This window comes from Ammospiza nelsoni, chromosome 6 (assembly GCF_027579445.1).
Source record: "Ammospiza nelsoni isolate bAmmNel1 chromosome 6, bAmmNel1.pri, whole genome shotgun sequence".
Taxonomy (NCBI): Eukaryota; Metazoa; Chordata; class Aves; order Passeriformes; family Passerellidae; genus Ammospiza; species Ammospiza nelsoni.
Genome location: NC_080638.1, coordinates 37,147,610 through 37,435,363, shown reverse-complemented (window position 1 = coordinate 37,435,363; position 287,754 = coordinate 37,147,610). Strand labels below are relative to the sequence as shown.

Here is a 287,754-nt window from a genome sequence, read left to right as displayed (position 1 = left end):
ATTGGTGATCTCTTTCTGGTAGACACTTCCTGTCAGCCCAGGGAACAAAAAAAAAAAAAAAAAGAAGATTATGAGGAACATGAATAAAACTCCTTCAAAAGCTGACATAGGCATTGACTGTGGGTTAAAGTTCTTCACACAGCTCATCAGTGGGGAAGAAAATGACGTAAGCATTGCACTTCTTTCGACCTTTGGATACATTTTTCATTTTGGCTAGGAATTCTATGTGAAAAGTATTTTATCATCTCAACAGTTTTTAAAATAACTATAAAAACAGTTCGCCCTCAGACAACACATAAGGCTTTATTTGGGAAAGAGAATTAGTACGATAAAGCTGACAGTCACTCTTTATTCAGGAGAGATTCAGCAAGCTGTTACTACTTCTGTTTTGAACAAGAAACATTAAAAAATTGTTATTTCACTGAAATACAAAGTTACAAGGTAGACATTGAACAGTAAGGAGTTTCTATGGTGCTAAGAAGCGAATGTGAGCATATCTGTGTGCAAATCACCTGGGAAAAGACAAACAAAGTCAGAGAAACAGTCAAAATGCCATAGAGACAAAAAGGTAAAATGACCCTGAGGAATGACTGAAAATGCCTCTGAGGGAGGAATCCTGGGAAAGTGCTGAGAAGTGTGAGAAGACAAATTGTCTCCAGCTATTTGATTCATGCTGTGTTCTTAGAAAGAAGGTTTTGTGAATTCTTTGTAAATGACCATGGTCTATCAAATAATTTCTCTGTCCTCTAAAGGAAATAGCTCAAAGCATTTCACTGGGTATGTGTTAATACCAAAGGGATGCAATTGCTATTCGATTCTGTACTGCTCTTCCAGATAAGCTACACATGAAACTGTTCCGTGAAAACAGCTTGAGGGTACAGCCTCAGCTACTCCCACTTATACAGATATTTACAAAGGAATTTACATGATAAGACTCTGAACATTTCAATGTTCACTAAATGATATTTGTGCATGAAGATTTAATAAAGGGTGTGTAAATTTCCAGGCCAATCCCTCAAATAGCTGTGGATTGAGGAGCCATTGTGACAATAATTCATATGACACAAAGAAAAATGGTAGAAAATTATATTATTTCCTATAATTTATGATTAATTTTTAGGAAAATGCCCTCTGATTATGTATTTTTAAGAGGTTTAAGTTGCCTTAGTATTTCCGCTAACTTTTATCACTTCTCCAGACAAGAGTAAAAAATAAATTGATTTGTAGAAAACAAATTAAAAAAAACCTCAGTCACAGCAATATTTTGATTTATATGGGAATGGAATCCCCAGACAGCCATCATGCTATATGCAGATATGTATCTTATTATTCTGCATACATTACTGAGATTTATTGAGGTGACATATTTTCATATTTATTTTAAAAAACGATGCTATGTTATTAAAAATAATTAGATTTACTGTGCTATTAAATATGGAACATAGACCATTATATAATGTCTTATGGCTAGAGTATTTTAGGTTCTCAGATGTGGTTAGTGAGTAATACAGCACATGTAATATATGAAATAGCAAAGTTGAGCTGTATGTTTCTAACAGAATCCTGTCGACCAACTTCTCATCCCATTCTCTGTGTTGACTGTTGAAGAAAGAATATTATCTTCAACATTTTGTAAAATCCAGGCTTTTTATTAAACACTATTACATGTGTATGTATTAACTTGTTTTTGAATACTGAAAATTCTTCAAATGAGGACTCTTAAGACACAGAGAAAAATGGAAGAACCTTAGTCCAGGACTTGAAACTGCTGTCATAAGAGCACTGAGAATTCCAAATGCTGTTATGTTCATTAGAGGGGGGATTGAGAGATGTTTATAGTTTAGATAAAATAAGATAATATAATTAGTAGACTAATGAATCTAATGTAGATGTGATGCACATATTATCAATGTCAAATACGTAAAGTCTTACAAAAAATCAAGCAATTTTAGTAGTCCATTTTGCTAATGCAGGGCTAAAACATTTCCAAGTTTAATCAAGAAGCAGCCAAAACAATTAATTTTTTTTTCAAATGTTGTGTCCTTCACATTTTTTCTATTCTAGCATATGTGATAACTGGAACTGAAACTTGTGGATTTCTTGGTATTTCAGAGTACAAAGGGGAACATGACTGTGTGATGATTAAGAAAATTTGTCATTTAATCAGGCAAAACTTTATATAAAAAAGAGAAACATCAAATTTTTGTAATTATACTGGGTAGTCTATTCTTAAGAGTCTTAGTATAAATCAGGGTATTAAAAATACTTATATAATTTTAAGGTGCTGTTATATTGACAATTATTATTTAAGCAGGCATTAGAACAAAAATAATTCAGAAAATTCACAAGGAATAGGAAATATGTCCACATAAAATCCGTGATTAAGAAATCCACAAAGCCACTGACTTCAGTTTCTCATTAATTTCTTACTCTGTTTGCCTCAAATAGTGCTTCTTTTATTTTATGTTGGCCACTCCTTTTATACACAGTGTCTTTATTGTCAAATTAAATTAAGTTTAGGATTTTAAAAATCTCATTGACATGTAAAATTATTACAAAGATGTACTTCCAAATACCACTTAGGGACCCTGATGGCAAACACAATGATCCAAATAAATATTATGGCATTACAGCATTGCCATTCCAAACTGCATCAAGGCACACAGTTTCTCATGTTTCTTAGCATGTATTAGTATTATTAATCTCAAAGACCTGTGGTTTTAGTGTCTTTTTATCTACTTCTAGGCTTTAAATTAGAATTTTCAAGTAGCAATTTTTTTGTACCTTCTCATTTGAATGCATTGCATTCACAGACATTTGAAAAAGGACACAAGCCCTTTTCAACAACTTACATCAAAACCAGTATATGGCCGAGTAACTTTCAAATAAACCCTAGAATGATACATTTGTCAATGGCACCTCTTGAGATACCAGTTTAGTCTTCCTCATGCCACTAATTTACACAGCTATTATGACTTGAGACATGCAAATTAGCAGCCAAGAAAGAATGGAGATTAACTGCTGAGATTGCAAGCAATATCCTCTTAAAATTAATTAGTATTTTGGCTTAACTTTATTTTTAGGTTTAAAAAAGTCAAGATCAAAATGTTTACTGTCTTTTTGCAAGTGGAAGTCAATACTTGACATAAACAGCCAAATTTTCATAAAAGTTTGATTTCCTCTGAAAATCAGATCTCATTGTAAGGCACCTTCATTGGGTCCTGATTTAATGGCAAATGAATCATTTGAGCCATGAACTTTTTTCTCTTCCTTTTCCCCTTTTTGTTAGGATTGCTTTTTCCCTTATTGGGAACTTGGGTCTATTGTCCTATTGTTTCCACCAGTATCTATTGTATTGCTTCTTGCATTTCTATGCACTTCCTACAATGAAGCATAGTGGCATTTCAGAATTTTTCTAAAATAAAAATTAAGTAGAAAGGTACCATCTTTCAATTTTTACATTGTCAGTTAAATAAGGCTTCAAAATTAAAAACCTGAAAAATCCAATATTATGTCTTAATTTATAAAGATATTACACACACACACACACACACACATATATGTATGTGTATATATATATATATATATACCATTTATGATCGTCAGTATACAAATATGGAACAAGTTTCTTAAATAAAAATACCAAGAACATTTTTATATTTTTATGTGAACATGTGAGTCTTCAATGAGGATCATCAGTTATCTGTTATAATGACATAATAAGGGAATTCTATTGTTATTTTCACAGTGCAATACAAAGTGCACTGTGAAAACCTATCCTGTCTTCTGGAGAGCTTCCCATGGAAAAACAGACTCAAAAGTGCAATATCCACACTACCTGAACTTGGAGAAAAGTATTTAATGCATTTCTGCCAGTCTACAATAGCGGTATTACTCTCTAGAAAGCTTGCAGGGCTGACTTGTGGGACTGAAAATGTGTTTTATTACTGGGTCTAGTCACCAGTACAGTCTTACATACATAATCACCTTCATCTTAATATCTTTATTTCCAAAGAGATTTTTTATAGTCAAACTCATTTCTGACTTCCATGTTATTTCCTGAACCTAATTTTTCTTTGAATCAGTCAAGTGCTTTATACAATCTAATTCAGACTTTGCCAAACTGCACATCGAGGGCTACAATCTATGTTTACTTTTAAGAGATATTACATAGGCTTTTAAGCAAGTTTCCAGGTGGAAAAAATGAAAGTATAAGATATAATATACAGTTTTATCGTGAAGATTTTTTAACTTGATGAAAAAAGAAAAAGCATAGATCTTGAACAGGAACAATTATGTTAGATGCTTGCTCTTACAGTATTACTATCATGTTGTGTGATGAAATCTTACCACTGAATCTTTAGTGGTTACTGCAGTTCAGTTTAGTAAACAGTAACACAACTGTCTAATCTACTGTAAGTTTTAGATCCTTATGTAATTTTCATTTCTCTGAGGACAACACTGTATAAACATAGGTGAAATAACATCAGTAAAGTCTTCTGTGAAGTACTTAGTTCTTAGGGAATTAACAGAAAATTAGCTACTAATAGTGAAAGCAGAAGTGAGTGAAGAATCATAAGGTATTCAGAGCAAAACTAGGGTTACATTCTGATAACTATTCTATTTCTAGATGTATGTATTATGAAATATTTTTATTTGAATCACTTTGAGGTAATAGAATTTACCTTGTTTCTTCCTTCTGACTGGCCTAGAATGGGTGACATTAACCCATCTTTTACTGATCAAATGACACTGCTTAAAAATCCCATCATTGATTGTGTGCCGTCACTGAGGAGAATAGAAAAAAATCACGTGGATGAGTCATAAAATAAAAGGCATATGTAAAAATACTTCAATCAACCATCAACCATCATACTTTAATAGCATATTATTCTGTGTGTTATCTGGAAATGACTGAAGAAAAAATCCCATGAAGTAAGCTGCCCACCATTTAACAAAAACATTTTCACCTTCTGATTGTGGAGGTTAGTCAAAACTGCAAGAATAAATTGGCATGTGGGATTTATGCATGTGATAAAATACTATTTTATAACATTAGGAATGATAAATCATACAGATTTTCCAAGCTCAATTCTTCACAGTATTAAGCAGAATTACTGGACTTTCCCAAAACTTGATGCCAACTTTCATGGAAAAACTTTCAAATTAGTTGATATTTATTCTTTTTTTTTCCTTTTGTGCTGCTTTTACAGACCATGAAATTACTTGTTGAGGGTTTTCTTTAAAGACATGATTAAGTCATCTTTTCTGATCTTTTACCAGCATTATCAATGAATTCTTGAACAATCCTGTAACAACAAATTTACTGGATCTGCATGATGAATAGTAATAACATACTACAGAAAATGTCAAACTTTTTACAGACTTCCACTAAGTGGACAAAAACATTACAATTACAGTGGCTTTCATAAACTCGGCTATTTCAGCAAATAAGATTAAAAAATAGAGTCTAGTTGCTTCCTAAAGTCGTTCCCACTGCAAGTCCACCAGAAAGACACAGATCTCTTCTTTTTGGAGACTAGTGATGTCCCAAGTGAATGGCATGAAGCCGTTTCAGAGGGGGTTTTAGGTTGCATACCAGCATAAGGTGCTTCCCCAGAGGGTGGTTGGGCACTGGATCAGGCTCCCCAGGGAAGGGTCACAGCACCAGCCTGACAGAGTTGTAGAAGTGTTTGAACAGTGCTCTCAGGCACAGGGTGTGACCCTTGGGGTGTCCTGTGCAGAGCCAGGAGTTGGACTCGATGATCCTTTTGGGTGCCTTCCAACTCAGAATATTTTATGATTCAGTGATTCTATGAAAGACGCTGCACTGAAACACACAGGCAAAAATAAATTGAATCAGATGATTTACTAAAATACATTTAGAAGAGTCCTTGTCACAGTTCTCATTCCTGGGAATTTCAGGTTCTGAGACCTGTTGTGTTTTGTAATATGGCACCTCAATTTAAAAAGAAAAAAAAAAGTCCTTTCTGAAAACTGATTAGTAGAAAACACTGACACCCTAAGTTGAGAAATTCTTTCAACAATAAAAACTGAAGATTGCTCAAATAAGTGAGCTTATTTTTGAGTGTATTTTCAAAGCATGCATTTTTGTTGAAAAAATTCTTACTATGCAGATAGAGAAGCAGGTTAAAATCAAAATATGGTAAATTTCAAAGCGGCTGTTCTGGAGTAGAAGGAGACAGATCTTTCTCTGCCAAGAAAAATGTGCAGTAGTCTATGCATCAGCTTTCACAGACCTTCCATCTCCATAAGAAAAGTTCTGCAGACACCAGTTCAAACTCTGACCTAAATTTTGAGGGAGCTGTACTGAAATCCACCGTGGAGCAATCCATAGATTTCTAACTTTTTTGAAAAACAATATATGTGTACTGTATGCAAATAGACTCCAGTTTCTGGCTCTGTAATCTGAGCTATTGAAAAATTAGTCATATTGCTCAAGCAAAATAGAATCCATGCTCACAGTTTGAGAGGATGTCAGTAACAGCTTGTCTTTAATTTCAATGCTGTTTGGACAAAGCGTTGAGCACTTTTCTGAAGAAAGCACAAAAAATTTTTTGTTTCAACTTATAAAATTTTATTTAAAAATCAAGCTGTCACTCAGTGACCCTAATCTTGAATTTAGCAATATAAGTGTCTTATAGGGAAGTTCCAGCTAAAAAGAAATCAATGTTCCCATGTAATAGAGCTATTTCTAACTCCTGTTCCTACGATAAAATGCCATATTTGTGATAGCCAGTCATCTCTATTACATCTGCTATCAAGAGCTAGAATTAACATCTTGCTGGGAATATCAAGGCAAGTCTTCATTGACACAAAGGTAAGCAGATCATACATGCTGGATAATATTTATCAACACTCAAACATGAATTTGGTTTACTCTGTTTGATTTCCTATTGGGCGTATTTTCTGTGAATTTGTAGGTATTCTAGATACACTGTGTAAAACCTTCTTGGCACAGCTTATATCTGAAAGGAACCTCATCATAAAGCCACATTACAACCAACTAAACGGGATTTAGAAATCAGCAAGAACTTTTATCTTCCCCTTATTGGCCTACAAGATTATGAAATTGTAAACTTGGTCATAAGGTAGGAAAAAATGTTTCTGAAAATTAAGTGTGCTGTAATGCTGACATGACATATTAATCACAAATCAAGAAGATTAATTTATTACTGAGTATTATGCATTATACAGGTATTGTCACCTAAAATTTGTGCGCAGAACTAGAGTTAGAAAATTTGAATGAGAAATTTGAGGATATTTTGAGATTATTTTGTCAGGTATTTAATTCCATAGAAATCATGCAGACTCAGAATCTTAGAATAACCTAGGCTGAGAGGTATCTCTGGAGGTCTTGTATTCCAGTCTTCTATGCAAAGCAGGGACAACTTTGAAGTCAGAGATAAATTCTAAAGTAAATTTCCAGTTGAATTTTTAAATATATGTAAGCATGGACATGTCACAACTTCTCTGCCAACTTTGCATCCCATAATTCTGATGTGGCAGCTATCAGCCATTTGCATGAAAAGTAGCATTGAGTGATCTTATAAATGTTCACCTCCTCAGCTCAGTGAGTAGAAAGAAAAAATAAAGACCGCTCTGACAATGGAGAGCTCTCTGTGGACATAAAATTATTTTTCTTATAACTTACTCTTTTGGAATCTCCCCTGATACAGAAAATATACCTTTAACAGTTACTGAAAACTCAAAACAGAAATGAAGATTAAAAATGTTCTATAGCTGCTGCTGATTTTAAGCTGTGTTATATCATAAATAGCTGTCCTTTGGTAAGCTTCTGTAAGGGGAGTCGGCAATTAGATTATAGACTCTTTGAGATGCACAGAATTTAACAGTCCAAATTATGTTTTTCTTTTTTTTTTTTTTAATTCTATATTCTCTAGGCTGCAGATGCCTTCCTTTATGAAAACCATGTCAACATCAAATAGGCCCTTTATCCCTTCACTGTTCCCACTGTAAAATGAACTATAGGAGCTTATCCCCCGGGGCAAAACTGGTTTAGCATATGTGCTACCATAACAATCACTTCTTCTCATCACTTGTTAAAAAATTGAAAATTATTCAATAAAAACACTTTGAAAAAGTCCACAGAAATGAAAAAGTTATTATTTCTTGTTTTCTTCAAATTTCATGCAAATGTAACTGCAGAAAACTCCTCAGCTTCTTACTGAAAATTAACTGTGAATTCATGCCTAAATAGATGCCGCGATTTTCGTCTTTGGCCTCATAAGACTGTCCCAAACTGCTCTTTTTAGAGCACACCTGTGTTGCAGTAAAGATATACATTGTATATATAATTCAAAATGGGATCTGTAATAAAATACATTTAAACATCTGCCTTTGCACTTTGCTTGCACTGTTCTACTGCATCTCTTTACAAGCACTTTACAGAAAACATTCAAAATCACATTGTACTAGTTCTGTCAATCATGTAAATTATCTTTGGTTTCAATTTGAAAAATGTTGGTGCTGGACTCTGAGTCATTTTCTGTATCATCAGTAGAGATAAAATTAAAGGGAATGAAACAGAATCATGAACAAAATTTAGCAAGAGCTATAAATAGGACCTACCCTTAGATATACTGCAATATTAGAATGCAAAATATCTTATTATAACACAGGTAAATGAGTCACACAAAACTGTTAGCTTATAACTATGGTTGAAACTTAGAATCACATGGATGTATATCAAAGACTGAATGTATGGTTACTAAGAAAGTCCAAAGGAGTAAGAGACTCCATTATATTTCAGATAATAATTTTTAAAATGAAAAATTGCAGAAAAGCAATTCCAAACTAATCTATTAGAGGAAAAGAAGGAAAACAAAGGTTGTTAGTAACAAAAATTTCCAACAGAAAGCTTAAGCAAAATTTCCCTCTATACATAGCTTTCAGAAATATGCAAACAAAATTAGTCCAAAGTAGGTTTGACGCATGAAGAAAATAATAAACCTCCAACATATATGTATAGATTTGCTCTAGATTGATCACAGTCTCTACATATGAAGAAAAAATAGGATAATCATGAAACATCAGCTGGAAATCCAACAGTGTTCTAAATTTTATTTCCAACATATGCTTGTAAAGTGCCAGTAAATATTAGAGGAAAAGACAAACCATGATACTTAGGTCTTTATCCTGTATAAAAGCTAATTTGGTTTAATAAAAATTCATTGCTTCAAGAACAGGATTTAAAAATAAATATATTCACATGCTACCCAATAAGCTTAAAAAATGCTACCCCAGATTTTTTGGTTGTGATATCCTGTCTATATTTTGTAATCCTGTCTATATTTTGCCCTGCAAATGGCAGACTAAAAGCCCAAACTTTTTTGCATTAATTTAAACATTCTGTAGCATTTGAAAATTGACAGACTGCAACTCACCTTGCATTTTTGTGATTGTGAATCAAGGCAACACACTGTTGTATTGGCTAAGGTGATATAAGAAGGGATAGAATCACAGAAATTCTTCAGATTCTATGAGCCATTGTTAGACAGTCGCTGGGTACAGTGCCTGTGTGGCACTGTATTAAAGACTGAGGCTGGCTATATTTCACCTAAGCCAAGCATTAAAGGTAATCTGGCTACCAAAATGATTCCATCTATTACCTTTGAGAAAGGCACAACTGAAAAAAGGGTGTACTAGGAGAAAAGTCATCTTCAGAGAGAAAAGGCTAAGTAATATGAGGAGCAAAAGTAGTGCAGGAACTTAAAGTGAAATCCAATTCAAGAACAGAATTTCAGTGCTCAAATATCTGGGGAAAGGTATTGCTACATTAAAAGGAGTAGGATGTTAAACGGTTTGGGCTGAGAGGGCAAGTACCAAATGCTTGGCTTTCTGGATAACTGCCAAGAAAATGCTTTTCTTAGAAGAATTACCAGGCTTGTCCTAGTACAGTGAATTTATTAAAGGCTCAAGTATATTGTCATAACTGAGATTTTAAAAGGATGCATAGGCAGTAATTCCAAAATGGTAAGATTACCAAAGAAATGGTAATGTAGCTGTTCATCCTCCTAAAGAGTATTGGGATTAAACAATGCAATTGGGCCTCAATAATGGTGTCAGTTCAGGAGTGAATCCACTGCATTAGATCAAGGAATGCAACTGGGGCTTCAGAAATGTCCTTGCTTTTAATTTCAGACCGTAGTATAAATTCTGAGATATTTTTATTGTCACTCATCTATACTTCTACTAAAAAAATTCTGATGAAGTCAAGCCTTTAATTTAACTTTCATGACTCCATGATTAACATGCTTGTAATGATCTTATTCTTGTGCTAATAAAAGTAGAGTAGCACATAATACTGGGAAGAATGAAGGTCATGGTAGAAGAACCTGGCGTTCCTCCACAAAGGAGGAACAAGAGATGATGTAAGTACCAACATCATACTTTGAAACTAGATTCAAATGATTTCTATGGTGAAACTTATACTAATTTCCAAAAGTTCTTATCACAAACCTACTACTCAGCTGGCATGTGTCCTTGTTGACAAACCTGGGACTGACTAAAAGGGATAACACAACTATCCTTGCAGAACTGGTATTGAGAAGTACTGGCAGAATTGAGGAAGTCTGCCTGCAATTGTCTCAAGACAGTACTTCTCTTCATTTTAATATCACAATATCTAGCATGCTTATATAACTTAAAGAAAAACCCATACAACTTTGTAGTAGCACAACCCAAATGAGTAAAACTGAAAATATGCCAACTTGCCAACTATTAATAACTGACAGACTTGGATAGTAACTGCTGTTAATAGTTTCTCAGATTGTTTTGGGAAGAAGACAGCATGTCACCAAGCTTCTAGGTAAGGCTAGCTTACAAGACAAGCTAAACAGAAGGCTTGTTCTGTAGAAGCAATACACAACACTGTCATTACAAAAGCTTCATATTTGGCAGAACAATCATACTCCCCTTTGATCCTGGGATCTGTAAGACCCTGCAATTTTCAGACAGCAATGGCACAAGATCAAGGTCAATAGTATTTTTTTAAGATAACATTTTTTAACAAAAGGATAGAAGCACAGAAACAGCCAGGCAGCAGTTGCACATGTGGCATTCATGTTTTGTAATAATTTCAGTTTGAATCCTGCCAATATCATTTCATCTCAAGCCACTTGCTGGGACGCTGAGCACATCCATCCTCTCCTGTAGGCGTTATTTCTACCCAACAAAGAGACTGTGCTTGGCTCCAGAGACTGTTAGTCTTCAGTTTCATGGGCACAAAAACAATTCAAAATGTACTATGAATAGTGAATAGGAAAAAAACAAACCCTTAGCTGTCAGTAGCAGGCATAGCATCATGGAGGGCCTCTCCATTAGTAGATAACTGTCTTGTAAAAAAAATCTTTGGCAGAAACAGGACTTGGAGCACGTTCAAGGAAGGAAATTTTCTAGAAAGACTTCATGATTTTCCAGAGATTATTCTGAGATTTTTTCACTAATCTCCAATCATTTTTGGTATGCTCACTTACATCTTACAAAATTTCTAAGAAATTTTGTAAGAATTTCATTTCTTACAAAATTTCATAGACTTTCTACCAGCAGCTTTGGTGGTACAATTGATACCATCATAAACATTTATAAACCACAAGATAGTATTTCTGAATAGGAAATTACACCGAATAAACCCAGCTTCTGTTCTTAAAAAAACAAACTGTGTCTGCATAAAGAAATACAGATTTTAAAAAAGTCTACAATAAAAATGCAGTTACTTAAATAAGAGTGGAAAAATATTTTGAATATATCTTAACTACACTTTTTTCTTCACATTTGTATAGCACAGAGTTCATGCCTAATACCGCTGTGGCTGATATTGCTGTAACACAATTGCAGAGCTTGAGAACATTGTGTGTCATGGAAGATGTGCACGGGCCTTCGTGTACACAGATCACTCAAATGCTCAATCTTACACTGTGTGCATCAGATATCCCATTTTTTCAGAGATCATGTGTAATTGAAGAATTGTTTTTAGCCTTCTAAAGAGCAGTCTGCATGTTCCCCGCACCTAGGGACCAGCATGTGACATGATACGCTTCTGGAAGCTCCCCCAGGAAGAGGAGGAGCCTCTGCAGCACCCTGAGCGCGCCAACAAGTCTGGATGGCCCTGAGGAGACTCCTCTGCCTCCACCACCCAAAGCCCCTCCTGTGTCCCAGGGGCTCCGTTCAAACCCCAAGTGCTCTCGCTCCCCATGGCTGGGCGGTTCCTGACCGCGTTCATCCTGGCCAGCCCTCGTCCTGGCCCGCGGATTGCCATCCCAGCTTGGCCTTGCACCTGCCCTGCCAGCGGCCTGGCCTGGCCTCTGGCTGCCACTCTGCCCCCGCAGGTCTGGGCCCTGCCACCTGTGAGCCTGCGTGGCCACGTGTCACACAGGTGGTGTGGTGGGACCTCCAATACGCCTCTGAAACCATAGAAAACAAACAACAAACTCTTTAAAAAGTGCAGTTTCAGCAGTTTGGGGATTCTTTGATTTTTAAGAACCACCACATAACACCTGTTCCTTCTAATAAGTATAATGAACTGGAGCAGCAGGTTGCACTTCCCAGAGACAAAATATTCCTTTGTCTAATATGAAGATTAACATAAATTCTGAAGAAAAATTTCTCTCTCTCCAAAAAACTGCATTGAGGGGGCAATGTTTTTCAACTTTAACTGAAGCTTGTCTTCATCTTTATTACATGTATTTCACTGTATTCCTGGGGAGAACACACAGAAGAAAACCACCTGAAATGAAGACACATGATCCTCCTTGTTTAGTCTGTACTCACAAAGCCTGTGATAGGCTCTGTCTCCAGAATATATGATGTGTGCCAGATTAGGGGCAGGCTGTGCATTGAGGCAACAAAAAAAAAAAATCACTTCAAGACTGATCATTGCACCTTTTCTTGTACTCAACATTTGGTAAATTGAGAGGACAACCACAATATCCTATGATAATAGCCTATCCTATCCTATGAGCTACTACAGCAACAGATGTCCTAAGTACTGCACTCTCAGTACAATCTGGATACAAAGGACTGAGATAGCTTTCAACACTGTAGAAAAGAAAAGGTTATACATTTGTTTAAATTTATTCTCAGATCTACAAATAATATATTGTCAGCATACACTTCATCAATATGCATATCCTTCTACAGAAGAAATCTTTCCAGGGACTTTTAACAATATGTATCTTGCTTGGACTTTTGACAATATGTGTCTTGCTCGGTCAAAAACCTGATATTACTTTTCTGCTCAGTGATACAATGCAGTATGCTCAGTACAATAATGGGCCATTATCTCTTGTTTTCTAAAAGATGCCTTGAACTGCAGATAGAAACTTACATCTCATTAGAGCCTTTGCTATGTTAATGTAAAAATCCCAAACACTGCTGCCTCTGCTGGAAGGTGGATTTTTCATTTTAGGTTTTTACACTTTGTAAAGCACTACTAAAAGCAAACCTTTTTTTTGTTTAAAGGAGATCTACTGACATGGTTGACAGATTATACCTAAACTTCTACCAATGAAGGTGTCATATCTTATATACAAGTACCATGCACTTGTGTCCCAGTAACACTGAATTTCCTTCTAGATTTTAAGTTTCTTCCCATGTTGCCCTCTGATTACCCAAATTATTGAGTAGCTAACAGTGAACTGAACTGTTCCAGCAATAGTGGTGCATTTTACTTCTAGTCTGAGATAAAACACGAGGATCTTTAAATGAAGGGGTTAATGAGGAACATATGTCAAATCCAAAATCACTCAGCCAAAAATTCTGTGACATTGGTTGGGGTATTTATTCTATTGTTTAGTCAATTCCTTTGGCATGCAAACGAGGAAATCGAAATGACGTCTCCATAGCGTATTATAGGGCAAATCATGAAGATGTGGCTTTTTACAGCATATAGGAAGTGAGCTTTTTCTCCTGCAGTTATCACAACTGAGAACCTTTCTTACTCCTTTTTTGTTAGAAATTAGAAGGTGTAGTTATCTGATGGTGATTACATTAAAAACTCCTAAATCCTCCTTTTAAATTGGCATAAGCCATTGCTCTGGGCTAAGCTGGCATACTGATGCATAAATTATAAGGAAGAAGATTTATATATAGCCAATCCTGTCTGTAAGTACAGAATTTGATTCCTCTGTTAAGAATATCTGAGTCACTCAAGTAGATGTATTTGATGGGCATGTGATCTAATTGTGTTACTGCTAAACCTCAAACAGTTGCTATTAGAAGCAAATTAGCAAGAGACCTTTGGATAATTCTACCACTCAAATCAAAGCCTCAGTCAATTAGCCATCTTAATAAATAACAGTTCCCTAAAATGAGACCGGAAAAAGAGACTAAATAAATATGCAAAAACCCTAGAAGGTGAAAAATTTAACAATTTTCCAAAGGTCAGGAAGGAAGCCAGGATCTAAATTAGATTAAAGGTTTGATTTTTCTACTCTCGTCTTTATTCAGGCATATTAAAACCAAAATAAAATTCTTTTCATTGTGATCACAGGCCATACCTTTGCAAAGAATTCAGTTCAGCTGCATGTTATGAGAGTCAGGAGGGTAGCTTAGAGCAAGCAGTTTAGTCAAAAGTAATCACCAGTTAACTGGAGGCTTTTGGCTTTTTGTGGCCCTTTAGCTGTCCTGACTGTCATGAAATGAGAATTGGTGCTCTAAACAGGAACAGTTTCCTTCTCCACAGCATTTGTGCTTCTCTATGCAGAGAATACACATTTTCACATCCATGCATATATAGTAGATCTTTCTGTCCCTTGCCTTGATTTTGCCTGTGTTGTCCCAGCAATTTGCATCATGTAATTTTCTGTAGGTCTTGAAGTCAGGCCAGCCAAAAGGTTGTTAATGGAGAAAACTAACTATATATTCCATTGCTCTAGAGCATTTCTAAGCAAGATTCGCATCTAAGCATGATTCTAAGCAAGTCTTTTGGGAGATATGATGCTGCATATAAATATTCTTATACTATTTTAAAGGCAAAATGTATAGAATAATTTGAAGAATAACTTGAAGTAACATACCAGCCTGTAAAAAAAAAAAATTAGAGATGAGGAAAAATATGCCTTGGAATTGTGAAAGTGGTAGAATTGATGATACTGTTTGGTACAGGTTCTCATGATTTGGAATTGAATCCATATGAAGCTTCCTCATATGCAGAGAAGAAACAACACTTAGCCCAGTGTTGCTGCTGAATAATGCATTTCATACTTGCATTTTAAAAATCTACATTTAAAATACTGACTTGGCTGACAAAAAATGCCCGGCATAGAGTGACTCCATTTCAGCAAAAAGAGCTTTGTGAGTACAGACTAAATAAGGGGGATCATGTCATAAATCACTATACATATGGTTACTGGCAGTGACAATTTATAGGAATTAACTCACCTGATAGCCTAATTGTGCTTCTGTTAAAGACAACAGTAGACTCCTTCTGTCTAACATAGAAACAAAACTGAACTCGTAATATGCTCAGGAATTGATAGCTCTATACTTTACAAATTATAATGCTGCATCCCCTTTCTTCTTAGCTGAACACACTTTAACACCGTGATTAAATAAATTGAAATAAATAAAAATATTTCAGCAAAACAGTCACAAAATTAGTGGTCTTTTCATCTGAATATATATTTGTGTACCCTCATTTATTACACATAAATGCTCAGTCTTTACTCATAACAGTTTTTCTGCATATGTAGAATATTATTCATAATGCATGTTTCATTCATATTACAACATAAACAAGATATATATAAAAGAATTAAATTAATTTAAAATTCCAAATTCATATACTTTTATTACAGTTGGCTTAAGTCTATAAAGAGCTACCTATTAAAAAGTCTTGAGTCAATCCTATAAAAAGAAGTTAAATTTATGATGTTTAGTATTACACATTATACAGTTCCTTTATTTTTTGCTCACTTGATCATGCTGTGAAAAATTCATGAATATTTAGCTATTAAATGAAATGCAAAATTTTCATTACCATTTTATTGAAAACTTGACATCTTAAAATACCATACATACCATTAGTATTCTAGTGCATTGTCACCTTATTGAAAAATGCTGCTAAAAAACAATACCACCATTCAGAGAAAAAAAAATTGTCCGCCCAAGGCTATTAACTATAGTTCTACACATACATTAGTGACAAATAAGTGAAGCAGCCAATGCTCACAAAAGATGTCACTAAAATGCTAGGAAACAACTGTAACCATAGAAACCATCTCACACTGCAATCTGAACATCTTTTGTCAGTGTTTGACTAGAAATGAGATGCTTAAAATCATTAGGCTATCAAAAAATCTGAAGTCTCTTCATTGAAATTTACATATTTAAATATTTTGAAACCTGCAAAAACTTCAACATGATACTTTCATAAAATATTGTTTCAGCTCTTAGTCCTCAACTATCACTTTTGATATAATAACAAGGATTATAGAGAAAATTACTCCCTCCCCCAAAGTCCCCCCCACCAGACCCTATTGTAACTGCATATACCATAGAAGAAGACAACCTAGGCATTTAAGAAACCCCAAAACAACTCACCATGAAAAACTGAGATGAGAAGTAAGGACAATTTACTCAGCTCTCTTTAATCAAAATATTCATAGGCATGGCATTCACCATCTCTGCCTAGTGCTTTGATATTTTTTAAAATATCTTCATAGATACCACCCCCCCTGCTAACAGGATTAGAGATATTGTATAACCTTCATGACATTATGCACAAAATATTCTACAGTCAACAAAATATTTGGATGAGAAATTTTTTTATCTGACTTTCAAAAGTTTGAGAACTTTAGAGGATTAAGTATCTCTCCATTAGGCTAATGGCTTATTATTAACTAGAAAAAAATGGCCTGTACTTCTGGCCTATAGAACAATAGTACAGCCCAGCCTTTTTGTACAGTGACTGATCCTGTTATGTTGGGCTGGGGGAGATACAGGAAGGCAGCCTTAGTTCATTTTGCAGTCAAAATCAGTGTTGCAGTAAATCTGTTATAGTCTGAAAATCCACTGTGAAGAAACAAAACAGCAGCATAAATGGTGATTAGCCCTTTAATACAACAAATTTCAGTGGTACAAAGGACTGCTAATAATGGACATGCTATTGTTTGCAAAGATATTTATTGCAGATATTTAAGAGAAAAAAAATCCAATTGTGTGTGTGTTCATGAATTTACCATTTATGAACTATGAAATTTTGGAGATTACAGAGTGAAAATATTTAATGGAATATCAAAGGACTGAAATAACTTGTACAGTTTCCTTACATTATGTTTTCAATAGGTCCTTAACTTTCAATAGGTCCCAGGTGCGTATGGCAGTGCTACTTAAGCAAGTCTCTGTTATGTAACATGTTGTTCAATTTCTGGTTTTTGTGGCTTTAAGCAAAGTTCAGTGGCCTTATTAAAAAGCTTTGAGCTGGTCCTTTAAAGCACTGTTTGCCAATGTATTGTGATTTAACTCTTGTAAAGGAATGTGGAGAATTTCAAATTCTGCCTCTTCTCACCACCCCCACCCTCTGGTGGCAGAAAAGGTCGGATTTCAAGGTCATCAATCTCATGCTTTTGAAAGTACTGCAAGACACATTAGAATTGGCAAGAATGTTTTTCTTCTGATTGGCAAACAATGGTGGTACAATTTAGAAACTAGGAATCTACTATTTTTATCAGCAAACTAGATTGCAAATTAAAAAAGGCAAAAGAGGTAGAAATGAAGAAATAAATTCATACAATTCTTTAGAGTGTTTTTATTATGTGCGTTTTACCAATAAGCTTCAGAGAATTAAACAGACAAGAACCGATATATCTTAAAATGTCATCAAACTCGTTCTGTAATTTGTGATTGACTTAACATATACTTCAGGAAGTTGTGTATATATAGATATTATGTCGCAGAACTTAAAAGAAATAACAGTAATAGAAAATGCAAGATCATATTTTCTAGAGAGAATATCATATAAATAAGCACAAAGGTAAAAAAAATTCTTCATAGGTTTTCTGGAAAAGAATGGCTCATGGTACTCTAATGAGGATGAAGTAATCCTTTTGGGATGAACTACTGTATGTAACTACCCAATCAATTTCATCTAAAGTTATAGTGAGTTTTAATTTCTGAACCCAAACTTGTCCTACATCATGTCCACATGTATATTTAAAGTCTATGTTAATACTAGTCTATTTCTTGTAGTTCATTGTCTTCTTATCACACAAAGATGTTCTAAGATAATGCCTTGCAGAAGACAAAGAAAGAGGAAAAATTATGAACAAGTATCACAACTGTTCTTATAGTTCTAGTAGTGTTTACTGGTTCTGTTATTCTGGTGGTGAAATAGCAAGTATCTTGATATTACCAAATCAGATTCAAAACTGCTTCTTTGAATGCCTGATTCATTTGTCAGACATGTTTCTCTACTTCATGTTTTATGGAAAGATTATATAAATAGGAACCATTTGACTTATCCTCACTAGTAAGTGTTGGTTTAGTTTTATCAATATATAAGGATAAAGCACACACCATAAGAAAATAACATCTATCACTTTATAAATACAGACATAATATAAATATATATTATTAACAAAGCCATCAACTTCTGCAATGCTGACAAAAAAATTGATAACTTACCACCTTCAAAACTCTTAACACATCCAAAACTGGAAGTTAGCTTGTTCTACATCCAGTGCTTATGACACCTGTATTAATTCTTCTGTTTTTAACTATCTCAAAAGTTTTTCTGTCCTGAAAAAATTTGACACAAAATTATGGAAAAGAAGCTCTGTTCCAATGGCACAAGAGGGTCTTTGTCTGATTCACAGACATATGCTGTTACTTACAGTCATATCCAATAGGAATCAAAAAATAAAATTATATTTAAACAATCTCTAAATTTATCAGAATCTTCCTGCAGCTAACTGAAAGGTATTTATTGATTATACTGATTTGTTTTACTAAGGAGAACAATTTTAAAAACTGGAGCTGTGAGGGGTAAAATAAATAAATTGTGCTTCTTGCTTTTTTGACCTACCTTGAATCATACTTTGTCACCTATACTAATATTTTTCATCAAACTGAATTCCATAGTCAGTCAATCACCCAGGAAGGAGATATTAGTTGTGGGCTTTTTTTCTTAAATACCTGTGTATCAGTGCTCCAGTATTTTTCCATGGGTATTTAGTGTAATGTTGTTAATAATCTTCAGTGTTGCTAGGACCCTACAAATCCCTTTTTCAACTGCAAAGTGGAACAGTATACCATCCTCTCATGGTTCTGGATTATTACAGGATTTTGTTCTAGCAATGCAGTAGATACACCTTTGCTGATGAGATAAATGCAGTGGTTTCCTATTTGTTTTTAGGTACAATTTAATAATTTATTTTCTAAGTTACTCAATAATTATTACTCAGTAATAAGGTACTCAATGTTTGACTTTGGTTAGATGACTGTTCTTTCTTCTTGCAGAAATGGAAATCTGCTGAGTTAATGTGAAGTGGCTTGATGTTGTGGGTTGACCTTGGCTGTATGCCAGATGGCTCACCAAGCCTCTCTGCCATTCACTTTCTCATCAGGACAGGTGGAATAACGGTGGAAGACAACTCATAGGTTGAGATAAGCAGTTTACTCAAGCAAAAGTGAAAGGCTGCATTTTCACAAACAACGAGGAAAAATAAAATTCTCTACTTTCCATTGACAAGTGCTGTTTGGCCATTTCCAGGAAACGGGACTTCAGGCTGTGTAGTGGTTGCTCTGGAATATTAAAATTGCAAATAACAAATACACCTTCCTTCCTCCTTTTCTTACCAATTATAGCTGAGCTGGTGTCATGTGGTTTGGAATATCCCTTTGGTTAACTTGGTCAGCTGGCCTGGCTTTGTCCTCTCCAAGGATCTTGCCCATCCCCAGGCTACTGGCAAGGGGCAGAACTTTAGAGAGGCAGCATTGGTGCTGTGCCAGGGATCCTCACCAGTAGCTAAAACACTGTTTTATTATCAACGGCTTTCTTGCTACCCATGCAAAGTACAGCACTGTAAAGGGGCTGCTGTAGGGAAAATGAACTGGACTCTAGGGCATGTCCAGGCTCACTTACTTTCAGAAAAAATCATCTCTTATTGCTGTTGTCAGAGACAGAACTATTCCAGGTGGCCAAACTTATTAGCCCAGCCCCAGCAGGGCATGGCTTGGTTATGTCTTGATGAATTGGAGGCCTCCTGTCTTGGCTCATAAAGCTAATTTCAAAGTCTATTTATTTATTTATTTATTTATTCATTCATTCATTCACTAAAGTTTGGCTAAAACAGATTGAACATTAGGAAGAATATAATGGGCTTATTGGATTCAGTTATACATTTGTAATGCATTATTTACTTCATTTATACACTTGAATGTTCAGTAATCTAAATGATAATTCAGTTCTTTCAGCAACTGATCAGTGACATTGCCTCATACAGTAAATTCTGTATACCCACAACTGTGAAATAATATGTGGATTTCTATTCTATAAATATTTCGTATTTCAAGATTCTTCAGCAAAATGTAACATTTTTTTTCAATAAAATAGATGCTAGCATACCTAATATTTCAATCCAAAGAGGTATCATTCATAGGTTGGTGTGAAATACCCTTCGTTTGCTTCAGGATTGTCATGGAGAGAGACCACCGAAAAATTAAAAACTCCTGTTTGCTGAACCAGTGCGGGGGAAGATCATGTGCCTGATTGCTAGCTCACTGTTTTCACAGGAGTTGTTTGCTATAACGCCACACTGAGCTCAAAGGGGCACCCTGCCCTTTTTGCACAGTAGCTCTGGAATCCTCCCCACCTCCCGGCCTGGCTGGTTTGAGCTTTGGGAAGAAGACCCCTCTCGCCCATCCTTAACCACCGTGACAGACAAGTAGAGATGTAAGAAGCCTCATCAAGGGACCGAGACATGAAATCCCTGTGTGAGAAGGCCCCCTCTCACCTTCTTCCAGAGACTGGGACTGGAACCCCCAATTCGGGGGAGGTGTGCAGTGGCAAGGGAAGGAAAGCTGCCCAATGCAAATGCAGGTGCAGGCAGTAGACCATGAAAACAATGCCTCTCGCTTGTTGCCTAGACCAAATTTTGTATACCCCTAACTAAACATTTTTCCCCCTGAAGACCTTTGTTTTGGTTGCAAAATTTATTCCCCTTTCCCCAATGAAAATGAGTACAACAGGGGTCCAGATGAACTGTGCCTTCGAGATCTCCCTGGACATGATCTGGTGGACTCCATCGGCTGGACCCCGAAGGATAACGCAGCACCACATTTGGTAGCTATAACCCACTCCTCTTCTTCCTCCCTCTTTTCCTTTATTTTCTCCTTTTTTCCCTGGTTCCCTCCCCAACGCATTTCTGCTGTGGTTATTACAATAAAATTGCACTTGTTGATTGTTACTGCAAATCCCCTGTGTCGTGTCGGTTTTTTGCACCCTGAAATCACTGCTACGAACCATCACGACACTCGTTCGTAGGGGCAGATCGTGACAGTTGGTTACTTAATTTTATTTCTTTATTCATAGCTTTGATTTGAAAAGATAAATTAGATCATAAATTCAGACTATCTTAATGCCTTTATGTTTATATGTGCAATAAATAGGTATTTCACATATTTCTGTTTTAAGATGAAATTAAACACTTTACATAAAGATTAATGCTATCTTGATCAATTATGTATAACTAACAGTTCATATCTGTGCATAATCATAATTGTTTGATGTTTTGGACTTAAAACTTTATATGCTCTTGTATAATTAAAATACAACTTTTTCATATACCTGACAACTACACTAACCTGAAACCGTGTTTTCCAACCTTTGATTGTGTCTTGACATTCACAATCATGAGCCACATTTGTAGACATAGTTGTTAGTAAACTGGAAGAACACATCTACCCCTCATTGTCTGTAGTAGGAAATTTATAGGAATGCTGTCTGATGTACAATCAAGATTGTTGCAATTTCTCTGCAGTAAACCTTTTTAATTGCTGTTACTCTTCTGCTGTTCTACCACACTCACACTTCATTTTTTTTTTGTTTCACTAGGATAAAATGTCATTATCCAGACACCAAGCATTCCAGACATGTACTGTTATTCCCAAAGTAAGGAGAGAAGACTTTAGGTAAAATCTCAATCCAATCAAGATTAGTATAAAAGTGCCCCACTTTCCTTTATTAGACATATTTATTAGTATCAATCAGTTGAATCTGTATTTCTTGAATCTGTTAAACAGAATTTTGGTATTAGAGTCTTTAACTGTATTTCCACTTCATACTTTGGTTTCATAAATGCTTATGCCAAAAAAAAAATGTTAGAGGATGTAACAACAATGTCTCTGCCAAGACAGATCTGGTCTTTTGAAAATGAAACCCAAACCTGAGCTTTAATAGCACACAATGAAGGAATGCAGCTAAAGATACATATCAAATCATGCACATAGACAGACATTAGTCTGTGTAGAAATAACTTATATTGCAAGTAGAAAGGCTCCACACAGTTCACGAAAGAAGCCGTTTCCCATTTTTACTAAGCAGTTCTTGAAACATTCACATCAAGAAGTTGCAGAAAAGTGACTGATTGCAGTAGGTGATGAAGTAGGGAGCTTGGCTACATTGCAAGCCTTCTAATATTTAATATTTTTTATTGTTGATACCCAACTGTTAAGGAAACACCAAAATCATACTCTAATCCTTTTTTTACAAAATCAATCTAGCTTTTAGGGTGAAGGAAAAGATAAGATTGACATTTTTGTCAAGTTTTGATATGTCACCATTAGTGCACTATCTTCAGTCACAATTTAAAAAAAATTCTCTGCCTAATTACTTAATATAACCACAGGCATACCCTGGCTATTGTAATAGTGGCAATTTCTGATTTGAAACCCAAAGTGGATGTAAATATCCATTATTTATACCTTCACAGTCTATCAAGTAAGTTTACACCCAGCATTTGTGCTCCTTGACTACATGTACTGGTGCTAATGCTAAATAGGTTAAAATATTTATATAATACTCCATTATTAACAGTCTTTTTTCAAGACAATTACATCAGCAAATTTTGTTACTCATGCTTGTATAGAGACTGAACTTTGACAGTGGTTCACCAGACAGCCTACCAGGTTATCTTGGTGGCTAACTAGAAAATATTGAAATGGGATTCCAGGGCTCAGCAATATAACCTATTCCTTACATATAGAAAATGTTCATAATTTCATTGTTAATGACATAAGATTGCATTCCGACATAGATATTACATTCAGTACCCCACTGGGTAGACAAAAATATTTCATAGAATTTATAAATAATAATCTTATTTCAGTTTCAGCAGAAACTTGTTTATTGTCAAGCTCACAATAATGGATTCAAAGCTTGACTACAAATATAAGGAAAAATACTGAAACACAAGAGTAATTATCTGAGATTTTCACTGAAAGGTATTTTCACTGAATATTTTGATTACATAAAATGAGCTAAACAAATTTGATCTCAAAGGAATTTGATGTTTCAGTGGCAGATTGCAATCTCTTGCAAACATCATAAAGAACAACCAACAAAGCTCCACGTTAGATATGAATATGCTTTCACTTCTGTAGTAAATCAAGAGCAGGCCTGTGTGTAATCTCTGATGTAAGTGTGTTGGTTTCAGCTAGAGGAGAGTTAATTTTCTTCACAGTGCCTAGTGTGAGGCTAGGTTTTGGATTTGTGTTGATAATATAAAGATGCTTTTATTATTATTGAATTTACAGAGTCCAGGCCTTTCCTTCTCTTTGTACAACCGCACTGGAGGGGGAACCTGGGGGCACGTGGGAGGCCAGGAGGAGACACAGCCAGGAGAGGCGACCCCAGCTGAGCAAAGGGATATTTCAGACCATGTGGCATCACACTCGTGTACGAGGTGAGGGGTTCAAGGAGGAAAGGGGGGATGTTTTGAGTGAGGTGTTTGTCTTCCCTGTCACTGTTGCATGTGATGGGGCCCAGCTGTCCCAGAGGTGGCTGAACACCTGCCTGCCCGTGGGCAGCACTGAGTTGTCTTTGTTTTGCTTTGCTTGTGTCTATGGCTTTTGCTTCCCCTGTTAAACTGTCTTTATCTCAGCCCATGAGTTTTCTAGGTTTAACCCTTCTGATTTTCTCCCCAGTTCCACTTGGTGAGGGAGTGACCAAGCAGCTGCCCAGGGCTTGGTTCCTGGCTGGAGTTAAACCACCAGTTCAGGACTTGAGTCTGGCCCTCTCCTGTGATCATCCACATTGTTTAGCTGTTGTGGTTTTGGTCTGGAGCAGCTGCCATTCTGTTTGCCAGGAGTAAGCATGGTGTGCAATCTGGGCAGGGAACATTTGGTGAAGATTTTAGCCAGTGGCCTAGACAGAAAACTGCTGTCCTTGATGTGACACATTCTGGGTAGGTAAAAAAGGCCCTGTGTCACAAATGAAATGAAATGAAACCAAACCAAGCCAAACTAAACCAAACCAATGTGGTGTATTAATCTATTTGCAAAGGTTTAGGTGTTAAAGTGATTGGGGACCTCAAGATGTGAGTGATCTTTTGTGTTTCTGGGTGTTCAGCAGAATATTTGGAATTTAGATTATTTAAGTCTGATGAAATAATGAGTGGAGATGAAGAAATGAGTGGGAGATGAAGCAATGTTCTTAAATGTTGGAGCTGCTGTTTAAGTATATTTGGGGAATCTCATCCTAAATGTTTTTACTGTAAGCATAATCTGAAGGACCCCATGGCTGAATGCTAGGAAATTCTTGGAATGGTATTTTCAGAAACAGTGAGGCATAATGACAAATAGACCTCTGCAAATGTAGCTTCAGCATCTGATAGAGACCTTCAAATTACACCACAAGTATACTTGAATTCATTATTTTTTTATAAGTGCTCTGGATCCAGCCCTCCTGCTACCAGTTTAAAAAGCAGTTTCTCAAAGTGAAATCGAATTCCATCATTAGGGGACAGATTGTTCTAACAAGCTGGATTAGAGCAGCATCAGCATGAATTTCAAAAACTTGCATGGAGCTATAAATATAATGTGCAATATTTTTGCAATATCTAATGTGTTTTGGTCTAATGTTGAACATGCCCCATTGTTAAAACCAGCTGTGTTCTTTCACTTTTCATTCCTATAAAGCTATGATAAAGGCTGTCAAAGCAAACCCTGCAGCACCAGCCTTTCTTGATAAAAGTTCTGTGTACACAGTGCACAGTAATCTCAAGATGGAACTTTGTTTCAAACCAGAACAAAATCTTCAGCTAATTATAAGTGAACTATATTAAGCACAAAAGGCAATTTCAATTTATACTGAACAAAGTTGCATTTTACTCTTTCAAAATGCATTTGTCGAGGTTTCTGGAATTAATTGAAAATTCATTTTGCTTAATTTTCTAAGGTTATTTCTTTTATTGCTGTAAAGTAGACTGTGTAATACTGTAACATTTAAATCTCCCCCAAAGAAGATTAGTGTGGTTTTTTCTTTGTGTTAATTTGTATTTAAAGCTTTAGAATAAGAAATGAATCATTCTTTTCATTCCTTACATCACATTAGTGCAGCAATCACTAAACTAACGGTCTTATTATGAACACATTCAAAGCACTTGGAGGAAAATTGCCAACAGAAGTTCTACACAAAAATAGGTCTGCTGTTTAAACAGAAGAGGATTAAAAATAAAATTGTAGTTTATAGGTGACTTGTTTAAGCAAAAAAAAAATATTTGTGCACTTCTGTTTGTTTTGACTTTCCTGTATATGGTATAAAGAAAACCTGTAGATTTTTTTTTAAATTTCTCTTAGCTATTTTTTTGAGGATTTAATGGAAATACCATATAATTGGCTCTTCTCATTCTCCTGAAAGATTTATGACCAGTGGGTAATTCTCACATCCCTTTGTAATACAGGATTTGGCTGAACCCAGGCAAGGACACAAGGGCTAAAATGTCCTACATATATTACCTTGCCTCTACATTGTCAAAGAACTTTTGAGTGCCTATTTTTTTTTGTCTCAGATATGTCAACAGTAAAATCCATGAGCCAGAATTCAATTCACATTTTTGGTAGGATTGATTAACAAGAAGGACATTGTTAACTCCTTACAGAAACTGTAGGGTGGCATGTGCCTTTCTCTGAATGCAGAATTAATTTGCCAGTCATCTAGCATTTCATGAAGTGGCATCAATCCAGGATGTGAGCAGAGTTTTCTATGAGCCTCTTGAGACTAGGACTGAGTTCTTTATATTCCCTGGTTTGCTTACTGTGGGTAGGAGCTGCTCTAATCCAACAACAAGCTCTGAAGCCCAGGTACAGGAGGCAAAGTTGATGAGCAATTCAAAGTTCCAGAAATTTCCTCTTGCCTTTCAGATCAGAGGAAAATTTAGGAAGAAACATTTCTAAACCAAGTTAGGAAAAAAGCAAAAAGACCGGAGGAGCAAAGGAAATTTATTTTAAATACATCACATCATCATTGCAGTTTCATCTGCCTACTCTGGGGTCTGCAATGCTTCTAAAAAAATAGGCTTACTTTCAGTGAGGAACTGCTGAACAGAATTCAGAGGCTGGCAGAAGTGACTCAGAGACAGCTCAAGTGATTTTAGTTCCCTAATGCTAAAGATAAAACTATCTCTGAGGCTATAATATAGGATAAGAGGCATAGAGAGTAGTAATTTGTCTTTCCACTATTAAAGAGTACAAGAGATGTTTAGTTTTGATGATTACTTCATGTTCACGGGCTAATGAACAGCCATATTGACATCATCTGAGTGTACAGGCAGAGATCAATAGGCTGGTTTGGTACTTTTGGCAAATGTGAACCAGAATGTGGAGTCCTAGGCAAATCTGAAATACCCAAACCTATCTCTGGTTTGGCATTTCCAGTACATTGTTAAAAGCGGCGCTTTCAATTGTGCGAGAAAAGAGAGAAGTAAGAACCCAGGGCATGCAGGGATCAGCTGCCCCCCTGCAAATGGTTATCAGTCTTCCTGTTGCTTAGTGGTTATTAAGCTTTTTAAAAAAATTCATATGGTGTGTATAGCTAGAAGACAGACAAAAATATGTAATTGTTACCAAGGTATATTAAGGAGAAAACTCTAGATCTGAGCATGGAATTCAGAGCCATAATGCAAATGAAATGTATGAACCTGTGGTTAACCTCATCATGGTGTGCTGCAGACTGGCTAATAGGTGGCTGGCTCTGTGCCTGGTGGGTTGTGTAGGAACCAATGCTCTACCAGACAGGACTTTCATTACATTACAAAGCCATAAGGTGTTAGGAGCCCCTAACACACCCTTCCTGTTATAGAAGTTGGGACCACAGGAAGGTTCTTGCTGTGTTCAGAAGTGACCAACACAAGATGCATGAGTCTTCTCCATTGGTTTGATGGTTAAAAATGGCCAGAAAAATATAGGCTGATTTTTGTCTCCCTAGTAATTTACTATTTGGTAAATGTTGCAAGTGTTGCACACCAGTGGTATGTTATTCTATTTGGTCATGGTCATAAATGTTGCAAGTGTTGCACACCAGTGGTATGTTATTCTATTTGGTCTGGTTTGTCTTATGAGGTGTCATATTTAGTCCTCTTTCTCTAGCTTCAATGCGTAAAGTTATAGGCTTATGGGTCAATGCTTTTCTGATCAGGTTGTTATTTTCCATTTTTATTTCAATATTTCAATGGCATAGCACAGTGCTGAAAGAGGCTGAGTCTGGCAAGCTGATAGTCACAGGTAATTCGTGACCTGACAGACTCCTGTTTGTAGGCAAGACTGAGACTAGCAAGTATGATATTTTTCAGCTGTATTTCTGGTTATCAGAAGTATATCAGGAAAAGGAGGATTTTTAACCTTCTTCCAGAATAAGGAAAAAAGTAAAATCAGACACTAGCTTGGGTGAATCCTATGTTTGGTAGAATAAGATATAATCTTAGAGCCCTGACCTTGGAAGCAGAATTAGATAGAAAAATATTAATTGGGATTTTAAATACTCTTCTGTAACCTTGTACCTGGCAAAGGTACCTTCTAGGGCATTTTGTAACTTATGGTTTTGGCGTCTTTACTATAATCAGAATGATGAAGGTGATGAGGATGAGTCTAAAAAATAGTAGTACTTCCTGTATTAATTTAAAGGGTTTTTATTTTGGCATTTAGGTTTAAGCAAGCAGAAAAAACATAAAGTGCTCTCAGATGCACCAGAAAGGGCATTTTTCATTTCTATAAGCATTTCCAAGCATAGTAGTGTGTCCAGAGGTTCCCAAGGCAATAGCAAGCATGGACATTGCTGAGAAGGAAGGTTTACTAAAAGCCAGATTCAATTTTCTATGTGACAACAACTAGAGAACCTTGCTGGTCCTTCAGTCAGCTAGAGCTTTTGTGATTCTCACCTTGCACATTCTTTTCTTGTATGGCATGACAGCACAGCAGGGACTCTGTCCCACTTAGAGGATGGCGGATTCAGTAAATTCTCACACAGGCTGTGAAGAAGCACTTGGGGAGGTAAGAGCTAATGAAGGAGAACCAGCATTTTTGTCAAAGATGTTGAAGGTCTATAAGTCTGATCTTTAGGTGTTCCAGACTGTGTACAGGCAGATGTCTAGACTCTTTGGGATGGCATGTTACACATGGACATGTTACACACTTCTAGGGGATGGCTGCATTCATCTTGTTGAGCAGATTAATTCACCTAAGCTTTGGTTAGGTTGAACAGGGATTTTGGATATGTACCAGGACAATAAAGGAAAAAAATTGGTTGAAACTGTCAAACTGTGGGTGGAAATATACTGGTAAAATTTTAAAGACCCTTGCTATTTAATTCAACTCGGATGGCATTTATTATAAATGCCTAAAAAGGAGTTGAAAGAAAAATATTTTTGTTGAATTCTTCACATTCTCTGATGCTGAAAGAAGGGTTTATACTTTGGTCCTATTGAGACAATGTTATAGTCTTTTCCTTGTCAGTACAATAACGTATTTAAAACAAAAAGTAGCCATGCTGATGTCAATTTAAGTATTCACAACCTCGATTCCACACAGGTATAAAGGCAGTTTGTGTTACAGTTTGCAACAGAAAGAGTTGGTCTTTAAAACCCAGCTTTTTAAACCTTGTGATTCTACAAGTAATAGAGTATATTAAAAAATCCAATTGATATTATATTCATCACCTGGTCCCTCCTCTCTCACTCGCCCTCCCCCTCCATGCTCCTCATTTCCCCCCAGGATTAATTTAAAAAACAAAATATGCATGCTAAAAATTTCAGGCATTCTTAATGCAAACAAATTTTTAGGCCCTAAAGTATTTGCTTTTCATTTTTTGGCGAATTCCTCTTTAATACACGGGTAGTAGACATGGTGTTGTGCAATTGTATTTTGAAGACATTCCATGGTGTTTGTCCTCATTTAAAAGATGGTGAAGGCAATGTAGCACCACATTTTAATCGTATTTATGGTTGATTTCTTAGGGAGTAGGACACCCTAATATGTTTAATGCAAAATTTTTATGTGTTCCCTCAATCCTTATGTGCAACATCTAAAATGGACAAGATAATCTTCTGCACCTGTCTGGTAACATTTATCTGTATAGTCATCATCTATTTGTTAACTGTGTGCTGCTTTGTGATTGACTTATTTTATGTATTTTAAGTAATTTGTTTTGTTTGCTTTATTTTTAAAATAAATTCAGTTAAGCGGGATGTGCCTGTCTAATTATTTTCAAAGGAAAAATATGAGATAGTTTAACAAAGGACATAATGTAATACTTGTGAAATCTGTGGATGCCATTTCTCTTTCCTTAGGTTCTGAGAAGAAATGTTGTCTCCTTTCAATTTCACAGAAAAGCCAAAGAGTTGGAATACCATAGAAAAACACTAGTAAAAATGAGAGAGGACACACACACACACACACACACACACACACACACACACACACACACTTATACACATGAAATTACTCTTGTAATTAATGAAATTGTTATTGCTACAAATTCAGCACTGTTCCAAAGTGCACATTAAGATCAACAATTCTGTCTCTCAATATAGTATTGGTGAATTTTTCTGTCTCCTAATCAAAAAGAATATTGAATTTCATGTGGCCATTGATGCTGTTGAAAATGAACTGGAAAAGCTTCAGAGTGGATGCCCTTCTTTGGATGCTGCATTTTTAAAATATTGGGATACATTTGATTGCAGGTTGAGAACCACAACTTATTGGTATATGCTTAATTTTAAGCATGTGGATAATTTCACTCATTATAATGGGATAGTTCAAATATTTATTAAAATTATTTTGCTGAAATGGCAAAATTAATAAATTTAATTATACATATGAGATAAAAGCACCTTTATCATTTTTTTCTTTTTCTACTTTAGCTTTACCTCTAGTCTCAAGGTGTTCAAAACCAAAATATTGTTCATGATTTCTTAAGGTTCTAAAGTCTACTGAAAATGAGATATTATATTCCAAGTTCTTTACCTATTTTTTAAAATTCTAATAATATGAATTTTTTCCTCCTAAGGAAATTCTTTCTATGAGGTTGAAAATATATTCCTTTCTCCCAGGAAATAAGCATCATCTTTATCTCTGAAGGCACTAGTATTGCCATCTTTTTTCACTTATATATTCCTTCACTTGAGAGAAAATACACATTTCAGTTTCCTCTCCAGCTGTTTCACTTCTTTTCATGTCTTCTTTGAATGTATAAGGAAAATATCATAACTGTATCTTCCCATTACATGTAATCTAATTTGAGCCTGCTGACACATTTTATTAAGACTTCTAGATGATTGCTTAGATCTTAAAAGACATTTATATTTTTATTTAATCTGTAGAAGTCATAAATGCTAATCATCAATTCGTATACCCAATCTTTAGCCCAGCTAGTAAAAAAATGTGTTCTTTAGATAAATCTTGCTTCAAATATTCCATTACATCTTTCAAAAATGTTATTACAATGTGGTATGCAAATCAATAAAGCCAATGAATTTTATCTAAAATATATTTAAAACACTTGGGTCAATTGTACCACTTTTAAATATGGAAGGTACAAATTCACTAAGGGAGTCATGGTAAGATAAATAGGTACTAGTAAAATTATGGTTCATGATTCAGTAAGATATGGCTTAAAACTGGAGATGCAATTGTCCATCCAGGTGAGATAGCTCATGTTAAGTCACTTCATGGAACAAATGTGCACATACCAATCTTTGGCAAGAGAAGAAGCACACAAAACCAATCAGTTCCATGAAGGGCAAATAAAAAAGAGAAAAAATCTGCCAGTCATACTGCTTTCACAACAGACTTCTCCTTTTAGCCTTGCATTGTTCCCATTTAGATGAAGATCTACTGTATTTCCAGGTCTATAATGAATAGCTTGTACATCTATGCATAAAGGACTTACTACTTCCACAGTGAGTCAAATATACCATGAATAGATCAAATCTACAGCACGTGCTCAGTAAGTTCCACTGTGGCTGGGCTGAATTTTTCCCAGGATGCTCAAATACACAGTGCATTTACACAGCAAGTTCACATATGTGCATCCCTGTATCTCCAGAGTTAGAGTTTGGAGGACAAACTTACAGCTTGTGCAGTGCGGTCCCAGAGCCCTGAGTATGAACACGGCATTATCAGCCAGTGGCAGCACAGGTATGCCCTGTCTCCTCAGAGTATTCTCTGGGGTGTCACAGACATCTTTTCATTAAAATATTTTCTTAGGATTTTTTCCTGCTGAAGCTGAGAAGTTTCAGCAACAAAATGTAAACAATGGTTATCGGCTGCTGGGGAATGCAACAGGTGGATCTGTGATTGGTCTTGGGTGGGTGTTTGGATTTACTGACCACTCACGGCAAAGCTGGGTCTCGCTCTCTGCCAGGAGACAGACCTTTGTTATTAATTCCTATTCTATTCTTAGCTTAGCTAGCCTTCTGAGAACTTTTCCTTCTATTTCTTTGTAGTATAGTTATAATGTAGTATATATATATCATAAAATAATAAATCAAGCCTTCTGAACATTAAGGCCAACATTCTCGCCTCTCTCTTCACCTGCAACACTTGTGACCACCGTCACACTGGGGCACCAGGGAATTCCTGCACAGGACAATGGAGGTTCCCTCTGGCCTTTCCTCACTTCAATCTGACAACTTTAATACTTGGCACATCAAGAATCCTGCCTTCGGTTTTAAGCCTCCATGAGTGATGCCACGACACAAACAGAAGCAGCACCACCAATTCCTTTTAACTTGAGGTCCTATATGCCCTGATGCAGCTCCTGCCAAGAATTAAATTCTGAGTAGGAAAACCTGGAGAGATGTTGTGGCACCATACAGCAGGAAAACTGAATATGTGGCATTCGGCATTCCCCCCAGTTTCATCCTAGAATGCTCAGACAGTTTCTACTAAGGAGGTGGGTCAGGTGCTCTTTCTCCAAATACTGTGTATGGCACCTTGCTAGTGGGAAACAGGAAAATTAAGAAGTTTATGCCTCTCAAAAGTTGTAACTTCTGGAAAATGAAGATAAAAATTATTTTTCTTGGCTAATCTTTCTCATGAGTTGACACTTTGATGATATTTAGTCTAGAGAAATATATTAATTAAAACAGCCTGAATGCACAAGGCCACGATGCTGCTAGCTGAGTGACAAAATCCATGGAAAGGTGGCTAAGGCTAATCAGCCAAATGAAAAATAAAAAAATGTAGGTTACTAATGAGAAGAGTTCCCTGTCAAAATGATATGCTCTTCAGTGGAGTGCTTTCCTGAGGGAAATGATGGAAATGCCATCAAAAGAGAATTTTTAAACTGAAGTTGACAAAAAAAAATGTGCTTCAGGAGAAATCCTGTATATATCATCTGCCAAAGAAATGTGCTGAGTATATTTCTATTTCTTAGATTTCTCTGATTCCACAGAAGTTTATGCCATGTAATAGACAAAACCACTGCTTTAAAGATATAAGCTGACTATGCAAACCCAAAGAAAATTATTTTCATCATTCTTGGATAATCTTTCTGAATCATCCCTAATAGCAAGAAAGAAGCAGGAAATCTGTTCAAGATAGGGACAGGCATTTTCTAGTGGTTTTTGACTTAATAATATAGATTTAATATTCATACTGACTCTTAAATTAATTTGATTTTCTATTCTTTTCCAAATAAGAGTCCTGGCTTTCTTAGTTTAACTTACTTTTTCTAAATCTCAAAAAAATCTTTAATTCCACAAGATACCTTATAACATGATTCCCATACTTTGAAAGCTATTAAAATCAATAATGTGACGAGAAGTTCCCTTTCTCAGACAAATTCAGAGCCAAATAAAAGGCAGATCAAAGACACCACAGCACATGTCCCAGCACAAGGGTGAATTTTCTGCCTCAGACTGTGTTGAAAGACCTCACACACAAGAGCTGAGCCCAAACTATTCAGGAGCGATTATATTGCTTCTCTCCATCTTGTTGATGTTTTCCATATATTTTCTTTTTCATTTGTTGTTTAAAAATCATCTGTGCTCTAATGGAAATAAAATCTCAATGTCATTATATTGTCAACTTCATGGGAAATTTCTGAGACTCTGCTTAATTCTCCACAGTTCGTTGCTATTCTGTGAAGTGGAATGACACTTCAAGATCTTTGGTGGTGAAGGTAGTTTGAGTTTGAAGAAAATTCCCATGGTTTCCCATGGTGGATGCTGAAAAGATAAATGTAACCCTAGACTATTTTTCAGGTCTGTTATAAATCTCTGCTCAATCAGTTCTGCTGCAGTGTGAGGAGAATGTCTGTCACAGAAAAACATCTGCTGCAGAGCAGTTCATAAAAAGGAAAAGCTTTTCATTTTGCAATGCAATATTACAGAAACAAAACAGCAATTTCTTTATATTTAACAGGCACTGTTTTACAAGTATGCTGAATAACAAACAAATCTCCAGAGAGCCAAGTACAGCATTCAGGAATACATATGGGAAGAGGCCAAGATACATATTTTTAGAAAATTGCAATGTAGGTAACCAGCTACAATAGTTTTTACAGACAGGATGATGCCTGACACTAACAGGCTTAATTTTGTTAAGCAAAGGAAAGGCTTATTTGTTCACGTTCCTATCAGCCTGTTCTGTGAGTTTTAGAAGCTATAGATTTTACATCTTCTTCTGGGAGGTAGCAATGTGTGAGACCCAAATCCAGAATCATACTTTATGAACAAAGCATCAAAGGCGAGTAACCTAATTTGGGCTGCTGGTTAAAAATAAAAAAATTACTTAAACTTGCATTGATGTAGATTGCAATTTTGTTGTTGTTGTTGTTAGAGTTAGACCTGAACATTGCTCATGTAAAGTAAAAGCGACGTATGGAAATAACTTTTAAAACCAGCTATTTCTTTATCGATGAGCGGCAGCTCGGGAGGCGCAGCCCCACTAGATGTCACTGCAGGCCGCGGTGACAGAGCGGCCCCGGGCTGCAGCCGCTGCGGACTCGGGGACAGCAGGGAAACAGCGAGCTCAGCCAGCCCCGCATCCCCGCCCCGCATCCCCGCCCCGCATCCCCGCTCCGCATCCCCGCTCCGCATCCCTGCCCCACATCCCCGCCCCGCATCCCCGCCCCGCATCCCTGCCCCGCATCTCTGCCCCGCATCCCCGCACCACATCCCCGCTCCGCATCCCCGCTCTGCATCCCCGTCCCGCATCCCCGCTCCGCATCCCCGCCCCGCATCCCCGCCCCGCATCCCCGCTCCGTATCCCCGCATCCCCGCCCCGCATCTCCACCCCGCATCCCCGCATCCCCGCCCCGCATCTCCACCCCGCATCCCCGCATCCCCGCCCCGCATCTCCACCCCGCATCCCCGCATCCCCGCATCCCCGCTCCGCATCCCTGTCCCGCATCCCCGCTCCGCATCCCCTCCCCGCATCCCCGCATCCCCGCATCCCCACATCCCCGCATCCCCGCTCCGCATCCCTGCCCTGCGCTGGCACCAACCGCACCGCCTGCAGCTGGTCCTGGCTCAGAGCACCAGGCCAAGCACAATCATATCCACTATAGTATAGGCAACTAGATACCTTTTATTCAGGAAATAATTGTTTGCAAATGCTAAGCAGTAGGAAAGTTTGCACCATTTTTTATCTGGGATATTGGGAGGTGTGTGGGCAATCAGTGGTAGAAGACATATGAGTTTTTTTCTCTATGAAAAAAAATCTCATTTTTTAGGATTAGTTTACAAGTTAATAAACAACTGAATAAATGGAGGACGATATATATTGAAAAATAATTATTTTGGTGTAAATGCTTCCAAACTGGACAATTAGATGGCACAGTTTTATCTCAGTGGTTTGCAAATATAATCAAAACAGTTTTGTGGGTATGTTGTTCATGAATATATACATTGATTATTTAACCTTCTCTGATGTTGTCTCAAAAGTTACTTAAATTATTATTTGACTAGCCTTTTGTACTTTTATTACAAATACAACATTTATTGGATGGTGTTTTCATAAAAGCAATCAAATTTAGAACTTTTTGTGTTGAGAGTTATTTCTGTTTTATTCTTTCACCAAGCTATGGTACATTTGTGGAATGTATCTAAGTGCAGCAAAAGGCTGCACTAGGGGTAAGCAAACACAACACTCCATATGTGTACAGAGAGGAACTAAAGAGAAGACAGCAATGATTCGTGGCATAGAGAGAAAAGTTGAAGATTTTTTTTTCTTTCTGAACACATTGGGAACACTTAAACTTACGTGTTCATCTGTGCTAAAGCATGTCTGGACTAAGTGTAAGCAGCATATGTAACCAGTAACTGTAAGGGACATGTGTACCCATGAGGGCAGAGCGGGGTATGAAGATGTACCTGCAGCATGACAGCAAAATGAGTGTACATAAAGGAAGGATACACTGGAGTAAGGGAAAGACAAAGCTGGTTACAATTGTAGGGATTGTAGGGATACCTGAAAAAAGTAACTCAGACAAGTGTATCTTGGAAGATTAATAGAATCCCAGAAGCATTTAGGTTTGGAAAGACTCTTAAGGTCATTGAGTCCAACCATTAATGTGTTCTAACCATTACAGTGTACTAAGGTACACTAAGCCAACCCCTGAGCACCACATCTACTCATCTTTTAAATACTTCCATGTATAGTGACTCCACCCTTTCCTTGGACAGCCTATTCCAATCCTTCACAACCCTTTAGGTGAAGATATACTTCCTGATAGACAATTAGAACTTCCTCTGGTGCAACTTTAGACCATTTCCTCTTGTCCTATGGCTTGTTAGTTGGGATACCAAGACTCACTCCAGTACCTCCTCCTTTCAGGTAGCTGTAGAGAACAGTAAGGTCCCCCTGAGCCTTCTTTTCTCTAGGCTAGACAACCCCAATTTCTTCAAGTGCTGCTCATAAGACTGTGTCCCTCACCTTTTCATAGCTGGAATATCATGTATGTTTTGAGTTCTTTGAATAAAAGCAGTATAGAAGATCTAGTACAGTGGACAGATTTCTGTGTCAGAACTTTACGGAAATTGCAGCAAATGGTTTGCCATGCAAAATAATACAAAAAATTGGTTTAAATTACTACTGTGTCAGCATGGTCATGTGTTTGGGGTTACATCTTAGTAATATTAAGTCTACAATTCTTTAATCTGACTTTTTCTAGGTATTTATTTTAATGGAAATGCAAAAGGTATAATCAAATGTAAATATTATCAAGTTGGGCTTATTTTGGAGACGAGTAGCAGGTATTTGGTGATATGCCATACCACATGTCATTTATTGGTAATTGCCATCACTTTGTCCCCTCATCCATTATTTAATTTTTTTACTGAAGTCTGTTTAGAGACAATGTCAGCCTAAATTAAAATGATCATCTATAAGAATCCAGGACTATGTGTCCTCTGTAAATCTAAGCAAATGCTAATTAGGGTGTTGCAAAGAAATATTAATTACCAAATATTCTACACATAACAACTGTACATGATACCCATTACAATTAATAGGCACTGCACATGCATACTGAAGAGAAATAAAATAACAAGTATTTAAATAATTTAGCTTGGCTCCTTACAGGAATCCTCTAAGTGTAGAGAAGAATTTTAAATAGGGAGAACACAGAATCATAGAATCCTCAACTTTGGAAGAGACCTTTAAGATAATCAAGTCCAAAATTTGACCCAGCACTACCACTGTAAGCCTTAAACCATGAAATCATCACCCAGCACCAGATCCAGATTTCTCCTAAATACCTCTATAAGTGGTGACTTCCTACCTCCCTAGGCAACCTATTCCATGTGTGATCAGCCTAACAAAATTTTTTTTCAATATGTTATCTGAATCTTCTCTGTCCTCTTAAGGTCATTTCCTCTGGTCTTCTCGTTGCAGGCATGTCAGGAGAGACCAGCCCCACGTCACTACAGCCTCCTTTCCATTGTAAAAAGTGAAGAGGTTCCCCCTGAGCCTCCTCAAGACTGAAAAAGCCATTACTCATAAGACATAATCTCTAGTCACTTCATGAGTCTTTTGCCTTGTAATTTCAGTTGGTTTTAGTAAGGTTTTCTGTCAGTTGGGACAGTGCATCTTGGATAAATGTGCAGCTATGCTAAAGTTAATGTGTTGAAAAAAATTTGCAAAGTGAGCCCTGGAGGAGACATGAAAATGTTTCCAGTGCCTCTAAAACATGCATGTTGTTTACATTTAGCAGCAGCAAGATACACTACAAGATGCAAAGATTTCAGTGGCATGGGACCTCCCACAATGGGAGCTGTTCTCCAGCTCAAGGATTGCTAACAAGCATTCGAAAGGCAAGACGACACTGTGGCTATATGGAAAAGCCAAACTGCTACTTGGCATCCAAGCTTTCATTTTTAACAAGTCTAGAAAAAACAGTTGTGAAGGAAACTGAGAAAGCATGCCTCAGTACAAATCACAGAACAATGCCTTTCTGAGTTAGCACAGAGGTGAAGCAATAGCTGTGATATGTGAAGAGCCCATATTTATTTAGTAAAGAAAACAAGCCCTGGAATTATGGTAAATGACACTGACTCTCAGAGATGAGCTGTTATTGTTCAGAATCCTGCAGCTGTTCCAGCTAACAGTTTCCAATTAGAATGAAATTACTCATAATCAAAACATGGGCCAAAGTAAACTGAAATCCCTAACTTTCAATATAACATGAAAAGAAAGTAAAGGAAACATAAATAAATTTTAAAACCCTATCGTAAAAAAAACATAGAAAGAAATTCACTTCAGCTCACAAAACAAGGCAATCTATCTTTCTTGCAAAGAGGACTGAGTTCAGTTATGGCATTCTCCCATAGACTAAGGATAACCAGTTCTGCCTCTACATGCTTGGCCATACATGGCCAATGTGAGAGGCATTTGGCTATTAGGATTAATTTGCTATTTTAAGCTGTTCCTCTATACCTCAGACTCAAAGGCATAGACAGATGGAGTTAACCTGTGGGCTACATGCAGTGAACTGTTCCCCTCCCCTGTTACAAGAAGGAGAACGAACTCCACAATCAGATATAACCAGAGTGTACTTATGGCAATTCACGTAACTCCTTTCCTTTCCTTTTTATTACTATTACTATTACTATTACTATTACTATTACTATTACTATTACTATTACTATTACTTTATGAATAAAAAATTCCAGGTTAATGAAAATTTGCATGCTGCAGATGGAAGCAGAGTCTTCTTGAATCTATGGTTGCAGAAGGCTACTGGAATAATATGTTTGCTTGAGACTGCTGAAGAGATTGCTCTTTTTAATCAACGTTGCTGGAATGCTGACATTCCAAATAAAACCACAAAAAATATGTACCAGAACATGTGAAGAATGCTTTGCTTGTTCTCTGGTTTTTACACTTGTCAGTAGCAGGACTCAATATCCTGAGTTGCTTTGCATTATTTCATCACAGAAGCAGAAAGCAAAAGTTGAAGTGGATCAGCAGAGTCAGAGTTGAGAGGTCTTGATAAGTGCATAGGTTCTCAGGGAGAACTTTAGGAGGCTGGACAGAGAATTTGTACTGAGGTGGTGTTTTGCTTAAATCCCTAGTTATTTCATACTTCCTAACAGCTGAGAAGATAGGCTTACTTTTTTTCAGTTTATGTGTCATTTCACTTTAAAATTACACCTTGCAATATTAGAAGAAGTAATATTTAATACAATATCTGCTTTCTAGCATTGTTAGAGAAGCTAGAATTAGAGATAGCTCTGGAGTCTATTGAATTACACCCAGCTTGACAAGGAGAGCGTTTCCAAGGTTATGTCCAGTTAAAAAAAAGTGTGAGCCATGTTCCCTGGGAGACTTGTCCAATATGTAATTACCATAACTGAGGCCTTAAATCAAGAGAAAGTGACTACATTACTATTCTGTATGGGTATGCCAGATTTTTTCCCTACTTTAGGCAGGTTCTAATTAACAATGTTAGAATTTGTAAGTAATACTAACTGCTGTGGGTTAAATTGTATTTCTTCCCTCAGATATCAAAATAACCTAATAACAAGGGAGAATTTTAAATGTAATTCAAGATTTTAGGAGCGTATTTATGCCTTCCTAGTAGAAAAGATGGAAGTCATGTTTAAAAACTGGTAAAATGCTACAGAGCTCACCAAGGGAAGAAGCATTTAATCAAAGAGAAGAACAGCTTTCTGTAACACTTCCTATGTTCTCTGAGAGATTCCCTCAAGCAACCACTCAATCCAGAGACTTGACAGGTGATATTATTTGTGGAAATGACTACACAATGGCTGTGTGCTTTACTTTTTGCCATGCAAGTACAACAACTTTGTCTAACAAGAGACTAAACATGGGAAGTCCAAAACTACTGAGTAGAGAGGAGAAATAGCCGAAAGTGAAAAAGACATTTTTGCAAAGGACATAGGCTGCCTCCTTTACTGTTTTGTTTTGCCTTCTGTCTGCCTGAGAAAAAGGGGGAGGTGGGAGTCTGTGAAATTTTTTGAGCTTGTGTCAATAGGTATGAACAGTAAAATTCTTGAAAAATAGAACCTATACATGCTTTATTGATATAAGCAGTAACACATCATCTGTTCTCCTGGCTTTACTATAGCAAGATGTTGTTTGCATTGGGGTTGCCATTCTAGAAAACCCTCTAACTAAAAGACTTTCTAAGAAAGCAACTGTAATGATAAGGAACCAAGCAAAACATTATCAAATTTTTCAGTGAGTAAATGAAGTAGATTTGTTTTTCCTGAGAAAAACAAAAAAGAATCTCATCTAGTAAGACATTTTACTTATTTTCTCCATCATAATTTCTCCCATGGTTTGGTTGATGTATGCAATGTCAAGTTTCAACTGAGCTTAAAGAGTCTTTACGCATGAAATTATACAAAGTTATATAAAAAACCTGCTTTAATTCTTATTTTCTCTGGAAGCAGCATAAGCTCAAAATAAGTTTCTTTCCTCAGTGACAGGATAATGAGTTCATGCTACAGTAATATCCACCTTTTCTCAAGTTTTGATGACCTGAGTTGTGTTGACATCCAGGAGAGAGGCGTTTTAAAATGTGAAAAGATATTTTTAACCTACATTTAAAATAATTATAGTATCCTGCTGAAGAAAATGTCCAGCATTCAACTGAAAAGTGTGGCCAGCTGGGTCACAGAGGCACAAAGGGTTACAGTGAATGGGGTGGCATCAGACTGGGGACCCATCACTAAAGGGGTTCTGCAGGGCTCTGTCCTCAGCCCTGTGCTCTTCAACATTCTCATAAGTGACTTGGACACAGGACTGGAAAGGATAAGTGAGCAAGTCTGCCACTAATACAAAACTGGGAGGAACTGTTGACTCCCTGGGAGTCAGGGAGGCCCTGCAGAGAGACCCTGACAAGGGCAAGAGAGCTGGGCAATCACCAACCTCAGCAAGGGAAAGTGCAAGTTCAGCAAGGGAAAGTGCTGGATTCTGCACCTGGGACAGGGTAATCCTGGATGTATGAACAGAATGGGGAAAGAGATGCTGGAGAGCAGTGCCATGGAAAGGGACCAGGGGCTCCTCCTGGTTGACAGAAAGCTGAATCTGAGCCAGCAGTGCCCTGGCAGCCAGGAGGGCCAGCCCTGTCCTGGGGGGCATCAGGTACAGCATCACCAGCTGGGCAAGGGAGGGGATTGTCCTGCTCTGCTCTGCACTGGGGCAGCCTCACCTCGAGTGCTTGGGGCAGTTTTGGGTGCTGCAACACAAGAAAGATATAAAGATATTGGAGAGTGTCCAAAGGAGGGCAACAAAGATTGTGAAGGGCCTTGAGGGGAAGCTGTATGAGGAGTAGCTGAGGTCACTTGGTCTGTTCAGCCTGAAGAAGAGGAGACTGAAGGGAGACTGTGGTCTTTAACTTCCTCATGAGGGGAAGAGGAGGGACAGACACTGAACCCTGTGTGGTGAGCACAGGGAATGGTCTCAAGCTGTGTCAGGGGAGGTTTAGGTTGGATATTAGGAAAGGTTCTTCACCCAGGTATTTGGGCACCGAAACAGGATCCCCAAGGAAGTTGGGGAGAGTTCAAGAAGCATTTGGACAATACTCTCAAGCACATGGTGAGACTCTTAGGCTGGGAGTTGGCCTTTATGATCCTTGTGGGTCCCTTTCAACTCATCATATTCAGTGATTCTGTAATTAAAAACTTTTATTGCTCTATTTGTTTTACCATGTAATTATTTAAGTTATTCTGAATCCATTTTCTTATAAATCCTTGGTTAGTGTAAGAATGTTTAGAGAAACTTAATTAAAATGCCAGGACATGTACTGGGGGAGTAGTGATTGCTTCCTGTCTAATACCAGTTGCCTTTTGCTAACTTTTAGAGAAATCAGAAAATATCTATGTCAAGCATTGGCAGTCAGCAGATAATGAATGTCTATCATATTCTGATACTTTTCCTTCCTTGGCAAACCAACATTTATGCTCACATAATACTCATATAATGCTTAAATAACACAGTCTTATGCTGTCTCCTGAATGGGCCTGTGTCATTTAAATGAAAGACATGAAGTAGTTCAAAACATGACGTCAGAAATAAGTCTTAAAAACAGAGGCATTGACGTTCTCTCTCTCCAAATATGCACAATATAATGAAGCATAATTTCATGAACTGTATATGGTAGTGACATGGAATCAGACTTCCAGCAAAGACTAAAAAAGGAAGTAAAGATGGCAATTCAGATCAACCTATGAAAAAGGAATGAATAAATCAAGAATCTACCTGTCAGGAGGACTTTTTTCAGAAGGTAAGTGGGCACTGAGGATGAGACGATGGGAGGCCAGAGGCAGAGGTACAAGAGGCACTTGAATCAGAGCTATTCCAGACCTTGTAAGTGCATGTTGAGCAACTGCTTTACTATAAGCTTTACTTATACTGCTAATGGATGGTCCATTACCAGTTAGACTTACAGCCAGTTGCAGATAAACTGCTCTTAACTTCTGAAGAGATTCAGTGTAATCAGTTTCCCAGTCAGCCTTCTCTAGGTGGCCTATTTATTCCTTACTTGGTGACACAAATTTTCTTGAGCATATCAGAATATTTCACATGGACTGTGGTCTTGGCAGGTAACTAAATAGAAAGAGTTTACTGAAATTTTCTCACAGTCTATGCAATGCAATCTTTCTCTGAACAAACTGAAGTGATGGTGGCATGTGAGTGATATATCCTTGTCCATATAAGGCTTAAACTAAGACATGAGAAATGGTGGTAATGTAGTGTAGTTGCTGCATAAATTGGTGCAATCTTTCACAAGAACAGCTGGAGCATCCAAAGAATCCCTACTCCAGCCAGTGAGACGATGGGACAGTTCAGTTCAGTGGGTACTCACTAAGTTCACTAGGTACTTTCAGCATCATAGTCGACTTTTTAAAAAGGGTACAAAACTCTCTGAGCACATGAAGGACAAGAAGACAATAGAAAAAAAGACATTTCCTCAAACAAAAAAGTTCCTTTGTAATTTTTTGCCTGCAATAATGCTTGACAAGTGCTGTGAGAGAATAGATTTGGCTAGTTGAAGAAATCAAACCATTTGATGCAGTATTTCACAAAAATGATAAAGTTTCTATTATGGTGGGACCCAACCTGGAGTTCTGCTTGGAAAATGCTACACATTTCTTGTCTAAATACATTCTCAATATTTTTTATTCTTCCATTTACTCGTCAAAGGAAAATGTTTAAGTAGAAGAAGGGACGGGAAGGAAAGGGAAGAAATGGGAAGGGAAGCACATTCATGAGATTGAATAGAAGATTTGTCTTCTTGGTAAGGACTCACCTGTCCTGTTCCCCTGCTGAGAGTCCTGACAGGGACAATTCACGATTTTTGCAGAGGCAATATATTCTTTCAAAAAATTTTAATGGAATGAAATTGTTCTTGCTTACGTATCTTTTACATTACTCTGTGCACAATATCTATATTTTTTGATGGGTATTTAAAAAGTTGATTGTACTTTGTATGAATGTCCTAAAGTTTTTTAATATTCATGTTGTTCTGCCTAAGTTATTTGGCTCCTACCATTTAGATGTTGGTGCATTTTAATGTTTCTGCTCCTGTTCAGCTTGCAAACATTTTGAGGAAAGCAGTCCTGATGAGAGAAGCTGTACACTAGTAAATGTCAAGTATTTATAAAAAAGCAGCTCTTCAACTTTAATTATATTTCAAAATTAGATGCTAGTGTGTAAGATCTCTGAAAAAAGCAAAAGTTTTTTCACTGGTATACTTTGAGATGCTGGTTTTGTGCCACAGAAGTAGTTTTGAGCTAGCTCTCATACTCTCATATTTCTAAACTGACCTACCTGTATTTCATGTGAACGGAAATAAATACCTGATCTTCTCAACTAACCAATATTTCCCCAATTCCCCAGCAATACTGCTACCAATAGGAAGTGGCTTTGTTATTCTACAAAGTTTCTTTTTTTATTTTTTAGAAGATCAAGAATAGATATTTTGTGTATATGCTTATAATATTAAATATGTTCTAGTGTGCTATCCACACAGTGCACAAATTTTCTGTGGGAATGCAATGTAGATGCAAGTGCCATTTCTTAACCCGCTCAGACCTCACAATGCATCAGAACATTAAGTTAAGGAGAAGATTGCCTTTTGTACTAACCACACTTATTGATTCCACATGAAAAATAAAAATTGTATTGTAAGTCTAGATTTTAAAGATGATGATTAAACTTTTAAAAAATAAAATGTCTGTGCAGCACTTCCTGTTACTCTCAAAATGACTTATAGTCCTATTCTCTCCTGGAAGAATTGTTTCACAGATGAATGTCATCAAAAGGCTATGCTGTATACCATATTAAACTAAATGCCTCCCTTTCTAGCTTTTTTCCCATCAATTTCAAAATGAAATGACAGGTAGAGTTTTGATGTGGAAAATAGTCCCAATTTATGTCATTCCTTATCCCATTAGTTTTTTCAAGTACAAATATCTTACCAAGATGAAAAATTAATGAGTCCTACCTAGAGTATTTAGGCAGAAGTAAGATATCAGTAGTGACTATTACGCCCCTGTAAAATCTCAGCTCCCAAAGTAGGTACACAACACACAAGCCATATTTCTCAATACAAAAGTAAAAGCTGTTCATAGTCATGGTCATTAGTAACTGCAATTACTAATGGTGGCTGCTGTACACAAAAGAGTTCTAGAGTTCTTCTCTAAAATCTCTCCTAAGCATGAAGGAAATATTTTTAGTTCTAGAATTCTAGAGACTATTTCTTTACTACAAAATGTTTAGAATTATCACAGGTTTCTTCAAATAAATTATTTGAAAATAACTTATACCTGGTGCAACTTTCATTTAGTAATCTGAGAGATTTATTACTACATAAATAGAAAAGTTGCTCTTTAACAAAATCATTTACTTATACATGTAAAATGCCATATTCACAGTAGATTGTTATATTAATTGGAAAGCTATCTGGTAATCTAGTCCACTTCAATGGTTTCTTTACAAATCCACTAAATGCAAAGGAAATTTTCCAAGGTTTTCCAAGGAGGTTTTGTACAAGACCATCCTAACCATTTTTCTAAAATAATTTCCTTTTACCCTTGGGGAGGTCCTGGAAGAAACTCAATTTAGGTACTAAAACTAGAAGAGAGAATGCCACTGAATGATGTACACAGAGAGAAGAAACAATGGGCTGTTTTTTTGTAGAACACTTATTTCATATTAGGTTTCATATTAGATAAGTTCTTCAGAAAACCTAAAATAATGTCTTAGCTCCATACCTTTAGTGTCCCTGAAGATCTCTGAAATAACTAGTGGATTCAAAGACACCAGTAGTATTGCATACCTGAAATGCAGTAGAGGGGAAAAAAAGACCATGTAAATTTGATCCAAATTACTGAATTTAGCTTCATTGTGAGAAAATCAAGATGACAAGGTACTGTCAATTCATTAAAAAAGGTCATTGTTTTGACAGGCTTAATTCAACCTACAGTAATCTGATCAGCCTTCAGAGTGTAGAAAATCTGAAGCTGACTTGGCTTTATCTGTTTTGGCACTTAAACTGTTTTTTAATTAATGATGTGAACTTTGGACATATAAGGCAGTTTTCATCATATGCTAGCAAGCAATCTCATGATGTCTCCTTGTCAATACTAGTTCCATATTTTGCTTCCACAACTTTTCCAGGTATTTTAAAATGACACCCTAGGTTATTAATCCTCTGAATGAATGTTTTTGTCCCACTAGAACTTGTAACAAATGAAAAAAAAAGAATGATCAGGAGTTTTTGTCATTGTTGACAAATTTGTAATGCTTAAAAATATAGAGGCTTCTAGCAGTAGGATAAATTTATTAATTTTCAAAATCAGTACCATTCGAAGGAAATGAAAAGTCACACAATATGAATTGCCTCAAAATCCTCTTGTATTAAGTTTATAATGAGCCTACATTGTGGTTCACATTTTTTCCCATTTACATATTGCATCTTAACTGCAAAATCCCTACCTGTCCTTTAACTCTGCACAGATTAAAACAGTGAGAATGTAATTGCCTTATAACAGGGTTCTTATTGCTGTAACACACTGATGTGTTCAGACGATTGCATCTGTGTAGACAGTCTATCCTGTCTTTCATAACTGTTGTGTAAGCAGAAACATGAAGAACCTCAGAGAGTTCATCTTCAGAACTGAAAATGTAAAAACATCCTTTTTTAATAGAAAAATTAAGGTTTTTCTTTAGTGTCTGATAGAGAATAACGAGCAGCATAGGAAATGAAGGTCTATTGAAGCAAGGTTTGTCCAGGTTATGGCCAATAAATCTCTTTTACAGTGTTCAATCTTATGACAGCTGCACTCCATGCAAGAGCCATTCAGTGTTTTCAGTTGTGCCCTGACAGTGACAAGGGTTTGGTACTAGATCTGGAACTCAGAATATTTCTAAAAAATTTGTTTGGAATATCCACCTCCTCGAAGTATTTAAGCCAAATGTAAAAGTTATTCCTCTGACATCACTTTTCTGTGTCTGAAAAACATGAGTAGCTGCAATCCTCCTGAATGCCATTGCATGGACAGTCACCAAGTTGTTGATCCTTGTCCTAAAATGAGTGAACCTCAGCAATGCTCAAGATCTTGAATTTGTGGCTGTCCCATCAGGTATGGCCACAGTTGTAAAACTGTATCTCATGCAGGACACTGTAAACTCCAAAACTCTCCAGAAGCTTAATGTGCATGCCAGGACTGCAGATGATATTATTTTATGGTTGATGAAGAAGCTAGCATAACAAAGATAAAAAAAATCAATAATACAAAGCTTTAGAAAGACAGGCAAAAAAATATTTTAGTTGTTGTGCAAGTAGAGAGGAGTAGACCTCAAGCCCAGTAGACCAGGTCACCCAAGCCACATAGAGATTCTAGAACTCTGCTCTTTTATTCTTCCTATTCTGTCTAGTTAAAGTTTTCATTTGTCGGTAAATGCTTTCCTCTGTAAAGTTTTTCTTCTGGTACTTTCTATAAACAGAGCAAGCCTGTGGTTTCTAACACCAGTGGGGCAATATTACTGTTTCTAAAAAAATAGTTCAATCAAACATTCCTGACACCTTTACTAATTAAGTCCTTATCCTGCTTTTCGATCATGAAGTCCCAGAAAATTTATTGTTCTACTATATTATGTAAATGCCATTTATTAGGCTGGCTGATTGTATTTATGATGTTATCTTTTAAAATGGGTTCAAACCCATGGGTTTTAGGTCTTTCAGAAATGCCAAGACAAACAACAAAGTGCTGCCTGTATTCCCTTGACCTGAATCACATTAGCATCACTGATTATTTTACTGAAGAGACTAGAAAGATGAGGCAAGGCAGTCCTCTGAACAAAAATAATACAGCCTACCCCCTTGAATTCCAACATCCTCTGTTCAGATTTATTGTTTGGTTACACAATGGACTTAGTTTAGAAAAAATCAGTTTGTTATTTTCAAATAATAAAAAGTTTCTTAAGATATACATTCTGTTCAATTTTTCAGATGACTAGGATAAAAACCCAGGTTCCACCACAACAAGTTTTTTCCAGCCAGATAGAACCACTGCTTTCAAGAACTGGCTGAAGTGGTTCCATCTGCATTGAGAGCTGCACCTGAAGCCAGTGTTGGAGGTTTTATCCTGCCAACATTTATATGCTGATTACTTCTTTAAAACTTGAGAGTCATTTCCCCAGCAGCACCTGGAATAATTGCAGAGTGACTGGCAAATGAGTCATGAAGGCACTGTTAAGTGTGCCAGTCACTGTTCAGCTACTAATTCTCCAGAATCAACATGAAACATCAGCACATGACCTTTTGCTTCACTGCAACCCTGATTTTGTATCCTTCTTACTTGATTTGTTTGTTGATGCTTGTAACAATGACAACAAAAGAAAGACCTATCCAAACATGATTATTTTTCCTGAAAAGGAACTATGTTCATTAAAATGAAGAATGAGAGAAAATGCTGCTAAATCCAAAAAGGTTTTATCAAAATAAGTGACTACTTATTGGCTGAAAATACCTTTTACATTGACTTGCACCAATTATGCTTTAGTTCTTCGGCTGAACAGTCACTTAGTTAAAGGTGTAACTTTTAAACAGGGAATGATAACTTATTGTATAAAATGTGGATTTTAAACTCTCAAAGAACAGCATTTACACAACACACTCACCAGATGATTTTCTGATTAAATTTTTAAAAATATGTCAGTGTTAGTATTGCATTGTATCTGGCTTTTTTCATCTGAGAATGCTAAATTTCAAAGCTATCTTTACATCCCTTCATGCAAAAATCTCTCTTTTGAAAGAAAAATCGGGCTGCTTAGTCAGTTTAAGAGGCTAGCAGAGTTTACTTTTATATTGGATTTGTGTGGCAAGGTTTTGGAAGCAGGGGGCTCCAGGGTGGCTTCTCTGAGAAGCTCCCAGAAACTTCCCTTGTGTTTGATAGAGCCTGTGCCGAGGGCCAGCAGCGGCCAAGGGTGAGCCCATCAGCAGCAGCTGCTGTGCCTCTGGGAGAACCAAACCAAGGGGGAACCTGACCCACAGCAGCAGCCAAAGAGCAGCAGCCCTGCAACACCCAGGTCAGAGGAGAAGGAGGGGAGTAGGGGCTGCAGACCCCGGTGCAGAGCCCTCCCTGCGGCCCGTGGAAGGCCATGGTGGAGCAGGTGGGTGCCTGAAGGAGGCTGTGACCTGCGGGAAGCCTGTGCTGGGGCTGGCTCCCTGCAGGACCTGAGGCCCCATGCAGAGAGGAGCCCACTCTGGAGCAGGTTTGCTGGTGGCATGTGTGACTCCATGGGGAAACCAAGGCTGGAGCAGCCTGTTCCTGAAGGACTGCTGCCCTGGGATGAAGCCAGGGGAAGAGTGTAAGGAGTCCTCCTGAGGAGGAAGTAGCAGCAGAGAACATTTGAAGAACTGCCCCAAACTCTCATTCCTCATTCCCCTATTCCAGAGGGTGGGAAGAGGGTAGAGAAAACCAGAGGTGAAGTTGAGCCCAAGAAGAAGGTTGTCTCAACCCACAAGTCTTTAATAATATTTTCTGCTCCCTCTCCAGATGAGGAACAGAGTGACAGAGTGGATTTAGTGGGCACCTGGCAGCCAGCCAGGGTCAACTCACCATGTTAGGTGTAATAATGTCTAACAAGTTCAGGACAATCACTTGATACAAAGAAGTCCTAACCAGGGGTGCACTGGAATAATTCAAAAACATGTTTATCATCAGAGAAATGTGTGTCAGTAAAAAAAGCTTCAAATTTAAAAAGATAATTTTAATATGCACAAATATATAATATGCAATATTAAAATTACATATTTATATATATATAATTTCTACAGGAGAATTAAGTATGAGATTTTCAATAAGGATTCCCATATCCTGATAGACGCCCTAAATTCTAGTCTTCTCATTTCTTTGCGTTATACCTTTTCTGCTCAGATCACATTTTTCATACTGTTTCTGAAAGGGTTTTGCTTCTCTCTAATGCAGGATGATATATTTTTACAAGCATCTGAAAGACACTGATTTTCTGTCAGGTCCTCACTTAAAACAATATTACAGAAACTGCCAAGAAAATCCCGTGTGATGACCAGAAAAAGAAGTGATGACAATTATTCATCCCCAGTCTAGTTTTATTTTAATGAAAATAAGGGCAAAGAGTTTGGGGATCAGGATAATATAACCAATATTGGATTAGGATACAATCGAATGCTATCCAAGAGAATGGTTCCCACCTATTCTCTTATTTGTAATGGGACTTGATGGCTTCAGAGTATGTATAGCATACAATTCTATTGCAAGTGCAGGGTAATTAAATTAGGAAAATGCAAACTTTGTAGGATGCTGGGGGTTTTTTTCACCTTGTTAATCCTCATTTAAAATGGTGCTTCAGAGTAGTGCAGTTACCACAATGATAATTAAGTGATCTTTCTTTGGTTTACTTGACTGACAAAACATACAGAAGATAAATATTCTACAACATATTCTGAATTCTGGGAACCTCAGTAGTCTGCCAGCTATTTCCACCACTATATTTCAAAATACCTTCTTGCTCCTTCTTTTTTGAAATGCAAATACTTCAGGCTGCACCTGAAGTATTCCTGCTGCCTAGCATCCCTGACTGATAAGCAGCCACTGCTAGGCAGATCCTACTTTCCAGAAAGGGAAAAGTGTCACTCATTGTGTTACTACAAAGGCACCTCACCACTATCCTGGAGCTAGTTTTGAAAATCTGTAAATGTAATTATCCAGTGAGTACTCATGGTAGTCTCCACTTTAATGTGGTAATGCTCCTGGCTTCCTAAGCCTGGGACCAGCAGGATTAAGCCCAAAACTAAGAAGAAAGAGACATTTGTGTATGCCAGTTTAGTTGAATAAATGCTTTTATTGTTTGAAGTTATACAGAGGAGTTCTCACATATTAAAGAACAGATACTTTCACAGCTTTATATGTCCTTACAGAAACAGCTTGGAAATTGCAGCTACTATTTTTTATTCTACTACTACCACATTATTTAAATCAATTTTGCAAGGTACATTAAATATGCTGTAGTTTAGGAGCTGCTGCTGCCTTTTTAGCTTTTTGAGAGACAAGTAAGATCTTTCAGATCAATATTTGTTTCCCCTTTGAATGCTTTCTCTCTCAGCAACGCCAAAAAGTGTCCCGTGAGAAAAATGGTTCCAATTATGCGCTGTGTCAAAACTTTCCTGAGCCAGCCAGGCAGTAAAAGGAAGAAAGTCTGAACTTCATTGGTAAAAATGGGGAGAGAAAATGGGTGGCCTTTTGACCAACATGAACAGACTCAGTATAAATTCTAAAGCAAGTCAGAAAACAGAGGAAGATGTACTCAGAACAACAGGGGACAAATGTTTACAGCTTAGTGCATATGTAAGACCAGAGGTAAGAAAAGGGAAGCTCATACCCCCTTACCTATCCCTCTGAGTCTAAAGCACACCTTCCCATCTGAAAACTCATCTGCAGGCCACTTGAATGGGACATACAGGCTATGTTTGGCATATAGGTTGTTTTGTTAAAAATCTACCTGAGCAATAAGTTCTTATTTTCTCTTTTACCTGATACACTATATACACCTCTAAAAACTCTCATATGACTAATTTATCACTCTGCTACCAAGACGGTAACCCTTCTCCTTCATAATTAAATATTTTCAATCTATATAAATAAGGTTCACTGTTAGAAAAAAACTGAGGATGAATAGCAAGGTGTGCATTTCTTTTCTTAGTGCATCAAGTACAATATTTATATATTCATGTAGTTGCCTGGTTTAAGAGGCTGTCATAAATGGGCTGAAGATACTTATGAGAGGCAGTCATTCAAGGAAGTTATAGAAGCTCCTCCATCTTCCAAGAACAACCTCCCAATTAACTGCTTCAACATGAAATTGTGAAATTCTTAACGTGATAATACCAAGAAGCACAACATTTGGTGAAGATATTTTGATATGAACAGAGCTGGTAGCAGTAATACAGCAATAATTGCTAGCTCATTTACGGCCTATTTAGCTCGTGCAGTGAACCAGATGAGAACAGCTAATGAGCACAGCTTCTTGCTGTAATTAGTAGAACAGTAGTGGCTCGCAGATGATTTACAGTTTGCAAAAGTCAGTGTATTTACTGAAAAGCTTGTGTTCTCTGTGAAGCTGTGCCATATGAGGAACTGAGGATGCCATGTTTTACTTTCTAATAAGCCTTAAGATTTGGTTTATAATAACCTCAGAATTCATGTCAGTCTAACAGAAGTACAACACTGAAGATTTTATGTGTGCTGTTTCTTAGTCTGCAGTTGAGTCTATCAGGAATTATTTAGCCAGTTGATGTATTTTCTTTCCTTTCTCTTGTTGTAGAAATAAATTTTTAAAAAACGGCATAATTCTTGCCCTACTGGCAGATTAAAGACCATTTTGTGTTGTGGTAAATCAGTGATATGTGCTGTGCAAAGCTAGAATACAAATAGGTTAAAGAAGGGACAATAAAATATGGGAGAAAAATGTTTGCAAAAGATCAGTACTGTTATTTATGGAACCCAAATTAAAAAATAGATAATTTTAAGAAAGGATAAGTTCTCTTCCTTTACTTGACCATTGAATGGACTGCTTATAGACAAGAATGTAATTAGAAATGTCAGACAACTACACCCAAATGATATGTACTAAATCTTTGCAGAAATATTAGATATTTTTATGAAATGTCCAGTTCAGTGTTTTAGATTCACAGAACTCAACCAGAACCAAGACCAATCTTGGGTTTCTAGAGTTTTGTCTTTGTATTATTTTTTACACTGTGAGTGCTTGAGTGCTACTTTTAGTATTTAAATACTGTTTAAAAACTGATACTTTGAAACTACTAAGGTTTAGTAAAACAGTAAAGCAGAGGCTTTCCTTTAGCCAAGATCTGTACACTTAAAATTGTACCTCTAATAGCAACCAAAAAGTAATGCACGTGGGAAATAGCAATACCTCATGATGGTATGTAATTTAAAAAACACATGAATAAATTTTTAAATTAAAGAATGATATGACTTCTAAGTAAAATGTACTTTTGTTTCAAAACGCAATCAAGGCAATGACATTATTTAGCAAATTCAATTCAAAAAGGAAACAGAAGTAACCCTGTTTTAAATTAAACACAAGCAGATGATCTTTTTAAACATCTCATATTCAGCGTCATAAGCATTTCATGATAGTTTGTTTTACTGATGATAGTTTGTCATTCATTTAAGTGTTAGATTATTGTATCTTATATGCAACATGAAAACCTCAGGTCCTTCCTGAGGGTTTCCATGTCTTCATCAATGTGTCCTGTCCACTATATTGCACTGTAAGGACTGTTTATCACATTCCTCATGCTTTATCTTGCAGGCACTGCTTCATTATTTAATGATTTAGAGTAAAAGAATTCAAATGGAGACATTTAACATATTAGCGGCATACTTGGTTCACTGCCTTAATCCTTTATACTTAATAGCTCAACAAAATCTTAAGAGTGGTCAAAGATCACTCAGTCCATATGACACTGGTAATACCCCTAAGTTAATCCAGCTGCCTACAGTACTGCCCTTGTAAGTCAGTGAAATGGTTTTGAACCCTTCTGTGAAAGGGGGAGCAGAATGTGTTCTTCCAGACTTCTGCCTGAATGGGGAAAATGGGGAGGTCAGGCAAGAGGATCTCTTTCAACCTCAACTATTCTCTGATTCTCGCCTTATATGTTGTTGGGGTTTAGTATTATTATTTTTTTATTTTTTAGCGTGTTACAAAATGAGAAAAAGTATTTACTTGCAGAACTCTGACACACAATGTATAAATTTTTCGCTTGCTAGCTAGAGAATTAAAAGTCAACTATGTAAGAAAATACACAAAATAAACTAAGTGAAATTAAGTAGTGTATATTTTCATGTTCTCTTTACACTTCCTACTCACTCTTTTTTACTATTTCTTTAATGTTTTCATTGTATTGCATGCTAGATGGGAATTCTGAAACATGATAAAAAGTCCATAAAACTGTTTAACAGCAACCCTTCAGAAAAATGGCAAGTACAAAGTCATAATATCTGCAAGGTTCACATATGTTAGAGAGGCATTATCAGTCCCCATTTGTATGCTAATACAAATCTGATTTATATAATATGGCACCTGCCCATTTCTAGTTGGAAAGAGTTTTCAGCAAATTTAGCAATATTTGATGCAGGGATGTTGAACTCTTTGGCCAGTGAATCAGCCACAGAATCCCAGAGATTCGTTTTGCTTTTAAATACTGTTTGGTTTCATTTTCTTTCCTTTATCCTCTAATCACCATGGCTTCTTTCTTACTTCTGTGATCATTTAATAAGAGGAACAGAATATTTACCTTCCTTTGCACAATTATTTCCCATTCCTATTTGGAATCTTGGGTTGCTTTGCAACTCTAAAGAAAAAAAGCTGTTATGGTCAAAATGTAGAAGTCTCCCTTTTAGCTGCTGCAAACAACCCTCTCAGTCCCAAACACTACTGCAAATTTTAGCTACAGAGTGTGACTAGTCTGTCATGTTTGACTTAGTGCACCCAGAAGCATTGATTATGTGCTTAAAGGCAAACAAGGGAGAACAGTAATTTTGCAGGAAATCTGCATAAAGGCATCTTCCTGTTTACCAGAAAACCTCCTAGATCTTCTCTGGGTTTGTTTTGTCAGCTTTTCTTTTTCTGTCACATCTTTAAACTTTTCTTCAGGAGAGCCATAAAATGGTCCACAAGAAAGTGAATAAAAATGTTTTCCTTGTATATACAAACTTTAAGAACTTTTCTCTGTGGGTTTGTATGAACAGAGGTTTTTTTATAGATCTAGCCACTGCCTGGATTCAAGTGGAATTATATGTGCTTGGTGCAAGTCACTTGGCTTTTGTCACTCTGACCTTCACCACAAAACCACATGTAAATATAGCAAAACTGTGAAGATCTAGATTTTCTTAGAAAATTATGTTTAAAAGATCAACAAAATTACTTTCTCTGTTGTTTTTTTTTTTTCCAAACCTTATGCAGGGTTACTGTTCAGAAAATTCAGAAAAAAGTTAGTCTGGCATTTATTGGAAAAGTAAACACTATCACATGCACATACTATAGTATTTTATGGCTTTTTCCTTCAAATATATAATTATGAAATGGTAAAAGGCTTTAAGTTGATGCTGATAAACTCTGCCTTGAATTACTTCTACTCTCATGTACATAGGAGAATGTTACATTTAGTTTACCCAGAGGAAAATTTAAATTACATTGTATAATATCTTACTGAGGGACTATTTAAGCTATGAGTTAGTACTAACCTACAGGAGTAGGATGCAAAATAAAGTGTAATTCATTAAAAATGAAGTGTTTTCCCTTGGAACTTCCAAATTTGTAAACACAAAAATAAGCTCTCTCTTTTTGCATTTGTCTCTTTATTTTTCTCTTTATGTATTGGTTTTGCAGAGTTCTTTGTTCCAGCAACACTGTCACAGACACCTCCACAAACTTTCTATTATCAGTACGATCTGTAAAGGACAAACCACACCACAGTGGCATCATGCTCAGGAAATTCCCTAGGACACAGTAAGAAGAGAGTTTTGAGGACGCAGCCCGCTGTTTTTCCATAAACACCCCTTTAGCCAGTCCTCTCTTCCCATTCAGATGAGTGAACTGATAGCAGCACACAACAGGGACCTTTGGTCTGAAGACTCCAAGCCTGCTCCTGGAGGAGCAGCCAGCCAGCTCATACTCTTCCTCTTGTTGGTATTGACTGCTCAGATCTTTTGGTGAGTGATGGAGAGCGCTCAGACTGGCCTGGACTCAGCAGCAGGCTCTGCTGGAGCCCCAGCTGCTGTGCAGATCCAGGAAAAAGCAGGGAAAGAGGACTAGAAATTTTGGTCTGGGTCAGTATGACTGGTCTGTCAACATTTTAATCCTTGTCATTCAGTTAACTGCATTTAAAAAAAAAAAAACCCTTTTGCTTCAAAAAGTACATGACAGATAAAAAATAATTGTCTAATATATCAGGATGTGTATCACAAATGAGACTTTACATGGCGTTTTCTTTCATACTAGGACATAATTTTGAAATGTGGAATATTAAAGAATAATAGTCTTTCAAATAATTGTAGGATTGTTTTCCAATTCACCACTGAAATGTAATTACATTGTCAAAAACTTACTCTCATAAAAATAAAAATTAATATATAGTCAAATTATAATTTTTTCTGAAAATTAAGTGATGTGTAGCACTGCTCATATTGTCAAATGGTTATATATGAAAAAATGTAGGGATATTACTGAGTGCAATTCTTGTATCTCTTTAAATACATAGGTCACCAGTATGTCTGTTATTTAGATTATTTTAAACTAAATTATATATTAAAGGCTTATGTAATCCCTAGTTAGAGCTGTACAATTACACTTAAAAAAAATCTTGATATAATTGCTGAATATGAAAGCCAAATTACTATACCCTTTTTGCATATAGTTCCAATACTATATGTTTTCTTTAAATTAAGGATTCATTTAAAAGAAATTTCTGCAAAGAAACAGGACCTTAGAGGCAAGAAAATATTTTCTTCACACTTGGGAACCTGAATACCATTTGAATATGACTGAACTTATGAACATGTTTTTCAGATGTTATTTAAGTAATGGTTTTTATAGTGCTGGGAAGGGACAATTAAAAAGATTCAACATACAGAAGTATCACTAATGACTCTTATTTTTAAGACTTTCATTCATCTAATAAAAGTAGGCAAGAAGAACAGTTGCTTCTTACAAAATGTTCTTTTTAAGAGGGCAAGAGTCTCTCACAGAGGAGTTTCCATGAACTCCTTGGTTTTTCTACCATAATCATTGAAATAGATACTGTAGAGTTAAGTATGTATACTTAAAGACTTAATTTTATCCATTTTTTGGGAACTAAAAAAAATCTGTAGGATTCAAAATATAATTTAAAACAAAAAAAAAAAAAAGGAAGTTAGGAATCAACATGATGCACTGCTAGTGAAGAATCATAGTTCTCTACTTTTGAGACAGAAATTCAGACAACTCTGCCACTAGAGCACTGTAACTGCTTTCTCAATACTTAGTATATATTATAATGTTTATAATGCATCAGTGGGAAAATTATTTTTATAACATTGGAAAAAAGGCTTAAATATATTATGTGAATGTTAAATTTCATGTCTGCATACTATTCTTCTTGGTCATGATCAAGGAAGTTTGTACTATCAATGCTATGTCCTTTTTGGACTTTCTTAGATCACTATTTTATTTGGACAATACCACTCTTAGGATGTTGCAATTGAGTCATTTGCAGAGAGATGAATGAGTAATGGCTTGAAAAAAACCCATTTTTCTAAGTTGTGTGACAAGATGCACTTGTTCAAATGGAAATATTTTCCTCCTAGAAATGTGCTCTCTAACACCGGGATTTCAAATCTAAATAGAGATACCCAAACCCTAAAATTGGTACCTTTGGTATTTCTTACTTGAGTTGGAAACAAAAGTGAAGAAAGAAGCTGGCAGAACTTTAAGAAAAAGCTTTCATGCCTGGAGTTGCAGAATAATGTACATAATGATTTCTCCAGTGTTGCACAGTGTGCATCTTTGAGAATACATGAGTCCACCCAACTCCAAGTCACACACGCACAGCAAAACAAGTAATGAATAATGAGATGGTGAAACTCAACTGTCACTGAGCTTGTAATTCTCTGTGTCTCACTTTTGCTTCAGTGACTCTTTTCTTTTAGCCTGAGACACAAGCAGAACAAACAATTAGTGCAATAATTGACGATCTGTGCCTTCAAAGCTTGTGGTGGCCATGCTCATGTTTTATAAGTCTCCTAATGCAAACAGCTCTTGTGATTAGCATGCTGCCTTTTGTTCAATGACAGTGTTGGGAGGTACACCTGTATCAGACAAAAGATTTTTATCTGCACTTTGTGGTCAGTGAATAAATGATATTTTATTTCTGTTTTTAGACTCCAATAACACTTACATCTGCAATTGGTGACATCATTACATATGTAGTTCATGTTCTAGAACCTTACCTTGCCTTTTAATTGGGCTGAGTTTTACTTGAGATGTTGTAAAATAATGCTGCGAGTATTTAAAAAAAAAATCAAAGTTTATATGCCTGGTTTTGCTTTCCTGGAGTTTTTCAAACATTGATTTTTTTTTGAGTCAGATTTTATCCACAGTAGTCAGGTAAACTTTCATTTATTATTAAAAAAAAATTCCTAGCTTCTTTAAAAATCATCAAAAAAATCAAAGACCTGTAATCTTATTCTTCATCATTAAATTCTAGGTTAGGATAAAATGAAATTATATGAAGGAAGACTAATTAAACTGATAAATAGCATGCCATCTTTCATACTATATTCAATTCTTTGATTTAGAGGTTAGGATCAGATAGGAATAAGTCTAGAAAAAGTTTTATCATGGTCTGAAACCATTCCACAATAAATAGAAATGTAATGAATGGTGTGCACATTCATCATTGATTTTAAGCCTCTCTAGCACAGACACATTTCTCTAAGGCTGCTTGTCAATACTTCTATACTAACTTGCTTTCCTGTTTTAGCTAATAGGTAAAATAAACCTTAATTTTGGTCCACATTGTCAAATAAGGAAATGGAACTGCCCTAAGAATCTTTTATTAAAATATTCTGGAATCGAAAAAATGAAATAAAGATACTTACAGGAACCTGTTTCACATGGATCAACTTTGATCTTTTTCTGTGTGATTAATCTAAAAGAAAAAGAAACCAACAAAAACCACTGTCATTTTGCAATAATGGGGGAATCCCCCCACTGAAGGAAATCCTTAAAAAATTATTGATTGATTTATTTTCAGATATCTATTTTTTTTCATACTTATACATGTAGAAAGACCCAAGAAGTTTAAAGGGCCAACAACTGAGATTCTGTAGTATCCCATTTTTGATTCTGCAAGATTTCATTCTTATACAAAGTGTCACAGATTTGAATATTCTATGTTAATGGTGCTAACACAGGCAATTCATATATTTAGAGCTCTCAACACTTGTGTCAAAACACAACACACAGTGTTAACAAAGCACTCTGCAGTTCCTGGGTAGACAACACTAAGTGCAGTTATCCACTGTGGGAACAGTGACTTCAGATCTGTGACTTTTGGATATCAAGGGATCCTTACTGGAGGTTAATTGTCTTCCCTCTGTCATCTACCATTCAGAACTTCATCATCCTTTATCTACTTGCACACCATAAATTCCAATTCTTAACACATTTGTTATCCTCGTTCATCATCGCTTAAAAGACTGCTCTAAAGATATGCTGCTATATATTCAAAGAAGCTAAAATCTTCTTAAAATCATCAGATTAGTGATTCATTCAATGACAGCTCATCTGAGATAAAATGTATAGCCACATTAAGGCCAACTCTGACAAGAAAACCTCCCACAGAAGCATAGGTGTGTCTTGAGTGGGAAATACAGCATAAAAATGTTACTTACAACATTTTGGTGGTCTTTCTATTGGTAGGTAAAATCTTATGCAGCATCATATTAAATTAAATGGAAAAGCTGAAGGGAAATTCAGGAAACAGAAAACTAGATATCTGAACTAAACCTGAACTTATCTTTCAAATGTTGTTATTAGCCATTTTTTAGCATTTATACGTGACACAAGAACATTATTCGGGATAAGGTTTACACAGCAATGTCTGTCATGACACCCAAGACCTTGCTGAGTACTTACAGTTGTGTCAGAGCTCAGTTAAATCCATGAGCCTCTATTGCTTTTATTCTTTCCAATGTTGTTTGTAGTGAATTTATCTATTCAGAATATTTTGTGTCCTTTTTTTAACATAGCTAAATATTTTTCTACATAAATTGATGTAGAAAAATTCTCATTGTTCAGTTTAACCAGAAAAGCAGATAGTTTATGCTCTGATGCATTTCCATTTCAACTCCAGTTGCTCTCATTTTTTATCTGATTTACATCCCTATTAAAAAGAAATCTTTGTGATCCAGAACTGCAAATTAATTTTCAACAAATTGAGTCTGGTCAAAAAATCTCAAAAGCTGTTTGGCCATAGATGGTCAGTCAGATAATTCGCATACTCAAAGAAAAACAATATTTAGTTTATTAAAAAATATTTTAAAATCTGTGCATGATTCAAAGGCAAATCCAGCATATTGCTACACACAATTATGTATGACAATACTGGGCTCATATTGGCTGTGATAGGAAGGATAGTTGGTAAACAATAGCTTAACAAATGTGTCAGCTTAATGCAATGTCAGAGGTCCTGTTGTTTTCCATGACTCCCAACAGCAAACATGAAACAGTCTATACAGTTTCAGAGAATTCTCAGTGATTATTCATAACAACATGTACTCATTATCAAGCTTGCAATGTGTTTTGTTTGGTCTCAAATCCTTTGTTTTGATGGATTCACTTTAGTCTCATCATTTTGAAATCTCAGCTCAAATTTTCTCATGTTGCAGCTATTGTTCCCATTGTGAATGACTGGAAGAGGAGAAAAAGTAGGTGACAAAAAAGAGGAAAACTGAACAGATCTCAGGATGTGACACTTTGAATTCAGACACCTTTTTTAAACACAAAGTTTTCAATAAAAACAATGTTCTTTCAAGGCCAAGGTGAGACTTATATCTTTCTGCTAACAAACTGAAAGTATCCTTGAAATCCATTGGACCTAAAGCTTCTTACATTAATTGAATTTGAACCTCTCTATTGGCATTTGACAAAAGTGAATATTCAATAGAGTAGGAGTAATTTTATTGTGCTTGGTGCATGGCTACAGAAGAGCAGTCAGAAAAAAATCCCATCAGCAAACTCTAACTGCATCATCAAAATTTTTGCTACAAAAATTAAATGTTCTAAGATTCTCATTTTTCTTATATCTAAGAATGCAATGTATCCAAATTATATTTTTTACTCTTTTGTGGTGAAGTTTACTTAAAAAAATCTTTTAGATAAAGCAGGCACAAAACAAAACTTGTAGAGATTGGTTGCAGAGTTGACATCATTTACTAGCTTGTTATTCTTATACACAGACATATCGTATGTGACTTCAATCAGAACATTCAAATTACATGGCAAGATTTTTTTGTACCACTGCACTTGTTTCTGAAAACCTACTGTAATTACTTTTTTGTAATGCATATGGAACACTAAAAGACAGCATAAGAGGCAGGTGATGAGTTTTCACGTTTTGCCTAGTGGTCAAAATTAAAGACCTCTCTATGACACTGCCTGCTTGCACATCCTTAAATGACTTCCTGAGCAAGCCAGCACATAGTATTTAGTGTTTCCATTAAATTTTATCCTGCACTGCATCCAAAGCAGTGTGGCCAGCAGGGTGAGGGATGGGATTTTCCCCCTCCACAAGACTGTGGACCCACAGCAGTGGGTCCAGAGAGGGCCACAAAAACAATCAGAGGGCTGGAGCACTTCTGCTGTCTGGAAAGGCTCAGAAAGGTGGGGTTGTCCAGATTGGAGAAGAGATGGGTCTGGGGACACCTTATAAGCAGACTTCGAATGTTTAAATTGGGCTTCCAAGAAGGATGTGGGCAGTCCTTTTAGCAGGGCCTGTAGTGGTAGGGCAATGGGTAATGCATCCAAAATTAGAAGATTATAGATTTGGAAGATATTATTTTTACTGTGAGAGTGTTGAAGCAATGGCACAAGTTGCCGAGAGATGTGGCAGATGCCCCATCCCAGGGAGAACCCAAGGTGAGATTTGACAAGGCTCTGAGCAACCTGATCTAAGGTAATATGTCCCTGTCCATTACAGGTGAGTAGGACTAGATGATCTTTAGAGGTTCCTTTCAACCTAAATTATTGTGTGATTCTACGATCCTAAAAACTGGGGCTGTTTTAATGGCACTGACCTAAGGGAGTTTCATGCCTTGCCTGGAAAGAAATGCCTCAGAAAACCCCAAAAAGTTCTAGTTCTTGGCTCACCAGGCAGATTAAACTTTCATAGAATAACCACAAATAAAGTAAAGGGACAGTAAGTGGAAACTAGAATAAAGAAAGGAGTTAAACCAGATAAAAACTGGTTTAGTAAAGTAACTTCATTAGCTTTTATCTGTCAGGGAAAAAAGTTATTAGTGATAACCTTAATTGCAATTCTTATCCTACAAACTAACAGGTGTCCCTACAAATGCCAGACTGCTTTTTTCTTCAGTTACAATTAAGGTTTGTCCTGTAAGTTATTTGCCAATCTTGCAATTTCTGTGGTCTCCAGGACAGCCTCTTTCCTGAAGACAAGAATCACTGAACCACACAGATCTAGCCTTACCTGGAAAAAAATCATGTTCCTTCCCATTTGATAAACTGTGAGACTCAGCTGCTACACACATCCAAACCTAACAGAGCTATAAGTCCGTAAAGAAATACTCTAAAATATTGTGGAGTTTTTAATTAGAATAAGTTCTGAGAAAACAAAAGGCAGTTGTGTTCTTAGGGGAAGAAATATGCTTTTTCATTTATTATTGCTAATTAACAATAACTGAAAAAAAGGATCAATTATCTCTATTTAAAAATCTCTTCTGGTGATAAAATCCAGTTCTTGAACTATGTAATCCAAAACTTGACAAGCCCAAGGAAATCCCTGGTTTTAATGTGTTCTGAATTAGTAAATATATGGTCATGTAAGAGCTGTTGAGTGCAGAATGGAAATGAACATTATAATTTATATTCCTCACTTTTTTATGAAAGACAGCCCCATTTCTTCCAGCAGACCCACTGTGGTGGTTAGCAATTATAAATAAAGGGGTACCTTTAATTTTTACATTTCAGATTGATTTAGTGGTAAGAGATAATCTCAACTATGTGACAGCAGTTTCCTTGTCACAGCATATGTCACAGTCATGATGGCCATGATGTACAGAGTACCACCACACAATCTGAGAAATCTTTAGGCATTCATGCATAGAGAGTAACACCACAGCTCAGCAGAAGGCTTCAGGCACCCGCCCATACAGAGTAACATCATCTCACTTCAGAAGGCTGCAAGCATCTGCCCTTCCTGTTCTTCAGCCCAGCCTTTTATACCCCTGGTGTTGATGCACTGCACTGTGTGCCCCTGTTCCCTTTGGTGGTTGGTCAGTGCCCCTGGGCACTCCATGGCTCATTGCTGTCAGTGCTGCTCACAGCTGTGCCCATTGGGGATGAGGCTCAGCCTCAATTACCACAAACTGTGTGCCTACATTTGCATTTCCTGATTCCAAACCAAGAAATCAAAACTACAAAAAGAACATAGAGCCATAAGATAAATCACAAGGAAAGGAATAATATCTTTTCCTGAAGGACAGTTCATGTGCTGAATGCCTAATTCCACGAGTGAATACCTCATTAAACCTTGCAGAGCAAGAATGATTTATTGGCTGGACTGGTACCTGTTCCTCATTGTCAGGTCTGCCCTCATTCTGCAACAGCAACAGAGTTTGTGCAGCCAGCAGTTGCAGCATGGACACGAGGAAGGTAAGCCAGTCACACAGGGGAGGATTTGTGTCATGCTGTGTTTTGGTTTTGAATTTCTTACAGGTCCCACCTAGCAAGTATGAGTTCTCTCTGTGTCAAAACTAGATCTAACAATCAGTAAAACATGGTTTTAAAAAGCTGAGCATCCCAGTGGGCTGAAGAGTTTAATGTGTAAATAAATGTGTGACAGAATATCCAGACCAGAGTCTGTTTGGGGTCCTGTCACAAGTTCAATAGTTGAAGCTGCAAAAGTAAACAATGAGCACACAAGGTTGTCACTTTTGTCCCAAGTAACAATTCCTTAAATAGACACTAAGTAAATCCTCACAGAATGTTAAGCATATATCTGCAGTTTCCTGACTTGAATGTCTTTTTCAAGCAGTCAATTTAGATATAGATATTTATATGATTATATTTATTTAGTAAGTTCAAGGGCATCTTAATTGGCTGAAGAGGAAGGAAGGAAGAAGGAGAGACAAGTGAGGAAGTGTTTCAGGATGTCTGATTTGATTTTTTTCGTTTTTCCAATAATAGTTATTGTGACAGCATCATGTTAGAGACTTATCACTTAGCTGCTGAAATGCACAGGCATGGGAACCAACACATAAAGTACATCTCACTACAAGTTATTAAAAGAACAGAGGCTTTCAATTATAGTCAATTAAATCAGTTTAGTGAGAAGGTGTTAGAAAAATGCATGTAATTTTTCTGATTGTGTACCCTTGTTCCTACAGTACTTTGAAAGCAGACATCTTTGTTGGCAAGTTATCCACTAGAATTTGGAATCAAAAAGTGTTCAAAGTGATATTTGAAGTAAAGACTCAGATTTCTTGGTCACACCTTTATTATCATTTGTCTTCCCCCATTTTGTTTTCCTGCCTTATGTGTATTGCAAAAAGCTGTGATGCTAGTCAGTAAAATTAAAAACCTTCCCCCTATTCTGTGAAAAATCTGTCCAATAAAAAAATTGCAATGAAAATTGATCACTTTATCACTGTGTTATCAAAGCACTGTGTATTCTTAGTCATACTTGCAGCTGATACACCTGAAAATGGATGGATATCCATTATTTGTGTTCTCATCTGGGTAAATGGGTGTCTAGGAGTCATTACAAAGAAAACAGAAAATGTCTCATAAAAAAAGGAAAATCACAGAACTCCACAAAATAGGATGGAATGGACTACTTCAGTTGGAAGGGCTGTACAGCATCATCTAGCCCACATGCCTGACCAGATCAGGACTCACCAACAGTTAAAGCACATCATAAAAGGCTTGGATATCTCTTAAACACTGACAGACTTGGGGCATCAACCACCTGTCTTGGAAACCTCTTTCAGTGCCCGACCACCCTTTCAATAAAGTAATGGTTTCTATTATTCAGACCTCCCTTGGCTCAGCTTCGAATCATTTCACATTTCCTGTCACTGGATCCTAGGCAGAAGAGATCAGTGCCTCCCTCTCCACTTCCCCTCCCGAGGAAGTTGAAGAGACCTAAAAGGAGGCACTTTCCCCTCACTTCCTGAGCTTTCTTCAGTGCCTTTTCTCTAATACTTTTGCTTAGGTGGGTGGAATTCCAAAAGTGAATGGCAGGTCTCTCCTGCATGGATAAAAAAATCTGATAAATGTATCTTCTGTGTCTTTCACCACATGAGCAATTAATAGTGTTAGCATCTGACTAATCAAAATCAGAGTTCACAGAAGACCACATTAGTTTATATGGGGGAAGCCTCAGACTTGCAGTGTTATTGATTAGGCAGACTAGGACAAGAATGCTAAATGTTCTCTAAGGGCATAGCTGAGTTTCCTGTGAACTACAGATGATGAATTTGTTTGTTCTCAGTTCCTAGTGAAACAATTCATGATATCAGCAACAAGCCTAGTGATTAAGGAAAATATCAGACTAATTTTTTATTGTTACCTTTGTGCAGTGCCTTTATGTGACATGCAAGATCCCTGTGAGAAAAGGGTGATTTTAAAAGTTACAGTTTTATTTATTTTTTCTTTTCCTGCTATTATATTTTCTCAATTAATTAATGTTTGTTTCTTTCCTAATTCATTCCTTCCCTCTGTATTTTATTCAATGAAAAAATCTTCATATCTCCCAACAGTTTTGCCTCATTTCCTTCTGTAGTATGTACACTAAAATAATCACTCCTAAGACAGTGAATATGGTTGCTAACAGAACATCATCGGGCTTTAGAGCTAAATATCACAATGAGGTTAATGACAGATGGGAAATGCTCATACATTGCAGTCATGGTTTCAGTCTGTCTGCAAACACAGTTTGCATTACTTTATGTTTTGCTTTGAAAGAACCTCAACAGCTTGGGTTTCTTTTTAAGGTTAAGGTTAAAACCTATGAAATCTGAATATACCATTGCATCAGTACTGAAGCAAAGCAAAGCACGTATGTCCTGTTGTATGGGTGTCTGATTTTCCTCAGCTGAAAGCTCAAGCCAAAAGAAGAGATGTAGATTGTTTTTTGGTTTTGTTAATGATTTCTGAGTTTTTTTTTTCACAGTCAGTAATAGTCCAAAATTCTTGGTTTACCACATTCTTGTCAGATATATAACCCTCTTATTTTTCTGAAAAACTGTCATTTTCCATCAGAGGCAGACCTGCACTCCATTAAAATACTTAACCTGCAGTGTCTAGGGGGAGATGTCAGGTGTCCTGCCTGGCAGCAGGAGGGCAGGTCCTCAGGGACGGCTTTGGCACTCTTGCATTCAAAGCCATCCATATAATTTAGCCCAGCTTGCCTTAATGAAGATTTTATGCCATGCAGAAGAATGATCATGCTGCCTTCCAGGCCACCTCCACACAGGTAATAATTTCTTCCTGCTCTCTGCAGATATCTCTCCAACTCTGTCTCTACTGTCCCAGACCTTCCTAGCCTGGGTGAGAAAGATTTCTCTTGCACTTTCCTGGTTCTGTCAACTGGTTTTATTGTAGGCAGCCTACTAAGGCCAAATCCTCATTTTACTATAATAGCTAGTCTTAAAACATTCAGACCTCAAGCATTTCCACTCTCAGTGGAGAGGAGTTAAAAAAACCCAAACTAGTACACCAATTCTTGGAAGTGTTTGATGGCATGATATGCCTGCTAACACATGATGTACTGCACTGCTGTTCAGAAAGCGATGTGTGTGACACACAACAGATGCCCCGTAGCCAACCCTGAGTAAACTTTGCAAATGGCTGAGTGACTGCCTAAGCCCAGTTATATCTATTGCTTTGCAGCCCTAGAGATGAATTAGCAAAAGAGGTCCAAGATGATAGCAGCTACTGGCAAGTATATGTAGGCTTAAGTCAGAAGGCAGAGCCTTGAGATCAGTGCTCCTATTCCTGTACAACTCTAATGGACTGTAGGAAAATAGAGTTCTAGTGAGTTCTGGCGAGATGAAGAGGAAAAGAAGAAGCCAACCTGCCTCCTTTAGTAAGCTGTTAAAAGTTCTTCCTTGCTGGGGCTGATGGAGATTTGTTCTTATAACATTACACAGGGAATGGGCATATGGGTTTAATACTCTTAGAAATAAGATCTCTCCAAACCCATACAAAGAGGTCCTTTAAGGGTAGCTAGCATGTCTTACATTCTTGGTGCGCATGGAGGGGTTAAGAAATAAGCATACTCCATGGCCACAGGGATCACATGGGTAGGATTTCCCCTCAAGAGAAATATTTCGTTCATCCCAGGAGGGAGCTTGAATACACATTAACATCTCTGCAGCATGAACAATAGTAGATTAGGACCCTGGCAATAGCCAGGGAGTGGGCCAATGCAACAGTGTAAACATATCTTTTGAGTCTGCAATGTTCAGTAACAGTCCACAGTTCTTCTCTTCCATCTTGTCCAAATGAGCTTCTTTTGGCTTTAGGCCATTTCTCCATGATAATGTCAATGGCTTTAGCAATGCTAAACAGGCTGTGCCTGTTATCTTCACATCTTTTTTTTCTTTTTGCATTTTTTCATTGTTACAGTTGCTCAGCCAAACCATCAACAATTTATTTCCCACAAACTAAATTGAGCCAATAACATTATAATCCAGTATAAACAGAGAAGCAGTTGATTCCAATTAGGCAAAAGTTTCAGTGTTTCCAGGCTTACAGCCAGTTTGTGGTTTAGGAAATTTAACTAAGTTAAAGCTTAATCAGTTTGCTACTAAAAAAAAAATATAGCCAACAATATCCTTGGATATTGGAGTGTCAATGAGGAATGGATAAAAAGACCTTGGTAATGATTTTTCTATTTTTTACAACAGCCATCCCGAGCCACTGACAGTAGGGAATTGCAAAAATAACTTTACCATTCTACATGTGAACCAAGTTGCATAACAGCAAGCAGCAGGAACAAACTTACAAAGAATTCTGTCTTGCTGTTACTTTGCAGTTACCTCAGTGTGGAAAAGAAAGCAGCCAGGTAGACAATTCTCACAAAAATATGCCCCAAGGCTGGTGCTGCAGTTAAGGGAATGAATACATTTAGAAAGCTATGCCGATAATTCAAATCCTGAAAGAAATGGTAAGAGCTGGAAACTCTGAGAAAAAAATATAATAGTCTAAGTGTTTTAGAATCAACATACAAACATGTAAATGAAGGTTTAATGTTAATGAAGTTAGGAAAGACTGAATAACTCCTGATGATACTCTTGAAGACTCACACTGTATATGCTAATGTTTACTTCATTACAGAGTACCAACAATGTTTTTGGATTGTAATATAGGCAATGCTGTTAGCATAACAGCTGGATAACAATTAAAAAGTGTGGGGTTTATTCTCATGCAAAATTCATCACTGTAATATTGCTAATGGAGAAAAATCCAAATGAGAGTCCTCTTCCTTTATAGCTTTTTTTTTGGCAGCACTATTCTGACAATTATATAAAGGTGTACTCAATATGCTGTGCAAAATTTAGAAGGACTACTCTAACAACCAGTACAATATAGAGAGTTTGAGAGTGGTTTAGTCCACTCAACCCATCTTTCCTTATTTTTTCCTAGCTGTCCATTTGGAACAGATTTTCTAGAGAAATTGTGGAGTCTCCCTCACAGGAATTATTCCAAAACTGCCTGGAGGCAATCCTGTGTTGTGTGCTCTAGGATGACCTTGCTTGTGGACCCGTTCTGATTCTGTGGTTTGTCTAGCACTTAATATTTCTGTCTTTCTGTTCCTGGTAATCTCCAAAAGATACAGAGAGGTTGGACCCAAAGGGGAACGCAACACTTAAAGTTACATTTAGGGACATTTCCAAAATGCAGACACAGAATGAGACCTTAAAGCCCAAAGACAAGATTTGTGACAGCAATAAGGTTGTCCTACTTAGTGGATGGTCTGGGCTTTCATTTATCACAGAGACCTGTGAGATCAGAATTTGCATCTAAGCAGCTCACTTTCACTTCTGTTATTCTGTGCACATGCAGAATATAAACTGAGATATTTTTGGGTCAAACTGTCATTGTTTTACCAGTGCTGCAATCTCATTATATTGAAGTAGCTATAGAAGGGTTATCGCACAGCAGTGACCCACATGGCTTTTAAGTAAATTTCCTCCAAGTCTCCAGATTCAATGTGAAAGTACAGGGAAGAAAAAACTTATAGACAATGCTGGTATGAATTCTTATTGTTTTAATCCCATTCGGAGACCCTGTTAAGAAAGGCATCCACATTCAGCAAGAACATCTACAGCAGTCACTTTTTAACTACTGTAATGTGATATCTAATTTATCTAGCTGAAATGCCTGAGGTAAAGGTTAATTTAGGGCTTCCTGATTCTTCCATAAAAGGTATTATGAAAGTAATATAGCATAAATGAAAGCCTGTATATGTACTTTAATTTAAAGTTTGTGTCTGTGTAATTGCTCCAACAGTGCACCAACAAATCTGTAAATGCAGTTTGAGTAAATGTTATAAACCTAAACACAGCAGCTATTAAATCTCTTAACATCTGTAAAGCTTCTTTCAAACACTGGGAAACCTGCTCCCTCTCATGATTAACTCCTTGTTGGGTAATGTAATATAGCATGGATACACCAACTGGTGGGACTTTTTTGATTTCAGGAGTTATTTTCCCACTTTAGTTGGAAACTTGTTTTTTCCTTTTGCGAGGCAGTAACCTAGCAGGATTAGAAGTAGTGTACACATTTGATTTTCTGAGAGAAGTTAAAACAATGCTTCTAATATATGCTTTGCCTTATTTATAAATAATCGCAATTGTTCTAAATGTTCCAAAAAAAGGTCTAGGGAACTAGAGAATATATGGAAATTATAAACAGGATGATACCAGTTTATTAATATTATTTTTACTAAGGCTTTAGATAAAATTACTGTTTATTTCCAAACAAAAATCTGTGTACCTTGAGAAACAGAAAATCAGAATCCTTTTTGGCACAGTAAGTCAACACCAGAGTCAATAGCTTTGTTCTTCATTTATAGAGATCTACCTCTCAACAGTGAATTATGAGACAATATAATAAATCTACATCAAACTGTCTTTACTTTCATACAAACTGAGTCTTACTCTGTCAGTCTTGTCAACACTGCTGAATATTAATGGGAATAAAGTTAATTGCTGGGTGTATAAAGGTCTGATGCAGTCAAAGTGAAAGAAAGCACCTAACAGAAATCTGTTAATTTTGACAAGCTGTAATTTATTTCTACTTCATGATATGTGCTGACACGTTTCAAACCTTACTCTAGTCTTTACCATACATTGCAATTATTATAATTCACAGCGACATTTGACACAGAGGTTGGGACCTAGTTTACCGTATATAAAAGAGTTTACATTTCAGGGAATTCACTTGCTAACTCCAGCATGTATTTCTCATTGTAAATCCAATTGTTTCCACTCACAGTGAACATGCACAGTAAATTTTGTGACTTGCATGGCTTAAGAAAAGAAATAGCACATTGCTTTAGCTGAAATATAAAGTGTTTATGACAAAATATTTACAGATATTTAAAAACTAAGATTGCATTTCAGTGTGACTGTACAATTAAGTAAGTTTTATAATATTAGACACTGGTGACATATAAGCCTGGTGGATTTTTGGAGTATTTTTATAACTAATCAACATTGGTATTAATAAGTGTTGTTAGCGGTACCATCAACAGCATAATGGAAGTTAACTCAGTTTAGTCCCTCAACTTTTGCTCCTCTGTTACTTAGTATAGTTTATAGGAAAGTTGTTGATGAGTATTCAGTTCTCGGACAGAAGAAAAATTCCCAAGAGACTGAGTTTATGGTGAATGTCTCTAGATCAATAACCCTAGTTTTGAAGTCTGGGTTTATTATGAGCCTCATCATTTCTAATGCTCAATAACTGTAACTCGCAAATACAAATATCTCTGTTTAAAATGATATCGATCTAGAAAGGATCAGAAAGATTGTAATGGTCATCTAAAACATCAGCTTTTCAAAAAATTTAAAATACTTCAGAAGATCCTATAATTTTAATAGTAGCACCTGTGAGTTATGATCATTGGGTATACTTTTAATTAACTACACATCTTTATTTGTCTTGACTGTACCTTTGCCTTCTCAGGCCAACAGCTTGTCACCAAGCAACTATCAATGTTCTTCCTGCCATATAAGTACCTTTTAAGAGAAACATGATCTGCATTTTCACAAAAGTTCCAAATTCCAGTTTAATTCACTGATATCAGAATCGGCATTTTCTTCCTGCTTCTCAAGAAATTGCACTAACAGTGTAGAGACATTTAGAGAACCATAAACAGACAAAACAACAACACTAATAATAGTAATGATAATAATAATAATTTCACAGGGAATAACAGAAAGACCTATGTAAGATATCCACTTATCTTCTCTTAACAGAGCACATTTTCAGCTGCTTCTAAGCCATCAACTGGCTTTACTGAGAAAATGGTAGAGCCATCCACAGCATCACACCAAGGAAATCATACATGGAGGACTAGATTAAGCTGAGATATTGCATTTTTTTTTTTTTAGGAAGGCTTTGGTCTTTCTGTGGATTCTTATCATGGCAGAGCACAGAATAGTAAGCTGAAACCATTACTGTGTGTCTATTTACATCGATATATGATGGATGTCAAGGAATGATGTTAGAGGAGAGAGAAGTACGAATGTTTTCTATCAACCACAAGGACTGAATCTAGAAAAGTTTAGGGTCACCAGAGGAAGGGAAGTGCAGAATAGTTTACAATATTTTAGATATAATTTACTGATATGCTTTTTTGAGTAAAAACTCTAAAGGGAAGATTTGTGAAGCTACTATTTTTTGAGTCTTACATATGCTTGTTAGCCAGAACCCCTTCTGTCTTCCATTCCTTTTGCAGCCATTTGTTTTTTGTCAATAGAAGTAAACAGAAACCATAAATGTCTCTGCAAACATTTAATTATATACAGGAAGAGGGTGTTGATTTGTTTTCATGATAAAAGACACTAGTTTTTTACAGAAATATAATGGAATAAAACTGTGGCAAAATCATGTTGCCTTAGTGGACATCTCTACTGTGCATTTCTCTGTGAATTTTATTTGAAATAGTGAAACTGTCTTACAATGAAGGCATTTGAATGCTTTTTTCCCCACATCTTTTTCTAAGAGGTGCTAGAACTATTAAGATTTAAAGGTTGCATATCAAAGTTGTTAATGGTTTACATCATTATTTTTAGACATATAGACAACAATAAGAAGAAAGAAATACTGTAAAAAAGACGTCTGAATCTGAAAATTCAGACTAATATATGTGTTTTTGAAAAAAATTGGGTATTCCAGAGAGGATTCTCCATTTCATTATTTGCAGTACTGCACTAGAACTTCAAGTTTCCAAACAGATGAAAAGCAGTGACTTGGGTCACTATATGAGAACAGTAATATCTAAAAGCATTTTTTTGGTCTTTACAGAATAATAAACATTAAAACGTGGAAACTATTAACCCTGCAATTTAGAACTGAACCAAATTTTTAGTGCAAGTTACGTTATAACCTCTCCATTATGTCATTCTGAGTATCCCTTGTGCCAAGTACCCATTTAACCATGTGATTAGGCCAAGGTTTCTGCAGCCTTTACCAAAGATACTTCTGAAACAGTTCCCCTATGGCAAATGAACAAATGCAGTACATTCCAGGATTAATACATTTCACATGTCCTTCCCTTCTGAATCATTTCACTTGAACACACATATACTTACTGAAATCCAGATTGCTTAGAAAGTAAGTCCCTGAAGTATTGTTCATCTCAGCTACAAGGATCTGGATGAAACATTTAGAGCTGATCCTGGTTTAATTACCATGATCTAAAATAATTTCAACAGACACTTATAATAAATCCCTGCATATAACAAAGCTAGTTATAGCAGTTACTTGTCTGGAATTCACGATCTGATCCCACTGCCTACTGAGCGCATGTCAGAATAAAAAATAGTGATGAATTATATGTTCACTAGAGCAATAGTGTGTCAAAGTTTGGAGTGATGTGGCACATGACACTTCTTTTCCTCACTGGCTGGCCCTTCCAGGTGTGGTTGTGAAACATACTTACTGTTATAAGGTAAAAGTTCCACCTTTTTTGATCCGGAAAAGCATTTTTACTGAAAATTCAATTTTATTATTACCAAAAACTTCTTTTAGTCATAATTTCTTAGCACTTAGGGAATTAAGCAAAGAATTCAGCATTTGTCCATGGGACACGGGATCAAATCTACTATACATAAACACCTTGTAAATCTGCCAGAAGGCATACATCTGAACAGCAAAACCTTTTTTTTTTCTTTGCTAGACATGCTAGGAAATGTTATGCTTTTAATAAGGACCTGGCTTGTTTTCAGGCTCATCTTTTTGTTAAGGGACAAGTGAAAGCAAAAGCCTTGGAAGTAGTTAGAAAAACAGTGTAATCACCAAGATACCATTATCCTGTCTCTTGTAGCTTTTATATATGTGCTTCTCAAAGCTATGGACAGCAAATTACTCAAGTGATACCTGAGCTGCATAAAGAAGATTGATTCTGGGCTGTTAATGATCTTTTCACTCTGTTAAGGTGTTTCTTTGTAAAAAGCTCACATGTAGCTCAGATGCTGGGTGTCTGTATTATTCCCAGGTACCCAACAAAATACAGAGATAGAAAGTGTCCTTCATTTCAGATACAGTACTGCTGAAAGAAATCTTATTTCTGTATGAATTTTTTTTTTTTTTAAGAAGGAGTTGGAAAACCAACTTCAGCCTTCAGCCAAGGGTGAGGGAAGAAGTCACACAGTGCAGGTAGCAGATTTCTCAGCTGTGGGCTTAAGGCTCCTCCAGGCATTTCAATTTATAAAATAGTGTCATCATACATCCCAGTAAATACAGAGTTCATTCCAGTAGAACACCTTGATGAATAAATCAATTTTAAATTTTAAACTTCTTCTGTTAAAAAAGATACTAATCTCTTCTTTCTCTCCTGGGAAGGTTTATCACAGAAAACCTCTGCTAAAAGAAAAAAAAAAAAAAAAGAGGTGGATTATCACTAACTAACATGGTTGTAGGAAACTGTCACATTGACCCAAATTCTTTCTCAAGAAAACAAGATAAACATTGAAGATATTCGTACTGTTTCAATAGCACATTAAGTAATAAAAATATTTATTTAGGAAATATTATTAGACATCTCCTTGAAAAAAAAAGAAATTTTAAAAGAGTTCATCTATGGCAACCTCAAGAAATAATTTTTTTTTTTTCTTTTTAATTAATAGGCTAAATAACTTAGCAAAACCCATTGAGAATAACAGTCTTATAGGTAGACAGCATAAAACCAAAATTGTGCTTTATTCTACTGATTTTTTTTCCTGGAATCCAACCCCAAAGGACAACCTAGAATACTGAAAGGAAAGGGAAAAAAACTATTCACTCCATGAAAAGACACATAGCTTAACTTAGTTCAGTTTATTTTAGTTCAGAAGAAATAAATATTTGCATGCATGAAGGTAATGGAAGCATTTTATTTTGCTTTTCCTCTGATTTCAATAAATCTAACTGCATGCTTGCATGCTTCCTTGCATGCTTGGAAACATCTCACACAGTAGATCTCCATGACGAAAAAGTAACTTCAGACATTTATAGAACAAAGTGATTACAGAACCTTTACACAGTATTTGTGGGGAATCACTTGAACAGATCATGGTGATCCCTTTTTCTAGTGGGTGGCAGAAGATGCAAATCTGTGGGGAAGCCAATAGCACAGAAATCTGCCTGACATAAAGTAAAAGAGCAGTTCTGGTTGGGAAGTCTAGAACAAGCAAATGCCTGCTCCACATTGATCTTAAACTTGGGATGATATCTGCCTTAAAAAAGAAAACATTTTAATATTTCCTCTTTTGCTGTGGACTACCCACATCACTGCTTGGAATAATTTGCAAAACATCCTTCAGGCAGCATTTAACCTATCTAAATGCAGAAAGATGAATTTGGAATGCTATCAAAGCACATAAAGAATAAAAGAACCATTTTGTTTCAGCAGCAGCACAAGAGACCTGTTTTTCATTATGCATGTGAAGTGTTTAATTTAAACTGGTAATGGTTGACCAGGTCTGGCCTGGAGCTATGGAGAACTAGGGGAAACATCCACAAACAAAATCTACCACCCTTCATTTTTTACTTCTCCAAAGTCAAAGAGAGAGAGAGAGAGAGAGAAACATTTCTAGAAAATATAAAGATTGCTTATGTGATCTGTGTTTCTCCCTGATTGTGCAGAGACAAAATTTAAAAAGTGGATTGCTCATACAAAGAAGCCTAGCAACCTTAGGGTTACCTGTACCAAAATTGTAAGGAGTACCTTCCAATGGAGCCTGGAGTCAGAGGTTATGAGGGGAGCACACACAAAGCATTCATGCAAAAGGTATCTTGGATGTCTGTGGTTTGCAGATGTTCAGGTGCATGTGGTGAGCTTTGCACAGAGCAATCCCAGCCTCAGCATGAGGCCCAACTGCCTCTCTCAGATGAAGGGAGATTGCCACTATTCAAAAGAGGGTTTGCATATTTTATCAATAAATGACACTATTAAAGTGCATTTATAATTCACAATAGATGAGTTTATTTTAATAAACAAATAAATATTACTTCAATAAGAAAATAACTAATATAGAATCCATGCCCTGTGTATGCTTCCAAAATTAAACTAGCATATATACAGTTCAAACAGAAGGCAAAAGTTCAAGATCTTCTTTGCCTAAAGCATTTATATTTTCCAGTGAGATTAACGATTGTCCAACTCTGTTAGTGGCATAGAAATTTCAAATATTTCCTATCCCAGTGTGAGAAAGAAGAAATTTAATTTTCAAGAGACAAAATAATTTTACTGCTTATTCATAGTTTCTCTGGTAAAGTAATAAATTATACTGTTATAGGTAACTAATCTAAAAGACAGCAAACATAGAAGAATAAACATATATGATTTCTACCTTAGCACTAGAGTCTAGAAAAGCATTACAATTTTAGCCATAAATTATTCAGAATGTAATACTCTCAGAGTACCTTAATAATGGGCAATAAAAGCGAGTATTATTACCCCAAATTAAATGGTATTCAGTATTATAGTCTTATCAAATACCCTTCCCAGGGCTGAAAATTATATTCCATAACAATCTTTTAGGAATTCAGCAGAACTTCCTCAATGACAACTGGTGACCTTTGTTTCCCTTTGAGGCCTGTCATGGTTTGTTTAACTACAGATTTAAAAAAGGTAAATAGACAATTATTTCTCTTCCTTTTTGCAGTTTGATCTGATGGAAACTCAGCTTACGAAGCAATTGATATTAGACTTTCTTGTTAATATGCAGGCAAAATACTGCTTCTCATATCAAAATGGACCTTGGGAAGTCCTATTTCTTGGAAGCTGCAACTAATTCTTTTTTCTTTCTGTTCCAAGTACTTTGGAATTAGTAAACCAAATGAAATGGTGTTTTAGTCAGACTGTCCCAAATCCAGAGGCAACAAAGGACTAATTCACATCTTTACATTTTAATGACTTTTTCTGATTTTAAGCTACCCGAGTGACCGTACTGGAAAGAAATTACTGTGATATATGGGACCAGAACTAAAAGGCAAGAAGAGATGAAAATGGACCTAATGTAATTTACCAGTGTCTTAAAGATGAGATCTCCGTCAGAATAACATCACTTTAACAACAACAGGACCACTAGTTTATGTAAGCGTAATTTTAAAATACTGTAACTATTCTTTTTTAAAGTATAAAAAAAAAGACCTGAAAATTATATTTCTGCCTTCAGTGGTACACATTGTACATATCGTGAAATGGATGTTCATGTGGAATGGGTCAGGAAAGCTGGCAAAGGTTTTTCTTACACTTAATTCTTAATACTTGCTTAGATTAATTTAAAATTAATTAATTAACAATCTGAAATTTTAGGAGTTGAAAATCCATGTTAAATTTGAAGACTTCTATTTCTAAATAAAACAATGAATTAAATAATGCATGTTGAAGTTACAATTTTTTTTTTACTGAAAAAAGTCAAGTAAGAGAGTGGTAGAATGATACATGTATTGGCTGAACAGTTAGCATGATAAAACTTAAATGCATTGTCCTTGTACTTCCAGTAGATGGCAGGTATAGTACTTCAAACTTTTAAAAAGTCATAAAACTCAAACTTTTTAAAACAATAATATACTATTATCTGGGAAATTTTACTTATAATACGACCCTTTTCATATGCATGTATTTTTACATTTAATATCATTATGGAAGATATGCCAAGATGAAAATAAATGTTTAATACAAACACATTAAGTACTGAAAACAAATTATAAATTAATACAAAATAGAAAGAATGCACTGGACAACATGCATAGAGAACTGGAATGTTCAGAATAATATTCACAATAAAATAAAAGCCACAAATGGCAATCTTAAACAGGAACTTCAAAGCCTTTGTTTTTATTTTTATTTTTCATAAATTTGCCCCTTTCTAAAGCAATGGTTGTATCTTTTTCCATAATGGAACTTTCAATTTTCTGTTACGCGTCACTGCAACACTAAGAACCATATTATGACAGTCAAGCATTTATAAATTCAGAGATTCAAGCAGTAAGGTTCTTGGTTAAACCAAGATAAACATACACAAGAAATGATGACTCTTTTTTTACTTCAAGATCGAGTTATAAAACTGTGCTTGAAGCAGAGGAGTTCCTCCTCTCTCAGAACACAGAACAGCAAATATTAAGTTACAGATTAGGGACAAAACCTTTAATTTTCTTTCCATTGTTCAGTATATGACTCCATGCCTTGTTCATTGCACATTGCTACAACTTCAAACTACTCTGAAGTCTATCCTGCAAGTGTTTATCTGTGCGCTATTCAACTTAAGAAAGTCCTAAATGCCACTTTTTCTTGACTAAGTTTTAGTTGGTTGGCTTTCTGATATCATCTCTGCTTTAGAAAGGCGGAAACAGACATACTTTGAAATTAAGGTCAAAAGTATTTGGAAATCTTCCTTGGATTGTCGGATGGTTTTTTGTAGTGGTGGCACATGTTACACATTATAATAGCACAAATATGTCAAAAAGATATTTTATTAATTTTTTTCAGTCATGCTTGCAACTTGAATGCAAGCCAAGATAATTGTACACCTAGTGAGAATTTATGAGATTGATGGTTTAAAGGAAAAGACTAATATAATACACAAGCTGCCATAAAAATCACCTAAACAGAAATTTTCAGGCAGATCTCCCCATTATCATAATGAAACCATGTCTTGTGTTCTTTCTATTCCATGCCTCATTCTACCTTCTGCACAAAAGAGAACAGCACCTACTTTTTAGTAATTTTCTGTAGTTGTCCACTGTTTGGTCACACAGCACTGAAAGAAGGAGCAGAGTAATAACAGCAGCATGTTTACTGCCCTTGGTTTCTCATCTCAGACTCACCATGTGAATATTAATTATGCTATTTCCTGTTTTGGACCTCATGTCCTCCAGCCACCTCTCATGAAATTTCAGACAGTTTATCTTTGTACTTAGTAAATTCTTCTGTCCTCTAACCAATATTGGCATTCATTGTTTTTCCTCTTCGTTTGCTTTCTATTCAACCTTCTCCCTGGCTTCTTATGCCCAGCTGTCTGCTAGACTATTTCACTTCTTCCCCCACATTCTGTGCCAGGCCAAATCATCTTCTGTAGTTCTTATCCCTCCTCCTACCTTCCCTGAAAACAATGTACTGCTATCTTGTTTCAATATTCCTATGTAATCAATTTTGACCTTGATTTTGACTTTCATTTTGTTTCAGCAATTCATTGCCTGTCTTTAATGTTCCACAGTTTGGACACCTGTGTCCTTTCTCCTGCCTATACTGTTTCTTCTGGATTCAGGAGCTCTGAGTCCCTTCACTTCAGTTTTAAGATGCCAGACTTGCATGAGATGCCGTCCTTACTTTTGTTGAAAACCACAAAACACCATATAATGAAATAAACCAGTAACAGAGGATCATGAACACATCAACTCTTAGCCCAGAGCCTAATATTGACTTTCTAAATGAAGAAGCTCATGCAAGGAAACCTGGCTTTTGTCGTGTACTCTAAAGTTTGCCTGCTCAGTTCCAGGGTGAAGATGGCAAAAGCCCCATCTTGTCAGTAATAAGAGGTGTGAGAGACATAAGCAATGAGGGCATCAACAATTATGAAACATCTAGTGAGCATGCACAAAGTGACATTCCCTAAAATCCTGTTACTTTAACAATTTTCCTATTTAAAAGAAATTGGAAGAATTTTTTTAGTAATAAAATGCTGTCAAATCTCCTGTTTATAAATATGTTAGTAGCAAAGTTTTTCAAGGAAAAGATCAGGAAAGTTTTTTTCCTTGGCTTCATTCCTGGAAACCATGCAATTAGTTTTGGTTGAATTACAAAATAAATTCTCATGCAGGTGCCAAACATGAAAGACTTCAGTGAAACAAATGAATTAAATAGAGTTGTATGACACAAATAACAGAGAAGTAACCTTAGTAAAAAGTAGAAAACCTTGATGATAACCAGGTCTGCATTTAATATGTGTTCACAGAAAGCACAGGGTAGCCACAGCTTACAAAAACCCCCATTGCTCATACCCTTCCCAGTGTTCCATCTGCACTCTGCCTGCTTCCTGCCTTGGCCATTGCACTGAGGTCATAACTTGGATCACAAGAGTTGCTTTGATTTGAGTAGGAGAGTGATTTCTAGTGAAGACAATTATGACTTTATTGCAATCTTATTTATTTATCAAGAGTACACAAATTTTCTCCTTTGTAGTTAGGAGTTACAATGTTTGTCTGGGCTGCCATGCCCCAGTTAACAATCAGAAAAAAAGCTGCTTCCAAGCTTGAAATTCTGCAGCATTTCCTTCATTTTTTGACAGATATTTTGCTGTCCCCTCACGCACATAGATATAACATGCAATATAATCACTTAATTATTCCACATTCAGATACAATTTTTAAAAAACACTGAGAGGTTTCCTCTAATTATAAATACCATAAAAATATAGGTATCAATTATACATCCACCGCAACTGCTTAAGTCCTCAGACAGTAGCCACATCTACAAGAATGTGAAACCAATACTAGCTTTTTAAAAGTGGAACTTCTTTAAATAAAAAATTGTGAGTTTGCACATATCATAAAAAATTCTAGCTAATCAGTTTTTATTTAAATGGGTTACTGCATATACATGTTACATACAGGCTATGCAAAATAACAAAAGGACACTGTTCAAATGTGAAAAGGACAATTTTCTTTTTGGATAATAAAGATGCCCAATGATGATGAAAGGACAGGATTTTTCATTAGAACTAAGTAGCAATATTAACCTCAGCCATCTTCCAAGTTTTTTGGTCACTTGACTTCACTTGGGAAAAATAATCTGTCCCTGAAAATATAGAAAGAAAAGGTGAGAAATAAAAGAACAAAAGACTTCAGGAAGTAGGCCAAAATAAACAATGTTCACTACCTAATAATATTGCAAGACTTTGTCAGCCTGATTCAGTCCAGAGCCTTGAATCTATTCCCTGTGAACATATTACTGTTAAAAAAAGAGAGAATGGAGCTTTAACATGGCACTCTGTAGTCAGTTTATTTCACAAGTGTTGAAGGCTAGTTGAGAAAGTGGAAAATTTTTGAAGATCTTGTCACATGCTCTAAATATGTCAAACAGATCTAGAACTAAAGCTTTGAATGCGTATTTAGGGATAGCACCATACAACAGTAACTTTTTTTTTACGCTGCTCTTGCAGCATGGTAGCAGTGAATGTATCCTGAATGCTTTGCCTTTGTTTGATTATCAACTGCAAAATATTTCTGAGGAATTAATTTCCATTTTCCTTCTTTTTCGTATTACCATACAGCAGCACAAAAACACAGAAAATTGCAAAATTCTCCTTTAATGCAAATCTTCAATATGTCACAAGCATATAAAGCAGTAAGCCCCACAGAAGATGCACAGTAACACATGACAAAGACGAATGCAAAAGAGAACAATATCTGAAGCCAAATTAATTTATGTAATATCCTGTACATCAATGTGAATATACTGCCATGTAAATTTTCAGTAAATATTATGAAATTTTAAAAGTCCTAAAAATTAAAAAAAAAACCCTCCACCCAACAATGAAAAAACCCAGAAATTATCTTGTTTGTGCAGTTTCAATAAACTGCAATGGGATACTGTTCAGTGTCACTAGCAATATAAGGATAAAAAAACCCCAAACAACCACGACCCCCACAAAAACAGATGTGAAACCCAAACCCTAAGTAACCCACAAATCCTGGTGGTCAGGACTTTGAGTCCTTTCACTGGAAAACCACACCAACAGTTTTACTACCTTCTTTCTCCTGAAATATTAAGCTCAGTCTTTTGTCACCTGTTCTGTCAGCACGGCATAATAAAGATATTTTTTCCCCTCCAAATAAAGGTCTTTAACTGAAATGTTCCAGGCTGCTACACATGTGTGGTGGAAATGGGCCTGGCCTAATCATTTTTCCTCCCTGCCCTGTGACAAATGCAGCAGAGAGTATCACTACCTCTAGAAGCTCTGCCCAGACAGAGCTGTCAGGCAGCCCAGGGCTTCTTGTTTACATGTAGATGTCAAAACCAAGTTTCCTGTTCTCTAGAGGTTTAGGCCAAAAATCTAATCACAAACACATGCATGGAAGTGGTAGCCATCAGTCTTAGGAAATTAGGTCATTGAATTATAAGGAAAAAAGGTTCTGAAGTAGACATTTACTGGGATTTTCAAAATCATTATTTAAAAAATAGAAGCTAGCTCTCTCTGAAACTAGAGTGTGACCAGACTAACAAGCCCATTTTGAAAACACTAAAATTCTTTTAAAAAACCATGAATGAATGCTGGCAGAATTTCCCCAAACAATGATAGTGGAATACAGGACTGGAGAACATGTTTTTTCAATGTGCCTGTATAGACAATGGAGAGAGACAAGAAGTCCCAGAGGCTGAGTTAGTTCATAAAACAGAGAATGCCTCTTTCACCACTGACTATATAAGACACCTAAAATAATTCACTTACAGGAGCCTTTGCTAAGTGCATTGAAAAACATGGTATTCATCTGAACTAATGGACAAATGAATCTCTAATTTGATGAGTTCAAAAAATTAAAGGGGAAGGATATAAAGTTGTTCAGTAGTAGTGTGGGCCAGATACAGGATTTTGGATAACTTTTCAATAGCACTGAAACAGGGAAGGAGCACTGAAGCAAGAAATCAAATATAAACTAACTTAATGTGCATGGCCTTAGATATCTGGAGTCTTATTTATTCAATTGTTTCTGAAGTCACTGTTAAACTTTTCCAGAACAAAGATACTATTAAGAGGGAGTAAAGAGAAATAATAATTTTCTTGATATTACAAAGATGGAAATTTTATATATGAACAACAAATGAGGACAAATATTTTCAGTCCTGAAAGGTTTCAATGATTTTTTTTGATGTGAAAATAAGATAGCTGAATGAAGAAAAGAGGCATTTGAAGGGTGTGATGAACTGACTCTAGCTAGACACCAGATGCCCACCAAAGCTTCTCTGTCACTTCCCTCCTCAGCTGAGAAGACAGAATATAAAGGAAGGCTTGTGTGTCATGATAAGGACAGTGAGAGACAGCTACTATCACAGGCAAAACAGGCTTGACTTGGGGAAATTAGTGCCGACTTTGGCCACATCCCCTGTTTCAGAGTGGAGTCCTCCATGACCAACAGGTGGATTTCTACTCCCTGTGGCCCCCACGGGCTGCAGAGGCCCAGCCTGACTCACCATGGTCCTCACCATGGGCTGCAGGGGAGTCACTGCTTCGGCACTTGGGGCGCCTTCTCCTCTCCTTCATTCATCTGGGTGCTGCAGAGCTGTTCCTCTCAAATATTCTCACTCCTCTCTTCTGACTTCTGTTGGTCTGTGCAGGTTTTTCCCTCCCTTCTTAACTACATTTTCAGAGAGGTGTTTCCACCATCACAGCAGGGCTCGGCCTTGGCCAGTGGTGGCTCTGGCCTGGAGCCACATGGCGTCCCTTCCTCCAAGAGCTTCCCAAAGGAGCAATGCCTGCAGACCCCTCACCACCAGAACCTTGCCACACTAACCCAATACGCAGGCACGAGGTTACCATCACCACAGATGATCCTGGCCATGCATTTATTCTTTGAGATTATAAAGCCTATTTGCCTTAATCGTCACATCACCATGGATTTTGCTGTGAAACACACATTGGTTTAACTGTCTCTCCAGCAGTGAGTAACACTCCTCTAACTTAGGGAAGTGATTGTGTTAAAATGAAAGAAAAAATAATTGTCTTAATTTTGAATTAATTGCTTGGAAACTAAAGTCAATGAAACTACATCTCTTCTTACATTAAAGTGTAGTTAATTGTCTGTAGGTCATAGTACTCTTGCATAAACCTGGAATCTGCAGGTTTTGCACATAAACTAACCTATTAATTTTGTCTTCACCTCGCTGTTTTCAAATTTTCAAATTTTCCAGGATAACTATATCCAGCTGCCATTACATTAAGGCAATTCTTGCTGTAAGCCATGCAAACAATTTTTCCTGTGTCTATTATAGAGTCTCAAGTGTCACAGGCTGGAATGTGACATAGTTGAATATTTCTATTACAATGATTTTTCAGTCCACATGTTTCAATGCTGGTTTTTTTTAATTATGCTTCAGAACTGGGCCAGATCACAATTGTCTGTTTTTTTCAGGGTGTAGTAAAAAAGAATTAAATATATCTCTACTCATTTAGTTAAGAACTGCATATAAAAATGATATGAGTGAGTGTTGCAAAACAGATAATTGACATGCCTCCATTATAATTTATTCTTATTTCTAACCACCATTTCCCCCAAGGCAGAACAATACCAGTATTATGGATGTTTTTCATGCAAAGCAACCCATGTACTAACCTTTGATCATGAAATATGGTGGTTCTTAATCTTATTCTGTATCTCTACAGTTTCATTCACTGCAAGTGAAGTGCTGAATTTATAGAACAAACTGCCAGACAAATGCTACCCTGAGTAGGCTGTTCTTTGCAATATGTATATTTGAATTAGAAAGGTCAACTGCATCCAGAAAGAATGCTTAGAACTTTTGAAATCTTTAGTATCAAAAGCGTACAATGTACATAAGCACCAGTATCTCATATAAGAAGAGTCATATTGGTATAAAAGCTACAGTTTTCAAGTTTAGAATATTTACAGGATCTCAAAGAAGTATGAAATATTTTTTTTCCTTTGCAGAAAGATTTTTGTCTGTAGAAATGTCTTTAAGCAGACCACAGTTAAGTCCAATCTATTCTTTAGCCAAGATCATATAATGGTTCTTTTCAAACTACTTTTTAAACATCTGTTTATCATGAACAGACATGAAAATTTGCTATCCATACTTCTTGCTTAAGAGTGATACCTAAGATAAACCCTAACTGGATAAATTTATTGTAGGTTTTATAACAAGCACATATGACTGTAGTTGTTGAAGATTATTGACTGTTTGCAAATATTTTTGTCATTAAAATACATAGCACTGTGGAAAAAGAACAGAATAGGTAGGCATATCACTGAAAATTTATTTAAAGTTTAAAATAAATTTAAGAAATATTTTTGAAATCTCTGTTTAAAATTTATGTAAAGCTTTCAAGGTAGTGGGACTTCAAAATAAAATATAGTTCTATAGACCCAGCTAAAACTTTGAAATGACATTTTCAACATGGTAAGAAAACCCTGTCTCTCTTCTGCAAATAACAATCTGTTGGATAATGTTCATGAACATCATGTGATTCCTATCCCTCCAAACATTTGTTATTGTACTCATGAAGGGAATAAGGGAAGTGGTCTCAGACCTTTGCAATGAAACACTTCTGTGACAACAGCTGAACTTTATCCCAGGCAGAATAAACTTTTGACAAAGAGCTCTGGCAGAAATGTTGAACATCTATCTTCATGAACAGCATACAGGATAAATAATCCAAGTTATATTATTACAAGAAGCACTTTGTGAGTGTTAACTAGAGAATTCAGAGCTTAATCCAGTTTATTACCATATATTCAACATAAAGATTTAATTTAATCTAGTGTTATAGATGAAAATTTAAATATGCCAGACTCAGGAAATATAAAATTGAGGTTCTCACAGCCATTGGCATTGAGCCCCTTTGCAGAGGCATTGAATTTTATTAGATCAATGTTATAAGGATATGCTGCTGGCTTCAATGAAGTTAAGTGACAGGTGCTGTGAAAAACATAACATTCAAGTTCCCAGCTTCTCCACACTTTCCATATCCTCTTGAATTAACATAAATATTTGTAATGAATATAATATATGGCATTCCACACTGAATTATTTTGGCTTTTGGAAAAAAGATAATTTTTCATTGGAAAGTACCTCTGTAATCTACCAACTACTGACTAAATTTAACGAGGTGTGATATACTAAATGTACTTCAAATCTTTACGTTAATAGCTGATATTTTCGGTTCCTGGTTTGTATGGATTGTCTATTGCAAAATGCCTTAAAAGGTAGTGTATTCTAAAATTTTATTGAAACCCATGAGGTAATGGGATTTGGGTTGATGGAAATGAGAAAAAAAATATTTTCTGATAATTTGCTTCTCTCTTTTTCCTTCAAGGTCCCTAGAGTTTCCAGCAGAGCTTCGTATCTGTATGCTTTGTATTTGCTTACTTTTAGATACCATTGAACATACCCCAGATTGAAAAGCTACAATAAGGTCAAGTCAATACTGCAAGGCAGTGACTGTAAATGAAGGGAAACTATTGTTTTAGTTATCATAAAACAGAGTCTGCTCAACTGTTAGGGTCAAATTTTAAAATCTGAATATTTTCAAGTAAGAAATTATGATGTATTACTATAGTACTCCTTGCAATGAACTCTTCTTTCCTGTGAATCTTCTCTCTTTCCATTTTTCCATTTTTACCTTCCCCTCTTCTGCAGTTTCCTTGTGATCCCCTGCATCATTCCATTCCTTCATCCTCTCTCCTCCTGTGTAAAATACCAGGTTTCCCCATAATGTTGTTCTTAGCTCTGGCTTTTCAGTGTCATGCAGTGAAACCAAAGCAGCAGCAGCAACCAACATCAATAAATATTAAAAGATCAATGATAATTTAGGTAAGAAAGCTATTGATTCTCTGTTCCTATACACAGTCTCCCCTAAGTCATTAAATCATCATAGGTGAGGAAACTTGCACTTAAGAACACAGGAGCAGAGTTTATCGACTGTATTGTATCTTTGTCTCAACAATCCCACCTGTTTTACCTGGACCTGTGTGTGGTCTTATTATCCATGCAACAATCATTATATAATTTAGGGTAACCACAGTTTTATTTATTCAAATTATATTGGACAACAACGTTGTTGTTATAAATATATAAATATAAAATAAAAATATCAAACCACATAAAAGTATGTTAAAACTGATCATAGAGAGACTAATCAACCTAGCAAGATCAGTTAGCATATTTTTAAATATCAGAGCAGAAATTCAGTAAACATTTCAGGCATATCTAGCAGTTAGATAAATTTCTATCTCAGTTTTAAAACTGCTTGTAAACCTATGTCCTTTCTGTACTGTCAGACATTGCTCAGCTCACAAATAAGACTCTGTAATCCTTACTTTCTCTTGGCCACCCTGCTTGTTCTCTACTTTGTGTCCATAAGCTTTGGACACAGCTGTTGATGGACAGTTAACAGACTCTTTTTTCAGGCTGTATCCACTCACAGAAATACTAGGACAATGACACCTATTCCTACAGGTCAAAATCATGGATCAATTACAGTACACATATCTGATTCTGGAATGGCAGTATTTTCATTTCCAGGACCTGATGAAGGTCCCTTTTGAACTGATGAAGAACTTCAAAGATGAGAATGAGAAGGAGCTCTGGACAGTAGTCACAAAAATATTAGTGTTGAGTAACAGTACAACTTGATGTATAAAAGAACAAAGTTTGTAAATTTGTTATGTTCGTATGTACTAATTAGAGATTAGTGCTTCAAGAAATCTGCTATTATAATTTAAAAATAACTAAAATTCTGTATAATTGATTTTCAATTGCATACATCTTTTACTAATGGAGTTATCAATCTAGTTTCAAGAAAATCACCAAAATGCAGCAAACACACTAGCTGCTTATTGAAAATTATGCCCAGCTAAAAAAGTGAAAATCATGCAATGATTTCCGAAGAGGGAATACATATTATGTATTATTAGAAAGTATATAGCTCTTGGACCCAGAGATTTCAAGTCACTGTAGCATTGTAAGATGGTACTATTCAGGACTGTTTAGTGAAATGGCAGTATGCAAGTGACAGTGTCCTTCACACAGGATACTCTGTTCAGAAATCACCTAAGAAGTAGCATTAAGCAATTACTGAATTAAACCTGTGCTTTGTCTTCCTTTAGGCATGATGACTACCTCACTTCAGTATCCCCAGAATGGGATACTCAGCAGTTTCAAGCAGCAGTGACCATCTTGTTCCAGCCATACTGTGCTCCTAAGAACCAGAGAGGCAGTGAGCACAATTTGTACAAATATGCACAAACAATGCCAAGATACTCATTTTTATCTGAATGCATCAGTTATTCTATCATCAAGCCATAACAAACATCCTCAGCTCATACTTTGGGATAAACAGAGCCTGCCATATGTCAAAATTTTTCAAGTATTGTGAGATCAGTTTGGTACGCAGAGAGCAAATAAAACCAAAGAAACCTTTTCCCTCTCAAAGCAGCACACTTTTTGCTCAAAAAACCCCCAGACTATGCAGATATTTTGCATAAAAATGCTTTATCCTGCAATATTTCAGATTCTATATTCATTTTATCTACCTTTTATGTCCATGATCAGTTTGGTTCAGGCTGGCAAAACTGTTTGCTGACTATGGAAGCCTATCACCGGGGCAGAGTTTAACTTCCAATTCCAAGATATAAAAAGAGAAAAAAATCAGAATGTTTTGTGATCCATTTATAAAAAACACTACACTGAGTTGTATCAGATTATTGAACTTAAATTCTAAATTATTAGGCTTACTGTTTTTAAATGTTTTGTTACCAATTATCTACAACATTTACTAGAAAGCTTTTAGAAACTATGAAGCATTTTCAACAATTGGAAACATTCTTTTTAAAAAAAACCTACAGAACTAAACAACAAACAAAAAATTTGGAAGATTTACTGTATTCACAACAACCACTTAGATCCTGAAATGTTAATCATTTTCTCATGGACATAAGTAGCTTATCGGAAAATCCCTAACCAGTTGTACAGCTAACATCTGCTTCTCTCCAAATAAATACCCAGGAGCTTATCTGTGAAACTATGCTGTCACTATTTCAGATATCAGCTCCATTTTACTTACCAGTTCAGCCCTAACACAATACCAATCCCAGATTCAGTGACATTTGCATTTCTAACCCCAGAATCCTTTTACTTTCCATCGCAGTCTGCACAGTTCTTCCCAAATTTCATTCCATTGTATTTACCAGTCAGTTTTTCTCTTTTTTCCTTGGTTAATTAGTTTTCAATGCTTTGCTTTTGTTTCAGGAGAGAAATTATAGGAGCATGCAGTTCACTTTAAACATCATTTCAGCATCTCAAAACAGCAAAAAGAAAAAATGTTTTCACTTTTGTAGACCTGTCTTTAATAAAGCACATTTTGCTGCTTAGCAAGAATGCAAATAACACAGTCTGTATTCAACTGTAGAAACAGGATACGTTCACTTAATGTAAACAGATTTGGCTGCATATTCCATGTTAAAATCTTAGTCTATATAAAGAACATGTAACCCACCTCTAGACATGAGAGCTACTCCTCGTTAAATTTGAGGTTTCTGCTCTAGCATAGAGGTGTTTAAGTAGATTGGGAATAAGTAAAATGAATGAAAAAATTTAGGGGCAGAATGCAAAAATGGGTATTGGCCTCATTCAGCAATGAAGCATCTTTGCCCACTTAAACATTTGATCTGTTGTTTAATGCTGAAGAGATAAATTTTCAAGGATGAAAAATGGTTATCTTCAGTAGTGGCTTGGAAAGTAAACTCTTCCACAGGCTCCTGCTCTGTGTTGAACTGCATATGGAGTCCTGCAGAAGTGCACAAGTGAAAGTGACCTGAGGCACAAAGGATTAATGCCAAATCACTTTCTTCCTAGACGGTGATGATTTCCTTCTGCGAAAAGATACATTTCTTACAAGGGAGAAAGAAAAATTACTAACTTTACATCCTTGAATTCATGTTGTCTGTCTTTTCTGCATCCCATTAGGAACATAACGAACAGCTAAAGGCAAATATCTTCCTGACCTTGGGAAACCAAAGAAGTTAGCTTGTGAATAAACATTCAGTCTAAACTTGCAAACATCATTAAAGGTTACCTGTCACTTTCATGGTCTATTTATTCTAATGACTACTTGGTTTCACAGTGAAAATTTGAACTTTATTTTCAGTAGCGTTATCCAGTGACTACTTCTTTTTACTCCTTTTTTTCTTTTTTCTATTCTTTTCTCCTTGCCAAGATACACTATACTACTGAGCATGTTGCCAAGCAATCTATTTTTCAAAATACTGATCACAGAATGAGATATGATATTCCACTACCTGCCTCACAAAACCAGCAGTAAACATCTCATTGTAATCACCTGTGTTCTACTCTCTTTGTAAACATACAGGAACTAAATTTTAGGTCAACAACTTTAAACTAGAAACTACCACTATCTAAGTGAAACAGACTTACAGAATATTCTCCATTGTTTAGGCGTATTTTGCATTAATCTTTGCTGGCTGTTTGATATTTTTTAGAAATTAAAACATATGCCATAAAATTGCTTCTGTTGAAAAGATGAAAGATAAATGGACTGCTCAAAAAATGACCAGTTACATCACAGACAGAGAAAAAAGTAGAAAGAAATAAAAACTTTATGAGGGGGATGTTACTCACTCCTGATGAATAGAACAGCATACCATCAATGCAATGCAGAAAGCTGAAAGAAGAGAAGATCACAGGTTCAGGAACACATCAAAGTGGAGAGTCAACTATACAGTGCATGAAAACATACAGGGACCACTATTCACCCGTCATAGTCTGGCAAGGTAGAGCAATTAGAAGTAATATTACAGCCACTGTACCTTGAGGGCAGCTTGGAGATGCTTTCATAATGTGATGTTACAGTGACATCCTCTGCTGACTGCCCTGTTCCTTTACATAGCCAGTTGCATGAACTGTGTAGCTGTGTCTGGCAAATTCATTTTTCCCCTGCAAGCTTGAGCGGTTCACGTACTGTTGAATTGATTTATACAGGGGCAGTAAAACCTAAGCTTCCAATGTTTTTTCACCTGTTCATGTACAGATTAGCAACCAGGCATGCACTGTCTATGAGGTCAGATACTGCTGCGAATGCTTTTTCCCTTCCCTGGCATCAGCACAATTCCCCAATCTGGAAGGATCATGAAATAGATGACATTTCAGTAAGTACAACAGGCCAGGTTGTACTCAGGATCACATCATGCGGTTCCACTGAATCCTTTTATAAATGGCATTTGTATATGACTGGCTGACACAGCGCTGGAGAAATCCTGCCCTCATCTATTCTCATTACAAAGGTGTATTCAACACAGCTGACCCACTAAACAAACAACTCAGCAACCTACAGCCTTTAAAAAATACTGTAAACTTTCTTTTTGAAAAAAAGTTGTATCTGTACAGATGATGTGGAGCTGCAGGTAAGTCATGACATATGAGCTCTATCACTTGATTTCACATACATGAGAAAACCAAGGACATGTAATTCTCAATATTGATATTGCTACCTCTGCTCTGGTTATCTGAGGAATTGCAAAAGAGCTGTGTCATGAATGAGTGGTTTAGGCTGATCAAAGAATTGCCATCAAACACATCAGCGAAAGTAGGTTTGATATGAATTTGTAAAAGCACAACTTTAAGTCTGATGGCAAGGTTCACTATATTACTTACAATATGGATGAAATACACAAAAGAAAATAAATTTCTAATTAATCCTGCCTAGAAGACACATAAGAGAAAGGGAGACCCTCCCACTGAGTGCTTTAGGTATTATTTTGATATCCTTTAAGATATGAGTTGTTTACTATGTCTGAGTCAAATATTTGAACTAGCCACCTCTAAGCTGTCATTGGGAGTTTAGGAAGTAAGGGGGTGCACTCTAAACCTCAGATTCACCGATGAAGCAGGGCTGCAGGATCTCCTAGTATGTTTCTCCCACATTGACTCCTGTATAGAAAAGCTGGCTGGGCCATGAGGTCATGGGAAGTTTGCAGTACTTCCCAGGCTGGAAATAAGCTGACAACAGTAAAATGGGTCCTACTAACAGGATCAAAATAAAACAACGCTACAGATGTAAATTTTGGCCAAAAAAAAAAGCAATTTGCAATGAAACAAGTTGTAAATCAGATCAACTGCTGAGTTTTCAAACATACATGTATTATTTTCACACTACCTGTAGTAGTTCAAACAAACCTACAGGTACCACATATACCTAGCTTAAGAGTATTTTCGTTGGTGTTTCAAACATTTACAGCTCACATTTCCACTGCCTTTGCACATCTTCATGTGGAGGTTTTTAAGACTAAATATCGTCCTGTTATGAATGCTGCTTGTGCAAACGGGTGGGGCTTGCATCGATCCCAAAAGCTGGGAAGAGTAACTCATCCTGGTTTTGGGCGGTAGGGTGCTCCTCCTTAACACACACTGTATTTGAAACTGGAAGCTGGTTTAGAAAAGGGATGGGTGCAACCTGTGCCTTGCTTCTTCCCAAAAGGCGCGGGGACAGCTGGAAGCGGCGGCACGATGCTGACCGGAGGTGCTGGCCGAGGCCGGGCAGGAGAGCCGGACTCAGACGGGAGCTGCCGCTTCCCTGGCACTGCTTTCCGTCCTCGGGGGCAGCTGTCGCCCTGCCCTGCCCGGGAAAGGGCACCGCGCTGCCTGCCAGCGAGGGAATCTCCGACTCTCCCCGGGCTCTGCCTCCACCAGCCCCTTGAGGTACTGCCCAACGGGGATCGCGGGCCAGGAGGAGGCTCTCAGCCCCGCCAGCACCGCAGCCTGGCCAGGTGGGGACACAGAGCCGGCTCAGCCGAGCTCCGCCGCGGGGAACCGGCCGTCGCCGCCGCGCTCGCTGCTGCCCGGCCGCCCGGCAGTGCACGGCCGCCGTTTGGCGGCGGAGCGGCGCGGCCCGGCCCGGCCCGGCACGGCTCGGCCCAGCGGGGCGCGGGCCCGTCCCGGCGGAGGGCGCGGCCCGTCCCGCCCCCGCGCCGCGCACGGCGCCAGCGGCCCGAGCGGCGGCACCACCTCGGCGGCGCTGGGCTGGGCTCCCCCCGCGCGTCTTTCGTCTTTCTCGCCGCCTTTTCCTGTCTGCATCCTCCCCGGTCCTCCCCCCCTCCCCCCCCGCCATTTTCACCCGGGAGGAGCTCGGCGGGACTTTCCTGAAACTTCGCGGGGAAACTCGCCCGGCGCCTCCGGGGCGGCCGCAAACTTTTCGCGGCGGTGCCCGACTCTGCCCCTCCGTCCGTGACTCCTCGGCTCCGGCGGCGGCTCCGGCGGGAAGTTTCCGATGAGTGCCCCTCCGCTGATCCGGCCGCCCAGCCCGCTGCCGCCGCCGGGCGCTGCTGCCGGCGGCGGCGTCGCCTTCCACCTCCAGATCGGGCTGAGCCGGGAGCCCGTGCTGCTGCTGCAGGACTCCTCGGGGGACTTCAGCCTCGCCCACGTCCGGGAAATGGCTTGCTCCATCGTAGACCAGAAGGTAAGAAGAAGGCCCCAAAGCGAGCCCCCTCCCCGCCAGCTCGGACCCGCTGCCCGCGGGCGCTGTTGTTGGCTGTGAACTTTCCTTTCCCGGCGGCTCTACTCCGGGGATAAACGAAACCCATCCCAAGCTCCCCGCCGCCGGCCCCACTTCCTTGCCCCCGGCGCCCCACTTGTCTCTGCCGTGCCCCCCGCGACCCCGGTGCGGAGGAGGTGCTGTGCTGGATGCTCACATGCGAGCTTGACTTTTATTGTGCTGCCAGGGGATGGAGGTGCCTGTGCGAACTAGAAGCCGTTATTAAAAACAAACTCCGGCCGGATCTATCCGCTGCTTTTTAATGCTGCGGAAGGGGGGGCGCGGGGGGCAGAAAGCTGTCAGCTGTGATGGCAGCGCGGCGCCCCGGGGCAGTTCACGCTGTTCCGGCCTCTCCTGGGAAAGGAAAGTTTCCAGTTAAAAAAAAAAAAAAAAAAAAAAAAGGCAAACAGTAACAAGGAAAAGCCAACCCCGAGAGCCCAGGATTCAAAGCGGCGCGCAGCCTTTCCTTGTGCCGGGGGCCCCGCGGTGCTGCCCGGCTGGGGCGGGCGCTGCGCTGCGCGGTGCGGGCGGCGCCGGGGCAGCCCCGCAGGTGGCCTTGGCGCGGGGGGCGCCGAGTCAGCCCCGGCGGGCGGCTCTGGGTCCCCGGGCCGGCGGGGGGAGCCCGGCTGCCCGCGGGGAGCGCTCACCGCAGCCCTCCGGAGCGGCACCGCCGTCAGGCGCGTTCACCTGCGCTCCGGGAAACTCGCGCTGTGCGCTGAAATCCGCCCGGCTTCTGCCCCAGCCGCCGCTGCCTTTGTCTTCTCTGATTCCTCTGTTCTAACGATCCTGTTGTGTAATGAAGTTTTACTTTATACGTGTTTGTTGTGTGAAAGGCCCATAGATAAAAGTATCATAGTGATTGCAAAGGATAAAAAAGCCAGCCTAAATATTCAGAATTATTAAAATGGAAAGAAATTCTTCCTCTTCTCTCTTTGTTTTTACCAAGGTAAAAAAAATTTCAGACGGGGATTGACTGTTTTGTTATTCTTTAAGTTGATAGCTTTGCCTTACATCTCTCTGTAGATCATCAACCTGAACTTCACTGAATAGTGGAACTCCTTTTTTGTTGAAGAGCAACTAACGAAGCGTTTTCAAAAAAGTATAAAATATGCATCCATTTTCTAAATTCTGCATTCTTTATAGTTTAAGAAATGGCGACCTGCTTTTTAAAATTAAATTTTGGAGGAAGGTGTACCCTTTCACGTTACTATATTTGTTTTTAAAGCTAAGCCAACACTTGCCCCTTGGTCACATATACATGTGAAACAGCTTAAATGCATTCCATATTTCACCATTCAGAAGTTATTGTGCTAGCAATAGTGGAAAAGCTAAGGTTGTTGTTTCATTGTTTCTATTTACTGTTCTTGAATAGTTAATTAATTAATGGACTTACTGTAAGCTTGATTTTAAACCTCATTTCCTAACAATATGCCATTGTGTAAAGAAAATTAAATGTGCTGGCCTGTGCTCAAACAGTCAAACTTACTTGAGTGAGTACTGACATAAAAATTTTGAACACTAGTTTGTTGCAGTTTCATAATTGTATAAAAGAGAGCATCATGTAGCTGCTTCTCTGCAGGGCACATTTGAATGAGGAACTTTCTTCTAGTCAGTTTCTCATAGCTGAAATATCTGCTTTCCCAAGGCAGTCGAGAGGGAAGTGGCTCAAAGAAAGGGAAAACTGGAAGAAAGGCTTTGGTTTGTTTGTTTTTGTTTTCTTGTTAAATTATAATACCTCCTCCACCCTGCAGAGCAATTCATATGTTATTTAGTCCTTAGAGCCTCCATTTTCAGCTTAAGACTGCAAGTGTATATACGCAATATACATGATTTTATTGTTTCACTACCCTGATGGGATTGTTTGCGTATTCAAAGTTACTTGCCATACTGGCAGAGACTTTAAAAAAGTTATGTGATATCTAAAACTGTTATGAGATAACTATTTGTGTGTTGTAGGTTCATGATTTTATCTTTTCCTGAAATGATTTGCAATGGTGTCTACTCTTGATTTTATAACAAAGATGTATTTGCCTATCACAATCAAGCAGGAGACTACACTGTGAAGAATTTTATATTGAAATCTCATGCTATTTTGGAAGTCTCTCTGGGTCTGTAGAGTAGTGGTCAACTAGGCAACAATTTCCTTCGAAGCTTCCTATTTGGTCTGGACAGTTGAAACAATATATAAGGATGAAAAATTGTGGTTTTGTTTTTCTTGATGGTTGTTATCTTACACTGCTAAAATCAACACTGTGTCTGTAGTGTGCTGTTAAATATTCAAGCAGTCCTCTTGCACACAGCTTTATTTTAGGATTGTGCTGACTTTTCTTCAGTATCGGAGTCAGATGATCTGCTTATAGGGAGCCTCTTCCATGGTGATGTGGGCATACCTGATTTCAGGTGATTATGACCCTTACTCTGCTCAGGTTTATGCACCCATTTAATTTACTCCAGTTCCAAATTTTTGTTAAATTGAAATAAACCTCTCAAAGTGTGCAGAATGGAGCATATGTAGGCCTGAGCAGGATGTTAATACTCTGTGTGTGTGTGTGTGTATAGATACATTTATGGGTGTATATACATATAGACACTCTATTCCTATATCTTTATATGGTGTTTTTGTCTATAAATAATATACATGTGAGTTCACATGCATAAACGCTCTCTTGTTTTTAATTTTGGTAGAGAGTATAATTACATTGATGATCTAATGTACATGACGTGTAAAACGGAATGACCGAAGTGTGGCTTTTCCTCTGTTTTCTGTGAGAGACATTCCTTCAGAAGTTTTATCCTGAGATAACTGTAAAGAAACTTCCTCTACAGATTTGAAGATGAATTGGTACATACTGATTTCTGGCATAAATTCAAACACATTTCAGTCTGTTAAGAAGTATTCTGAAGACAACAAAATTTGATTCCTTTGGGTTTGTGTGGTTTGCTTGTCTTGCTTAGAACCGGTGACATGAAAACCTTGAGACTTGTCAATGTGGGATTATTTTTTCTTCAGTTAAAATGGATTTTTAGCATTTAAGTGATGATGTAGTTGACAAGAAATGAGGATCAACTTTAAAATATATGCCAGTGTTTGACTTCTAGGCTGGCGTCCCACAAGAACAGTGGGAGGATATTGTAAAATACAGTCTTTGTTTTCTGAAGACAATTAGTGTGAATTATTGCCCTTTTTGTGTTAGCTGCCCACAGTAAAACCACTTCTCCAGGACAAAAGTGTGATGCAAAGTGCACTTTAACTGTATGGAATTACCATGTTACCAAAGACTTTTTATTCTAAAAAGACAAAGAAAGTAATCCTTATGCAACTTTTTAATACAAAGTCATGCAAGTTTAATTTGAAGGAGATATTATTTGTGTTTTGTGTTTCTTGAAATTCATTGTCATCATTATAGCTCACATATGATGAGTTGGGGTACTGTAGTGGCATTGCCAAGTTTTGGAAACTTTGACTTCTCAAGTAAATACGATCATAAATAGTGAATAAGATCATATGTTGGCTTAGGCCTTCAGCGCTTGAAGACTTAGAAGTTATCAGGAATACAAAAATCATAAATACAAGAAAAAAATGTGATCAGAAAGAGAGGAATAAAATTTGAGCTGCATAGGCTGCATAGTTCAGACTGATTTATTAAAATGGTGTTGTGGATGGTTTTCAGTGGTTTGAATAATTCTGCAATTTTACAGTGGGAAAAAAAAGTAATAAGGAGAGAGGCTATTTTGGGAATGGGAAAGGACAAAAAAAAAAGTAGTTGGTTCAAGTAGCATACTGCAACTGGAATACTGTGCCCAGATTCATCTTTATGTAAGGTTATCTGGTGTTAAATTAGGAGAATTGCTACAAATCAAATCAAAAACCATTTTAAGAGTGTTCCTGAGAATTGAACCAAACACATCCAGGAGTAGGTATGCATTCACTTTTGCTTCTAGTTGTCATTATAAGGAAAATCTAACTTATTTATAAATAGATAAAAAAGGAAAACAAAAATTAACTCAGTTTTGTTTTCTCAGGCTGGAATCTCTTGTGGCCTGAGCAGAGAAAGAATTTGAGAACCTCTTCCAAAGGTTGATGTGAAAATATATTTATCTCTTTCTGCAATGTTTTTAAGCAGTCATGGAAAACTTGTGGGGTTTGTTTATGTGAATGATGGGAGATTTGTTTGTTTGTGGGTGTTTTTGTTTGGGTGGGCTTTTTTGTTTGTTTTCCCCCCAAACCTACACATTCTCCTAAAATAAACAAAAGCCGGGTGGTAATGAGATCAATTCCCTTAGAGTCGGATGGGGACTCAGTGTACATGAGATACTATAGAGATTTTTAGCTTCAGGATAAACAGAGAAACTAACAGGTTTTTGCCATGCTGACCTAGAGTCATATATCTTCATCCAAACATGCCAATGTAAACATTTAATGTATTCACAACAATGTTGTCTATGTTCTAGAAAAGTTATTCCAGGTGTGGTGTTTATTTGTGGCAGTTAAATTCTGATGGTGTCTTTACTGGTGTACACTGGTAACAAAGTGTTAATTTTTTTTTCCCATGAAGTGAGATTTTCTCAGCTCCTAATGTTTTCCTCCGCCTGTGTTGTGGAAGTATTAAGTAGTTAAATTGAATTTAAAAATGCAAGGTGCCTTGTTACTGTGCACATAAACATCTTCCAAACTCAAGGGAGACTTCTGATGTTTAGAGTTTAATCCTTTATTGACTTTACATTTATTTTTCTCCACCCTGAAAACTGTAAGTCGCTGTATGTAACATTAGTTTGTAGCTTAGTTATAGTTACTTTTGAACCATATCTGAGAAGATACTAGTAAAATATAACTTCAGTGAAAGGGAGTCAGTCTGAGTTACTTTAAAGGAACTGGAGTTTTTAAGAAATGTTAACTCTGTTATGTAATCCATCATGCATCCAGATAAGGAAAATGGGTTTAATAGCTCTCAATTGTGTAGAGCATTTGAGAACTTCCTAGCTAATGATTAAAGACTATTGAATGCATTGTCATAGAATAAAAAATAAGATGTAGCTTTGGATAGAGGACAGCCTTGTAACCAAAGCACTTTTTTAAAATTTTGTAAGCTTGTAACCAAAACACTTAATTTTTAAAGGAATTACAGAAGGAATGTGTTGATCTTGGGTTACTGGTGCTGCTGGGGAAAGCACTCATGCTTTCCCCAGGAAATAGATAATTTCCGTAATGATTTAAAGGAAGTAGAAGATGAATAGGCATTTGAGATATTTCTCTCACTGCTGATGACATTCAGCTCTGTTGCTGGAGAAAGGATGGAATTTATTCAATGAAGTTGCAACATTTCCCAGTCAGAGGTGCCATGTGGAAATAGTATGGCATGTGCTTAATCAATTTGAAATACCCAAGGTCTGACTGTTCCATAGAAGACTTACTGAGTGTAAACCACATGATGACCTGAGAACGCACAAAAAGCCCAGTGTATCCTGAAAGTGTGGTGGGTTTATGAGATCTCTGCTGTGGCTCGTGGGAAACACCCTCGCATGTGTCAAGTCCTGTAAGGATTTGCTTGGACTTTGACTATAGGTGTTTTCCTGTCATTTCTAGAAATCTTTCACAGACACCTGAAATTAACTTGTTCTTCTACCTAGATTTTCTTTTGCCTCCTCTGTGTTTGGAGAAATCTGCCTGTATGGTTACCATATGTTCATACTGTGTTTACTTGCAAGGAAGCAAACACACTGAGTGAAGTCTGCATATTGTTACTTTTGGTGTCTTAATTTTACTGTATTTTGTATATGAAACTGTTTCAGTTAAAAACTTCTGCCAAATATGTGTTTGCTTTTTTTAGTGATTATGCTAGCAATTATTTTTAAGATACAAAAATGTAAAATTAAAAATTAGAGTAGAGACAATTCTCAGTCTCAATGTACTCAGTGTATATCTCAAGCAACCTGTGATAAGCACCTGCATTGTTTGTGGATTTTTTTAAATTACAGTTGTGTACGTCCTCTCTGGCTTCTTGACTGGTTGACATCAGACATGTTTATGTTGATGTTATGTAATCTGGTTGTGGTTACATAGTTGCAATCAAGTATATAATTAAAATGTCTCTTTCAAGTGTTTATCTGAAGTGCAGGTGAACTGTCCTCTAAAATAGTTGATTAATCTTCCCGGTAGAACTTCCCTCTAGATACACCCTGTATATGTGGTGTATCTTTTCGTATTTCTTTAGTCAGTGGTAGCGGTTGACTTGTATATGTTTCTTGCTGCTTGGAGGAAGACTTCCCTTTCTTCTGGAGCTATTACATGCCTTTTGCATACTGTCAAATTGTCATTTGTAAACTCTTCCTTATGGTGTGTTCTGCTAAAATCATGGAATGATTAGTGGTGGAAGGCCACTAATTCTGATTCTGTGACCTTAATGATCACAGAATCACACAATGGGTGAGGTTGCGCAGAGTTGGCCTCTGGGCTGCAAGTGTACATTGACAGCTCATGTTGAGCTTTTTGATCCACAAACATCCTGAAGTCTCTCCCCAGGGAGAGATCCCTTCTCCACCCAGGCTGTATTTATGCGGGGATTGCCTTGATCCAGGTGCAGGACCTTGCGTTTGTCTCTTTGACCTTCCTGAGGTTTGCACAAGCCCCCATTTATAGCCTGTCAGGGACCCTCTGGGTGGCTTTCCCTTCCCTCCAGCTCATCAATTGCACCACACAGCTCCGTGTCAGCAGCAAGCTTGCTGAGGGTGCTATCAGTCCTAACATCAGTAAAGATGTTAAAAATTCCCATTTCAGTACTGAGGAGAATCCGCTCCTCACTGCTTTCTGTTGGATATTGAGCTGGTCACCATAACTCTTGAGTCCTACCATAGAGCCAAATTTTATCTACTGAAAGGTCCATCCATTAAATCCACATCTCTTCACCTTACAGAAGAGGATGTCCTGCAGCACAGTGTCAACTGCTTTGCACAAGTCCACGTATATAATGTCCTGTGCTCTTCCCTCATCCACTGCTACTGTAACCCCATTGTAGAAGGCCACCAAATTTCTCAGGTGTGATTTGCCTAGAGTGAAGCCATTGGTGAAGTTACTGTCACCAATCACCTTGTTATTTTCCATGTGTTTTAGCATAGTGTCCAAGAGGAGCTGCTCCATGATTTTGCCAGGCACCAAGGTGAGAAAATAGTTGTTTCATTTTTCCATATCAGTCTTGAGTGTCACTTTTGCAGGGTTGATGGTAGAGATTCTGCTAGAAAGGCTGCCTCAATTTTGTAAACCTGTCTCACTTGCTACAAAATAACCTGCTCTGCTCTGGCATCCCTTTTGTTTATATTTTCCTTGCTTGTGGTTTTGGCATGAACATCCAGGATTTTGCAGACCAAAACAGATTTCTTTCACAGGCTTTCAACTTTTTCCTTCTTCATGCACTTTTAGTACTGGTAAATGAGCTCTTGCTTTTTGATATTTTTTTTTCTTTTTAAACATTTCTATCCAGGAAATGGTCTAAAATGACGGCAGACTTGTTGTCACTCAAAAACTGTGTTTATGATTAAAATAAATTTTGAATATCAGCTTTTGATCATTGAAAGTATAGAATATTGTTGTATGCACTTCATGAAAGTAAGCTACTTCATGAAGCAGATTTTTGCTTTCTAAATGCTCTTCTATTTTATCTGCTGAAACAACATATAAGGTTGGCAGGGTAGTGTAGTGCATCACACTATGTTGAGATAGTACTGTGGATATATTGCAGTGATTTGGGCATAGACATAAAATAGGCATAAATTAAAGAGTATATCTGTCGTCTGCTTTCTCTTCCTCTACCTATTTGTGGCTTCCTTTTTCTTGTTCCTTGTATGTGTTTTCTTCTTCAGCTGAGGAAAATTTTGTCAAGAGGTAAGCTTTCACTTCTCCAACTATACAATGTGTGTGTTCATGTAGTGATTGTATCTCTTATGCAGCCTGTTGTGTATGCCTCTTCTGGAGTCAGAACCACATCAGAAACAGTATTATGACATTCAAGATAAAGCATAGGTAATTATTTTGATAAAAAAATATCAATTTTTTTTAAATTAAGAAGCATGAATGTACATCTAGTTCTTGGCTGTTTTCTAAGAGAGAAAAATAGGCATTTAAAGACTTTGATTACTGGTTGGCATAAAAAGGTCTTCCCAATGTGACTTTAGGCCCAAGGTATATACTAAGATCTAAATGAAGATCTATACTAAAGATCCACTAAGAGAAGCTGCAAACCATGACCATGGTTGCCAGCTCTAAGCCTCTACCTTGCACATTTTAAAAGAGCTGAATCTGAACGTGTCCTGTGTAGTCTGAAAGAACGTTCTATTTCTTCTTTCTTCAAATTATTTTTAAAAAAGTCAGCTTTGAGAAATAATTTTTCCCAAGTGTTAGAAGGAGTTTTTGTCAACAGCTTGTCAGATGCAAAAGCACAGAGGAGACACAGCTGGGTCTGGGCGAAACATTCTGGCTGTGAGGCCATTTTCCTGAAAGATGCTTGTCCTTAAAAACATCAAATTACCTATTGTCTGATCTTTCCCTCTGAGACCTCCCTTTACATAACAATAGAAATACAAATGTATGTGGGCCATAGTGGTCAAGCATACCCTGCTCTCCCTGTCAGCAGTGCTGTATGTCCTTTTGTGATTTATGGGTCCTAGCCTAGGGTCTGATTCAGGCTGAAACATTTCTTAAAGCCCCTTAGAACCTTGGGCCACAAAGAGTTAAACTTCTTAAATTGTGTTAATTTAAGAAGTGAGGTTTCCTTCAGGGCACAGACCCTCACTCCATTAATCCATGGAGTGAGGGTCTGTGCCCTGAAGGAAACCTCACTGATAAGGAGATGACAGTATGAGCTGATGCTTTCTGTTAAGCTGTAATAATTTTCCCATTTTGCTCTGAGGTTCAACCCCCTTTTGGATCAGCTTTTAAGGGCTGGATTACAGGTTTGCTGTCTATGTGACAGGACTGCAGGTGTGCTGATCATGCTGTCTAATATTGTAAGTGCTGTTCTTATCTCTCTGAGGATTGTGTTGCCACCCAAAATCAAGTACATCTAAGAAAATGTGAAAATACCAGAATAGTAAAAACACACATACTGTAGACAGCTGAAAGGTTGAACTCATACCTTTGTTCTGTTATATTTATTATACTTACCTCTAAATAGAAGGAATGCAGCAAAATATGTAGAATATGAGTAGGAGTCTGTTCAATTCCAAACCCACATGGTTTTCATTGCATTTTTTCCTAAAGAGTTGGCTGTCCTACGCTTGAAAAAAAAGTTGAGAGAAAATTGGAACAATCTGGTCAAAGTCTATGTGCACTTATATGGATGGAGAGAATTAAGTTAGGGAAAAAGATCTCTTGATTTCAGACTATGTGATTTCCTGATTTCTGGAGGAAAAATAAACATTGCTGTCTGTATGTTATCCCTCTCATGTAACAGTATACCTACAGGCCATTTTGTCACAAGGCAAATTGTCATAGCAGCAAGAGTTCAGGTAACTGTGACAGATTGTCAGGCAGAAAATATAGTCAAATCAAATAGTTCAGAAAATAAAAATACTTGTCCTCTACATCTAGAAATGTCTCTCTGGTATATCTTTAATCTATGTTTATGATCATGTATCATGCCATGTGGACTTGACCCAGGGATTGACATGTTTTTCAAACCTTACAAAGAAATGCTAGTGTCCTGACTTTTAGTTCTTAAACTAGTATAAATGAACATCCAATGTAAACCTCTTTCTTTCTTTCATTGGATTACTTTTATTTAGCAACTCTCACAAAACTGGGGAGGCTCTGAGCTGTATTCTGGTGCTAAATTGGTTCTTGATGTGACCCCTGAAGAGGAGTTTACAAAGCTGATAGAGCTAAACTCTTCCACCTGGTGACAGGGGTTGAAACCAAGAACTGAGAGTTATGGTTTGAAAGAGATTCAGATTGGACACTAGGTTAAAATTTCTTTGATAGTAGAGCCGTGCAATATTGCAACAGGTACCCAGTGAGATGGTGGAGATTTCATCCTTCATTTTTGCACTTGGGTAAACAAAACTTTGTGTCGATGATCGTTCAGCTATAAGAGAGAAGTCAGACTAGATAACTTTCAGAGGTTCTGATGTTTCTGTGATTCTCAGAGTATGTGGTGAATCTTTGTTTATATTTGTCTATTTGTTACATTAATGCCTAATAGATATTAGGTGGCCTGTAATATAATGGAACCTTATTATAAATTGCTATATTTTGTGTACAGGGAACAAGTCCCTCTCTCCTTTCTGTGTTTTGCAGTCAAGGTGTAGTGGACAGGTGGTGATTACACCACATCTTAAACTCCATTGAATGATATCTCAGCATTTAAAGTCAGCAGTTTATTGGCAGTGTCTTTGAAAAAAACTCCTATGAGAAATCCATCTTGGGTGGTGGGCAAAAGCACAGTAATTCCTTAAGGAAAATTATTAATAAAAACTACACCAATCCTTTCCATATGAAGTAAAGACCTCAAATCTTACAGATTAGACATAAAGAGTATTTAGAGGAATGGTCTGCTGAGTTGTCTATTGTTATGGAGTGGTGGTGGGTTGGTCTGTGCAGAGATCAAAGGAAGGAGTGATACAATGAAGTAACGCACCCATCTGTTGTAAATTCGTTTCAAATGGAACAATGTACAACTTCTCAAGGAGGGAAGATGATACAGTGCTTGAGAAATGAGCTGAGGAGTACATGTTTGATTTATCTGTCTTTGCAGGGAGGACACGTGCGTGTTAGAGGTGTTTTGCAGGGCAGAAGATGCAGGGCACGTTATTTATTAGGGCTTGGTGGGAAGACCAAGGTAACAGCCCAGCTAAAATTGGTGTTTGTTGTATTGCTTCTTGTTTTAACTCCTCTTTCACCTGTGCTTATTTTTCCTGTGCTTCTTAACAGGCTTTTATTGACTGGTGACATGTAATCTAGGCATATAAAATTAATGTCCTGGGCTGGTAGACAGTTGAGTAAACTAAGGGCATGCAGTTCAACTTAAAACTTGGCTGCTGATTTTTCAACATATTTTTATGTGCTGTGCATTCCCAGTTAGCACATATGTGCAATTGTTTGTTTAAAGTGAAGAATGTTAACAACACTTGGTAGCATTCAGAGCACTGTTTCATACTGCAGTCACATAATTTTGTTAAATACCTTAGTCTACCCAGAAGTAAATAATTCATGTTGTTTAAAAAGGGAAAAATAAATTTGTGTCAGTTTTACTAACAGCTGAGCAAGTGTTATTTTCTTGGGTATAATATAGTGAAGAGAGTATAGTCCTTGTGAAGACTGATATGTGAAACAAGAATTTCTAAACTTTTTAAAAAGCTACTGAATATCACACCTGTTTGTTCAATGGTGGCCTAAGAACAAAAAACTTCATCACATCAATTTAAAAGGTCAGCAAATATCTGCTTCCTTGTTTGAGAGGTCAATAATCCCTATGTAAAAACTTGCCTCAGGAAAAGATCTGAAGGGAAAAATAACTTGTTTGTTAGTCTCAGTGCTGTACAGAGTGTATCTCCATCAGTTGATACAGAGTATGTCTCCATCAATTGCTGGTGAGTGAAGCTACACTGCTTAATTTAGAAAGCATATTTTTATTCTGTTAACTGAATTTTTGAGTAATGATGTCACCGTTTCCCCCCTCTATTTAGCAGTAGAAGAGAGAGTTTCTGAAAACACCAAAAAATCGTTACATAACAAGAGGGGCTTTCCAAAGAGCAAGTCAAAGCTTAATTTCCATCTTTTGAATAGGAATGCATAAAATCTTTCCCTAGTGTGGCTTGACTGTTATCCCTTTCTTTTCCTTATGTGTTTCAAAGAAAAAAATGTTGAATGTCGCTTGCCATGTTGAGAACATGCTTAAATGAGTACGGATAAAGTACAGGATAAAAGTTAAAAAAAAATTTGAATCTGCACCTAATGATAACTACATTTATAATTATTTTCTTTTAATCCAAGAATGATGCTGTTTTTGATTCCAGAGTTTGCATTTAGATTCTTATAAAATGATAATCAACCAGCTCTGTGACAATTTGAAAATGCATGAAGCTTTAAATTAGAATAATCTGTATTTTTGTTCTTTCTCTGGATGTCAGTGGGGGAATGGGAACAAATAACAGGTGAATTGAGTGGTTACTATCAAAAGAACTAGATCTTGTTTTTTTTCTGAGAATTAAGTTGCTTTTTACTCTTTCATCCCTGCCCTCTCGTGCCCAGGTTTTTGGGTTTTTTTTTTTTTCATATTTATCAAATTTAGTTACATTTGATGAAAAACTAGTAATAGCAAAGAAAACTTAGTTCTGTTTTTTTCAAAGAGGCTGACATTTGGGTAGAACAAGGGGCCAAGTGATGTTACTGAAGGGAGGCTGCCTTGGACTTCAGGTTTTTAGTTAGGAGAGAATTCATATGGGATTCAAACATTTCAATAGGCTTAAGCATAGAAAAATGTGTGTCAGAATTCACAAGCTATTGTGAGACAAATACTTTGGAAATCAATCTTTATTATTACCAGATTAAATGGATGCAAATCATTGGGCATCCTTGGATTTAGTTTTGCCTTCTAGTTTCCCTCAGCAGATAGCACTAAAGAAGATTGTTACTGGGCTCTCTAGTTATGTGTAATTTCTTAAATATTGGTAGAATATTAATATGCTTTCCTAAAATTACTTGTTTGTTATAAAGGCTTTTCATCCCTGCACTGCAGCGGGGCTGTGCTGCTGTTGTAGCCAACACTGCATGTTTACTCAGATTACAGGACTGGCTCCATGGGGAGCACACTGATGTGGAGATGAAATTTAACTTCTTGCAGGTTTTGATAGCATTTGAGCTTTCCTGTGGTACCTGCAGTGTTCAAAAGTTTAATTCTGAAATCAATTTGGACCAATTAAAGATAGAGTAGTCTTTCAAGTTAATAAACAATCTAAAAGTTCTAATAAAGATCTAAGTTAGCGATCTGTTCTAGGCAATATTCTGAGTTTTTACTGTCTTACTTTTAGACTTCCACCTTTCCCCATCTGGTCCCTAGTGTATTTGGTACCTACATTCTTATGTTTTCAGTTTTTATGACTTGGGTTATGTATGATGTCAAGGATTTCTGAGTAGTGTTGAAGTCATTTACAGGGCTGCCAGGTGCAAGTGAGGTCTGGTGCACTCAGCCCAAGAAGGCTCTGGGTAGCAATTGTGTGCAGAGAGGTGGATAATGGCCATTGGAGATTTCCCTGGTTAGGTGTTACGCTGTCAGTGAACAGTGTATTGGCAACTCTTGTCCCCGATTTTAGGTAATGATCAACTTATAATGTTTGTTAATTACAAAATAGAAACCAAAAAGCCTTTAAATACATACGTTCGAGTAAATTGTTGTGAGGGGAGGAAGTTTTTAAATTTTTTTGGTTGAATTTTTATTCAGGAAAAAAAGTGCAACACACTTGTTCTTTGTGTAATATGTGTTTATCTGCTCGGTGTCTTCAGTTGTGTGCCAGGTTGTGCTACAGCCAGGTAAGCAAGCTGCTATTGCTACAAAGACAAATTTCAGCTAGCAGCTCTAGAAACAGAAGCATGATTTGAAAGTGGTTGTTTGTCTTAGTAGGTATTTGTTTTCTTCTGACAGGAGGGGGAAAAAAGATCTTTCCAGCACTTTACCTGTATTTATTTTCACATTTCTATTTCCTTGTGTGCAGACTTGCTTATGTCACACAGTTTCAAACACTGTTTATCTTCCACCCCCTGCTTTCTGTAACTACATTGATGTGTCTCAGCTGTCTTTTCTTCTACCAAATTCCTAACTAATGACAAAATGGTGCTTTAAAAATTAATCAGACCGTTTCTGGGGGAATGAAAGAGTGATCTGCATGCAATCACTTTATCCAAAGAGAAGAAAAATAGTCAAACACATAAATTAATAGTGCATAAAAAAGCTTAAGACTTAAAAATGTGTACACTGCTGTATTTTGTTAAAAGTTCTTACGGCTCCTCAATTTTATTTTTCGACCCATTTTTAAAATGTATTACTGCAAGTGAATCAAATGTGACTCATAAATCTGAAGGCATGTTGGATGTAGTTGTGTTAGAGTATTCAAAAATTTTTGAAATTCAAAGTTTGAAGTGTTTATAAAGCTGTGTAGCATCATGGTTTTCAAAGCAAAATGTTCTAATTTTACACATTTTTTTGGTCTTACTTAAAGATTTTTAAATTAATTATGTATTTTTATCTCTTACCAGCAAGTACCAGCTTGCTGCAGGTAGGAAATAAATGACTAGTTTATCTTGTGTTATTTTTCCTACTGAATATATGTTGCAATTTTTTTCAAGTGTCATTATGGCTATGCTGACCCCTTTTCTTGATAAAAAATAATCAAGAAAGTCTCAATTTCACTGTAACTGACCAAGAAAAGAGCCTGTGAGAGTTAAGAAAAGATGATGAATTCTGTATTTTTCTTTATGTGTTTCCACTACTTGGTTTTATATATGGATTTGAGTGAAGTTATGGATCATCTGAGACAGTAGTTTATCTTGTCTGGGTTATGTGGAAATCAGTTGTATTTTCCCTGAAGAATGCCTCTACCTTACCGAATTTTTTGTAAAATCCAGCCGAACATTTTGCATACTGATGAAATTTGAAAATGTGCTAATTTTGCAGGCTTTCTCAATGATATTATGTGCAACCTCTCTAGAGGCCTTTTAAAAATAGATGTAGTGTAATTAGGATTTATCAACAGAAATCCAGCCAGACATACAAGAATTATAATGTGATCTCTCCTCTCCAAAATCAAGACAGTGAAAATCAGTTTAATGAACCTGAGGGCTACATGAAGACATTTCAGTGACTTCTTTTCCATCACTAATATTCTCTGTAGGAGTTAAGTAAATGGGATGGTTGTTGAACAATGCCTATTCAGTCAGCTTAACATCTACAGCCTAAAACTATCAAATCTGTCTCTCAGTATCCTAAGTGGTCCCCTTTTTCATATTGGACAAGATTCAGAAATGTGCAGCCTTGACTTTTGCTAAAATATTTAGGATGTCTCCAAGATCAATTAAAATTTGCAATATGGTAGCAGGTGCAGATATGTTGCATATTGAAAGGCATACTGTATTTCAGTTGTAAACTGATTTAAGTTTTTTGTATTTGTGAGGTTGCTTCTGAAAAGGTTGGAAAATCCTTCTGGTTGAAAGCAGCAAGATGGTGTGATTTTCCAGAATCTTCTGGTCTAAACTGACCAGCATGTCTAAAAACGTGCAGAAAATTGCCATGCTTTAATAGGATAAATTGGTTCATGCTTCACATATATTGGGAACTTTATGATATAGCAGTAAAATGTACATTTAAAACCTTTGGTCATATTATTTCTGCTTATAGCCATAAATCTGAGCAAAACCTAGATCCTCTGAAGTTATCTTCAATTTGAGTGTTTGGTTGTTATGATATTAGTATGCATGAATGCTTATGAAAAAGGGTGTGCAGCTGAATGGGTGTGCTCTTGCTCATCATACACTAAATCTAATTTTTTTGATCTTTGTCTCATGAAATGTGGAGGAAATCTGAACTAGAGTTCTAATAATTGTTGATTGCATCCATTTATTCCCTCTCCAATTAAAAATGGAATTACATTTTGTGTGACCTGCTTGGGATAATCGTGGAGCAGATTCACGATTTTATCTGCTGTGTTGTCATGACATAGGAAATCAGTTGAGTAAGAAATGACCAATGCAATTAGAATAGGTAACTCAATTTGAAAAGTCGGGGGCAAGGTGAGAAAAAATAGCTGGAAATGTGTTTATGTTTTGGGAATATTTGACTGAGAGCAAGGGCAATTTGTTTTGAACTACAGAAACTACAAAAATACAGATCTAGGTTAGATATGTAGCGTTTTGGAACATTTTGGTTTGTCTTTATGGAGAGGGGATTGTAGAGGAAGAATTCTTTAACAAAACAGAAGATTTGGCTTGCCAAATTAATTTAGTTCAAAAAGCCTTTACAACTTAATCTGACGAGCATAACTGGCAAGTATCAGTTACATTTTTATTTCCAGCTTTTTGTTAAGAAAATGTAATTTATTCCCACAGACAAGCATAAATATTACATTTTATGCAATGGACAATGTATAATTAAACTCAGGAATAGTACGCTAAAAAACATACAAGGAAATGCTGTGCACAGTTTTAGCCCAGGATGAATCTTGTGTTTTAATCTTGACTGTGTTCTTCCAAGGAGAACAAATTTGTTTTAAACTGACTTGGAAAAATACTGCACTTTTACTTTGGTTAGAGTTTGAAGCTGTAAAACTTTAATGTGATTTGACTTTACATCTTAAGAATATACTTATATATTTAAAGCAAGGCCTTTACTGAATATTAAGGTAGTAATGTCCTTAATGCTCTCTGTAGCTGCCACGGATTTTCTCTTTCTGTCAAGAGGAGGATAGTTACCTGCATTCCTTCAAGTAAATTAAGCAACAGTAAAATAAATACTTGAGCCTGGATGGAAGTGGTCATTTAGATCTGATCTCAAAGCCTTGAGAAATAGTTGCGTGTGAACTTTTGAATTTGCCATACACTTCCAGTGTTAGGTTGTTTTGTGTTTGTTTTTCCATCAACTGTTTGCACATGCATGCTTCTTGCATAGCTCCCTGAATGTCAGCCAGCACTTGAGGGCACTTGAGATTGTGTATCTACAAAAGGAATCTGTTTCCTGGGGAACCTGAAGGTTTGTCTTCTTTTAGGTTTTGAATTCTTTTTGTGCAAGCCCAACAATTCTTTCAGAGCTATAGAAATACTTAGATACCAGTTTTAGGAAACACAAGTGGTATGTGAGTGAGTTCTTACTAGTCAGTGCATGTGCTACTCTAGCTGCAAGAAACAGCCCTTGGAAGAAACAAATTTTCAGAGCCTCTCCCCAGCATTACATGAGTGAATAAGATTTTTGGAATGAAAACTAGGGAGCAAAAACATAGTGGAATTTACTGACTGAAATAATGGAAGAAGTGTACCCATTTAAAAAAATTATTAATATCTATTAATTTTTTTTTAAATCTGAGAATAAGATGCTCTATAAAATGTGCAAACTGAGGTTGACCTTTGAAAAAGTAGAAGACAATTAGGGCAGAGCTGTAAAACTATTGACATCTGGTTCTTTATGCAACATCTGTATCTGGAACCACTTACATGCTGTGTTCTAAGTTATTCGCAATAGTAGAGCAGGAAATCATGTTTGTACAGCTCACTGCACAAATACATTGAAGTAGTGAATATCTAGTAGATTTAAAGTGATAGGTCCATGCTAGAGAAGGGCAACATGAAAGAATCATAGAATGTTAAGGGGTTAGAAGGGAACGTAAAGATCATCATCATCATCTAGTCCCACCCTGCTGCCATGGGCAGGGACACCAAGGTCACTAGATCCTTGTCCACTCTGGCCTTGAACACTGCCAGGGTTGTCTAACACTGCTGTGGGTTGTCTAACCACTCTCACAGTGAAAAAGGTCTTTCTAATATCACACTCAAGTTTCCCCTCTTTCAATGTGTGCCCATTGCTCCTTGTCCTATCAGTAGAGTTCCTGATGGAGAGTCCCTCTCCAGCTTTCCTGTAGGTCCCATTGAGATACTGAAAGGTTGCTGTGAGCTCTCCATGCAACCTTCTCTTTTCCAGTCTGATTTGTTGCAGATTTTGAAGTGTATCTGGTGAATAAGGCAGGGAGAAAACTGGTAAAAGAGAAGAGAGAATGGCATAGTTTACAAAGTTGAGTGCCATTTTTTGTGTTTATATTTCTTCCCATACCTACTGCCAAATTGCTTTGTGGAGCAAGTCAAGTAACTAATACTGCTCTGTTGCTTTCTGTCTGCTCAGTCCATGAGACCTGACTTGCTAAAGCATCAGAGGCTGCAACTGCTACTTCAAGAAGTGCTTCATTTTGAATGAATTAAACATGATATAACAAATACAGACTTATTTTGGGTGTAGGGAAGGAGCAAAAGGGAAGAAGTTATTGGGGCTTTATCTTCTCAATTACCTTCCATCACCCTTCATGTCTATAACCATATGTATTTTTATAACTGTATGTATTTTTATAACTGTACATATTTTTATAACTGTATCTATAACTGTGTACATTTATATAAATGTATAAAAAAGTGTTTTCCCTTAGTGTTCATGCTGTGGCTTTAACCACATCCCTTCCTTAGATTTTGTGACACAGAGGGTGTGCCACCTTCATTTCTTGGTTTGCATTTGCTGTGTATAATGGGAAGTACTTTGGAAGGCAGACAAACATGTAAGATCAAACTGGGCACAGGCAGCTACTTTTGGCTTACTCTTCCTTGGGCTAAGTTCCTGACAATTCACAGACCTAATCATATTTCTCATTTCATGTGCCTGTTAACAATATTTTGAAAAAATATTGATATACTCTAGCAAACAGTATCATACAAAAGCAGTTAAGAAAATTTTTCTCAATTGTTAGTTACAAAAATGATCAGCATCTTCAAATAAGTTGCTGCATACTGTATCCAAACAGTAAAGGGAAAACAAACCAATTAATTCCAGGCATGGATTGATGGAGGCATCATGAGTAGTATAATTATAAGTGTAGTGACTCAGTAGTATGGTCCTGCAGAGCAGATGGAGTTTTCATAGACAGCCTTAGTTTTGGCACTTTGAATTTTTAAATGTCTGGCTTTGCAAACTTAAACATCTTTTTGTGTATATTCAGATACATATACTGTTATACTGATTCAGAAACATACAAAGAGAATGGAATTTATTTGTACCAATGTTCATGTGCTTTATCACTGGGTTTGAAAAGCTGAAATGCTTCTTACAGTTTGCCAATTGACCTAATAATCCAGAGAAATATGTGTAATGTTTTTGTTTTCATCCCGCAGCTGGTCATATCATCACATTCAGTGATGAAATATTCTATGTTTAGAAAACATGTGTAAATGCTTCACATTTAGAGAAATTCTGAGATAGTGTTGTAGTTAAATACTTTTGCCAAATTGGTTTTGGGTAAGTAGTTCAGGTGGTCAAACTTTGTTTCTCTTTTACTGGGTCACTTGTTGAACAGTACAGCAGAAGAAAATCAGTGCCACATAAAAGACTCTTTGATCAAGTCATGTGGTTCTTATGAATTGCACTGTTTGTACATACTCATAAACAATTCTAATTTGTACTTAAGTTCTCTAATAAAAAAGTATATTGTATGCATTTGGTTTAAGAGCACTAGTATCCTAAATGAATGTATTTTATATAGAATTTTCTCCCAGTGTGTGGTATCCAATGCTGATGAGTGGCATAGTAAATTGAATCCAGCCTCATCATCTTAGGTCAAGTCCACCCATCACTCATTCCAATGACTTGGCACTGCATGGTGCAGTTAACTTTGCATCTTCTAGGAGATTAGATGTGTCAGCTGTCCCTTCTGCAAATCTGTGCAGGCCTTCAAGGGTCCTTTAGAATGGATACCCTGAGGCAGCTACTTTCTGTACCAGGAATAAGGTTTAAAGAATTGCCTGCCTTGTGAAGGACGTTAAGTGTGGGTGCTATTTCTGACATTCTTCTACTTAGAACATCTGTAGCAGGAATTCTGCTTCCTTTCTCCTCAGTTTGTTTTTGCTCAAGGGAGGAGCACAGGAAATGGATTGAAGTGACCATTGCATATATGTAGCTCTTGTGGTGAACAATTAAAATGTTTCTTTTGGGTTTTTAAATTTTATTAAACGATACTTTGTTTTTCTTCTGGTCTCCATGCTGCACCAATTTGCCTCTTGGATCTAAGTTTTTCAGTACATCAAAGATCTCAGGAGTCAGACTGGCTCTTTGTCTACCCCAGTACATTGGTTCCCAGCAGTAATAGTTAGGTCATTAAAGAGGCGTCTCATGCCTGGCCCCCTCTTATAAGGTTATTTCTCATGCTGCCCCCAAGGTTCCTGTCATTTATTAAGGATTTTAAGGAGCATATCCATATTTATTTCAGCTTTGGACCTGTGGTCCATTTATTTATGTAATGTGTTCTTGATTCTGTTGATACTTCTGCTTCCACACTTTTTTCATATAATTTCCTGAAGATCCCTATGTGATCTGTAAAAAAAGAGCTTAGAAATTTTCAGTAAGTCTTGTGTGCTCTCTGTGTAAGGAACTGAACCTTTCTTGCTAGAGTGGTATTTCCAGTTAGAGGGAAAGAGATGTCAGTACTTGTTAGATGGAACATTTTGAGAGCAGTGTGTGAAAACCTTTTCCTCCCATTTTCTCATATCTCATATTCCTCTTAAGTATTTTGCACTGTATTCTGGGAATACAGTAGAAGGTTTTGGAACTCTGGGCCTGAATAAAGTGAATGATCGATGCAGCCAAATCAGTTGGTCTGTTGTGTCACAACTGTGCCGTGCACCTGTTTCATGAGTTCCTTGCAGGCATTCAAGAGTTGTGTGTGCAGTTTTAATGTGGGGAAAAGAGCAGTCATCCTCTGCCTTGTGATGGATATGCTGCTTAGGTTCATTTGGTATGAGCTAACTGGAGAGTTAATCAAGCAAGGCTAAATTATCTTACAGCCACATTTGATGCTGTAACTGTTTCTTTTTGGCTCATCTCACTTTCAAAGTAAAACATGTTTTAGCCATAATGTAAGCATCAATGAAGATTTGTTTCTCCATCAATCAAAATTCATCATGACTTGGGTTCTTTGGTCCTGAATTGAATATTGCAAGAATAATAGATTTTTCAGTGCTTTGGTTTTTTTTTTATCCCAGGAAGCATGAAAAACTCAATGTAATGCCTCACTGTGATAATGTATATAGAAGCCTCCTGTATATTTACCATAATTGTTGCTTCTGAACAAAGTATGACAAGTCACCTTACGTTTTTGGCTAGGTGAGGGTATCATACAGGAAAACAACAGTTTTCAATTTGAAATTTCTTGTGCCTTTTTTTCTAAGGTTTGTTCTTCCTTTTAATTTGCATTTCTCCTGGCTGTATATTAAATGTTTCTTTAAATTTCGGAGTTTGCTTATGCATATCTAAGGCATTTTAATTCAGAAAAAGATGTAGAAAGAGATATAACTGAATGTATACACTAGCAAACATGCTTCCTTTAAAATTATAGTTATTAATGTAGGTAAAGAATGGAGACTGAATAGTTCACATAGAAAAGTTTCTGGATGAAGCAATGATCTGCAGCATTCTTTGTGTCCTGATGTATTTGATGTTTGCATTATTTTTGCAACTCAGATGATCTGCTGTTAAAAAACCAGTGACTTGGACAATTACCACTTTTCCAGATGAGGAAATAGAGGTAATGTCTGCACTGCAGTCATGCAGAGATTTGCCTTCTGAAGGCCAGTGAAGATATATGGTGCTCACAAGGTGGTAGGATGACTGTACACTCTAAGTGGCAATGGACAGGCTATCAAGATTTTTATGCATTTTTCTTTGCCCTCATCTCCTAAAAAAGGTCACCAATTAATTTTGACATCTGTCTCATCAGACTGAATACTTTGTGGCATGTGCTGTACAGATATTGTTCCACAGCTGAAAAAGACAATCTGGCAGGTTGTTTTGGTTTCCAGCTGTTTGACTAATTGCTATGTATGTAAAAAACAGTAAGGGGAAATAGAAGTACAACAGTGGTATTTTTTTTCATGGTGTAGATTACATTCTTTCTTTGTATATTTAAAGTGGAATTATTGTCATGTGGTTCAAAAACAGAAAGGTCATCATTACTTGCTTGAAAAATAATTATTCCTAAGAAGTTTGGCTATGTAGCAACAAGGCATTTCAATATAAAATGACTGTATTTTGTTTGTTTGTTTTTTTTTTTTTTTGGCTGTTGCACTTAAATGAGGTCAAAACATATACTATTTTATTTCAAATCTCTTAAAAATGTTTTGGTTTCTGATTCTTTATCTCTTCTCTCTTTTGGTAAAAAATATTTATTTCATATACTGTGTTTTACAAAACTCCTTAGGAAATTTCCTTAACTGTCTTCTAAAGATTGCACGTAAACAAAGAAGAGAATGTACATACACTTGTTTTATATGTTTCTAGCTAATGTGTTTCAAAGTGTGTCTAAAAACTGTAAAAAATTTAAAACATAAGCCTTTCTTCCCTTAGTCTTTGATCTCTCTGTTTTGACATACTGCTGTAGATAGAACTGGCCTTACATATGGACTGTGATGTCAAATGTGGCATGAAAGTGCTGACATTAAGTTACTATTACTTTCAATATTTTGTCTCTGTTGTGAAAATTTTAGTCTTTGATGCTTTCATGTAAGTGACAGAGTCATTACATCACTCTGTGCCTTGTTGGGAAAGGACAATTATATTTCAGTCTTTTTTCAGTTGTGCATTTTGAGATCAATGAGCAAAGCTTACTGGAGCATTACTGGTAATAATACTAGTAATAGTACTATTAGTAGTACTAGTAGTAGCTATTAGTACTATTAGCAATTAGTAGTAGCTAATAGTACTAGTAATTAGCTATTAAAAATTATTTATATTCAGAATAAGAATGGGTGATTAATAAAGGGTATAGAAACAACTAGTGCTCTGAGGACAAAGTTTATATGTGGAATATGGGTGTTTTAAAGATGTATGTTTAATCATTCTTATAGGAATACAATTAATTTGTGATAGTGCATATCAAGAAAAAAAAGCTTTGAATTTTGGTCATATCAGTTCTGAAATCATAAAAGATAAAGACTGATGGTTTAGGCTTTACTATAAAGAAGTGACATTTCTGTTAGGATTTTGGAATGCTAACATGTGTCTTTGTGCTATGGTGTCTCTTTTTGTCATAGGTCATGTACTTGACTCCTTGCATTCACACCTCTTTGAGTGACGCACAATTGAGCGCTTATGTAAAAATATGGGGGCCAATGTCATGGTTTTTGCTTTTTTCCCATGGTGTATTGCTAAGCAACATGTGTACAAACAACAGTCTTTGCTTTCATTTTATCTTTTCACTGTCCCCCTTCAGCCCCCCACTTCACTAAATACTGATACAAGTTTGAAAGGTATGTATTACCTTGTCAGGAAAAACAGTAGTTTTAGTTTGTAGTCTGTGGAAAATGAAAGATGCAGTAGCTAGTGAGGATTTTGGATGTTTGCTCTTCAGTTTCACTATTTAAATATTGATCACATTCCCAGCACTTACTTTATTTTCCTTGCAATCACCTTTTTTTTTTTCTTCTGGAAGCAATGACTCATTAGGATATTTTTACACGTCCTCAGCCATATTCACTGGGGAAAATAGTTTTGGAATACTGTTATTCCCATGTACATACCTGTTATATTGTACCTGTACAAGGTATAGATAAATTATAGATGTGTTTATTTTTGATATTGCTGAGGACATTTTATTGCGCTTTTCTAGATTCCTGAAGTGTAAATGGTAGAACATGATACAAATGTGTGTGTGTGTGTAAAGAGAGAGACAGGATTTCCTGTAACTAGAGCTTATGGTGTATGGCATTTTACATTCATATATAGCAAATTAGATTCTGGTGAGAGAATTGAGGAGGGAAATCTCAATAGTCAACTGAATTGAAAAAACCTCATAGTAAACAGAGCTAAGAAAAATTGGAAGTAAAGGGCACGCTTTCTTGCCTGAGCTATCACTAAAGGCAAAACTCAGGAAGGGGATATATTCAAAGATGTTTGATCAGTTTCATTTTTATTTTCTGAGCAATAACTTTATTTTTTAGTATTAATTTTACTTGCATAGTGAAAAGAATGTCTGAGATTTCCCCCCACTTTGTGGACTTCTCTGCTTATGTATTGCTAGGTTTTTATGTGGTGGTGTGTTCTGACTACCTTGTCTTGTTTTTCCTGGTTTTCTAGAGGGAACAGTTTCAGAATTTCTGAGTATGAGCTGTCATTGCTTGTCCTGCTTGGACTTGGAAGAGTTGAGTATGTTGTTTACTGATGGCTTGCTTTGTAACTGTATTGGATTTCAAATCTGGTATTCAAAATCTGAACTGCTTTCACAGATTTTGCCATTAAAATTATCTTACAGAACTGAAACCTTGCACATATTTGATACTATCATTTGCATGTAACATATATATAGCTGAAGGTGAGTACTAGTATACTTATTTGATTTACAGTTTCTACTTTTATTGGAAGACTGGTAGCCTTGTTCCTATTTGCCTTTCCTTTTATTTTTCCAATTTTTGAGGAGAAAAAGAATGTCTTTCCCAGAATGTTTGATTATACAAAGGTGAACTCCATTATTCTTCTCATTTGATATTCATCAATTTGCATGTTAATGTTTTCAGTGGAGACTAAATATGCTAATTTCACAGCTTCTTAGCAGCAGATTCCTTAATCATGAAGATATTTATTTGTATGTCTAAAAAGCAATGAGGTAAACTGCCAACATTGCTTCATAAAATTATGCTGCAGGTCAGTCTGAAAGTTGTGACTGCTGCAGGGACCTTGTCTCCATAGAACCAGCTATCACTGAAGTTGAAGTTAACTGTAAGATTTGGGCTGGTTCTGGGCTGGTTGATTCCTCTGTCTTTTAGCTATGGTTTATGTAAACAGTTAAGCAAATGTTCAGTGAGCAAGTCAGTCAACAGGTCTTCCAGTCTTTTTTGTGTATGTTCTTCAAAACTATGTTTGTACACATAGTAAATATAGGTACCTTCTTTACATTAAGTTGTGATTAGATGGATAAGGACTTCAATGCTTTTGTCTGTTGTAAAATGGAGTTAGCATGATGAAAGCCAAGAAGCAATGCTTTAGAATTAATATACATTGGGAAAACTAAAAAGCTTTGGTAAGACTTTCAAAGCTTCTCTTATGAGGCTCACTGAATTTTTTGCTTAGCATGAAGTTAATCCCTTCCATGTCTGCAGAGCTAAGACTGTAATGTTAAGGTGCAATAAGCTAAAATACCTTAAAATAGTGGTACAATTAACAGGTTTGCTGTCCTGGTAGCACTGTAAGCAGGGACACTGTAGAGTTGGGAGGATATTTGAGATACACCTAAAATACATTGGGCTCTTCTGCCTAGTGATGGGGGGAAGTAAGTCTCAGAAAACAGTTTAGAGTACCTCTGTTAGGATTTGCACTAATGGCCTGTATCACCTCTAACAGAGTCACCCTCCTGGGCAGCTGGCAGTGGTGGGACTGAGTCCTATTGAATGACTGGGGGCTCTTTTAAATATATTGAGAGTTTTTCAATAATATTATATCACAGAACAGTTTAATTTGAACTGCTTGCAGAATATTATTACTAACTTTCTGGATATCATTTGTGCCACATTATCATTGTATTTAAACTTGATTAATATGTCTCCTGACTTAATTTTCTTATACTGTATGGTAAATGCTGAATAATTATGTCTGTAAATTCATGCAGTTTAGAGCTTATCATTGCATTTCGTAGTCAAATTTTACAATCGTCATTCAAATGTCCTCATTTAAATGAGATATGCATCTCATGAGGCTATCCCAATAAGAAAAATTTAAATAAAATGTATGTTGTCTTGTCATTATGATCTCTATGAAGAGGTTTCTCTCTTCAGCTGTGTTTCAGTGTTAACCCAATTCGCCATAGTAATTCCAGTAACGTTGTTTCAAAGGAATAAACATTAATTATATGCTTTTTCTTTAAAATGTACTCCAACCTTTAAACAATCTATCTATAATATGTATTAAGCACTGTTACTATTTTAGTAATAACTAGCTGAACCTTGACTATAGGCTGATGTCTGGAAATGGATATTTTGGTGCCCCTTAAATTAATAATTGGTGCCCCTTGTTGCAAAAAGATTACAAAGGCAGACTGATACCATACAATCTTTTGGAGCTAAGTTAATATTTAAAAATCACGTATTTTAAATAGTTTCTTAACAGGAATAATTTGGTAACCTTCAATAAGTAGATTTGATGAGGTGAATGCCTTTTCCAGACCACATTTCAAATAAGAGTAAGTAAAATCAATACTTTAAAAAAAAATGTGTTCAGCAGAAATAAGTGCAGTTTGCAACAAAAATACTGTTTCAAACAATTTCTATGAACAGACTAAGGCAGATTTTTATTCTCTAATCATATGTTTAGAGGGTCGGCTATTTAGCAGATTTTTAGCTTTCCAGATGCTCAAACAATGCACTCTTAAGTACAGTATCCATAGATTATCCCCAGAATGCTGTAGATTAGCTATTTTAAGATTTGAATTGTGACTAAAAGCTGAGAAAAAGCAACAGCAGTTGCAGTTGCAAATGTGTTGTCTCCATTAGCTCATTTAAAATGTATTTATCAGGGAAAGAGACAAAGTAAGCTGTGTCTGCATGTAACACTGGTACTTCATTAATATTTTACATACATATGTGTGTATCTATAAATAAAACCTTTATGTGTATTCTGTCAACAACAAAGAGTATCCAAATGAGAGGCCGGTTTTGTTTGTTTATTTCACTAGGAAGGCAGTACAAGTTGTGATCACCAAGGACTGATTAGCAAATTTTGGACAATAATGAACATAGTTAAATTTTAAGTAGAGCTTCTTTCTGTTTGTTTAGATGCTCAGAAGTTTACAATTTTGGCAGATAGGTTATTTTACTGAACAGTGAAATACAGTACTTTTAATTTACATTAATTTAGTAATTGTAACTCTTGCAAAAATGTCTTTTCATTGAATAGTTTTTAGCATGTAATTTTTAATCCTTAAAATTAATGATAACATATGTTTAATTTAAGATAATTTGCTTTAAATGTTTTTCTTACTAACAAACCATACTTGCTGGATCTGTGTCTTGCTGGGCTACCTGATTTAGTCAACTTAAGGCAAATCAAGTTTGAAGCTCTGCTTCTTAAAATATTTAGATTGAAAATTCTCATGGTGTGACCGCTTCCTCCCAAGCATCCACTCACTCCAGCATGGGGCTTCTCCTCCACTGGCTGCAGGCTGATCCCTGCATCAATGTGGACCTCTCTGGGAACCGCCAGCTTCACTGTGATCTGCACTACAGGCTGCAGAGGAATGAATCTCTGCTCCTCTTCCACTGATCTGGGTGTCTGCATGTTGTTCTGCTCACATATTCTCACTCTACTCTTCTCTGACTGGAATTAAAACAGTGCTACATTTGTTGTGATTTCTTCCTAAATGTGTTATCACAGAGGTGTCACCACCATCTCTGACTGGCCAGCATTGGCCAGCGGCGTGTCCATCTTCGGAGCCCTCCGGGATTGGCTCTGCCAGACACGAAGGGAGCTTTGGCAGCTTCTCACAGAAGCCACCACTGTAGCCCCCCAGCTCCAAAAAGCAGACCACGGGAGCACTTAGATTGAGGCAGAACATTTCCTCATGCAGCTTCTACCTGTTGCCCATATTTTTCTGCGTGGCTCCTTGTGAAGAAGGGAGTTTTTGTCCTCATTGTACCCACCCTTTAAGTACTCAAATATGGGTATGAGTGGGTTAGTACTGTTGATGTTTTTGCTTCTCTTGGGGAATTTTCGCCCAAGTATCTGGGACACTGCAAAATATAAATTAAAAATATATCTCCAAGCAAAAAAGAGGATGATAATTAAGAATTTTTTTGCAGTTCTGAATTAAAGATTATGTAATATCAGCATGCTGAAAGCTAAGCTTCAGTGTTTGTTGAGCAGTCCAGCTGCAGTTGCTGGAAACAATAGTTCAAATACATCAGATTTGTCTTGTCATCCTGTAAGCTGGTCTTATTACCAACTGTATCTCACATCCAGTACTGACCATGGGTTAAATGCACAGAGGAGTTGGAGGCATCGAAGTGTCAGCTATCAGTGGAGTACTGATAACCATCTGAAGAGTATTTTAAAAAAAAGGATTGTGTCATTTTTTCCATACCTCACATTCTCTAATATGAAAACATTTTTTGCTCTCTGTTGTTTGCTCAGAATATCACTGCAAGCACTGCTGGGACTATAGGACTGCTCTTGCTGCAGATAACTCACTTGAAATGCGCGTGGATTGATTGAAGTGCTGAAGTGCCCTGGGCGCTGACTCCCAGCTGTGCTCGTTCTGATTGCTGCTCACGGTGTGTGCTGGGAGCCCTGCTCATGGAGAACTGGCAGGCATTTGGCATAACCCTGCTCAATACTCACTGTGTAATAAAACTGGGAATGGGGAAAAACGGGCTTAATGTCCTCAGGTATGAATGGCCTTCTGAAAGAAAAGGAGAAACCTGGCATTACCACATAAATCAGTGTGGAGATGTTGAATTTTCATGTACTTTCTATATATAAATGCTAGCTGTATAATAGAGCACAGACTAGATGGTTTACTGAATCCTGTTGTCATAGTGGAATTTTTCCACAATTTTGCCTGTCAAGGCTAATTTTTTGTAAGATCTTGTGAGATTTTTTTTTTATTTTTACTGGACTGATCTTATTTGCATTCTTGTTTACTGATAAATACTGAAGGCAACATGACAGCAGTTTCTGAAGGAGGAATATTAGTTATTTTTTAGTATTAATCATTACTATGAAATTGGAAATTACAGAAGGAATCCTGTTACAGATTATCATATTTTATTATTAAGGTGCAAACTATGTTGCTGGTATTTAAGATGGGCAGGTGACTGCCAGTGATACCAGATCATCCCATTGTGAGACTTAGGAGATCAAAAAGACTGTAGTGAAGCCATTGTGGTAATTGTTGGAGTTTCTAAATTTCATCTGTTGGTGACTGAGCTCTTCATCTTGAACGTAATGAGTACTTAGCATGAAACAACTATGTATTATTTATTCAAATCTTTCATCCAGAAAACTAGATCATTTTCTGGGCTGATGGGAGAAGAGTGACTGTGAGTGTAATCCATGAGCTAGATACTAGAAGCAGAGGCAAGGAATAAATATCCTTAAATATACAGAGAATTGGGTTCACTGAGTTTTCAGCACTAGTTCACAGTAATTGATTACAAGTATGTACTTGTGTAAGCACTGATTCTGACAATAAATTGATGTTAGATGGGAGTGAAGAAAGCTAAGGCTAGTCCTTTATTTTATGGTATGTTTTTTTTTTTTGTTTGTACATGTGGTTTGGTTCCAGCTAAGAATTTTCTGGCTTATTTTTTATAGTACAGACATATTTCAGATATTGCCCCACAAAGAAAGAAATTTTATGCAAACTAAATAGGCTTTTTTCTTTTAGAAAATCTAGCTATTGGCTAGAGTCACTGTTTTGAAATGTGAAAGATTTCTCACCAACACTGGGTTGGATTTTTCACTTAAATAAGCTTCTCAGTGTTATTACTGAATGAATAGTAAACTTACAATCTAAAATCTGGTAACTGTTCCATGACTTTATTTTTACTTCTACATGAATTTAACATTGAAGTTAAAGTAGTTAAAATTAATATTATATTCAAGAACTGTTTAGCCGACCCTCTTGCTAGCGAATGACTGGCAGTAATAGTTCCACTTTCTTTATTAGTTCTTAGGGAAATTAGATTTCAAATAAAAATTAGTAATGAAATTGAAGCCCCAGATTTCTCCTATAATGATCATATATGACTTAAAATTCATGTACTTAAAAATGGGTTTGAGACTGGCAACAGTTCAGTAAAATTGCTTGCAGTTTCCTTATTGGTAGATGAACTTTTTGGAGATCACCATTTAGTATTGTCTCCAGTAGGCCTAAAACTGCAGAATGAAGGATGGCTCTTATTTCACTGAAGCTTTGCTGTCATACCTTTCAACTTTCGAGCCTGCCAGTGTGTGTGATAGAAGGCATCAGAATGTGTGAGAAGTGACCCAAATGCAGAGCTGTTATTTGCAGTTATCAATACAAACTGTTATTTTGTCATAATTGACAGATGGTTTTGCACTCTAATATCTGTTTTTAAGGATATTTTTACACTGATTTAGACAGAGTTGTGTTGCGGGTTGTGGGGGTTTTGTGTGTTTTTGTGTGTTGGGTTTTTTTGTTTTGTTTATGTTGTGGGAGGGTATCTTTTTTTTTTGTTTTGTTCTTTTTCCTCCTAATGCAGCAGACTCAAACCCCCCGAATTAATGGTACTCAGCAAGAAGATCTAATTGAAGATCTAATTAATAAGATCTAATTAATGGTACCCATTGAAGATCTAATGCTTCGAGCTGTCACAGGAGGTTGCTTTGTCTCCTGTCTGTTGCTATAAATATTTCTGTCATAATCTTAACAACAATCTGTAATGATACAAAATTTGCCAGTTTGCAAAAGTATTCTCAGAGCTACATTTATGGGCTAACAATGAGTTTGGTATTAAAAGAATAAAGAATGAGCTCCAGAAATAGCTTGTTTGTGATCTAGTATCACTTCCTACCCTTGCATGCATGCATGGGTTTTTTTTATACTGTGGGTTGGGTTTTTTTTTCTTCTCTGTTTTATATACCTTCTGGGGGACTACTGGAACCTTTGTACAGGGTTTAAAAAAGTGATAAAAGCAAGTGTCAAATATGTTGGTGCTTTATGTAAACCAGAGTTTTAGTATGATGAACAGCAACACCTAGCCTTTAGGCATGAATGTTCAGCTGCTGAGAGCTTCAGCCCTAGGTACTAATGTGGGCATTCATACCCACTGCCCCTTGCTGTAGTAATTCCCTGTAACTTATTTACTTTATCAAAGACACCAACTCTAATCTGACAGCATTTGCAATCTGCCAAAGTGTAAAACTGTCACAAGATGCATTTACATATATAGCAGAATCTGCGTAGCTGTACAGGAGGTGAAAATCAGTCGATATAAACCTGTGTCAGTGAAGATGGGATTTTGTGTACAAAATCTGGCAAAACAGTTTATCAAATTTTGAGCTGTCCTTGGTGCCGGATGAGAAATGGAAAATTTTACAAGGAAACAAATGACAAAATTTTGTATTGGTTTATTATAGGCCAAAGTACAAACAGTAAACTAGCCGCTCAAGTATTGAAAGCACGCAGTACACGGATATTAATCACTGCCTAGAACATGTTGCTTATTTATAATTCTCTTTCAGAGGCCAGCTATTTTTCAAGGTGACCATGCTTTCCTTCAAAGCTTTGACTTTATTTCAGGGTTTGGTATCTTGATATAGTTGTTGAAATGCTCAAAGAAGATAAAAATAAAGCAAGTGAGAAATCCCAAACATGATGTATGTAACATGAGGATCAGACTAATGGCGTTGATTTTTGTTTTGATGTTTGGTTTTTAGTTTTGTGAGTTTTTTGGTGGTGGTTTTTTTTTCTGTTTGGAGATACTTTCTCTAGAGATGAAATTTGGATTTCTGTCACATGCACAGATAAATGAGTCTATTAGCAACACATGTACCTCAAAATAAAGTTTAGTGCTATGAGCTCTTTGTGCTTACTTGTATATAAGTTTCTTCTGTAAAATAATACATAAGGACAAAAAAGTTGAGGACATCTGAAATGTTGCGTCACTCTTTGCAGTAGAGGAGTTACAGGGCAACTTCCATGATATGCCAAATCACAGGCAGTGTGTTCCCTTTCCAGCTGTAATTTGCTCCACGAGGATCAGCAAAGATGGAAGAGCCATGCTCTGGATTTTAGTGCTCCTTCTCTGCTTGCATTTGGGAAGATGCTACCCTTTAATATTAGCTTAAATCCTGAAATATCCCAGTGATACTCACAATATGGGTTGATGTCATGGAGATAACTGGAATTTAAACCCCAGGAAACCAAGAAATGAAACATTATTTATGTGTATATACATGGTCTATGCTGTTAGTGGAATATAGTGTAGTAGGAACTTTGACAGAGCAGCTGGTGGGTCAGGGCACATGGCAGCACAGTCCTGGCCCATCCCAGTGGGGAGGCAGATGCAGCCAATGCTCAACATGTGATGGAAGCTGCGTAGAGGAATGCTGTTCTGGTAAACTCTGTCATTACACGTGGAAGGAGCAGCTCTGTCTAATTGCTAATGAATTGGTAATGGAGTAATAAGAATGAAAATGTTGGGGAATATAGAAGTAGCCTGAAGCTGCAGTTTGGGCGATGCAAGGCGAGGCACAGGTTGCCTATCACAGATGTAAAATTGTCAAAATTGTGCAATAAAATGCTTCAGATATTAAAATACAAGGCATGTCTGTGTATCCTCTGTCTGGTAACATTAGCAAGTGAAAAATGAATGTTGCATGGTGGGACTATAAATACACATCTATTGTGTTAAATTATCCTGGATGGAGGAGTAACGTAGAATTGCATAGCATCACGTCGCTTTTTAAATGCAAACTTGTGAAAATTGTAACTAATAGAATCATCATTAGTTTCTAAAATTACTGTTTCTATTAAAAGATGTGGAATTCAGTGACACTTTTTTTGTCAAAATGTGGCTGGTTTTGCTAGATAAAACTGTGAGTTGTTGCAGAAAGTGGAGTGTCAGGAAACTGAAACTTTGGAAAACAGGAGATGAAGCATTAACCACCATGCTGACATAGGAAGGTCAAACCCTTAATTTACTCACAGTTAGCTTTACTTAGAAGGTGGAAATACATGTGCTTTATATTGTAATGAGAATTCATGTAGATTTGTTCCAGACTCACTAATTAAGTACCACTTGAAATTAATGATTGTTTTATGCTGAAAGCATATTTATATTTTTTCTTTTTGTTGTGGCAAGGGATAGTCCAACATGAATATTTATCATAACTTTTCAATTTTTTTAACATTTTACACAGTGCTTCTTTATTAGTGCTTCTTTTAGCCGTTTGTTTTTCCCATATCAGTTTTAGAGCAGGAATGCAAGAACAGATTTTTGTTGAGATACTGAAATTGAGCAAAAAGTTTATTCCTTGTCCACCTTGAGAAAACAAAGTGAAGTTATGCGCTTGGGTTTTTTGTTTGCTTTGATTTATTTTAATGTTTATATATTACATGCATAATTTTTTAGTAGATGTCGGATCACGTGCCTTGAAAGCATCTGGGTTTTTTTGTTATATAGCTGGATAACACATCATGTGTTCACACCTTTAAGTTAGTAGTATTTAACCTTTCAATTTCCAGTACTTTTCATTACAAGAGACATTTAATGGCATATACTCATGGGGATTTTGAATGTATGTTCTTCAGGTGTACCCTGTCTTTGCATATAAGTACTCAAAAATTGCTTCTAATTTTTCAGTAAGAGATCTCTAATAAGGGGGATGATTGATCATAAAGCATTCCTGTTTAATGGCCCCCTTAAATTTAATAAACCTGAAAATTTAGGTAGGTTCTAGATTTGGTAATGTAATGTAATCACTAATATACTATAATTTTTTCCAAGACTGCTACAGAAAAAATATATATTTTGATTTCTGTCCATTACTTTGGAGTAAACATCTTTCTGATACTTTTAGGCACTTGATTTTGCAAGAATACTAGGTTAAAACTTGTAAGCAAGGAATACAGAGGAAGAGGTTACAGGAGAAGTAGTCAACATAATGCATAATTTATCTTGGACTGTGTTTTTGAAAACAAAAAGATAATACTTTAGTATTTGTCAGACCTTTGAGAGGGGACTTTGGTAAGTAAAGGAAATAAGAATTTTTCTTTTCCTCGTCCAGAGTAATTACATTGTGTTGCCTGTGTATTCAGTTTTAAAATCTTGTGCTTTGACAGTCTGTTTTCTGCTCTTGGCTAGTAGAACTGACTTTATTCTTCCAAGCTATTTCATACTGTTGTGAGACTCAAAACTGTTTTACAGGTGAGGTGTGTAACCTGTGTCATTGACACAAAAAATGAGAGATTAATGCTTTCCCCAGCTACCAATACAAACAGAAATGTTATAGTGCAATGATGACTTACAGTGAAATCTAGTATTGTGCAAAAATGTCTTTTTCTTGTCTTAGCAGAATGAATCTTAAAAAGGTGATAGTGATAGATTTTTATTTTAAAATTTTGCTGCGCTGGTTTTGGACCAGGTGGTCCAACAGGTAATTAAATTTGTTTGTCCATTCCATCATGCCTAGTGTTCTTTTTTTGTATCTCAGTCACGCTGTAAAAGATGCCTCTGATAAGTGCCTGTGTATAAGTGTCTGATAATCCTCTGTGGAGACTTAGATATATTACAGAAGGTTATGATGTGAGATTGTGGACATTATGAGCTTGAATCATGAGCTCTTGTATGGCTTTAGATTTGAAAGACTTTCTATTTTCATGTAATAGATTTGAAGGACAATCTATTTTCATATAATAACTTGAAAAACAGGTGATCTGACTGTCCAAGTATTTGTCATTGTGCCTAAAGCATAACTTCAATGAGTCTTTATGGGTGGGTGGGACAGGTGAGAAAGGGCTGGACTACCAAGATGCATACTGACTGATGCTGTGGTCTCTCAGAAGCTGGTAGATGGGTCATCAGCAAAATATTCTGCCCAGGTAACACAAGTGCTTTCCCATGAACTTTACCCTTCTCCTTCCTCCAGTCTTTGATGAGGTGTGAGAGTGCTGGTCCATTTTCGTTACAAAGATGTGGCAAGCAAGAGACATCAGAAAGTGCCTTCATTGTGGTGTTTTTATGCAGCAGAGACAGAATGACCCGAGTTGGTGCTTTCCTCCAGTATTCTGTGGCTAAAGAAGCCTTACATTGCCTTTTTCTCAAGCTTCAGCTGCAGGCTGCAGCCTGTCTCCTAGACAGGACTCTGCTACTGCTCCATCCTTCTGCTCTTAAGGAAACTTGCGTGAACTTTCTGGCTTGGACTTCTTGGCATTTATATTTCTATTCACTGTAAATTTTTATGTTGGTGTGTGAAGTAAAACCTAAGTGTTGGCATACCAGAAAGACGTCAGTGTCTTGGGGAGGTTGGACTGTGCATTGTGTTCTGATTTGTAGTGGTTTGCCAAAGGAAAATTCTAGTCCTGTGCTAATGGGATCTCTTTCATCCCTCTCTTCATGCTTACAAATACTAAGCCTAAACATAATTTATTTTGTGTATACGAGCATGCATTCAGATGTAAATACATACATATATGTCTATATGTGTATATAACAATGTTGAAACTTCTGTCATCTGCTAGAGAGGGCTGGGGAGAATGATGGTAAAACTGGTCACATATATTCTGCTGGGAATGATTGCTGTTGGAAAGTCTCTTGGGTGAAATCATGTAGTCAGTCAGGTAAAGTTCTTACTAAATTATTTTTACTTTTCCTGTAACTCTTGGTGTCTGGTGGTACTTAAAGTATTTGATGTAGTGTCAGGGAACTCTGCTCTGCAATGGCACACATCCACTGATGGTGTTAGCTGCTGGATAGATGTTCACTTGTTGCTGTTCTGAGGAGCAGGAGAATGAACAGGGAGAACTTTGTATAACCATGGTTTCCTTGTGATGCTGACTCTGTACAAATGCCAGAGCAAAATGAATATTCCTTAAACTACCATGGATGTTTTAGAGACCATATTCATTTAAAAGAGAAATGGGAATTTGACTTAATAGAAATTCAAACTCGATTTTGGTTTTAGTCTCTTAGACTGAAATGCAACGTTGCTTTGCCTTTTGTTTGCTTCCAGGCTGAAGTTCCCACAGGGAGGAATTTCTGGCAGTAAGTGATTAGGTATTGTGTCAGGTAGCTTTAGAAGGCAAAGGAATACACTGTTTATTCAGAGAGCAATCAAAAGTTGTGTGGTGTTACTGTAGCCTCTTTAGCTTGGGGTGCTTAAAACGCAGAAGTCTTAACTGAATTCCTATAGAGAAGTGTAAACCCCTCAAAGATTGATTGAAACCCCTTATTGTTTCTCAAGCTGTGACAAAATGCTGCTTGTTGTTTCTGTGCTGTGGTATTGCTAAGCATGTCTGCATTCATTATGGTATAAATACAGGATGTGGTTGTGCTACTGTAGCTTCTTTCTTTAAGTTTGATTTGACTGTTTTCAGAGGTATGACTAAGATGGTGTTAATGCAGAAAACTGCCTTTAAAAAAGTAAACAGTAGATCATTTTTTAGCACTGTATACTTTTTTCAAGTATAAAGACCAGATGCATGAAACTAAATGCAATGATGCAGCTCTGTCAACTCTCAGTCCCAATTAATTTGCTTCATATTTACTTTGAGTCTCTTTAGATTAAAATTGATAAGCATGTGGGGGGAGTTGTCAGTAGACTTGATGGAGATGAAAGATATGAGGTTATGAAAAATTAGATAGGAATGAATTATTTTAAAATACTAAATAAATGCATGTTATAGAATTGAAAATTACTACAATTATAATAAAATCAAAAGAAACTATAAAACCATGAAAATTGTATAAGCAGATTTAATAATTCTCATATGAAGAATACAGAAAACATTAATCAGAATTTTGTAACAGTTGCCCATTGGTATGGGAAGTTGCAATATCCAGCCCATTGAAAAAGCCATACTATCACACTAGAAGAGAATAAAGCTTAAAGCAGGAAGTAATGACAATTTGAATGATACTTGAAATACCACAGAAGGAATGGATGTCAGTGGTAGCAATGGAGCTTTATTGAAAGTAAATACTTAAGCCTGGTGAAGATAGCACCTCTGTTGTTAACGAGAGAAGATTTATGTTGTTTTGTTATGAAATTAAGAAAAGGACAGAAAACTATGATCTTTGACTTCTGTGGTAGGAAGTGGTAGCATTTTTGTGCGTGCATTAATTGATATATTTGGTAACATCATGCCAACCCTTCATTAGGGTTGGCATGATGTTATGTCTAAGTGGCTGTACAGCTAAGTAGAACTGACATCTGCTCTGAACTTTTGTTAGTTATGTTAATCCAGTTTTCAGTGAAAAGAAGCTTGGAACCTGTGGGCAGAGAGCAATATTAGCAAAGGGAGTGGCAGTCAGTTTGTCAGCCTGTGTAAAAAAAGGGAGCAAGACAAGTAATTATTGCTTGTACAACACTAAGAACTGTTTGAAGTTCTACATCATCACAACTGCAGCACTAATTTATTTTTCTTCGCTTCTTTCTGTCAGTAGCTCATTTGCCAGCTGACTGATAAGTCAGTCCAGTTTGGGATTCCAGTTCATCTGGTGAGATGGCACCTCAGAAATAAATCATCTGTGTACAAAAAACTCACGTGAGCATTACTATTAACAGAAGTAGCCTGCTGTAAAAATACCTAAACAAAATTTGAATTTAGTATCTAGACAGTGAAACAACAGAGAATATAATAGACATATTTTATATATATTATATATTATCATGATGTAATGCAGCTAGGTATATAGAAAAAGGTTACAAAAGTTCTCAGGTCAGTCGGAAAGAGTCTCTGGGCTGATGAAAGTAGAATTAATGAATTTGGTTTTATATTTCTATTAATTTTCAAGAACTTTCTGGAGGAAAGCTGCATTATTTATTATCGTACATATTAAAACTTAGCAAAAGTTAATGGTTTCTACATTATTTCTTTGTCATAAGCCAGTATAAAACGTGAAAATTTAGCTCTGGGAGATTTCAGCTTTAGTATTGGCATGGTTCAAAAGATTTTACATTGCTTCAGCAGCTTATTCATTATGCCTACTTCTAAGAGGATAAAACTGATTAACAGATTAGTAATAATTTAGTGTTTTGGTAAGATTAATGGCAGTGTGGATGTCTTGGAGTTTTTTGGGTTTTTCTCCTTAAACTCTAAATAGGATTCTGGAACTGGCAAGGATCTCCTGTGTTAGTGTCTGCCATTGCAGACAGTCGCATCATTTAACTTTGTCATAAAATTGTCAAACTTGACTTTTAAGAAGATTTGGGTTTCTATCCTGGGGCTTTACTTGGAAAAACTGTCCGAAAGATAAATTTCTTTGGAGCTATGCAGTTATTTTTAAATATGCAGCATGATTCTCTTCCTGGTCACCTGATAGTCACTTTTGTTGGCTGTATCTTGGGTTTTGTTGTTACTTTTCTTCTTTTCTAGATCACTTCCTCTGGAAGCTTGTCTTACTTTCAAGTTCATTCAGACAGATTAATCAAGCAAAACTTTTTCTCACCCCATAAGATACATTATGTATTTCATTAATACTGTTAATTTTACCTTATTTCCAAATAATCTATTTGATATTTATTTATTTATTTATTGGCAGAGGAGTTTAGGGATGATGCCTACCTATCATACCTACATTGAATTCTACCAGTGCTTTTTACTAAAGCAGGAACAGATCTCTCTACTGAATATGCTTATAGTCAAAGGTGGGGATTTTCATCTCTAGAGGTACTTCTCCATTCTCATAGTTAGCTTCTGTTGAAGGTGAGGTCAGCTGGCCATTGTTTAACAATAAATTTCTGCTGGATACTAGGCTGAATGCTGATGTCTAATTTAGTAAGAGATTGTGAACACAAAAGTTGTTTCTGAAGGAGTTTATGATGTGTGCAAAAGGGGGTTAAAGAGGTTACTTGACATGACCTGACTCTTTTTTGATTTGCCAGTCTAAACCAGAATTTTATAACTTCTGTTTTTCCTGATAGTGGAGGCAACAGTGCCTCTGCAATGTACTGGTACCACGTGGAATAAATGAGATGACAACAAGAATATGGTGAAGCAGAGCTTTCCAATGCATTTCACAAATTATACGAATTATGAAACTTACAAAACCCTAATGGTAGAAATAAAAATTATATATGGCATGTGTCAGAAGTAAGGGTACAGGTGCTGGAAGTCTTTGGATTTAGTCCATATGTATGTCTGTCCCAGTTTCTAGCCTAGCATTTTACTTCCTTTTGAGCAGTCTATAACAGCACTAATTGTTTTGTACTTTTATGTCTCATTTTATGTACTTTTTGTGTCTCCTTCATTCCTAGAACATTTGCTACACCTTGTAGCTGCTAGTAGCCATACAAAAGATACCACTGCCTCATCAGGTCTGGTGTGCTGGGATTTTATCAGTCTTATTAACAAACAGTCAAATAGTATTTTTGTGTCTTATTGCTGAAAGGATAGACTGGCTCATATAGTCGGTAGCGAAGTGTAAAGGAAATCACGAATATATTAAAAAGAATAAGCATGGCATAAATGGAACAGCTAAACAAAAGTATCAAGCTTAGAAGTTTTTTAATTTGAACTATCAGTGGCCTTTGATAGAATATAATTGTGGATAGAAATGTGAAATACATGCTGTTTTACATTGTCAGGCCCTGCAAACAACCCCAGTCAGATGACAGAGTTTGAAATGTTTCTTTCTACTCTTCTTTAGGGGTAGGAGAGGGATAGTTGTAGAATATGAGATTAAGATCTTTCTTCATTGTAATTCTGAAATCTGTGGTCAAGGAATTTTGTGCCCTGTTCTCCTTGTATCACACTCATTTACTGGCATTGACCAAACCTAATGCTCTTGTTCTTTAAATGAATCTTCAATATTCCTTTGTTTTTCTTCTTCCTCTAATCATAGTTGTAGAGGTTAAACGTCAGAATCAATTAGTGAAATTAATCTATGTTGCAATTTTGCTTTTTATTATGGAAAAAGCTTTTGAGCTGATTACCTACTGAAGCCACTGTAAAGAGATGCATTGTATGCTTGTATGACGACACCAACTCACCTTTTTTAGTAAAGAACAATTAGTAGTTAAAAGAATTTAAAATTTTCTCATATAATTTCAGTCATCATTTTGCTGTATGCATTTTTATTTATTTCAAAATCTCAGGGGAATACATTTGTGTAAAATGCTGCTGATACATGGCAAGCTATTCAGCCATTGTGTTTGGCAGGCATGGCACCCTGTGGTTTGGTGGCTTCTTATATCTTTGTGCAGGCACAGACTTTGGAGGAAGGAGAAGGGGGGGAGGGAAAGGTTCATTTGTTTCCTTATGATTATGTTTTTATTCAAAAAGAGTTGATAAGTTTTGTTTTTTTACTAATTTGCTTCTTGCTATTTTGAAATTTTCTTCAGGAACCTGTTTCAGAGATGACTGCTGCATTTAAAATACAGGATTGGGTGTCTCTTTGAAATGCCATTTTGTTTTGAAAGAACACCTACCATTTAAGTAAAATTATAGTGCTCTGAAAGCAAAAAAATAGTCTTTTGTCACTCCTGTATATTTATGCATATTTCATTTTAAACAAAAAGGAATTTTTTTCTAGCTTGGCAGGAGTAATCATTGGCAAATTTTATTTTATTTTTTTTTACTTTTTCATATACCCGTGTGAAGACTTATCTTTCTGTTTCATAATTAATCTTAACAGCATAGATTTTTTTTTTTTTTTAGCTTCTGCTTTTTCATAAACACAACCAGTTCCATTCAGGATTGGATGATTCCATTGTTTTGGTTGTGTGGGCTTTTGGGTGAAATTAAATGCTTTTCTCTTGGATCCAGCTGTAGTTCAGGGGAAGGGAGGAGGAGGCTGATGTGATGTGGGGAAGTTGGCATGGACTCTTTGGTTGTTACACTGAGTGGGCAGAGTAGCTATGAGTGATTTGGCCAGCTTTTTTTTTTTTTTTTTCATGAGACAACCACTGCAAAGTGGTCACTTTCCTCCGCTTACATGGTTTTAAAAGCTTTAGAACAAAAAAGAAACTGGACTGTATTTCAGATAGGATTTAGCAAAATATAGGTAAATTTGCAAATTGGAAACATCCTGAGTGATGGTGAGGTATGATAGATGTATTATTGCACTAAAGAACATAAAACATTTTGTCTTCTTCCTTTTACAAGTAAATAAAAATACACGGTTGCATAGAATATTTCTAGATTATTTCTATACTACTCAAACCTTTTTATATATATATTTTCATCTGTATCATTGTAAGCATCCAGTTATTACAGTTTTCTCTGTAATTTTCCTTTTTCTGTGGTGTATTTTTTGCATGTTGAGGGAGATTATCTGCACAGACTTCCGTAGGCTGTAAACAGAACTTTTTGCTGCAGCCAGGTTTGTGGCTGTGGGCTGAGATGATCTTCAGTCTCTAATCAGATCACTCCAAAGTGGGAGCAGTGGGCAGGAAGGGAGGGAGTGGTCAGAAAACAAGAAGCACAATGTTCATGTGCCTGTAATTTAAATATGCACCTGCCCATGCTGCCACGTCTGTGCATGCAAAATTATTCCTGGCCCCAGAAATTGGTGTATATTCAGCTTTGGCTTTACGCGACTTCTTTTTGCTACTTGTTAATTTTTGTTCATTTTTTACTGGGTTTTGAATGTGAATAATTAAAATCCCTTTCTCCTTCCATGCATAATTATCAATGGTAGAAATGATGATGCTGGTGAATCTTTTGGTGTGGAAAATGTGATCCAGTATACATAGAACCTTTGCTTATATGCATCCATTTAATGGACAGGTTTGACTTTTTCTAGCTTTCTTATTACATTTTAAGTTTTAGTGTGGTACAGGTTACAAATGCTCAGCACAGCAGTAAGAAGTAAATGTAAACCAAATTAATCTAGTTCCTAAAGGTCAATTTTCACTAACATACATAGGAGCAATGACCAGATGCTTTAAAAAATCATGGCCTCAGCTGTTATTTTACCTTGCTGAAAATTCCAGAAATTCAAACTGGTATGTCAGTGCATTGTATCCAGTTTCAACTGCTCATTTACCTTATTGGAGCATAGTAATTAATGACCACTGTATGTTTCTAATGGTACATTGCATAAAGTGAATCAAAGGTGACATAGCCCATGAAGCATTCTTCAGTGACTGCTTTGGGGTTTTGAAATGTCATTTGTTGTTGCTGCAGCTATACATGTTGGCAGTTCAGCTCAGCATGCTGGATCACTGCAGTCAGATCAGTGCTTATTTGAAATGTTTATAGCTTTGTTCTCACACAGTTGTGCACTTGCTGGGTTTAAAGGCAAAAAATAATTGAGGCAAAATTGCCTGCTGATAATATGTTATTAGTTGAGTAAAAATACTTGTTGGTGTGAGGGGAAAAAAAGAGAAGCCATTCACAAAGCACAAATATTACCTCTGCAGTACTTTGGTAAACATTGCAAGGACAAACCCCCCCACACCCCCCAAATTTTGTTTATTCAGGTACAGAGGATCTGATGCAGCTAAACAGATCTGTTTGTCATAATAACACATCCATCCATTATTTCATGCTTTGATTGTGCATAGTAAGATTACTGCCACTTACAGAGAATCAGAACTGTTGAACTAGTCGTGGGAAACTACGTAGCTTTATACTTCCAAATGATTATTAAAATGTTTTTGTGATAATAGTGACCTTTTCAGTGCTTGTGGAGAGAGTAAAGTATTGGAGCTGGTTGGCATGGAGGGTGTTAGGTAGCATGTGGCAGTAGGTGTTTTTGTATGGAGCACCTTGAATTCAGTTTTGTGAAACACTGGTGGGTTTCACGCAGACAGAGCACCCAGCTGCAGCCAGGCTGGCTTGGTTTGGACTCTGGCATATTGTCACAATCTGTGGGCCAGCAGTCTCCTTGTGAGGGGCACTGAGAATTTGTGGCTTTCTGCCACACAAGTAAAATGCACGTGGTCAGTACTAAATGGATTAACCACCACTGTTTTTGAATTAAAAAATGGCATTACTTTTTTTTTATAACTAGTCACTTTACTTGTTGCCCCTTCTCAAGGTTTTTTTTTGTCTTGCCAGGAAAGATGTGTGTCTCAGCTATGAGAGGAAAATTCAAGCAGCTTATCTGAGTTACTAGATTTTAAAGTGGTGGTGAAAGAGGCTAGCTGTGTTGGTCCCTCTGTTTTCCTTTCATCAGAAGTTGAACTCCTAATGTTTTTACTCACATTTCTAGGGTCACACAGCTTATGGGACATACGGGTGTCTGCCCCCTTTGACTATGAACTTTACTGCCCCTCTTCCTGCCTCTGATCTATTCCAAAAGACAAAGGTGGCCCATGAACACATAAGTTTGTATATTCCCTCTCAGTGTATGAGATCTTGATCACTCAGCTGCTGGCAATACAATCCCCTGCTCCCTGCAGACTACTAGTTGCTAGGATCTTTGTATATTAAGTATCTGTCTTTTCACCCTGGCTGGCTGGGTGCCAAATGGCCGGGACTTCAAGCAAATAAGATTATTTTACAATGACTCGTTTGTTTTTAGAACTTAGAAGGGTTTCTTTATATGTTAAATGAAAGTCTAAAAAGTTTTCTTATTTTGTGACAGCTGCTTTTTCCCTGGCAGGAATAGAATTTTGACTTTGCTTGTAGTGCTCTTCAAATATTGTGGTTAATGCCAAAGACTTCAATTTCTCTATGAAAGGAAGGAAGCCATAATTTCCTTGCTCTAAGTGATATATTTTTAATGTATGAAAATACCCTGTGAACAAGATGCTTCAAGGAGCTGATTCACCTTTTTGTTCTCAGTTTAAATTTCTTCTCTGCATCATTTATAAGTTAGCTGTTCTGATTTTAAGTAAGAAAAGAAAATCTTTATTTTATGGCCTTGTTCAAAAAATTGTTAGGAAGATGACTATAAAAGAAGAAAAAGGAAGCTTTTTTAAAAAGTTCTAGCATCAGTTGTGGAACACTGTTCCACAACTGAAAATTGTAACACTGCTCAATGAATGGATAGTGCATTAAAAAAGACTTCTATAAAATAGTTTTCAGGAAGGTAGGAGCCAACAGTTCAAATTAAATGTTCATTAAATATTGATTGAGTCAACGTCTTTTCACAAAGGCATTTATAATTTTTTAGCAGCAGTACTTCCATCTCTTCAGAAACTATAGGGAGGAAGCTACCTAAAGTCTAAAATTAGAGGGGAAGAGCCACGAGAGAAGTTCCAGTCCCCTGTTGTGCCTGAGAACAATAGTGTCAAATATCTTCTTTATGGTAGCAAAAGAAGTGAAATTTAATGAGTGTGAAATTCTGTACTGGAAAAATTAAGTACTTAAGTAGGGCAATATGGAAGTGGATATTTGAGCAACCAAACCCATGTTTAGGGTTGACAGTGTGCTCATTTCATATGTTAGATACATGTTTTCAAAGATGCACATCCCAGACACATTAAACTCCAAGACAACTTTTGTCTTGATGTTTAAAAATATGCTTGAGGCAGATAGGTCTGACTCTGAAGCTAAACTGTCAAATAATCTGTCAGTACTAGTGGATGGGGGTGGACATGTATTCACCCACGCTGAGATGCAAATACTTCCCTTGTGAAATGTGGCAGCTATTTAGGAACTCTGCACAACCGTTGAGAGTAAAAAATGGGGAAGTATTTATCCAGTTGAACTTACAATGGGAATTTTAGATAATCAGAAAGGAAAGTCACAGGAATGTGATTCGCAGAAAGGAACATTAAACCGTAGGAATTATATTACATCGTTTCATTACTTTGCACTGAAAGTTGGGAGTTTTTTATGTCTTACAGGAGAGATATAGACTTTAAAAGACCCAAAAGAATTTCTTCCTATTTCAAGTCAGATTGAGCTCTGTCTGCACCTATCTTTGTCTAACCTGTTCTGGGAACATCCAGTGATGGAAATATTACACACACCCTACAAAAGATACTGCTGGTGTTTTAACTACCCTTTTCTCTTAATATTGAACTTTAATTCACTTTATGTGCCTGTATTACTGCCTATCTAGAGGCAGAAGTAAGGACTGTCAATTTCCTTCTGTCTGTCTTCTTTCACCTCACCTTTACGTCTTGCCTTTTGTAGCACATTCTGCAAATTTTTTACTGCTGATCCTTGGACTGTCTTTGGACACACAGAACTAGACTGATGACATTTGAGGTGTCATCAATGCCAAAATGAGTGTCACGATAATTTCAGGTACCTGTTGTATTAAATACCTCTTTTTATGCCCCAAGACTGAAAGCAAAGGATGTTCTGAGAAGAGTCCCTAGAAATCTGTTAGCCAATCTCTCCAATTTAGCCTTACACTGAGTGTTGTTGCAGAATATGACATTATAGTAATTTGTTCCAATACCTTTTTGTATAAGAAAGCCATAGGAGTTATCTAAATTAACTCCTTTTTAAATAGAATGTCTCTATTAGAAACAATAATCCTATAATGTGGAAATAGCATAGCCATATTTGTTTTCAGTGAGCATTTGTTTTAAATACTTAAATTAAGCAAGAAAAGAAGTTGGACCAGCAAAATGATTGTTGTGTAATGTAATTCTACATAGCCTCAGCTGCTAGAAATTGGAACTTGCAGTTTCTTTATCTGCTAGGCAGATGAATCAATAGAAAATCAGATTTCACTTTCTAGGACTGATGCTTATCAAATACGATCAAATCCTGACCTGTCTTTAGAAATGAAACAGCTTCCCTACTGCCATGGACAGGAGAGCATGTCTTTCAGTTCCTTAATTATTCTATTAGTCCTTCCTGAATCCTTTTGCCAGTGGCCTGGTTTTTTAAATTTTAAATGCTAGGTGTGAGAAGATTTCTGATTGCATTTATATCACTGCCAAAACAGAGTTAGTAAATCCATACTTTTGATATTCCCCAATTTATGGCAAAAACTATGTTCACTACATGTGTTCAAGTGCATGTTCACCTAATGATCTATTACGCTGACTAAATTTCATTGTTGCTTTTTAGAATAGAGTCCTTTTTACATCAAAGCAGTTTATATTCCATGTTTCCATGTGTCTGAAATAATATTTTGTGAAGACTGAATCTGTGTCAGTGTAAAGCTCTGCTTACATTTTCTTCATTACATAACCAAAAGCAAAGGTAGTTAAATAGTAATAGTGTCTGTCATATTTTATTTGCTCTATTATTTTGAGGAGCCTACAGCTCTGTGCCCCTTTATGAAGAGGAGCAAATAAGTTTTCTTCATTTTGATTACTCTAGAACCCAGTCACTGACTTTTCAGCTATTTCAGTTTTGCCTTTTTAGACTTGAAAATATGCGTGCAGGTTTTGTGAGTCCTCTTCAGCATCCATATCAACTGATGTTAGGGTACAAAGTGTTTAATCATTAATATTCAGTAATACCTTTTCCCCAAATAGGAAAGTGATTGATAAATCTATGTGGGTGGTAGAATTGTTAAAGTTCTTTTTGTTCCTAAAGTATAAGCAAAATTTTTAGTGTTCTTTAAGTGTACTGACAGTGATATTTCCACATTACTTTGGGCCTCTTCCTTGGTTTTCTACAACTCTTAACATTTTCTATTTATATCTGTTGCTATCAAGTTTCTGTTTTGAACATTATAGTTCTATATATGTATATAGATATATGGAGGACATACCTTAAAAGCTCCTTTTTGTGACCTGGCAATTTCTGTGTTTAATGCAGTTATTTTTTTGAAAGCAATAAAAAAACCCAGAAAATTATCCTTAATGTTCATTCATATACTTATCTTTTGTGTGTTTCTAGATTAACAGAAGGCTTAAACATATGTTGAATCTTTATGCCTCTTTGTGCTGTGTGTTCCTGCAATGAATACATACAATTAAAGGAAGCACTGGGTGTGACTGGTCCAATTACAGAGAGAGAAACTTCGTTGTGATCTGCTTGTGATCCATTCCTCTTCCAGTGGTTTCCATTTCTTTACTGACAGTGTCCTAGTGTCATGATTGGGAGTCCATTCAAAAAGTTGTACACTCCACCTTTGAAACGTTAAGGTAGGAAGGTGTGGAACCCAAATGGCCTCTTCCCAAGTGATTCACTCTCTGTATATAGATTTTGTATTACTATATAAAAGCTGCCATTTTTTGTCACGTTAAAAAAAGAAAAGTTGTTTTCCTATCTCTAAACAGGTGTTTGGCAAGGGAAATCCTTTTGGGTGTTGGAGACAATGAAACTCAAACTTCCTATGACATGGCTTACTCAGAGCTGCAAAGCAATGCTAAATCTGCATAAAACAATAATTTACAGGCACTTTTGTCCTAATGTTTTTTACTAGCTCTTATGGACAGCTTCCTTGTAATGTTTTGGAATAGGGAATTAGTGTGTATAACCTGGCATTAGGAGTTGTTTTTTCTGAGTCAGTCATCTGATGCCCAGTACAGACCTGGTTCTAGGTATGTGTGCTCCTGCTTAAACTGGTGTCCAACATGAGTGCCCTCAGCCTTTTCTTCTGCTAGAATTCCCTCCTGACTATAGTCCTTACAGAATTAGGGAGCCCAGTAATCCTGTTACTTGGTGATGTTACTTTATGCTTTATTAAAAAGGATGCCAGTTACTGATAAATGGAAGTTTTGTCCTTTATTAATAAGGATCCTAATTATTAGTAATAAGTGGAAGCCAAACTGACAACAAAGGAGCATACAAATTATTAGTATTAAAAACTGAACCAATATGATCATTAAACATTCATGTTTCTGTCACATTCAGTATGAGAGTACCCTTTACAAGTATTTTTCAAATGACTCTTAGTGTATTTCCTGAAATATAGAATTAATATTGGGAGTGGATGAAAGAGTAACTAATTTTCAGATTCTCTCTGAATATTTTACTTAAAGTGTGTGGGAAATCTGCTTTTTCAGGGGTAAACCACATACTTGGGAATACTTTATTTTAAATAGTACTCTTGATCAGAGATATTTTATTTTCTGTTACTGTGCAAAACAAAAAATTATTTTTAAGCAGTTATGTAGACTGGCATCTATCTGGAAGGAAATGCAGTTGATTCTGAAAGTACAGCAGAGGTATAAGGAAGTGAAAGGTCTCTTACCTTCATTAGATCTTTTGAGATCTCTTACCTCAGGAACAGAAGCCTTGACTGCATGTAAGCAGTTTGTGTTGTGCAATCTGTAAAAAGATCAAAGACGCTCGTTCTGCATCTGTGTAGTCTGTTGAGTGAGGTACGTGACTGGTGTCTGAGTCTCCTGAATTGATGTAATGCATCAATGATGCTGGAACAAATCTGGTGGTAGGCTCTCACAGAAATGGGGGGTTTGGGGTTTGTTTTGTTTTGGTTATTTTATTAATAGTGTATGGAATTGGCTCTTGAATTGTTTTCTTAATCTTTCTTAAATTACAAATCCCAGATGTAGTATATGGCATAGAACTAGTAAGACTACAGGTTCAGAAGCAGTCAGTACTTGTGAGCAAGGGGCTCTTTAGATGTTTTCATGTTAATGGAACTAGAAAAAAGACTTGATTTTTTTAGTGATTCATCATCCTTTTTCTGCCTGTTTGCTGAAGGACATGAAAGTTTCTGCTCCATTTCTCAACCTCCTTGGTGAGAAATGCAATCTGTTCATGAAGTGTCTACATAAATGGATGCCTGCCAACAATCTGGCACTTGTTGTCACGTTCTTCTCCTAAGCATTTCACAGGAAGCTCCATGATTCTGCACTGGGGTGGACAGTGTTGAGCTGCACAGAGAATGTGTACAGGAACTGTGGGAGCCTTTCTGCTGATGTCCCACTGTTGTCTTAGAGAAACGTGGATTAATGGATCAGTGTAGATCTCAAACTCTCAGCGCGAAACAACTGAGAAGACAGAAACTCAAAGTGGTCTCCCTCAGTGCTTCTGCCCATGAAATTTTTCAAATCAATGATGCTGTATATGCAGGTGTGGTAGATGTGATAATATTTTTGCCACCAACAGGATGCAAAGACCAGTTTATATTCTGAGTCTCTTTGTGATTTAATTACTATTTTTTTCTAAATATTTCTATTGAATTACCCTCTTAATCTATATGACAGAGCAGTCAGCTATGCAAGTGTGTTTTGATTTGCATGGCACATTGACTCAGAGGATTTTTATGTGACAAAATTGAGTGTTTTCTCAATTTCTGAGTTATTGAACTTATTCTTTCTTTACAGCTTCTTGACTCTGTATTGTCTCCATTGCATTGGAAGTTTTAATAGAATATTCACAAAATGCTGAGGAAACAATAGTAAAAAAGATTAGTCTTAGAGAAGACACATTATATCTGAGAGACAAAGGCTATTTTAAATTAAGGTAGCCTTTGTATGCTATCAATGAAAATCAACTTCTGACAATAATCAACATATTTTTGGTAATCTACTGCATGTGGTAATTCAGAATAAAGTACTTCCATAGAAGTTTCAGTGAAAAATATATCCAATATTTTCAATGGAAATGGAGATGTATTTGTATTTTGTGATAGAACAAATAGAGTAACACTAATTATGCTAAAGTTCTCTTTGTTTGAGGCAAAAGTGTTATTATTTTAGAATTTTCGTGTTCAGTTGCCATGGTGGATTGACCCCAGCCAGCAGCCACTTGCCAGACACAGTTCAGGAGCAGTGAGAAGAGACTCAGTCAGGTCTGGTTGCCCTGAACTGGGAGTTCTTAAATCTGCACGGAAGTAGCATGAGTAATGTGGGGTATACTCTGTAATTTTGGCAGTGAGCAATTTGCATGACAGAAGGCAAACTGACATACAGTGACAGGAAGCATAGGTAGCAAGAGAACCTGTTTGTTTGAAGAAATGCAAAGGAAACAACTCCTACCCTGAATGGGCAGGGTAGGAAACAACCTGTACTAAAAAAGGCTGACAAATAGATTGTTAAGAGTTCAGGCTCTTTCCAGAAAAGCCTATTTTTATGTTTCACCATGGCCATATTTTTCTTTTCCGTGAGTAGTTCTGTGAAGGAGCTCAGCTGTGTTTTAACTCTGTGGATCTTCATTGTTCCACAGCCTGTCCAAGTCAGTGTGCGTGGGCAAGATACTCTGTTCCTGCTGTAAGAGAGATGAAAGAATCTGATTTCTGCAGCAGATCACTGCTGCAGAGATAGAAAAATGTTTGTATGTATGTATTTGTTATCTAAAATACTGTTTACGCCATAAAGCAGTCAATAAGAAGTTTGGTGTTTTCAGATGGCCCATTTGGAAGATGCTTACTAACTGGTGTTCTACAGGTGATGAGTCCTTTATAAAACATGTTTGTACATCAATCATTGTAGTAAAAATATAAAAGGAATAATGAATACTGTAAGTAAGGAATGATGCTGCCCACAGTAAAGCATTAGGAAGCTTAACTGATGTTTGGAATGTACCACATGGTGATAGCTCTCTGAGGTTATATCTAAAAATATATTTATAAATAAACTGAAATGAGGATGCAGGCTCAAGCATTGGCCCAAAATCACGTAAACTTTTCAGTTGTTTAATTGCACGCTTCCTGATACGGTTTGATCTGTGCCAAATCGCATTCCTTCAGATGATGCTCAGACAGTTTGGGTCCTAGCATGTGTAAGAGACTGTTGAAAATAGGGAGTGGCAACGTCATCTCCCTGCTTCTGGGCAAAGAGGTCATCTGTGTGGCAGTGAGCACTTCCATGCCACTTAGCTGTGCATCCAGAGAATGGTTCCTGGCTGGTGTAGTCAGTATATTCTTAGTAACTTGTCTGTTTCACTTAGCAGTTAGATTGGAAGGAAATTGCTAATGCATTTTTAGGAATGCAAAGGCAAAAAGGGATCAAAGACCTATGTTGCTGTTCCCATTTACCACTTTAACCCTTGTGAATCTTGGCAATCCTCAAGGGTCATGAGACAATCAAGGTCTTTCCTGTGTCTCTCCTCTAAGTGTATTTTCCTTGCTCTGGTCATCTCTTCCTCACCTTTCCAGATTTCTTCAGTTGCCCCATTGCCTTTCCAAATCAAGATACTTGTTCTTGATTTGGAAAGGCATAGGGATAGATGTATCATTTGCCTGTTTTTCTGAACCTGTGACAAATGGGTTTGACCTGGGCCTGTCTTGGGTAGTACTGCAACATAGGCAGCATCAAGTTGATTGGTAATACTCCTTATATTTTCCTTTTCCTCCCTATATAACCGAAGACTGATTGCCTGGGGAATATAAAAAAGAAGGAAAAAAAGATAAGGAAATAATTTGTTGCCTGTCCTTGCTGTTTGTCTGCCTGGCAAGTGCAAATGAAGTTACTGGAAAGGTCTAGGGTGAGTCACCATTTCTGAGATGTCTTAAGCATGGAATGTGACATCCTGGATTGAGGTGGAGATGCCACTGCTGCTGGAACAAGCTCCACCTCCTGTTTGTACTCAGATGTTGCTACATATATTCTGTATAACGTCCTGTAAACTTCTGTTTAAACTCCAGAGTTTGTGTTCTTTTGTAGCAACTGTAGTGGTGTAAAGTCTTTGAACACTAACTGATGTTTCTTGCAACAAAACCATGAAGTCTTGTGGTATTTCTTTATGCATAAGACTAATATTTTCATGATAGCATTGGTAAATAGAGCCTTTTAAAAATCTCTTGAGTTTTGCTAGAGAGTTAATAATGACTGCCACAACCAAGTGAAAATTTAGGCAGTCCTCTTAATGAAACATTGGCTTTTCAGTGTCATGATTTTGCTGTGTTCTGACTTCTGTAGAGAAAGGAAATTCTGACTTCTAAAAATCAAATGCACTCTTATTTTAAGAATATAAAAGAAAAATGTTTCAGTTTGGTTGATGTGATTGTTGAAGTTTTGTATGTGTATATCTTTATACTAAAACAGGAATATTGATGTAAGACTATTTATTTACTTATTTATTTATGTATGTTGGGATCAGATCAACACTCTTGTTCGAGTTAGATCAAGGTTACTTGTGTTTTAGCCAGTTAAGTTAACAAACATTCAGTGTGACTCAGCTTCTCCACATGCTGTGAAGACATTGTTCAGCCCACAGCCCTTATGTGTGCTGGGTCAATATCTTGGTGCTGTAAAAGGCTTCCAGGTTTTATCAAAGTTTTTGTTGCAGGTGCTGATATGAAAATCACTAAGGGCTTCTCAAAATCTAACTAATCTAGAAGAAAAAAACACTCATCATTAAAAGAGACAGTTAAATTTAATTTTAAGGAAGAGTTCAATGATGACTGAAAAAAGTAAATAAACAACTGTCATGACTTCCTAGAATAAAGCAACAGAAACTAAACCTTACAGAAGATGTGCAAAATTGTAGTAACATATAAAAAGACAAAAACAGGAAGATTACTTTTTTTTTCACTCTTAGCAGTGAGAAACTGTCTGCCTGTATGTTTCAATTTTATTATGTCAAAAGAAGTATTTTTGCAAAATTATCACAGCAACAGACTTTTTTGACTATTGGACCACATTATTAATTAAAATGAAGCATAATCATTGTTTAGAGTATATGTTTTCCAGTTCTTCTAGGTTAAGTTCTTCAGTGGAAGAAATTTATTTTTCATGTGGTTTTCATTTGACATAGTTACTATGCTAATCTTTCTAATACATATTTATTAAACCAAACTGGTGAAATGTTGTCTCACCTTAGAGAGTCTTATCTTTCTTTGAAGTTAATTTCCATTCTAAATTGTGGTTTACCAGAAAAGAAGGAGGCAGAGTAGGTTTCCATTCAGATAACCGTGTATATGATTTGTTGTTATTAATTAATTTTTGAAAGCTTCACAGTTCAGTTTGGAAATATGTTAGCATTTAGATATATCAGGTCTTGTAAAGTTTCTGTCTCTAATAATAAAACCATTTGATTGTCACAATAAATAGAGTTTTAAATATAACCAGCATTTTCTTCTGTCAGCTCCTCTTTGATCCTTATTTTGAGGAAAACTGCCAATAACAGCACAGTTATGCCTGTACATAATTCAGCTCATATTTGCATGTGGAAGGACCAGTGCCATTGAAATTACTGACTGATGTGATGGATAGTGGATTACATGAATTACTGAATCTTTAAAGTTAGATGTTTTAGTTATTGAAATTTGAGTCTCCTTTTTTTTTTTTTTTTTTTTTTTTTTGTAGTAGCACTTGAAGGCTTTTTAATTGAAAATCCAGAATTTGCATAATGACTTGTCTTCTATATGGTTATTGGTAAAATATTTTGGTGGATTTTCTTGAGATTTACAGTTGCTAAGGGTAAAAACACTTCATTGCTTGCTTCATTGCTTGTATCTGCTGAGGAAAGATTAGTGCTGAGGCTCCTTTTACCCTGTTTTATGGATGATCTGCTGCCAAAGTGCCCACAATCTGGGCAATAAAAAATGGACTTAGAATAACTTGAGATGCTGATCAGCAGTCTTTTTCATCTGAAAACATAATTTTATTTTATATTTCTTTAAAGTCTTACGGGTAGATAATCGTGATGTAATATTTTTAGAAAATGGAAGAAGCACACAGTTTCAGTGTGCTTATTACATACAGATGACTTCAAATGATAGTAGCACTTCCTCTTTTTACCATAAAAGCTGCTACAATATCATATAAGATATGTTCTATACAGATGTTCAGACAGCATTTATTTTAATGCTCAATGGTTGGAATAAAAGTCTGTTATTTGCCTGTTGCAGTTTTATTTGTTAGTAAATTTATTTTTTCACTTGTATCTGTTCATATTTTGTTTCTGCTTATTGGTGGAAAGGGATTGATTAAAACAAAGCGGGAGAACTCATTTTAGAGTGTTTCCCTTCACATTTTCTCAAACCAAGACAAGAGGGTATCTAATAAATAACACTGGGGATATACTTGAGTTGACTTAGAAATTTTGCTAAATTTTAAATCTGGAACCTAGAATTTCTGGTAAGTGATCACGTTAAAAATCTAATATTTCTGTTTCTAAAAAGGGGGAGGCAGGAGATGTTTGAAATACACAGCGAAACTGTGGCAGTTTAGCAAGTTAATTATGCTGTAAATGTCATTTACCCAGTTACACTTGTAAACTGAAGCACCTTTGACTGAAGCACGCTGAAAGGCCATTAAAGTGATTCATTTTGCTTCTCACTTGGAGTAGGCAAACAAGGTGTTTATGGCCAGCTTTGATGTCTTAATTGCTACTGATGACTTGTTAAGCAGCCAGAAATACATCCTGTTTCTGAACCTGTAAGCAAGTCTTCCACTCCTGATTCTCACACATGTACTGTATTTCCTCACTGTGGCCATTACAATGGCCATTTAACTCTGGTAATTCTGCTTTAAGCAGCGGTTATACTGAAACAGGCCCTTCTGTTGGTACTGGGGAGTTCAGCTCCAACACCATAAATTCCCTGCTTTGTCTCCTGTTCAGCAGAAACGAGTGCTGTTTGTGGTGGTGTAATACCAAAAGCATCGTGGCTTCTTTGTGTTTACTTTGGTCTGTGCATATCAGCATTATTGTTGGCAAGAATAAGTTTAGCTGAGGGAATTTTTGTCACTGTTGCAGCAGTTGGTCCTTATACAATGTTTGAGAATCACACCATCAAAATGACTGTTTTGACATGAGAGTAGTGTATCTGGGGAAAACTAATTCAAACAGAAGATTTCTTGTATGTAATTTATCAAAAATGTTGTGGTTGAATTTACTTTTTTCTACAGAATATAATAACTTGTACCTCATGATACACGTATTTCTACATACATACATAGAATGTGTAATATTGCAAATATTTTTTTAGGTAGAAAAAGTTGAGCTATTTGAAAAAAGCAAATGGAATGGTAATGTAAAGAGAGAGCAAGCAATTTAAATCATAATGAATTTAGAGGGAAATGCCTCTGGTATTTCTGAAATCCAGTGAAATGAGAAAAATTTTGCAGTTTTAACAAGGATAAGCAGTTTCCATTTTGAAGAATAATATTTTACTGCCTCTATAAAGAAAATTCTTAGGAATGCCACTGTGTTTGTGTGTAACCTCAAAACATACCAGTTTATTTCTCTGGCTGTACTTGTCATTGTGTTTTTTTCATTGTATGTTGCCAAAACATGGAGTTGTGCATTGATGTAAAATTGAGTGGATTGTCTTGTAACATAGAAAGGGTCTCTTGGTTGTGTTTTCAGAACAAAGTCATAGTTCTTTAGGCTGGGAGTATGAAAAAAGCACAATTTTTTTTTGCTTCAGAAAACAAAAAAAGAAAAGGAAAACAGTTACCTAGATAATAATCTCCAGTGTATAACCTCAGATTTTTTTAAAAAAACCTTTTTTAGTTTAAATAGGATTTATTATTATTTTGAAACTCCAGTTTCTCTGCATTGAAACAAAAGATTATGATTAAATTTTGAAATATTGTTTTGAAACATTGTTTTATGTGCCTGGTAACTTCAGTCTCAAAAACCAGATATTTCACATTGAGTTGTCATTTAAGCATTGCATCTTAAGCAGAGCTAAGATATATTTCTTTTGTCTTCTTTTGGGCAGACATCTGGGGAGAGATCATAGAATCATGGAATAATATAATGTAGGGCACTCCAAAGAACATCTAGTCCAAACAGCTGCTCCAGGTCTAATTAAATTATCTTACTCAGGAAGTGTGAGGAAAAAGTTACCAGTAGTGGCTGCAAGATACATTCACTTCTCTCTCATTTCCTAGTGGATACTGCATTGTTCACAGCAAGAAAAAGGCAAATGAGCTTACTTGCTTGGTGGTAAAAACATTTCAGAATATAGTAATAAATATTTTCATAGATGAAAAAATATATATCCTATTTGATACTAGTCTGAGAAGTGATCCAGTCTGCCCTCAAAATTTCGTTATACATTCATTGTGTTTTACAGTTTTGTATTTTACAGTTATGTGTCTTACAGCATAGTGAATTCTCGTGGGTTTGTGTTTGCAGTTTCCCGAATGTGGTTTTTATGGAATGTACGACAAAATCTTGCTCTTCCGCCATGACCCTACCTCTGAAAACATTCTCCAGTTGGTGAAATCAGCTGCAGATATCCAAGAAGGAGACCTAGTTGAAGTTGTCTTATCAGGTAACTAAAAAACAATGAAAATTACTGTCATTCTTTTGCAAATGAAAATATCCAGAGTAGTTTTCTCCCAATTGGATTTTAACCCAGCATGGGTGAGAGTCCTACAACCAAACTTTCCTTTTTCTTGATTCCTTTCTCAGATGTATATTAGGCATATTATGCCTTTAGTTTTTTTTTTCTGTTGCCTTGTGTATTTTGTAACAACTCCTTTCATCCTTATTACTAGTTAAGCAACAGGTTAACTAGTTAATAGTGTTAATAAGCTAGTAAACTAGTTAACATTAACATTAATAAGCTTTTTGCTAGAGTGCTATGAAAGTGTCCGCTGGAAATAGAGTAATTGCTTTTTCAAAGCCCTGCGTAGTTTTGCTTGCCAAGACTGCTCCGACTCTTTACATGATCTATTTTTTGGAATTATGAGAGGAAGGGGAGAGCACAATAATGTGACTCAAATACAGAAGAAGTCAGAGGATGTCATTAGGTGTCAATAGGACTTGTCAAAAGCTTAGATGTAAGATATGAGCTTTGTGACTTGGAATGGTGCAGAGTTTGCATGGGTGTGCAGTAGAGTGAATGCTGGAACCTTAAAGATGTAAAGCTGCTATTTGGCAAGTAAAACTTGGAAGAGGATTTAAGGGCTGAATTTCTGCAGTTGGAACATGCAGTTAGAGCATCTGGAGAGATGCTTAAGTACAGAGACATGTATGCCATATGAAAGTAAAAATTGCAGCTGTAGAAGGGTGTAGGATAGTGAAGAAAGGTGAAGTCCTAATGGATGCTGAAAAGAGTGGAAGTTAGGTCATATAATCTAAGCCAACTGAGCTTTTAAACATAGATTTCTTTTGTAGGACACTATTCCATATTCTTTGTTTAGAATAGGAAAGAATGAAATAAGGAATAATGCCTGTCATTCCTATAATTCATCATTCACCTTTTCCATATCAGGAAATAAGCTTTTCACTTTCAAAAAGATACCAGTAATTTGAATTTAATATTTTCCACAGAACATAATCACGTCAGTAATTGTGATGCAGTGAAAAAAGTTAACAAGGGCTTTAGTGCTTTATTTGATATATTGTTTATATGAAGTGTAGATCACACACCTTCTAGTTTGCCAAAATCAGGCAAGTAACTGTTTAAATCTTTAGGAGCAAAGGACAGCAAATGAAACTTCTAATATGTCATGGCCTGACTAATGGCTCTATTACAAATTAAAACCTTCAGTTAGATGTCTCAAATTAAACACATTTCCTCAATAAACACTTGAAAGCATTAGTGTCTTCCCTCAAATGAAGACACTTCGCTCAAATTAAACTAAATGCAGCGATTCATTTTTGCAGACAACTCCTGTGTCATGTAAAGCAGGGGAAGTATTCCCAGTTCTGCAACACTGAAAATGGGAAAGAAATATACAAACAATCTGTAATGTTTAAGGAATTATTCAAACTAATGCAGGCAGTTTTTTATTGAAAAATATTCAGTTAAAATAGTTTAAAATTATTATGGATTTTGACAATAGTGCATATCAAAGTAGCTGTAGATGGTTTATCTCCTTTTAAATTAAAGGACAAAGTCTATCTAAATACACGGCCATAAGAAGTCTTTTTCAGGATGTTTAATAATATGTACTGAAAATTTATTTTGAAGGGATTAAAAAAACCTTCTGGAAACAGAAGAGATTGGCCTTCAGCACTGCAGTGTTTGATATTGAGTGCTTGAGTGGTGGAAGGACAAATGAAATACAATATGTGCTCAGATGCATATGCTGAACTGATCGAAGTGTTTTATTTCTAGCCTTCATTATAGAGAACTAAACAGAATATATACTCTAAAGTTCTGTCAATTCAAGGTATATTATGGTAATTGTTTTTGAGTGTCATGTCCAAAAGAGGCAGTAGAACCCATTGTAGCTGCTGTGGCTTTGCTGCTTAAAACTCCTTGTTCTTTGGGTCAGCATCCCCTGAGGCACTGGTATCTGATGTCAAAAGCTGTACTGATCCACTGCATTCATTTTTTATTGCTCGGGTCAATACTGTTCAGAGTACAGAAAGCTGAACTGTCAGTCCTTGTATTCAGGATTATACATTCATTAGTATGCATTTTCTTTTTTTCATTGTAGTTTACTTAAAACTGTATTAATAAAGCTGGACCACCCATGATTTTTTTACTACTGCATATGTTCTTGGCAGTTTAAGAATCAGTAAACATGATTGTTTGCTGGTTTAGAGCTTCTATTACAAGTTCTTGAAAGAGCTGAAATTTATCTGCAGAAACTTAGAGGTGTTGCTCACTGTAGCTGAAGCACCTTAGTCTGTTTTAGTGAAGAAAATTGTACCTGTAGATGTCATGCAATGTAACTGAAACAGTTTGTGTTAGAGCAAAAAATTTCTGGTGAAACACGAGAAATTTACTCAGCTCATATTGCAGCACCTGCTGTGCATTTTTATTCTTAATGAAAATTATTATTTGCATTTTGCATTGGTGCAATACAATGTAGTATTTTAATGGACTGCAAGAATCATGTAATGTGCTGAACAAATGTTGTGTGTCTGTCTGCTGACTCCTCCAGAGGAGATGAGCACACGCTGTTGCAGTCAGCCAGATGAATTGTGGTTCAGTGCCAATATAGATTCTGGCATTTTGGAACTGAAAGGTCAAACATTGTTTTAAGGGTGGAAGCAAAAGTGTATGTTGAGTGTATGAGATTTGGTTAGCTGCACGCTAAAAGAGGAAAATGGAAATTTTATTATGAATGTAGTAACCTTAATAAATAAATAGTTTTACTTCTATTATTTTTTCCTTTTATTTTATGTATTTTTAAAAATATCTGTTTGAACACTTTATTATGGGATTCTGATAGTTTGTATAGGAATATGGGAACACTTCAGAATGTATTAGAACCAGAAATGTTGAATATATTTGGTTTATTAGGCTGGACTCCTGGGCATTCATTAAACAGTATCACTAATACCCTTGTGGCTGTAACATATAACTCACCATGTTTCTGTGTTCTTAGCTGTGTATTTTCTATATTATTTTTTCTTCAAAATATTGGAAAATTCATCTTGTCTTCAGAATGCCCAAAGGCAGAAAATTCTTTACTACTTCTGTGGCAATCAGCGCTAATGTGTTAATTGAATCCAATAGATACTTAGTTCTCTGCATTTCAGACTGAAAAGGTCTGAATCTATAGAGAAAGGATTTTATCCAAGTGTATTTGTAGGAAGGGTTCCTTTTATTCGAATACTATCAAAAATTAGTAGGAAGCAAGGTACAGAAGTGGCAGTTTAAGTTACAGTCAAAAGATGGCTAGAAATGAGTTGTCAGTCATTAAAAAACACTTAAAGGAATAGAAACCAGAAGTTACATCTTTTTAGATCTCTCTCTCTCTCAAATGTAGTTTTCCTGTTTGCTCAAGAGAAGGAAACATATTTATGTAAAGTGAATTTAAGCTGAAAAATGTCCTTCAGTCTTGATGTGATCAAGTAGTATTTGCTGAAATCTTCAGCTGGACCTCTGAGAGGTTCACTTTCATGTTCCACTCATGAAATAAAGGATGCAAACATTAATTACCAAAATAGCATAATGTAAAATTCACCATAAATTTGAACAGAACAGATTATTTTTGCTGTGATAAACTCACTTCAAGTTAACTCCTAGGTTTTTGGAGATCTTCAGTGTTGTTTTGACTAGCTTATAAAAATAACTTATTTCAACTGCAATTTGTTGATGCCAATGAATTGATATTAATGATAGGTGCTGCCCTATGTACCCTTTCTTTGCAGAGAAGGTAAATAGTTAACAAGTTTTTAATTTAAGTTGTTACATGAGATCTGGAAAGTAGATCAGTTAGCCCCTTTCTTAAATGAATGATATGTTGAAGATATTATTTAAAGCTGTTTGTAGATGCAATTGCCAGCCTCCATCTGTGTATCTGTGACATTTTTCAGAATAACTGTATTTGTTGTTTTTTAAAATAGAGGCACAGACTCTGTAGAAGAAGCTGACAGATGAGGATTGCTGTGCTTCTGTACATCTGTATTCTCTTTTTGAGTTCTGATTTTGAGGGCTTCAAGGAAACAATTGCTTTAGATGTCTTTAGACTTGTTTTTGTCAGCATAGTTTGTTCTCTTCTGTACCTTGTTCATGAAGTTTATTAAAAACTGCTGTGTAAATTTGCCAAGTCTATTCATGATATACAGGGAAAAATTGTGTATTTACAGTTTTAATATGGGCTTGTTTATAAAAATTCTATCTTGTTTTTACTGGGCAAAGTTCCATTGAGATGTAAGAGGTTTTTGTCTGCTGCTGGGAAGCAGACAGGGAAACGTTAGCATCTTGTGTGAATTAGTGGAACGTACTTCATCTGCTTGCTGTGACCAGTTGTGCTCAACTTGGCAGGATTCCTGAAGCAAGAAAGTCAAATAGGAGCTATTTTACGTTCCCTTGCTGAGCTGATGAGGGCAGGAATTGATCCAGTGCTTTTGTTAAGAAGCTGTTTCTGTTTTAATACCACATAGATGGTAGATCACCTGGTTGTTAGATGTGGACCTTTTATTTTGATTCAGTACAGTATATACTGTCTATGATAAAATATACTGGGCTGAATAAAAGCTGTGGATAGCTGTACAATTACAGTAAATGCCTTTTATCAACACAGAGTGTTGCTAGTAGTGTTAGTTCAACTTGAGATGAAACACTGTGATATTGTATCTCTATAACATAATGTTACAGTACTTATATAGTTGGTCACAGTTTGTGATTTTGCTTTGTTGTGATTGAAGAGCATCCTTCTCTTGGTGCCTTCATGGCTGTCTTAGCATGCAGTTTTTTGGTGTCTTGAGAAATACAAATATCTTTATTCTGTCTGAGATTAAATCTTTAGCAATTATTCTTCCTTTGTGTCCTTTCAATTTTCTCTATATGTCATTTTTCTTATTTCTGTAGAGGTAAGGCTCATTCGTGATTAGGTTAAAGTTGATTGATTTTGTATCCCTCACTGTTCATTAGTCTAATACTGTTCTTGGGTCATGAATTTCTGATAGATGACTGTTTAAAGTTGTCAGAACTGAAAGATTCTTTCCTTTTTTTGTTTATGTTGGCGTCATTGTCTTTTTTCCATATATAACTGTGTTAATTGTTAGTTTCTGTTAGTGCCTGTATATGAGAGGTCACTGTTCCACTGCTACCGAATAGATCAAACATCCAACCTCATACATCTCTAATTGTCTGATCTTTTCAGAGAATACATTTTTGGTTTGTGTGGTCTTTAATGAAATTGTTGGTTCATTTGAGATATTTCACTTGGTTTTCCAGATTTAATGCAAACACTTTCAGTCCAAATGCTCATAAAGAAATTATGTTTTCATGAGAGAACAGGGTGAATGCTCACATGGATAAATAACTGTTTATGACTTAGGAAGCAAAGGGTAGATGTGCATGCTATTTTCACAGTGGAAGTAGGTTACCAGCAAGGCACTTAAGTCTGTGCTGTTAAATACATTAATGAATGATCTGGAAAGCATTACTAATAAAGTGTCAGGTGTAGCAATGGAACAGAAAATGGCTTGTAATGTCACTGCCCTTGTGTCATCTACCTTTGTCACCTTCTCTGCTTCAGAGAATGCTGATGTTGCTTTGAGAACTCCCCTTTCAAAACAGGATTCCAGGCTTACTGCATTTTTGTCTGATCCAGTAATTCTTACGCTTTTGTATTCCTATCACGTGATTTCACTGAAAAGAGACATAATTCATGTCACCCCACTTTAACAGGCCTCACCTCAATAAGTTGTACAGCTGGCTTTTCAAGAAAGGTGGAATTGAAGCTGATTAGCTACATCAATTGCACTTAATGTCTTAAAAAAATGCTGGTCAACTTCCAAAGTGGACCAAATTAAATCTTGATTTTACTTGTATATTATCTTTATTTCAAAGCCTCTGGAGTTTAAAAAACCCCTTTATTCTCCTTAAAGTATTCTTAGTTCAGTGAGGCAATTTTTTAACCTTTCTTATTAATTTTTTCTCAGTTTTCTTAATATATCACATTTACCCTTTTAAAAAAGATTTTAGATACTATAATTTTGACTGAGTTTAGCACAATCCACTTCGTAACAGTAGCTCAATATGTTATTCATGATTAATACTTCAGCAGCCCCCATGTCAGCTGATCCTTTCTGAAAAGACTTGAGGTGATGAATGAAACCTGGACTCTGCAAAAGTTGTCCAATGTTTTAGTGGATATTTGTGTGCTCATTTAGATTTACAATTATGCAATTCCGAATGCTAATGAGATTATGCAATCCCATAATCTCATTAGCATTCGGAATGAAACGGAAGGCTTATAATTAAAAAGGCATTGGTGGAAAAAAGTGCATGATAATAAAAACCATGTTTTCATAGAAGGACTCTGTTTATTGTTTTATAAATTTATTTACTATTTAGTCTTTCGTCACATCTGTGGTATGTGAAATTTGCATATAGCTATAAATTATTTCGCTGGATATGTCTTTAATAGCATTTGACCTTTTCTTAAAGATACAGTGGCAAAGTCCAAATTTCTTTTTGTGCACCTCATCACTAAAAATCTTCAAGCATATACCTTCAATATGTGTGTGTTTATTTATTTAAAGTTTATATGTGTAGCTGAAGTTATAAGATTTTCTTTCTGTACCCTAATGGGCTGTCTTTTGCACACCCAGAGATGTGTGCACCTTGCTTTGGAGACCACTGCTATATGTTCAGTTGAAGTTTTATATAAGGAAAAAAAATTCATCTCTTTTTGAAATATTTTAAACTATTTGGGTAAGAAACCTTCAATTAGTTTTTTTTCTCCTTTTCACAGTTCTTCATAGTCTGCCAGTTGTTTTTGCTACTAATGTAGATTTTAATTATAAAACTGCCACTATTCAAAGAATTCTCTTTTCCTCACCAGTCGCCATCCCCTTTCATCAAATAATTACCTCCCCAGTAGGTAATTCTTGCTAGCTACTTATTTAATGGGGAGCAAGCTTTGCCTCAGCTAAGCAGAAAACTCTTTGATTTATCATAAAGGGCTTTGTTAGATTGATTTGTTCAATAGTTTGTTTGACCAGTATGTGCTTGATGAATCAGTGTGTTTGTTAAATGACAGTAGTGGTCCTGAAGAGAAAGTACCTATAAATGATTCAGCATATTGAAGAATAATGGGTAACCCACTTGGAATAACTTGCCTCCTTGGAATAGCATCAGACAACTCATATACATGGTCAGCAGTGTATTCTACACTGCTCAGATGTACGTCAGGAAAAAAAATCTAGTGTTTGGAGGATCTCTCTGCTTTTTTTAGTTTTTATGAAGTTGTTGTCTCAATAACTCAGTACTTCACTAGGCTTCAAATCAAATATGGCTTATGTAAAAAATATATCTTTCAATATCACTATTAAACTCATTGAATTTATTTCCTTTGGCTGACTGCTGGCTTTGGTTTTGAAAGAGCAAATAGAAATATACAGTCTCATAATACTTTCCAAAAAATTGTGTTTGCAGCATTTTGTGCTAAGATACACATCTTCTAGGAAGTGCTTGAGGTTTGTAGCTAAAAGTGGCCTGAGTACAAACAACCAATCCTCCTTCCCTTGGGGAATATAACAATTTGAAATGGCAACCAAGGAGTAGGAACTCCAGAACTGCCACAGATTGCAGTCTGCTGGTTTTTGTATCTCGATGGTAGTTGTGACTCAAGCCTGGAGATATTGTCATTCCGGCTGAAATCTGGCTCGCTCTGACTTTTAAAGAGGCCCCAAGAATGTTTCTGTTAACATAGCTAAGATGTGACTTGTTGCCAAAAAGAAGGTTGGAAGTCTTTCCTGCTTCTTAGGACATGAAGACTCCTCTCACTGTAGTTGGTAGTGCAGAAGGTTATTCTGCAGCAGTTATGTTTGTTTCCTGGTTTGTTGTTTTTTGTTTTGTTTTGGGGTTTTTTGTTTGGTGGTTTTTTTGGGTTTTTTTTTTTTTTTTTTTGCTTCCTCTGCTTCTTGAGTCCAGTAAACTCTTACTCATTTCCTTTCCAAACAAAACAATTCCAGTCTTCCAGTCTTTTAATCTCCCTTTAAATGTAAGTCTCTTCCATGCCTCTAAAGGTTTTCCTCATCTGTCACAGCTGTTTAAAGCAACTGAACACAGAATGTCATATGGGGAATATTAGTATCACCATTTCCTTGTGTTAATTTCTAGTTATTTATGTGCATGGGTGAAATATTGGGTAAACATGTTGTGAGTAGAACACTTCTGTTGTCTTTAGTGAGGAACTAAACATTTTACTTCTGTAATTTTGACCTTCTGATTCACCTGGCTAATAATAAATTCATTATTGAAGTTTTGTAAACAATTTTTAAAAATCACCCACAATTCAGAGCAATAATGAATTTATTTCTTCCAGGTTATGTCATCTTGCGCATTTCTTTATAATTTTTAATTTCCCTTTTTCCTTTTCTAGTGTTATCCTAGAAAAATTCAAGTGGGGCTGAGAAAACTGGATGGTTATATACCGTCATGCTTCTGTTCCATATCTCTGATGGTCTCATCAAAGATCTGAGACCTTGAGAAAGCCTTATTAATCAGACAGACACTAAAGCATATTCCAGAAGTGGTCATACTAGGATGTGTTGTTTCATCACCTTTCAGAGCCTTCAGGTGAGGCTGTCTGGCATTTAGTTCCCTTGGGTCTTCTTTCTCACCCTTCTTGAAGGTGGAAATGACATTTGTTTTCCTCCAGGATTCGGGCATTTCTCCCAATCTCCATGATCATTCAAAGATTGTTGAGATTGGCCTCACAAGGACATCAGCCACTTCCCTCAGTACTGCTGGGTGCATCCCATCAGGGCATCCAATAGAACTATGCAAAAAAAAAAAACCCAAACAACCCACTTGTATTTGTTCTGTAATGGTATATGTTTATAAAATGTTGGGGTAATTCTAAAAGATATCTAAACATTTGCAGATAGGTAACAGTATAGTTAAAAATAATTTAATGTATGCAGAGGTGGTTCTTTCATTCCTTACTGAGTTCAACATAAGATTGTACTGATTGTACTTTAAATTCCATTATACTTTTAGCCAGTAGCATTTATTCACCATATAACAAAAAAAAAATCTTAACCATGAAAGAAACTTGTGGGAATTAAATATGTTTTACAAGTGCTATTAATTCTTTTTGAGCACCTCTTCTTTTTGAGCTTTTTTTCAGAATCCTTGGAAAATAACTGTGAAGATCATTAAAAAAAAGTCAGAGGAAATAAAAATGTAAGAGACTCACAGCATTTACTTTAAGATAATAGATTAGTCAGAGCATGGAAAAGGAGCAAGAGTCTTTTTTTTTTTTTTTTTTTTTTCATTTGGGGTTGCTGCTTAATGCCAGTAGTCAGATTCAATTTTTAACACAGCATCAATAACTCCAGTAAACCTGCAGAGTATTTAATTTTGTTTCCTGTGCTAAATTGATACCTTTGCAGTGTTTTGTGATTAACAGGGCCTGAAGCTGTGAAGTAAGGTATTGCTGTTTTTTCCACTTGGGTGAGAAATGGGTAAATCCATAATGAAAGAATTGTGTGATGAGATTTCAAATGAACTTAAACCTAGTGAGCTATATAGTTTGTAGATTTGAAACTGTGAAATCATTCACAAACAAATAGAAGTACATAAAAATCGAACTTTAAAAATTCAGAGTGTACAGATGAATCACATTGACTCATAAATGTTAATCTTTTATTATAATTCCTTTAAATTCTGAGCTAGCACTGGACAAATGCTTGCAAATTGTTTATTGTTCCCTTCAGTTTATTAGTTAAATCTCACGTCACTGATGAGACAGTGTAAACAACAGCCCATAGGGAATCTGGATACTGGGACTTCAGAAGGAAGGAGATGAGAGCCTTACTTGGATGCCTCCCATGCTGGCTCATTTGCTCCCTTCTCAGCCTTACATTTGCCAGCTTCCCACTGCCCCTCAGTAAGGAGGTAGCTGCTGGCCAGGGAAGGCTGGGCACAAAGTCTTGTTTGTTCGTGCTGAGCCACTACTTGCAGCTACCAACCTTGGGCATCACTGATCAAAACTATTGTGGAGGTTCTCTGGCTTCCATCTCTCTCTGATCTCTGGGATCTTCCCCTATTTCCAGCATTTTCCCCTTCTTTCTGTCATTACTGTTTCTTTTTGGGACCTTTCTTTTCCTTTTCCATGGCTTTCTGGACACCCAAACTCATGTTTCCAAATTAAATGGTCCAGGTGCAGCAGCACAGCATGTTACCAGCCTTGTAGCAGGTGATTCTGTTTCTTCTATCTCTGTCAGTAGAGGATTGAGGACATGCTGCTTTTTGTTAGTCTGGGTATTATGAAAAAAATTGCAGGCAGCCTGTACTAGTTGCATGTAGAAAGTAGCAGGCTTCTACTCAAGAGCTCTAAATTCAGTTCTGAAAATGTACCTCTCTCCCTTTGTCCCCACTTCCTATCTGAATGTCAATTTAACATTCCTAATTAGAACTGTTTTTACCTAAAGCATTGGGATAAAGCAATAATAGGTAAAGAAAACAAAATGAAATTTATTGTATTAGAAGGATTTTCCCTGTATGTAAAATCTAGAGTGGTAAAAAACTCACATTTGTATCCAGAAAGGATTCAAATTTTCCATATTAAAGTTACCCTACTTCAAAGCAGAACAAATAAAGAAACAGAATGATTGTAAATGTACACATTTTGTACACATACATAAATGTACACATATAATTTAGGAAGTAGTTAGTTTAGTTTTTAATTCACATTTTAGGATGGAGATCAGATATGGAGTCTTTGGTCTGTATGAACTGCCAGAACTCTGCTAACTTAAATGAGACTCTGGAAACTCAGACTGTATTTGATTGCCAGGATTGGAACATTGTAAAAAATAAAATGGTTTCCTTTCTCTTAGTCCACCTGAGCTGTATACTCAGTCATTACTTGTTATTGTTTAACCAGTGCCTGAAGTTTAGTAGTGTATAGTTTTGAGTTATATTAATTTTTTAAGTGATAGATGCCAGCACTTCTTGTAAGTAAGGACTCAAGTTACAAATGCCTGCAGGAACTCAACAGAATACATTACTCTTAAATGCATTCCAAATGGGAGAAGGTAGCAGGAGAATGCCTGCTTTTTGTAGCTGCAAGATATTGCTAGTCTTGTTATTGATGGTTTCTTCTGCCATGAGAGGCAGGGATGCAAGATGACAGTGGCCATTATGTGACGCTCTGTTACTGATAATAGCAGGATCTCACCTCTGCTTATAGTTCAGAGTGCTTTTGGACTTGGAGCACAGAATGGTGAAGTAAATCATTTGCCTCTTTCTGAATGCAAGGCCTTGCCTCTCTGACTTGCAATGTTTTACTTTCCAGCTGTGCTGAATGATGGGTCTGCTACCGAGCCCAGAACAAGGAGTAAAACCCATTAACAGCCAGGTCATTAATAGACCTGATGAAATAGTCTTGTCACAACTGCTGCAGTTTCAATGCCTGTGTTTTGGTGATACTAGGAAAGCTTAAATCAATGATGATAAGGTAATCTGAGAGTTAACAATGCAACAGTGTCATATTAAGGACATAAAATTGAAAACTTTTCTGCAGTGTAATTAAGTTTTTTAGGATGTGCTTATAGCCATATTTGGAGGCCTCCCTTTTTTTACAGCACAATTTTACATACAGCCACAATATTGTCTTCATCCCATCAATACACTGTCAAAGCAAAAGGGTAGCCTGATTACAGAAGGTTTTTACCAGTAAAAGCCTCAATTTAATTTGCAAAAAAAACCCCTATCTTTCTCTTCATCAGCAGGGCTTTTGTTTTAGGGTTTTTTTCAGTGAATAACGGGAATATTCTGAAGTTTAAAGCTTTGAACATTAATGACTATATGAAAGGTTTCCTAGATATGTAATTTTAAAAAAGTTGACTGACTAGATGATAGGAAGAAGTTTGAAAGGAGGACCTAATTTATAAATCACTTCCTAGGGCAAAACTACTCATGGGAGATTTTGATTTCAGGTTTGCTTCTACAGGGGAAAGAATATATACTCCTCACAATCCCCAGTTTTTTAAAGCTGTTTCAAGATAATATATTTTTAATCCATTATCTAAATTATTAAACTAATTGAAGTTAACTTGAGTTACTGATTTTTATCAGGCTTTTTGTGGTTTTGGTGCACTGTTCATACTATTTGTAAAACTACCCAGTAAATCAATGTACAACTCCTCTCCAGTCTTCCAATTTAGTAAGCACTGTTGATTCAAAATAGAACTTGAATACAGGCATAATGTTAGGTTATTCAATGCAATTGTCATGAACTTAGATATGTAACTCCTTTGCTAGATTGAAACGTGGACTATTTTCATTGTACATATCTCTTGTTTTAATAGTGGTTTGGTTGTTACTTGTATGTTTCTAGAAACAACCTCAGGAAAATCTGTTTTTATAAGCAAAAAGTTTACATCTCTAAAATGCACATAAATGTTATCAAAATTCATGGCTATCATGTCTTGAGGGTGTTAATAGTAGAGTCTTCCTTGTCTTCTCCTAGGAGAGCAGTGCATATTCACTGAGTATCTTGTTTCCATCAGCTTCTTGATTTTATATTTCCACATGTAAATTTAAGATAGAGACACAGCAGCAAAGAAGGGTACATTGCAGTTGTATTGGAAGGTGGTAGTGCATTGTGTTCCAGTTTTGGTCTGTATCCTTGAAAAGGCTCCTACGTACATGTATACATATCTTTTCCATGATCGTTTCATTTGCAAAGAATCAGAGATGTAAATCACAACATTCTTCATAAAGCTGTAGGTAAATATGCTATGCAAAATCCATGAACAAAAGCCTGGAACAGAAGAGATGAGGCTCGAAACTCCAGATGGGAAGTCTGAAGGAGACAAGTGGAGAGATGGGAAGGCTTAGTGATATGTTTATAGTTGAGTTCCTGAGCAGATGTCGTAGCATGTTGTAGTGTGTTGTGCGACAGGAGTTTCCAAAATGTTGAAGACCATGTCTTCATCTCATATATATCATGATTTCATAGACCAGACTAGAGAAGAGGAAGTGAATTATCAAGGGGCAGTATGATTTGCATCTACAGTTTGATCTTATCCAGCTGCTGACCTATCACAGCTCAGTTGGTACCCATATGTGGTAGGACCAGAGAGGTGTCTGCTGCCTGACTGGGACAACTTCTCCTCCTGTGGCTGCATGCTGGTGATAATAGAGGCCCCAAAAAAGAAATCCTTGTTGAACTTCACAGATCAGTGATCTACTGGGAAGGTGTTGTCTGAATTCCTATCTTCAATATGAAATTAAAGAAGGAAGTTAATATACCTGTATTTTGTTTTCTTTGTACAAGTGAAATATACAAATGTGTATTTGTATTTTAATAACATCAAAATAGATTTTCAAACTTTGAGTGCTTTATCCTTCCAGCATATTCTTTGATTTGGTTGAAAGTGCAGAAAAACATCTGTCAGTGTCCACAAAAAGATGATTCACTCTAAGTCCTAAAGTCAAATCCCGAGAAATCTGTTCAACATCTAAAATGTATTCTGAAGGGAGGGTGTCAAGAAGCTGGAACCAGGCTGTTTTTGGTGGTGCCAAGCATTAGGACAAGAGGTGGTGCACAAAAACCGATGCGTGGGAAGTTCCACCTGAATATAAGGAAGAATTTCTTTACTGTGCAGGTGACTGAGCACCAGAACAGATTGCCCAGAGAGACTGAGGAGTCTCCCACACCAGAGGTGTTCAAGAACCATCTGGAGCAATCCTGTGCCATGTGCTCTAGGATGACCCTGCTTGCGCAGGGAAGTTGGACCAGGAGACCCACTGTGGTGTATTCCAGACCCAACCCATTCTGTGATGAGCTGTGTTTTCTAGGAGACCACTGTTGTATGGAAAAAAAAATGGAAAAATAATATATTTGAACAAATGTTTGAAAGCCATTGAGTGGAAAATATGCCTTACCTAACATTTTTAGATAAATACAAAACTATTTAATTTAGTTTCAGGATATTTAAAATATGTTGGACTATTTTATGAGGTCCTGGTGTTATGAATTAGGTAAAATTTTGTAATATAGCTTTTTATGATATAACGCTGAGAGAAGAAAGGGAGATCCTGAAATGAACAAACTGTTAAATGATTTGCATTGTTTTAGTAAAAACATTTTGAAAAAGTGAAATTTGATATTATTAGAATGATTGGATCCTAGTTTGGGGTGATATTCTAAATACTTTTATTAATAGATCTCAAGACTGGTTGAGACTAGAAACTTATTTTTCTGTGGACACTTTTGGAAAAGAGTAGCAGGATTTTGCAGAGAAGCAACTGAGACCAGGACATAAGTCTTTATTGATACCCTCTTGTTAATTAAAAATGTTTTCTTGATCAGTATGCAGATTTTTGGTTCTCTTTTCATTAGTTGATAAAGTAGGAAGCCAGGGTATTTGGATCTTTTAGGAATTCCTCTTAATTGAACCATTAAAAACCAGGGCTGCGTGGGGGAAGGGTTGTTTTGGTTTTTGGGTGGGTTTTTTTTTTGTTGTTGTTTTTTGTTAGTTTGGTTGGGGTTTTTTCTCTCTTTCTTTCTTTCTGTCAATTGCAAATCAGGAATGTGTTTCTGTTGAAAGAAAGTATTTCTGTTAAATGCCTACATGCCTGTTGCATTCACTCTGATATCAGTGAAGAGTAAGCACACAAATAACTTGTTTAAATGGCAATCTGAATGAGATCAAATGTTTGCATATGTGATTAGTATTTACTACATTTGACCGATATTTCTTTAGATTATCTGACATATGTTTAAGATAATAAGAAAAGGAAAATATTTAATTTAAGTCTGTTTTTCAAAGTGTTGTGGTACTGTCTCTGTGTTATAAATAGTTTAAAAAACATTTTAGTTAGTTATTTTTAAAGTTTGCGCTAGTGCCTTTAACTAGCCCCTCTAACTTTTGCAGCTGTTACACCAGTTGCAGGCTCACGTCACTTTGTAAGAAAGGCACAACCATCTTCCAGGTTGCCCTGCAAGGTTTTTTTTCTCTATTGAAATTTGGGTATATCATTACATGTTTTGTTCTTAAGCTCTAATATATGTTTTTAGCTTTTGTGATCAGTTCACTGATGCCAACATAGGTGGCTGAATTAATTATACCAAGTGATCAGCAGAAACACTGTTTTAGATGCACTTCCATTTGTCAAAAAAACCTTACAGTATTTCTTTACTGGATGTGTTCAGTTTATTTTATGTACATGCACCTTGAAAGTGTAGTGAGTAAAGCCTGTAAAAGAGTATTTTGAAAAATTTCTGACGTTTTATTGAACTGTGACAATTTTGCTGTTACACTCCTGTGTTTGATTGGAAAAATGTTGTCAGAGATGTCATTGCTGCAGGTTTGTAAATGCAGCTTTAAGCTTTTTCCAGTGGTTATTGTAGTATGAAGGCATATCATCACTCTTTTTGTCTTCAAAATATTATGCAGTGAACAATTCCAAATCCAAGGTTCATCATCGTAGTGGCCAAAAGGAGTTTTGCATTGTTCTGTGGTGAAGTACCTAATAAGTGAAGAAGAGTAGTTATGTTGCTTTTTATTTATGTTAATTTTGTGTATGATCTTACTGCTTTAGCTTCTGCTACATTTGAAGACTTCCAAATCCGGCCCCATGCTCTGTTTGTTCATTCCTACCGGGCTCCAGCCTTCTGTGACCATTGTGGAGAGATGCTCTGGGGGCTGGTGCGTCAGGGACTCAAATGTGAAGGTAAGCTGCAGTGAGATGTAATTTTTCAGTCTAAAGAAGAGACTTTTCTGTGTGTTGTGTCTAATGCTGCTTTTAAATTAGTTGGAGACCGTGAGACCTGTCAAAGGAGTTAACTGATTAGAGAACTTATCTTTTTGACTGCTCTGAGGCATCTTAGATATGGCTCTGTAACCTTGAGTGTAAAAAAACTTTGGTTGATATGTAGTTTTAAGAAAAGACTGGATGTCTTACTCTTTCCTTACAATTTTTAATGAGCCTGTGTCTTGCAGTAATTCAGATTATTTAACTGAAATTACTGTCAATCCATATGAAGTTATAGGAGCTAAGTTTTCTCACTTTGCCACACCTGTTTGACTTCTGGTAGACTAAATCAAATAGAATATACCATTTGCAGTGAGACTTCCTTTACTTCCAAGTGCTGGTCATGGAAATTTCCTGCACTTTGAGACCATAGGTTTTGAAAAATCAGAGAAAAACCACTGGTTGTAGATGTATCTATTTGGAGCTGATAACATTGTCTCTCTAACAATTTGCTAGAATAAAAGAGCAGGGTAGAGGGAAACGTTTCATCAAATTTAAGGCTAATGGTTTTGAATTTGTGTTGCTCTTGAAAAGTCCAAAATTACTTGCTTTTTTGTCTAGTAAACCATAATGGGATGGTTTTAAATTTCTCTTTTCAGGATGTGGTCTGAACTACCATAAGAGATGTGCATTTAAAATTCCCAACAACTGCAGTGGTGTACGGAAAAGGCGCCTGTCAAATGTGTCCCTGACAGGAGCCAGCACCATTCGGACAGTGTCTGCAGAGCCCTCACTCAGCGCCTCAGATGAAGCCCTTCTGGTATGGCATTCCCTAGCTGTAGAGGCCATGGGAGGAGCTGAGAAACAATGATATTTAGTGCTGTAGAATCTGGTTTTGCCTGTTACGGACTAGAGGAGGGTGGTATGTAAATTATAAATTAAGGGAAGGCATCTTGACATAAAAGGGAGGTCACCAGCTTAAGGTATGTGGGTTTAAGGTATGTGTGTGTCACTTCTGATACTCCCAGGAGTCTCCTCACTTGTCAAGAATTAGGTTATTTTTAAAGGCCTAAAGCTGCCACCCATGTTAAATAAGTAGCTGGATCTTGAAGAATCTCTTCTGGAACTAGATGTTGAATTTCTTCTGTATCAGGCCATTATTTCCCTTGGCTTATTGAATAGGAAAGGTTTGCCTCATTAGAGCACTGTGACCCAGACACCACAGCACTAAACTGGGTGTCTGTCACAGATAGGCCTGTCATTAATTAGTTGGAGCCTGTGTGTTTGGCGTATTTCTGGATGTTCACAAGAGACTGGCAGAAATCTCCATTAGATCCTTAAATGGCTCTTTGTGGTGAATGTATTTTTATGTCTGTACTTAGATGTATAGAGGTATATATAGATGTACAGTATACACAAAAGCACATAAACATATGGTGCACTTGTATATTCATTTATATATTAGTTTTCTGAAAGGAAAGCAAGATGTTGATTGGAATAAGTGACAATAGTACCTGTTTTTTAGTTATAGCATGTTTATTCTTTTTAGCACTCATGGTCATAATATACTTGAATCGTTAAGATTTTACACAGTATATAAATGAATCCACTGCTAAGTGAAGGTTTTGAAAACCTTGAGGTTTAAAAGAGAGGAAAGAATTTATAAGTACACACAACAATTATCATGTTTTCCTCTCAATTAGAATATTAAACTTATTAAACTTGACATACTAAAAGGACACTATTGCAAATTATGTAGACATGGTGTTAGATGCAGTACCGTCTATGAACCATAATTATGTACTTATGCTACTGATTATCATTAGTCTAAAGCTACTTGGAAATTAAGGTTAACAGTATGAATCTTTATTTTTAATTGAAAAGCTGCATAAATGAGTAAGGTGCTTAAGTTCTGCAAACTACAGCAACAAATGTTTACGGATTAATCATAATTCTCAGCAGGTTGTGTCAGAAATTACTTAGGCCAAGACAGAAAATTTTGAGGAAGACTGGCCCTAATTCTGATCTCATCTTTAAAAAAAATTCTTAACAATATTTTATGAGTGAGCATCCTGGTATACCATCTATAAATATTCACTTCACTGTACAGTTAAAATGTAGCAAAAATTTTTCAATTTGAAAACATTTTAAATTGACTGTTTTGTTTGCTGACACATTCTTATACAAAACACCTGTTTTTCAAAGCTATATATTTCAAAATGTTTGACAGCATTAAAATTGCCAGTGAAGAGATGCAGTAAGTATTGTCCATACTGCAGGCTATACTTCTCTGAAACCTTGTAAACATTGGAGTCCCTGTGTTGATGATTCAGAGCATCACACGTGCTCACACACGTGCATGCCCAAAGAAAATATATTTGCAGTAGGTGAAGGGATGGGCCTGGAGAAATCAAGTAGTTTTCTTATCTCACTTTTATTTCATGAAATCCTGGTATCATTTACCAGGTTTTTGGAAATGCTCTAACACATGGCTTCTATATGTCTTTTTTTCTGTTTAGTTTTTTTTTCCTTTAAATGTATTTCCATTCCTGTCCTCCCACCCTGCTTTTTTTAATTGGCATAAGCTTTGTCAGTTCTCATGTACCAGGTCTGTCCTTTGGACTCATATCTTCTCCAGTGCTTATGAGATAAGTTTTATGGCAGTTCATATGGTGATGCCAAACAAACCATGCACTTTGGAATGTCTTTCATTTTTCTACAGTCTGTGTGAATATACTGAAAAATATCAACTTTGTTCATAAAAGTGTACCATTCATTGATAATATTGATGTGTTACTTGAATCACTGCTAACAAGCTATAATCTCTGTTATAGCTATCAGTTCTTCAAATAGGACTAAAATGTATTTTTACCCCTAATTACCATGTAGAGTCAGAGCAGTTGAGAAACAATAATTTCTGGAGATCTTTGATAAAGATATAATTATCAAACTGAGTTGTTTCTTATTTTTTTGTTCGTGCTGTGTGCACCTGATAGGAGACACAGCATGTAAACCTGCCTTCTGGAAATGGCATGTATAAAGTGAATAAGTTATGTCCTGTCTTTTGAAATTTTGTAATCTAAAAATCTTTGAGGCAGGGTAGTGTGGAATAACGCAAAATGTACCTATACTTTAATTATCCTTGCATAGGGAACCACAGAAACAGTTTAACTTTGGGTATAAATGTTTTCATTAGCCAAAAAACGTTTCATTTGAGCTGAAAATTGAATGGGCACTGTATTTGAGTACAGCTTTAAAAATCTACCTCCAAAGAATAAAATCTTCTTTTGATTCTTAACTTAGTAGTGTAAAATTCATCAACAGAAATACTAAAAACAAAGTAGAACTAGGAGGATACAATGCAACCCAGATTTTTATGTCTCAGCTCAAATGCCGTTTTAAGCATTTATTCTATAAAAAAGAATGAGAGTATAATATGTTCCCACATTCATGCTTGCTTCTAAAATAACATTATTTTCTGTCTTTTTCTCCCCCTTATTTCTTTGTTCTATTTTTTTTCTTCTTTCCAACTACCTGTCAGTCTCCTGTCAGCCCTGGCTATGAGGTATGTACCGAATTTACTCCCTACCATGCTATTAGCAGCATCCTCTTTTATGATTATCAGTATGAATTTGAAGGCATGCAGAAATTAAATCAGATTTCTTAAGTCCAGATTCCAAAGTGAAGATCATAATTCTTATGCTAAATAGTAAAATTAGTAAACATTAAAATATTTCAATACAAAAGTGACTTTTACATTTGGTTGGCATCAAAGAGGTCATTGGTTAGACTGAAGCCTTATTTTATATTGTAGTGACACATGGGGAAAAAATTGCCTTCACTTTCGGGACTTGGTAATTTGCTGGAATAGAAAATAAACATTTTATTTTTAAGCTGTAACAAACCTCACATTCAAATGCTCACCAGCATACACCATACGACCACTGGGACAGCTCTTTCTTTCATGAACATTGTACAAATAAGTTACAGCTCTATATAAAAAGAGTATCAAGTCTAAATAAAAAAAAAAGAAATTTAAGTGGGTGATTCATTTCAAAGGTTGCTCTCTTTGACTTTCAGTTTGGATTTTTTAAAGAAGTTTCATTTGTTTAAAGTTTCAAAAGCTTTCGAAACTAAGAAGTGTTGGCATCTTTCCCTTGCAGCATGTATTTGGGATGCACATGTTAAAAACACTACATTTTAGAAATACAACATAGTTAGTCTGAGGAATATTTTGTTGTGCTAAAATGAAGATTTCCGTGGCCAAACAACTATTTCTTTGCAATAAGTAACTTTATTTCCTGTAATAGGATGGCTTAGGTTGGAAGGGACCTTACAGATCCTATGTTTCCAACTCTCTACAGTGGTTAGGATCATCTTCCACTAGAGCAGTTGCTCAAAGCCCCACTGAACACTTGCAGGGATGAGGTTTCTATTTCTTCCTAAAACACATACATTCTTACTGTGTGGCCCAGAATTCCAGCTCCACAGAATATCCATAAAGCATATATAAATATAAACCAGTATATACTGTTTAATAATATAAACTGTATATATATAAACCAGTTTTTGTAACATCTAAGATAATTGTGTTCTAAATACAGTCTGATAAATGATGAGTCCACCAATCTGGATGATGGTGGTTTACCCTAAAGTAGCAGTAATTAAAGATAGGTGTGAAAAAAAAAGGTATTTGGAGGAAAAAAAAATTGTATCCTTCTTGTAAAAAGATGTTAGCTATCTATGGTTTTGCTTCAAACTATATTTATATGACACAATAGTATTTTATTTCTATTTTTTAATATATGTTTCCATTATTTTGGGAAGTTTTGTGTTCTAGAAGTAACAAATATAGTAAGGTCATTTTATAAACACACTTGAAGTGATTTTTCAGAAAAAGTCTAGCTGAGCTTTGTTTTTAAAATAGGAGTAATGTGTCTCATGGGGCATAGGTAAGTGGAATGTTACATATTATCTTTGCTTTTTGATGAAGAATCAGGATTTACAGTTCTTTTTTGCAAAATAATTTAATATTTAAAATGTATATAGTTTTAGTGGAAAAGACTACTTTTGTATCACTGACAGAATACAAAGCACCAGGTGCAGCTTGCCTCTGTAGATTTGTTATAAGCAGAGCTGGCTTGAGGCTTTTTAGCTATATATAGAAGAGTGATTCTGTAGAACTAGGACAGGAGATGCTCTGGGAGGGAATTGTCTTGAGTCGTGGGTGGCCATTTTCTCTTTCTTCCCTCACACCCAACACTTAATAGAGATGCCCTTTTGTCGTGGCCCACTGAAATAAGGAGTCCTTGTTTCCAGTGACTCAGAAATAGCCACTCTAGGAGGCCTTTGTTTTCCACTCTCCTGCAGAAGATGCATCTGCTTTTCCAAGTTCAGTCCCTACAGTCTTGTGCAGGGACTCCCTCTCCAGCTCACTGAACTGGAAAATAAAGGCCCTTGAGGGAGGGAATAAGAGAGAGCTGGGATGTTGCAGCTGAGGGCATCTTGGTGCCTTAAACCACTTCTAATTACAAGTCCTTTTCTAATGGCTGAAGTAGAGTTCATTAGACCAAAGATCCTCAAAGGCAAAATTAATATTTTCTTTTGAAGGCACTTGAGTTAACTGTGAATTAATACTGTTCTGTTATGTTTATTCTTGTCAACCTCAAGTTATCTTTCCATGCTCCAGTGATACACACTGCACATTCCTCTCTGTCTGAATGGGAATTTGCTTTCATTGTGCCCATATGTTTAATAAAAACCCCTAAAGATAGAGCTCCTGGATTTTTGCTCCAAAATCTAGAGTTTATTTAAAAATAATAGAAGGTGAAATAGAGGCTTTGAGTAATTGAACTGATTAGTGCCAAATGCATCAGGTGAATGCAGGGTCATGCACTAAACAGAACTAAGAATCGAGAGCTCAGTGAATCAGACACTGAAAATTGAATATAGGAATTTTGATTAATTCCACAATCTTTTATGTATTTTTAAATTTTCTTGCCTTTTTACAATAACTTAAAATAGTTAAACAAATTAAAAGTCAAAATCAAGAAGTATTTCAAATGTAATTCTCTTGAAGTGTTGCATATCTATGATATTCAAAGTGGTACATCTAAGGAAAATTAGGAGCTAGGTTCTTGTAGTTTCTAAGTACTAGCAGTATTGAAAATTGCCAAATGCTGCAGCACACATTTCACTTCCCTGTTGTATCTCTGAGACATCATTCATGATTATTTGGGTTATTGTGGATTGGTAAAAGATGTCAAAACATTATTTTGAGGAATAATTGGAATCAGCACAAGCTTTTATCTCCCATTACCTGGTCTAGGTGTGTTCAATGGTGCTTGCCCTCCCTTCTAATATATTATCTTGTTATTTTGTTTTGGTAACATAGTACTGCCCCCAAACTTACTGCAGGCCTCACCTAGTAGGTTTGTCTATATCTCCTCTGTCCAGACCCAAAACTTTCCAAACCAGTGTCTATGGTTAAGCCTAAAGACATGTCAGTTATCCCTGATTTGGTAAGGATGGTATGTAGACAGTGACAGATGGGACACATTTATACAGGCGGGGGAAAAACCCCAAGATTTTATATGGTAGGATAAATCAGAGTAGTGCAAAGACTATCTTAAGGGTTTTGTATTGAACTATAATTTGGCTGTGATACCTTTGAGTCATCATGTGTGCTTTGTCTCCCCTTTTTATTAGCTTTATTCAGCAAGCATAACGAAGCTGCCAGGTCTGGCTTCTGATGTGGGCCTTCTAATACTGCATGATACTTCCATGGAAATAACTTATTAATTAATATACTTAAATGAAGTACATGATACAAGATCAAAATAAACCTAATATTTTTTAATGAACTTGTGTCTGTAACATGCTGGACAAAAAGCTTTGTGCCATGTAAATCTTACTGTGGCTGCTGGTACTAGCAAATCCGAAAAGAAAGGGCTTTTGTTTTGGGAACCCCCTGGTTCTGAGGAGTCAGCATAGTCCTACAATGCCTCCTGAAACCCAGTAATCTTCTATTGGTACTTTCCAAAATAAGGCAGGTTACAGACAGAGCATTCAAACCACTGTCTGCTGCTATTGATGTCTGAGTAGAAGAACAGTGTATATAATAATAGCCATCTGTGGATAGTTTAATATTAAACAGCTTGTACTGAAGTCAGTTCTTTGATGTGTTTACACATGGGAAAGTGAAATGTTTTTCAGACCATAGCTATCTAACTGTGGTGCTTGTGGCTTTAAATCATACACTTGACTTGGAGAGGAGTGCAAGAAGCCTTGAAAGACAACACAGTTGATTGCAGTCTAAGTGTGGTATTTCAGTATATTTAACTGAAGATTTGTTTCTTTGAATTCACTTAATTGCAGTCACATAGTTTAATTTGTAAAAGAAAGTCAACATTTGCATTGCATTAAAAACAGAGTTCCTGTGGTTACATAGATATCTAGCATCTCACTTGACAGTAGCTTCCTGTGAGGAAATTGTGTGTGAACATATTAAGGCTTTATCCTCTGCCTTTAATATGGGAAGGAAATGCATGTTTCAACAAGTCTGTTTCAACACTATAAATGAAACTTCATCCAAACAGTTACTGCTGTTTGTTTTTTTTAAAATAGACATCAGTTTTCTCTGTTGTCCAAGTAAATAAAAATCCCTAGATTGTGAAAATTTATTCTTTTGTTGAGGCAAACATTTCAATATTGTAGGAATACTTTTGTTATTTCTGATTGAATATCTCAGTGTAAACTACAGGAATAATGTTGCAACACGTCTTAGATGTTGAGCCTGCAAAAGGTTAGCACTTCTTTGTGTAAGTTTTGGAAAAAACCCAAATATTTAGTAGAGTATAGGTTGTGTGGCCTGATCTCTTCTGAGTGAAGGTTATTGACTTGAGCATGTTTCCACAAGCATGATTTGCCAAAATGGAAGTAGTTGCTTTCTGGCTCTTACAGAACATGAATGTTTTGGTAAAGCTTTTCAGAATCCCTGGGATGTATTTAGTGGGACTGTCAAAACCTTTTAAAAGGGGTGAGGCAAATAGCAGTCTCTCTTATCTTTTAGACTAGTCCATGCAGCTGGATTGCAGAGCTGGTCCTTGTCTTTGTTCCCAAGAGCCCACAGGGTCCAAGCAGTCAGCTTTTATTGCTTCCCGTTAGTCCCTTCAGCATCTCCCTACAGTTTCTTTCACTTCTGTGCCTGGAAGGAATAGATGTGAATGCAGCATGATGGTCAAACTCATCCAGGTAATAGGAACAGCTTAATCCATTGGTGGGGAAGTCAGTATTTATTTCAGTTTCTTAATTGCAGTGTAATTTTGCAGTGTATTTGGACAAGGTAGAAAAGACAGGAAAGATCTGCTGAGCTATTTTTACCTTTGGGGGATTGTCTTCTTCCTGCAATGACTGTACAATGATTTTGTGCTTCTGGCTAATTAGACAAATTGTTGTGCCTTCTAGTAGCTTTCAACAAAGCTCACCAGAACTCACATGAGGGGCTTCAATGTATTCCAAAAATTCAAAGAAATTAAACAAGAAGACGAAGAAGCAAGCCATCAGTTAAATAAAAGTCGTGAGAAATGCCCCATGTTGGGGAAAAGATTGGCACATCTGCCTTTTTGGAATTAAAAAACCAAAAAAAACCTAAACGTTTTCTTTTTTTCCCCAAAGTAAGAGTAAGCAAACTGGATTCTATTACATATTGTCAGAGTTAAAACATTATTGAAGCGTCTGGATGTGATCAGTGTCACTGGCTTGGTCGGACCGTCCAGTATTCAGCATATACACACATTTCTTGGTGTTTGTTGTCACTTGAAAAATCATACTCTTGAGCTCTTAAAGTATAGAGTACCTTGCTGGGATGATTGTTCTAAAGGACTATTTAGTATTTGGAACTGTGCAGGCTGTTAGTTTCCATGGTGTAATCTGGTTAAGCAATCATTTCCTGGGAAGTTTCCAGACTTGCTGAGTCAGTAGTCTGGCTGGCTACCAGGAAAAACTCATTTATCTTTCTAACAAACCAGACACACCAGCTGAAGGAGGAGATGCTTTGTGGAGGAGATTCTTGCTTTTCCAGTGAAAATAGTATAGTTCCTGGTTTCCTATGCTTTCAGGGGCTTAACATTGTGGCATCTGATGCTGAGAGTGCTGGAAGTTAGAGTTGAGGGATCTTGACAGGACTTTCGGAGAGTGTTGGGAGGAGAAGCTTATCTGGCAAGAGAGAGGAGGTGCTCCAGCTAATCAGTCAGTCATCAGAGGGTGTGGGAGATGCTCCAGCTGCTGCTGCCATGAGTTATCTGTCAGCAGCTTCCCTTCCCCTGCTACCTTTGAGTGGGACCCAGGGGCACATTGCCTCTGGCTGCAAGAGGGAGGGAATGGAGTCAGGCATATCAGGACTGGGCATACAGGAGTGAGACCAGATCCATGAATTCTGATGTCCTTTCTAGCATGGGAGAAGGTGAAATTTGCCTTTACTTCTTGACCTTAAGTCACTGTAAGTTGAGAATTGCTGGTGCCTTACATGGTATGCTACGGTGCTGGCACATAGCAGCCCAGCACTTGTGGAATGGCAAAGGAAAGCTGAAATACTTTTCTCTATAAATTTGACTTGAAGACTAACATCTAGCAGTAGGTTTTCCAGAGTTTTATGTTTTGTTTAGTATCCATTACTGCTTGAGCTGTAGAGAACACTTACGAATTACTAACAAAAGCTTAGTTATTTGTCTGTTCAGGAACACAGCTTTGCAGCCATGTGAAATGAGACTTGAAGTAATTATTTCAGAAATTATAACTGTGAATTGACTAATACAAATTTTGAGAAAAGAACTCTACCAAACAACACAACAAAAGCTTTATTAATCATAATTCTATTTGATCAAGGCTGATGGTATGATGAGTAACTGTTTCAGAGTTATCTCAGAAACAATCAACTCAATGTAGAGCATCTGGAATTCACTTTTTGTTCAACCTGACATTTTCTCAGAAACATACACTAGCACATTAAACCTGAAAAATTTGCCATCAATCTGAGCAAAAAAAGCAAATATTTTGCTCCATACTTGTACTGTACCACACCTGAGATTTGATCAGACATCTAGGTCGGAGCCAAAGCTGTAGGGAAGGCCGTCTCTCTCTGTTAATCATAACTGCCCAAGATTAGTCTCAGTACATTTCAGCAACACTGCTGAAATTTCTAAAATCTGCAAGGCATTTGGTGAGGAAAACAGCCAAACCAGTTTTCTAAAATCCTTTAAGCATGAAGTCACCTAGGTATAAATAATTTGGACTTTGCAGTATTCGGTTGCCAAAATATTTTTTGATTAGGCAGTAATTTGGAAAATTAAGACAAAGAGTGATCATAGAAAATAGGTTTAATTTAGATTATATTAGTCGGGATTTTAAGAGAGATTATAGCATTAGGAGATATTTGGATCACTTTTACTGCAGGCAAGGGTAAGTTTGTCAAGAAATAGCTCTAGTGATAAGAATGGTAAACTGAAATATTAGTTTGTTGCAGTGACATTATGTAAGGAAAAGAGTTCTAATGATTGCTTTTATTGTCTCACTCCTTTTCAGTTAAACTTCATTTTAAGAGACTAGCATCACTACATGTCCACCAAATGTCCATTGCAAGTAGTGATTAGAAGTAAGAACCCTTTCGGATTTTTTTAATTCAAAAAGAAAATATGTACATTAAATTGTAGTATGTCGCAAGTAAAACTCTTCTTGTGGACGCTGAAGAGCAAACTCAGGGCTAACTTTCTGGTCATAGGGTAGGGTTGAGGCTGTAACTTGTAAGGCACTGAAGTAGGACTATGAGGTAGCATCAGTCTGGACCAAAATTGTTTCTATTCTACACAGGCGTAAAACTGTCAGAACTGCACTTCTGTTTCTCACTGCTCCTTGTGAGCTTTGCCCTGTCCACAGACACTGAGGGCTGTAATTTCCAGCCGGCTCCTACTAGCTGAGCAATGCAGTTTGTGCAGAATATGTGGCTCGTTCTTCTGTCCTGATGGTCTTCTGCCTTCCGTTTTGCAGCCTGTCCATGTTGACTTCATAAAACTTAGTGCAATCTGCCTTAGAAATATTAGGCAAATTTTATTAGTAGGTAATAAATATGGAAGAAATGTTGTCTCAAATTGAGACTAATTAATTGTTTGGATTTTTTTAATATGCACAAGTGCTTTGCAGAGCATGAAGATTTAAACCTCAGGAAGTAATAAACCCATAATATCAGACTACGTACTCAGAATTTTTCCAATTTTATTTGTGATAAAGAAAAGACAGATGCTTTTTTCTTTCAATCTAGTTTTTTTGTGGTGGCCATATGTACCTGGCTCATACAATGTATTTTGCATATTTTTCCTTTATTTGAAAGGACTATTAGTGCAGTGGATCTTTATGCCTCTTGGAAAAGACACCTAATTCTACAGTATAATCAAAGAATTCATCTTTGCAGCAAGAAATCTTTATGAACTTTGTAAGGAAGAAATTTATTTTCCCCCATGGCAAATACACACTGAAGGCAAAGCCGGAAACTAATTCCTTAGGTTCTTCTACCATTAAAATGGCTTCTCAATTCCTCTTTACTCCAAAAGATAGAAGCATACAAAAATGTATTTTTCTATATTTTCATGACTGGAAAATAGTAATCAGATGGAGGAATTTCTATAGCATTATGTGTTTGAATCTGAGCAGTGTTTCAAGTTAATGTCTACGTGAAGCTTCATCTACTACAGTTTTTGAACAGTGCAGGCTCACTCTGAGTGATTTGTTTTCTGGTGTTCAGTTATCTGATTATTTGTGGATGATAATGAGAAGGTGTTTTAAATAATCAAGCTGCATTTTCTCTTTTTTTTCTCCTTTCAGTGTTAATTGTGGGTGTAGTTTGGTTGTTTCTCAACAGCATGTATTAGAAGAAAGCAGTTTTCTAGGCGAGTTAGTTTTCTGGGTTAATTATCATAAGTACATCTAAATTTAATAGAGAAAATATGGTAACTCATTTATTCCAGAAATTCTTTGGATTTCATGCCTTAAACTGTATGTCTCACATATATATATATATATATATATATACACACACACACATAATAGGTATTTAAAAGGGTGTGTGTGTATATATGCACACACACACCTTTAAATACCTGTTGTGATCTATTGTGCATAATCTAAATGTAGTAAGGTTAGCAGTAGCAAAAATTATAAAGAAACAGTTTTTCTGTAATTTACCTACAATGCATACAGAGTAACGTAATAATTTTTTAAAGTTTATACAAAAAATACAGCCTTCAAAAATTACTTTTGGTGTAAAATAGAAAATAAGAGGTAAAAATGGTTTTATCAATGTAAAATGCTTTTCTAAGAAATTTTGGTGAGCATTTTAATTTTGATTAATTTTTTTTATAAAAACCTGTTTCAGTTACAACTCAAAGTATATGATAGTAGTGTTGGCAAAGGTGTTCAATAGCATCCAAATTTTTCAAAAGCAGTTCGAGAGAGGCATGATGCATGTTCTATTAGTGTTCAAAGGCACTTACATGACTTTTTATCACATATGACAGTGTTATTGAAGAGAGGGAATATATGAATATGATAGTCTTTACAAAATGAATACAAAACTCCTTTTTATGTATTTTACAGCAAAAGACACCATCAGAATCATACACGGGGCGAGAGAAGAGGTCGAATTCACAGTCCTACATTGGACGGCCTATTCAACTGGACAAGATTTTACTGTCTAAAGTTAAAGTGCCTCATACTTTTGTCATCCACTCCTACACACGTCCAACAGTTTGCCAGTACTGCAAGAAACTTCTCAAAGGGCTTTTTAGACAGGGTTTGCAGTGCAAAGGTAAGTAAATGTCCTTTAGGAACATAAAAGCTAAGCATAATAAAATTAATGAATTAGTGTTTGAGTGGTTGCTATGTAGCCTTATTCATGATTTCCTCACTAAACTGTCTGCGTGTAGGCACATGTACAATTACACTGGATTAAGCTGCAGTCAAAATTACAGTAATTGGTGTTCTGTAGGAGCTGGCTGCGTGGCTGTTCATTCTTACCCTTTGGTGTATGTGCAATAGCTCACATTTTTCATTCAGGTGTAAATGATCTTGTATTTGGCATAGGGGAACCTGTGCTCACAGGAGAATAGTTAACATAATGGACTATATTCTTATCTTCATTGTTGTTGATCTACTAAAGTCCTGTGTGTAAATTGAAGAAGCATATGCCTGAGCCTCAGCAGCTCAGTGCTTTGGGGAAGTTGTAATGGAAGTAAAATAGGATGGGGTTATATGAGAATTTAAACCCACATTTTTTCAGTGTGACTAACGTGCTCTCAAGTGTCATGACATTGTATACCTTAGTAGGTGCTGAAGTGAGTCAGGCCCCTTGGATTGCTGGCTCACCTTGGCCAGCCTTAGCCTGTAAATACAAAGCATTGTGCATGCTATGGGGTTGGAATGGTGGCTAATGGAGGCTTAAAATCACCTTCCTTCTATTACAATAAATAATAACTATCATAAAATTAATCAGTATACTTTGTGCTACTTCTTTAAACTCTGCAAAATTCAAAGTTGCATTAATTTAACTTAAGGTGTGATTCTGATGCAATTTAACTAAAATAAAATATCTATCAAAGCTTCACCTATTTCAGTTCATTTTGAATTCTGGTGATCTAAGCAAATATTAACCAAATTAAAAAAATAATATTTATCTGTATTTTGGCACTCCTGTACCTCTAGTTGGTGTTTGGATCAATCTTAAATAATTGCAAGGTATGGACAGCCTTAGAATTTTTTTTTCTTTCTGTCTCTGGTTTTCCTGGTGTGTTAGTTACTTACAGGTCTTAGTTTAGGTAAAATGTGTTCATAAGCCAAAAGAAAACAATTCCCATGACATATAATGAAGTGGAACTTACACATAAGAAAGGAGTAAAAAAAAAAAAAAATTGAAAAATAGGGAAAGGACTGAAGGAACCCGTAGTTGGAAGCAGTCCAGAAGTTGCCTTGTGATATAAAAAAAGAAAAATTTTCTCACTGAAAATTGTTGGCTAGGGTTCTCCTGTTTCAATTTTCAGTCATCAGTATTTCCTATGTAGTCAGTTCCTTAAACTGCAGCTGATACACTGCAGCCCATTCTGCTTCTTTCACTGGAAAGGCAGCTCTGGCTTTGGAGCCAGGCATTTGTGTCTCCTCATCACTTGCCTAGATGAGCTGAGCACCACTTTGGCTGCTGTAGTGCTGCTGTACCCAGCTACCCTTGGAAAGGCATTTTTTCCCCTCAGAAATGTGTTTCTAGCATCTTCATCCTGTCCCTTCCACTGACAGGCAGCATGGAGCCGGGCTAGTGCACACTCTCTGAACATACGACTTGTATTAGTGAGATAGGGCCTAATAGCTATAGGCTGGGTAGCAGGGAAAATATAGTTGTGTCACAGAAAAAGAAATAATTTGGCTGTTTCCCTTTTTCACTTATCAGACTGTAGATTCAACTGTCACAAACGCTGTGCTCCGAAAGTGCCAAATAACTGCCTGGGGGAAGTTGCCATTAATGGAGGTAAGTTGCGTTAACAATTGCTCCTGTCATTGTTTCAACCATCAGTTAAACAAAAGAAATGTAAAACTGTGATGTGTACAAACACACATGTTTCCATTGCTTGGGAGTGGCCTTTCCTGTGCAATATTTCTGTTGTATGTCGAAGATGAAGTGTGGGAGGAATGCTGCGAGTAGCTTATACACCATCCTTTAGGAGGGTTTCTTCCAAATAGGGGGCACTGGCAGACAGGCTAAGCTCTGCCACAGAGGTGGTGTCAGCAGCAAAATGGCCCCGTGATAACACCTGGTAAATGCAGAATGCCAGAGGAAAGCCAAGCATGTGAGAAGTTGGTGCTCACCTGTCAGCTAGAAGTGCAACATTTTCTTTCATTGGGAGTGGAGAAAAAAGTGGTTATGGATGATCTTCCTGAGAAGGAAAAACACACCTACAAGGACTAGGAATGCCCTTCAGAAAAAAAAAATCTGCCATTCACTGGTGGCATAAAACTAATCATACCAGTTGCCACAAATCAGGTCTTGACTATCTGCTGATCTTCCCATGCATGTGCTGCTGGTGTTTGAGTTAAGTATAAGGGTGTATGGGTAGGCTTGACAGACAGTACTGGAAAAAAAGGAGTGGCTGTAGATGAGTTGTTGATTGCCTTGAAAATATCACTTTCCTATGTGATAAGGGAATGAGAAATGTGGTGAAGTGCTCACTTTCTAATCTATATTACTGTGTTGTCAGCCTAAACTGCTTCTGAGGTTAACTATTACCTTATGATGCCTTCTTTTTCCTTTAAATCAGTGGTCTACTTTATTGAAGACATATCAAGAAATTCCAAAATTAGGAACATTAACTAATATTTTTCACAGTATTTCTCATAGTAGTGTTACTCTATCACTATGAAGTTTTTATGTTTAATAGGAAAATTCCTACAGGTACTAAGTATTCCACTTGAGATGTGACAAAGTGCATGATTTTCTGGAAAGTAGATGATGTCTTCCTGTTGAATGTCCTTTCTGATGCACCTGTCATTGGATTCTTGGAGTCACTGGTTTTTTTCTTTTTTTTAGTCTTGCCCCATTTATACCTCACTTAACCGTTTTAGTGTTGCACCATTTATACCTCACTTAACCATCAACCATCGCACAGCACAACTATTTCTTCAGGAGTGCAGTAACGTTCCATTGATAGGAGTGTAAAGTTTGCCCTGAGATTTGTAGTCAGAGAAAGTAACTAAATCTGCTCATAAATGATAACCATTTTTCCACATAGATGCAGTTTTAGAGAGGAGCTATTGATCTAAAGTGATGTGAAAAGAGAGGAAGGAACATAAGTTTTGTTTCTGCACAATATAACTAAATGAACAAAATTTACACTTGTTTCTGAATTACTCCTCCAAATTCCCACTTTCCATCTGAGGTAGGTGTATTTCATCCCTACAACACACCACCCCTGCCCTCTCCCCACCTTTGCTTCACAAGCAGCACGCTACTTTTGTTTGAACTTTCCTCCTGACACGTGAATCTGATGCTGAGCTCATGGGAAGTGATAGTTTGTCTCAGGACAGCTTGTGTAGAATCACTTGGGCTGAGAACACATATTCTGGGCTTATTCCAAGTATATTCCTTGAAGATGGCAATCTTAAAATTTATAGAACTTGGCTTTTATACACCAAATAATATTCTTAGTATGGTATACATAGAATCCTCATAGTACTCTGAATTGTGTGCCCTGAATGATTGATAGAGGGTGCCTGTGATTAGCAAAGGCAATTTTATCTTGTATCCCATTTGTATTTCCTCAGTAATTTGGTTCACATTATTTTCAAACTTAATAAACAAAATACAGTATCTGTCATTTTGTCCATCTGCTGTGTGATGCATCTTCCCTAAAATAGTAAGTGAAAGAAGAGTTGAGTAATGAAATTTCAAGTGTGGTCTCTTTAGTAAATGCATTATATACAAAATGTAAGGAGTTATTTTTAACTGATTGTAGGTTTATTAAAAATAGATATTTTAAAAGTGTTGTAGGAATAACAGAGAGAGAGAGCTTTGCACTGTGGAGTATCATTTATGACTGAATGACTGGTTCTGCTAGAGATGAAGTGTGTGTCTCTTAATCACACATCAGTAGTTTATATCCAAATATCTTAAGACTACTGTACATGAAAACAAACTTTTCTGATGTGCCCTTCTAATTTCAGTGAAATGCCATCAATTCCAATCATTTTTCTGTCAGACAATTCAATGTGCTTCTTCCTGTGTTACATTGCCTACACTGGCTGTCAAGAACCTTCCTCCACACAATTAGGCAAAAGTTGCTAGGAGAAACTATTTGATGCGTTCCATGTGATTTTAACCTTACTTCAAATTTCTGAAACATTGCAAGATCCCAGAGAAAGCAATGCTGTCTGACTGAACTAATGATTTTATATTCCAAATAAATCCATTCACAAGCAACAATGCAACAAAAAATTGTTTCTTACTCTGATCTTGCTTGGGCATATTTAATTTGGAAACAGGAAAGTTAAATGTAATTTAAATGTAAGATGGATGGTGCTATTAATGCTATGCCACAGTCAAATCAGCTAAACCCTAAGACTTTAGTTTTGGTGCTTGTTTAGTATTTCTTTTCTAATGGCAGGGAGCAGTGTTTCAGTGATATTGATGATTGTGCTGTTTTGTGCAGGCTTCACAGAAAACTCTGTTCCTGTGCAAAGGAATATACAGTTCATGTGATAAGTAATTGTCTACCTGTATTGTCTAGATGCAGGCAATAGACTTGCAAAGAGAACTTGAGTTTTTTGGAAGCTTAAAATGTGCCAAGATGTTGTAGTTGGAGTATCACATGTTTTTAGATAATAACTTGAGAAATGGTATTCCAGACCTTCTTAGTCCTGGGGCTGAGTCTGATGTGGTCATGGAAGAAGGGAGTGATGACAATGACAGTGAAAGAAACAGTGGCTTTATAGATGACATGGAAGAATCTATGGCTCATGATTCAGAGATGTCAATGACAGGATGCCATAGTGACAATGGAGAAATGCAGGATGCTGATCTGGATCACGATGAATCTAACAGGATGATCAGGTGAGCTGGGCAGTGAGTGTTCCTTCCATCTTCCTTTGTATTTGTTTGTACAAATCACGTCTAGGGCTCAAGGGGGAATGTACAAAGTCACTGTTCTCACTCATTTAGAATGGGGAATGCTGGTGAAGTGTACTGAGACTGCTTCACTGATTATATGCATTTGTAATTTAAGAGAAGCTTTATTGTCAAGTTGAAGTGGCATTTGAAAACTTATGCAAAAATAGTTCTTACAGGTCTGTTCTCATATGAAAATTATGTGAAACTATTTGTGCATAATTACTAGTAAAATATTTATTTATTGTTTACTTAATTTCCAAGGCATTCTTTCCCTGGTTTAACAGTGCAATGCCTTGACATTTAGATAAATAAACAAAAAGTGTAAGTGGCTATGGCATACTTGGATCTAGATTTTTGTATTTTTAGATGCCTTTATTAAAAAGGAAAGTTTGACAAACTTAAAGTAGTAATTTGAAGCAAATTAAAAAATAGATTAGTGCTTTGAAATGACTGTTCAGGAAAGAAAACAGGAACTGAGTTGTGCAATGTACCTCAGAAGTGAATTAAGAAGAAACATTGACTTATTGGAACTGTCTAAATAATATGGAAAAAATAGAGATTATTCCTTATAATTAATGAGGCACCTAAATGAGGAACATAAATGAGGAAATTTAGGGAACTTAAAATGAATTAAAGAAATTTCAACTGTAATTTCCTTTATGCAAGGGATCTATAACTTATAAAACATTTTTCATTAACATGTCTGTTTGACTTGTAATTTCCTCTTTTATTTTGCTTGTTGGGAGTCTCTCTCAGTAATATGTTCTTATTTCTTATTTATGTTCCCTTATTTCTGTGTTGCTGTCATACACCTGTTGCACTAATAGAAGGCAATCCATTTCAACAATATGCAGTTTTACTTCATGCAGCAGTAAACTACTTCCATATTTATCTGCATAGATAGGGATGATATATGTATGATATATAGACACCTTGTAGCATTGGAATATGAGCCTGTGCTTAGATCACTAAATCATTGTCACAGAACATTGCAAATTTCCAAGTTTTATGAAGCAGACAGCATTGCAAGTTTTCAAAATTAAAATACCCAATTGTGCTAATAAAGCATTTATGACTAAGGTACATGTTTTACTTATGTAAGAGAGATTCCTCCAGTAATACCTCTCTGCACTTATTTCTAAGGGTAATTTGTGTATCCATGGATATTTTTTAAGTGATCCATATAAGGCAAATAAAAAATAAACCTCTTGTCAGCACAGACAAGAATAACTGAATAGAAATTGCAGATGGTTAAATCATTTTTAGGCAGAAAAGAGATATTAAGTATATGTTATATACTTAATTAAACTTTCAGATAGTGCTTTCTGCATTTTGATGGGAAACTAACAATTCATAAAGCTTATTTCCAGGATGCATTACAGCGAAGCAGGGCCACCTGCAGACATCTACAGTCACAACAACTTTGGGAACTTAACATATTATTCTTTTCCTAACCACTGTCAGCCCTTTTTTTTTGGAGTTGTTGCACCAATAGCTTTGCTAGCAGGGCATAATACAGAAGCAGTTCTGTGCTCTGTTTTCACAATGCAGCATCACTGTTTAAATTTCTGCCAGAAACAGCCAAGTATTCATGTCTAGGACTGAGCAGATTGAGTCCATATTCCATTACACAGAATCTGCTTTAGGAGTTGCTAACTCTAACAGCGAGGATGATGGGCTAGGTTGCCTCTGGTTACTACTAGATTTTATCTGCTGGTGCTATCAGGCATGCTGTCACATTGCCATGGCTTCCCAGCTTGCTGTGTGTTGGCTGAATGGTAGAAAGTTGCAGTGTGCAAACCCTACCAGGCAGTAGGGTTTCACCTTTAGTCTTTGACCGTAGAGTAGCTTAAATCTCTTTCTCTGAGAGGTTCCAGCAGATTCTCTGCTGTGGCTGGCCAGGGTGTGTGCAGCTGGGCAGCTGACATGTTTTCTACTCTGTAAGGTGGCATCACTCCATTGTGTGTTTGAGCCCAGGCAAGATCACAGGACAGTAATCTGATGGACAGTGTCTGTGTAGGTTCTGAGAGATTCAAGATCAAGTACTGCTCTGAATCATGCATAGCACAAGCTTGATCAGTGCTCCCACAGCCTAGCTAAGGCCCTAGTCATTTGCCCATTTTCTTAGCTCATCTTTAGAAATATTTTGGAATAGTGTATGTAAGCCTTCAGAAGGTCTCTGACGTTCCCTTGGTGTAGCATTACAGCCTTTTTTCTTTGTAATCTCAAGATAATTTAAATGACAAAACAAAATAGTGTACAAACCAGGTTGGCTAACAATGATAAAAATACATGTGAATATTTTCTATGTGTGTGTATACATGTATTCTGATTTTAAAGGTTTTTTTTTTCTTTCTGTCCAAAGTTATCTTCTTTTTAAAAGCCTTTAATGATTTATTCTTAAGCCCTTCAACCAGCAACAATATTCCATTAATGAGAGTGGTACAGTCTGTGAAGCACACAAAAAGGAGAAGTAGCACAGTAATGAAGGAGGGTTGGATGGTTCACTATACAAGCAAGGACACACTGGTAAGAAATGTCACGGAAGACCTGTCTTCCACTAAATGTTATGTTGTAGTATGGAAACAAATTCTAACAATACTCGGACAATTTACAGTCACTCATGTAAGGCATTTTTTGCAATTTTTATGATTCCTAAAGTCCCAATACGTACCATAACTGGGACTGGCACTGCTTGTGAGAACAGGAGACAGTTAAAACATGCAAAAACCATCTAAATAAATCCATTGCATTATCACAGGCAGCCAAATGTAAAATCATTCTTAAGGAAGTGAAACCTAATGTTAAGGGGTTCTGTAAAGTAGCTTTACTTCCCAGCTACACTTTCTCTGATACCTTACTGCCAGTTGAATTGAGACTTTTGTAAAGTAGGTTTAGTGTAGAAAAAGCCTATTTTCATTCTAACCTGCTAAAAAATGAATAAAGGCTTCAGTATGTGACCTTCAAAATTGAACTGGGGTGTTAGAAGGGATACAAGAAGAAATTTCAATTGCATTAGTATCATGCATATCAGCAAATTGTGCTGAATGTAATGCAGACAACAGAATGAAATTTTAAATTTTTAAAACTTGTACATTTTTAACACAGCTATTCCTGAAATAGCAGAGCATAAGAAGAGGTCTATAAATTCTAAATTCAATTAGAAAGTTTTCATTAAAATCTTGTAATGTAATTGGGTCTTTTATCGTTCACAGTACATCTCTTCAAACTAAGGAAACATTTTGGCAGTGGTGCTTTTGCAAAATGAACATTTCATTAATTTACTTGTTTTTCACTGCAGAGAAAGCGACACTACTGGAGGCTGGACAGTAAATGCATTACACTTTTTCAAAATGATACTGGAAGCAAATATTACAAAGTAAGAAATTTTTTTCAACCTCTTTTCATACCAGCAGAATATAAGGACTAAATTGCTAAATTGATGCTTACTAAAAGTACAATAATAGTGTAACTTCTGTCTAGTTTTTGGTTCTTTGGGGTTTTTTTATTATTTAAGCTGTGTACGTGTGTTTTGCTTTTCAAAAACAAGTCTCTGATCAGAAAGGTATCAGCTCACAAGGACCTATAAGATGTGTGTTGTGGAAATGAAAAGTTTTTGTTTGAGAAGTCAACAAGGTTTTATTTTCTAAAGGAGTTTTCTTAATATATGGATGGCCCCGCTCTTTCTCTGAAGGTACCTCTCTACTGTCTTTGATAAGTTCATTTAAATAATTAAAGTTCTATTTAGTCTTGGAAAGAAACATTTAGTATTTTACCATCAACAGTTGTCTGTGTCACAGAGTTTCCGGTTACAAGAGGCTTTTTGTTTGTACAAGAAGCATGTGGTAAAAGGCAACAACCGATATCATAAACTAATCAAATAAAGCTCATGCTGAAGTTCTTTATGTTGATAATCTTTGCACAGAAAGTAAAATATTTTTTTCATTTTAGGAGATCCCATTGTCTGAAATTTTGTCTCTGGATCCTGCAAAAACTTTCACTTTGCTGCCTCAAGGAGCCAATCCTCATTGTTTTGAAATAAGCACAGCAAATATAGTCTACTACGTTGGAGAAAACGTAGACAGCCTCTCAAGCGTTCCGCTGAATAACAGCGTTATCAGCAGCGGTGTGGGCGTCGATGTGGCGCGAATGTGGGAGATGGCCATACAGCACGCCCTGATGCCTGTCATCCCCAAAGGGGCGCCCTCTGGGTCAGGAGCCAGCCTGCACAGTAAGTCTGCTCATTTCCTCCCTTTCTCATAAGGAGAACCACCTCTCGAATGGCATGGCTCAGTCCTCTGCACACCTTGAAAGGATGCATTGCACAGCTGGTAAAGGCTGTTCTGTCATGGGTTGTCACTTGTCTTCTGTATTTTAAACACCATGGTTTCTCATCCACGTGTTTTCAGTAGGACATCTGTATTGATATACAAGATATAGATATTTTAGTAAGCAAATAGTTGTGGAATTAGTAAGGCTTCTAATTCAGGTTTCTGTTGTTGGTGTGAGGAATAGCCTCCTTGTGCAAAGGGATGAAATTTTCTGAGCTCCACTTCAGAGCTGATAGATTTTTTTTCTCATCCTGAATGTAATTAATGTTTCTAGCTGTCTGCAGAAGCAGCTCTTCAGTCTTTAGGTCACTGCAGCACAGATGATATGCTCCCTTTCATCATATTTGGCTGTACATCTGCCTCAAACATTGTCCCAGGCTGAGATGCAAAGAGCTCAAGTGTGAAGAAAGCTATTCTAGGCACAAGGCATGTGCGTTATCCAGGACCAAAAGAATTGAATATATCTTAGCTTCCAATTTACATACCTTTGTGTAATTCTCTAGCAATGGTGACAGTTTATGTAAACCAAATATGAGACCTGTTTAAATCTGTCTTGGGTACTGATAGTAAAGTAGCACAGAGCAAACAATTCCTCACCACTAGCCGTGTGCTGCTGTGGCTGCTCTGTACTTCTGTTCAGCCTAGTGAGTGTAAAGAGAATTTGGATATGTCTACATAATTTGGATTAGACCTTTTGTTGCAATATGCACCCACTTTAGCACTTGACATCTGGATGCTGTTAATGCAGCACAAATGCTAATGAGACCACAAGCCCTTCAGGAGCCAAGTAATACAACAGGCTGTGGCATTGCTTCTCCAGGCACAAAAGCTCACACATCAGATTAGATCAGCAATGTCCTTTGCTTTCTCAAATGGGAACTTGTATAAAATAGTGTCAAATTCTGGATGTCATTTCTGTCAGACTAGTTGCCTAGTGCCCCTGGTTTGAGTCCACTGTAGCTAAACAAATCACCAAAAATGCTGTACTGGGCATGACAGCTGTCTTATCTCCCTCTTGGGAAGTTTGAAAAATTTCTTTACAAGTTAGTAGCTGTCTTTGGGTTATATGTGCAAAAATTAAGGTTGTTTGAGACCTTTAGAGCAATTTCTTGTGGACAGTGAGAATGATAGCAACCTTCTTTCTTTTGCTCAAACTCTAAGACTTGTCTTTGTCCATACATTTTTTCATGTAAACACAGCAGTGCATATATTTGAAGACAGATTGGCAATGATTAAAAGCCTCTCCATAACTGAAATATTCTATGCCAAAAGCACTCCTCCTAAGGAAAGGGAATAGGCCATAATACTCATGTTACTTACTGCAACTAGGATTACTGCTGATGGGAAGTAGCAAGTGTCTTCAGTGTGTAGTATAGGCCTTATAGTAGGGGACACTGTTTTGAAATTTTTACTTAAACAAATAGAAATTCAGCATGAATGGGATTCTACACAGAAGTAGGAGACAGAAGTGACCATGCTCCACAGAAGCATGCTTTCCTTCCCAAAGTATTGTCGTTGTGTAATGCAGTTAGCAGTAGGCATATGCTGAATTTTGCCTCAGTAAGTTTGCAGTTCAAATGCTTATGACATGCTTATAACATCCTAAGCTCCACATTGATAGAAGTTGGATCTGGTATTTCTTTTATTACAATGCAGGTGCAAGGTTTTGTTTCCATTATGTCTCTTTTAATTTTTAAGTTTTAATAATGTCTGTTAAGCCAGTTGAAATGTGTATGCAGTCTAATTTGAATGTGTATTTGCCTTCATCTGAATATCATCAAATACGTTTTAGGTGACTAAATAAATGAAAATTATTATTAAATCCCTAAATTAAATAACTAAATGAAACCAGTTTAATTGCAGTTGTTACTTGGGTGCAGCCTCAAAATAAAGCCTCAAAATAAAATGGGAAAAAGCAGTTAGAAGCTTATTATGAGACTTCACTATTAAAAAACTTATTAATGGATTGTATAATTCTGGTTTTTCCCCACACTGCAAAGCTGTTGTTAAATTCATGTGTTGTGGGCTGGTATAATTTTATATTAGCTGGTAGACAAATGTGCTGACCTAATTGGTCCAATTTCTAGAGCTGTCAGTAGATACTGATGTAATATGAATGTCATTTCCTATTACTACATGTTTGAACTAAAAGCACAGCAATCTAAAGTATACTTTGCTTTCTTCCCCAGGGGATATATCCATCAGTATCTCTGTGTCAAACTGCCAAGTCCAAGAAAACGTGGTGAGTGTTCTCTTGATGCTGGTGCTAGACATGCTATTATTAAGCTGGCACAGTCATTGATCTGATTTTCAAGCGGAGTGTTAGGGGAGTTCCCATCAGCCATTTCTCATTTACTTTGAAGAAATTAACAAACAATTAGCTTTTTAAACTTTTGATAAAAACCATCTTCGCGGCACCTTTTCTTGAGATGCAAGAATTATGTGTGGGTAATTTCACAGGCTTTAGCTGTGGGTCTGTGTAGGATGTTAATTACCAAATGGAAAAGCGAGGTGTAGAAATACTGGTTCATGGAATTTGTCAACTGAACTTTGTAAAACTGACCACAAAACTTGAAAAATGTACCATTTCCTGTCATAACTGAGAGATCAGATATTCTTTGTTGTACAAAGATGAAACTCTGTGTATGCAAAGAAAGAGTTGCATACAAATATCAAAACGCAGAGAATTCTGGGTTTCTTTTACTCTAAGACAGTTAGACATAGGTCATGTAGTCAAGTTAAGCAGTCACACTGCTTGCTTTCTATCTCATGGCAGATGGAAAAATAGATTCTCCCTACAGCCAGCTAAGCTTTGGGACAGCTCTGGTAGTTGTCAGAAAAAGACTGCAAAAAGATTGCCTGCTAGGGATGTGTCCATTTGTTTCTTAAAAAATAAGACAGCCTTTATTATGAACTAGACCCTCTTTTACTCTGTTGTATATGCTGCTGGTTAAATATCAGGAAAATAAAGCTGAGCTGCAAGATTTGATGTTTGTTTGAGTCTCCCAAATGAATCTGCTAACAGCTTGTGCTTTAGCCTGTGTTACAGCACTGAGAAATAGTGAGAAATGAGACTGCCTCTCTGGCACAAATGGAATATTTTACCCCTCTCAGTGAACCTGTTGAAGATTCATCAGCTTTTACAGCAGTTACAGTTACTATGGCTTGTAAGAAAACACACCGGAAATTTTTGGCAGATAATATATTTTAAATGTACTGTACTAAAAGGATGCTACTTCCCACTAGAAAAAGCAAATGAAGTGCAAATTTTCTTTCCATATTCTTAGGGCTTAATATCTGTTGTTTGTATAAACAGGATATTAGCACTGTATACCAGATCTTCCCAGATGAAGTTTTGGGATCAGGACAGTTTGGAATTGTTTATGGAGGTAAGGCTTTGGTGTGTTGTACAATTGTGCTTAAGATAAAAATCTTCTTGAATGGGGAAAATACTTGGACTCTAAAATGTTTTGTTGCAGAAATTAGCTGTCTGTTGTTTCATTTAAGACATATACGTTCAACAAAATATCTGTTTCGATATACTGCAGAAATTGCATATATGTTTATATTTTATGTGTTTATATTTTGTGTTGATGAAGTAATTTTGTAGATTGAAGTTTTCTGCCCAGTGGTGGGTCAATGTCCATCAATAGCTTCATATTCTCTGTAAGTTCTAATAAAGCTGTTCTTTTTGAGAAATGTAATGCATGAAAAAAACATTATTCTCCCTCTGTGTTTCTTTACATACTCCAGTGAGGCATTTTTTTGTTTCTTCAGTAGCTTGTTAGAATCTTTTTATTTTCTTATTAATTTTTCCTCTCTCTTTTCTCCTTTTTTTCTGCAGTTTTTTGGGGGATGTATTTAGTTACAGCTGTTGTTTGAGACAGTGTGAAGTGAGAACTAACAACAAATTTCTCACTGAGGTATCTCTGACTCTCTGATAAACCTGGGACAGGCACTAACATGCCTGAAGGCTATCACATATTTCATTTTTTGCTAGTGTGGAGCTACCAGTGAAGGACTAAGGCTACAACGAGCCAGTTGCACAGAATGCAGCTGCAGCTTACACATATATGAGAATTAACTTTGCATCTATACTGTTGAAATGTAGAGCTAAGTTTCTCATGTTTGTTTCTTACATGTTTAAATGGCTTTGTCAGGTGATAGCAAGTACTGTTGTCAAAGGGTAGAAAGAAGAGAAATGACAGAAAACTTTTAGTGTCTTATCTGCAAAACAGGTCTGAGGATTACTTGGTTATGGCCATTTGTACAACCCATTAAAAGGGAATGCTTTTCATAATTAATCATGTTAATTGATAGAGAGCTTTTCTTTTATTAATGCAGGAAAGCATCGCAAAACTGGAAGAGATGTTGCCATTAAAATAATTGATAAACTAAGATTTCCAACTAAACAGGAAAGTCAACTTCGTAATGAAGTTGCCATTTTACAGGTACTTTTCTGTTGTTTTTTACTGTATTAGCTCCATTATTTATTTCTGTAAATATAAAATGATAATATAATGATTTTAATTTATAATCACTACTGCCTTTGCAAAAATATTAGTATTTTTGCTGCATATTTTCCATAAAAAGCCAAATGGGTCAGCAGTGTCACACGAGGAGTTACAATTTCTGCAGTTTTAAGCACCAGATGCAATAAGGAAAATGTATGTTAAACTAATTTGAAATTCATACATTCTCCTGTACTTCCCGTAGAAATTTTGTCCCTGTGGCCTACAGGTTAGGCACACAATTTAAATTACTGAATACTGAAACATTGTCTGGTTTAGGTGGCAGTGTGAAATCTGAATATGCAATGATAAAAGCTACTGATCATATTGAGAAATCCAGTGCTGTATTTGTCTTTAATAGAATCTTCATCATCCTGGGGTGGTAAATCTGGAGTGTATGTTTGAGACACCAGAGAGGGTCTTTGTTGTTATGGAAAAACTCCATGGAGACATGCTGGAGATGATCTTGTCAAGTGAAAAGGGCAGATTGCCAGAGAGAATAACTAAGTTTTTAATTACTCAGGTAAGAAATTAATTATAGACCTGGAAGGACATTTGAGGTCAATTATTATCACTATCAACATTATGTTTCTTCTGTTTTCCTTTTGACATAGTTTACCTGGCTGGTTTATCAAAATCTGAGTAAAACAGGGGTGATAAAACAGCTTTCTTTACATGACTCTATGCTACTATCTACATTATAGATAGTAACCCATTAAGAGGACTTAAGACTGGACACATATAGAGCTGTTGGCTGCTGGATGGAGGGGACATCAACCTACAGTTTCTCATATGGTGGAAGAATTAAGCACAAGAAAGGAAAGCACTAAAAGCAAACAGTTGGAAAACTACAAAAAGAAATTTGAGCCTCTTGAACTGCCTTATATCAAACCACTGCAGTTCATACTATACACTGTTAAATCTATTTTCTGTGCTGAGATTGGATCTCAGTGCTACCTGTGTCTGAGTCTGGATTCCATTATTACTTCTATTAACAATTTGGTATGGGATTTATTTGAGCTTCCTGTTGTTATATTCCTGTAATATTGTCATATTGTTTCTTTGGCTGCCCGAAATACTGGTTTAAATTTAGATACACCATTGGTAGTGAGCCACCTCACAATCAGAGAAGCCCATGTTTCAGCAGTCAGGAAAAATGAAAGTAGCAGGAGCAACTGTACTATGGTGTTTAATATTATAAATTCCTTATTTGTTGTAGAACTTAACAGGTTTCCTAGTTTCCAGGCTTTAATGGGCAAAACTGCCACTAGCTTTAGAATTTGATTTCTTCTGTTCACAGGTTCATTCAGCCTCCTCACTGTTCACTGCTCTAATGCAGTGGCAAATTCTGTCAGCCCCTGACCGACAGAAGTTGAATTAAAGCCACACAAAAAGGATGGATATGTCACACTATCACTATATTTGTGTTTGTAACAGAACAGAAATACATACAACACTCTGCATTCTTTCTGCCATCAAAAATACTTCAATTGGATCATATGATATTTCTGTGAAATGTTTTTGGTTGAATCTAGATATGAAAGGTCATTCTGCAAATGTTGCTACATTCAAAGATGTCATGCACAAAAAAGTAAACAAATACTTAGAATCCAGTTTTTAAAAGATGTTTATAGTGTAAGCTCTTGGAGAGGGAAAAATAGTTGATGCAGTGAAACATGAAGAAAACTTGAGGCACAGCATTTTGGTTCTTGTTAAGTTTTTTGTTTTTTTTTTTTTCATTGTTGAAATTCTTGTAAAAGGTACATTTATGTTGAATTGTTTTTCTTCACACCAGTCCTTGCTTCTCTGCTCACTGATACTGTTCAAACAATATAAAACAACCATAATTTGATTTCTTTATTCACAGATCCTTGTTGCTTTAAGACATCTTCATTTCAAAAATATTGTCCACTGTGACCTCAAACCAGAAAATGTGTTATTGGCATCAGCTGATCCTTTCCCACAGGCAAGTAGAAAATACCCTTTCTTAAGATAAATTATTGTAACTAATAAGTATTTATGTAACCTGCCTGCACAGAATTTTAAGGTAAGAAAAATTGATCACTTATTCAAGCTACTTCATAAAGAAGTTATGTTTGAAAATCCTTGATTCTTGTCATTTGTTGAACTAGATATAATTAAAATATTGAACTAGATTTTCAAGTGTGACATAGCTACTTGTGTGATCATTTCTAATTTGCTCACCATTAAACACAAATTACTTGGCTGGTTGATTTACTCGAGAAAGAAAGTTATTTTTCTGAAAGTTTAAATAGGGCTCATGAAGAACAAGAGCTTCTTCTTTAATTCTATACATTTAAATGACATGTAGATCACAGGATATTTAAATACACATTCTGACTGGTTATATTTCTCATTAAAAGGTGTTTTTATCAGCTTCTGTTACCTTCAGTCTACAGAGTTCATCTATAATTTCCCTCACCCATTTTCAAAATGAATACTATTGATAATTTTTAGATAATATCAGTATCAGTAATTGGAAGGGAAGGATCTGTATTGAGTTGTTTTAAGTGAGAATTTTCAAGCTGCCTAATCTGTTACTTTGTAGAACTTAGACAAGGAAGTTTGCAGAGAGGCAGAGTATAGCTAGATCCATAATAAAATAAAAGTGGAAGTTTAAGAACTAACTTTTGTTGCTTGTTTTAAGAGAAAGCCATAGGTAAAACATTTTTTCTGTTTGCTGTGTTCTTATGCTGTGAATGAAAAGTATTACTATTTATTACTACTTTTATCACAAACCTGAGCTGTTGAGCCTATCCACAACAGTGTTTTATTCATGGAATGAAGGAGCAGAAGAGATAAAATGGACTGATATTCCAGTCTACTGTTTCAGTGGAATAAGAATATTCCTCTCAAAGAGGAGTTTAAAAAATAGTACCCGTGAAGGAGCAGTAGAGATGCATCTTGCAACTAACTGATGATTCCCCAACTGTGTATTTGATAATAAAATTAATGTATGTCTTACTATAGGATTTTTCATTAAACAGGTAAAACTTTGTGACTTTGGCTTTGCCCGAATCATTGGAGAGAAATCATTTAGGCGTTCAGTTGTGGGAACACCAGCCTACCTTGCTCCAGAGGTTCTGAGAAACAAAGGCTATAACAGATCTCTGGATATGTGGTCAGTGGGTGTCATCATTTATGTAAGCCTCAGTGGTACCTTTCCATTCAATGAAGATGAAGACATACATGACCAAATCCAGAATGCTGCTTTCATGTATCCACCTAATCCATGGAAGGAAATTTCTCTTGAAGGTAATACCTGTTTGTGGTTGCTCTTATTTAAGTGCTCAAAAGAGTGGATGTGTTTTGCTTTTATATTTTATTCTTTTCATAATAGAATTTAAAAAAGAAAAAAAATTCCAGTAATGTAATGTGTCTGTTTTGTGCTATCAGCTGCTTTAGGCATTTCCTACAGAGCACGTGTAGACTGCATATGGCATAATTTCCTAGCATGGGATCGCTCCAGGAGGTGTTGAAGGAGGCTCATAACCACCTACAGATGAGATTGCTATAGAATCTGTGGGGAGCTTAAGCTGCTGTAATTGGTCTTGTGTATATTCATTTATGTACCTCATCATTCAGCTCTATTGCATCTGCAGTCTGTTTCTTGTTCTACTTGTTCCAGTAATTGAGTTTGGTTTCAATTGGATGCTGTACTCTGATATCTTTGTTTGGGGAAGATAAAAGTGAACAATTCCGTAGACGAGATTTCAGGAACAGTGTGAGAAAATGTCATACAAGAGACTTTATGCAGGGGGAAAAGGCTTGGAGATAACTGTGAGACCTTTGAAACTAGAGTTCTGGTCAATGGCATCAAAGACTTTTGATAAAAAACAAAAGAACAATGTGACTAATTCACTAGGAACATCTTTAAAGAAGGTAAATTAGTTCTATTAAAAATGTGTCTAAACACAACTAAGTAGGCCATTTAAAAAAAACAGGCACTTCTAGTTTCACTAACATTTTCACGTACGTAGCATTTTCAGGCAATTTGATTTTCTTTGGGATTTTTTTTTTTTAGTCCTGAGTTCTGCAGGATTGTAAGTCTTAAAGCAAAGAAACATTATAAGCATCAGATCTTACATCCTTTTCTGAACTGTAATATGTGCCAAACTGAATTACAATGCTAGCCTTTATAATTTCTGGTATTTACAGTACCGTTTTTCTGCTTTTCAGGTGATGTGTTTAACATACTGGTTAAGCATAGTTTAGAGTAGTGTGCCTAATGCTTACTAAATATTGCAGCCATGTGAGATTCTCTTCTGAAAATGCTCTGAGAGCATTGTTTGTTATTTTATCTCAGTGGCAGATGAAGTTTGAAATCTGTTGGAAAAAAAAAAAGCTATAAATCTGCACAATTACACACTGAAGTTCTCCTGAACCTCCACACACTTTGATATGTAAGCTGACAGAATCTGTTGGCAGCAATGCTTTATCTGTCGCTAGAGATAAGCAAACAGCAATCAACACAGGGGAAGCTGCAAGAAATTGTCTCCCACAAGTTTCTACTGTGGTAGACAGGAGATCAATTTTTGCACTCAGAGGTGAAGATTCAGTAGAGCACCTACAGAAAACTCACCTACTTGGGTGTTATCTCTCCATTTGTAGAATCACAGCCTTCATTAAGGGTTGATGGATAGCAGGCTGCAAGCATGCAGAAGGGAGGGAAACACACTTTAACTAATTACTAAATTAAAATCTGCTTATACATTGTGATTTTATTACATATTTTGGATTGCTCAGTGATGAACCACTCTATTGTGCTAAATGAAAACCTGGAAAATGTCTGAAGAGATTCCATTATGTCTAACAGAGGGAGTTGAAGTCTCGATCTCTGTACAAATATTACTCGATAAGGCTGATTTTTCGAGCTCAATTTTGAACTCAAATTCCATATTACTTAGGGAAAATAAAGGAATGTTTTTCTCAAGTCCTGCTTCACTCTCCTGCACAGATTGTGAGAGAGCAGGAGCTGCCCCTGTGGACCTGCTGGCTCCATCCAGTTTCTGTTACCTCTGACAGTGCAGCATGGTTAAAATGCAAACCTGCCCTGGTGTCCTAATGCATCTGATCTGATTGCAGTTCTGAACTGTGCCATGTTAATTAATGCCACAAATTATTGGATAATTTAGGGGACAAACACAGATTATTTTAAAGGTTTTATGAAGGAACTTCTGCATGCCTATTGCAGAGATTGGTGCTAAGGAAAGGTGAACAGCAGTTAAACCTTTTGTGTCATGTCCATGATCATTACTGTGACTCAGAGAGCCAAATGCCTAAAACCTCTTGCAACTGTAGCTATTGCAGTGCTCTCTCCAGACCACTGCTCATGTAAAAAGTTTAAGAATGGCTAAACTTCGTTATTCCCATCTTCTATTTTTATTGTAATCAGAGAGGGAAAAGCATTTATTTCTTTGAATTCAAAAGATAGCACAGCAGTTAGAGTGAATTATGCTGTGTTTAGTACCATTTTGGCTTTAGTGCACACCACATGCTTTTCCTGATACTTCCTAAACAACAGCATATTAATTTGTGAGCTGGAAGGCAGAGGGTAGCAAAACTTTAAAAGAAAAAAAAATGAGACTCATCATATGTAAACAATGTGTCTGGAAAAGTAACAGCAATGGTAAAGTAGCCTTAATATTCCCAATATATGTTACTTAGTCAATTACTGGTCTTTAAGTAAAATTGGCTTTTCAAATTTTAAATTGCACTGATGAGGTGATAGATTAATAAAAACCACATGACCCATAACAATTCAAACTGCATGGTAATATAAATAACGTATTTAATGTCTAATGGATTCAGAGGAAAAGCACATGGAGCTAAGTTGTGTCTTAGAGGAAAAGTGGGCCATATTGGGTAATATTCTGGTCAGCGTTAATTTTCTTGATAGTAACTTTTTCTGTAGCATTTTATAGCAATTCTTAAAATCTGCAGTCACAAGCCAAGAAAAAGAACTTATTCGAAGATAATATTTTCTGAATGCTTAATATTTTTAAGTCACAATCAACAGTTGTCTTCTCTGCCAGTCATTTATATGGTCTAGTCATTCATTGAGTCCTCTCCTTCCATAATGTGTCTGTCTGATGTCATAGCCCCTAGACTAATTTCATCAACTCTTCCTGATGAGAAATCTAGCTTTTTTGTGTAATGCTTTGTCCTTCCTTTTATCCATTTAAGATATCCTTTATCCTACTTAAGAAAACAAAGACTTTTCAGTTTTGTAGGTTTCTCCATAGGGAGTTCTGATTTTTGCCTAAGTGGCTGCATTTTTCCATATTCTTCCAGTAACTTCACTCTTTCAAAAGAACATATATCCCAAAATCTGATTCTGTTTTGAGATGTCTAAATAAGATTGTAATACCTTACTGAAGATAGGTAGTTTTTGTGGTAGATGTTTGGTATGTTTTAGAAAACCGGGTTTTGTTAGAGCCATTCAGCAATTCATTGCCCAGTCTATTTCTGCTCTCTCTTCAGTGTTTGTCAAGCCAGGCCGCATTTCCAAATTCTGAATTGCTGTATGACAATTTGAACTTAATTCAGTCCTCATTGTGGCATTTTGCTAGATACTGATGTAGAGGAATCTACTTGCAGAATTCCTGTCTATTTTATAACTTGAAATTTCACATGTCTCAAACGTGGAACCTGTTTTCAACAGCTTTGCTGTTTGTTTCCAGTTTTAACCTTCCAGTCTACCAAATTTGCATCATCTCAAGAGATTTATTTTTACTTCACTACATGACACAAGAAATAAATATTGCTAAATATAAAGATAGAACTCCATGATGGATTTTTTCTCTCTATCTGTTAGTATATTTTATGTACTATGACTTCACTGTGGTAGCTATTCTTTTGAACTGTATGGTCCTAAAATGTGCTGTATCAAGACTGGAATTATTCATAGTGTGTTTCATTCTGCTGTCCTATTTTCATAAAACATTGTATTCATAATTCTTTTTTCATCAGCTACCACCAACACAGCTATTGCTACCAACGTGATGGGCTGTGTAATGTACATCACACATCATTAATTAGGTGCTTCATATTACTTAATATTATTTTAATAACTTGGGAAGAAACAATGCCATTCCTATCATGCATTAAATTTGGTCATGGTGTCCCTGTTACAATGCTTTGTAGTCATATATAAATACCATGGCTGGCTTTGAGTCAGTATTTATTTGTACTTCTTCCAGCATAATGTGAATAGAAACTCTGAGTGCTTCACACATTAATGAGAAAGTCACATGAATGAATGAGCATTGAGTATCAGGAGGTCAATGCATGTTATAGCTCAAAGATGCTCTCTGCCTCTGTAAATGTTTAGCTAGCTGTTGAAAAGGAGGTCTTGGTTCTTCTTACACATTTGCTTGGATAAAGTAGTACTAGGAAACCTCACTTGTAGGGTACAGCTTAGAATTGATAAGGATTTCTTTTGAGAGTACAGCTGAATCTGTGTGCCTGAAAATCTTAGCCAACTGAAGATCATTTTATGCTAAAATAACTGCATGTACACTGGAGCATTTGTAAGCAAAGCTGTATTGACTAGCAGCAGGAAAGGGATGTGTGTGTATGAAAAATTATAATAATGATGACCTCTAATCAATTAACCTATTCTTAGAAAAATCCAGGGTCTAGGAAGTCCTGGACATCCTGTATTAGTGGAAGCAGCTTAAATTTGTCCAAATGATGGCAGGAAGAGTAGGTAGTATTCCATTTAAAATTCTTAATCAATTATAAATTTATCATTAATTTAAGACTGCTTTTTTTTTATATCCTTCAGGTGATTTCTTGTTTATAACTTATGCAAAAAGTTTAAATCTGTAGGGAAGGACTAAATTAATTATATGTTTGTAACAGGGTTTTAAGATATTTTGTAAACTTTTGCATTTATATGCAGGGCACGTTCTAGCTGAGTTAAAGCAGTCATTCCTGTGAAAAGCAATTATTCTGTTAATTTGATACTTAGAGTGAAAATTGTGGCTTTGTCCGTACTACAATTAATTATTTGGCATATTAATAAACTTGCATAAGCAGTATAGAGCCATGAACCTCCTGACTGTGGAGGTTCTTTCCAGTGAATTGAAAGAGCTATCTTTCCTAAAATCAAAGGGATACAGAGCTTTCTAAAGTTTGCATTTGAATTTTTCTGTCGGGGATTCTGTGAATGATCACTTGTCTAAAAGGCCAGTACTCATTCTGCTGGAGAAGTTGGCTAGTTTATTCCCTTTAACAAAGTCTCCAGCTCCTAGAACTTTATAAGTCTTCAACTGACTTGCACTATCATGAAAGGTAAGCCAGGAGCCCATAAAAAGGTAAACAGGAGTCCATAAAAGTGTTAGAAAAAGCACTTCCATAATCCTCTCAGAACTTTCACTCAGGTTGCCTTCTTGGTGATAACCTGGTGCATTCCCCTAGATTGTGTGCAGAGCAGAGGTGTTCTTTCTTAATGCTCTCAATTTACTTAATTATAGATTTTACAGAGGAATACTATGAAATTTTATAAAGCTCCTAAAATGTCTGGTTTACTTTAAGGATTACTTTAAAACCTGATTTAAAATAAAAAATCAGTGAAAATTAATGAAAATACTTAAAAATACTATATAGTTACTACCCTCTCCTCAAAACTGCTTCATCTTCCTAGACAGAATATTTAATTTTGTAACAGGTGATGCCCAAATTTTGCTCCCTGAAGTTGTATGTTGAAAATAAATGTTAATGCCTTTCAAATTTTTATCTTCATTGTTTTTAAGCAGTACAACTCAAAATTTAGTCGTCAAACAATTATGTGTATTTTTTTTTAATTCAGAAATTGAGGGAACATGCATCTTATTGTTCATTCATTTTACATGAATTGCAGCTAGACTAAGCTTTGCAGGATAGTGGCTGTCAGGATGCTGTCAGAACAGGATGGGGGTTTTGTGAGTTTAAACACAGAGAAAAACAGTGAACTTTTCACAAGTCTTTTAAGCATTTTAATTCTAGCACTCACAATCTCCTTATTAGACTTCCTAGATTCTTCTTTGCTTTACCCTGCCCTGTTCTTTTGTTGCCTTGCCTGTATCTATCACTTGCATCTTGGCTACTGTTACTCAGACAAAACTCTTACAGGTTCAACAAGTGGCATTTCTTGAATTGCATGATTTCCTGATAAAAAATAGCAAAGACTCTTTGCTGTTGAAGCTTTTATTTTCTTCTTTCATCTAAGTTTGAAAACTTTGAGTAATAAAGCAAATAAAATTGTATCAGATAGTTTGAGTTTCTACTTCAGGTGTTCTTCTAGTAGGCATGTTTAATTTCTGCTTATTTATTTATTTGTGCTTATTTCTTAAGAGGCAAGGGATAGACAAAACTTTCCTGGCAAAAAGAACTCTAGATAAAAAACAAAACTAACAGCAAAACTGGTCACAGAGACAGCAATATTGCAGTGGTAAAACAAACAGCCTGTCTGTGTAAACTGTTTTCAAGTGCTTGGTACTGACAATTGTAACCATCCAGGGAAACTGCCTTTTCCCCCTCATCATATTTTTCTTCCCTGTCTTTTTTTGTGCACCTTCTCTAGTGATTTTTTTCTAGACCAGTCCCTTTCTGGTCTGTTCAACAAGCCATTGGTAATTTCCCCCAAGAATACAAAGAAATATGTTATTAGACATAATATATCCTTGTCCTGAAGCGAAAAAAGGGGCCCCTCGTCCTGTTGTAACTTGAGGGAAGTTGAATAGCTAAATATGATATCCTCGCTTGTGAGGCTCACAGTCATATCTGCCTCCAGTGGGTTGCACAGAAGGAATGTAATAGAGACATTATCGGCCCTCAGTGGGTGCTTGACAGTTACCGAGGCACACGCTGGGATATGTGCACCTACATCACAGCAGTTACCAGGACAATCAGCCTCTCATCAAGTTCTTGACCTGTTTTCCAAACTGAGATTCATAGTAAATGATTGAAAAATGAACTCTGAAGATCATACACACCCAAATACCACTGAAAATAATAAAGAAATGGTAGCCCTACTGAATTCACATTCAGCGCTGGCTTATATACCAAAAGACAGACTGGAGTCTTACCCTTAAATTCAGCAGTATTAAAGTAAGTTGGACAGTGTTGCAGAAGATGCTGATGTTTGTTGATACCCAGATCTTCTGCAGTGGGTAAGGGACTATGTTTTCCTCTTTGAAACATCAGATAAAAACAACTATCACAATTTTTTGATAGGTGGCATCAAAGCCATTGTGTACGACTGACTTCCCAATCTCTTCCCCATAGCTTCAAACCTGAGAATGTCTCATATGAATAAAGAGGAAGAGGGTTACCCCAGTATTTTGGAAAAGAAACGAGTTTTAAGAATGATGCCGTCTGTCAGTAATGGTCCTACTGGATATCCACTGACTTTCTTATCCTACATACAGTTCACCAGCATTTTGAGAGAGAACAAAATAAACACGAGTTAGAAAATTTAGCATTAACTGTACTTGATGCTAAAAGAGTAAGTAGATAACAATCTGTTTGTCCACAATAGAAGAGTAAAATTAGGACCATCTGTTCCAGGAAAAGAATGGCTCAGAGCCTCTGGCAATGCTTTCTTTGTCAAAAGTCTTGAGATTTATTTTCTGTCATTCCCATGATTGCTCTGATTTCCAAGACAGTATTCATCACCAGGAAGTCAGGGCTGCTTTAGTGATAGTCTCCCATTGCCAAGAATAGGTTTGTCTATCAAATTAACTGCATAAATTCAGATAGACTGTCATGTGCATTCCCATTTTCCTGGATATTGTTTTCATTGTTTTCTGCCCCATGACAGAAGCACACATAAAGCCCTAGATGGCAAATCGAGCCTGCAGAGAAGAAGCCTCTGTTAAAAAAGAAAAGCTTTTCCTTATTGTTGTACAAAATACAACCTCAGAGATAATTGGCTTAAAGAATTCTGTCTCATCTCATACTCTTAAAACAGACAAGATGATTATTCAGCTCCTTTAATACCCAGCTGGCAACAATATTCATCTGACGTGTTTCAGACCCGGTGCCCCTCAGTGGTGCCATGGGTCTGTGTTACTTTCAAGACCATCTTTCCCTGTCACCATGATATAAACAGAGAAATAAAGATGTAAACCAGCATACTTTGGACTAGCCAAGGGATAATGTGATGAAATGGAAAAATTGCAGGAATATTATCATTCCTTGTGGCTAGTCAGTTATTCTGGAGTAGCAGTAACTTTCCACCAGAACTAATGCTGAACATTTAGCACCACCTAATATGATTTAACCTCCTTTCATTATAGCCTCTTTTTTTTTTTTTTTAATGTTTTTCTGTAATTGCATTCAAAGCTTAGCAGTCTCATTACAGAGATTTTTCCAAATGGGTCACTCTTTGCAGTTCCATGCATTGGTCATTGGCTCACGGGTCTCATCCCTTCAGGCACCACAGCACACATACCTACAGGGTGAAAGAGTTGGCTTTGTTCAGCCTGGAGGAGATCAGTTTCCAGGGGAGTCCGTATAGCACCTTGAACTCCCTAAAGGAGGCTACAAGAGACCTTTTACAAGGGCATGCAGTGATGGGGTAATTGCTTTTAACTGAAAAGGGCAGGTTTAGGTTGGTTATTAGGAGGAATTTCTTGACTCTGACGGTGATGATACAGTGGGACAGGTTGTTCAGAGAGGTTGTGCATGCCCCATCTGTGGAAGTGTTCAAGACCAATTGAACAATCCAGTCTAGTAGAAGGTCTCCATACCCATGGTAGTAGAGTTGGATCTTCAAGGACCTTTTCAACCTAAACTATTCTGTGATTCTGTAAACCTCAGTGAATCATTGACTCCAAAACCACAGAAGTCATGAAATTGTTAATGACGCCCTTCTCACTTTTCTGACACTGCCAACTGTTGACTAGCAAGTAGAAGCAATGCTCAGTTCAAAAGAATAGTATTGCAAGACTTGATGACTTACAAAACCTAATTTCTCCACTCAGGGACTGGGAAGGCGTTGCTGTCAGTTGTGACATTGAAAGTCTAAGAAAAATATATACATGTATATTGTTTACTGTGGTACCTGAAGAATGCTATTCTTGGGAGGAAAATGTTAAAGCTGGAAGATTTGGCACCAAGGGAGTATTTTTACTTGAAGTGACCTTGCACCTTGCTGCTAAAAATGTTGGTGTAGGAAAGCTCCATTTATTATGCTGAGTGTTGCTCATCCTCTGCCTCTTTTGAGAAGTAGAATTCACATGTAGAGACAGCACACTCTCACAGACAGGCTTGAGCCTCGTGCTGGAGAGAGATCACAGAAGCACAGCCTTGAGATGGACTGGGGGTGCCCCAGCCCTGTGATACATCGGGGCAGGCAGTGCCCCCCTTGTGCCAGGACGAGCTGAGCCCAGCAGAGCTGGTGTCCCCGTGCCTGTGCAATGGAATAAACCTTCTCCTTGCATTTCACCTGTGGCTGGGTGGTTGCCTTGGTTGCCTCCATGTGTCAAATCACACAACGGTAGACCTCACATGAGTTTTTTTTCTCTTGAGCAGGATACGCGTGAGAATTATTTTCAAGCAACTGTTCAGTAAAACAGTTTTAATCCCATTAGGAAGGGTTGCATGGGTGCCTTCAGGTACATCAGCATTGACTGCAATTTGTAAAAAGCTGGAGTGAGAAGGGATAACTGCCCTCTTTTTACAAGCACCATGTCTGTGTAGCTCTCTGTTTGCATGTCCTAGCTGAAACAAATACATTTGAGCTAACATTTTCCAATATTATTTCTTTTCAGCTATTGATCTCATAAATAATTTATTGCAAGTGAAAATGAGAAAGCGCTACAGTGTGGACAAGACGTTAAGCCACCCATGGTTACAGGTATTTCTCCAAATTCCATGGTTTTACCTTTGCATTCGGACTCTAAACATATAAAAAAAATCTTCATCTTTAAGCACAGTAGAATCTAAAAAAATCTACTAACCTGAATACTCTACTAACTTTAGAAGCTCATGCTTGTTCATCAATTTACCTATGGTTTCTCATTAATTTCTGAAGTATTAGATTCCAGCCTCATGCTGTCAAAATACATTTAAAAATATTTTATCATTTTTGTCTACTTAGAAAATTACGTATATTAAAAAACTCCTTGTAGTCATTTGACTTACATTATTTCATTGCCTGCAGTTTACTCTGATTCACTTCTTATTAAAATTATTCAATGGGCTTTCACTTCACAGTCATCACAAAAACTAATGAAATTGTGTGCTTGCCAGGAAAATACATTAACCACATTCAACTGAATTCTTCAAGTAAAAACTGAGATGTAAGGAATTTTTAAGATGCTAGCAGTCTCTGTCTTGTGCTCACCATATGATATGGTAATATGTTTTTTTATCCTGGCAGCAGCCAAATCACTGCAAGTTCAAGGCCCAAGACAAAGCAGTGAGGAGCCAGGGTCTGTTCCAGCATTCCAGCCAAGGAGCAGGGAGGCCTGGGGGCAGCCCAGGCCAGGGCACTGTGTCCCTCCCTGGAGATGAGGACAGGCTGAGGCCAGACAGATGCATCAGCCTGTCAGATCTCCCAGAGGAGCTCTGTTTACATCTAGGAAAGTAATCATGGCACAGGCATGGCATAGACCAGATACATAATCCCCAGTCCCAAAGGAATCTTTATCAAACCAGGAAACTGAGTCCTACTTCAGTGTGTTATAGCTGGTACTGTGTCTCAGAGTAGATGGTGACCTGGTACAGGAGGAAAAGGGCTGTAACTGCCCATGCTGCACCCCACCTTTCTCAGGGATGTTTATCTGGAGCTTGCTCTCTTACCCTCAGATTTCCTGTCCCTCACTAGTTTTTTCCTCCAAGACCACTCCTCTGCCTGGCAGCCATCGCAGAATGCATTTGCTTGAGTCTGTGGGGACCAGAAGTGTCTGGGCTGAGGTCTACAGCAAGGATGCTGGCTGTCTCATGTGACAGGACAGGGTCCTTCTCCTCTAGATCCACTTTTATTGCTTGTGTACTAGTGAGTGGAGGTGAACTAAGATGGAGCAGTTCAGCAGCAGCTCTAGCCCCAGGGACGGGATGAGTACTCTGTCTAGAAGAGTCCTGCCTTGCAGGCTAAGGAAAGATAACAGTGGTTATTTTTCCTTACAGGGCAGTGAGACTTAGTGGCGTTCTCTGAGAGGATGACTCTAAGAATAAGCCAAAGTATATGTGATACTAAAGATGAAATCTTTATGCATTTACTTTGTTTAGGCTTTCTGATGCTTTGGCTATGTGGTTAGGGTTGTGTCTTAGGCTGAGACAAGGTGAAGGAGAAAAAAGAAAACTGGATACAGGATCATGAGGAGAGGGTTAGTCTGCATGGGGCTAGGATTGGCTCTATTACTGCAGCTTCATGTGTTCTTTGGGTGGGAATAAGAAAATAAATTATTAAACTTGCATATTTTGGACAGATGAGTGGCTGCAGTGCATAATGGTCTAAAACAGCATGAGACTCAAACTAATTTCCATCCTTAAATTTGACTGTCAACATGGAGTTCCAAACTACCTTAATGTTTAGATGTATACATTTCTTTGAGGAAACCAGTAATTGCCCAAGTTCAGAAAAGGAGATTTTTCTAGCCCAAGCTGAATTTGTGTTCTGCATTATTATACTGAGATACAGACTTAGCTGTCTTGACTGATACAGATCACTAGAATGTATTTGTATGATTTAAAGATGTTTCTTCTTCCTTATTCATCTTGTGACTAGAAGGAGGAATTGCTTTACCACCATGCCTCAGTTAGATATTACGGCAATCTATACATATCTGTACATTTTGCAAAACAACCTGTAATTCTGTAAAGCTCAATGCTATAATTGTGACAATTCAATTAAATTAATTTATTAAAAAATCCTCTAGGGATGAAATTTATATCTTTAGGCAGATTTCACATTTATATAAGATTTTTTCCGTTCTAGAGCAATAGGGATGATCCTTTGATAGCTGAGTTAATAGCACTTTGAGTGTTATTGATAGCAAAGGGAGTATAATTTATTTTAGGAAATCTAAAAGTAATACTGTTATTCTTTTTCAGGACTACCAAACCTGGTTAGATTTAAGGGAACTGGAATGTAAAATGGGGGAACGTTACATCACCCATGAAAGTGATGACTCCCGGTGGGAACAGTATTCAGAAGAACATGGATTGCAGTATCCAGCACACCTTATCAGTCCAAGTGCTAACCATAACGAAAACACCAAGCTAGAAGAAACAGAAATGAAAGCCCTCAGTGAGCGTGTCAGCATCCTTTAAGTTACATCCCCTATAATCTGTCAAAACACTGTGGAATTAATAAATACATACGGTCAGGTTTAACGTTTGCCTTGCAGAACTGCCATTATTTTCTGTCAGATGGGAACAAAGCTGTTATGCTGTTACACTGTTGATATATCTGAGTTGCCAAGACAAATCAACAGAAACATTTTTGTGTGACCAACTGTGTTGTATTTACAAAAGTTCCCAGAAACACTAAACTTGTTATTGTGAATGATTCATGTTGTATTTAATGTATTAAAACCTGTCTCCACGGTGCCTTTGCAAACTAGTGTTTTTCTTACTTGAGCCTCATTTTGGTAAGAGAGAACTTTCCCGGGAAGATCTCGGGGGTATTTTGTGCATCGTTAGTATTGTAATTGTAAGCAAACTCTTGAAGAGTAGATTATAACTGCTGTTCTGTGAACAACTTCTACCATTTGGATAAAAGCTTTATCTAGTGTTCTAAAAATAGAAAAGGCAAAAAATAATGAATTGCATAGAATTGTACAGTTTCAGATAACCTGTGTATTTGTATGTTCATGTATATAGATACACATGCACACAGTACAACTTGCTCTTAAGCCTAAATGCCTTAGTAAAATATAAACTGCAGCATGTCAGTTGTATTTCCCCTTTTCTTAAAATATTCTTCTCTATTATGAATATTCTCTAATATGTACATTCAAAAACTAAATAACGTGTTGACTTTGTGTATGTTTTCAATAAAAGTCTTGTTAAAATATGTTCATTGATGAAACTTCTTGCTTAAAATAGCCCTGGAGTGGCATCAGAAGTATATAGAATAAATTAATTCATCATTAAGAAGACAGCGTGGAGGTAGGTGGGAAAATGCTGCTGAAAAACCTCTGTTCCTTTCACACATATTTTATGAGAACCTAATGGGTCTGATTTTGTTCAGTTTTGAAACACACTGAGGGAGTGGGGAAGTTGATGCATTAAAAGAATTTTAGTTTTTTGAGAAATGCGCTGCTTGTGCTTTTCCACTGAGTTCCACTGAACTGCAGATCTTGCTCTTCTTCCCCTGAATACTTAAAAGATGCTAATTTTCATTTCTAACTATTACTTAGACTACCAGTGCTAAGCTATTTAGTTGTAACAGTGAGAGATCTTCTGGCTGCACTATAAAAACACGTGACAGAGGAATTCACTGAAAAGCTGAAATTTATTCTATGCCGTTTTCTGTCTTGGAAAAAAAAACCAGTTAATGTATAGGTTGTAATGTAAGACTGAGGTTAAAAATGTAAAGATGCATTGGGCTAGAGGCGGAAGTACGCAAAGATAAGAGCTAATAGCCACATATGGTAAAGCTCCACTGCTCAAATATTGGCTTTATGTTAGAGTCATGAGCTCTTCATTAGATAAATTCATTCTTTCATTGAAGAAGAGCTTTGTCCTGAGAAAATTTTTGCTAGATACACAACATCACTAAAACCAGAAGAATTTTTCCTCTGTATTTTACACGTCTGCTGGATGTTTAGTATGTACTATAGAGGAAATGAAGAAAAGGCACCTCTATTCAAACAGAAAAAATTATATTCTAGAAAATTAAAAAGTACTGTGAAAAATTATTTATAAATCTCTTCTCCTTCCTCCCCACTTTCTTTCGCTACTTCCACTTCCAAAAAAACCAAAATCCTTTTCTGCTTAAGGTCTCTCATAATCATGGCCTTTTGACATGTTCTGAAGAAGTTCTTGTTGGGCAAGGTCAAACGTGTCGACTATTCTGCCATGCTGCATTTTTCTGCCATATCTATATTTTCTGTCAGGATGTTCCTACCAGACTAAGTATTGGCTAATCGTTGGCCATTGTTTATTTTTCTTTCGGCCTTAAGCTTAATCGTCAATTGACAGTAAAGTAAACATAAAAATAGAGTTGGGCTAAGTATCAAATTTTCTGTTAGTAAAAGTGCACGTGCTTGAGTATATTTAAAAGTAAGTCCACTTACAGGTGCACTGGTGGACTCATGGATGTAGGAAGATTATATCTGTTCCATTCTATGAGTACTCCAGGGATCAAGTCAAACTAAATTTTCTAAGAGGAAATCAGGAGAATTACCAGTCATATAAACTTTTTTCAGATGCTGTTATCATGACTGCTCATAAGGAGCCTGCGTATCACAGAAGTGCATTAATTGTGTTGTGTCATTCCCTTGGTATTAACCATTAACAGATTTAAAGTTCTGCTTTCATATTGATCAATTTAGATGAATGGGGATTTTAGTAGTTGTCTTGGTTTCATTAATTAATTAATGAATTAATGTACTAACTCTTGAGCAAAGGTGCTTTTCAACAAAATATTCGCAGAAATATGAATTAACATACCGGCAATCTGTTCCTAATCTTGGACAGTAGTGTAGAAATTAAGTGAGAAAGCAAAACACTGTAATTTTCAACAGCATGTCTAAGAAGGTGGGTGACAAAAACTGCAACTTTCAGTGAAAAACGAAGAACATTGAGTACTTCCATTAAATCCCAGTGTCTGCTGATTTCTTCCATAACAAAGGTTGTCATGCACATGTCTTTGCTCAGCACAGACCCATGTTAATCAACTTTTTCAATCTCATGGAGCACTTTCAATAAACTGTTTGCCAGTGGAGCAGAGACAAAAGTATAAATAAATTTCTTTCCTAAGAAACTTTCTGAGTAGTCAGTAAACATGGCTTCCAAGAAACTCTTATTACTAGGGGCACATTTCACTTTTTTTCCTCTCCATGCCTGTTTTATTTTTGTTAAGGTTTTTGAGTGCTGAAACTTGCTTCATCACTTTAAGAAACTTGTGCAATATTCATTGCTTTTCAAAAATAATCTGCCTTTAGCCAATATAATACATTAATTTTTTCCCTGCTGTTGTTCAAAAAATATTACACTCTGAAATTTGAGTTCTTTGCATTTGAGCCAGACAGATGAATTCATTGATTCCTAACTCGTAGCCTAAATGGAACAAACACATCAGCATCAAAGTGTACTGAAGCAAATCTGGGGTTGTGTTGTTCTGTATTATTTTCCTTTTTTTTTTTTTTGTTTTTGTTTTTGTTTTTTTTTTTTTTGTTGTTGTTGTTGTTGGTTTTTTTTTTTTTGTTTTTTACTCAGGAAAAAGGAATGGTGAGCTATTCTGTGGCAGTATTTCCATGGCCTTTACCATTTTCCACTAGGCCAACAGTTCCTGCACTGTTGCATCATGGAAGCAAAACCAACAGTGGTTATGCTGCATAGAAGTGTTGACCTGTTGATGGTATTTCCTTTTCTGCCACACCATATCCTATGCATATCAAGCACATGTGCACAGGTAATACATCTGAAGACACATTTATTGTGTCAAAGCTTAGCTGTGGAGTGCAGAGAAGTATCCAACAGATACTTGGAAGTCAGAATTTCTGATTTACGTGGAGTAGCCATTTTCATTTCTACAATCTTTGGTAATTCAGGAACAGTTTATCCAGTGTCTTGTCCAGTTTAACTAAAACAAAGTGAGCAAAAGGATGCCTTTGTGCAATTTGTACAGCTCAAGTGTCATGCAGCTGCTCAGCCAAGTGTCACCATCCATCCATCCATCCATCCATCCATCCATCCATCCATCCATCCATCCATCCACATCTTCACAGGATGGAAAGGAATTCCCATCAGTATTCCTTTCTCTCCCATTGTCTCAGATATGTATCAGACCTCCTCATTCTCATCTTAGCAAGATCTCTTCAAAAGCAGTTGGATACTCTACTTTCTGTGTTTTTCACCCTCCCTACTCTTACCCTTCTTCACCTCACTCCTGAAAAACCTTCCTAGTCTCATCTCTCCAGGAGTTAATAAACAGCAAATCCTGTTCTCGTGTCAAGGCAGTAGCTATTTTTTGTCTTTAAAACAGGGGGTTTTTTTGTTTGAAAGATTATTTTTTTCACATTATTAGATAAACCAACACCTCTTCTGCGCACCTGAATTTTTACTGGACAATGAAGTCAGAGACATGATAGGGAAAACGCTAAGCTGATACAAATATTTAGCATTTTTTCAAATAAGGGGAAAAGGAAAAGGAAAAGAAATCTACTAAGCAAATTTTTAGAATTAATCACTAGGCAGGTTAATATATATATTCTGCAGTCTATAAGACTGGGCAAAAGATTACAGTTGGATAATGATGAATTATGGTGCAGTATTATTCAGCTGGGTGTACTAAAATATTGGCATCCTGGAAAAGCTCTACTTCATGCAGATACTCCAGAGACTAGTGCCTGTAGTTGCTTAGCAGCCCAAACTTAGCTAAACTTACCACTTTGATGGAGAAACTAGTAAGTTTTTTTTCCCCTAGAAAAATAGACCAAAATGTATTCAGCAAAGGAAGTCAGGCACATGCTGCAGTGGATGTCTTCTGCCTCACCATTCCTGTGGCATCTGAACTAAAAACTCATATTACTGGGGTTTTCCATGCATATGCCAGGTGGGAAATAAATCAAATGTAAACCAGAGGAACTCTCTTGGTAGATCAAGCACTTTCCAGTGGTGACAAATTTGATGTGTAAGTGGAATGTAATTTCACTTTGCTTTTTGCTTACCTTGTTTCTAGCAACTTGAGGGAGTCAATGTTGTAACTGGAGTCTACTGAGTGAGCTAATATTTGTCTGTGCTTCTTGATGCATCATTGCTTTATTTCAGAGAAGAACAGGGAGCACACATAAGAAGTGTAAACTATTTTGCTGCCTTACTAAGCACATCTACGAGCTTGAGCATCACCTGTTCACAAATAAGAATTTAATAAAAGTCTTCTTCAGTTTCAGACTGAAAACTTGCCCTTTTGAAAGGCTCTATGAAATGAAATGTTTTGCATGGACTTCCAAGCACTAAGGTCCTAAACTAAGGGAGTCTATCTCTTCTGTGAGTCTGGAGAACCTGAGGCCTCACTCTGCAGAAGTCTGCCAGGCAGGGTGCCAACCAGGGGAGCTAAAGGAAAACAGGCATGATGAAAATGTGCCTTTAAGGCAAATGCCAAAATCTGTAAGCATGTGTGTGCTGCCAAAGTTTGACAAAAATTGGCAGATTCTGTTGAGTATTTCTATCAAGACAAACTATTTTTCAATATAAATTTATTATACATTTGCCAACTATAACTTAAATAGTTTTCTGTATAACTTCCAAAATGAATAGTGACTTATTGGTAATGACCTCTGACACTTTTAATGAGGACTGTTTTTTCAGAGAGTCCTAATAACTACCCTGTGAAAAGCAAGTAGATGTTATGGTTCCTCTGTTGACTTAGGCATATAAAAACATGAGTTATTCGAGCAGTTAGGTCACTGAATTTAATACATGGAAACTTAACTGACATATTCTTAAAAAAATAAAAATTGACTTCAGGGACCTGGCTCACATTTACCAAGTAAACAGCTGCAGCATTTTAAGATGTTACTGTCTCAGCCTCCAGCTGTTTGTTACTGGCCTTAGAGCAAAAATAGAATATTCCAACTCTTCTGGCTGACACTCAGAAGAATCCAAGCACAGTTTTTATTTTTATGTTTAAGTTAATTTTTCCAATTGTGAATTAGAGCTAGGATGCTTCATTCTGCCATCTCTGCCATCTGCAAAAGGGGCAGGAAGGAGAGTGAGGGCATTCTGCTGCTGTAGTTGAGTTTGCCAGAAGTCACAGGTCAGAGTGCTTAACTGTATTTCTCAAAAGTGAAATATGCTTGAAAGCATGAATCCCTGAGGGTTTTTAGGTGTGTCAGGCTTCCTGGTTTCTTCTGCAGTAGGATTTAAGGTCTTCAGAGACTAATTAAGCACTGTTGCGGTTTCTAAGCTTGCCACTTTTGCTCATGGCATTGTACTCTATGCTCACCACAGATGACCACTATGTGTTATGGATAGGAATCTTAATAAAAACAATGACTAAGGTGATTTTAAAAGCCCATGCTCATGTAAAATGTACGTGTTCACAGGCATTACTCTGTCATCTGCCAAATGGAAGTACAATCAAGAATATGCAAGAATATGCATGGCACTAAGAGGTGAAAAGGTAGAGTAGGCATTTGGCTCACAGATCCAGACTGGAAAACCTCTAATATGCAAAATGAGACCTACTTGTAAAACATAGTGGCTGTAGTTTTTCTTAGGGAAATAAGGAGATCTAAATAAGGAGCACTTTTAATGTTTCTGGGTTGAACTTGACTTCACCTTTATCCTAATGGGAAATTTTGCACATCAGAGTTCCATCTGGAACATGGGCCAGTTCAAGATTACCTGATTTCACTCTGGTAATGGCCTTTTCATATTCATTGTGGTCTGAAAACAGCCTCTCCTGGCTAAAAAATGCAGATTTATGTATATGCATATACACTAACATTACATTTAGGAGAGTTCTTACTAAACAAACAGAGTCATCAGAAAGTGTTTATTTAAAGCTCAAACATCCCTCCTTGTTCCCATACCTCAGTGAGACGTGAAGGAAAAATTCCACACACTGTTGCTTTCAAGATCACTACACTTCAGGAAATTCAGAGAAGGTTTTTTGATTAGGAAGCTGAATGCAAACATTCAAGCAAAACTGCTAGGTATCCAGTATAGCTGTTCCCCTCTTTGCAACAACTGAAACGCACAATGTTTTTTTTTTACATATTCTAAAAGTTTATGATTATTAGCCCCTTGCCTGTGAGGAAGAATACAACTGTTAGAGCTTCAAAGCTGGGGTGACACAGGTTTGCATGCATGAACTGGCTTGCTCTAAACAAGCTCACATTAATAAAAAAATCAGTACAAGGTACAAGCCTCAGTACAAGGGTACCTACACAGATATCCTGGCATATCTTAGTCTTCTTATGGATTACTGACACTTGGAAAATGCAATATTCAAAAATATGCAGGAATGTACAATATTCTCAGTCAGCTCCTCATTATGTTTCTATATTTAACTACATTTGTAGATGGCAAACTGACAAAAAAAAGTAAATGAATGACTTGGGCAGAGAGAACAGTCACCTTGAACCCAAAGCCAATAAAAGGCAGGCACACTAAGTGATATATTATCACATTTCCAGTTAGCTTAGATGCATGCAAAGACCCTTAGATGAGATGTTCTGTGGGAGGAAAGGGGTATACTGTGTCCATAAAATGTGAATTATATTTCATTTACAAAAATCTCTTTGTCACATATTTGAAGTGCTTGTAAATACACAGACTCCCTGTAAGTACAGCCACAGCTGCCTCAGAGGTCACAGGGTCTGCAGGCTGCAGTCCTAATGACAGGCACTAGTTAGTCATGGCACATCCATGTAATTCCAGCCTTGTTCAGCACAAATCTCTCAGCACATTGCTAACAAAGTACTGTGACAAAGTAGAATATAGTGTCATAGTATGTTAGAATAAACTTCTCCTGTGGATATCCTGTTTCTGTGCAAATGTGGAGCTCGAGGTAGTAAAGAATACACACACAAAGAGATTTGTTTGTCCATGATTGGTGACAGCAGTAAAATCCCTCACAGTGCTACAGGGAAAAGAAGCTGTTTGCATGACATAATTCACTCTTTTGACCAAGAGGACAGAGGTGTCAGTGACTGTACCAGAAATAGAATTTCTCCTGTGTCTTGTTTCCCAGCCTTGCAGTCAAAACTGATCCTGTTTGTCCTTGGAAGCATCTTGTGACTGGTTTCCAGTTCCTGGGGCAGGGGGCACTCCCTGCCCTTCCTTTAAAGGCCTCAGGGCTCTGCCCTTGCTCAAGCCCTTGCTGTGCCTTTTTCATCTCACAGACCCACTGTTTCCCCATTTACTGTAGATCTGCTTTTGCTTCTGAGGAGGCTCAGGCAGCTTTTGGACCAAAGGAAGGAGGCTGTCTTCCAGCTCTTCCACTCTTACAGCATATGAAAATAATAACTCCATGATTCTGAGGAGGAGACAGCAGAGTGTAGGCAAGGTACTGCAGAGGATGCAGGACTAGTGTTATAAATGCTGCAATATTCTGCATGCTTAATAACTCTCCTATCACACCCATTTAAAATCTTGATTCACATGTTCCCTGTCTAATTGGTTTTGAGCAGACTTATTCATGTATTCATAGCCTTAAGGGTGATGAAATTAATTTATTACTCTCAATAATCCTCTCTCAATATTTGTACTCTTTTGTTGGCTAAGCTGGGGCTTTTACCAGTAAAATTATATTGGCACAGCTTCTAAAGTAGATATATTTAAATGAGCACAAAAGTATCTTATAACTGTAGTGCTTAAATCCCTACTCATACAAAAATAGATATACAAGTATGACTAGGTCCAGACATTATCACTTGAGCAAAATTCTAAAAAGTAGTTCAACTTTACTGTTCAGACAAAGCCTCAGCCTCCTCTTTCAAATCACTTTGCCAAGTAGCTGTCATCATTTTATGATGCAAACAACCATGCATTTGCCTGAAACCACCAAAGCAATCTCTTTTGAGCCAAGTGGGTAATACCACAATTCTAGATTGAACTCAAACCAGTGATCAAAGACAAAAAACGCCTAGGCATTGCCAGTTTTCTGAGCCATCCAGTAACTATTAGCTTATGCCGTTCGATTTGCATGATAATCGCAAAATAAGAGGCTGTGTGATTTTACTCCATTACCAACATATTGTCATACTCGGAAGTTTTTGAGGTGTGGTTTCTTTTGTGGTTGTTTTTTTTTTTTTTTTTTGGTCGTCGTTTTGTTTTTGTTTTTTTTTGTTTTTTTTTTTGTTTTTTTAGTAGATACGTATTACCAACTTCCTATTCCCAACCCCGTGCAGGCTCGAGCTTTAGGCCGCAACACTCGGTTCGGAACGGCGCTCGCAGAATGGGGCAGCGCTGGCTCCTCCGCCGCCGCGCCGGGCGCGCCTCGCCCCCTGCTGGCCGGGCCCGGCACTGCCGCGGCCGCTCCGCCCGGCGCCGCCCGCCCGTGGCGCTGCCGCCGCCGGGGCATTGTAACGTGAAAACGCAGCGATAGGCACTAACTCTCCTTCTGACTGGTGCCAGAGCGCTTCGCAGTCTCCTCTGCTGTTAATTACCCTGCGTATCAGAACAATAAGGTTCCCCCTGCCTTTCATTTGCATTAAAAAAAAAAAAAAAAAAGCTGTAAGTTCTTTTTAAATATAGAAGCGAACGCCAACAGCTAGAAATTGATATGGTGCTTCTGGCAGCTTCTAGTCAGCGGAGGTCACGGAGCAGCGCTGCCAAGCAACTTGCAGGCAGCCACTTCCAACTAAACTATAAAATAATGCTGCATAGGAAGACTGCTGAATGTCCCACTTTCAGTTCAAAAGCGTGAATACATAAGACAATAGTAAGAGACATTCATTGAAATGATTAGCGGTTTAATTGATAATTAATGTTGGGCAAAAAGCGGCGGTGAAGTTAAAAGCTTAGCTTGCATGAAAAAATATTTCAACAATTTGAATATAAATAGGACCCTGAAATCTCCTTAGAAAAGTTGGGCAAAGAAAAAAAATGTATTCATGAGTAAAAATTATTCTGGTTTAATTCCATCCAGAGAAGGCAAACACAATATTTTTATCTCTAGATCAAAGTGATTTTTCTTTGAAATAAAGAAGTGTGTTTGGAAAGGCAAGTTAAAAATCACAGCTAAACTGTAATGAGATACACTTGGAAATATAAAAAAGAAATAGGATATTCAACTACCTACAAGTAGATGGCAGCTGATTATTGCTCTTAGACTTCTTTTACCTGTTTATTTTTTTACTTCTTGATATTCTTCCTGTTTGGTCCTGCATCTCTTTTGCCTTCAGACTCTCCAGTATCTGGCATCTAATATATATTGAAAATGGTGACAGTTTACTTTGCTATTTACCATTCTGATTGTAATGTCTCCCTAAGTATGTTCTGAAGTCTTCAGCTGTTTTTTGCACAACTAGATACCCAACAGTATCAAGCTCACATCTGTCTGTCATTAGAGCTCCCCAAGTAAAAACTCTGCAACTTACATAATTTGACCTTTCCCAGTAGATGTGCAATTCGCTTCTCCATTCCCTTGCAAATTGTTCTGTTGTAATCCACACACTATTTGTGACAATATTTTCTCTATTTCTTTTACTACTATTTCAGCTTGTCTGCACATTAGTCATCACATGGTAATAGAAATAGTCTCCTCTTCTGGAATATCTTCCAGCATGATTCTCGTGGGACTGCTCCCAAAACAGGCCATGGTTGGGTCCTTTATGAATTTATTGAATAAGACCTACTTCCTGCAAAGCTTTTCTGCTGGAGAGTCTTTACACTTGTCAGGGAAAACTGGAAGTGGTTTGGTTCTGGATTACCTTTGAATCTTCTTCTGCTCTTTTTTGGGGAAGATTGAGACAAAGGCAATGGGATGGAAGCCTAGAAAAACCTGACAAAATAGGTGGCAAGTTAAAATTCAAGACTGCTTTCCTCCAATCAAAAAGACAGAGATTTTGGCTGATTAAAATGTGGAGTATGATAACACTGTTCAAGTACAGGATAGAGTAAATTTACTGCTGGCTTCTGAGCATAGAAATGTGAAGAAAAACAAATATTGTATCAAAATGGAATCTGCAACAGTGAAGTCCTTACACAGAATACATATTAATTCCTGCTTGTAAGTGGAGGTTACCCACACATTCAGAAGGCTATGTTCCTGTAAAGGTAGCTAACCTGTCATCCTACAGAAATTTGTGTAAGAAATCTAAGGACAGTAAAAGCCAAATTCACCATCACGATGAAATTTTCCAGTCTCCAGTCACTGTATTATAAGTTGCCTACTGTGTGGTTCTGAACTTAGTAGTATATAAGCCCTTTGCAAATTTTATTTCATTGATCTTTACAGAAGTCATGTGAAGATCAAACTGCCATAACTCCTGTTACATATTCTTTCTGTTTGTTCAAAGCATTGAGATGCATCTCAGTTAAGCATCTTTTTTTCACAGTAACAGCCTGGTCTGGCAGAGCCAGAACAGAAAGAGCACTGTAGAAAACAAATTTACGGTATCTTTGCCACAATGCAACTGTACGAATCCTTCTGTATGAGTGAAAGAAATTACTGATTAAGTACAGGAAAACAGCTTTCCCCAGGGTAGCATAATGGAATTAGATACATTACTTGTATATTTCACTTATTCTGCTGTGGTGTCTTAGTATTTCTGAGTTCCACCACACTTTATTTCTTAGATCTGAAAAGTGAGTCCTTATAAGGCTCTGAACACAGCATTCAAACATTACTAGTCCCACTCGAAATCTGAATACATATTTCTTACTGATTTAGGCATGCCATCAGTCTCTACCCATGTACAGTTCCTTTGTTTGTCAAATTAACCCACTCTAAATTGCACTATTGCTTCCCCAAAGTGTGGGGGCTTAGGGCCTGCACTGGTATGCAGACTCATTGCTCTCTGTCAGCATCATCTAACTTGATTTTATATTGTTTGATTCTTATGGAAGAAATAAATTAAAGCAACTTGAGGAGGGAAAAAGAATCTTTTCCAGAAGCACTCGGTCTATATCCTGAAAGTTCAGTTCTAAAACACACTGTTGTTTAATAAAAGGTTGTTTCCTACTTGAATATTCCTTATTAAACAAGAAAACAGACATTAGCAGACAAAGTGATCTAAGTTACTTTGTTTACCTCTCTTCAGGGGTATGGCATTAAAATAAAAAGTGTAAGAAATTTGTGGGGGCAAGGATTAGCTTAGCAAATTGCTACCAGGAGATGGCACCATTAACAAAATAATTTGAATGCCACATGTAAGTTCCTCTCGATCAGCTCTGTGTCTGAATGCTTTGGCAATTCCAGGTGTTGTCTGAGTGTGATCCTGCATATCATTTATCCAGGCAATCCTCACATGCCAGCAGTCCCAGGAATGGTGAGAGCATCCTGCCATCACTGGTGACTTTTTTGCTCCTGTTGGGAGATCAGGACTTACCAAAGAGAGGAAGAGGCTAGGAGATTCTGGGCAATGTTTTCCTCTCTGATAAGTATAAACTGATTTGGAAATAGGACTGAGGGGATATAGGGGCATAATATATATCCGTATGTAATAGGTTGGGGGCTTTATTTATTTGTTTGTTTGTTTGTTTGTTTAGTTTTGAATTTTATTTTATTCAGCCATAGGCCACTAATTCACATGAAGACCTGAATGCAGTGTCAGAGAAGGGCTGATGTGAAGTGGACTAGCTCCAATCACAGCCCTAGAGCCACATGCAAATATTTAAACACTCTTTGCTAGAGGCTGAAGGTATGACATTGTCATCCTTCCAATGTCTTTAAAGAATAGGATTAAATGATTTTATATTTGCAAGCCTGCAGGGAATCCAACTGAAAATGACAAGAATTTAAAGGTTCTGAGACCTTACCCTACCCTGCTCTGAGAGCATCCTTGTGGTCGAATTGGCTCTGTGAAAGGTGAAAGAAAGATTTTCGTTGGCAACAACAATGTCAGAATTTCACCTGTTAACTGCAGACAAACTGGAGTTTTGCACTCACACAGCTTGCAGGATCGAATCCCCAGTGTGACAGGAAGCAAAATATTTGCCATATGTTTCATTTCAGTTTTAAGCACTTCAGGTTTTGAATCCTCTCAGTTAAGTAATTGATGTTTGAATGCCCTGTCTCCTGCTTGGTATTTTAAAATAAACCTTGCTACAGCACAGATTATGAATCAAAACAGCTGCTGAAGCTGAAAGTGTACTTAAGCAGTAAGATGGCTCTTTGTGAATCATAGTAACTAGTCTTTGCATCCAGGGAGCTAAATTTCATCTACTTTGGTTTTAAAAAATTCATTATATAGATCTGGTGTTTGCAGATTTTTTTTTCCTTTCTTTTTTTCCTAATGTGTCGCCCATGACTTCTTGCAAAAAAAAAATGAACTAAAAAAACCTCTTTTTATCAATATCTATTGTCAAACTTGTGTTTTTCATATGCCACGCCATATGAGATTATGAATAAATCTTTTGTCTTCTGCAAGTACAACCAGAAGCCATCAAAAATCAATTTTTATAAGCATTCCAGTAAGCTGGACTTTAAGGGGACTGAATAAAGAAAAGAAAGTGAGGGCTCAAAATTTGACTTTTTAATGGGGTTAGGAGCTGTGTGTATGTTTCACTGTAGAGAAGCCAGGTCATGAAAACATGTGGGGTTAATCAATTTCTCTGCATTAAAAATTGTGATGAAAAGACTAGATACAATTCTCTTGGAGCATGCAAGTGCCCATGTAAAATCTAGGTGTAAAAAACTTCCCTGCTTAAACAGAAAGGGAGGTGATTCTCCCCTTCTCCTCAGCCCTGGTGAGACCATGTCTGGAGTACTTTGTCCAGTTCTGGGCCACCCTGATCAAAAAAGACATGGAGATCCTGCAGAAGGTACAGCAGAGGCTACAAAAAACTATTAAGGGACTAGAGCGTCTTTGTTACGAAAAAAGGCTGAGGAGGCTGGGCCTGCTCAGCCTGGAGAGGAGAATGCTGAGAAACGATCTTATCAATGCGTAGGAATATTTCAAGAGCAGAAGGCAAAAAAATGGGGGCAGAGCCTTTTCAGTGGTGCCCAGCAACAGAACAAGGCACAATAGGCACAAAATGAAACACAGGAAGTTCTGTCTGAACATCAGGAAAATCTTCTCTACATTGGGGGTGACAGAGCACTGGAACAGGTTGTCCAGAGGTGTTATGGAGCCTTCATCTCTGGACATATTCAAAATCCTGTGCAGCCTGTTCTGTTTGAATCTTCTCTAGCAGAAGGATTGGACTAGATGACCTCCAGAGCTTCCTTTCAGCCCCAACCATGCTATGAGTCTGTAAAATCAGAAAGTATAGAAGCCATTGCTCAAAACACAAAAAATCAATCAGAAGGTATAATAGAAGGAGCATAGTAATTGAAAATAAACACTAGGCACTGAAAGAAAATTAATGTAGAGTCATCAGGAGTCCAGGAGGCAAAATTCAACAGCTGGATTAGCAAATGGAGATATGAGCAAATATGTTCTCAACTTTTTGTTATCTACAGAGAAAAGAGAACTAAAAAATTATGCATGTCTTTGTAATCAACCATAACTCAGAATGCATTTTTTGTCATAGACAAAAGCAGCACACAGAATGCTCCCTGGCTGCTTGGAGTCATTAATAAAAGTTATAGTATTAATCAGTCTTTCTACTGCACAATGATGAGCTGCAACAGCCCTTGTCTTTCCTAACTTATAGCCTTAATGCTGTAGCTTATTAAACCTTGTTCTCTGAGCTTCAGCAAACCCTCTAAACTACATGTTTTGAGAAGCTATGCCCTCTAAAAAGCCATATTTAGTGCAAAATATACCTTACAGCACACATTCATGGCAAAAGACAATGGAGTCAGAGCTCTCTGTACATGCACTGGGTTTATCTGCACTTCACATACAGGGAATAATGCTCAAAGACATTTGAGAAAACATGTTTGGGGTTTTTTCCTTGCCTATTACTTTTAGTGGAATTATTCTTTGATTATTACACCAATTAAAATGAATAAGGGAGGGTACAAGTTACAGAGTTGAAAGCAGGACCAGCTTTAGTTCTTCGTTTCTACTGGCCATTCATCTGAATGTCATGAGGGAATCCAGCCACTGAATGCCTGAATGTTTGGAGTATCTGGAACTGATGGGAAGCCTGAGCACTGCCCTTTAACCTTCTGGCCTCTTGGCTTACTCTTAGATTCCCTCAGAAAAGCTGAACCTTGCTGTTCAACTTCCTATCCCAGCAGTAAACTCAAACTCCATTGTTACCTAAAGTCCTAGAATCTCTCTGAAAAGTGAGCTCTCTGCTTTACAATTTAACCCTTCAAGCACCGAATCAATGATGCAATCAACTTCCACTGGAGCAAAAGTTTTGTCCTCCTTTTTTAAAACCAAATTGGTTTTTACTTAGTACAATGGAGGAGATTATAAAGTTCTGGAAAAAAGAACAAATATCCTAAATGTAATGCCTTTTTTTTATCTGTCCCTATTTATGAAAATCTTGGAAATTCATCTGTCTTCAGAAAGATGGGGAAAGACTCTGTGTCTTCCCTCAGCAGAATTCCCCATCAGCTCCACGGCTCTCACTCTACCTGCTGCAGTTTGCAAGCACACTGCTATCCAGAAGGGATTCCACTGCCAGAGCAACTAGAGCTTATAGCTGTAGGTCTGCAGTCCCTAGAATAAAAGTAGAGGAGCAAAATAGGGACACACATCTTAGACTTGAAAACAAGGTGGATTTTGCAATCTAATGTGATTATGTTTACGTTCTGGAAACTATGCATTGATAGATTCACACATTATGTGCATTTTTCCAAGGAGAATATAGAATTAATAAAACACTCCATCAAAGCAGCAAATAATTATAACTAGACAAGTCAAATTGAATGTTGTGTTGCATACTAAAAAAGCTGGTATAAGGCTTGTGAAACAACAAGGGCAAACTTGCTGTGAGGAGGCTTCACTGTGTTAAGATGAAACAGAGAGACAGTAGTGTGCAGAAAGTGCAAAAGCAAGGAGGTAGACTCTCAATGAGAAATCCAGAAACAGCAGGACAGAAGAACAAGGATGAGGCTCATAGAGACGATTGGGGTTTTTTTAACTTAAGAAAAAATTTTACACATAGCCACTCTAATTTCTTCCACATGATAGATGTAGAATCTCATCCTAGTTATCTTCCCTATCAAGTGCAAAACCTTTTGATTGAATATTGTGCAAAGAATTTCAAGCCCCCATCCTGACTGGGAGGCTGGAAGTTGTTTGGTACAGTACCTATGGAAAACTCTTTTCCACAAACTTCAGGCATTAACTTCTGTCTGGCCTATTTTTCTTTTCTCAGGTTTCTGTTTTAGAGTTCATTTGAGGAGAAAAAGAAAAAGAGAAATATTCCACGTGCTGGAGTAGGACTGCACTTCTGCTGACCCTGATCTTCTGGTCTGACAAAGAATCAGCTGCGCCCTCAATCATCCTCCAAGCTGAAGGCACTTACATCCAAGAGCTTCAGTGTAAAAAATCAGATGACCAACAAACAGGCAAACACACAAAACATTGACTGGTTAACAGTGGACTATTTTTCAATTAGTTCTTAGTCTCTGTAGTCCTGGCCAAAACCTGATTTGGAGACCAATCTAAGAGTCATGAAAGGCTCACCAACAGTAGTGCAAGTTGTACCTGAAAGCCTTTGAGGCGCACTTTGGTTCCAGGCTTAACATAGCAACACTCTGAGGCATGTTTGCTTGTACTCCCGATATTTACCAACAAGCCTACTAAGCTCAGTTTCTCTCTAGTTTTAGTGAATTTTAGCAGCAAATTTATTAGTGCTGCTCCTTGCTTATGTTTTATACAAATTTTAGTCTGGATTGCAAAACTTTAGGTCCATCTGCCCATGCAAAATTACAAAACCCTATGACTTTAAACAGAGTTGCCTAAAAATAACAGAACTGGGGTAACGTTGAGAAAATTTCCTCTCTCCTTCCTGCCCAGTTCACTGAGAAACTGATGACTATTTTGGAAAGCAGATCACCAACATCTAGAACTTTGGAATCACAGGTCAAATATCTGAGTGTTCACTCGACTCTTCATCCTTACAAAGTACCTAATGGAAGTAAACATGGGGCTTCAGGATGAAACCTTGAGAGAGGAGCACCTTCCAGCACTAAATTAAAATATCTCCTAACAGGTCAACCATAGCCAGGTACTCTGCTGGTGGTCCTGAGCAAAATTTCCCTTCCAAATTTCCCAGTCTTGATAAAGGTCCCTTCTCCCTTGTAGGAGTCTGTATGAATGTAGTCTTTGAAGCTGTAAATAAAAGTGGTCAAATATTCAACATCCAAAGTTTTTTATACAGAATTTTGTTTTCAAGTGTCAAGAGTATCCATCCAGAAAAAATAAAATAGCTAAACCACAAACAAAAAACCCACCAAAAGAAATAAACAGAAACTCTATGAGAATGTAAGAAACTTACATTTTCAGACAGATTAAAAAAAAAAAAAAATCAGTTTTCTTTTCCAAGAAAAAAAGTTGAGGCCTGCAACCCTACAGTTTTTGACAAGCAGTATTTCATGCTACTTATAGGTTTAGTTAGATTTTCTCTGATTGCTTTAATCATAGTAGGCAAGCCAGTCCATCAAAAGGGGCATGATCATGAAAGGCATATATTGTATATCTGATAAATTTCTTAAGTATAAACAAATTAAGTATTAGGAAAAAAATTCTTCACTGAAAGCATGGCCTAGCACTGTAATAGGCTACCCAGGGAAGTGGTGGAGTTACTATCCCTGAAAGTATCCAAAAACCATGTAGATGTGTCACTAAAAGTCTTGCTTTTGTGGTACAGCCGGCAGTGGTTAGACTTGATGATCTTGGACATCATTTCCACCCTTAAAGATTCTATGACATAATCTTTCATACTTACTTGAAATGGGGATGACAAGACACACCTTCCAGTCAGTGTTGTAGTGGTACAATAAAATGTCAGTTTTTCCCCAAAGTTTACCAATAAGATAAAATTAGAAGTAGGAAAAATACAAACCTTTGATAATATCAAATCCAAGTTATCAGAATTGTTTAGCACTTCTAGACAGTTCAGATACACTGAGATCTGAATAACTTCCAGAGAAATGACGCAGTCTTGTTTTTACAAGGTTCCACAGCTGTATTTTTTTTTCCAAAGTACAAAGAAAAGCATAGAAAAGAAAAGCCAAACCACTGGGATAATCATTCTTCTAAAACTGGACTAAAATCACTAAAGCAATCAAACAAATTGTAATTGAATCAGTGTTTACCAATAATTTTGCTATATTGTACCTTGAATTTAATTTCTATTCTCTACATAGAGAGCTCTCTCTTTTATTTTTCCCTATGTTTTGTCCATACCCAATATTTCTTTCTTCTCCAGCTTTTTATCCCACAGTGCAAGGCCTAAAAGCTCCTTCTAAACCACAAAAGAGCCATGCGTATGTCACTTCCACATAATTTAATGGAGAGCAGTAAAATGAATATTTAGACTTTAATCATCAAACTGTACCTAAGATATATCTAAGAGTATATGAGTGATGCAGAGTTCTGGGAAAGGAAGGCAAGGTGGGGTAAAGCAAGTGGAGGAAGGCATGGAAAGGCAAGGCAAGGCAAGGATATGCATTCACAACTTTAGGATCTGAATGTCCACCTTTTATTCTTAAAGTTGTATTATTATTTATTATTGATATTATGTTAATATTACATTATCACCTTTTAGCCCACCAGTTAAGGATCAAAATGTGCAAATAATACCTTAACCTCAGGGCAGCTGGTCAGCAGAAAAAGAATTTTTTTCTGGAAGAATTTGGAATCCACAGGACCATTTTAGTTTTCCCTCATCACATTTTCTTCATATTTGAAATACTTTGTATGCAGCTGTTCTGCAACAGAGGTTATGGTCTTATTCTCACTAGTTCATGATATTTCCATTACTCCAGAGATTTTATAGAAACTGGAGAAATCCAAGGATGGAGAATCCAATGGCAATGCATAACAAACAACCATCTCTCTCACTCTTGTATCAGCACAATTTGTTTTTTATCCCTTTACCCTAGGAATTAAAAGTGAAGTAAATTAATAAAACTCATTACAGACAGAATTTTGATAACTACACTCATTAGCATATCTGAGTTTGTTCCGTGTATTAGCAGCACCAATGCTAGGCTGAGGCGTAGCAAAGAGCACCTGTCAAAACAAAAGAGCTTCACGCCTCACAAGTTTAAGCCCCAGGTAAGAAACTCGGCCTTGTGGATAGGCTGAAAAGAAGATGTTGCAACCTGAAACAAAATAGACTTGTAAGAGAGAAAATGAGATCCCTCTGGGTGCCAATAGTCCTCTGTTTGCCATGATTAAATCCTCTTTGTTTCATTACATACATCAGTGGAGAAACAAACAATGAGATCAAGATAAAGAGCTTGCAGCACATCTTTCTCTCTTTTTCCCTCTCCATCAAAATTGCCACCTTTTTCCTTGGACAGGCTTAAAAGAACTGCCTTGCTCAAATAAAATTGATGAGACCTCTGAGCAGGTGTACAAGACAGCTTTTGGTTTTAAAAAGTGTGAAGCACTTATGTCAATGACCTGATCAAATGATAAGCATGCTGGCTTCCTTTGCTCTCTAATTAATTTTCTCTCTTGAAGAGAATACCTAGCATTGCATGATGCCTAAGCTAAGTCTTTAAGTCTTAACACCAGCTGAAAGTCAATGAAATAATGCTTTTCTAGGAACATAAACCATTGTGGAGCATATGCACCTCACCAGAATTACAAGAGTATTGTAATTCTCCAGCTTGGACCAAATGTTTATTTCAGCAATTGTCTTAAGTATTGTTAAAACAACATAGAGTTTCATTGTTAATGCCACACAGAGTTTCTTTGTCTAAACATAACAAAGATGCTGGCAGCACAGTGGCTACATAAAGCTGGCAGGAACTGGAGTCAGATAGACATACATTTTAATTATCTCTTTGAATCAGTAACTTCATTCAGAGACATTTGTTATCATGTACTGCATTGTAAAGCAATTACAAATAATTGTGCAACCTCTTCACAAACACTGATTTCTCCCTGTAGAAGTGGTATAGTCCAGTGGGGGAGTGACCAGATCAAGTAATGAGTATACACTGAAATAATAAACAACCCTTTGCACTTTATTTTTATTGAAGTGGAAGGAGTTAGCATCAATACTGTTCAATGGTAATATACATCCTATAATGCTGAAGTGCAAAGCTGAATGCTAAAAATGAATGCTTCTTTAGTGGAGGTTGATTGTGAAAGAATAGAGTTAACAAGCAATTTGTACTTAGGGATATTATCTTTTTGTTTTGTAAAGTTAAAGTAGTTTGCAAAGCTTCCTCCTCCTTAACCTGTTTCTATTCTACAAATGATATGGATGTACTACTTCTGTCAGTAAAAATATATAGAGGACAGACATCGCTGCCGAATTAGTGTAGAACTAATTGCAGTAACAGTTTGTGTTATTGAAGTTAAACTGATACTCAGCTTAGGTATCCTCGATGAGGTGAGATAAGGGTTCACTCAGGTGCAGATACACAATACAGTTGAAAAAAAGAGAAGCTAGGCTAGTCTGATAATTACACTTTTTTTTGTTGATGACTTCCTCTCAATGGAAGATTAGGATTCCACAAATGAAGTATGCCTTACTGTGTTTATTTACCCACACACACAGACACACCCCCCACAAGCACCTGGATATAAACAGTTCTTGCTTTCAGACTGTGAAGCCTTTGCTTGCTTTGGCCTCAGCCTATGGTTACTTTTGCTGACTCTAAGGAGTTTAGAGCCATTAAATATTATTCGTAGAAACATCACCAACAACAAAAGAGCATGCTGTAGAGTTAAAAGAAATACAAAAATGACAGAATAAGAATGGAAAGGGGGTTTCAAAACTTCAATGATATTAAGTAAGAAGAAAATTCTCAGTGGACTAAGCTGAGCAAACTTTTGGTCTTTCGTTACTTTAAATGTCTAAGTCTGAAATTGCATGAACTTTTTAGTTCGTGACAAATTTTTAATCAAGATTTTCTTGCGCCCTCAACACAGTGTAACAAACTTCTAACACCCACCTATAGCTAGGATGTTAAACTAATATAACATAAAGGATAAGGTTGTGGTGATCCTCCTAGTGTTATTTTATGTAATTTCTCTGATCCGCTGGAACAGCTACTGCTGCAATAAGCATTTCATGGTGAGTAAAAGTAGGGCATTCATGGTGAATCCAGTGGGATGCAGCAGCTTCTTTTCCTTGGTATGTTTTGCAGCCTACCAAGGGACTAGAGATTCAATAGTTTGCGGCATCAAATATTTGGAATTTCAGCTTTGGATTTCAGTTCTCATGGAACCCTGAACTGACCCAATCTTAGACAGTTCTTACCCCTGCAGTGACTTAGATAGCAGACAACCACTTATGACCAGGCCAGTGTCCATCTGTATCACTGCTGTATTGAGATGTAAAGATAAGAGTGCTGAAGCAAAAGAAATGCAGCATAATTATATATTTTATTTATTATTAGAGGGTTTTTTAAGTTTTCAGAGGGAAAGATTAGTTGTTATGAATTTTTAAACTGGAAATATTAGTCACACAGAAGAGTTTTAATTCTGCTGTTGTCATAGGCAGTTGCACTCAGAATTCACACTTGATCTCTCTGTAAAGGCATAAAATAAGAAAAATTTAGACTCTCTCTCCTTACATACACTTACATACACTTACCACCCAGTGCTGTCCTGCCATAGACACTTCCAAGACATAAGGCAAAAAGGATAAAATACTTCAGTGGGCATAAACTAGTAACTTCTTCATTTAGGGAAACTGGCTTTAATATGGCAGCCAACACCCAACCACTCTGATGAGAATCAGATGGATTGTTTTGTTCCCACAGGATGATCCAACAAACTGGTGTATCCACTTCTTTTGCATGACCCTGAATAGTCAAGGAAACATCATTGTTCATCTTACAATTCCTGTTTGTTTTACTGTATCTAGTGCAGGGATAATCCACTATAGGAGTGAGCACTTCTATTTCCCCATGAAGATGCTGGTATTAATACATACCAGAGAAGACAAAGCTTATGTAAAACATGGCATGAGAAAGAGAAATACTGAAACATGTTTTTAAAAATTATAAGAATATCAATCATTTTAAATTAGAAAAGGACCAATATTTGCATTTGTAACAAGAAAAAGTTGTGGGTTTCTTGCTTTGTTTTTTTTGAGGTTTTTTTTTTCCTTTGAGAAGAAAGATGCAGAAAAGGGCACTGTATTAGCTAAATATTGTACCTTGGAACATCAGTCATTTTCTACTCAATAATACTGAAAGGGTCTAATTTATAAGTTTTTCCATTTCTCTGTTATGCTGGTTTGTAAGTTCTGACATTGCTACTGGTATGTTAATGAGAAGCTAGTGTTCCATTAAGAGTAAACCATATGCTCTACCGCATACTGTGAAAGAGAAAGCATATAATGTGACTGTTGCCTTAGTAACACATTAATTCATTTTGTCAGTGTTGGCACAGATCATTTCATTTATAAGAAAACAAGTATAATAGTTTACCACATCTATAATATTTACAGTGTTTCTGTTACAAAACAGTGACAAAATGAGTTTAAAAAATAGAGTTGGGGTAGTATTATTAAAATATGGAATTTGTGGTAAAAATGTTCCCATACAAATTAAAAATAAGATTGGTGTAAATTTCTTTTCACATTATAGCACCAAACTGTTTGGTTTTTTGCATATTTGTATTCCACTATTAATATGCATAAAAATATAGTCCATGAAAAGCCACAAGTACATTAGCAGTTTTTAATGAATGCTAAACAAAATATTTCATGCAACAGTTCTGTTAAGTTACAACCATTAAAACCTAATTGTATGTTAGTGTGTTATTCATAACAAAGCTAAACATTTCTCTCTTTTATCTGGTCTTCCAGATGTTTCTTAGAATTTTAACACCGCTAAAATGCTGTAATTAAAGTATCCTGTTCCCTTAAGTGATCATATCTTACATATTATTCATTTAAGACATAAGTATATATGAATATATATATATATATGTGTGTGTGTGTGTGCAGACACAAATGATACTTAATGTGGATTGAGGGACTGCAAATATTTGATAAGGAAAAAGAAATGCAGAAGGAGGAAAGGTTACTCCTCTCATTATAGTCTGAACCTTCAGAATGGCCTTGTTCAGGCCCCACTTGTTCTTAGATCACTGTAGATCTGTAAATGCATGTTTTTAACAACAAACCTCTTACATCTAGAATGCACACTGAGAAGCTTATACTAAAATAAACAGCATTATATTTTAGATACCACTGTTGTGAATAAAGCATTTTTCTAATGTGACCTCTCTCAGTGGCACATCACAAAGAAGCAGTTAATAAGTCATCAATGTTTATAGCTCTTTAGTTATTTGGACTAATGCACATATCCTATAGAGGTTCAGTACAATTCAATTTCTTGTCACAGTTTAGACAGTGGGGCAATTCACTTTCTCAAAAATAAAGAAGAAATAATTATTAAAATGCTTTTGGACTATACCTAGCAACTCTGTAATGATGTGGGGTTTTTTATTTTGTTTTTGTTTTTTTAAGAGGATTTAGGTAAACACAGTTATGGAACTTTGTAATGTAGCTCACAAATTATTTCCATCAAACCTTGTCAAGTGTTCTGAACAACTTTGGAAAAGTTAAAAGGAAAAACTTATGGCAATATAATGCACAACAATTTGCCTCTGGAATACCAACACGGAAAGACTCAGAATTATAGAAAACAGCATTTGAATACTGTATCTAAATTTTGCAGCTACTTAATATTTTGTCTTATTTATTGAAGAATAAAAAGAAATCTTATAAGTCTGAAATAAGACTTCTTTTAATTGAAGGTACTATAGCCATTAACATACTTTTGTCACCTGTACAACCAAATTCCATTTCTAGTCTAAGATCTTAATATTTTTTCAATTAATATTGTGCAATTCAAAGATTAATGGATATGATTGCTCATATTGGATGGTTCTCAAACAGTATAGGTAGCATATTTAATAATCTCCAGATATTGCAAATAAACCAGCTATAATTATGAAGAGCTAATAGGGTAGCTAAAATCTCTTGCTAGATGCAATACTTCAAGCCCAGTTCTGCATTACTGGTAGCTTTTTATAGATGTCTGCTAACATCCAGCATGTGGTTAACTTGGCTGAGGAAATCAAATGTTACATTTTCTTAGCTTCTAAAATGAAATTCCATGCTGGAAGCTAGATGTTGTACTGATATAAGATCACATGGTAACACTGAACACTTCATATTTCTAAAGACCATATCTAATAAGGAAAACAAGAAGGAGAAAAAAGGAGAAAAGCTTGTAAGCATGAGGATTGAAGAACTTTTGTGGGAGCTATGCAGCACATTTGATCCAAAGACTGTGTAGTGCACTCAAATTTTCTTTCACCTCGTGATCAGACATCCCACCACTGGTATGACAGGAGAATCAAATCCATAATCTCTTTGTGTATATACAGCAAGTATGAAATAAAGAGTGGTGACTTACAGAATAAATAAATAAATAAAACCTTTACCTCTTGTAGAGTGCAATATCAATTACTTTCTAAAGTTCTCAGAACTCTGAACTTTCGGAATACTTTAGTTCTGACTGATTTCTGACTATTTAAGACAATAAAGAAAACTCAATATACCTAATTTATTGTGTTTTTCTTTTGACCTAAGTATTAAAGATATTTTTCATTATCAGACAGAATGGTGTATTCTTTCTTTAGATGATTTTGCATATTCCACAACTGTTATGGAGAAATAAGATAATTAAGTGTTACTAGAAACATATGTACTAAATACATATTACACTTAACCACTACCATAAGCTTTCTCTGCAGAAGTTATTTTGTTAATGTATATGAAAGCTTAAATTCAAAGTTTTCTAGATACACCATATCACCACTTATGCAAGGTTTCAATATTGATTACTATTTCATAAAAAGCATAGTTATAGGACTTTCTGTGACAGTGATTACTGCCATTTTCTTCGTAAAGAGCCAAATCAACCAACATTGGAACATTTATACAAATAGTTCTAAAGATAAAGACTGTTTTTCAAAAGTGGCTGCTGAAGTTTAGAACACAAGTGTGTATTAGCACATTATTGAGGAAACCTATTCTCAAGAAATGTGCTTTTCTGAGCATGCACTTTTAACAAGGAAAGAGATCCAAGTGTGTCTATATTTAATTGAATATTAGACTCTTATCTGAACCCAGACCTGGGGTAAACTTTGCCCTGATTTCAAAATCATGGATGTGAAAGATCTCTTGCATTTCTGCTGGATGCCTCACATTGCTTACCAGTGCTTCAAAGGCAAGTTAAAGACAATTTCAGTGTCCTACTTCTTTGAAGGAAACATGTGGCCGGGTAAGTAGACGGAGCAATGCCTTCTGCTGAGTTGCTGATGCTAAATCAGCATTTAAATTAATTTCAAAATATTGGGTACTTTTGAAAATCTCGGTCAGAATTTTAATTTTATGTTTTTCATCTAGTCAGTAGCAAGCAGAATTTTGACCTGGGGAATGCAGAGCAAATTCAGATTTATGCCAAAAGGTTTAAGTGGTGGCCCTAAGGTGTTCTCTCCAAAATGACAGTCTGCCCCTTAGACACAGTCACTGCTAACCAATGTATCTGCTTACTTTAGGCTACATGTTCCCTGCTAATCTTTTTTCAAGAATTCTGGACCTGACACTGTGTATAACACTATACACTTACTCTATGTGTGTATAAAAGACCTGGGCTAATGTTTCAGCATTCCTGATGGGGCACAAAGAACAGCCAGGAAAAACAAAGAAAAGCCAATTTGTGTGTTGGATTCTCAGGGGAAACATGCAAAACCTGGTTCTTCTCTACTAACTGACCTGACTACTGAAAAATACCATTTGACAGATGAAACTCAAACAAATTATTTAAAATTCTTTAAAACTAAGGTACAAGCTATTATAGTATCCAATAATTACTGTCTTAATTGTTGGACATGTCTCAAGCAACATTCACAGCAGCAAAACTTAGGAGGCTTCCTGCAGTGTTGGCCTCACTATAATATGCCATTTCACTTATAAAGCACATTGTGAACAAACAGTGGTGTTCTGCTGTCTTGACACTGTCCCTGCATGCTGGAGGGACAGGACAACCAGCTATAGCAGCTACTGTAAGAAGACACTCTGATCCTTAAAAGCGACTCATTTTTTTTCAGTCTGGCTCTACCACTGCTTTTATCCAGAGCTCATCAACTAGATAAACACAGCTTATGAGAAACAATTAGTAAAGAAACGGGAAGCTGTCAGAAAGGATAAAGAACATTAAGTGCAACATATAATGTTAGAATATTTAAAAGCTATCGTCCTCTAGTCAGTGGCAAAATGTTTAGCTTGTGACAACCTTGCAATATGTCCATGATAGCATGTAAGCACAGTAGAGCTAGTTGTATCTGGCACACAAACATTCTAACTTGCTTCTGACAGCCAGATCACCAGAAGCTTATTTAGATTTAGGGGGTGGTGGTGATGAGTCTTTGCCAGTTGTAGAAATAGTAGCCTAACAACTTGTAATACATATAATTACTCTCCATATCCCCTGGTCAGCATATCTTCTGATATGTAAATTAGATGGAGCAAGCAGATGTATAACCTAGGAAGCATTCCAGATTCATCTTGATAAAAGTATGGTATTCATACTGGGCAGTGTTCCTTTGTCTATAACAATGACACACCAAAAATACATGCAATGTAAAAATAAAGCTATTCATCATTTCCAGGGGTACAGTCTACATGGAATATTTTTATTCCACCTGTCATATCTAATAAGCAGTATTATTTGTCAGCATCACACTAAGGTAAATATGTGACAAAAACATAGGAAGAGACAATAGAACCTGCAAATATCTTATAAAGAAATTCCTATGGCTTTTGAATTTACCTAAAAATGAGAAACTAGAGAAAGATGAAGAAGAAAGTGGTAAAATTCATGGCTAAGGGAGTTACTTTTATGTGCATTTAAAAAATTTAGAGAGCTCTCTACCTACCCACCTACCTACCTGCCTGCCTGCCTATTACAACTTTCTCCTGCACAAACACTGAATCATAGAATCCTAGAGTGGTTTGGGTTGGAAGGACCTTAAAGATCATCCAGTTCTACCTATCTCAATGTCCCAAGCTCTGACACTAAATAACGCAGAGAGTCCTAAAGGAAATTATTTTTATTTCTTAGGGAAAGGAACAGCCATGGGGCACTTAAACAATCCTTTTTCATTTTTTCAGTCAATACTAAGACTTACTGAGCCTTTCTGGTATTTTAGCTAACTTCTAAAATAGTGAAAATTAACATGCATGATCTATGTCACCACTTGTACTTACAGTAGTATAGGCACAGTTTTAGGGATTTGGGTCTTCTTTTTTATTTTGTGTGGGTTTGTTTAGTATTGGGTTCTTTTTTGTCTCTCCTGAGGGTGCTTATGCTTGTGAAGCAAACTAGGTTTTGGGACATATTTAGATTTAGAAACACTGAGTATAGTAAGTCCTATAGTATTTTAGGAAACATCATGATTTGGCATATTGTCACACACAGGAAAAAATCAAACCTTTTTCTTAAGATTAACTTGTTGACACAGCTAAGATATCTTTATAAGACATGATTTTCACTGTTTAATGATGCATTTGAAATAATGTAGCAAATCAAATCTGTACTCACTGTGACTGCTGAGTGCTGTTATTCTTTAGGTATATTATCAGAGCATTGTAAAAGAAGAGCATTTCTTTGCTAACTCATGGAATAACAATGGGTTTTTTGTTCTTGGCCAGATTCCCCAAAGAGAATTGAATTGCAAGGTATGACTTTTTCTTTGTTTATACATTTGTTCTATCATGTTAGAATGTATTATTGTAATGGGGTTAAGGCTATCATAAATTTGAAATTATTTTTCAATACAGATAGTTTGGATCAAACCAAGTACTGCAAAAGCATTCCACGAACTCATTGCTGGAATGTTTCTGGATGCCCTCAGGCTATTTTGTTTTAGTATCAGCAAATTCAACTAATTTTATATTGCTTTAAATTACATGTGTAATGCTTACTGGGAAAAATATTAAACAAAGATAGACTAACCTGATTTTTCCCTAGTTTCTATTAGTGCATGCAGTGTTTGGTTAAAATGTTTCTAATGCAAGCATAAAATGTTTGTATTTATTAACCTGATCCGTTCTACTGAATGTCCAGGTGAGTGGTGGGAATTGACACAGAATATTTTCTTACCAGGCCATCAGTTGGGTAATGGCATATTTTCCTTACTTTTCCAACTTCTAAAATTCTTAGTTTTCTTAACTCTTGACAGTTCTGAGCTACTGCCTTCATGCTGCCTTCTGCATTTTCACACTAACCGGGAAAGATTACCTTGACCTTCTCTTAGAAATATTTCCAGAACTGCCTTGAATGAGCTGTAAAATAGAGTAACCCTTCTGAGGAAAATTTTCAATTGAGTGAGCAAACTAAATAGCATGCAGTGCATATTTATAAGCTGGACAGTTTTCTACTGTTCCTATAAGTTTTACAAGGGAAAATTTTAAATATTTATTTAATTATTTATTTGTATTAACTTGATAAAATCCACGAGATGAAGAATGGACACTCTGTAAGAATAAATGATAAGTGCTCCCAATGCACAGGTGATGCAGTGGTATAAAATTCTGCAACTTTGTCACAAGCTAAAGAAAAACTATCTAGAATACATAGGGACATTTATTAGATAGACAATTAATAGTTTCCAATATGTGTAAATAATTTTTGAGTTTACCTGAAATTTTGAGGAAAGCACTTTCAGTTCAATTTACTGATCTGATCTTTATATAGATCTTTTTATAGTTCAAAAAATGTTTTGATGGCTTTTTTATGGACAATTTTTCTGATTTCTAAATCATCAGCATTGCTTTCTCTTTGATCTGTTGGCTGCATCTCTATTTTTCAAATTGCTATCTAAATAAGTTAAGGTCTTCTATCATACTTTTCTTGTGAACAGCATTTTAAATCCATGGGAATTAGAGTTGCATCAGGTCAGTATTGCTATTTCTTCCCTTAGAACCTCAGGCTTAACCAGCCAAACAAAAATTGAAGAAAGCCTTCTATACACAGAAGTTTAATCTGTAAAATTTCTGCTTGCTTACTTTCTGTTATGATCTCAATATTAGTTGGCTGAACTACCATGCAGGTGATTGAAAAAGCAATATCAAAGGAAAAACTGCTTGCATTTTTTGAGATAGTCACCAGAGGGCATTTATGGACTAAGTCAAGACAAATTTCTGCATTCACTGTGGGAATGCTGAGAAGTGTTCTGAATGACACCTTATTGCTATCAAAACTAAATCACTACTTTTATAAATGGAAAGATTTGATTTAAAATGAGATCTTAATTACAAAGAGAAAAAGAGAGATGACCAATATAATTTTTGGCTTCTCTAAAGTTATTTGACTGCATTATAGATGTCAGATGGCATGAATATTCACACCACAATGGGAAAAAATGTAACAGGAAAAGGAAAAAAAGGTAGCAAACAATGTTTTCTTTCTTTCATCATTTTAAAAATATGTAGTTGAAGGAAGAAGATAGTTCTTTTTAAGACTACTACAATGGAATTGAAGTACAGCATTGCTGTTTTTTTAAGAGACAGTTCCATCTTTTATGTTAGAAGATGTGCTAATTATTATAAAATAGCTGTCTTTCAGTGAATATAATAATAAATAGTCTAATAAAATGATGACAACTTTGAGGAAATAGTTAGGGTTCAAATATTAAAAATATCTGTGATATTCAAAATATAGGGGGAGGTCCAGAATATAAATTTGCTTAAATAATGATGAATTCATTATTAACCAATTTTGACTATCAGCTTCTGTGAATATATAAAACTCTGTATTTTGTGCATGGCTACATTTCATGATGAAATAATATCTTTAAAATACCTTCTATATCAAAAAGAATGTCTTTTTGTCCCAGTTCTCCCAAAACAGAGGTCTTGTCAGTATGGACTGTATAAAATAGAACTGAAATCCTTGAGAGATGTGCATAGACAGGAAACCATATAAAAAGTAAAGCTCAGCTTTGATAGTGGAACTAAATACCATGGAAACTCATGTCTTATTTTTCAATTGAGAAGGAAATGGAAAGAAAATGCAGGGTGAAAAAATATTTTCAAAATTAAGAGAAAAGTCCTAAAGATCAATTAAAAAAAAAAAAGTTCACTTTTTTGTAGATATGTGCACTCTCCTGAGTTCAAAGTTAGTAGGATTCAGTGAACATTATTTTAGAAAACACCTGTTTTAAATTTCACATTGTTTTTCTAGCTTTACCATCCAATATTTTTTTCTAAAGAGATCATAGACATTGGTAGAAATAAATTTGAGTCTGAAACCTTTTGCAGAGAATTGCCATATATTTAGTAACAAACAAATCCTGCTTTTTTTGGTAATGTGGGTATATTGCATGCTCTTTCTTTTCCACACTGTTTTTCCCTTTGCGAAAGGCTATACATTGTTTATATGTTGCTTATTTCCAAGCAGCATTTTCATTTGCATTTGTAAGCCAATGCTTTCAGAATGTAACTCAGAGCAAGTTCAAAACACTTCCATGCTCTCCATTTGAATTGTAGAATCACACTGGAGTAGTCCATGCCATTGCACCATGTTTTCAGTCACCTTTCATCCCTTGAGACTGAATACAGATATTCCTCCAAAGGATCTACCCTGACTAAAAGTTTTAACTTAAATAGTGTAAATCAGATATTTCCAAGTAAAAAAAAAAAAAAAAAAAAAAAAAAAAACACAAACAACACAATAAATATATTGACTATGTGATAGAAATGCAAAATAACCAAAATCATATATTTGAAATATTGTAGTTGCAGCCGGAACCTTCATTTGTATGTCTCAGAGAAGTTTTGAGTTAACTCATTTAATGACTTAAAGTTCAGGTGAATCCTCCTGTTGCTGCATTGCATGAAATATCTCCAAATAAAGGGTTACTGCTGGCAATGCCTTGCTCTTCTATGTCACTCTGAAGGTTCAGGTGTTTCATTATGTTTACATCATTGTAGCTAGAGGGAGGTGAGTTGCTACCTTGGTGTTTAACTCCAAGTTAACTATAGACCAGATCATCAACAGAACCTCATTTAAGTTAGAATAATTAATTACATGGTAAAAGGATATCTGCTGTATTTCACAGAACAAACCAATTCACTGACTGTTACAATGGCATTGCTGGCAGCAGAAAAGAGACATGATTTGTGAAGTGTCTTCTTGATGACCATGCATTTCAGTGGTAAAGATTTAATTTGAACTGTATTTAACTTACTCTTATTAAAAGTATCCTCTCAGAGGCTGGGTCTTTAATAATGCAACTATATACAATAGATAAATAAATTAAAATTAAAAAGGCGTGTTAAAGTTGATGTCTTCTTTCTTTGGCTACATAATCTTTCAGAGCTGTGAATTCTATAGTGGTCTCTTTCCTAGCTCTCTGAAAGCAGTGTGACACTGCATGGAAATCTGCCTTATACATGCTAACTACTTTGGAGTAACTAGTTCAGGAATATTTTAGATTTATCTACATAAATATTCATATGTACATGTATGTGCATATATATATACATACGACCATGCATGGAAGCATTGTCTCTATATATTTATATGTTGACAATTGTTAAATTGCATTTTTTCCTTCTTTATTGAATATATCCAAGAGGCCAAAGATCTACATACTTTAGAAATAGCTGGGAAAATATTTTTTCCAGAATTTCAATAGCATTTATTATTCTTTAAAAATGACTTAATTTTTATGAAGTTATCATAGTCCTAGAATACTTGTGCCACAAGGAGCTAATCACACTCCTAAAGGACCTTAAACACATACAGTCTTGAGGTATATAATTTCATGAACAAAATTCAGGTATCAACAATGCCAGAGGAGAAACTTGGTGAATAATTTGTTTCTCTGTGGTATAAAAAAAGCTTTTAACCAGGCTACTGTGTTCAGAAAGAAAAGGCAGAGTCTGGAGCTTGCCATGAAAAAGAAATGTGACTACAATCAGAAAGAAGGGATTGAGAAGACAGAATTTCATACTTTGGAAAAATGAGAGAGATCTAATGGGAATTGTATGGAAGACAGTGGAAAAAGAGAATGTAGGGGAAAGAAAACAAAGAATCAATGGCCTCTAGGACTTGAGAAAACAAGGTTAGAGAGACACAAGGACAGTGCAGAATTTCTTCAAGCCACTGCATTTCAACAAAGTAATCATCACACTCATTTTCATGTGGAAATGTTGCATATTATACAAACAATCTAAGTCTATCCTAACTAGCCATTAATTGGACAGACATTAGAGGACAATGAATAAAAGTGATGTAGGATTACTAAGAGGGACAAGAATGACTTGGACTGAAAACAAATTGTTAAACTAACAGATTACCCATTTCTCCTGGGATTTGAGCGGGATCTTATGCTACTTAGCATTTTCATTAAATAACACTGACCAAAAAAAATTGTTTTGAAATTTTCTAATGACACGAGAGAGAGAGATTCATAATCAAAGTGTTCCACAGGACAGCATCAAGATAGTAAGGAGTAAAATTAGAGAAATGTGAGGAAACCTATATGATAAATCATCTGGAAAAATCAGAGGAAGAGAAGCACTTCTTATATTTAACTGATTCATGTTCATTGCCAAGGGATAGATAAAAAAGCAGAGACAAACCTCCACTTTACCAACTTTGGATTAATCAAGTATTTCCAGAACAGCCATGTACCTGCTAAGGCACAAGAAACTGGTAGGTACATTTTACTATTTTATATAGCTGTGGTCATCCATAGTCACTGGAGATAAGCCCATACTGAAGCTGGTGAAGAGACCTACTGGAACGATTTGAGGTGGATTTTACAGGAAGGGATTACTAGATTGCCTTGGTTAGTATAAGTAGATGAGGCACAGAGAGATGTCCCAAAGAGTTCAGGAACATGTGTGAATACCCAGTGCAGGCAAGCTGCTTAGCCACCTTTAAAGGCTTGGTGCATGTGTTTATTGCTTGTCTGTGTGGTGGCATTGTGATGGACAAAGTGATCCTGAAGCTCCTTTCCAGGAACGGCAGCAGAACTGAATATAAACTTTGGCACAAATGGAGACAGAGCCTGTATTGGCCTGTAGGTAGGAAATTGTTTGTTCTTTTTGTGTTTACTAGATGTGCAACTGCATGGAATTATGCAGCATGGCTAAAACATACAGCGTTCGGATGCAAAATAACCCTTTTTCTCATCTAAGCTCTTCACTTAGAGGAAACTGTAAACTGTAAGCCATGGCATTTGTTTCCAGTCAGACATGCTCTAATCCCCATGATTATGGCATTCCATCACCACCATTAGAGATTTATGGTGGAATAAGAGGAATTTTACTGTAAGAAGTGCTAAATGCAGATTTTTATTTATATTGATTGAAATAAATATTTTTAAAATATTTTTTTAAATAATAGTGAGGAAGCATGAACAGAAAGAATTTTTGGATGCTGTAATTTATGACTTCATAGCTGACAGATTGGCTGACAAAGACTGATGATGCTATGGATAATAGATCTGTTCCCATCTGTGGGGAGAGAAACACTTTGAATGGCAGCTTTGGAACCTCTGCTAGACAAAGGTAGCAGCAGAATGCTAGAAATATCTGAGGTTGAAGTGGAGAGATGAGCAATTGAAAGCTTTAGGAGGACTTATTGTCCTTACAGATAAGGAAAATAACAGTATTTTTTTTCTTTTTTTTCTCCTGTCTATGAAAAGTGAATAAAAATTGAATCTAAAGAATTTTGAGTGCACTGATTTGTTTCACAGGGATTCTCATCCAGTGAGTCAAAATGAGAGCAATATATCCATGAATGAATTCAAACTCAAACTTTTTTTCAGCAAAGCACTAAATACCTGTTACTAATTGCATGATCTAAAAGCAATTATTGACAGTTAGACCACTGTTTATGGGTACAGGACCTCTGAAAATTGTCATCCAGCACTGAGGCTTTTGTTCTGTATTCTTTTGCAGAATTTGCAGTGTTGTTTGAGAAGAAAAACCAGACATTCTGACATTGTTGCTGTTGAGATGATCCTCCCTTGTAAAAATGGCCTTTGTGGACAGCAATTTCTCACTCTCCCATGGTTGCTGGAACTTTGCAGTCGCTCTGAGTGTGGCATTCAACTGACCCAACATCTGCTCTGTAAACAGCTGTCCAGAGAGCCTTGTGCTGTCATCTGCATTCTTTTTCATAGCAGTGGAGAAAGCAAGAAACGCTATTGCCCCAGCTAGCTGCTGTGTTTCTCTGCTAGAGATCGCCACCCCATCGGGGGAGCTGCTCAGTGAAACAGAGCTTTGCACTCCGCATCCCAGCGCAGGTACTGCACCAGCCACCAGTGAGCCAGGGCAGCACCCTGTGGTTTGGGCAGTGGGCATATGTATTAGCTTCTCTTCCATCTCTTCCACACTGGAAACAATCAGCACAGGAACAAAATAGCTGTGGACTGCAACAACACAACACAAAATATCACGGCACCTGTACTTATGCTATACAAAGCCTATGCCTTCACTTGTCTGAGCATCTGCTTTCCAATGCATAAAGAATGGTTAAAAATAATTGTCTGGTAAGAATTACTCTAATGTGAAAAAACTTGCTAGATCCCACTCTCCATATAATCCGTCAGGATTTTAAAATACTCATGAGTCCAAATATGGGTATAGAAGGACATATTTTTCAAGTATTAAAAAACGAATAATGAAATACCATAATTTTGAAAATGTCATTATTTCCTTCTGAATCAACTGCAGAATAGAAAATAGATTTTTTTTTTGCTGTTGTTGAAAACAAATAATACCTTTCTCATGAGTATTTTGCCCAGTTCTAATCTTTCAGAAGCAGTGTTGGATGCTCAAAGCATTTGTCACATAAAATAACACTGCTTCAACTTTCAAGCCTGCAATGATAATAATTAATACTTTCTATCAGTACTTTATATTCATTGCAAGTACCAGTAACATTAGTGACATTGTTAAAAGTTCCTCATCTGAATGCTGCTGGGATAGATGAAATGCATGATTTTGGATAATAATGCAGTATCATTTAAACCTGGATTTACTTGCCACCATTTTTCTTGGCTTCTACATTAAATGGTGCTTTGTCGAGATTATTTTGGGACTCAAAATGTTAACTATTCATTGGAATGCACTGTACAAACTTAGAAACATGATGAATAGTATTTTAGGCATAAGCATTTTAAACATATCTGTTCTGTGTTTAAATGTCAGAACAAAGCATATTACAGGAAAAACACCTACAAATGCAAAAATGCAAAAAAGCCACAAAATATGGGTTAAAAATTTCCATATTTGATCTGGGTAGCAAATTATAGAGAGAGCAAAAACCCCCTACGCATAACCAAAGCTGCCAATTCTGGATCTTTCAAAAAGCAAGGGCAGGATACCAAGTACATGATTCTGCCTTGTGCCAAGCAAGCATCTATGAAAATGTCACCTTTATGCAAGTGAAACACAAAACGAGTAGAATTTGCCCTTAAATGTGAGGGGGAAAGTGTTCTGAAAATAAACAAATTGCTTTTTACTGCTAATTAAAACATGAATCAATAAATATTTTCAAAGTTAAATAATACTGTTCCTCTCAAGCTGAGCACCAATCTGCTGGGCTCCAGCCAGGAGAGAATCTTTTCTAGCATAGTTACAAACAACTGATGAGTGGAGCTGAAAACAGAAACATGAATACAACTTTCACAGTAATTCAAACAAAACTGCATGACTTTTAACATATCATTTAAAGGTTCTTTACTCTTTCCACCTTTTTGTATGGTGGTCAGCGCATTGCTGGTGAGATAATGACCTACAACGAGCAGTCAGATTATGGGAATTAAGATGTCAGTTTCAAAATAAACACCAGTTGGTTCAACAAAGCCTGCAGCTAGGATTATGTCAGGACTAGGAAGACATTTAAAACCCAATTGAAACAGACTTACTGTTTCTGAACAGAAAACATGCTGTAGCATCCTGTTTTACTGCAGACTTAGAAAACTGCTGTTGCTGACTCCCTGAAACTGATTTCTTGGCTAGAAAGGCGGTCAAGACAAAGTCCTTGCTTTGGATGCAGAATCCGATCAGATTCTTGTCGTTTTGTACTTGGTATCCTTGGTTTTCCAACAACAGTTTTCCACAAGTGAGTCTGTGATCCCCAGTTAATATCATCTACTCTTGCTGCTTTGCATATTGATTATGGGATAACATTCCCAGCAGAGAAGTGTAGCAGGGACAACAAGGTTCACTTGAATTATAGAAATGTAGCTACTAAGATTTCAGAACTAACCCGTGATGCTTACTGACTTCTCAGGAGTTAAACCATGTCATGTTTGTTAGTTACATGAGAATTTAGCTTAATCTAAGAGTACTGAAAACTCTAAGAAAAAGTTTGTACTGAACATGACTAGATAACTCTACAAGAAGTTTCTTTTTTCTCTCTTGCACTTATTTTGAATATAACAAACAAATTAAAACACCCCAACACTCCTATCCTCAACTAAATTTTAAAAGGAATGAAAAAGGTGCCTATACCTGAATTGGGGGAAGTTTTAAGGAGCACTAGATGCCAGTTATACACCATTGAAAAAAAAAAAAAAGCAGTTTTATGTTGTCCTTTAAGCAACATTGTAATTTTAAGAAGGCAAATATTTTTATTAGTATTTTATTTCTATTCTGGGATACCTTTGCTAAATTCTTAATCAAATAAAGGTGAATCACCTATGAAATTGTGATGTGATATCCCTAGAAACTGCCAGTTGCCATAGATGTTTTAGCCAAAACCCTTAGTAAGCAGTTTCAATTTAAATGCAGATTCCTTGAGTCGTGGGTCCTGAGATTTTGTGGTTGATCCAAAGTGTTAGGTCTAACAAAAATATACACACAACCCTTTTGTGCCTCTAAACCCCAAAAGTTAGCAGTATACCATCTATTCTGGACAAATTTATCACATTATATTTTATGTATGCCCATTAGAACTTAGATTAGACTACCTCAAGTAGTGGATGCATACATTAAATTTCCATGAAAAATATTCAACAGAACAGTCTGACCGAATTATACCTCAAATAGTCTTCCAAGTCACTGCTGATATTATTTCAAATATCTGGATTTTATAACAAGCCTGTTGATTTAGGACTACCTACAGTACTTGAAACTTTAGCCAAACAGTTGGAGATAGATTTCTAAGTCCTGTTACCTGGCATGGAATGAAGGTTTCAACCCTATTCAGCTATACTGGACAGATTTCTAGCAAGTACAGGAGAAAGAATACTCTTAGCACAGACTGTTCTGGCCAAGGATTTACCTATGGCTGTGTCTGATCTCTGCATTCAAAAAGAATGTTCTGGATTCTTACTCTGCATCCCAGCCTTCCGCTCAGTCACTCTGTCTTGGCTGTCTCAGTTTTGCTTGTCTACAGCTCTGCTACTCCTCTGTGGGTAGCGTGGGGGTATATATATGTATATTGCACATATATTTTGAAGCACTTGGATGGTGGGTTTTACAGCATTTGGGTGATGAGTGCTAAAAAATACTGAGCAGTGTGTGAAGTCAGGTGGCGGGGAAGCATCAAGAACAGTAAGCGGCAGCGATAGTAGTGGCGGTGGCGGTGGGGCGATGGCACAGCACAGGCTTAGGGGCCCTGGACTGGCTCATGGGTCTCAGGGCGTTCCTGGAGGCAGCACAACCCCTGCGTTGGTGTGGTTATCAACACAGGATAGGGGACAGCCATACAGGAGCACCCTGGGAGGTACAATGCATGGGAGAGCATGTGTCCTGCCAAAACATTTGAAAGTCCACTCTGTGGTAATCTGAATGTGATTAAGTAAGGTTGAGATTCAAATAATCTATTGGTTAGTGAACCAAAAGAATGAGCTGGTTTTCACACTGCAGTCATTTACATTATCTTTGTGAGCAATTGTGGCAGGATGCAAAGGTTGCATTATGCAAGCAAAAATAAAGAGCAGTAGAATTTATAGCAAATAAGATTGTTAAATCCTGCATTAACAAAAATTTCAAAGAGTTGCTGTAGCGGCTGGCTGCATGGCAGTAGGAGTAGGCTGAAGATTATAATTTTAAGAATAGAGATATATTATTAGAAAGATCATTGCTCTGCTTACAGCTGCATCACTTCAAACATACTTAATGGTGCACTTTATTATCTTTTTTGTTTAAGCATAGGGCAATGGCATATAGGTAAATAAGCCTACCTCTCCCTCTCCCTTTTCTTTGCTGTTAAATGTGCTACCTGCATGCACCGACTGGAACACAAGGCATTACCTCACTTCCTAGGTAATGCACAGGGAATACTTTACAATTCCTAAATGACTGTTCCTTGCTTGATATTAATACTTTGCCCTTCAACCCTCTGTTTTCTTTCACAGGTTACTTGTTTTCACTCCTTTAAAACAGGGAGAAAATGAGTAATGTGATGGATTAAATGAAAGCTGGAAAAGGAAGATGAGACTAATTTTAGTGCTTTATAGAATATTTACATGAAACTTTAAACATGTAAAATCAAAGAAACAATCCTTCTGAACTCATAGGAATGTGATGTAAACGCATACAAAAAGAAGATTTCAAAACATTTCTTCTACTACAGTGGGTCATATTTGTAGTTCATACAGAGACTGAGATATAGAATAATAGCCTTGAGGTTTTAAAAAGAGGTTATAAAAAGGAAATCAAAATCTTGCAATGCTAAAACTGTAATAGTTGCAGCACTTTTGTTTTGGCCCCTTTATGCATGTATCATTATCATGGTTCTTTATTTCAGCCTATCTAATTTTGTACAGTCTCTGACTCTTTTGATAAAAGATTAGTTATTCAAATATTTGACTAGTTATTCAAAGTGTTAGCTCTCTTTTTTTTTTTTTTTTTTGGTATTCACCACAGATTTGTTCCTCTGTATCTTGATACACCTACTGCAGCATTTGAATGCTATAAAAAAATCTAATTAATTTATCTTCACAAAGTTCTGTGAAGATAGATGGTGTTGTTATCTCTGCTCTGTAAGTGACAACCTAGGTATATACAATTATTGGTTTAACTGAAAAAGATGTGGCTTCTCTGGAAGAAATTGAATAGGATTATCTAATGAATGTCTGCATCATTATGCAGTTATATCAAAGTATTTATTGCAACATGTAGGAAATAGACCATCTTTAGTTGTTTTGATTCATTAACTGAGGAAACAAACATCTCATGTCTAGAAGAGTTTCTAACTTCAAAAAAAGGTCTTTTATGTCAAAAAGAAGATTTCTGAATCTATGAAATTTCTGGTATCAAACATCAACACGGTAGCTACTTTTTATGTTAACCAACTCTGGTCCATGTATGAAATTATTAACGTCACTACTTTTAACTGAGAAAAGCAAATCTCACTGCACATCTGTTTTTAACCCTGATTGTAGAACATAATGATCAATTGACTCTGCCTTTGCTTTCCATGTCCTTCCTTTTTCCTGGTCATGCGCAATCCATTTCCCCCTTCAGCCCCGCCTCTGCAATTATCTGCTATCATCATACAGATCACATTCCCATCCATAAATATGTTGCTTGAGCTTCTGCTACTTCCTGGTTTTTGGCTATATTTCTGCATATTTTGAGCAAATGTTTACTTTGGTCAGGCTGTACCCACCTCTGCCTACATTGCATGCCAACCAAAAGGGACAATATGTGGATATCTGGAAGGCCAGCTTCTTGTCTGACATTGGGGATGGATTGCCTGGAGAGAAGGATGCTGATTACATGTGAACTCAGATTTTTTTCATGGTCTTGTAACTGTATGAATGTTAAACAAATTTCAATAGGTACCTTAAATGTACATGAGGTGCTATGTACTGGAGCGTCTAAACAAATGAACTACAGTGATTCAGTAATTTTATAATATGAAACAAATTCTTTAGGGGTGTGTTTGGCTTGTGGTGGTTTTTTTCCATCTACTAGTTTTAGAGACAGCAGCTCTATGGTTTTTTAATGTATCTACATGCGCATGTATGCACACACAAATAATTAAATATAATTAGCTTGAAGCAAAATACTGAAATGTCAAATTTCAGGTAGAAATCTGGGTAGGGTTCAGGTAAATTTGCTAAGCTTTGGCAAAGCAGCTCTTTTAATGGAAAATAATTGAACAACTTTATTTCTGGGAGTAGTACCTGGGACAATGAATCATACAATTTAACCACTACATGGAAATTCCAGGAATAAAATTCTCAGAGTCCCTTTGCATGCTTGAGTAGCCTTCTCCTTGCAAAAAATAACAGTGGACCTGCAGATATTATTTTTAAGATATTATTTTTAAGGCTTGTTTATAACATTGGAAACTTCACTGTCTTGCATTACAGGTTATCAATCTATCTATATCCCATCTTCAATACCAGCATTTTCTGTTAAATTATTTCAAAATTATAAACACATTTTAATTAAAATTTCTTGCACATTAGTTTACTTTGCAACAGATATAAAAAATATTTTAATTGTAATTTTCTATCTTCATTTCTTTTTCTTTAATGACAATTACACTTTTTTATTTAAAATATTTAACTGTCAAACCAAACACTTTCCTGTCTATTTACTTGATTGATATCTTTTTTTGTTGTTAAGGCTCAAACATTCCAGGGATGAAGAAATATTTAAGAAAATTAACAGATTAATGTGTTGCCAAGAAATGTTCACATTACATTTTTCCAAGAAAATTAGCATGGTACTGGGCATCTAGAAATCATCTGCCTAAGGAAAAAAAAGTACCAAATTCAACATTTTCTTCATGGCCCATTTTCCATGAGGTGCTCCCACCTCTAAAAGAGTTTTCCAAGAAACTCTTTGTTTTTTAATTTAAAACTACCTTTCAAATTAATCCCTTTACCTCTCTTGATATCTTTCTGACAACCTCCTAATCTCTTCAAACTGTTGGTTAAAAAGTGCACCACTAAATCAGCCTGTCATCAATTTTGTCTCTCACCACAGTGACTCAAAGAGTTGCATCAGCTAGATCATTTAAAGAAACCACAACTTTTTAAAAGAACATCTGCTGCTGTAATTTATAATGTATAACATAATCTGACATCCAAATTTGACAGAGTTTGGTAATGTCTTCCAATAACGGGTTGTGAGAGATTCTGTCCTGGGATGCCACAAACAAAGAGGCAATAAATTATTAAGAGATGCAGCTACTAACCTAATAAGAAAAAGAAAAATAATCGTCTCTACTTTGAATACTGACAAATATGATGCCATGCAGACTCCTTTTTAAACAGCCTGTTTTAATTTTAAGTATGTGCCGGTTTCTCAGGACATAATTTCCTGAGATTAGTGAATATGAATGAAAGTGCTAAGTGCTGACAATTTGAATTCTCACTTCTTTTAACACTCAAGTGCTAAATATTGCCCAAACTTTTGCTAAAATGTTAAGTATCTATCTTTTTTTTCACTGGTAAATTACCATTGATTTCAAGATCTGACAGCTACAGCCATAGTATAGTAGGAAGAACAGTTAGTGTATAGAAGAGGTAAATTCCAAATACTGATGAGAAAAAAACATCCAATTTTCATGAGGAAGCAGAGATTTCTGAGAGCAAGGGAGTAAGGCAATGTGGGCTCAGTCTAGGCAGAAGCATCCGAGGAGCGGAAGGAAGTAGGGTGGGTAGTGAGCAGTAGTCTGCAGAAACAGAAACTATAGCATTTCCAGGGACAAATTCTCACTGAAACTCTGTCATTAAATCAGTTACTTTTGTAACTTAAATTCATTGAATTGTTTTCTATCTACCAACTGGGTGTGCAGGTACTGTAAGGAGATGAAATTGGGATGGGAAGCCTAGAGGAGATCTGCAGAGATAAAGTGGATTAGATAAATACTGGTTGCATTTAGAGAACTGCTATTAGTACCACCTAGCAATGAAAATATTGGTTGCTATCATGCAATTGCACTGGAACGTGGGTATCTTTTTTTGCTAGCTTCCTGTAAGTGGTCTGCTATGAAAAGTTGCTTCTGATGCACACGAACAATAATGAAAAGGAGGAAAGGGACTGGTGGAAAGCAGGTTCATATTTTTTAATGGAAAAGTTATCCACTCAGCAACAAAGGTGGTGAAGTTCCCAGTTTGAAAGTACTTTACAATCAGAGGCCTCATCAAGAGAGTCATTTTCAAAAAAGCACCACACTCCCTCATTGCAAATGAATAAAAAGCTGAGAAAACAAGCAGAGAATAAAGCTACTCTCAGCCTGGGGTTGGCTCCGTAGTGCGGCCTAAATCAATCCTCATCCTTTTTTATGCAGAGTGCACTTACATGCTGATGTGATGGCACAGATTTGTACAAGAGGTCCCAGGTTTGGTAACTTAAAAGAGGCTTAAACAGTTCTTAAAATACTTTAAAGGAGAAGGCATGTTGTCTGCAGTAAATACAAATGTATACTGCAATTATAAACCAGCATTTCTCCCCATTAGAAATAAAATATAATTTCTGTCCTTCATGTTGTATTGATTTTAAAGAAATTGTATCTCACAGAATCTCCAGATCATTACTCATTTTTATCTTTGCAGCATAAGACACTGTAGAAATAAATGGTGTCTTACCAATGTGAGCTATGCAGCAGATTGTGCAATCTTCATTTTCCAGGACTTTGTACCCTTAGTACACACTGTCAATAATCCAGTACTATGATTACATTAAATTAAAATTATATAAAAATATTTTGTGTGAAACTAGAAAGTTTTGGTTCCTTTCATTTGCCTACTCTCGACTGAGTCTTTTAGGGCTTCCAGCACTTCACCAAAACACTTTTTTTTAAATGACAGTTTAGTGTCTCTTATATTTAAATGTCTCCAAAATTATGCTTGAAGAAAAATACAAAATATTGCGAAGACTGTAACAAATGGAAAAAGTGTCATCACAACTATGTGAGTCTATTTTAATTTGCATTTCTGCACATCATTTTAAAAGAAAGTTATCTTTTTCAAAATACAAAATAGATAGCCAATGCCCTAACTAACCATGAAGTGGGTACTGCACTGGTGAATAGCCTGAATTATCAATCTGCATCTCGTGTGATGGGACCTGACTGGTAAGCTTATAGGAATAAAAAGCAGTTGTACTGGGTGGGATGTGAAACTGAGTGTATCGTGTTACATCAATATCCTGAAATTTTCCATCTAAACAGGATGTGGAAAATTGGCTTATCAATTAACAGATGAGAAGTCTATTAAAATATTTTAAAGGATCCTAAAAGATCCATCATTTAAAATACCCATCTTTTAAATGTGGCAGTACAGTACCATAACATGACACTCCTACATCATGATTTCGATGATGTATAGAACAGATAATGACAAACATCAGCTGCACTGCATGTGTTCCTCATGATGTTCATAAACCTTAGTTTAGGAATGCACATATTCAGGAACTGGCAGAAACTGTGTAAACTAGCAGAGATTAACGTACCACAAAATAGAATAAACTTTTTTCCAGCTCGTGTACTTCTGCTACTAGAACTAAAAGATGCATATATTCTTTGAAATAATCTGCTATCTGTTTGGAAGTTACACCAGATCCCCTTAGTTAGATCAGAAATCATATTTGTATTCTAAGAGTGAATTTTGGTGAATTTAATTTGTGATTACTAGTTACCACATTAATAGTAGTATCATTTTAATGTTCACCATTACCAAAAAAAAAGATGAAAAAACCCATAAAAAGCCCCTTTACCATAAAATTTACCATTTATCTACCTGCTTTTGGCAAAGCCAGATCACCATATTTAAATGCCATATTTGGAACTCTTGAAGAACTTCATGTTCACAGATGCCATTATGAGGACTGTAAATTTCAATCCTAATTTGTACCTCTATGAATCTATCTGTCTACTCTATTGAAACATGGTAATTTAGGAAAGAATGAAGAACAGGCAGTGAAGATCTGTTGCTTGAATGTCATTACCTGTCACTCCTTGCTTCACTTACATGGCCCATTTTGAAGATCATGCTGCCTTTTTATACTTGCTGGATATCCATTCCTTAGACCTCATTTGCTTGGGTGGTTCAAGCTGTCAAGTGCTCAGAGTGTGTGGCAGCAATTTTGCAAATTCCCTGAAGCGCTTAGCCCCTATTTTATCTTTTATACAGATGACTATTCCTGCTTACCTACAAAAGCTTTCTATTCAAGAAGAGAATTTTTTTTCAGTCACATTATTTAGAATCCAACTATCTCAACTAACTTAAGATAATGTAATTAGCAGAACGTGATTATTTAAATAGTTTTCAATGTGTGTTGTAGTACAGAATATTTATGGCAGCAAAAATAATATCATAATTGTGCTAATAAAGCAATATTTTATATTTTTATATTCAAACTTGTAACTCCAAAAATATGACCTATATCTGGGAATAAAAATATATCTATTTGAAATTTCCTTATAGAAGCTATTGCTGAAATCCCTCAACACGTTTCAGGTTCAGAGTTTAAATTGTCAAGATTAACAAGACATTCTTCCTTTACAAAAACAAGGATTGTATGTCCATCTCTGGCACATACCTATTCCCAGTCGATGCCTTTGGCACACCTGTCAAGATTCTCTAAAGTCTTGACACAGGTGCCTACAAAAGACTGAGATTTACAGCTCATGCTCTCATCCTTGACTGACTCTCAAATCATCCCTTTCTGCTTTGTCTCGCTGTATCTCTAGAGGCCAACATATATCTGATACATTATGTTATAATAGCTAATATATTTAACCAGCTAGAGAATATAGGTTCCTATGGGTTCCTATATTCAAACCTGTATCTGGCAACAAAGCAGCCCTAGGAGGGACATAATTTAGTCCTTACTGCTTCAGGTTTGGGCACTGAGCTGCAAAGAATTCAGAGATAAAGACAAAGGGACACATTAAATCTCAGACTTGTGATGAATATTTTCCCACTAGAATAGTCTGGGTAACCCAGTCCTGACCTGAAAAGGTTGAATATTTTTTCAGACACAGACATGGTCCTTTTTCATCATTATTGTGTTGTGTTTTGAGAACATTCTTCTCAAATTGTTCTAGCCTCCTAGTATGTAAGAATTTTGCAGGAGGATTGGTAACCATTGTTTTGGGATAATTCCAAATTCACTCTGTTCCCCATATAAAAGGATGAAGTTCACCACTGGGTGAGAAATCATAATGGATTTCTCCAGCTCATCAATTTGTATTGGTTTCTGTGAGTTTATATGATTTTGAGCATGTTTTCAGGGGAAAATATACTTTTAATTTCAGTATGAAAACTTATATTCTGTCTAGTATCTCCAAAGAACAGTTATCTTTTAAGAGAGCTTTAATAAATGAGTGGGGCAACATTTACAAAGTACCATTTGTTCATTCTGCAGCAGTCCTCACACTGTCTGTTAAATGAAATTGGCCTTCACTTCTGTTTCTGAATGTGATGAATGGCGTCATTCAATAATATATGTTTGTCGAGTTGCAATCTTGTGCAGTGTTAAGTGAGGTTCAGCCTGCATATAAAATATATTCTCTAATAAAAAAAATTTAAAAAATAAAACCAAACAAAAACAAGACAGGAAATGACAGGGAAAATCTTTGATGCCACTACAGACACTATCGAAATTACGAAGATGACATTAGTCATTGGGAATATTGTTTTACCTGGTGCTTGCTGTGCATAAACTGGTAGGGCAAATTGTACTTTGGGGTTTAAATAAAAAAAAATCTTTTCACATGCAAAATTTTTTTTTACTCATGAAAACAGGCATTTCAAGGCATGAGTGGAAAGACAAATATATATACTTACATGTTCTAAATAAAAAGATTCAGGGCACAAATACACAAAAGCCTGCTCCTAGATGAGGAACCTGTTCTTTTCACATTTTCAGAAGAGATGTGAAATTGTAATTCATAATGTAACAGCAATTTTTGTAGGGTTTTTCCTTTCCTAAGGAAAAGAAAACTGGCAGGCCATATACTATCCAGCAATTCCATGATTCCATGTTGAATCTAGTTTTCCAAAAATATTTAAATAAGGTTGTGGTCTTCCTTAGTGATTAATGAGAATCCATCAATACTAATCACAACTGTTTAAAGCACATTCATTGTAAAGCACAAAAATTTAAAAAAAGACAATTAATGGCACATTGAGTGGATCAAGTTTTATTTGTGCTAAGCCTACTCTCTCAGGAGCATTTTCTATTAACATTGCTTTCTACAAGTGATAGAAGTTTTAACCTTGGTGTAGCAGATAAGCCATTGATCTGTCAGCAGACTTTTCCCTACCTCCCACAGTATGGCGCTTCAAAAGTTTGTTTGGAAATGAAACCAAATTCTATGTTTCCTCTACAGATGGTTGACCTCTTTCAGTTAGTGGCTGCATTACTCATTTAAACAATTATACAGGTCAGAATGGTGTAATCTAAATTATTTAGTCTCTGAGTGTTTTTCAGACACCACTGACAGTCCGAGAGGATCCAGCTGCTGGTTGTACCTGGATTTGAACTCCAGAAGATAACAGAGCTTTGGTTAAGAGTTTTAGTCACCATACATTGTTTCATCTTTGAAAACACATACCTAAAGCTAACTGCTCCTAAGGGACTCCAACTGCACAGGTATCAAAACATGCCAATAGCAAGACTAACATTTCCCAGACCAAATGTTCAAAACAGTTTCTGCTTTATCTGAATAAAAATACCTGGATGCTCCTCCAGCATGCAAATCTTAAAAATACCTTTTCTTGTTTGTCCCCCACAGGGAGCAATTCAAGTCTACCAAACAGTCTAGCAAAATATTATGATAACCTTTTCTATCCTAATTTGTACTGGAGGCTGTGTGTGTGCTAGGATCAACATTAATTACTGTATAACATTTCAGCTGTGTAGTTCATAGAAATGTCAGGGAGTTAGCTAAAGGGGATGTGGGGTCCTGATATCAGCAGGGGGTAAGTGGCCTCAACCATTGTGCAGCATGTGGATGATGGGAATTTACAAAAATAGAATCCATAACTGAGGTGTTAAAGCTAACTAACCTCAATAAAAAGTTCTTTTTCACCAAGAAAACCATCACATAGATAAAGTGTTCGCAAGCAATTACTTGCATTTTCTAATAAAATCTAAGTTAATAAAGTCTGGAATCCAACAGTTAGCAAAACAGACTGTAATAATGATTCTACATAATAATTGATCTACTTTGTTAAAGTTAATATATCAGTTTGAATTAATGCATTTTAAATTCAGATTCCTTTTGCAGCTTGAATCCAAACTAATTACAGGTTTTAAATTGTCACTAGTAGGAGCTCAGCCAAGGCATATTTCCTCTCTTCTTTAGTTGCACCCTGAGAATTCATGAATCAATTTTTTTCTGGGTCATGACTTCGCCCCACCAGGAGCAGAGAAAACCCTTCAGTGTGAAGAAAATTTAATGGCAGAGATCCCAGTACAGGCAGAATTTGCACGCAAATGGCTAGGAAGTAAATGGCAGGGGAACTTTCCAACGTATGAGAAAGAAACCTTAAAATCATTTGTAGTCATCCAAACGGCAGTGAATTAAATAAATAGCTTTAAGCACGGCAGTATCCATGTCTGTCTTGGCAATTTAGGATTGTTGGATGATTTAAGAGAGGGCTGCTTTTGCAAGCCTTTTTTTTAAACAGTAGAGGTCACCTTAGTACAAGTCTCTTCTAAAAAAACAGCCCACAACAACAATAAAAAACCCTTTTCTACCCTGATAAATTATGCACTTAGAAGTACTCACAACTTCCTTCCAATGTTTTATATAAACTTTAAAAAAACCAAGATTATATTGTCGGTTTAATTTCATTATATTTTGCTATAGGGATTATTCAATATGAAAAGAAGAATTTTTTCTAAGCACATTTACAGTTTTAATCAGCAATCTACACATACAATTCATTCAAATATCTGAAAATTGGTTTGTGTTTTAAGCTTTACAATTACATAAAGATCTGTCAGGACTACATGTTTTTTTGTCTTTTATATTTACCATGGGAAAAAATGTGACAAAGTAATTTGTTTCTTGGGAGGAGATACTCAGACATAAATTGCATCTATCAAAATTCACTCATCTTCATTAAAAAAAAAAGCATTCAGAAGCCTGACAAATCAACAAAAGATTTGGTAAATTAACATAAAATATATTCAGCTTAATACAAATTGACAAAGCTCTTTCTACAGTATTTGTTTTCATGGCATGGCTACCTTTTATCAGCGTTGTACCTAACATCACCTTGGAAACTGCTTTGTGGAAAAGGTTTACCAGACACTGAGAATGAAAGCAGAAAATTATTTGTTAACTACTTAGAAGATTCTATACATAGTGAAGGAATTTTTATAATAATTTAGGAGCATTCAGAAGTAAATGCTTTGCAAAAGAAAATCTGGCTATTTAAAGAGATTAAAGGAATTCTGAAAAATGGCACACAATATCTTCTTGTTGTACATATAAATATATTCTTAAATATTAAAGTAGTATTTTGTTTACACTACCAGTATTACCAAATTTAAATGGAGTAAAGTAGCTATTTTGGCAATCTTCTCTACCAGATAAGGTTATTTAAATAATGCATATTAAAAATCCTACTTAATATCTCAAGATTATTATCTTTGTACATTATCACTTCAGAAATGAAATGTCTGGGACATTCTTAAATGCTATTTTACTTCTAAATCACTCTATTAGATTTCCTGCTTGAGTGATTTGTGAAGAAAACATTACATATATATTTTTTCTGATTACCAAACCACATTAGACACAAAAGTCTACTTGAAACTAGTTTACAGTTTAAAAACAGGTCTAATAACAGGTGAATGCTGAAAAATATGCAAACAAAATGGCAGACATGAATGACTTCATTTAAGGCATAATTGCTTCTCATCAACCCAAGAAATCATGCAGAAACAGTCCCTGTTTCAGCCAGCCAGGCAGAGACTGGAGAAATCACTCAGGCATGGATTCTAAATGGAAGGTCCACTCCTGGGTCTCAGCCAGGGAACTGCTCCACACACAGATCCAAGCCCAGGGACAATAGTCCTTAGAATCACAGTTCATCATAACAGATAATTATACAGCAAGTAAAACAATAAGGTATTTTGGCCTTTCAATGGATAGACTAATTGTGGACTAGGGAGTTCTGCCTGGGAGGCATAAAACACACCCCTCTGTGAGTCATTTTATTGTGGTGAGGAGTGGCATGAATTTTGTGGAAAGGGATTTTAGGAACTGGTGAGTTCCATATGTTGTTTTTTGCTGTATGTCTCAGGCACATAGCCAGAGTTTCCACGCACACAGCTAGAAGCTTTTTTTTTTTTAATTCTTCCCACTTGCCCATTTAAATGTTTTAAGGAACATTATATTTTCTTTCCCCCAGCAAAGTCGGTAGAGGCAATTATTTTTCTCTTTTAAGCATAATAACATTTCAACTTGGATAAGGTGGAAAAAACTATATTGGTCTTTTCAAAGGGAAAATATGTTAAGATTACATATTTTATGTATGGTTTTCATATCAATGAATTCATAACACTGGGTTAACATATTCCCTGAAACTATTGTGTACCATTTGTTTTCTGGGTTGTGTGTAGAGACAAAAAAACGAAGAAGGAAATACATGTAGTTCAAGACAGAGCAGCTTTTGAATCTTTTTAAACGTGTCATTCTGTTTTATGCTCAGCCAGTTCTTTTTCTTCTCCTTAAAAAGATGACAAGCAAGCAAACTCTTTTCTAGCAAATAAAAGTGTTAGTTCTTGGATGCCATGCAAAGAGTGCAAATGCATAAGAAGGCTGACCTCCTGCACTAGGAAACAAGTACTCTATCTCTGCAATTTGTGCAGCCCCACTGCCAGCCAATTAACTCGAAGTTGAGTTTTGACTCAAACTCATGACCCTTCAATCCCCACAGTCATGTGTTACATCTGGTATCATTGAATTAGTCCTTCCATTTTGGCTTGCTTTTTTTTTTTTAAACCGTCCACTTTCTTTCTGCCAATTTTTTTTCTAACCACTAATGATGATTCAAGAAGCTTTCTACAGTATCTGCATATTTGTTTGTTTTTGAGTAGAGCTCCCTTGGAAAAAATCTGGCATACATTTTTTTTCTAAGAATACCATTCAATTCTGCATTTCATGATACCCTTTTTTCCTGTTCCGTACTATAATGGTGACCATTACATCATGTACCCTGAGGGCTGTGCTTAAAAAGAGAAAGGATGGTGAAATTAGCAAAAATAAAAGGAACTCCCTGACTTGAATTCACAAACTGTGCTTGTTTTTGTTAAACAGAACAAAATCTGCGGTGACGGTAGCAAGTTCAATAACGTGTAGCGCATACGTTTTTCTCTCAGCTAGAAAGCACCTTCCTTAAGAAACGCTTTTAAAATATTCAATGTAAACTACTGAAGATACTCATATTAAGTAGTACTCCCCAAGCTGTGAGTACATTTCTTGTTTTATTTTTAGTGTTTTTTAATGGAATACAATTTATTATCTGGAGCCTCTTTGCCTCCCAATTATTTGTAAAATTTTGTTTTAAAAATTCTGATGAAATGAAACAGAGCAGTTGATTTATTCACTTTTCCAGAAGTCAGACCTGAATAAATAGAGAGTTGAAAATACATTTAGACATTTTTATTCAGTATTGCTTTTCTAAGAATCTCTCTTATTCTAGCAAAGTACAGTGAATGGTAGCTGCGGTCAGTAAATACAGATCATTCCAACAGGGAACGTGTAATCAGTCTTTAAGGGCTTAATACATTCTTTTTTTTCCTCATCATGACTACACTGGATTTTCTCACTCAGCTATTGTATGTGCACTGCTTCATCCTTATGTCAGTATATCTCCATGTAAGTGTTCTGCTTGCCTTTTGAAACTACTTTAATGCATCATCCCTCATATATATACACACATGTGTATGTATGTGTGTATGTATGTGTGCATATGTGTATCCAAAATAAACTGAAAAAAAAATTATACCCATGTCAACCACACTAGTGCGGTAAAAGCAGTCGCATTTTAAGTGCTTTTGTGCGCGTAAAATATTTTTGTAGTTACTGTGTGAAAGTACAATAACATCATTGTATTATATACAGCAAGATTTATAACCACCACTGAAAAATAAATGCATTATTATTGAATGATGTGATATTTAAATATAAAAGCAGTTGAGTGCCCTATCAGTTTCCTCTTAATATTTTGCTGGTATGAATGTTTTTCTGACTTCTATATCACACATTTGCTAAAATGAGCTCTGCTAGATATCAGTTTGAACACAGGCACAATGTGTCTCAGTCAGATTCATAAAACAGATAGCTGAACTAGAGTTTGACTTTTGACATCAACAATCTGACTTCAATATTTCTCCACAAAAAGAGACTTCTGACTCTCGTCGCTGTTTCAGTGTGATGGATAGCTTTTCAGCTGCTGACAGCAGTGAATGTAATAAATGTAATCATCCACACTGGGGGCTGAATATTTCTATTTTTTAAGTTTTCCATCTTGTGCATTACGAATGACAAAGTAACACCTGCACTATTACAGTCCCTCCTTTCTTACAAAACAGAAATACAAAAATATTATTATAAGTTGTCTATGTATTAATACTTCAGTGCTAAATAAGCTTTTAATTACCTACATTTGTTTTTTTTTTTTTCTCTAAGAAACACTTGCAGACACAGAGCTTAATTTTAGCTCTGTTTGACTTCTCTGATCATCTGGGTTTTCATTGTCATTGCTTCATAATAATTTAATGTCATATATCATGACATAAAACCAGAGAAAACCACAGAAGCTGCCAATCTGAACTGATCTAAGTGTTCACTAGTATAAGCATAGAAAAGCCTGATTTGTTTGTGCCAACAACATTCAGCGTGGTCTGTAACTGGGCTAGTGTTCCTTTGCTATTTAATTTTCAAATAGTCTTTCAGTGTACAGTGTAGCTGCTTAATCAGAGTGTTTTATCTACCACAATTAACAAAATGAGTGAATGTATATATTGGCAATACATTAAAAAAGTATTAAATTTATGTTTACCATTTTGTCAGCTAAACATTTTACCATCCTGTTTTTTCCTCTCGCTTCATCTATAAGCAACTATTATTATGTTTGCTGCTGAAAGTGTAGAGCTGAAACACATGCCTAATTCAAAATTAGTTCTGAACTTTCATTAAAAAGCTTTGCAGAGAAATATCTTTTGTTAATGAAAAACTTATTTGGAAGCACATAAAGCCACAGTTTGCATTTTCCCCAGTCTCTGAAATCAGTGACTTATTTTACTTTACATCTAATTAAAAGTTTATGGAGATGCAGTGGATTTTTGTGCAAATTAGAATTAATTAGAGTTATTAAGAAGCCATGAAAAGAAGGATTTGAGAAATAGTGAGAAATATTATTTAAACCCTAATGGAATTCAGCGAAACCCACAGGTCTATTACAGGTCCCTGATTTGCCAGGATCACTGCAGGGAATCTAACATTAATAAGCACACTGGTAATTAAATCATTTGTTACTTTGTCTGTAATGTTGTAATGTTTCACTGATACTCTGTCAGAGCTCTTTGTGCAGATCAGAGCTAATCAAAGGTAATCAATTTTCAGCATTTGAAAAATCTGTAAATGATTATACATTCATCAGATCATTTAGTGGAGTGCAAGGAAAGTGCAATGCAATTAATCTTCCTGCATGAGGAGGAATTACCACCACAGAATTCAACAGTTATAATTAATTTCATTGTCTTGCTGTGAATTTTGATTGCTTTTCTTTGGACTGTATAGTACAAATGATGATTCATTGCAAAGTATTTGCAAAGCAAACACACCAGTGTGCTATGCAAATTAAAGTAGCTGTATAACAGATAGGTTTCAAACTTCCTATTTACTCAGGGTTGTTGAGTACTAATTTGCCAAATAATTGCTTGTTAACTTTATACACTCTTCCTCTGAATATTGAGATTGGTAACCAATATAAATAGAAAGCACATGCTGTTTGATATCTCATGGTAAGTGTTTGAAATACTAGTTAGCACTTAAACTTGTACTCAACTAGAAAAAAACATAATTTACAACATTTCTTTCTCAAACCAGTCATTCTACCTTCTTTAATATTTTATTTTGGTTTTTTTCAGTGTGAAGTTCACTAAAAGACAAAGAAGGAATTTTATGGCTTTACCACAAACAGCCACATAAGCTTAAATCATAACATTTTTTTAACCATGATTGCTTTAATACTAATTTTCCTTCATTCACATTACTAAATATCAAGTAACTTTTCCAGGATATTATCAAATTATAGTAGGTGGTGTGGACCTTTCTAGAAAATTGGTCTGAGTGCCAAATACCAGTGTCAAAACCAAATGTTGTGCTCAAGGTCCCCATACCAAACTACAGCCTACCTAAAGGAGCTGGAGTGCTGAGCAGACAATTTAGCTGCTGTAAATTCAGCTATAGGTCTGGAATTTAATTTTAGACTTCTGTAAAAGCTAGAGGCTACAATCAATGATTTGCATGATTTGCTCATTGTTAGTAAAATATTAACAGAGAGATGTTCAGATTTGAGAAATGCCAAAATTTCATTTAAAAGGGCCAATTGATTTCAAAAAGTGTTGAATTAAGCTTTGCAAACAGAAATATGGGATTAAGAATTTATGGAAAGTGGTAAGAATGTGTAGCTGCAAGTTATACATTTAATATGCCCATCGATTTTTAAGTAATTTCAATCTATTTTAAAATCTGTAATACTTGATGAATATTGGAAATTATCTGCAGACATCTGGTTAGTCATTACTGGCAGCATTATATGTTAGGTGCTGCTTCATTTGTAAACAGCTGGAAGTTTTTTATTGAAAAAGGTAAAATACTACAATACTGCACTATTTTGCTCTGTACAAATGAGGTTTGGTAATAGTAATAATATAATAGATGTATAGTATAGTAATGTATAATATATGTACGTATGTCTATGCATGTATATATGATTATGCAGCATATATACAACAAATATTCTTCAAAAGCCAATTCTTCCACTGCTGTCTTTATGACAACATCATGAATAACACATGATTTATTTAAATTTAAACACATGATATTAGAAAAAAGAGAGTCATTTCAAAGAGAATGTTAAGAGGGAATGACAGTCTCTTTTCAATAATAAATAGTAAAATTTAAACATTGTACAGATAATTAGTGTAAGAGACTAACAGAAGACAGAATGAGAGATGTTCAGAGAAGAGAAGTGCCAAAATGTGAAGCTGTAAATCCTGATTGTCTGAGTATTTCTGAGAGCCCTGGAAAATTCTTAGAATGAATGCACACAGAAGTTTGAGACATTCAAGCTCATCTCCTCATTTCAACCTACTTGGTCATGAGTCAAAAGGCTGAGGCTGAGTCAATGTTTGCAGTCCACAGCTGAAATTACAGACATATAAATCTAGATATGAAGTAAATACCATTTTCCAAATTCAGTGCTGAACAGGAAAAGATTCTGAAACTTATAATCTGTTCTGATAACTCTCTACAACTCGTAGAGATTTTTTACCTATTACATGTTTTCTTGTATCAATGAGAACTAAAACAAAGACAAATCTTGAAATTTAGATAACAGCGCATTGCACATATATAAGGAGTCCATGCTGTTACTTTTTTCAGAAATGTCTATTTTTTCTATGTCATCAATAGTTTCATCATCTCAAAACCATTGACGTGCACATCTCAAAAAGAAAAACTCTTCTTGATGGATATTTGGTTTATAGTGGATTTCTATCTTTCTGTGAAAATTCCAAAGACTGCAAAATTGTACTGGGAATCTTAGAACAATAAACCTTTCCATGTTACAATGAAAGCATTTTGTGACATTTGATCTGGTTTGGACCATCCTCATAAAAGCATTCAACACAGACTTGTTCATGACAACTGCAGGGAGAAAATACTGAGAACAAAATATTTATGCGCTTATCAACAAGAATTTTCATTTGTATCTGAACAGAGGCTGAGAGGTTAAAGTGAAAGGCATGTTTTCCAACTTGTGGAGTTTGTTTATCTTACAGTCACAAAACCTTCCATATTTTATTAGGGATGAATCAAGGCCAATCAGCATGATATTATTCAATTTGGACTGGAGGTCCATAGACCTTATATTTTTTTATTCCACATTTGTTCCAGGCAATGATCTTCCTGTAACAAAGGGCCTGAAAATGATGATTTTCTCAGGTAAAATGAGGAAAAAGTATTATAAAATGTAATGTCTCCCAAACCCACACATGCATATTCTACATTCTTGTATATAGGTACAGACAATTTCTGCTCATCTTCTCATAACAGATACACTGCTTCTTTATTAAAATTCTTCATTTTCTCTGACTGTAGGGAAGACTTCAAAAAATTCAGATTTGAATGAATGATAAATGAAGAGAATTGTCAATTTAGTGTGGCTTTAAGGATATCCCCAAAATGTACACTGACCTCTCGTTGGCCCTATTCAGTACACTTTTCTTTGTCATCATAACCTCTGTAAACATCATGGAAACCTGCAGCCATTCTATGCTCCAAGCAGTTTAACTTGTCTGAATTGCACTATGTTCACTTTTTGAGAGTAAAGTATCCCATATTTAAGTTCATTTTTTTTTTATTATTTTGCTTTTTCTTTTACTTCTTTCAATGATCTTTTATTGTCTAAAGTCTAGATTTCTGCCGAGTTTGTGAACTGCGCTTGTCAGAGTATTGCCCACAACTTTGGATTCCTTTGTTGAAGCTGTAGAAATAAAATGAATAGTATGAAAGCTTGATGGCATCTGTGGATAGGAAACTCATTAAAAGCCTCAGCCTTCTGTTTTATTTCTAACCACATTGCCCTGTGGGATTTCAAGGTCTTGCAGGATGAAACCAGCAGGACTCATTACTTCTAAAACAATGTTTAGAGTTCTATTGGTGGTGGAATGTTCTGCCAGTCAGGTAAAAACCTAGGCCTTTATCCTTCCTGGGACAATACCAGGCAGCTCAGAAGCTGCTTGGAAAAGTCATGCCTTTGAATGCAACTGCAGGTGTTGCTCCTCAAAGACTGTTGGTACCCTCCTATGCACCCTTCAAAGGAATAATAGAAAATTCACTTTGGGATTCAAATAGAGTCTAAGAAAATTTGAAATAATAGGAACAAACTTTTGAGACTTCCTACATTTTTCCCACGAACCTATGGACCATGACTAATACCCTGAGGGCAAAAAAACATCCTTTTTCCCTCTTACACAGGCATAGAATTCATGGTGTCAGATAAATAAGCTTCATGACCTCACCTTGTTTAAGGCTACCATTCAATTACTAGCAAAGACTAGTCACCACAGTGAGAAAAGAGTGTGGCATTCTGATTGCTCACATTAATGAGAAATGGTGCAAAATTTATATCATAGGAGAGTAAAAAAAATTTATTAACTCTTTTCACAAAACAAATTAAAAACATTCAGCCAAAAGTAACTAGTATTAGTTTGAAAAAAATGATGGCTCACATTTTCAGTGTAATTAGAAAAAATTATGAGAAAATTTTAATATATGATAGAAAAAAGTAAGGACCTTGCAGGTGTGGAAGCTATTTAGCCTCCTAAAGTAGTTCTACAGCTGTGTTAAGTAGAATTCCTTTTAGAGATTTTCTAAATTATTTATATGTAATATCAGAAAATGTCAATAATTTCTTAAAAATGTTGAATGCAGTAATAATTAATAAATTTTGTACACTGCAAATACACTTATTAAAAATACAACTTGACTGCATATCAAAATGCTATTTAAAAATTCAATGCTGCAGTTATACAAAACAATGTGAATTATATAAAATGCAAAGAATTATACATGCAAAACTTAACTGATAGATGATATATTTTGAACTTTAAAATCTGAGCAAACATGTTTTACAGAAAAAAATGTTTAAGCCACAAACTCTATCAAGTTACATAAAGATCAGATTCATGTAGTTCATAAAGCAGCAAGACAGGATGACACTTGGAAGAGCATAAGAGAGCTGAACAGCAGAATATCTGTCTTGTGTCAAAGAATTAGATTCCTCCAAGAATAAGAATAATGTCAAATAGCTACATTACCAACACAGGAACTGCAGAGATGTTCTTTTTTGAACAAGTTTCCCAGCAATAGATTTATTAACACACAACCTAATGAATAAGTGTCAGTATTTAAACATTTAATGTCTCAGGAACTAAACAGACAGATAACCTTTTTTTTAATCAAATTCCAGGATGAGTTTGCCAAAACAACCGCCATTGGTAAAAAAATTTCTCCTTTTGTTTTTATTTTCTTTTTCTGACATTATGTCAACTCCTGGAGTTCTCCGATAGTATCTCACTATTTTGAATTTCTAAGGCATTCTTTTTCTATAAAAAACATCAGTAAGAATCCAATCTATAAACTGCAAACTTGTTTCCTTATTCAGAATTGCATGCTCTTAATACAAGTGGCTCTAAATGGGTCATACCCTGCAAGGTTTATTTACTTAGAATATGAAGTTCTTTCTTTTGCTTATATTTACATGAGTAACAGGAAACCATAGGATTATTTCTGGTGGTAAATGAGGGGGCTGCGGACTATTGGATGCAAACAAATGATGGCCCTCAAAAGAAGATACAGTTGGGAGCTTTGTGTAATTGTTTCTGCATTACTGCTCCCACAGGACCAGCTGAAGAGATTACCAACCCCAGCCAACCCCCGACTGTTTGTTGCCATCCTCTCGCCAGAGAACACCGCCTTGCCAGATCCACTGGTTAAATTACTTGTGTGATCACTCCCTAATTTATTTCAAAGAGACTTGGTTAGCAAAGCAGGCAAGCAGAAACGATCTATTATTTCAACGGTTTATGCTGGCTCATTTTAATTTTAATAGCCTAGAAAGCAATCTCAACAGCAGATCAGCCAGGAAACTAAGGATGGCAGCCACTGAAAGCAGTCTTGGGCTGGTGAACTTCAGCAACGGAAAGAGAAAAGATGCGAGGTTTAATCCAAAGTCCAGCAAAATATTTAGGCACCTCTATGCTTAAAACACCTGGATCATCCTACTGCTGTAAATGAACTATTTAATAAACTATTACCTCTGACAATTATGGTTTTTTTTTACAAAAACATATGTCAGAGGATGATATTTATATATGAAAATTAAACATCTTGTTAGCATGAATCTTCTAAGCTCTTCCTGTAGTCAATGGAAGAACTGGCTCCAGAAGGGCAATTCCCCAGCTATTTGAGAAAGGTGGTGTCAGCTGCCTTCTGAAGATGCTCACCACAGAGGACAGTCACCCCTTAGGCTGGAATATGCAGCCATCTTCTAGGCTGCTGAAGGTAGGCGAACTGAATTGTACCCTATCTGTACCTCACCAAGTGGGCCTGACAAACACAGCAATGTTATTTCTGGAAAAACATTCTTAAATGGGACAATCATCTTTACCATCACACCCTTACCATCCATTTTGGAAAAAAAATTGTATATCTGGTGTTCATTTAGTAGTAGAAGTCAGTATTTCATTAATATCACATACATATACATATACATATACATATACATATACATATACATATACATATATATAAAATTATGTATTACTGCCATTACTTATTACTTTAACTTCCTTTACGCCAGTAGTTTCCCTGGTTCCAAATAAATTTTTAGATTGCAATTAGTTTTTCTAATTATGTACACTGTCATGCAAAACCCATAAATTTTTTGGGATTACCTGCATAGATGCATGTAAATTAGCTACATATATGTCTTTATATATAGAGTCGCATAAAAATAGACATTTTCAAGAAATATAGAAATGGTATGAAATGCTTAGAGTATAGCAAAACAAATTTTACAGTCTCAGTTTGAGATGTGCTGTCCATATTTATTGTAAAATAACTTGCTAGAAAAGATTCTAACTTTCTATGGCCTTTAGTAGTCTTTGTTCACACAGCATACAAAAGTTAAAAGATTCTTTATCATCTCAGAAGCTCCTTCATAATTTTAAATCAACCTGAACTTGTATAGTACAGTTCTCCTAAGTACTTTAGTCACTTGCAGCTCAAATGCAGTGAATTTGCCAGTTAGTTGTCAAGTACTCAGGTGTAGGTGAATTGAAAGCTTTTTAACAACTAATGGAAAGTATTATAGCAACAGATTAAAACTGAACAAGGATGACTTCATGAAATCATCCTTCTTTTGACAATATTCATTTGATTTCACAAAATGACAGAATCAGATTATGGGTTGGCAGGGACCACAGTGGGTCCTTTGGTCCAACCTACCTCCTCAAGAAAGGGCATCCTAGAGCACATGGCACAGGATTGAATCCCAATGGACCTCAAATATCTCTACTGTGGGAGACTCCACAACCTCTCTATGGAAATCTCTTCCAGTGTTCAGCCACTTGCACAGTAAGGAAGTTTTTCCTCACATTCACGTGGAATTTTCTGTGTATCTGTTTCTGCCTGTTGCCTCTTGTTCTATTGCTTGGCACCACCAAGAAGAGCCTGGATCCATCCTCCTGACACCCTCCCTTCATATACTGCTAGACATTTATAAGGTCCCCTCTCAGTTGTCTCTTCTTGAGGCTGAACAGGCCCAGCTGCCTCATTCTATTCTCATAAGAGAGATGCTCCAGTATTTCAATTATCTTTGTGTTCTCCACCAGACCCGCTCCAGGACCTGCATGTCTCTCCTGTACTGAAGAGCCCAGAACTGACTGACACAGCACTCCAGACGTGGCCTCAACAGGGCTGAATAGAGGGGCTGAACCATGTCTTTTGACTGGCTGCAAATGTTCTTTCCAGTGCACCCTAGGACACCACTGACTTTCTTGCCCCACCAGGCCACACTGTTGGTGCAAGGAGATCTTGCTGTGCAGCAGGACTCCCAGTTCTTTCTCTGCAGAGCTGCTTCCCAGAAGCTCAGCCCCCAGTCTGTACTGGTGCCTGGGGTTATTCTTCCCCAGATGCAGGACCCTGCACCTGCATTTGTTGAATTTCAGAAAGTTCTCTTCTGCAGGACTGCACAGCCCTCTGGGGTATTGAACACTGCTCCCAGATTGGTGTCACCAGTGAACTTGCTGAGGAGGGATCTGCACCCTCATCCAAGGCATTGATGAATAAGGTAAGCAATACCGAGCCGAGTAGTGAACATTGATTTGACACTTTCTACAGTATTTCTTGCACATCCTCCAGATAAGGGGTCAGAGCTGTGCAGAGGGTGAAACTTTTCTGACAGTGGTTATGTACTCACTAGTAGAACTATCAGATCCATTCACTAGTGGTACTATGGTGTCTGGTGCTTAAGGCAGAATGACATTCTTCATTGTCCCACCATAAAAATTACCAGATTGAAGCAGGGGCTTGATAAGTGACCACAAGTGTAAAGACACAAAGCTGAAGTGCCTTAGAGGCTAGCTACCAAACTGTACAAATGTGTACAGTCAGAACAAAAGGATGATCCTTTGTGAGTGCATTTGAAACAGAAATTGGAAGCAGATAAATGCGCATGCCAAAAATGAAAACAACAACAAAGCAGTGAGGTTGGTGTGGTTCTTACACTAACAAAGGGTTATTATTTTTCCTTCTTAACCGGCTTAAGCAGGATCAGAAATTGTATTTTATAAGAGCATTTTTCCTCATTCATCAAATGAATAGTTTTAATGTATCAATACATGATGTAGGATATAATTCTAAAACTTTTCTTGTGTTTTAGGAACCTGGAATCTGTGGAAACTGCCATATGGGGGAACACCATTAGTGAGGAACACAGTTACATTAAAAATTCACAAAATACAGAGTGTTTTAGAACATGAAACATCGATGGAGTTCAGTTACTGAAAATATATATGTCTGTGGTGCAGTTTCATTCTAAATGGATGCTGCTCCTTGCTCCAGGCTGTAAGTTTTCTGCAGTCAGCTGCCGATGTGATAGGATTTGCTTTTACATAATCGTTCTGTCTTATCTGTAAGCATCCCTCACTCGGACAACTTGAGAGGCATTAAGGGTGTGTGCAGATGAACGAGTTACCCTCTGAACTCATGTTTCTTATACTCTGCAAGAATTGCCTGCAACACACTTTTATGCTGCGTTGTACCACTCAGAAAGAATACAAATATGGAGTAGATGACAGGAAAATAGTTCATAACACCTTACATTGCTGATAAGGTGTTTTTCATCTTTCCATAGCTGAGGTTTCCTGCTATCTCCTTCTTAAGGCCAGTTACTCATAATCTGTTGTGGTTTGCTGGTCTCAAAATGAAAATTAAACTTTTTTTTCTTGCTCATTATGAATACAAAATTTAATCAAATTGATCAACAGGACTTGGGGTTTTATAACTCCACAGTCCTAAAGTACTTTGTAATGATCTTTCTCAATTAATAAATCCAATGTTGTGTATATGTATATATAGATATATAGAGAGAACTCTCTAAAACACTGATTCAGTGTTATCCCTATACTGTGCAATTATAAAAAAGTTATTCCTTTGCTGAGTTACCTCTGCCCAGATAGTAAAATTAAAAATCACAGTTCTGTTAGAAACAACAGAGAACAAAAAGAGAGCATGTTGGAAAGGATTAAATCCTGCTGCTTAGTGGATTGATACACACAATTAAACAATTCAGGTCATAAGTGCTCATGACTATCTTGTTGACAGTAAGCTACCACACAATAATTTATGGAATGTTTTCCATCATCTCCAGCCAGCTATAAAAAAATTACTTCCATCCTGATGGATGATGGCCTTGATTATCTCCTATAAAACTTATGCCATGCAATATGCCTATGTTTGAAATGAATTAATTTTATTATGTTAAGCTTTAATACCTGTCCCTTAATATCCTGAGAGGGTCAGAGCTGTCATCTGGCCCTGCGTCAGTTTCTTTAAAGGCACTGCAGTCACCCACACCAACCCTATTCTCTCACTTGTTTCCTAAGTTACTGCTCTTTCTCCTTATTGGACTCACTGATCTGCTCTGTTTATACTGACAAGAATTGAACTCAATTCCCTTAACAGAAGTAGCAAGAAATGTTTGTTAATGCTGTAAATTGGTTTAAGCAATAGTGAGGTGTAAAAGTTCCAGAGTGCAAAGAAAATCTGGTTTCAAGTTAACAAACCTTCCTTTTTATTCAGAACTAAATCTACACGCTTTTATTGCAGCTGGAGCTGCTACATTGTAGGAATAACTTTTTCTTCTTTTTATTTCTTCTTTACCCCAGAAACAGGGGAATTCATGGTCTGGAGGTAAAAAACAATAAAAATCTATTCTGTGCTAAGTAAGTTTTCATATACAGCAGCAAATACAGACTTGTCTGATCAGGCATTTTGGCATTTTAGAATGTCCTGAAAAGAAGTATGTGCCTTTTTCAGTCATTTTTCTGAAAGCAGAACTGAACTTAGAGTGTTCCTTCTTCTTGTCACATTTATTAATCATTAAAGTTTCTGACATGTTTTCTTATTGTTGTTTAATAGTAATGTCAGTGTTAAACCATAATATAGGTGTATACATCTGTTGTTTACTCTGAGATGACTAACTACCATATATAAAAATTCATATTAAAAATAAGTGATAACATACCAATGATATAATGATTTTTAAAAGCCCTCTGCCTCTGAAATACATTAATATATTTAAATAGGAAAAGAGATCACAGTTCCGCATCCTACCACTGACACGCAGAGAAATAAACAAAATCGAGTTGGGGAACAGACCAGCACAACATACGGCTCAAGGGCTTGGTGCAGCCTGCAGAGCATCTTTCCTAGCCTGCCAGCTACTTAGCAGCAATGTGTAGTGTCACAAAAAGCAGGGTGTGCGTCCTGGCTGGGCTTCCAAGCAGCCCCGTGGCCCGAAGCAGGGGATGGAGTGTGCATCTCCCAGCCAGGCGTGCGGCTGGGTGGGTGGACATTGCTCACAGAGAGGGAAGGGCACTGGGCAGTCATGGCAGGAAGGCAAACGCGCTGATAGCAAGGGAGGTTCTGCACTGGACCTCCTCTGAAGGTAACAGATTCCAGCTGCCTGCATACAGGGTTCGGTCATTTCAGAATGACACCCATCCTTGCCTCCATAATGCAAACCCTGTGTTGAGTCTAGCAAACTCCCAAGGTGAATGAATCCTTGTGTCTGCATGATAAAATTTTACACTATCAAGTAAAAACATATTTGATACCATGTAAGTGTTGCATGCTCAGGTTGAATGTAAAATTTCAGGACATGTAAAATCCCTTGCACTCACAGCTTGCTAATAACTTTCCTTGTTATCTTTGGTTTTATTATTACATATGACATTTTACTGAATTATTCAATTTTTTTATAGTTGTGGTATTCTAGAAAAAAATATTAAACTTTTTGGAATCATAGTAATACTTCAAAAAGCTCAAAAAGATGAACTGTATGAGTAAGAATACTCTTTCCAAATGTGGCTATCTCAGGGTGCTGAGGAATTAGATTTCCATCTCAAAGGCAGTTATCTTGACATAACAGATTACTGCTGCCAAAAGAAAAAAAACAGTATTTTCCTGTCCTCTCATACTTCTCTCCCTCTTTCTGCCACTTTTAGTGGTTGTGAGCAGTTAAATATCATGTCTCACAGAAATTGAGCCCAAGAACATGAATATACCTCTGAAGGTGGCTCCTTGGGAGTGCTCCTGAAAGCATTCTCTGTTGGAAATCTCAGACAGCAGCTTTCTCACACGGAAGTTTCTCTCTCCATGGCCCTGAATGCCACATTTTCAGGAAGGACATGAAATCAGCTGGGTAAGTGAAAGAGAACAATGCACCTCATGTATCCTTAGTGTAAGCAAATGACATATGCTTTCTTCCTTCCATTTCAGCATTTCTGTCCTCTATAAACAGTCTCAATCATGTTGTCTGCTTCAGCTGTCATAAGTAAATGCTTGCATTAGCACTTGTCCACAAAATTTAATTGTGAATTACTCTACACACATGAAAATGGCAAATGCTTAAACTGGGAGGTTGGACAGCATTAATTTCTCAGCCTTCCTTCTTTGACTGCACCACAGGCCAGATGAAGAACCCAGTGAGGCCAGGAGGGACAAAATTTGCCACAAGAACATGAGCTTTTTGGACTGCAGTGAGATATCAAGGAAGGACACTTACATCTTCAATGTCTTAAGAAACACATCATAGTGTCAAGTTATAATATGCTAATGATGAAAAAGTCTCCTTGCTAACAAAAATAATTAGAATCATCCAAACTGTACGTAGATTAAGTCCGAGGTTGGTTATTATGCCAACAAAAAATGAGTGATCTTTCAAGGAAAGATATGGGCAGAACACAGAATTGCTGAAATGAATCAAGGGACTTTAACTATAATTGTTATATGTTCTGCATCTGAGAGAAAAATCCTAAATAAAAATCCAAATTAGCTATTTCCATTCTTCAGCATTGAAATAAAAAGCCTAGAGTGACAGAACTTGGTATTTCTCTGCCAATGAGGCTTACATAGTTTTTTTTCTATTTGCTTTCTCACACTTGATTGTTCTCTTGGTAGTGTTTCACTAACTCACTGTTATCTTGACTGATAATGAAAGCACCAGAAAATACAAACACTTTTCAATTCCTTCTTTTTCACTTATATTGCATTGTAATCCCACTCTGAAGTGGTTTTTTTAATAAAGTATTTCACAAGAACAATATATAATTACAGATGCATTCGTATATCCTAAAAGCTGCCTGTACAACGTAGCACTGATACTCTATTTGCATTTTAGATTGTTTGAAAACGTCTCTACAGTTACCTTGTAAAAACTTCATACCATATGTGTTATTAGTCTAACACTGTTCTCTCATTTGAACTAAGACAAGTAGATACTGTCAGATACTAGACTGGTGAAAATAACTTCAGTGATTATGAGCTGAGTGTTTTCTATAAGCTGTTTTTCCAAGCAAAATTTTTGCTGATATATTTCTAAGCATTTAAAAATTATACATCTGATTCAGAAAAGACTATATAGTGTTCAAATGTGCACAAGAGAAATTTGCCTTTTTATTTGCATATATCTCACAAGTATGCCTAGGAAATATTACTTATTTACATTTATCTTGTTACTTCTGTATAAAGGGTGCAGACTCCAAAAGGACATGTTTCTCCAGTATAACAGGATGTATTTGTTTATTTCTGCACAGTGTTTGTGCCACTGTAGTTAAATTTGCAGCCCACATTTTGAGGATATACCACTCAATTTGAAGTTCTGATGTTGATTTTCTTATCCATGTTTTTCCCCTTGAAGCAAGATGAAAAATGTTCCAGCAAAAGCATAAGAAAGCTATTTTAAGATCTTTGAAGAAAAATTAATATGTTGCGATGATGATATTTCATCTTAATCTGGCATCGCCCAGACTTGTCTCTTTCAAGGAAGGGAGGACATCTGGAAATGAGTGAAAGCCACAATAAAATAAGATTTTTTTACTGAAACTGAAATGTGATGGCATAGTTGTTTCTTGACAGTTATATATTCAATGAGTAGGAATAAGTGGTATGATAAAGGTACATGATTTATTGTTATATGCAATTACAAAAGCTACACAATTGAAAATTTACAGGGAACTAAACTGATATTTTAGAAATAAAAACATGGAATATTCATGGATATTCATAGCCTAAAAGCAAGGAAAAAAAGCACCTCTAAGTAGCTCTAGGAAGAAATTCAGTGAGCAGGGATAATACTGCTGTAAATTAATATGTTTTCTTTGGTGTGATTCTGGTTCTCATATATAATGCCTAGAATATATGAAGGGAAGAAACAATTTCACTTTGATATTTGAGTTTCATAATCTCTGCCTTTCAATGCAAAACGTGAGGCTGACTTAATTTCCACTTATTTGGGCAATGCAATTAGTAAAAATAAATACATACATATACACAAAATCTCATCTGAAACACATATATAATTCTGGACACCAATAATCAGAAAAGGTAAATTCAAAATGAAAAGGAGCAAGGATCACCTAGTAGGATGAACAGGTGATTGGTGCGCTAATCTTTTTTAAAGAACATTGAAAGACCTTGCTGATTTGTCTAACCAAGCAAAATAGAAGTTCAAAAGAAAATAATTTTTATCTGTGAATTCTTCAGCCAGGTATCAGGGGAAAAGACTAACTATTTAAATGATTTTGGCAAAAGAACAATCAGATATTAACTAGCCCTAAGTAAATTCAGGCTAGAAATAAATAGTATTTATAAACTTGACTGTGTTGGGTTTACATGGCCAGATTTTGGTAGCAGAGGGAGCTACAAGGGTGGCTTCTGTGAGCTGACAGAAGTTTCCCCCATGTCCTGCAGAGCCAGTGCCAGGAGGCTCCAGGATGGACCTGCTGCTCACCAAGGCTGGGCCAAGTAGAAATGGTGGTAACACCTCTGTGATAACATAGCTAAGAAGGGGCAGTAGGTGCTCCTGTGGTGAAAACAATGGTGAAGCAGCTGTGCCCCTGCAGCCCATGGAGAACCACAGGGACACAGAGATCCACCTGCAGCCCACGGAGGAGACCCAAACTGGAGCAGATGGATGCCCAGCCCATCCCCTGGGTTGATGGTTGTCAATCCAGGAGACTCACACTCAAGCAAGCTGTGCCTGAAGGACTGCACCCCATGGAAGAGTGACCCACATGGCAGTTTGGGGGGAACTGTTGCCCATGGGATGGAGAAGTTCCTGGAGGAATGTTCCAGAGAGGAACCCCACACTGGAGCAGGGGAAGGACTCCTCTTCCTGAGCAGCAGCAGGAACAATCAGTGATAAACTGACTGTAACCCCCATTCCCCATCTCCCTTCACTGCTGGTGGGGAAGGAAGAGCCTGGGAAGAAGGGAGGGGTGAGGGGAGGTATATTTTAAGATTTATTTTACTTCTGGTTATCCTACTCTGATTTTGTCAGTAGCAAAATTCAATTGATATCCCCAAGCTGAGTCTGTATTTGGTGAGTGATCTCTCTCCCTCACATGTCTCAAGCTATGAACCTTTGTTACATTTTTTCTTCCCAATACAGCTGGGAAGGTGAATGATAGAGTGGCTTTAGTGGATGCCTGACATTCACATAGGGTCAATCCACTACCACTTACTGAATTGGTGATCTGGACATCTCAGGATGTCATAATAAAATGACATGGAAAAACACAATCAATAATTTTAAAGAAATCGTAAATGCTTCCAGTGTGAATTTCATGCACCAGTGTTTTCTGCAGTGATTGAGCAGTGTTATTTAACATGGTTCGCGATCACCTATGCAGAGATTTTACGTTAAATTGAAAAATCCCTCTACAGCTTTTACAATCCTTCACTATTCCAAATTTTTTTAGTCTGTCCTACATCTTCCAAAATCAGGTTCCTATTTTCTTTAAAAGCCAACTGTTAGAATATAACACTTTTTTGGCAATAATACAGATAAGATCTGTTGTCTGCATAAAATATTAACTAATCATAAATTAGCATCAGATAAAATATTCTACTACTTAATATTGGAAAAACGACACCCCAAACAATATAAACAACTGAGTTACAAGCTGTATTTACTCATGTGTGATAGCAGTCATCTATGCCTGTTGCCTAAGAACTAGTTATTGCAAAGGCCTATTCTAAGGACATTTCACCCACCTAACCCCTTCCTCTTCCGTCTTCTCTTTAAAAAAGTTGCAGATTCTTCAGAAAAAGATTTTTTAGGAGTCTCAATCTCAATTTTGTACTGCAAAAAGTTCTGGAAAGTAAGGAAGCCTTGGTTTGAGTAACAGCATCTAAAGAAAGAGGCCAGAGTGAAGGATTGGTGTTAGACATGCTCTGCCTTCGTCTCTCTCTTGGGTCTTCAGAAACAGAGGGAGGAGAACCCCCAGTATAGATCACTGACCATATGGCTATGAAAATTTGCTGAATATTTTCTCAGTGTACTCCTTGAAACACTTTGCAAAGTATCTGGTCTTGACATGCCTGTCTCATTGGCTGACAGGGGTAAAGGAAACCATGCAGATGTTAACCAGCCCAGCTTCTCATTATACCTATGGGCACCCTGGTTTACTCTGTCAGTTAATACTATCTCTAATTAATTTTGATCTGAGCTACTTTTAAAAGTAAACAATATGTTATTCATTATTTCTATACCTTTTTGCATTCAGCATTTCACAGACATTTCCTGCCTTTATTCTTAAATATATTATCTTGGTAATATCTCTGGCACATCCAAAATTAAAAACTCAAGCTGCTTCTCTGGCATTTGCATCATTACCTTTTTCTCTTCATCCTTAAATGTATACTATGCCACTAGAAGTAGCAGCCCAAAAAATCCCCTCTTTGTATTGAACATTGAGCATAAGTAAAGCACACAGTCATTGAAGCAGAATGCCTCTTCAATCCAGTCAGAGAGACAAAATACATTTTCATCCCAATCAAAATTTTAAAGTGAAAATCATGAAACAAAATAAAACCCCAGATATTTGTCTTTGATCCTGAAACATATAGTTAAATTATTTGGTTTGAAATTATTTCAGTTTTTGTAAGTATTTTTTCAAAGAGTTTTCTGTATTTATTTAATTTTACTACTAACAGATTGTCTTGTGGAAAATATTTTAAGTTCATTTCTTTCAGATTGGCTAAATTCCTCAAAATCTTAGGGATCCACTGTAGGTATAGGCCCAAATATAGGACTCTGGCAGAGAGCTGATATGGTATACAGAAAATAAAAATCTTTTATTATCCAAAAATTCAGGTGGAATATTTCCGAATCCCTAAGCCTGAAATGGGAATGCATAAATAAACTGTTCAATACAAAATTTCAAATTGAAACCTACTGAAATGTTGATATTCCATCTTTTTATTCTAATGCTGAATTTTTTACATTTCCATTACTATAGAAATTCAATACAAATTTCTACAATCCACATACCTGTGAATGCAGAACTTGGGGTATATATTTCTAAATTTTTATGCAGGCATTTTATGTCTGTTGCTGGGCAGGCCTCTTAATATTTTGGTAACTTATCACATATTTCTATCAGAATTTTAATAATCCTTCACTATCTGTGCTACTGTGCTTTTATTGTCAAATATCTTCAAGGTTTCAGTGCAGCTCTACTTCCCCCCTGTAGATTCTACTCAAATTCATCTACCTTCATGCCCTACTAGCCTTGCAAATTCTCCTCATAAGTCTCCTCAGTACCAGTCCAAGTTAATTCTTCTCCTCCATTCCATTTCCACTGTCACCTCTGTCAGAGAGCAGATTCGTGAACAGGAGCACCAGATTCATGTTGCAAATGAAGCACAAAAGATTCAAAGCCACTTTCCTTCAGCAGATTTCTGAATGATACAACAGATCCCAGTGTTGGGAAGATTTTCTTTAATAATCTACATTGTCATTTTATTTTATAGCCATTGATTAAACAACCCATTCGACCTCCATATAAAGTACTTCTGTCCCTGAATTACTATAACCAGTTACTAATTCCTTGATATTTCTTCTAGTTCAAGAGGTGCATTCTTTCTTGATAAAAAGGCAATCAATGTTATGGAAAGGTGGTGAAAAATGAAAAAGAGGGTTGTTCCCTACTGAAAAAGACAAGTTATTTTAAATTGCAAGGAAAACATAATTATAGATAATTACCACAGATTACATTTTCTACATACGTGCACTAATTAAATCACCTATTAGATGATTATATTTTTTTATAGATTTTTTACTTTCTATTTGGCATTACATATGATAAATCAAATACACAATAAATGAAAAATGACAACATCTATCAAAATTACCCTCAGAATCATTTAAATCTTGATAAATATAATAAGAAAATTCCCAGAGTATTGAGAAAGAAAAGTAATAGTCTTTATCTACCTCCAGTCAACCGTGAGGTTAACTTAATAAACACAGAAGTTTTAGCTCCAAATACATTTTATTATTCATTACTATGACCTTGTGGCTGATAGAAAACAGTTCATTTCGTTCTTGGGTTATTCCAGGTCAGGTCTTAATAATTGTACAAAACAGGTATGAAAGGGTAAAAAATAGAGAAGAAAACAATACAGTTTTTGTTTATCATATCACTTTTATTTTTTTTGAACAACATAAAAGCCATAAAAACTGAATTTAGAGTGTACTCCATAGCAGACTAAATTAACAAACCCAGAGGGAACACAGCCTTGTACCTGTTACAGAATTTCATGGTTTGTACCCAGGGATGGAGGAAAGATAATGCCTCATACACTCTCCTCTCAATTTTTACTAAATTCACTGCCATGTAATGGCTAAAATGAAACATTCTAAACTATCAGAACCCTCTTGAGATAAACATTTTCCTCACATATCAACATCCCATCAGAGGTGCACATTTTTAGTTATCTCCTTTGACTAGCTTGGTGATCAGCTTGTTGATTTAAAACAATGGTACTTCTGCAGGCAACTTGGGAAAGAAAAATAATTTATTCTACCCATCTATCAACACTTTCTTCTTAAAACAACATTTCTATAAACAAAAAGCAACAATCACTTTCTCTTCTTCTCCTCCGTCATGACTCTTCAAAACCTCCCTAATATTATAGATTGTTTGGACTGAATCTGCAAAATCAGCAGCATCACTCTGGTACTTTCTGCCCTAAGTTCCTGTCTACATGCTTATTGCAATAGTGTCTTTCAGGCTCAATCTGCTTTTGGATTAAATCCCTAATTTCTCACTTCCAAAAGTAACACTAATGATTTCTCCTATCTGGCTAATGACAATTTAGCACTGTCACCATGTGAGATATTGTATCCTTGTTGTCCTGTTTCTGCCAAAAATTTTATCATAATAAATGCAATAGAATAAGAGGCTTCTTTTTACGTTGGCATACCTAACAGCTGTCTATTTTGATCGTAGAACTGATTCTTCAAAGCCTCCAACTTTTTCACAAACAGCAATCTAGTTTTAATTAATATGCTTGCAGAGAAACTTGCTATAATAGTAACCGAGAGTCCTGCTAAATCATACATTTTGACTTTTTTGATCATGAATTCTGTTGGGGGTTCCAAGGTCTAGATGCTGAGTTACTTTGGACACACACATAGTGTAACTTTGTGAAAATCAGGAGCATTAATATATATTACCAGGAGTTGGAGATTGAAAGCTTTGCAGTTAAATTGTAAATATGCCGCTTCTGTAATTTCTCCTAAGAAATTCTCTCCTATCTGTATAGTACTGAGTCCCAAAATTTGGATCGGAACACCTGCCTGTACTGGGGTACAAATTCTAGTGCTTAAAGAAAGAATATTCAACCAGTTACCCCTGAGACAGAAGGTTTAAGGACAATCCTATGTCAGCTTGTAGCAGTAACTCTTCTCATTTGTTCTAACACCTCAATTTAACAGGAGGAGATTGTGGCAGCTCTATTTCCTACTTTACTAAGAACTAAATAAAAGGAGCTGTGGCATCCACTTAGTGGTGCCTCTGGCACGTCTAGCATGGAGACCACATGATCACTGGAAGTGATGAGGTAAAAGGATGGCAGAGAAGACATCCTGTCTGCATTAGTGGTGTGGAAGCCAAGAAAAGAACATTACAGCAAAGAGCAACTTTGCCTAGTTGTGGACTAACACTGGTAGTCACTGCTGGTAATAGCATCTCTCCTACTCCATAACTTATTTCAGTCCTAATATTGTCAATCATTTCTTTCACCAGAGAATTTCAAGTCTCACCCTTGTCACCTTGTATTTCAACTCAACACATTCCTATTTTATCCCCTGCATAGACTAATATCTCAGTATGACTTTAAGCTTTATTTTACACACAGCTATGACTGTGTCAACCCAGTCCCAGAATACCATTATTGAATATCATCACAATTTGTTTCTCCAGATTCCTTCCATAAGGACTACACAGGGGGAAAAAAACCCCTCTCACTAGCAGGCATAATTAATTTTGTGTTTGTTTTTAAAATAATCAGCTAATTAGTGGTGTGACACAGTTCATTTGTGACTTTAAAAATATTTATGATTCTTTATGATTTGATTCTATGCTTTGGAGGAAAATAACTCCACAGTCTTTAGAGTGTAAAGCATTGCCAATTTTCTTAAAAATATTTGGACTGCTGGACTAAACCTGCCTTAATAACTGGCAGTCCATGATCCAGATCAGTCTTGGGCATAGGAAGAGTCAGAGAATAAAGTTACCCTAAGAATATCTTCTTCTTCAGGATACACTTGGTAATCTTGAAAAACATTAAAAGATGTCTTGGGATTTCTTTATCTCTTTACACCATTGAAGCAGTAAGTGATGGAGAAGGAAAAATATCCAGGCATTGCAAATGAAACTCCAGATAAAGTCATCAAAGTGCAGGCGCGTTAGCATTATTTCTAATATTAGATAATATTTACCACCAAAAATCCTCCTATATACCCAAATCATAGCAACATTTAAAAATACTTCCAAAAAATAGACATCCTCCAACCTTTTCTTTCTACAGACATACTATAAGTAATTAATCCAGCCTGAATGGTGACATAAACTTTATGTCCTTGTACAGCTACTCCTCAAAAAGATGAATACCACTTTCAAATAAAATAAAATAACCCAAACCAAAAAGCCTTACTGTCATTATAATACCTGCAGAGTGATACCACTAACAGACCTGGCTGTTTGTTTCTAAGGAAGAACAGCTGTGCAACAGACTGTCTGAACAGTTCCTATTACAGAATGCAACATGGATCACTGACACAAAGGAAGCACTACACCAGCTGGCTTTCTGTCTTAGAGCATTTCTATTCCTAGATGATTTACCTGTTCTCAGCCCTGTCACCTCAACACTTCTACTACCCAATTAAAAATGATGTTGCTGGATTCTCTCTGCTATAAATTGGATACATTTTTGTTCAGATCAAACTGGTTACTTTTTTGTAAGTTTTGAAATACACTACTTATTTTTAAACTTATAAAGGCTGCTTGATTATTTATTTGTGGTCTATTTTGTTCTCTTGTAGAGTTTAGATATGAAAAATTCTTTTCAAATGTATTCATATGCAGTGATCTACATTTCCTAATCATAATCATGTCAGCAAAAGTGGAGCTGCTCTTAGGATAACATTTTAGTCTAGAAAATGATTTCCCTTTAAAATGGATTCAATGGACATGATATAAAAAGAAGATGCAAAATTACACACAACAGTTTGCATAATCAAAACAGATATGTTTTATATTCAGGCAAGATTTCTTTTTGCTACATTAAATGGAAGAAAATAGACCTTTTGGAATTCTGCAAGTGTGCTGTGGCTATAAATGCAGTAGCAGTGGAATTCCAGTAGGATTATGAAGAGGATGTACAGAACTTAAAAAAAGAAATCAACCAAGATAAAGAAGAACAGTATGAAAGGATAAATGTTGTTTTTTTTTTTTTAACTAACAATAGTCGATTTATTTCAAATAGGAACTATATTTTCTACTTTATATCTAAAGTTAAATTTATGAAAGCTTGAAATATGGAGGTGTATTCTTTTGTGTAGGAAATTTACTGGTCCTCTTTTGAATAAATGTAGTTCAAATGACATGTAATGAGAGTAGAGCTTCATTCAGTAAATAATACCCAAGGTATATTCATATCTACATTCAGAACAAAACTGGAACATATTATGGAATAAGGTTTGAAGGACTTTGCAGGTGTCTCCTAGAGACACTGTTGCTCTGGAGCAGACAGATTTCAAATTAACATTTCTCTTCCCTAATGAACAATAATCTTGATCCAACACATGAAAATAACATGCCACAAATGGCTACAGAAAGTACTGGATTTTTTTTTCAAAGGTTTTTCTGTTTATAAGGATAAGTTTGTGACAATGGTTTGAAAGTTATTGAATGAAAAAAAAAAAAAACCACTTAATATTTAATGGAGAGAATTAATCAGTGTTAAAACTAGACACAACATTTTCTCTGTCCCATAAAATTTTACAAGATTTCAGCTACCTTGCTTCTCATGCCATAGGAACAAATCAGAACTTTCCTTATGAGAAGGAAGAGAGGGAATAGCTGATAACCTTCATGTCAGGCAATCCAACTGGTATACAGAGGACCCAGGTTGGAGTTCCTAATCTACTTTTATTCCAGTGCTTGGCCAGCCTATAGAAGTTTTATGTGTCCTTAAAAAAAAAAAAAGGACTAGGATTCCATTGACCATGCTAATTAATGGAGGAGTAAATGAAGAAAAAGGGAAAGAAGAAAATGGATGCAAAGCTTAGCACCCAAGCATTGACCATGTGACTGGAGAGTGACATTGTTCCTGAGAAATGAGTTTTCCTGACTACCATGCATATTTTATGTATTCTTTTCAGTATTACAGTCAAAAGCCCAATTTCCCTGGATAAAGATGACATTGACTTTCACTTCTCAGCAAAAGTAACTGGGACAACAGAGGAAATTTTGATTTAATAGGAACTTTTCCTCCTCAGTGACATCTTTTTATAGGTGGGAATTATTTCTGCCAGTGCACCCATAAGTCAATTTTCCAGCATTGATTTAATAATGAGAAGTAGCACACTGTCTAGAAGTAAATGTTTAATGTGTATCTATCATCTATGCACAAATGCCTTCACTCATGAGTCATAGCTAAGTCATCATTAGAGGATAATCACAAAGGCTCAAAGCTGCCTTAACACATCCTCCTCACCACAGATGAAAAGAACTGTTACTCAGACCTGAAGGGGATCAAATATTTTAAATGCATACAGGTTTTATTTATGAAGCGCCCAAGAAAAACCAACTTACTTCTGTTATTCATTAATTGCCTAAAGATATAGGGGTTCTTTTTATTTCTTGCAAGTGCCACTGATTAAGAATTTACACAAGTTATCTGACCTCAATTGCAATGATTAGTCTGCTTTACTGTGTTTACTGCATTTAAATTCCCAGTGTTTTGTGAGATAAAAAAGTATGATTCTTCATACAAATGAAGAGCTAGTAGATTTTCAGATGAACGATAAAAATTCTCAAAATTATTTAGATGGCTTGAATCCTACTGATTTCAAGGAGCTGAAATTTATCTTTCGAGGGTATGTGTCAGGAGTGATGGGCAGGATTCATCTCACTTAACTTTAAACTGTCTAAGCAATTTTGTCAGCACTCCCTCTACAGAAATGCAGGGCTACAAATCTCTAGAGTACAATTCATTCTTTCCTCATGCAGGATCTAAGCCAGATGAATGAATTATTCTTTGGAATAATTTTATTCTCCACTGATTACAGAAAAACCTAAATGGCTGGCATAAAATGTGCATTGAATGTGGTCAAATGGAAGTGAAAAGAAATCTATCTCTTTGATACCAGAGAAGTTGTTGGACACTAATGTCCACTCCAAATTAACAAGATGGATCTTCAGTCGCTATAACTTGCTTCCACTGTAAGAAGTCATACTGGCAAGGAGACAGCCACAGAAGTGCAACGTACTTTTCCTCCCACTAGGACTCAAATAAGAGGGAATTATCATAATATGAGTTATGATTGTCTAGGTCTTCCCTTGTAAGTTTAGCCACCTTGTGACTCAAAGCTCTAAACTGCCCAAGCTATGTTGGAGCAGCCTACATTCCTCCTTGTTTGCAGTGGGAGTTAATTTCTTAGATATGAATATTTCAAGTAATTGAAACCCTTTAATTCTCGTGTTATTTTAAAATCTTTCCCTCAAGGTTTTTAGCCCTGGACAGCCATTAGCAGACATATGTAAAATAAGTACTTTTTGTTTCAGTCCTGTTTTAATGGCTGGGTGTTTGCAAAATTAAAAAGATATCATTACAGTAGATAATGACTGTTGTAATTGCTTGTAGTCTCAACACAGATTTCTAATGGGAAAAATGTGTCTTACCCTCGCTTGCCTCTAGCACACAATCATAATTGGATAGGGAAATCAGACATATAGTGCAACAATTCAGTGAGTAAATTGAGGACTTCTGTTTCCAATCTCACATACCTGACAGTCTGCTACTTTAAGGAAACTTGGAAAAAATAAAGAATGGCATGCTACTGGCAACAACATCTACAGCTTACTGAAGGGCATATGTAGATTCATTAAGAAGGGTTTTCTTTCTAACAAAAAAAGGATTTATATTTTTTTATAGTTACACACTTGATGTGACTGATTGGTTTTTGCAGAGCTAATAAAAAGATGACAACTTGCAGCTGATAGCATATCCTATTTCCATCTAATTTGATGCTTTTCTGCTGGGCTGATGGGAACCTAATCACAAAACATTGAAGATTCAGCTATTTCAAAGCCTGGTTGCAATTTCTACTGTTTTCTGACTACTTAGCCTTACTTCTTAGAAATCTAACCTCTTACTACTTGTTGTGAAGTTAGTCATTAAAGTGTACACTAATATAATCATATGTAAATTTTACTCTCTCCGACCAAACATATGAGAATAAATAGTATCTTTTTATGCCAGAGAAAACTATAACTTTTCCTTCTTGTTATTGATGCCTAGTTAATTACTCTAGGTAATGCATTATTAATAAAGAAATAAGAAGGTCTCTACCTTAGAAGACTTTGAAATAATGGCTAACAGTAAAAAACATCAAAGAAAGTGAGGGCAGTTCTTGTATAAGGGTAGAATTGTCACAGACCATTTCCATGAAGAATTTGTACATTAAAACCTTATTTTTTTTAACCTATTAATACAGAACCTATTACAGATTCTGCAAATCCCAGGTAGTCACAATTTTGAAAGCCAATGTGTTAAACTAACAGCCACTTGGAAATGCAGAGGTCCCAAAGTTTCTGGAGGCTAAATGCAGACAGATATTCCTCATTTAATCGCACAAATACAACAGATATCAGAAGACCCTAATGTCTTCCTATATAATTGTGTCAGGTGGTAGTAAAGACCTAACAAAAAGACAAATCAATGCTATTTTAGTTATTCCTTATATGACAACCAAAATATGGACATGAAACGTAATGCATAATTATTTCTAGATCTTTTTTTTCTTCTGGACATAAGACCAGGCTGTATAACTTTCTGTCAAGCCATAGGAATCCTTAGATCTATATGCAGTCTCAAAGTGCCAAAGTTGAGCTGGTCTCATATTGAGTTGGGTGCTTCTTCCCTTTCTCAGCTTAAGGTATCACTGACAAAATTTATCTTCATGACTTCACTGCCACTAAGATCTAGCACAGACCCTCTTTTCTGCAATCTATATATAGTAGAATGTTAATTCTATTTGTATAATAATAATAATAATAATTCATAAGCTATTATGCTTCAGCAGCCAATTAATATGATGTTCAGAAAGTTAAGATTATTTGAATGAACTGTTTCAAACCTTTCTTTCAAAACTAGTCACAAATTTGAACCAGCCTACCAAACATCAGGCTCTTTTATTAAAGTTAAATCCATTAAAAATTATGTAAGAAATAGAAAACCTGTTGTTATCTTGAAACTACAAACAGAAACAATATTTATGTTAGAGGATCAGTGTTTTTTCTTTGTTAGGGTGTTTTCTTGTGGCAAAGTTTTGGTGGCAGAGCGTGTGGAAATGCTTGGAGAAGGCTGTGACCCCATGGGAAGCCCAAGGAGGAGCAAGCTCCTTCAGGATCTGTGATCCCATATTGGAGCAGGTTTGCTGGCAGGACTTGTGACCCCGTGGGGGACCCACACCCGAGCAGCCTGAACTACAGGCTGTTATTCAGCCTGAAGGACTGGACTACATGGAAGGGACCCACCCGGGAGCAGCTTGTGAAGAACTGTAGTCTGTGGGAAGGATTCTTATTGGAGAAGTTAATGGAGGACAGTGTTCCATGGCAGGAATCCCATGCTGGAGCAGGGGCAGAGTGTGAGGAATCTGAAGAAAAAGGAGTGGCAGAGACAACAGCTGATGAAGTGACCAAAACCCTGATTTCCTTTTGCCTCTGCACCACTGGGCAGGAGAAAGTAGAGAAAATGGGAGTGAGGTTGAAACCAGGAAGAAGGGAAGGGTAGATAGAAAGTGTTTTAAAAATTAGTTTTATTTGTGGTTATCCTACTGTCATATTGCCTACTCTGGTTGGTAATAAATTAAAATAATTTTCCCAATCTGAGCCTGTTTTGCCATGGTGGTAATGATTGAGCAACCTCTCCCAGCCCTTGTCTCAAAGAAGGAGCCTTCCCTTATATGTACTTTTCCATGTCCAGCTGAGGAAGGGAGTGATAGAGCACATTTGGTGGGCATCTGGAATCCAAACAGAATCACTCTAACATGGTTGTTGTGGTTATTCTCTTGTATATAAATTCTCACGTCTTAAAACAGAAGAGGAAGTCATCAGAGCTGGTGAAAGGTCTGGAAGCCGCGTGCTAGAGGAGCAGCTGAAGGCTTTGGGCTTGTCTGATTTGGAGAAAAGGAGCCTGTGAGGAGAGATCTCATTGCTCTCTCAGCTTCTTGCAGAGAGGAAGGGAACACCAGGAGCTGAGTTCTACTCACTGATACCCAGGAACAGGGTGTGTGGAAATGGTTCAAAGCTGTGCCAGGGGAAATTCAGATTAGACATTAGGAAGCATTTCTTCACCAAGAGAGTGGTCAAGCACTGGAAAAGGCTTCCTAGAGAGGCGATCAATGCCCCTGTCAGAGCTGAAATGGCATGTGGACAATGCCCTTAATAATAGCACTGAGTTGGTCGGGCAGTTGGACTGGATGATCACTGGAGGACTCTTCCAACAGAAACACACTGTTCTGTTCTATTCCTTAGACTAAATCAGAGAATTGTGCAATTGCATCCTCCATAGGTTGCTTAAATAAATAGTAGAAAATACAAACATGCCTTTCCATATTTTAAGAAGTCCTTATTTCCCTCTGTTTTTCTTTATAATCTGTAATGTAACTTCTGAGAGATTATGAACAGCCTGGACTTTACAACTCTATAAATGACTTCTGAAAACTTGTTTTAGTCTGTCCTACTCCAGTTGTTGACTAAATTGAAGAAGATACCTTGGAAAATGCATTGTTTCTACTTACTGTAAATTGCATAATTTCCTTTAATAGGCACCATTTCCTTACTTAAACCTTGAAAATATTTCAAGGTTTTTCCTGTGAATATTCAGAACTTGAGCATGGAAACCAATGCAGCTTTCTTTGTAATTCTTGCCCTTTCTTCTTGCTATTTGAAAGGTCAAATGTATTTTAACTCCACTTAAATTACAGGTAATCAAAACCAAGAAAATCAAAATCATTCATATGCTTTGCTCTTTGATATACTTTGTTACTGCCTCAGCATGGGAAACATTTTTTTTTTGCCTAATTGGATTTGCTCAGCCTTAATGGTTTCTCTATGAAATTTACTCATTTACAAAAGAGCTACAGCAAGACAAATGGGTGTGGTTTTAATTTATTCATAAGTACTAAAGAGGTGTAGAGAGAGAGGATGTCAAAATGGTATTTCAGAGATATCAAGTAAGAGATTTTCTGGAAATTTAATGGAAAATTAGTAACATCCAAACATACATGGGTACTCTTTGCACATATGTAGTACATGTAGCATATAAGACATATCAGGCTACTACCAAAACTGGAAAATGTTTTTCTGTAAACAGGATACAGTGTCAATAAGGATGATTCATATTATTACCAGTATATTTTTTGCATAAGAAATTCCCTTATTTTGACCTATTTCTTCTGATATATTCCATTGAATTTGACTATCAACAAACAAGTTAACATACTATGAAATAACACATTTCTTAGATAGTTCTTCCTATTGCCTTGACTATGGAACCTGCCACCTGTAGTTATTTCTAAAAAATGCTACCACAGTTATACAACATATATTTTAATGTACTAAAAGGTACCTACAATTCCATCGTGATTCATCCATAAATCCCATATCAGCATGTCAAATATCAAGGGTAATCTGTATCGTTACTATGTGGTTAACTCAACCTGTCAAGGAGTTATGAGCGTGTGTAGTATTCTGAAGTGAGAAGATGACTGGACTGTGGTAGACCATCCTCAAGCCACACAGACAACTATCAATTACCTTAAAATATTTACACAATTGCAGCTATAATGAGAAAAGAGGAAGTGTTTCTCCACTTCCACATCTCTGTACACGACCCAGCAAGAACCTGACCACAGAGTCAGGACAAGATACTAAAATTAACTACATCTCTTTGCACCCAGCTTTGCACAGCTGCTCTCTTGCATGAAGAGTTCAATACTCTGCAATGCATTCTGCAGTCATTTGTTGTCACCATAGTGCAAAAGCTCCACCGCCACCACACTGCAAGGGTTCCACACCGCCAGTTTCATACCGCCTGGATGTTTCTCATAGGCAGCTCCTCTAGGCGCTGTCTCTTCCTTGTCCTTGCAGTAGCCAGCTGACTCAAGGCCCCACCAATCCACTCTTTTATAACACTCTTCTTATTGGCTACAGGTGTGGCCTGCTAACATCAGGCCTGCTCCTATTCTTTAGTAATTGGTTCAGCTGCAACTCTTTAGGGGTTAAGATTCTATTCTATACCACCTTCATTTACCCATACTGTATCCCCCTACAGTTGTTGACTTCTGCAGTCATTGGTTTCTGCAGTCAAGAAAAGGAATGAAATGGCTGGGTGAAGCAAGGTTTCATAAAAAAATAAGCTGATCAAAAAACACTTACAGAATCAATTGAAAAGTGTTGGTAAAAAGCCCGAAGTCAGGAAGAGTTAAAAGATGGGGTTGTTGCAGGAAGGGAAGTATATCTAACTCATCTCTGGAGAAATTAGGTGGAAAAAATACAGTAAATCCTACAAAAAAAGGAGAACCTTGAGTAGCTGGAGACAAACTCTTCAAGACAGAGCTCACAGAGTATGGGCAGACTAGGAAATCATGCTGGTAAGAGTAGAAGAACACAAGAATGCATGTGTGCTGAGAGGAACCCAGCCTGCTCTGGAGCAATTAAACATCTGACATTATTAATATTTAGACAAGCCCATAAGTTTGATAGAAAGAATGTTACAGCCTAGAGCATAGAGTCTTGTAATGGATGTAATAGTACAGTACTTTTACATTTCTATATGGCATTTTTCCCCCTGTCAAGACCTTGATTTTTCCATCCCTAATGCACAAAAGAGAACCCTAATCTCCTTCCAAGCACTGCTAATAAAATATCCTGAAATGCTGTTAATGTCAATATTAATATTGCTGTAATATGGGGACAGGTTCTGTTCTAGAATCTTTTAGAGTATCTCATATGTATCAACTTTGCTGTCTGTGAAATTGTTCCAGCATAGGTCCTAGAGAGTTTGTTGATAATAACAGTTAATTGGTTAGGTGTAATTTTTAATAAGGGAAATTTCTGCAGAAGTGAAAGGAGAAACTACAGTTTAATTATGTGACCGGATCCATGTAATGGCGTGCCAATAACACTCGCTCCAGCCGCATACTCTTGTCACTGTCCCTACACTGGCTTGCATGCTTGCCTAACCACTTGGTGAGGCAATTAAATTTGCTAACCCAGCAGAAAACTAATCTGGGGTGGGAAGGCAGGGGGAGGAAATAGGGGGAACATTACTATCCTTTTCAGTGGTAACAAGCTGTTAGATTGGCTCAAATGCATCCTACAACCACACCATGATTTTTATGCTTGGCAAAGTATTTAGGTTCTTGTTCATCAGAGCAATTAAAAGTAAGTCTCAATTGAGGTGTAGGAGCAATCTCACTCATATTCAGTAGAGCATTTACCTTTACACCTAGGTTTTTTATTCCTTTCTATTTAGCTCTGCGCTTCAGTATCTGGATGGCATTGTTTATGTACTTGAAATTGCCCAGCACTGAACTGGAATTTACAGAGTTTGAAACTTCATTCTGTGGTTCTGTATTGGGAGATACTCAAAATATTATCTTATTTGTAGTCAATTTAGCTATATACTATCTTGTAATTCCTCAGAAGTCCATTGTAAATACTTATTCTTGTCATTCATGCCTATAGTACATTTTTTTTTTTGTGTTTGAGAAGTAAGGTGTTTCTGAGAAGGGTATGAGGCATATGGACTTTTGATTAGTATGCATTAGGCAATTTTACATGCAAACTTATTTTGATATCAATGTAGTTAGAGGGGCTTTATTCTTTTTCTGTGTTAAAAAGCCATAAGGATGAAAATTAAATGAATATAAAACTTTGCAGAGGAATCACTTAATTTTGTAAGTGAAACAGCTTTTAGCATAAAGAGCCTGGATCTTCAAATGATTGAGTAAGGTTCTCCCTGTTTATTTTGCAGATGGGTTTTCGGAGGTAGAAAAATGTAATTATTGGAAAAGCAGTAAAATGTGAGCTGGTTGAGGCATAAAGTGCAGCACTTAGAATAAGACAATCACCTAAATTCCCTGATTGACAGATGGATGTCACATTAGATGAAAATGATAACAGATTTAGTGGACTGAAGACTAACTTCCTCTTGACAGTGCCCTGACCCTTAACCTACAACCTGACTCCTGTTAGCTTCACTAACACAGGGTAATTGTCACAGGTGCAGGATAAAAGAAACCCCTACAGCAGCTACCAGTGGTCAGAGGCTTATTTCTTTTGATGACCAGAAATGCACTGTTGAGATATAGTCAAGAAGTCCTGACCTCTGATGACCTTTCAGGGCATTAAAATTTACCCCTGGGAAAAGGAAACTACATAAAAGGAAAATGTTCTGTTCTGACTAATGCAAAGCAATATTTTAACAGTGTAATAATTAAGTTGACAAACAAAGCTGAATGATGTAAAGTAATTTATATTCATCAACACAAAAGTGTGTTTCTCGCACAATTGTAACAAGGTTTCAACAAAGACCGGTATTATACACTCAATAGAGTTCATGGGTTTTATAATTATGAGTAAATTCTTTACCATGTCATACTTGGGATATGTG

General features: G+C 36.5%; 2 protein-coding genes across 3 annotated transcripts; both read left to right on the top strand.

Annotated features, from left to right (window-relative positions):
- Positions 1-34,395: 34,395 nt before the first annotated feature.
- LOC132074861 (uncharacterized) lies at positions 34,396-35,052 on the top strand. Its single transcript, XM_059474899.1, has one exon. It carries the CDS (start codon positions 34,396-34,398, stop codon positions 35,050-35,052), a length of 657 nt encoding a protein of 218 aa, XP_059330882.1.
- Positions 35,053-91,895: 56,843 nt separating this feature from the next.
- PRKD1 (protein kinase D1) lies at positions 91,896-206,071 on the top strand. Of its 2 annotated transcripts, XM_059474638.1 has the most exons (19): positions 91,896-92,228; positions 147,558-147,696; positions 163,348-163,479; positions 164,160-164,320; positions 167,042-167,065; positions 176,146-176,356; positions 177,986-178,063; positions 180,934-181,138; positions 183,601-183,724; positions 184,497-184,574; positions 185,147-185,426; positions 187,716-187,768; positions 188,843-188,915; positions 189,871-189,977; positions 190,399-190,560; positions 191,905-192,003; positions 193,046-193,313; positions 202,820-202,905; positions 205,107-206,071. In XM_059474638.1, exons 1-19 carry the CDS (start codon positions 92,040-92,042, stop codon positions 205,323-205,325), a joined length of 2,688 nt encoding a protein of 895 aa, XP_059330621.1. In that variant the 5' UTR covers positions 91,896-92,039; the 3' UTR covers positions 205,326-206,071. The 2 variants fall into 2 exon arrangements, with proteins under 2 accessions (XP_059330621.1, XP_059330622.1); XM_059474639.1 differs by lacking the exon at positions 167,042-167,065.
- The last annotated feature ends 81,683 nt before the right edge of the window (positions 206,072-287,754 follow it).

Excerpts from the sequence above, each read along its gene's own strand:
- LOC132074861 (XM_059474899.1), top strand. The coding sequence starts at position 34,396 with ATGAGCGGCAGCTCGGGAGGCGCAGCCCCACTAGATGTCACTGCAGGC.
- PRKD1 (XM_059474638.1), top strand. The coding sequence starts at position 92,040 with ATGAGTGCCCCTCCGCTGATCCGGCCGCCCAGCCCGCTGCCGCCGCCG. Across the intron at positions 92,229-147,557 it reads GCTCCATCGTAGACCAGAAG|TTTCCCGAATGTGGTTTTTA; the intron begins GTAAGAAGAAGG and ends TTGTGTTTGCAG. Across the intron at positions 187,769-188,842 it reads GCCAAGTCCAAGAAAACGTG|GATATTAGCACTGTATACCA; the intron begins GTGAGTGTTCTC and ends TTGTATAAACAG.